This window comes from Phasianus colchicus, chromosome Z (genome assembly GCF_987193195.1).
Source record: "Phasianus colchicus chromosome Z, bPhaCol1.hap1.1, whole genome shotgun sequence".
NCBI lineage: Eukaryota > Metazoa > Chordata > Aves > Galliformes > Phasianidae > Phasianus > Phasianus colchicus.
This window is the reverse complement of record NC_143476.1, coordinates 16,182,972-16,471,329: the sequence shown is the minus strand read 5'-3', so window position 1 is coordinate 16,471,329 and position 288,358 is coordinate 16,182,972. Positions and strand designations below refer to the sequence as shown.

At 39.5% G+C, this 288,358-nt stretch overlaps 2 protein-coding genes and 1 non-coding gene across 5 annotated transcripts in view; 1 reads left to right on the top strand and 2 right to left on the bottom strand.

Moving 5' to 3' along the window:
- NREP (neuronal regeneration related protein) overlaps window positions 1-16,638 on the bottom strand; it is a 22,045-nt gene extending 5,407 nt beyond the window's left edge. The window contains exons 1-5 of one of the 3 annotated variants that reach the window (XM_090131592.1): window positions 16,430-16,638; window positions 16,279-16,326; window positions 15,401-15,512; window positions 14,731-14,787; window positions 286-363 (exon numbers count right to left, since the gene is read on the bottom strand). In XM_090131592.1, coding sequence (XP_089987718.1) covers window positions 286-363; window positions 14,731-14,733 — 81 coding nt within the window. In that variant the 5' untranslated portion in view covers window positions 14,734-14,787; window positions 15,401-15,512; window positions 16,279-16,326; window positions 16,430-16,638. The other 2 variants (XM_090131591.1, XM_090131593.1) reach the window with 2 other exon arrangements.
- Window positions 16,639-126,230: 109,592 nt separating this feature from the next.
- Window positions 126,231-126,360, top strand: LOC116239730 (small nucleolar RNA SNORA13). The gene has a single exon (XR_004169154.2). It is a non-coding gene; the product is annotated as a small nucleolar RNA SNORA13 (small nucleolar RNA).
- A 5,676-nt stretch (window positions 126,361-132,036) lies between these two features.
- Window positions 132,037-263,776, bottom strand: EPB41L4A (erythrocyte membrane protein band 4.1 like 4A). Its single transcript, XM_031609903.2, has 23 exons — window positions 263,233-263,776; window positions 218,421-218,525; window positions 209,321-209,372; window positions 208,118-208,196; window positions 194,594-194,691; window positions 193,560-193,680; window positions 188,980-189,067; window positions 187,501-187,589; window positions 187,070-187,133; window positions 177,722-177,813; window positions 176,720-176,797; window positions 172,372-172,484; window positions 163,632-163,713; window positions 159,750-159,833; window positions 157,285-157,398; window positions 155,587-155,634; window positions 152,395-152,472; window positions 146,189-146,308; window positions 140,937-140,984; window positions 140,265-140,333; window positions 139,268-139,378; window positions 138,404-138,485; window positions 132,037-135,963 (listed from the first exon to the last, which is right to left on the bottom strand). The coding sequence occupies exons 1-23, from the start codon at window positions 263,329-263,331 to the stop codon at window positions 135,838-135,840; spliced, it is 2,040 nt and encodes a 679-aa protein (XP_031465763.2). The 5' UTR covers window positions 263,332-263,776; the 3' UTR covers window positions 132,037-135,837.
- Window positions 263,777-288,358: the final 24,582 nt, after the last annotated feature.

Below are 288,358 nucleotides of genomic sequence, written 5' to 3'. Positions count from 1 at the left end.
AAGTCTGAATGATAAAAACAAGATTTTAGAATGAATGCTGAAATCCTCACTTAACTGCTTGGCTCATGGAGCCAAAGCTTCGAGAAAAACAGAATACCACGAGACTCATGATGAAATCATGAAACCTAACCATGTTCTTGAAACAGTCATAAAATAAACTCCATTGAACTGTCAGTATTTTGTGGCTTGTTGGTTTCTTCTTTTGTTTTGTTTGTGTATTTTTTTCCCTCAGGAAACTTTCATCTTAGTAAACTGTTAGATGAGAGAAATAACAAATAACTTTACCTTTAGAAATCCCCCATCTCCATGGCTGGTTGGGAAGATTTTCTGGCTAACCCAAATCATTTGCCTTGGCTGATAAACCTGTAGCGACACAAATAGGTACAATTTTAGGATAAGGGGAATGAAGGAAAATGAAGAATGAAGATAACGAAGATGACTACCTTTGCTGATAGTTACCGGAGACAAGAGGAACGCAACTTTGATAATCCTTTCACACTGAACTGTAAACTGGAACTTAATTCTTCCTAAATACATTGAGCACTGCTATAATCTTGTGGCAACACCCAATATTTTAGACTTCAAAGGAACACCAACACATTGTATATGATAAATGAGTTGTCAGCAGGATTTGGTGGTTACAATACCAACCTACTGTTGCTCTGTGGCAGAGCTTCCTATGCAGCCATAGGAGAAATGGTCCTATTAATCCTGCCTGAGGTGAGCACGCTTCTCCTAGGCCTTCTTTTCCTACCAGAAAATGCGTGAGATTCATGACAGCGTACAGTGGGCAGCTGGAGCAAATGCTAAGCAAATACACTTCATTTACTACCATGAGTCTGATCTGAAAACCTCCTGTGCTTCAGACCCTAATCCTCAGGATGAAGGCCAGAGCACGTACCAATCTCACACTCCTTAAGCTTTGAAGTGATCACTTGTGAGTTGTATATAACAATGAAGACCTTAAGTTTGTTTCCCTGCTGGGTATGCCTGCTGTGCCTTTGGTTTAAAGAATACAACTCTTTCAGCAAGGTGCTTGAACATCTAACTGTTTCAAGCTGAACATGATAAATTACAGCATTCAAACTTATTCACACTTTGGGAACAAAAATTTGCCTTGTCAATGAAATTCCTGGAGAAAGGCTTAATTCACCTGCATGCCATTGTATTTGTATTGAAGCCTGAGAAATGTTTTCATTTCTGGAAAGTTGCACTTTGAGCAGTTGACACAACTGAACTAGATATAGCTTGAAGAAATTATTGGAAGATTATTTAAATCACTTTTTGAAGAGAAAATTGAGAACTCTACTATAAAGTAGGAAATGAAGGAGGGAAAGTTAAAGAATGTGGCCTGAGGCAGTGCCTGCCACAACACATTCTTCTGCAATTTTCCACAGTGCAAAATGCAGTGCTGCCTACTGATAAGAGCATCAGGATTTATTTTATATTTGGGACTACTGCATGATCTCAAAAAAGCCAGTCATGCTCCCCAACTATGGTTGACATAGGATAATGCAGAAAGTGTTCTGTAATTTCATCAGCTAATGTTCTCCTTTGAATCTCTGAGATACTCTAATGAAAGATAACATGTAAACCCTGAGCTCTCCTGTTGATATTTATAATCACTGACTATGCAACCTGCATCTATGCCTTTATCTTGTTTACGTAGTCATATTCATTGTGTGAAAGCTCATGACATGAAGTAGCAACAAGGCATGCACATAAAAGGGGCAAGTACACAAAAATGTGTATTCTCCTACAGAAGGAAAGAATAAGGAACAAAAAACATTATTAATTATGATGGAGAGGAATTTGTGTATTTTCCAGTGAGTCTGAACCAGATTCAGGTTAGCATATAGGTCTTGCACTCCATGTTCTCAATTTGAAAGAAATAAAATAACATCTGACATAAGAGGAGCATCCAGACTTACATTACTAAGAGCTTCAAGAGACTGCAGTTTGAAGGTGGGTTTTAGGGATGAGGCAGGGAGAGAAAGATTTGAACTGTAAGATACAGGAACTATGCTTCAGGTTTAAAAACAAACAAACAAAAAATCCCACCACCACCAACAACAAAAAACCCACACACAAAAACACCACACAGTGCTTACCCCAGCTATCTCCAGTTATCTTTCACATCAGCTTTCTCCATGGAGAAATATTTAGTACCGTCCTACTCTCAATATGCTTTTCAAAAGCAAATACTGTGACCATCATTGTAAGATAAAAAGTAAACCTCCTCCACGTGCTGCTAAGTCCTGAACTGTGCTGACAAAGGGTTTTCAGCACCTGCCTTTGGAAAAGTGTTGAAAGGCCAGAAAATCATGGCTTGGACTGTCTGAGTAGAGGAAGTTGCTGGCATGAAAAAAAAGATGCCCACATGGAAAAGCCCACTCAGGGCTTCGTATAACCCACCAGGACCAAAAAAGAAAAAAAGACAGCTTGGTATTTTGTCATGCTGTCTGTCTTACAAAATGCAGAAACTTCTTTTATGTTCACATATACTGACACTATAAATAAAACAGCAAGAACATTAAGTAAACAACAGCATCTCGAAACAACTGATATAAACACTGCAACATGAAAGATGATCTACAGGGAGAGAAGAAGTGCAAAGCAATACTTCATTACAAAATAGGATATGAGGCTTACTGCATTCCAGCTGTTACCATGAAGAAACACTTTAGATAAATGCTTTCATTGATACACGCCATCCTCTAATTTCTTAGTACTTCCTGCATGACTACTATGAGAATACAAGCTTGGCTTAAATAGCAAAAACATCAGGATTTAGAAAACAACTACTGAACTTTAGGATACATTGAGAACCGAAGTTCCTGTAAGTTTAAACAATGCAAAAGAGCACTACACTGACTCAATTTGATAGCCCAACTCATTAGGGAAATATCAAGGTAGTAAAGTTCAACCATAAATTGTCAAAGTGGATCGTTCCTAAATATCTGACTAATGGCATTATTAGCCTTGGAAGAAATCCTTCTGGAAGAACAAGTGATACACAAAACCATACATTTCACTTCAAAAAGTCAGAGAAAAAGCAACAAACTGATGTGGAACATATCTGAAGTAGTGTTCCATAACAACAGTTCTGACCAAAAATTGAGGCCAACCTCATATAGGCAGTCATGACCTATAAATAACATTTTCAATTTTTTTACCCCACTTTGTTGAAAATCTAAAAAATAAAAAATAAAAATTACTATTATAGATCAGAAAAAGCAAAGGTGAGGAAAATAAAAACCTATTTAACTTAGTTACTACAGCATCCAGACTGCGGAACTATTTACTTACTGCTACTTCTCTTCAAAATCAGAAGCATTTCCCAAAGTAAGCTCTTCTTTTCTCCACTGTTCAATAAACCAAGAATCCTCTCTTTGCTAGTGCAGAAGTTCTGTTTAACCAACATTTCAAAACTTAAATGCCTATTCTTCCATAATGAGCCACTAGTCCTCTCATAAATCTCTGTCCTCTTTAAGAGCAACAGTAAAGGAGCACAAACTTCTGCCTACCTTCAAAACAAACATGTAAAATAATATTTACAGAGCTGGACATAATTTACTGTATCAGTTAAAATGCTAAAATGATTCCTTACTATCCACTCTTCATCCCTACATACTAAAAGCATCTTTCAAACATTCAGAAACATCCATTATGAGGAAAAAATAGAACAAAACAAAACTAGATTGAAGATGCTCTAAACTCAGTACAATGAGCACAGTCCTGTTAAGTATTTCTAAGATTATTACAGTCAAGAAATAAACAAAAAGTCCCCAGAACTACTTTTTCTATTCTTTTTTTTTTTTTTTTTTTTTTTTTTCCTCTCTCTCTCTCTTTTAATGTGGGCCACAACTGAATTCCTGTTCAAGTCCATTGCAATCTAGATTCCCAAACTAGAAGTTTATCAGAGAAAACCAACCACTCTGAGTGCAGCAGCAATCATCTTTTGAGAAGTTTCAGCTCAATTAATGGTAGAAGGTGGGAGGTAGAATGGAATTATGAGAAGAACACTGAATTCCTAATGTCTGGTAACTCTGCACTAGCATACCTAGGGGAAAAAAAATAATTTTTTTTTTCCAATCTTGGATTATCAGTCTTTCCTCAGACACAAATGGCCATGGGCTGAAAAACAAGGAAGTAACATGACAGATGTATATGTTGAGAGAAGGAAAGAAAGTGCCATCACACCACTTTCACGGTGTGCTAACATTACACTCCTAGCATTGTGAGGGCATTTCTATACCTCTATACTTTTAAAGTAGATCAGATTTTTCACCACCACTGCTTTGTGGTGATGTAACACAAATAAACAGTGTTGGAGCTTCTAGAAAAAAGGTTCTCTTTATTTCCTTTCTGCCTGCTCTCAGCACAGTCAAAAAGTGCCCAGCAGACCTTCTCCAATTGTGTCTTGATGTATCTTGTTTTGCAAAAATCAGAACACGTTGCCTGCTAAGTTGAGAGTTATTTCTTTGCAGCTTTTTATGATTCCTACATGCCAGCTTGCTTGAGTTGTAACGTGCACTTCTATATCCTCTAAATGACTCCTCATAAATGGCAGTCCACCAGTACCATACAGATGCACGAACAGTACCTGCTGTTTTAACATAAAATAAATTGTTCTGTTAAAGAACTAATAAATTCTAAACAAAACCAAAAGAAAACTTGTGCTAGGATCAATGCATGCTTTATCATTCATTTGCTGAATTGTGAGAGGTAAGCTGATGCACCTATCTGCAGGAATTTAAGATTGTGAAGAGAGCATTATGATAGCATATGATACTAACGTCCACCATGTCCCAAATCTTGTATACAATATTTAAATACGTATAGCAACTGTCAGCTGAATAGTTGCTATTTCTCAAGAATTTAGTTGGGTGACAGACGGCTGCCACTCAGTTTTGTCTTCTGCATCATCCTAAATGCCAGGACATCAAGACTGCTCATAGCCTTTCAAATAAGAAGGAACAATGTCAGTGAAATTTTGGCAAACCTTTTGTATTTAAGAAGCTGCAGTCACAGTCTTCATTGGCTGATTCCAAAACACAATCAGTGAGGAAACTTTCCCTATTAAACCATCGGGAACCACAACTTTCCCTAGTTAAAACACAACTTAATGAACTTAACTGATTTAAAAATGCTTTGATGAATAGCTCAGTAGATTTGAGGTCTCTCAGTTTTGTATACAAGGTTGCTTTTTCTTGCATCACAAGTCTGAAGTTCTGGTTGAGGTATAACAGTTATCCTAATAAGTTATTTATTAGCTGTCTTTGCATTTTCAGTGTATTGTCAGGGTAGCACATTTTTCCTAGCAATCATGCTTTCCACATCAATGCCACGAGCATTCAAAACTCAGTGGCTGGAAAAAAAAAAAAGGTTTTTTAACGGTCATTTCACACGTCCTTCAAACTGCAAATAAGGGTAGATAAATGGTTTGGGAGAAGTGATTAATAATTATGCTATTGTTCCCTTCCAGACTGGAATTAATCCAAGTAGTCTATCTTTTTAAGTAGACTTTACCTGCCCATTACAGTAAGAATTAACATGTGACAGCATATTGGCAGAATCTAGTAAGACAGCTGCACACCTGTACTTGCCTTTAACTTCTGTGCATCAGCATCCTTTTCTGCCTCTGCCTTTTCATAGGGAAGTTATTATTGCTGTATTTTATTCCTCCCCATCTGATGACTCAAACTCACAACTGCATTGAGATGAAGAAGACTAAATGAGACAAGTACACTCTTCCTTGCATCTCCCTCCCTGTGCTGTACATGAATTAGCAAGTTTATTCATTAGGTTCTTGTTTCAGTTTTGTGTTTGCTTGGTTTTTGATATATTTTTCTTTCTGTAGTCCTTGTTCATCACTTCTTCAATTTCTGTCAGTTTTACAGAACTAGATGTTATCTTCTATTTTCCTATACAACATAAGCAAGTGATCTTGGAAGTAATTTTCCTATATGTGAACACAAAACTTCCCATAAAAACCCATCTTCATCCATTATTTCTTTCACTGCTCTTAGAGCTTGTATTCTCAGATTACACTGAAGTTGTTTCTATCTAGCCTCCTATGTTGGTTAATCTGTATCAGCTTCCTCAAAGATATCACACTTGTCTTAATCTGTACTGCATAGCTTGATTTTTTTTATATATGTGCTTTCAGAATCTCATGGCATATACAAAAAAACTATCTGAATGACTGTATAAAATTTACTAAAATACATAATTTTGAGACATTTAATGTCTTAAAAAGACATATAAAATCAGAAGACATACAATGTAAAATTTACACAATACATAATGTCACCTTACTGCTTCATAGCCTCTTGCTGCAGGAAGAGATATCGATCCAGGCTAAGCAAGCATATTTTGCCACCAAAAGGTCTCTTACCTGACTATGGCCTCCAAAATTGAGCAAATATGGTGTTCAGGAGGGGAAAAACACAAGCTAATCTAGCTTGAGTATATAGTCAGCACGTTCCTGCCAAATTCTTCAGCTGGTAAGAACCCATAACAGAAATGTTAGCAGCTTTCTGATATACATGATTGAATGAGGTTAGTTACAGAAAACAGTTTGTTCTTCCCCAGAGAGAAATCCTCCCCACAACATCTGAGCGTAATGTAATTTTTAGGCAGAGAGCTCAGTTTGGACTTTTCTGTACTAGTCAGGTTGAATTTAGTTTGTGTGCTACAAGTGCACTCATACTGCTCTTTTCCTTCATTAAGCATGCAAAAACCATAGCAGAGCATTGTTAATATTTACCATGCATGTGAAAAGTAAGAGGGAAAAAAAAAAAAAAAAAGTGGTACATTGTGAATGTTGTCATAAACACTCATCCAACTTCTGTCTGAATTCCTGAATTTAGCAAACATATTTATTACCAGAGTATCACTTCTTGAAAGGAAAAGAAGTGCAATTATTTCAGAAGAACAGAAAGAAACAAATGTATATTTTGTGGAAAGTTCCATTAACCAATAAAAAGTTGTAAACTGCATTGTTCCAACAGTGACTTTGAGTACATGGACTCTGAAACTATTAAACATTACAGAAGTCAAATAACAAAACAAGCCCCTCAGAAAACTGAACTCCAAAACCTGCATAATACTATGTTTTCCCCTAATTTTCCTATGTGCTGCAAAGGTAGCTTTTATTACTTTACTACACACAAACAACTATAACAAGCCTCAAACTTAAAATAGTATCTGAATTTTGGTTACCAGTGAGTTCATCGTTGATCTTCAACCACAATCAAGTAGTGAAATATTTAAATAGTAACCATTTGTATCTATGCTTAATGGTAACTGCAAAAGTAGATGCACTCTAAATCTCCCTACAAAGTCAGGTAAACAGGCAGCATGGCAGCAATATTCAGGACCGAATGTTGCATGCTCAAGCTCTTCACTAGTTTCATACCCAATACTGAAAAATTACTGGAGCAATACAGGAGGAGTCCTGTATATACGGGCTGACTAAAAGTCCACAAAGCCCAGCCTCCTCATTGCATAAAATTTTGATTCTAGGGAAAAGGCAGCAAGAACAGCAGCCAGTAGAGCTATGCAGGAGAAAGAATAAAAGGAGAAAGCCCCAAACACTCATTTCTACAGAGTGACTTCCCAGATTCCTCCTTCCAATTTTGTGTTACACAAAATGTACACACTAAGCTAAGCTTCCAAAGCATAGGTGATTATTTAATTTCCTACAAATTCCCTGAATTAATATAACTTCAGAGAGCTTAATACACTGATTGCTTTGGGCTCACCCTGTTTTTTGGGTTGTTGTTTTTCTGTTTGTTTAATTGTTTAAATTCCCACACGTACCAGAAAGATGACTAGAAACTGTGATTTTGTCCTCCAAGTGGAGGAAGGTTCACAGCCTCTGCCACCTGCTCTCCTGCAGAGCTTAGCAGTGAAAACCTTCCTCATAAGAGACCAGACCTTTTCACAAACAATGTATTTCAGGCAAGTATTGAAAGTCCCAGGAGTAACCTCATAAAAGAGAGAAAGAGCTACACTGTATAGCCAGTACTTACCTCATTAGAAAAGATGAAATGGCCACAACTGATGATATTGTAACAGGTGTTTGAAAGCATTATGGTACATTTAACCTGCACAGTCAGTGCATCAGCTCCATTACCAGGATTTAGCATAGCCTAAATGTTACTCCAAATATAAAACACAATGTGAACCATATCGTATATGTTGCATAGTTTGAAAAGAATAAAATAGCTGTGGCTTCTGGGACTTATCTCATCAGGAGACAACAAGAAAACAACTTTTTCTGTCAAGTACTGTTTCTGATTTTATGTTGCCTTACATAACAACTTATCTCAGAAATAAAAAGTAAGAAATTTTACCACAAGCTTTTATGCCACTAAGGAGAGTTATTTAAACTCACATTTTTTCATACTGGAGATTTATCATAGATAAATTAATGTTAAAATAAAGAAGGAAGAATGAATTGTTTATCTGTAACTTAATATATTTGAGCAACTACATAATGTAAATATGTGCCTGCTAAACATCAATGTTCTAAGATAGAGTTCATTTTGATAGTGCTCATATTATTCTACTTATTCTGCTTATTCTACCTCATGAGATCATACAAATTCCTTTGAACTTTAAAAATTTCTTTCCACAGAGGTACTCTACGCAAGTAGACAGACAAGAACATTGTATACATTTTGTTAACATTGTTAACAAAATTAATATAGAAACATTTCTTCCTGCAGGATGTGTAAATGCTACTTGTTTTGAGGTTGTGATATTTTGCTTTCTTTCCTTTTTCCTAACGTAGTATTTACAGAAGGAAACATCAGGAAACCTCACAGGAGCATCTAGGCGGGGAATCATTGAGTAGTGTAACAGTGAATATGCCAGAAAAGCAATCTAAATTGAACTTCATGTAACACTCAAACAATGATTCATAGTATCATTCTATGTTAAATACTTGAAAAGAACATTTTTGCACCTTTCCAGATTGCATCTTCAACCAACACAGTTCAGTGCGGAATCAGGACGAATAATTATTTGAAATAGAAACAAAATACAAATATTAAAAAATCCCATCCTAGTCAATGATACTAACTATATTATTCTTTATGAAGATGTTTGAGGGTTATTAGGCACAGTATCTCTCCCTCTCTCTAGCCATCTGCACAATGACCAGAGCTCAGGTGGAAAGCAACAGTATTCTGAGTGAAATAAATGATTGTTGGGCAGGCTTTCAGTCTCAAGACTTAAAAATCAGTATAGTATTACACAACATAGTATGACACAACATAGCATGACACAACTGTCATACTATATAACATAACACATATTACAAGGTGTATATGAATTCTTATTTCTGATTTTCTGGAGTTTCAGCCCATGAAAAATGTTCAGTAGAGGTTTGTCCTGGACAAAGTGTTATTTAAACTTCCAAGTCCACATGTCAACACTGTTTTCATCAGATAGAATATGCTGCTGCATAGTTAAAAAAATTAGCACCCAGAGGATGCATGGTTGTGACTGGAAACATGTATAGAGAAAGCTTTTGTCTTTTAATGCGCAGATGAGCTGTATCACAGAAATACCCACAACATCTGCTTTGGACAAAAATGAGATTTTCTCAATCTCCTTTTCATATATTTCTAGCCATAATTAAGTAAAGGTTTTGTTTATTTTTCTGCATATTTGAGCAGCTGACTTAGCAAAAATTACAAAAAGTGAGTTTTAATTTCTACTTATCTGTATTTTAAGCTGCTGTGCATTTAATTCTTCCTAAGTTTTCAGTAATGAATAAGTACTGGGCAAAAACAAACAAACAAAAAAACCCCCTTTCTCTCACTTACTTCTCTTGGCCAATTTCTGACTATATGGGAGTATAACTAGATCTGGTATAGTCCTACAGCTCCTCTGCAAATCTGAATTACCCTAAAGATGTCAGTTCCAAATGCAGACTCAGCAATAACTAACAAAACAGTATAATTTTTCTCAGGCCAGATCAGCAGTTATATTTGCCCAATGTGTTTCTATTATCAATCTGAACGCAATGTCTCATCTCAGTATCTCATTCTTATTCTTCAGAGCATAGGAATATGCATATCTCTGGCCAGATCAGTTCCACAAGCAGTCCCAAAGCAATCAACAGTTATTTCAACCAAAGTGAAATCATTTTACAGGCACTGAAAATTAAAGAGTGCATAAAGATATCTGCACATAACACGCCAGAAAATGTTGATAATGGATAAGCTGGGATGAAATCTTAAATACGAGATAAATATCTCATAAATACCTTCACTTGACTTATATGATATTATATGATATTTCAGGAAGAAATGCAAAAAGATATAGGATGGTGATTTTCTTCCCCTTTGTCCAAATGCAGGTTATCATCTGTTTCTCCCTGAATTACTGAAGAAAATCATTTCCTTGATAGTTTTTTCCTCCTTAAGTAAGACTATGAAATTTAGAGACTGCAAATTATTCTGTGTGATAGAACAGCCTCAAAATGGATGCTGCTCAGACAGGAATGCTAACATAACTCGTCAGCCCAAATGACCTTCCTCTGAGACTTTTTGCTTTGGGATGACATGGATATACTCTACAAGTCCTAGTCTTGAGATTCTGCAAGAACAATTCTAAAGTTATATTGTTTTAAAAGAAAGTCATCTAATCATGTTATGTCTGAAATAAATTATAAAGCTGTTGTAAAACACTTTTTTATTGTCAGGTCAGTCAAAATTAAATTATTAAGGATGTATCTATGTACTGATGCATACTTTTACCAATTACTGGTAAACTTGTCACTTAAATTCCTTAGAACCTACACTGCAAACTGAGAACTGAAGTCCAGAAATTAACTGCGATGAACAGAAAAACAGGACATACCTGAGTGCTTCAGAAAGAAAAACAAAACAGCAACGACAAAAAAGCCCCACCACCAACAAAAACCAGAACACACTGTGAAAGCTCTAAAATGCCTTTGTAATTTCTTTCTTTAAGGAGGAAAGGGACAGAGAGGGAGAGAGGGGGAGAGAGAGGAAGAGAGGAGAAGAGAGGGGGAAAGAGAAGGTGTGGTGGGAAGACAGCTTACAAGAAAGGGAAAAAAAGTCGCTCCTGGTTTTGTAAGTAGTCTTCATTAAGTCAGAGAAAACTGGAATTAGAATTCTCTATCTCAGCCTTCTGACAGGAATCTTCATTTCAATGGCTGGATCACCTAGCCTAAACAGCTTCTAAAAACCCTGCTGGTTTGTTGTTGTTGTTGTTTGGTTGGTTTTTTGGGGCTGGGGGGTAATGGTAGTTTTTTGTTTGCTTGCTTGTTTTTTTTTTTGGTATCTAATAGTTTAATTTTTTTTTTCTTAAATAGCACTAAAATCTAAAATTGTATGTTATGACATACAGCATTTTCCATGAAGATGGAATACTGAAATTCCAGCATTTCAAATAAACTTAGCATTTAAAGTAACCTCAAGACCTTACACGTTGCAAATTAAAAATAAAAAATAAATACTTTTCTCCTATATGTGGGCACTTTACAAGTAAATAATACATAAGTAAGGACACATCTTCAAATGGCACATACTCTTGTGTAAGATGGCTCAAAATGTCCATGAGATACAACACAAACTACACTTCTTTGCCTTTTTATTCCTCTTTAAATTGCTACTATTATATATCTATATATAATATACTATTATATATCTCCAAGAAAGATAAATTAAACTGTTATGAGGCAGTAATAATTCCATGTCTAGGAACAGAAGCAGCATTGAAAACTAACCAACTAACCTACTAAGCTGTTGGCATTTTTTTTTTTGTTTTGTTTTGTTTTTTAATTGTAAACAGCTTAAGAACATCAAGAAACTGAGAAGATAAGACAGTGAAGTTACACCAAGAGTTAATTTGTTCTTACTAGGCAAGTTTATTCTGGTCACTCGTAATTGGTCACTGTAACACTCTGGTCACTTTAAGTTTAGCTAAATAATTAATGAACTTTCAGTGTAGCTATGGAATAAGCAGGGCATTTTTTTCCCCCTTATTTTATGAAGTTTAGTTAAGCCTGATGAAATGTAACAGCCAAATTCTCATTGAATAGGGAAAGCAGAATAGAATGTTTGAATGAGCTCTTATATTAAAAACAAAGCAAGTAGTTTTACAGTTATGTGTTTCAATGTAAGAAGTGTTGATATATAAATAATTTTTCCAGTGAATCACAACTGCTAAAGAAATGTTTGACAAAAAGAAAAAAAAACAAGTACTATGCTAAAGTTTGTCCATTGCTGTAAGGAAAGTATGTCAGTGATATGACTTCATATTACATCCAGTGATATTGTGACAAAAGTGAAAGAAAGGAAAAAAAAAAAATGGAAGGAAGGAAGGAAGGAGAAGGAGGGAAAGAGGGAAGGGAAGGGAGAGGAAGGAGGGAAAGAGGGAAGGGAAGGGAGAGGAAGGAGGGAAAGAGGGAAGGGAAGGGAGAGGAAGGAGGGAAAGAGGGAAGGGAAGGGAGAGGAAGGAGGGAAAGAGGGAAGGGAAGGGAGAGGAAGGAGGGAAAGAGGGAAGGGAAGGGAGAGGAAGGAGGGAAAGAGGGAAGGGAGAGGAAGGATGGAAAGAGGGAAGGGAGAAGAAGGAGGAAGAAAAAGAAAGGGAAAAAGGAGAAAGAAAGGGAGAAAGAAAGGGAGAAAGAAAGGGAGAAAGAAAGGGAGAAAGAAAGGGAGAAAGAAAGGGAGAAAGAAAGGGAGAAAGAAAGGGAGAAAGAAAGGGAGAAAGAAAGGGAGAAAGAAAGGGAGAAAGAAAGGGAGAAAGAAAGGGAGAAAGAAAGGGAGAAAGAAAGGAAGGAAAATGGTGTCAGTAGGCAAAGAGATCCTGACAAATATCACATCTTAGGCAACCTTCTAAGTTGGAGCAAAAACTCATCTTCCTTACATTGAAATTCTGAAACAATCACAAATGAGTGGAATTAAGAATTTTCGTAACAAATACAGAACTTTTCAAAAACAGACAAATCAGATTTTGATTTATGTTACATTGCAAAAACAAAAGGTGCATACCCACCTCAGTGAACAAGTGGGTAATTACATACTACTTTCTGTATTTGGATAGTTCTAACTTGTATATTATGTTCTGACATGGAGATTGTTTTCACAAAACTGATTTTTCTGACTACCACAGGAACCTTGCTAGATTTATAGGACCATCTGCTGGTAAAAACCAAAGGCTATTTTATGCCTAACAAAACTTAAAATAGTCTTTTGTTCCAGAGATAGGCTTATATTGCACATAACAGCCCGCATACCATCTCAAAATGTGGGCTGATTGTCACCTTGGTGTTGGTAGAAAAACAGTTTCCTTATCCAGTATTCCACAGTTGTGTGAACAGAATGTATTTTAACACGATTTCTATTCACAGCTTAAGTGAATCATTTCCCTTATAATTCCTCACCCCCAACTATTCATTTATGTACAGATGAGCAAAGCACTTTGATGAAAGTAGGTTCCAGAATAGATTAAAACTCCAGAATTTGCAAGTTTATTTTTGCAGATGGGAATGATATGAAATAAGGAGCCTTAAAGAAAAAACCTTACTACAGATGACATATTGTATTTTAAACGCCCTTTGCTTCATCCTTCCTCCTCCACATCAAAACAACTTCAAAGGCCCACACAAGTGTAATATAATTAATGCAATTAATTTAACCCAATTTTCATAGTAGTGTGTCCTTGAAAATATCACACATTATTTTCCATCACATATAGAAAGTAATTTGTGGTCATTCTAATATTTACTCAATGCTAATTTAGGGAAGGTATTGCCCCTTATACATTAACACACTTTTGTCTATGATAACACTGCACACTATTAGCGATCAAAATAAATCCTACTTATGTTCACACACGCATTCAGGAATAGTTGGGTCTTCAATCAAGAATTCCGGATGACTACAGATCATTTAATTAAATTATGCCTACTTTACTACTTCCTCAGTAAAGAACTGTCTTTGTCTTGCTGACCCTCAAACATTCCAGGGAACGCCATATTTAGAGAATGTTTAGGTGCATAATCTGTTTCATTCTCAAAATTAATACATGCCAGCAGTAATACATATGGGCTGTACTCAGTAAAAAATATAAGCACAATTAGCACTGAAGAAAATGGACAATTCTTGAACACTCTTTATTAAATATATTCCAAGTGCTTGCAAGTTCAGTTAGGCTGAGGCCTAGCCTTTTTCTTTCCTTTTTTTTTTCTGAAACAGATTTGTATCACTAAGAAAAGCTATAATTCATGAAAAACTACCAAATAATAAGAAAAACCTGTTTGCATCTTATGTACTTCCCTGACAGAGTAATATTAAATCTACTTCATTTACTAATTACACTGATCTATTTCTTTTTTTTTTCTTTTGGGGGGAGGGAGAATGAAATTACTGGATACTGTTTTGCCTGAATGTTTTCCTAAAAGTGTTCTGATGTGTATTTTTCACAGTCACCTAAGCATGCAGTTTTGCAATTAAATAAGCCTTACTACACAAAGAGAGATTTCAGATTTTTATTCAAAAATTGCAAGAAAAGCAAAGATCCAACATACGGAGACTTTCAAGGTACATCCATCATTGTATGGCAAATTTCCTTAACTTCAAAAAGTTTGTTTTTATAAATGGATGCTGGAGATTGGAAAAGGTTTGTATTTATTAAAAAAAAAAAAAAAAAAAAAGCTTTGCTAAAACAGCTAATTCTTACCATTTTTAGATTCTGTTAAGTCTTAGGATTGCAGTTTCTCTCAGGTAGCACAAGGATCTGAAAGCAATTAAAAAAAAACAATGAAAACAAACATAATTAGAACTGTCGCAATATTTAAAAGGTTTTATTTCTTTTTTTTTTTTTTTTTCCCCCAATGTGACAGTAGTGAGTCAAGAATAAGCTTCAGCGGTTAAGATTAAAGTTATGCAAATTATTCTAACCACATGTACACTTATATACCATATTCCTCTGCTCTTCAGCGTTCTGTAGAATTAAATATATGAAAAAGGAATCCCTAGCACTTGGATTTGCAAAACTGTATGCTATTCATAGCACTTGGTACTTCTCTGAAGAGTCCTAATGGTTAAGACACCTAAAAATTAGGCAAGGAGACAAAACCCATCAACCTATGCTTACTGTGAAAAGTGGTCCGTTGTTTGCAGCCATACTACAAAGTGTGGCTTTTCTTTTCTTTCTTTTTTTTTTTTTTTGCAGTCGAGAAACACGCATTACAGTGTCAGGCATTCACAATGTAACGGCCCAGAGTAGGTATTTTTGGAAATGGCACTGCATTACATAACCTCCCGTTTTCTCTCCCTCTATTCCACACACACATACTCGCACGCATACACCTATTTTTAATAGGGAGGAAAAAAAGAGTAAGTCCTACCTCGTTCAAATTACTGCTCTTTTAACTCAGTGAATTTGTAGCACACCTCCTTTACCAGTTCTCACAAAGTGAAAAAATAAAGTTTCTCTTCTACTGATTATATATTTCTTACCTATAGTGTGTATGTACGAGATATAATTAGGTATGAGTCATATGTTTACACACAAATACATACATACATGCTGGACAGAAAACTGCAAACTCTTATCTATAAATGGACATAGGAACATTTGGAAGAAAGCACATCAAAAAACGCACACCAAAATACATTTGTTTCTGCATGTTTCTTTCTTTTTTTTTTTTTTTTCTCCTCTCTCTTCCTAAAGAACCACCCAAAATTTAACTGCTGCACATGCAAAAACGCAGAAGGCAGTTGCAAGAATGACTGCTTTCTAAAAATAAACACCAGCAGCCTGAGAGGAATCCAGTGTCAGGGCGGAGAAGAGGGAGATTCGTTTTACAAGAGAGAAGAAAAGAGACGAAAACCCAATCCTAGAGCCTTGCATACATGCTAAAAAAATCTGAGTGCACAAAAATCAGAAAGGCATTTTGGTGATCTCGGAGTGAAAAACCGAAAAAGAAAGAAATTAGTTTTACAGAACCACTCCTCTTCTCCCCTTGCATGTGTGCAGCACAATCCCCAGCCCAAAAATCCAGCCTCAAAACACAAAGACAAAGAGTTAAGCACATATACTGCACGTTCTCTCATCTCCTATAAGAAAGCCTGTTTTGGAAATGTGCAGCGAAAGGGTGCAGCAAGCTGCAGCACAGACCAGCTAAGGGCAAAAGGAAACGAAGAGAAAGAAACAAAGAAAGAGAGAGAGAGGATTAACAAAAAGTAAAATGAAATTCTGTGGATTGGAATTGCATATACTTACAGACAAAAGCCCCCGCTCCCTGCTCACTTTCTGTCCTTTCTACATGATCTGAAACACAAATGTGGATTAAAAAAGGGCAGCATGCTACAGAGGGAATTTATAGTTGGGGGAGTGGAGAGAGGGTAGGGGGTGTGGGGAGGAATGACTGCACCTCTTCCAAAGTGCAGTCGTGGAGAAAAAGGGGTGGGGGGTGGCTGGGGGAAAGTCTCCCTCTCTCTCTCTCTCTCTCTCTCGGGCTGGGATTCGGTTGCCAGCGCTGGTTATATTGAACAATGAGCTAATTCTGATGGTAGCTGGCTGCCCGCCAGCTCCCCGCTCCCCTCCCGTCCCCTCCTTACACATACACACTCCCTCCGCCCGCCTCCCCCTCCACCGGCCCCCCTCCCTTTCCTCCCCCCACCCCCCCCCCTCTCACCCCCCCTCCCCTTCCCCCGCCCGCCGCTGCAGCGCCAGACTGCTTAGTCTGCAATAATCCGCAGCCGCACGTCCCCGCGCTGTCTGGCGGCCGGGCCAGCGACCGCCCCGCCGACGGCCGCAGCGCGCGGCGCGGGAGGCGGCGCCCCCCCGGGCGCTGAGGGGAGCGGCGAGCCGCGGCGGCCGTTGGTGCCCTCGCGCCGCACCGCGCGCGCGGGGCCCGGCGCTCCCCTGGCGGCGGCACGGGCGCGGGGTTGGGCGGCGGCCAGACGCGGAGCGGAGCGGGACCGGCGCGCTGAACAGCCCGCGGACCGCCGCCAGCGCCCGGGAGCGGAGCGGCGCGGGGGAGGGAGTAACCACATACTGTAATAATAACCCTGCGGCAGCGGCTGCAAAGGGCATCTGAGGAGAAGGGGAGGGAGACGGAGGCGGCCGCCCGTCCGCCCGCCGCTTCGCTTCGCCCGCGCCCGTCTGAAAGAAAATGGTGGGCGGGAGCAGGGAGCGCCGCGCCGCGGGCCGAGGGGCTGCGACCCGCGGGACCCCGAGAGCCGCCCCTCGATGGCGGGCGGCGCGCTGCGAGCCGAGCCCCTGCCCCGCGCTGGGCTCTTCAGCCGCGCTGCGTGCCGCAGGTGCACGGAGCCCGCGGCCGGGACGTGGCGGCGGGGCGGGGATCGCCGCAAAGTCCGGCTCCGGACCGTGCGTGCCTGCGGCGGGCTGAGGAGAGGCCGGGCGCGCAGCCGGACCGCACTGCGCGTCCCAGAGTGACCGTGAGCGGACCTGATCCTGAGCGGATTTGCAGAGTGAGGGGGGCTGAGTGAGGGGACCGAGCGAGGCAAAGGCAGCCAAGCGGAGCGCAACATGGTGGCTCGGGAGGCAGCACAAAGACTCCCGCGGTGACGGCACCGAGAGGGGAGTACAGCACTTCGGTAGGGAGATGATACGCCGCTAAGTAGCTTTACCTCTTTATGAGCTACATGGTAAAAAAGAGAAACAAGCGCCCCGTCACCCTGCAGCACGTGCAGCTGTCTTCCTTAAGGTCGAAAGAGCGCAAAATCATACATGCTGCAGGGTAGGTGAAAGTTCAGCCTTCTCCGTTTCGTGTTTTTTGAGCAATGTTTTTCAAGTTCACTTCTAACAAACGCCCCACAAAACTGCACTTTTTGATGGTCCACACTGCATTTCCATTTGTTTGATGTAGAGTACGTGCTTGAACGTCTCTGCATCCCCCCGATCAGCTGCCACTCCCCTGACCGTGCCCTGCAAGCATGCCAGCTTACGAAGACTTGCAAGTGGAGGGAGAAAAGTGGGACACAAGCAGCCCCTGATACTTACATCTGTGATGAGCTGTGATAGTAATTCTAACTTCAGTGCACTAGGCTCAGATTGTTAGCCACTTAGGGCGCATTACTGCATCATGTAATTATTCCATTTCCTGGAACGAATTTCCTCAAAGAAACCAGAGTATCTTCTGTCCCCTCTGTTTTCTGCTGGATTTCACATAACCACTCTGCTGGCACACACAGTTTCACCTCAGAGACAGAGCTACTCAGTGCCTTTCCAACAGTCTCTACCTTTTCCTACCTCCCATATGTGGCTTTCTGGGAGATCTCCTCCTTAAAAGGAGGGACAGTTCTATGTTCTCATTCACTGGAAACACTCACACCTTTTCTCTGCTGTTGGCAGTATGGAAATGAAAATCTACAGAAATTCATAATTACTACTTCTTGTGGGTGTTCTCCCGTCTGCCTCCTCCACATGTTGTCACCCATCAATTATTAGGCCTCTATCGCACTAGAAGTTGAACATCTAAGCTCCATCTTGAGGTGGTGAAGGAGCATTCTTCTAACAATTTCCGGAAAAGCAGATGTGTAGATGTCCCAGTGAAAGTAGAAGCCATTCACTTGGGTAAAAGAAAGAGTTCCCTTTGGTTTATGTTCATTTCCTGGCCTGGGTGAATGTGTTTCCCAGCTGGTGAAGCGTCAGTAATAGCCACTGGGGAATTAAACTTTGTGTCAAGTGGGTAAGTATGAGGGAGGTGAAAGGCTTGCATCAAGGAAGCTGCTACAAAGTTGGAGTAGACAATGTTGAAATGATAGAATCATAGAATCACCAAGGTTGGAAAAGGCCTACAAGATCTTCCACTCTAACCATTCACCTATCACCAGTAGTTTTCACTACATGGGTTGAACATGCCAATAAAAGGCATACTGGATATTACGTGGGATTTCCTGTAAAGCTGTGGGGAGAGAGATGAGATCATGCAGGTTGTGAGCTCTCAACTTAGAGCTTCAGTATCTTTGTCCCTCTTCAGCTGCTTCAAAACCCTGTGAGAACAACTCCTGTAGGTGTTATTCTATAGGTATGTCCTCACCTAAAAGAGAACTGCTGCAGAAGGGATAAAATGTATGATAACAATGACTGTTTTCATTTCAGTCAACAGTAATTTATGATTTCCAGACTGGCAGCTGTGCACTTGAAAAACAGCAGCCACAACACCAGTGCGGGCCTAAGACTCTAGGACATGTACTACAATGATCTGACAGCATAAGCAGCAGGAAAAACAACAACAACAACAACAACAAAACCAGCCAGATACAGTGGCTTGCATGCTTGTCACTCTTCCTCTGCAAACACCATTCCTGATCTAACATAGGAGTGCTACTCTGAAACATACAGCTTCTGTGATCTGGTTAATTCCAGCAAGCTGCAGCCAGGTTGGGTGGGATCCTGGCCAGCCTGATCTAGACCTTGCCCACAGCAGAGCATTGGAACTAATTGGTCTTTAAGATCCCGTCTAACCTAAGCTATGAATCTGTGATTTTCTGTGTTTAAATCATAGCAGGGCACAGCTTAACTCTTAAAAAAACTGTGGATATGTGGGAAAAAAAGCCACCAACACAGTATATCTCCTTTTATATCTCCTACCTGACAAGTCTATCGAGTATCTTCTAATTCTTATGTTTGAGTAAAACTGAATTATCATTCCCCAGACAGAATTTACAATTCCCACTGGCTTTAGAGAAAGTTAGAACACTTAAAACTTGGATTGACTTGTCAGTGCTTCAGTTGTACATCTGGACTATAAAAGTGTTCATAGCAATATCTACATGCTGAGAAAATGGCATCATCTGAGCTCAAAAGAAGAACCTGATCTGGAGTACATGGCATTCATTTTCATGTAACAGTAGCATTGGGTTGGGTTTTTTTTAGTTGTTTGTTTATTTGTTTGTTTTCTATTACAGTGACACTATTAAATGAAGTTCTGCAGAGTATGGTACGATATGTATTTCACTGCCAAGTTTTGTTTCAAACAAACTACATTCAACAACTTGAAAAAAAAAAAAAAGAAGTACAAAGGAATTTACAGTTGGGCTTTGACTCATTGCAAATCCAGGCGCTTAAAAGCAGAGGGAGCACGTGTAGTTTTAAGAGTGACTTAAAATGTCACTCTTAAAACTGAAATGATTGTTTTGCCAACTGGGAGAAAGAACTAGCATGTCCCCCCTGAAGAACGATGTGAAGAGCAGAAAGAGGAGACAGCAGAGAAAGTGTTACATGTTATCAATATTCAGAATGCGTGTTACAATGCTGATCATGGGATTTGTTGTTGTTAGTAGCCATCTAGATCAAATTCCAACACAACAGCGATTTGAATCATACATGTATACTCTGCACAAAACATTTCCTAACTTAGGCTGACACTCTTCATATGTTATTTTGATATATGCACTTGCAATGTTGCTCTAGCTGCATTGCTTAAGAAACATGAGATGAAGCCCAGCTCTGTAACTCACATTACATACTGTAGCATTTATTCACAGTAATCGTTGCACAAAAGACTGTATTAAATGCTGTTCTAAGTAACAGTTCAAGAGATGAGTTCTTCTATTCCATTCAATTAAATAAACACTGTCTGTTTCATTTGAATTCATGAGTGTTCATTTAATTAAAAATGTAGTTTTTGTGTTATAAGACAAGATTTCCATTTTTTTTTCAGCAACTTAATGAGAATCTCCTAGATTAGTTTTGTCAACACTTGAGAAGGATGAAATCAGGTTAGGCTTAGCTATAAAGATGAGTTTAAAATTAAATTTATTTTGACTGGATTGCAAGAGCTGAGTATCATTTGCTTGAAACAGGATTAGAAGCTAGGTGTTTGATCTGAATCTGTTCTGTCAGCTTACTTTCAAATGTCTGGATTTTGACTTTTTTCTCACTACAGTGGAATCACATACAAACAATCAGAGATATTTAATCTAGATTAAATACAAGAATGTTCAGGATCACCGCTGCCAATTGTGCTGACAGTTTCTATAATCTGGACATACTGTGTTACTATCCTGTTATTGTCACTACATTGGAAAATATTCAAGTACCCCTGGCATTTTTTTTCCATTTCTGACATGGAAAGAAGGGTCTATAAAAGTAATCACAAAAGTGAACACAATTTGTGGCAGACACAAACGTAAGTATTTCTGTTTGAAGAATATACAAAGGAAAAAAGTCAACCGACATATCCAACTGTACTTAGGACCCCTTAATTCTGCAGAATAGGCCACAGCATTTTCTATAAGTATTTCAGCCCTTGTATCAAGAAAATGTGAAGTAGTGGAAGTGACAAGTATGGACATTTTTAACACTTTCTCTTTGATAATTTTATATCATAGTTTCTTTTTTTTTTTTTTTTTTTCTATTTCAAAAACCTACAGGGCAGTTCCGGAACTTAAACCCATTTGTTTTATTCTGCGGAGAAGAGTCCTGATTCTGTTTCCCAATAATACTCCCATTCATTTTGGAGAGAGTAAGCTTCAGTCTATTCTGCATCTAATGATTCTCTCTTTTTGGTTTTTCACGGTAGTGACCAAAGGTCAGGCAGTAAAAGAATGAGGTTAAAAGAAGTTAAAAGATCCCTTTTAAAATGGTGATTAGAAGTGCTTCCTTAAAGACTTCTGTGTGAGCATGTTAGCAGAACTAGCAGAGTCAGCAGAACATTCTGTCTGTTTCGCCACTTTGGTAAAGCTTGGGATTCAGCAATCCCAACGTGTCATTGAAAAAAATGATGCATTTTTTAAAAAACAACATAACATAAAAACAATGAAAATTTTTCTCCTCAGTTTAGTAGATCAGATCAGTTATGCCAAATTATACACTGCTTGATAAAAATTTGATTCTAGCCTTGGAGAGATAATCACTCACATGGCATCTGCTAAATATCCATTGTAGAATATCATATATGCTTATTTTGTGTTTCGTCTTCCCAACACACCTGCTTTGCCAGAGATGATGCTGGGAGAAATGGAAATTTGATCTGCAACCAAAAGACCAAAAGACTATGATCACTCTTGCATTCTAAAACTATAGAGTAGCTATAAAAATACAAAATGGTGGTTCAAGATCTTGAGTGGAAGAAGCAAAGCAAAAAGTGGGATTGCTACCCTGGACTTTAGGAGAGCCATCTTTTATCTCTACCGGGACCTACTCAGACCTATCCCGTGTTAGAAGGTAAGTCGACCTGTGAGAGCTGGTCAGCATTTAAACAGCTCTTCTTCCAAGCTCAGGATCAGTGTGTCCCTGGGAGTGAGAAATCAGAAAAGGGTGGCAGGAGACCTGTGTGGATGAGCTCATGCACAAATTCAAAGGGAAGAAGAAGGTCCATGAAATGTGGAAAAAGGGTCTGGCCACTTGGGAGAAATATAGAAATGTTGTCAGGGCCTGCAGGGATGTGATGAGGAAGGCTACACAGCCAACCTGGAATTGAATCTGGCAAAGGTGATAAAGGGTAGTAAGAAAGGCTTTTTTAAGTATGTTAACAGTAAAAGGAAGACTAGGGAGAATGTGGCTCCCCTACTAAGTGAGGCGGGAGTTCTGGTAACGGGGGATGCTGAGAAGGTGGAAATACTGAATGCCTTCTTTGCTTCTGTCTTTAGTAAAAAAGCTCCCCCTCAGGAATCCCAGACCCTGTAGGTTAGTGAGAGGATCTGGGGAAAGGAAGACTTCAGTTTCGTCAGGGAAGAGGTGGTCTGAGAGCGCCTAGGCAACACCAGTGTTCATAAATCCATGGGACCTGATGGGATGCATCCATGGGTGCTGAGGGAGCTGGTGGAGGTGATTGCTGAACCGCTCTCTATCATCTTTGAGAGGTCTTGGAGAATGGGGGAGGTGCCTGAAGACTGGAGGATAGCCAGTGTCACTCAAATCTTCAAAAAGGGCAAGGAGGAAGTTCCAGGTAATTACAGGCCAGTCAGCCTCACCTCTGTCCCTGGAAAGGTGATGGAACAGCTTGTGCTGGATTCCATCTCCAGACAATTGGAAGAAAAGGAGGTTATCAGGAGTAGTCAGCATGGGTTCACCAGGGGGATGTCATGCTTGACCACCTGGTAGCCTTCTACAATGTTGTCACTGGCTGGGTGGATGGGGGAAATGCAGTGGATGTAGCCTACCTTTCAGCAAGGCATTTGATACCGTCTTCCATGACATTCTTATAACAAAGCTAAGGAAGTGTGGGATAGATGAGTGGACAGTGAGGTGGGTTGAGAACTGGCTGACTGGCAGAGCACAGAGGGTTGTCATTGGTGGTGCAGAGTCCAGTTGGAGACCTGTAACCAGCGGTGTTCCTCAGGAGTCAGTGCTGGGTCCGGTCTTGTTCAACATCTTCATCAATGACTTTGATGAGGGGATAGTAGACACCCTCAGCAAGTTTGCTGATGATACAAAGTTGGGAGGATTGGCTGACACACCTGAAGGCTGTGCTACCTTTCAGTGAGACCTGGACAGGCTGGAGAGCTGGGCAGTAAGAAATCAGATGAGGTTTAACAAAAGCAAGTGTAGAGTCTTGCATCTAGGGAGGAATAATTGCATGCACCGGTACAGGTTGGGGGATGACCTGCTGGAGAGGAGCTCTGTGGAGAGGGACCTGGGTGTCCTGGTGGACGGCAGGTTGGCCATGAGCCAGCAGTGTGCCCTTGTGGCCAAGAGGGCCAACGGCGTTCTGGGGTGCATTAAAAAGAGCGTGGCCAGCAGGTCGAGGGAGGTGATCCTTCCTCTCTATTCTGCCCTGGTAAGGCCTCACCCGGAGTACTGCATCCAGTTCTGGGTTCCCCAGTACAAAGAAGACAGGGATCTCTTGAAAAGAGTCCAGCAGAGGGCCACAAAGATGGTGAAGGGCCTGGAGCATCTCCCCTATGAAGAAAGGCTGAGTGAACTGTTTAGTCTTGAGAAAAGAAGACTGAGGGGGACCTGATCCAGGTCTATAAATATCTAAGACTTTTCAGCAGTGTGTGGAGACAGGACAAGGGGAAATGGCCAGAAACTGCAGCATAGGAAGTTCTGCGCAAATGTGCACAAGAACTTCTTTACGGTGGGGGTGACGGACACTGGAACAGGCTGCCCAGGGAGGCTGTGGAGTCTCCTTCTCTGGAGATATTCAAGACTGGCCTGGACACCTACTTGTGCAACCTGGTGTAGGGATCCTGCTTTGGCACGGGGTTGGACTAGCTGATCTCTAGTGATCCCTTCCAACCCCTATGATTCTGTGATTCTGTGACTCATGAGCATCCAGCTTTCAGAGCGGGTCCAAAACCATTTCATCGTTGATCATGCAGGGCCTATTCTGTTCCCCATCCCTATCTACCAGCGCATGGGGCTGTGCGCCCAGGTCACATGTCTTACTACTAAAGACCAAGGCAAAGAAGGCATTAAGTACCTTAGCCTTATCCTGATCCTTAGTCACCAAGTTGCCCTCGGCGTCCAATAAGGGATGGAGATTCTCTCTAGCCCTCCTCTTGCTGTTGATGTATCTATGGAAATATTTATTGTTGTCCTTTACCCTAGTAGCCAAGTTCAGTTCTAGCTGGGCTTTGACTTTTCTATTTTTCTCCCTGCACAGTTTCATTACATACCTGTAATCATCGTAGCTTGCCCACTCTTCTAGATACCATAAACTTTTCTTTTGCTGTTGAGTTCCGAAGGTCTCTGTTCAGCCAGTCTGGTCTCCTTGCCAGTCGGCTCACCTTCTATGACTTGGGAATGGTCAGCTCCTGCACCCTTAAAGTTACTTCCTTAAAGTATTTGCAGCCTTCCTGTGCTCCCATGCTCTCCAAAACTCCCTCCCAAGGGACCCTCTCAACCACAGTCCTCAAGAGATTAAAGTCTGCCCTCCAGAAGTCCATGGTGGCAGTTCTGCTGACTCCCCTCCATGGTTCAACAAGGATCAAGAGATCTAGCATCTCATGATCACTATGCCCCAGATGGCCTCCAACCTTTACATCCCAACAAGACCTTCTCCATTAAGAAACTGCAGGTCCAGGATTTTGCTTCTCTTTATTGGCTCCTTCACAACTGTGTCAGGAATTTATCTCCCACTTTAGGAACTTACTGGACTGTTCCCTATCTGCTGTATTACAATCCAGCATATGCCTGGGAAGTTGAAGTCCCCCATAAGAACAAGGGGGAGAGACCTTGAGACCTCACCCAACTGTCTATAAGGTGTCTTGTCCACCTCTTCATCCTGGTTTGGTGGCCTGGAGCAGATTCACATGATAATGTCAGTCTTACTGGCCTTCGCTTTTCTTCTGACCCAAAAGCTCTCAACCCTATCATTATTTTTCTATACATTCACATTCTTTCTTAACATAGAGGGCTACACCACTGCCTTTACTGCCTTGAAAGAAAGAGGGAAAAAAAAAAAAACAAAACCAAAGCAACACAAGCTGGTAAATAAAAGAAGTTTGTTATTATGAATTTTCATGTGGTGCCCTTTCTGGTTCCTACACTCCTGCCTGAAGAAACAGAAGCAAGGACGTGAAACAGCAGAGACAGGATGAACAGAGACTACAAGAAGAGCTGCCACAAACCTCTCTTGATTCACTGTGCAAATTGGGATGAGCTCTTGTCCTAAGAGGTCAACATGGAACAGCTGATGAGAGTAAAAAGAGTTTTCTCAAGCAAAGTAACAGGTACAGACAAAATTTGCCAGTGCCTGTGTCTGAAGTTACACACCTAGAGTGTTCCAATATGCAAAGGCAATGAACAGAAGCTATCCCTTCACACTTCTTTAAAATCTAAGATTTTACCTGTCTTAGTAAATCATTTTTCATCTAGATCCACCTGTAAGATCCTGATTGTTATTAGAGTTGGTGACTTGATGCATTTTCAAAACAAACATGACTGAGACTCACTTCAAGTTCTATTAACACTGCCAGAGAGGTACACAGTTATCTTGCATATAGTAACATGATATAGTTGTTTGAGACTACAAGTTTTGCTGATAAGGCAATAAAGTTGATACAATAATTTCTGTTTAGAGTATGACTTGGTGCTCATGACATTTTGACTAAGTAGAGAGAGAAATTCAAAATCCACACAGACAGTACTCACTGAATAACACTCCAAATGCTAGTTTTCAGAAAGAATTTATGCACAAGTAACTGTCTAAGCAATGAAAGGCACTGTGGCTCTTGGCCATCCACTACTTAATATAGACCAGGAATTTCACATCTAGCATTAGGAGAGCTGCTATTTTTAATATACATTTCAGAGAGCAATGCAAAATGAAGGGGATGCATCAACAAAGCAAAATGATCCATGCACTTTTCATCATTCCCTAGGGTTGAAATTCTATTTGATAAAAAGTTACAGGACTAAGCTGCTTTGATGAGAGTCACTGTCCTGACTAAAACTTGCTCAGAAGAATCTCAAGGAATATGCTGAGATACAACAAGTTGGATTTAAAGGATTACAGTTAGTCACTTTTTTAAAAAAAAAGTATGGCATGTTACTATATCATTCTGTAACATTACAGAATTCAACATCTTTACTAACAATCAGAATGATGAGAAAAAGCACAGCCTTGGTAAGTTTGCAGATGACCCCAAACTGGAAGGAGTGCCTGATATACTGGAAAGATGTACAGCCATCCAGGGGGATCTCCTCAAGAGAGAATAGAAATGGGATGGCAGAAGCCACATGAAGTTCAGAAAGAGCTACATCCTTCATTCAAGGAGGAACAACTCCAGGCATCAGGACATGCAGGGGTCTCACATCCAGAACGTAGTGCTGCAGAAAACAGCATTGGGTTCCTGGTGGGCACCAAGTTGAAGAAGAGCTAGCAAGGTGCCCTTGCTGCTAAGAAGAGTAATGGTGTCCTGGGCTTCATTAGGCAAAGCATTGCTGGCACTCTGATAGAGATTATCCTTCCTCTCTACTCAGCCACGGTGAGGCCACATCTGGAGTATTGGGTCCACTTTGGGATCTCCAGTAAAGAACAGTCATGGACCTTCTTAAGAGAGAGCCCAGTGAAGAGCCACCAAGAAGACTGAGAGACTGGAAAATCTCTGAAAAGAGGCTGAGAGCTGAGACAGTTCAGCATAGAGGAGACTCGGGTAGATCTCATTAATATATATAAATATCTGAAGGGAAGGTACAAAGAGGATAGTTCTTGTCTCATTTCTGTGGTTGCCAGTGTCAAAAACAGAAGCAGTGAGCCTAAACTGAAACACAGGAGATTGACTAGGAACATGGGAGGCATATTCTTTAGTGTGCAGTTGAGGGTGCACTGTAACAGGTTGCTCAGGGAAGTTTGGAGTCTCCTTCTTGGAGATGTACTGCACCATAATAGGATGCAAAGATGATCTCAAAGATCTCTTATTGAATATCATGAGTCATTTCACTACTTTTAGAACTATTAAAATATTTTTCCTATTTAATCAGATAGTTTTCAGTCTTACCTGAAAACAGGTATAGATACCAGGATAAAGTAAGGGAAAGGGCAAAAATTCACCCAAGCATCTAATGTTTAACTGTGGGTTATGGAGGTCTTCAGCAGATTTCTGTTCATGAATCTAATCAGACTATCATCTGATACACCATTAGCTGAGTGAAAGACTTAATGGATCAAGCTTGTTTTTTAGTAGATAGAAATCTGTGTCACTTAATGCCTGCAATATGGTCAGGAATAACTGGCATTCACGCTTTCTGAAACAATAAAAATGTGGTGGACTAAAAAGCAATGCAGATTAGTTGAGAAGGCCATTTCAGAATGGTGCTGTAATTGTATGAGCAGTATGGAGAGACACATAACCACGAGCCTTTTGCTTTCATAATGTCTTTCATAAGGGGTACTGTCTGTTTCATCCACCATTTCTGTTACCACACTACATACCATTAACTTGTGTTTTACCACAGTAAAGGCCCTGTTTCCAAATTCTAAATGAACAGAGAATATATATTATCAAAATGCTTTCTTTCACTTTTACTGTTACTATTCAGATTCTTTCAATCACTATTCAGATTCTGCTGTTTTATCCCACACTGAAGTCATAATCCTGAATCTATATTATCAGAGGCTGTTGCCCTGGAAATGGTGACTTTGTACTTCCACACAATAGCAATTTGAAATGGTAAAAAACATACAGATTGCTTAGATTGAAAGCTCATTTTGAGATTTTAACAACTGTGCATTTTCCCTCAAATGTCTAGAGGATAAATAGAAAATTGCTGGGTTTTAAGTCAAAGGTTTATAAAAGCATTCACACTTCAAACGCCTTGCAGTATAAAAATGATCATTTAGTTATTTTCAAAAGTCAAAAGGGAGTTGCAGTCTGCGGATTTTCTGAGACCAGCTTTGAAGTAGTAATACTATAGTTACATTTTTGGAGGAGTCATGTGCTTTCTAACATTGCTCAGAAGTTCTGGGTAATATTTTTCAAAGTTGCTTCATAAAACTCTACCTGGAAAAAAAAAAAAGACACATCCATCTTGTTATGAAATCTTCTGCATCTAATAAAATAATGTGTGAAAGAATAAATAGTAAAGAATATCTTAATGCATTCTTTTTTAAGCAAACAAGCTTAGATCTTGTCTCTCCTATCTGCTTTTTTGCTTACAGATTTTAATCATTTAAGGCAACACCTGGCAGGAGTGTGTTTTCTCCAGGATATACCACAGGTCATACTGATGACTGATTTTTCACTGATGTATCCCTCATATTCCTCTTACAAAATATTTGTGTGTTTTTTTTTTAAATAAATATAATAAAGGGGAAAGTATCAGGTGTTTTGGAGTATACTAACTACAGCCTTGGCTTACAGTAACACTTTTCTCTGGCAATATAGTTCAGTAGCAGATGAACTCAACGGGCTTTCAGTCAAGCTCTTAGTCTCATCTTCAGAAAAACAACTGAGGTCTCCACTTTCCAGTTGTCTGAGAATCACAGGTGCTTAGCTGCAAGCTGCATTGCTCAAATTCCCCCCATAGAAAATGGACATCACACAACATGATTAGTAGAATGATATATCTCTGCCCAAGTAATGCAGGAGTTCACTACTTTTATCTCAGATAGGCTCACAGACCCAGGATTTTGCTGGAATAATGGCTATATCTTGAATTCTAAAGTAATGGTGGTGATTTGAAGTGCTTCACAGTATTTATGAGCCAAGAGACTGCCTCACCCGGAAGGATGACCATAACACACTTTTGCAGCTCTTTATCATCTTTAGTCTGCAGGGCTGCAATGTATTTTGCTTTAAATTATGCTTTAAAAAGAACTGTTTACTTCACCTCTTATCAGAAGTAAACTCCCAGGCTTTTCTACTTCAGAGATTCAGTGGCCTCTATGTCCTCCATATTACAATCCACAAATCTGAATTTCTTCAGCATCTAGATTTGCACAGATTTTGATTCCTTCAGAAACTTTTCCTTACTTGTATGTTCCCTGCCTACAGGATGATAGCTTTTCTCCATCATAGGACAGCATTGTTTACTGCAGTGGAGCAGCAAGTGGTAAACTGGAGAAGATGTAGAGAGAAATGTGCTGGTGTGAACACATGCTTCTGGAACAATCTCTTCATCAGAAGTGGCAGGAGTAAATGACCTCATCAACCTCATCATGTACAGAATATGATGCAGTCATGAAAGAGTACATATGTTGTTTCATCTGTTAAAGCAAAAGGCTAGGCTCACTACTCAGGAGTTACTGAGTTGCTCTGCATTTTCTCTTGCTCCCCTTTTCACAGTTTTCATTTCTCATCTTTTCAGGAAACTGGAACACTGGTTACTTCTCTATTTCATATTAAAATCTCACAGAGATGTTTAAGGGCTGAGAAAAAAGATACATAAGATTAAGTAAGATTAAGTAAAAAAATTGTAAAGATGATGCATCTGGAGAATGTTATTTCTGAAGCTTCCACTACCATGTAGAGTGCCTTGCTTTCATAACTGAAAAAGAATTCACAACATTTATGTCTCTCCACCACTCTTTTTCTGAGTTACAACTTCCAGAACCCAAGAACTTTTGTGAGCAAAATGTTGAGCACACTTCCATCTGTGCACCAGAGTAGAGGAGAAAAATCATATGTTGAATAGACTTTTGCAGAAAAATCAGTGGAAAGATATTTGAGGGATTCTGTGCAAAGCAAGTTGAGTTTTTGGAAAGCAAAGGTCTCTTCAGTAATCACTGATCTACATTAAGACATCCTGTGTTTTTGGAAAGATATATTATACTTGTGTTTTCCTGCATCTCGTTTCTGTTCCTTGTCCTTCCCTCTGACAAACAAATCACTACTAAATAAAACAACTCAGAAGGACTTGTCTGAAGAGTTTATAATGTATCCTTTCAGATAGCATTATTAATGTTGGGGTAAACAAGACTGCAGGAATACTCAGAAACTATGGTGCCTTCTTCCAGTGCACACACAAAGGTACTCAGTAAGACTATGGAGCTCTTCAGTTAGTGAATCATTTACATTTCACCTTGGGCCTAGTCCAACACCCATTTAAGCTGGCCAGATTCCTGTTGACTTCAATAACTTTGGATGAGGTTTCTAGCAATCATAACATTTTACAAATCTTAACTCTTCTTTGTTCTCTGCAGAGCCAAGCAAAACTGCAAGCAAAATAAAATAATTTCCAAAGCATCCAAGCAGATACAAAACCTACCTGAAAATAGCGTAGGTTGGAGGAAATCATGATTTCTTTATCAGTAATTTTTTTTTGAAGAACTATTTTATAGTAACTTTTGTATTATATAGAAACTTTTGTATTATGAAGGATTAATCAAAATGTGTTTTTTTTTTAATAATTTTTTTTTAATAATTTCCTCTTCTGCTGAGAAAAGACTTGATTTTAATAGAGAAAGTTTAGACTGTAATAAATTAGAACCTGAATCATAGAAGTAAAAAATGAGGGATCATTTAAAAGACTATAAATTCTAGTGAAGATAAATTGAACACATTGATAAACCAGATGTACTTTGATAAATAAGAATATACTGAGAAATTTGCATATATGTGTGTAGAACGAACTACGTGAATCTATAAAACTAATATGTCAATAAATGTTACAATTTAGTAGTGTGGTGAAATCAGAGGCATGCATAAGGACTTAGAAAAGTTTTTGAATTTGGAAAATTCTTAACATAGGTCAAAACTGAAGCATTTACACAGACATTGTTTCCCATTTTGCACAAAGCTGGATTATGAACAGCTTCATAAATCAGAGTCCCTGAGGCCTTTAAAATGAGCCTTTGATATATATATGCTGTAAATACATACTCTAGAAACTCCCCAACATTCACTCTTCATAATGATGGGGATAATCCCTGAAAAAGGACATTAATTGGAAATAGTGCCCTTAGATCTTGCATTACTTAAAAAACTCATTGCAGACAGGATGGATACATTCCCAGTAAGAACAAAATGCCAACATGCACTGTGACTTTACTAACCTGCATATTTACATTTCAGTAGGATCACTGATCAAATTCATTTAACAAATTTCTGAGGGAAATGTTCTTAGCATCTGGGTTTGTCTGACTCACTAACAGCATTAAGTGAGCAAGAGCAGGGACCTGGTTTATATTTTACCAGAAGAAATACTGCCTTTGCTAGGGTAAGTTGTAGTTGTTTCTTTGCATCTCATTCCAGATACAGTAGTTTTTAAACACAAAATAGAAATAAGTAACATTTGATCCTGGACAAAAGTTAACATCAGAAATGGGTGGAAACAGTCATTTATCATAGTAATCATAGAATCACAGAATCGCTCAGGTTGGAAAAGCCCGTCAAGTTCACCAAGTCCAACAGCAACCTAACCATACTGCCCTAACAAGCCTCCACTAAATCATGCCCCTGAGCATCATATCCAAATGGTTTTTAAACACACTCAGGGGTGGTGATTCAACCGCCTCCCTGGGGAGCCCATTCCAGTGCTTAACACCCTTTCTGTAAAGAAGTTTTTCCTGATTTCCAACCTAAACCTCTCCTGGAACAACTTGAGGCCATTTCCCCTCATCCTATCGCTATCACCAGTGAAGAGACCAAACCCACTCTCACTGCAATCACCTTTCTCAAGCAGGTCCAAAGAAGGGCAACAATGCTTGTGAATATGCCCTATGAGGAGAGACTGAAGGAACTGGGGCTTCAGTCTGGGGAAAAGAAGGCTGAGAGAAGACCTTACTGCTCTCTTCCAATACCTGAAAGGTGACTGCAGCAAGAGCAGGGCTGGTCTCTTCTCACTGGTGACAGGTGACAGGACAAGGGGAAGTAGCCTCAAGTTGCACCAGGGGAGGTTTAGGTTGGATATCAGGAAAAACTTCTTTACAGAAAGGGTTGTAAAGCACTGGAATAGGCTCCCTGGGGAGGTGGGGATCCCTGAATGTGTTTAAAAAACTGTCTGGATATGGTGCTAAGGGACAAGATTTAGCAGAGGGTTGTCAGTTAGGGTGGTACGGTTAGGTTGTGGTTGGACTTGATGATGTTTAAGGTGTTTTCCAACCTGAATGATTCTACGATTCTATGATTCTACAATTCTTTGGACCTGCTCCAGCACCTCAATGTCCTTGCTGTATTGAGGTGCCCAAAACTGAACGCAGTGCTCAAGGTGAGGCCCCACCCATGCACAGGGACAGGATGACTTCCCTGGTCCTGCTCACCACACCATTCCTGATACAAGCCAGGATGCCATTGGCCTTCTTGGCCACCTGGGCACACTGCTGGCTCGTATTCAGCTGCCTGTGAATCAGTACACCAAGGTCCCTTTCTCTCAGGCAGCTTTCCAGCCACTTCTCCCCAAGCCTGTAGGGTTGCCTCGAGTTGTTGTGACCAAAATGCAGGATCCGGCACTTTGCCCTATTGAAACTCATACAGTTTACCTTGGCCCATTGATCCAGTCTATCCAGGTTCCTCTGTAGTACCTTTCTCCCCTCTGGCAGATCAACACTCCCTCCCAACTTGGTGTCGTCTGCAAACTTACTGAGGGTGCACTCAATCTCCTCATCCAGATCGTTAATAAAGATGTTAAATAGAAGCAGCCCCAGTACCAAGCCCTGGGGGACTCTGCTCGTGACCGGCTGCCAACTGGATTTAACTCCATTGACCACAACTCTTTGGGCCCAGCCATCCAGCCAGTGCTTCACCCTGCACAGTGTATGCCCATCCAAACTGTGGGCAGCCAACTTTTCCACGAGGATGTTGTGATGGACAGTGTCAAAGGCTTTACTGAAGTCCAGGTAGACCACATCGACAGTCTTATCTTCATCCACTAAGCGGGTCACCTTGTCAAAGAATGAAGTCAGGTTTGTCAAACAGGATCTAACATTTGTAAAGCCATGCTGACTGGGTCTGATCCCCTGGTTGACCTTTTGACCTAATTGATTTGTGATGGCTCCAGAGATTATCTGTTTCATAACCTTCCCAGGCACTGAGGTGAGACTGATAGGTCCAAAGAAAAGGAAATGTGTCATCCAGTCAGCAGTCTTACCTTACTGAAACTATAGCTGAGGCTGAGAAAAAGTCAGTATTCTTTTCCATATGTACTGATAATCATCATCATTGCTTTACTGATTGTTATTTTTTTAGCTTTAAAACATTAGGCAAGTATAAATAATGTTGAGTGTCCTAGATCATTATATTTAGTTGTCAGTCCGTTCCTGGGATTTCCACATGACTTATCATTTCTATGAGTCAGATTCAAAGGTAAAACTGCCAGAAATGCTCAGCTTGTTCACCTTTTGCAGTGAACAGGAGAAAATGAGGCATGACATACATCCCAAAAGGAGGAGTTTAAGACTTCTATTTAAATTTTTTCTCCTGATTTCAAGAGTTTCAGATGAAAACAGGAATGCACTGTGCAGCAAGCACACCATGCTAAGCACCATTTGGCTGCAGCTCCGCTCCTTTAGGAGCAGACAGGTTGGTGGTACAGCCCAGGCTGCAATGTATGGCACGAGGTGGGCATGTGTTGAGAGAGCTGCCAAGCTGTAGGGCAGCTTGGAGCAGGAGAAAGCATTGCATGATGCTCAAAGGCCTTTCTCCACTCCACAAGTTGGATGCTGTGGCTTAAGACTTCCATGAGAAGTGAGAGCTGTCTTTGTCTCATGCCATAAAGTGAAGAGGGGGAGGATTTTTCACAGGCCTCATAGCTCAGAGCTTATTCCAGCAACTCCCTTGCACTGATGTTTCAGTCAGAAATGGTGTACAAACTGAAGAAGACTCTCTTAAACTTCCTAACAGTGAGAAACTATCACCTGTTGAGCTGAAGCTGCAGAGGCAACTTCGAAAGTTAAAGAAAAAGTGATATTAAGATTGTGCTTGATACCAAACAGAACCAGAGGAAATGAAAATTTGCTTTTCATAGAATTACTGAACCATAAAATTGTTCAGGTTGGAAAAGACCTCTCCTTTGCATCTGGGAGTAGTTTTGAGGTTGTTATTTCAAAATTCAGAGTTTTTATCCTCATTGTTAAATACAAAAGTCCAGTCCTTAACCAACTATGTCATCTTTTATTTATGGCCCTTCTGTTAACTATTAACACAGATTTGCCATTTCTCCTACTGTAAAATTCACTCTGACATCACCACTTATTATATAAAAGTATCATTTTCACACTACATTGTTTGTAGCTACAAAACCTTATTTGTTCATCACTGTAGCAACTGCTTCCCCAACCCAGCTTAATAGGGTTCTTGTCTAGACAGCATTAAACATATCAGCACTTATGCCAGTCTGCTTTTAAAAGCCAGGTGTGCAGAAGGTGCAGTGAAGGGAAAAAAGGCAGCAGAAATGCAATGAGTAAGAGACAGGTAAGAGTATTTTGGGAGTACTCATGAGTTGCACTGAGGCTGTTTTTAATTTTGGAGGCCCTCCCTGAGTTTCAGTGCTAAAAGCTGTTGCTCACTTGGGGCTCACAGACTTACTTGCATACATGAAACAACGTCAAACTGGTTTATAACTGACTTCAGTAAGGACCACCATCAGTTGTTGTCTCTGGGAGCAGCAGAGGTGTCTTGTAGGACAGCAGTTCATTCCATGGCTCCTTCAGATGAAGCATAATGCACCTATGACTGAGTACAGTCAGTAGATCCCAGCGAGGACAAAGAAGGTCTGAGTTCTGACTCAGATCACTGACTTGATTATGGAGATTTCAGCATAGGGCACCGAACGCTTCTCAGTGCTGCCCACATCCTCATTACGGGAGGTCTGCTTCTGGAAGGAGACACTTGGTCAGAGGTAGTGTAAATTCTTGAGTTCAGCTCGATGTAGCGACATAGCCTCTGTAAACAGCTTGTTCACCAAAATCTCAAATTTCAGGCACTCTAAAGTGTCTGCATTATATGTCCACCTCTGCACCTTTTTTCTCTAAGGAAAAGAACAATAGTTTTAGTATTAGCTTCACAGTGTAAGAGATCAATCCTAATGGCAAGGATGGTGAGACAGGATATGCAAATGCAAATATGATTTTTTCTGGTCTTCCCTCCTCACATAAAATATCTCAGCCTGCATGTTTGAAGATACTAAACTGTAAGAGTACATTTTTTGGAACTGTGTTTTCTTCGTTAAGTAGATCCAGACTAATCAGGTCCATCTGACATCTAGACACTGACCACCCTGAGCCTCCCAACAAACAGCAGGCATTCCTCCACTTTTGTCTCCACTTCGCATGAAACATGCAAATATTTGTAGAACCATAATGACCAAATGCTGAGACATACTCCTGGAAGATGAAGGGTAAAATACTCCTTGCAGAGGCAAGAGTTATAATGGGATATTTCCCAGTTATGAAAATGAGAAGCAGTGGCGTGAATCATGGAATCATAGAATCATAAAGGTTGAAAAAGATTTCTAAGATCATCTAGTCCAACTGGTCTGTTATTCATCCAAACTCCTGTTATTTTCAATGGAGAGAAGAATACAACCCTTCATTTCTATTTCTTATTTTCTGTAAGAAACTGAAAATAATCATACTTCTTTCTAGAAAAGAAAGGAATTAAAAATAGTTTGGTTGAAGGCACTTAGAAACATCGTTTAGTTTAACTGCTTGACCCCTTCAAGGCTAACCAAAACCTAAAGTATGATACTGGGGGTGTTTTCCAAATGCCTCTTTATAACACACCAGGGGCAAGAACAGTGTTAGGACAGGAAGAAATAAAAATAAAGAGGGTGAACCAGCCTTAATTTTGCTGAACTAAAAGACACCTAATTATTCTTACTGCTTAGCCAATGACTCTCTTAACCCTTGTTGCTGGTATATGGTAGATAAATAACATATATACATTCCTGTGTTGAATATTGAGGAAGGGGTATGACACCGGGCTTCACCATAATATCACTTAGGAGCTGCATACAGCACTTAGCATTATCATTGGAAATACTTTGTGAAGCACAGTTTCTAGGCAGAGGTGTCTGCAGGACTAAACACCTGAATTTTAACCATTATGTATTTACTAGGGATTTTTTAAATATTTAACCCCCTAACTGTATGCTTATCGTATGATAAAGAGAGTAGCACAATATGTACAAATCAGCCCAACATATGAACCTTTTATTGCAGCAACAATTAATGAGTATGTCCTCAGACAAAGAATGCTACCTCTTCACTGGGAGAAACATTGCTCTGGTGCAAGTTGGCAGACACCAACCTTCCAGTCGGTTCTGTCACAGGACAGCCCTGGATTCTCTTGCTGGAGAAGCAAATGAGGTGCGGACTCGTTTGCTGGTGCAGAACAAAAGGCATTTATTCTAGGTGCTTATCACCTTTTATATCCACGCAAATAACAGTTTTCCCATGCAACCAAGACTGGTTGCACATAAGGGTTAGGCGCCTTATAGGTCTCTGGCTCAAGTTATTATTGAGCTTTACCACTCATCAGCAATACAACGACCTTCTTTATCCCACAGGTTCCAGGTGATACAGAAGTACAGGAGAATCCAAAATCAACTCAGGGCTAATGCCTGCTGACAAGCAGGCTTATTTCAGGAATGGCCAGAGATGGATGCTGCAGCTACCTGCTATGCCAACCCACTGCTACTCTTTTGTGCGGATGACTAGTCACCAGAAGAGTTAAAAATAAAGCATTTCTGAAGAGAAGGCACTCTTGGTAGACTGTTGGTAGGGATAAGTATTCAACACATTCCCAATGCCATCTCATATAGACAGACCTCTGCTCTATCCATGAGAAAAGACTCATGGTGGAAACACTAACATGTAGCTCCAAACAATGAGCCCTCCTTATTTGATGTGCTGTCTGTAAAGGACAAGAAGATGCAGTTTGCACCTTCTGGAATACATTGAGTAGGTTGAGAGTGAAAAACGAAGGGGCCAATTTTTCATAAATATAGCAGTAGTTGATTACATGTGGTTAAATGATCTGTTGCTTGATACATGACAACTTATCCATTTGCACCCTTTTACAGCTATCCCAAACTCATGCTCGCAAGAGTGCATCATGTTGTTCATATGCTACATACTATCACTGCAATAGAACATCCACAGAATTATGCTATACCCTTTCATGTGTTTAGCTTAGCATTGTTTACATTGAAGAACGTGACCATTCCATAAGGGAGAATTCTTGCAACACATTCATTCATTCCATTCATTCCAAGACCGCCTCATGAGACTGAATGTGTACAAGTCTATGGGCCAGATGGCGTGCATCCCAGGGTTCTGAAGGAGCTGGCTGAGGTGGTTGCCGAGCCACTCTCCATCATATTTGAAAAGTCGTGGCTGTCAGGTGAGGTCTCAGATGACTGGAGGAAGGGTCACATCACTCCCATTTACAAGAAAGGGAGCAAGGAGGACCCCGGGAACTACAGGCTGGTGAGTCTCACCTCTGTGCCTGGAAAGATCATGGAACAGATCATCCTGGATGACATGCTTGATCACATGAGGAATGAGCGTGTGATCCGTGACAGCCAGCACGGCTTCACCAGAGGAAGGTTGTGCTTGACCAATCTGGTGGCCTTCTGTGATGGAGTGACAGCATCGGTGGACAAGGGGAAGGCAACCAATGTCATTTACCTGGACTTGAGCAAGGCCTTTGACATGGTCCCCCACGACATCCTTATCTCCAAACTGGAGGGATGTGAATTTGATGGGTGGACCACTCGATGGATAAGAAACTGGTTAAAAGGCCACAAACAGAGGGTGGTCATCAATGGCTCTATGTCCAGGTGGAGGTCGGTAACGAGCAGCGTCCCCCAGGGGTCTGTCTTGGGACTGGTGCTCTTTAACATCTTTATCAATGACATCGATGATGGAATCGAGTGCACCCTCAGCAAGTTTGATGATGACACCAAGCTGAGTGGTGCGGTCGACACCGTTGAAGGAAGGGATGCCATTCAGAGGGACCTCAAGAGGCTAGAAAGGTGGGCCCAGGTGAACCTGATGAGATTCAACACAGCAAAGTGCAGAGTTTTGCACTTGTGCCAGAGGAATCCCAGGCATCCCTACAGACTGGAAGGAGCGGTCCTTGAGAGCAGCCCTGTGGAGAAGGACCTGGGGGTCTTGATAGATGAAAAGCTTAACATGAGCCAGCAGTGTGCCCCTGTAGCTCAGAAGGCAAATGGTATCCTGGGCTCCATCAGATGAGGGGGTGGCCAGCAGGGACAGGGAGGTGATTGTTCCCCTCTACTCTGCTCTTGTGAGGCCCCATCTGGAGTACTGTGTCCAAGTGTGGAGCCCCAAGTACAAAATAGACAGGGAGCTGTTGGAGAGGGTCCAGAGGAGGGCCACAAAGATGATCAGGGGACTGGAGCACCTCCCCTGTGAGGACAGGCTGAGGGATCTGGGCTTGTTCAGCCTGGAGAAAAGAAGGCTGGGGTGATCTCATTGCAGCATTTCAATATGTAAAGGGAGCCTACAGAGGGGAGGGGAATCAACTCTTTGAAAGGGAAGATAACAGCAGGACAAGGGGAAATGGTTTTAAGTTGAGGGAGGGAAGATTTAGGTTGGATGTCAGGGGGAAATTCTTTACAGAGAGAGTGGTGAGGTGCTGGAACAGGCTGCCCAGAGAGGCTGTGGATGCCCTGTCTGTAGAGGTGTTCAAGGCCAGACTGGATGAGGCTCTGGGCAGCCTGGTCTAGCATTAAATGAGGAGGTTGGTAGCCCTGCATGCAGCAGAGAGGTTGGAATTTCATGATCCTTGAGGTCCCTTCCAACCCTGGCCATTCTGTGATTCTGTGATTCTGTGATATGAATGGTAAATAGTAAATAAAACAAATTCATAACAACATGTACCATGTGTGTGATTTCTGCAGATGTGTATAATTACACGGACTTTCACTACCTAAATGTTCTCCATTCGTTTTGCATCACAACAGCAAAATGCCAGCCTAGGTGTTGTTACCTGCTGGACGTAAACCATGAATCTGACTTCTGTCTGTCATATAATCCTCATAAACCGAATGAACTGGAATTAGAAAAAGCTCTTATCTACTTTATGTTCTTCCAAACCTTCAAAGTAACTGTGTGTACTGTGTATATTGTAGAATTCATTCCACTGCCAACAAGTTTAATTACCTGTAGCTGTTTGGAAAAGCTTGAATCCTGAACCTGAGGATATAAGCAAACAATGCTACTTTGCTTTGAGAACGCAATTAAACCAATGACAAGCTAAATGAGAGCAGTAGCATAAATTGGGGTATGTTGCTAGGTGTCTGTAGGCAGGGCCTATCAACTTAGTCCTAGCAGCTACCACAGATACTTTCTCCTTAAATTTCTCAGGTTTCTTTGTTTAAACGCTTTGGGGAGAACAAAATGGCTTTTTGAGATGACAAGAGCCTAAGCTGAAGCATTAGTTGTAAGAGCTTAATATTCTACTTCAGTAAGCCAAGCTGCTGATGAATGCCAATAACTGGTGCAGTGTAGAAGGGATTGTAAATAAGTAGGGATTTAATCTCAGTGTTAATATTGTCTCTCGGAAAATTAACATCTGTGTTTAATAAAAGATGCAACTCACTCATGGAACACGATTATTATTTTTTTGTGATAAAAATCTCGTGTTTACTCCCCAGCATTACCTCCATTCCTGAGGCAAAGTGAACTTTCAGGAAACTTCCAATTCCCACAAAGAATACAAAACCAAGAAGAATGATGTTTATTATACATACAGATGCTCCAGAAAAATGTATTGTTCTCTACTCAGAAATGTTCAAATGTCTAGAGGTGACTTCCAACCTACTGTAAGCAATTTTTCTCTGCACTCCAGTAGACTCCAGCATAAGAGCTGCCTGCATGTGATGTTGCCTGTGCTCTGACACTGATGCTTCTATGCACTGGAAGTGATGGGAATGCACTGGATTTAAGCATTCCCTTTAGAATATCGGAAGCATGTAATGTTGAACTAGAATGATAAAGCAGCATTGGATAGTGTTTTCATTCTACAGTAATAGTCTTTTAGCTTCACAGAATATAAAATGTAAACTTAAATACATGCTGTCCTTCATGGACAGAACTACTACTGTACCATGCATTTTACTACACACTAAGATAAATACAATAGCAATTACTGCATTCATTATTAAAAACACTATATTTACTGCAAAAAGTACAAGTAGAAAATAAATTGCAGACTATAACAGGAAAAACAAATTCCTATCAGGAACAGTACAAATTTCTATAGCAACAAATAGCATATTTTTTCATTAGGTTCACTGTTCTAATTTTCAAGGAACTCAATGTCCTCAAAACTTTACAGCTTACCTGGCAACATTAAAACAAGTAAGCAAACAAGCACATAAGGACATACTTTAACTCTTCTGTCTAGAAAAAAAGTGATGATTTCTATTTTTGTACTATCGTATTCCTCTCATGATTCTCCCTTGAGTGGACAAAGTTTTATAACTGCAAAGACTTTTCAAAAACAGCACTTTCACTAGTTCTGCAGCTCTTCCGGTGTGATGTTGTACATTTGCTGTTTTTATTCTTTGTAGTGCACTCACTAGAGGTTGTGGATGCCCCATCCCTTGAGGCACTCAAGGCCAGGCTGGATGTGGCTCTGGGCAGCCTGGTCTGCTGGTTGGTGACCCTGCACATAGCACATAGGGGGGTTGAAACTTGATGATCACTGTGGTCCTTTTCAACCCAGGCCATTCTATGATTGTATGATTATGATTCACTACTGCTTTTGTCTTGCCAAAACCTGTCTAGGAAGAATTGCTACAACAGCAGCTGTGCTAAGTGGCTGAACAGGAGGGAAAAGAGAGCTCTAAATGCCTTGAAAAATTATCTGATATACATTTCTATCAAGTAAATATTGATAAAATTGTCCTGATAGTAGGCACTGGCAACACAAAATTTTAGTTGAGTAATGGGAATTACCATCAGTGGGACATGAATTTGGCCCATTTGTATGTTTTTACTGAGGACTTTGAGAGTACACACAAGGAACTTCAAGTAGTTTTTAGAGAAAACACCTTATTCGTGTTAATTTTTTACAGGTTCTTTTCCATGCCTCCATTGTTCTTCACTTGGAAAAACAGTTCTCAGTTAGAAACTCATTCATGGAAACCCTAAAACCATCAAATGTCATACATTATCAATCAAAGTGGTAAAACAGTACTTGGATAGATGCTCCTTGATTATGAAAAAGTAGAAATAGAAGATTCCAGATTTTCTATTTTTGCTCTACACAGCTGCAGATCTTCCATAGTGCAGATCTCAAGGTCAGATTCTTGTTCCAGGTGCAACTTGACAAACTCTGGAAAAGAAAGGAGGTGCCGTACAAAAGTAATTGAAAGCAGAAATGAGTTTTTGCTCATTATTTAGCTATAGCTGTCACTGTAGTAGTTTATAGGTTTGCATGGTGAACTTTTTCTTACAGATACAAAACAGAAGAGATGCCAAGGGCTGTGTCTAACATGCTTCCAGGCTGTGCTAAAATGCTACAGACTTATCATGCCAGAACTGGAATGAGTGCTGTTGTTACCTGTGAGCCAAATGCTGATTCAGCCCTAATTATATTAAATAAGATACATGAAACACACATACAGAACAAAATCTGTTCTGTTTAGACCAATTTGGAGATAAACCATCTGTAGTCTTGTACCTCCAGAGACTCCAGGAAAAGCCAATAAGGCATTTTGTATTGTCTTATATTCTTCTGCTATCTTCTCTGGAGAAGAAGATGATGAAGTTTAAAAACCCCTCCAGCAGCAGAGCCTGTAGGCAGGACAGCCTCATGGTTACTTCCCGTGGTAGACTGAACACATGTGGTAGAATCTGGTTTTTATACCTCTATTTTAGTTTTAGCAGCACCATTAATAAAGCATGGCAGCTTGCCCTCATTCCAGTTCAGTGGCAGCTTTATTATACAATCTATTTTGATTTACAGTAGTCTATTCGATATGAGATTGGAAGATAAAATGATATCACAACACAGAATCTGATAATTTAATTTACTGTGATTTAAGAGCTTGAGGGTTACAGCTAAAATGTAGTATTTGCTCATTGCATACTGAAATTATTACGGGAAAATCTTATTTAAAAAAAAAATCATACTTGAAATTTACTGTGATGGGTGTCTTTGTAATCGTGCATGTTTGTCTCTGCAGCTTCAAACAAGAAAGAAGAGGAAAATACCAGAAGGAAGAAGCACTGAATCCTGAATATGGATGGACAAAAAAACTGGAGTAATGGCTGCTGGATCTCACCTGTTTTCTAGAAGGGAACTGTATGCCTAGTTTCTCCTCTCTCAGACCTGTTACAGGTAGCATTTTAGCTTCTGTTTTCACTGAGAAACTGAACACAGCTTGTAAGAAAAATAAAGACTGAGGTCCTGAATCACTGAGCTCATTTTCCCATGGAAAAAATTATACAGCATTTAAAAAAAAAAAAAGAAGATATGTTCCTGAAGAGTAGGATCTAATCAGCAGAGTTACTGCAGACCATCAACTAATTAACACAAAATTGGCTTTATTTTTTGCATAGAAATATATAACTCTTTAGCCTTTTTGGCTAGGGAAGGAGTGCCTTTGTTGAATTAGAACTGAGCTTCCTTAACCAATGACCATAGAACATTATATATCAAAATTCAGACAGATTTATTACTTTAAGAACACCCCAAACATGCCAATAGGAAGGAATTAAGATAATAGAGCCCTTCTTTCTCCACGATATTAACAGAACTTACCAGAAATTGAGCCAGCGGGATCTCAGTGTTCTCAAAATGATTAACACCAAAAGAATGAAACCAGCATCAGATCTACATGAAAAAAAGAAGTGCAAAGTAAGTAATTTACACAAGGACGATGCAGAGATAGTTCTAATAATTAAAATACACTTTTTAAAATTAAGCTGCCCAGAGGACACAGTAAATGCAATTTACCCATTACCTTCACTCACGTGCTCCTGTCACATTATTAAGAGAAATGCTGCTCCATAGCACACCACCACCCTGCACCGTTAATTACACTGCTCCATCAACATTCAGGTCTGACTGCATTTTTTTCTGTAGCAATGAAAGCCACTGATAGGAAGGTTGTAATTAAACATACAGGAATGGGGGTGAAGGAGGTAAGGGGGTAGCTGAACGTGTATGCATACAGACTGGGGGAGAATGGAAAAGCTTGGAAATGGGAGTCATGTTCATGCAAAAGAAACAACCAGGCTCACAACTCACATTACACAAAGGTCAGAGAATTAAAGTTTCTGCAAGCAAGAAGTTGTACTGGTAGCTGTGATGGGGGACCCTGCCTCTGCCTGGAAGCAGCAGTGTCTGTCACCTCCCAGCAAGAAATGCTAGTCTTGAAACTTCATGGACAAATTGCACAGCCTTAGGGAGCTATGCCTGGAGATGAGATCCTGCGGTCCTGCATGCCTTTTTCTGAAGAGCATTTGCAGTGCTTCCCGCGGCCAAATCTGTTATTGGAACGGTTTTGCTCACATGAAACTTTAGCTCTGTGTTAATTCACTTGCTGGAAGACTGCCCTCCGAAGTCTAGTAGACAGGATCAAATTACAGCGTCTGTCTCCCACCGGCTTTTGGCAGAGTGGGGTGGCTGACAGGGAGTTAATAACTGCACCTTCAATCCCCTTCTCATCTGAGACCCAAATGCTGGTTAGACCGCAGGAAACATCTTCCAGCTGCTGCGTTATGAAATAAATCTCATTTTGTCTGGCTGTTCCTTGCACTTATGGTTCAAGAGAAAAAAAAAATCAAAATGAGTCTATAACATCTGGACCTGCTAGGCCTCTATCTAATACAGTAATAGATAGATTTTTTTCACCAGGTAATCAGCCTCCAACTTTACTGAAATTGTAGAATGTCTGAGAAAACACAAAGAAAACTACCATCCAATAGAAAGACATCTGGGCAATTTCTGGGTCACTTTTCTGACATCCAAGACAATGAAACCAACTGCAAATTTTGGGCAGTGGGCTTTAGCTATAAGATTATAATCTAAAAATGATAGATGGCAATAAAAAGGCTTTTTAAATGACACAGAGGAAAATGCTTTTGATCTTGTTGGACATAGGCTAAGCCATAATGCAAGACCTAAGCTACACCAATCTCTTCGAATCTGCTGTTGTGCAGAGGTCGTTTATTTGAATGAGAGTTAAATGTAAAATCTTTGCCACTGAATTTGCCTTATTGCAGATACAAACATTTCATTTACTATTCTGCACACTGCAATTGCCCTGGGGATTCTTCTTCTGGTGTTTTACCTAACTAAATACTTTAGGACGTTTGTAGAGTTGCTTCTGCTCTTACCCTTGTTTCCTTACCATACGTGACTCCCCTGAAAAAACAGATGGCAGGAGACCCAACTTCTGAAGACCTATTGTGAAGATATAGTCAAATACCTGTTCGTGAAGCTTATTGTATGTGGCACCATGAGGTCAGTCCAAGGAGTGCAACACCAGTTATTTGCTTAAGCAGTTTCAGTGAGGTTGGATGGATTTTTTTCACAGTTATATCTCAGGAGAAAGGGAGCAGTGGTCTGTAAAATGTAACGCCAATTGTGCTCTTATCTGCAGTATGAACCTGGTACTTCCTGATCCAGTATTCCGTGGAAAACAATTTCTCTGCAAAGAGTTGTAGGTTGCAGTGGGATTGCTGCCAGAGCAGAATGCAGCTTAGGCAACAGAGCCTTGAATCCAGCATTTCTCTTGTTGGAGGAAGCTCTGTTAGGCTGTAGATTTTGAAGCACTGCAGAACTGTCAACTCTTATACACCCTCAGTGATTCATTTTGCACTTCTTTGATAATGGGTCTCAGTAAAAGATATACGAGCAATGACACGCATCCATAGGAAAGTCCCTCACATTCTGCTCTTGAAGCTAATTTTATAATGCTGTACAAAATAAACTGGAAAAGAGGTGTTTCATAAAGCAGTGGATCATTTCATTATTACTGGATATACAGTAGAAATAGTCAAGGGAAGAAGAGCCCATCTGGACTATATTTTTGCCAGTCTTCCATCATATGGTGGCATACAATTACTGACATCTACATCCATGTTTAAAATTCTGAAATTTCTTCTTTCCTTTGTCTACATTAACTTAAATTCCAAGGAAGAATCAGTGTCTGAAATTCTGTGGAATGGTTGTGTTTAACATCAGCTTGTGATTGTACAAGAGCTGTTTTTTCCCCTTTGGATCTTAAAGAGATAATGTAGCGTTCAGGAGCACAAGACTAGTGAGAAGTGGAGAAGGTAGGAATGCTTAACAATGGTCTTACTAAGCAAAAGCCTATGTTTTCTCTTCCAGACCAGATCAGAAATGTAGATTGGGACCACAGCCTTTGGCTGTCCCCACAGAAGGAGCTGTGTACCTCTCACTTCCCACACAGAACCACAGCAGCTTCCATATCAACAGACTTCAACTCTGATTTAGCACAACCATCCCCAGGTGTTTGGTTTTCATTACATTACTCATGATATTGCCAGAAAGACTCCATTGCCAAATCCTTGTTTAGTATCAACAAGACTGAACGGTCCAAAAGGAGACCACTGTTCCTAGGGAGATCCTAGGTGTTACAGGATACAGACTTAGGGAACAATTTTCATGCAGCCTTAGAGGGAGAATAGCTGAATCCAGGGAACTCAGATGCTGCTAGAAAGCCTTGTGTTGAGTCCTTCCCAAACACAGATGTCCAAGAATACAACAGCTGCAAATTATAAATCACAGTCATTTCCAGAGATACCCATGTGATTTTTTTCCTCTCAGATTTGTTATGTAGAGCTCAGGATCAAAGTTGAGAAACTTACACAGAAAGTGAAGTACATGGAAAAAAAGCACGTTCTGAAGGTCCAGTGATTCAAAGGCCATTATGCAAGACTGCACTATCATGTGAATCATTGCAGCTGCTTACTGGGAGTAAAGAATTTGTATGCTATGCTTTTATGCTTTCATCTCTGAGATAATATCCCCATTCTCAAATGAATGTATGATGTGATCACCGTGCTCTATCTCACTGATTCCCTACACATACTTAGAAGATAGGAAGTGTCAGATAAAGATAAAACCTTAGCATAAAATTCATGGTTCCAATAGGATCAAAGATAGACATTTCTCAAGGACTTTTTAAACATAAAGCAAGAACTGTTAGGGTATAGCTTTAGAAATAATTCTGTCAGTACAAGAGTCATATGCTGCAGAAAAAAGCCCCTTCAGTTTCTCCTGGGAGATCTAGAGAAGTGTATGAAAGGAAATTACAACAAACAGAACTAACAGAACAGCACCTGGGTCTAGAATTTCTGTAACTTTTTAATGTTAATGCTCTGGGATACCAAGGAGTAATGGCCCTGAAAATGTTTAGCTCCACTCAGAATTATTACCTGTGGAACAAACAGTAATAATACTTAATCTTCCTCCCCTCTTATTCACAAGAGAAGACAGTGAAGGAAGAGTTTTAAAATTATTTTGCTGCATGGAAAACTAACTGCAATTCTGGAAATCATGCATTTTCCTGGGAGACAGCTCCAGGAAATGAGGGATCCAATAAGAGGATGAACTAGCATCTTGGGCCTCCTGTCTTTGTATAGATCTTATTCTGGTAGTAAATGTTAATATCCACAACAGGGGAATACAATTGAAACAACTCCCAGTTAACTTCTGCTTCTTTTTTAGCTTTTCAGAATTTGTATTGTCATCTTCTATATAGTATTAAATGCAACAAAAATGTGATTGCAGTAAAGCTTTTGATGTTGGGGTACCTCATGCTAACGTCCATAAAATGAAAGACTCATCACGATAAGTTTACATGCAATCCTAACTCTTCCATTATGCATATCTGTTATAAGAAGCCAAGCTTTTCAGGAGAGATAGTACTTTTTATTAGTTTGCTGATACAGTTAAGAAAGTCATGTAAGCTCACACTGTCCTCTCATCAAGCCAGACAGAAAGTAGAAGTTCCATACCAAATGTACCACAGTAACTTGTTGGAATAAAGCAGCAGAGAAGTCAGCATTAAGCATTCTTTTCTATCTTGCTGATATCTGCTTCCATATGGGAAATGCCATAATTGTCAGTTCATGGTTCATCATGTCAGTATACACACCAAAGAGAAGAAGGTGTTTAACTGAAAAAATAATGGTATCTTCATGCTAACATGACATGATATATCCAATAGCCACAGAGAGGAAAATTCAGCACTTCACAGGTTGGGTATTAAAAATATTAACACCTTTTTTTTTTTTCTGGGAAGGAAGGAAAGACCCATTCTCAAAATTGAATTGAAACTGTATAAAGGCTTTTCTAAATAAAATTATCCTTAAATTCCATATTAATTCCTTAAATTCCATATGAAAACACTGAAAACTTCTACCTATTTTATTAGGCGCTACCAAACTATGCAAGAGAAATTCTACACAGCCTGCCATTTCTAAAACAGTTTTTCAGTACGGATCAGGTTTTCATGCACCTCAATCCCACTGACCGATTTAACAGGTGAAGTGCCTACACCCCCTTCCATTCTTACTGAGGGTGCAGACAGACAGGAAATATTGAAGGAGACATGAGAGAAAAGGGATGATGTTCTAACTATCATTACCTTGCATTCAGCGTGCACTATCTCGTCTGATGGGGGAGAGGTTCTTGGAGCAGTTTTTCACCATGAACCGCCTGTAAGCAGATGTTCTGTGCCTAAAGCAAGTGGTTGTTCCTCCTCCTGTTGTAACTTGTGTGAGCTCTCCTGCAGAGCTCGTTAAGACACCTGGTTCAGGTGTTAAATTCAAAGAAACCTTTTATTGGATACCATGATTGTAAACCTGAAATTAAGTGCTTGGAGGGATTATAGGAAATCATCCAGTTGCTTGAAAAACATGTTAGTCCATTAGGAAGGGCTACAAAAATTGCTAATTCAATTAGATTTCCTCTATAACTCATGAACATTGCTTCTCAAATTCAAAACTCTTCAGCCAGACTTCTGAGCAAATGGAATTTTGCCCAAACTATGACTAAATAATGTCTTCTGCAATTAACCCCAGCAGTTTGGCACTGAGGGATTAGCTGTCATAAGAATGCTACCTATTTCCACTGAAGTCAACAGGATGGAAGCCCACTGAGAGCATACATTTTTGCAGTTTGTCCCATGAGGATTTATTTTGCCTGGGAATTCACTGGCTGCTTAATTACAGAGCAGGCAGTTCACTGGCAAAGTTTGTGCTTGCCCTCTGAACACTTACAATTTGTGCATCATTATTTTCCATCACTTGTTTTCTAGGCAAGGATACAAACAAAAATGTATTTTTGGTAACCGTCAACATTTTTACAAACAGTGTTTTTCCTAAAACCACAGCAGTGTTGACAATAACTTTGCTCTCTTTAAACTGCTTTGTATGGATCCCTTAGATGCGTCTTATAAGAGTTTCTGGAGCAGGACGCTGAAAACCCTTTTTATCCTAAATTATTTGCTTTTAAGTGTTGATACTGTTGGTACATGCAGGCAACAGGGTAAGTCACTTTTTAAAATTCAACAACCAAAGGCAGGATTCTGATGTACTTGCTTGGCCGCTGACAGGGAGATTTCCTTTGATCTACTCTTGCTATGAAATACTGCAAGATAAATAAGAGTATTATCATGCCTCGAATTACAAGTCTTCCTTACTAACACTATGTGAGCTATACAAATATCAGCTGGGTTGTCTTTGAGCAATACAAGACCTTGAAGGTGTCCTGACCTGCATTTTACTGATACTGTCAATTCCCATCATTATGGGAAATGAACTACACAGATAGTGTTTACCCTCTGTCGGAGTTACCGCACTGTGTGTTATTGTTATGTCTAATGCCACCATCTGTTAAGGGCAGAACCAGACAAAAATAAAGAAATTGAATGAGATTAACCTAATACGCTCCAGTTTCACAGGCCCATGGGAGAGACAGAAGTAGAAAATGATGAAAGTATATCAAAGTGAGATGGACGAAGAAAATTCAGCTTAATGCTTTCAGAGAACACACCTATTTCACTCATGTCGTGGTCAGATTCCAATTCAGATAACTGAATGAAGTCCTTAGGACATGACCAAACAAATACTACTTAGATGACCTAATGTCTTTGCAATGCAAGCAATATGAAACCCTCAGTGACCTCTCCGATACCTGAAATAATGTGTCTGAATTATGAGGGTGGGATCTATGAACTTAGATTTCCTGTGCATTTTGAAGGAGTCAGGATAATTTCTGCATATATTCAGTGTTGTTGAGAACAGCAGAAGTATGCTTTGTGTCAGTTAAAAGATAGTCACACAGTTTTCTTTCAGCAACATTTTAACTGAAGTGCAAATATTTCAAAAAAGAGGGTCTAAACTTATTCTTAGCAAGCCAAATAAGTGGCTTGATTTTCAAGTGAAAAAGTTGAAAAGTTCTCTTTTAGCTATTGCTATTAAGCATGCTAGAAAATCAGGCTGCTAATTTGCTTACAATTATGCGTACAGTATCTAGGCAAATATGTTTGTGTCATATAATCATTATTCTCTTTTTCCTGTCTTCACTCAGAAAAGAATTGTGTCAAAGAAAGTCCGAGAGAAAGTATGGCTTCAGTGAAAGGTAGTATGAGAAGGATCATAGTGTATATCTCCACGTAACATAGATAGTAGTCTGGATCCCTGGATATCCAGTATGTTTTAGTTTCATGGGCAATAAAGTACTAAGTGTATTCTACTGCAAGAAAACTCCTATTTGCTCATTTCCATGGATCTTGCGTTTACTGCCTATTTCCTCTGTTTGCAGTGAGTTTGAAAAATTCACCTAGAAGTTGATTTTACTAGATGACTTTCCTAAACACATGGCTAACATCCAACCAATAAACAGAGTAGGATTCATGTACCTAAATTTAAACTTCATCCAATGCAGGCACATACCTAGCTCACCAGAAGGTGCCTGTTAATGAAGTCTTACTCAACTCAGTCAGTAGACTGCAGCAAGAAATCAGGCTGACCTCATACAGATGTGTTCTTTGGTATGAGACCAATTCTGACTCCCTGTTGACTGAAGAGATAAATGCAGCACAGGTGATCTAAAATGAAAGAAGAAGTATATCACTTGCAAAGTTTCCTTACTTGATTTCACTCCATCCTCATTCAGTTGCCACAAATATTTGTGAAAGTCAGCCATGTTCTTCTAGATATCTAATTTTTCCATGCCTTTTGCACTTATTTCTCTCCTGTTTCTCTTTGTGACTCTCTAACATGTTTGCATTTTGACCCTCTTGCCTGAACTTTCAGGTTTCTCACAGGGTATTGTTCCATTGCCTTTTCCTTTGTTTGCCGTATTTCTTAATAGTTTTGCTTGCAGATGCAAGCCTAGGATTTGTTTGGGGCTGTAGAAAAGTCATAATTCTGCCCTTTTACCCTAGAACTGTCTCATTCTAACTAAACAGGTAGTTGAGCAAATCTTTTGCAGTGCAATATTCCTTCAGTTCAAGCTGACTCCAGGCCGCCACATTCATCATATATCCTGATAAATGTTGGGGATGTTCTTTTGTAGAGCACAGAGTACAGCTGGACCTTAACAGCACTTCTCACTACATATGGTAATTAGCAGTGAGAATTCAGTCTTGATCTCCATTTCTTAATCTAAAGGATAGGTCCATAGAGATAACCGGGGGCCAAATTTATTTACCATCTCCTTGCCAAGAAAGAACATTGTACGCAGAAGTGTTTTGTTTCAAAGTTATTACTGTTCCACAGAAGAATTACACAGGCTGCAGAATAATGCATACAAAAGGACCGCTGTGCAGCGCACTTTGTCTTAAAACCAGTTTTTGTATACAGAATTCACCCTCATTTTAATATGTGGCATGCTTCTGGTTTTCTTGTATCCACAATCCTTCAGAAGATATCATTTTTCACATTCTTTCTCAGGGGCTTTAGAAAGAATGAATTCATCCACAACAGATCTGAATATATACTCCCTTGGAGCTCTCTCCCTCTTGAGTCCAGCGTGTTTTCAAGGACGCTTTAGAACAAAGCCAGACTGCTTTGCAACTTTGGCTGAGGAGAAGGAGACGCTGAAATACTTCATTTGGAATGTCCTGTGTCCTTAGCTCTTAATTCTATTTTCTCTTTAATATTCTCCTTCTAAAGCCTGTTCTCATCAATAATGTTGCTATTAGAATGGCTACAAGCCAAAAGGGAAAAAGTACATTTCACCTCTTCTCCATTTCCTAACTGCCATTATGGTAATGTTCTTTGTATAAATACACAGGCCTAATTAATGGTGGATGGGAGGAGAAACAGTAGGGTATGTTGGCCACCATTAGACATATGAATCCTGTTAGAAGTACTCCTGCTAATACTGCAGCAGCAGGAGTAGCTGTGTTCTATCAGTAGATAGAACTGTCAAAACTACATGATTTTTCTCATGTGGTGTGATAGAGTGCTCTAAATGTACATTTTTTGGGGAATCTTGCTGCAAGTCTCAAGTTGCTACACTCTTCTTTATAAAATGCCCCTCTGTATATTACTGCTCATCCGAAATGTTACTGGAATCCTACTAACTTGATGATTCATGTGAGTTCTCCCAAATGTTCTCATTAATGCATCGTGTTAATACACGCGACATGGGACATGTTGCCCCCACACTCTGCAAGGCTTCCCTGTAGCCACAGGAGGACTATCTGTCTTTGTTGCCTAATGGTTGTCAGGCAGATCATTCTCTCTTAGCAAAATTGAAAACCAAACCATAATTGACGGAAAAATTGTCTAAGGAAAATAGCTGATGTAAGTTTAAATTCTAATGTTTCTCTACGAATGATATCCCATGTTTTCCATATATTCTGAGTGCCCATGTTGTATACACAGTGTCTTACTCTTTGTGTTAGTACTTTAGTTCATAGCTGTGTAGCATGTAAATTACTTATGTAGGAAAACTGCAAACATATTTATTTTGCCTTATACCTATTTTCACTTCAGAAGTGTTAAATGAAAAAACTGAGTCATAGCGTCTATTTTAAATATCAAATGAGGTTAATAAGTGTAAATTTTGGTGCTGAGGCTGATGTTTTTATATAAATATATTAGTTAATATGAAGATGTGGGCAAAATTAATTCCTTATTTCAATATTTCTGAGGAAAAAACACACACTTAAAACAGACTCAGAAGCAGTGAAATTGAATAGACATGGAAGAATGGGGCCTTCCATGATCCTCAGCGATTGATTAACCAATGATATGGATCACACTGTGTCCTCACACCAGTTCTGACCAGCAGGAAAGGACAATTGCTGGCAGCACTACCTAGCAACACAACCAGGCCACATCTGCTTATGCTCATAAGGTGCAGGACAGCTGCTATGAGGTATCACATCTGCTGGGCCATGATACAACATATGGTGCCATAACATCAGCACTCTTCTTCACAGATCTGCAAGCAGTTCTCCTGCACGAGCTCTCTGTTCAGAAAGGCATTGGATAGGCTATAACAGGATAGTGTCATGATTTGCACCTCCCTGCATCAGTCTGTGCCTTGCAAAGCCAAGCATCATTCTACAAAGCAAGCATGCAGCTGGACATCTCCCAGTTCTTAGCCAGACATGCTAGGATATACCACTTGTAATGGGATCGATTGCAGTGCGGTTGAAGCTTCTGTCCTGGTGTCACTCAAACCCCATTATTATTAATCATCAGCAGAGATGAAAAGGCTAGCAGAAGAGAAACAGAGAAACAGAGCTCAGCCCATAAACAGCATCTGCTTCCAAGAACCACCTAATGACTGCATCTTAGAAATCAGGCAGAGGCTGTCCAAATCCATTAAGGCACTTAGCATACACATGTGTAACAGACCTGTCATATTGGGTGAGGGAGGAGAGAGAACAATAATTCTCAAACACAGGAAAAAAACATAAAATTACAGTTTCATCCTTTCTAAACATTTCATGCCATCTCAGCTTCTCCATTTAATCCTCATTTTAAAGTGTTATTGTACAACAGATCAATTAGCTAATGGTTAAGTCTTACCACATCAATTAAGACTTTTTGGCCAAGCAAGTAATATTTATTTCATTATTCCTTTCTTTGAATTTTGAAACTATTATGAAACCATTTTAAATTTAAGAGGCTACCTGCTTCACAGTAATATCATACGAATTAACAAAATTAGAATGTGGGTAGCAATCACAGAATCACAGAATGGCCAGGGTTGGAAGGGACCTCAAGGATCATGAAATTCCAACCCCCCTGCCACATGCAGGGCCACCAACCTCCTCATTTAATGCTAGACCAGGCTGCCCAGAGCCTCATCCAGTCTGGCCTTGAACACCTCTACAGACAGGGCATCCACAACCTCTCTGAGCAGCCTGTTCCAGCACCTCACCACTCTCTGTAAAGAATTTCCCCCTGACATCCAACCTAAATCTTCCCTCCCTCAACTTAAAACCATTTCCCCTTGTCCTGCTGTTATCTTCCCTTTCAAAGAGTTGATTCCCCTCCCCTCTGTAGGCTCCCTTTAGGTACTGAAATGCTGCAATGAGGTCACCCCGCAGCCTTCTTTTCTCCAGGCTGAACGAGTGCAGCTCCCTCAGCCTGTCTTCATAGGCGAGGTGCTCCAGTCCCCTGATCATCTTTGTGGCCCTCCTCTGGACCCTCTCCAACAGCTCCCTGTCTTTTTTGTACTTGGGGCTCCACACTTGGATGCAGTACTGCAGATGGGGCCTCACAAGAGCAGAGTAGAGGGGAACAATCACCTCCCTGTCCCTGCTGGCCACCCCTCTTTTGATGGAGCCCAGGATACCATTTGCCTTCCGAGCTGCAAGGGCACACTGCTGGCTCATGTTAAGTTTTTCATCTATCAAGACCCCCAGGTCCTTCTCCACAGGGCTGCTCTCAAGGACCGCTCCTTCCAGTCTGTATGGATGCCTGGGATTCCTCCGGCCCAAGTGCAAAACTCTGCACTTTGCCATGTTGAACCTCATCAGGTTCACCCGGGCCCACCTTTCTAGCCTCTTGAGGTCCCTCTGAATGGCATCCCTTCCTTCAACCATGTCGACCGCACCACTCAGCTTGGTGTCCAGCAAACTTGCTGAGGGTGCATTCAATTTGGAGATAAGGATGTGGTGAGGGACCATGTCAAAGGCCTTGCTCAAGTCCAGGTAAATGACGTCGGTAAATATGAATATCTAGAGCTCTGAAGCAGTGTAAAATGCAAATAGCCATTTAGATTGGGGTCTGCAGCTTAACAGCCAAAATAAATTTTGTTATATTGACAGGTATAATAATGAAGACAATAAAAAGGTGAGTGTAGATTAAAAATATCACTTACAAACAAGGAAGAAGGGCTTGATTTATTTTTCCTGCATACACACAGAGGCAATTGACTTTCAGTGTAGCTTTGAAGAAAATGCCGGCACTTTGTCAGGAGTTAATTCAGCCATTATGCTGCTAAGCTTGCTCAGATAAACTGTTGCACATCTTGGTCTATCCTGGGAAAGGAATGGAAACTTGGAAAGTGGTCAGTGACTTTTGCTGTGGATCTCTAAAAAACTTCTAAGTACCCTTTTTTCAGATGGTTGAGCTAAGAATGGGGTATTTTACCTTGTGAATATGAATAAAAATGTGTAGTAACTCCTTTGCATGTTCTTCTGAAAAATGTTCTCTTTAAGATATCAAATTGCAGTGGGTAATTTACTCTAATACAGGTTTCATTCTCTCCCAGATAAGTAGTGATGAAATGTTGCTGATATATATGGTCACCATTTCGCAGCCAGTGTCATATGCAGTGATAGGGCCAAAAAGCAGACTAAAATGAAATAGCTGTGAAAATAAATTCCTCATGAAGAACCACTGATTTGGGTTACAAGAGCCCCAGGAGAATGACACAGAAACTACAAGTTCTGGTTCCTGAATGCCTTATCCTGCAGATCCAGACTGTACCTCCAAGCCTCTCACCTGGCTTGCTTCTAAAGATCCATTTTAAAGAATAGGTTTGTGGCGATTGTATTTGGACATGCACAAACACTCTAAGTTCTGCGTGGATCTCCCTCTGGGCTGCAGGTGAATGCTGCTCCTGGTGTTGTTTCCACATGCAATATAAAACCACAGGTATCTCCAAAAGAACTTATGAAGAAGCAGTGGCAGATAAATAGTCCTTCTATTCCTATCAACAATCTCTGGAAAACATAAGTGAAACATATTATGTGGTACTTTTGCTGACACACTCAACTTAAATGAAAAACAACGGGACCTTTTATGTAATGACTCAAAAAGCTCTTAGTTTAGAGAACGTATGCTCTTAAAGAAGGTTCTGTGAATATTTTCTTTACGCAATGCTTGATAGGAAGGACTCAGGTTTGGCAAATTTTCATAGCAAAAAGTAAATGTTGTGCTTGAATATATACTATTACAGCTGTTAGTAGAAAACCACAGCAACTAATCATTCCCTTTTTTAGGGCTTGTTAGAGCTGCTATTAATTCGGTGTTGTTGCTCACTTTTCAAAAGCTTTTCCATAAGTAACTCAGGAGGGAGTCTCTCCCAGTGAATACCTCTCCCTTCTCTCTCTTGTTTCTCAGTCACAACAGAGTCTCTTGTTCAGGTAAATTGATTTTCTTAGATTTCTATCAGAACTGCTGGAAGTTTTTCCCTTACATGGAGATAAGACTGGGCCATGTCTCATGCACTTTGACAGTAGCTGCCTGTTAGTTAATGGAATGTTAAGATATTCAGAGAATTTTTCATTCCTGGGTGATTTTCTTTGCATTCATTTGGAGCTTTCTGCCGTCCACAGAATGGGACTGGAGGGTGAGTGTGGCTGCATCTGCTCAGGGCAGCAAATATCTCTGCAATAGATTCAGTGCTGTACTTTATCTGCATCTTGATGGACAAGGTCAAAGGAGTGGGCAGACAGCTCTGAGTATCGGCTTTCTTTTTTCTTTTAAGTTCTGCTAGAAACCCTATATAGAATAATTTCCCAAAAATTACATTGCCAGTATTTTTGTTTGCTTATGGCTATGCTCTATGAACTCCATGGAATCAGAAAGCTCTTTCCTGCAGAGAAAAATTGTCATTATCCACCATGCCCTGGCACTGAGAAGTGTTAACCAATGAAAGAGCAGTTAGGTAGTCCAGAAGGAACTCCACAAATGGTCTGTATTCTGCTGGTTTGAGTTGCCAAAAGAAAAGTAGTTTTTTTTTTCCCTGCAACATATCATCCAGCAATCATATTATGGGAGAAGTAAGCACACCAAATCAGAGGGCAGCTGTAGCATTCATTATCTCTTTTCATCACAGAGGCCCTTCTCTGGCCTGAGTTGGCTAGAAGTGACTCCTGAAATACAGCAACAACCAAAGTTTAGGAAAGTGGAACTGTCCTTTTCCCATAGATAAGAATAACTCTTATTTCTACCTAAATTTGGCAGTGTTTCTATGCTGTTCAGGATGTTTGCACTGAAATATTTACAGCACGTAACAATTCCAAGACAAAAACTCAACATGGAATGACACACACATGCAGGAAATCAAATTCTTTAAATCCATAAAATCACAACAACCACTCTTTTAACTGCTATCTTGGGTAAAGTTATACCACATTATTTTTTTCCCCTCCTTTTTACTCAGTACCTAGAACTCGCCATAGCTGTCAGCCTCTTTGAGGGGACACAAAATTCAGCAATTTCATATTTACAGTGAAAAAAAAAGAGTGAAATCTCAGTTCTTGTACTGATAAATAAATAGATAGATAGATAGATAGATAGATAGATAGATAGATAGATAGATAGATGAATTCAGCCACATTGATTATTTCTTAAATGTATTTACTCAAACAGAAGTACCTACTTTAGTAAGTTACATCAAAGCGTCATCCCCTGAGCATTTCATAACATGGTGCTCCATACCAGGAATACAGTATTAGACCAAAATAACATCAGTAATACTAACAGTTTCTTTGCAGCAGATCCATTCAGAGTTATCATCTCAGTATCAGTTACCATCACAGTCAGTATACACACATCACAGATGCCACAGGCTTTACTTAAACAGGCCAGACCTGATGCTGGTATGAAGAGTGAAAGTGTCCCTGAACTATCCAGGAAAATGAACTTTCCCTTTATCTCGTATATGTGCCAATAGGGAGCGTGCATTTATAGGTTAACTGCTGCACATGAACACGTCAACAGCAACAGTGAAAGGAAATGCCTCCTTGCATCTTTCAGCCAAAAATCCTGCGTCATTTCCTCTTGGAACAGAGCCCTGGTGCTGTGATTTATGCTCTGCCCTATTTAGTTACTTCAGTCCCACCGTACCTTGAGTTGTACTGATGCAGAACAGAAAGCTAAAGTACACAAAGTATTTACTAGGACTTTGACTGCAAGACGAATGTGAGACTTACCCTGATATACCAAAACCATAATTTCAAGTAAATCTTGGCAACAGTCTAGTCAGTTTTTCTTGCGCACATTCTGGTAGAAGTATGGAAAAAGTCAGAAGAAAGTCTTCTATTGTCATTCCACAGTGGGTGAACATATTTAATATTACTCTCATGTTTATATCCACTGTCTAGATATTCCAGTGAGAAAAGTGCAGGCAGACAAAAGAGAGAAATCTGTTATCTCATGCAGTTTGCATTGCTTGTGCAGTCTCTAGAGTTTAAGATGCCTTTTTTTTTTCTTTTTTTTCTTTTTTACTCATAAACAACAAATTCAGTTAAGAAATAGCATTTTGGATTCTGCCCTCTTTGACTCATCTAGTGGATCTGAGTCCAGATGAGTCTCCCTCCAGCTGGAGAAATCTGACTTTTATGAGCTCTGTGAATCACTACAAGCTCTCCTCATTTGACTCTAGAATCACCCAATTTCAATTCTTTGGACATGAACCAATTCAGCAACAACATGAAGTAAGGGGTGAGGGCTTTTTCTGTTGCAGTGCCTGGCTGTTAGTCATCCAGAGGCCAACAAAAGACTTCACAAGAAAGCTGAAATTAAGAAATAAGATTGAGTGCTAGTTTTTTCTAATTATTCAAAGAAGAACACCGAACATACAACCAATACTTTCCTGAAACAGGCTATTCTGAAAACAAGAAATGTTTTCCAGCCAAACTGATCACATTTGCTATCATTTTCTTGCAGTATTACTGGCATCCACATTTTGAATGAGATCAGATTATGAATTTTATTATAAAGCATTCATTTTAGCATGAGTTTCTAGAATGACTGTTACCATGGTTCCTTTGGCACAGTGTGTGTTTTACCTCTAACTTTTTTTTAAAATCAGGATTATCTATCTTCAGTGGTTGAGATCAGCCAATGATATATAGTCACTGGAGAAACACAAGTAAACCACACTGGTGAAGTGCATATGATTCTTCACTAAATGTATAGAAAATCAAGATAGAGAGCTCTTCTGTCTTAATCCCATTATCTACATGCACTAAATTCTATTTCTCAACTTGCTAATTGAAAATTTTTATTTTGTTTTCCTTAGTGCCATATTCTCTAGAAGAACTGAATTTTATAACAGGCTTCACTTATAACCTTTGTTGGAAATCTTGTATGTGTTTTCTCTCAGAGCATTTTTCAAAAATACAGTAGCCTGGGGAAGATCTTGTATATCAGGCAATGCCATCCAGCCAAGGATATGACTCTTAATAGAAGCTTTCTGACATTTCCAGAGAAATCTAGAAATCTAGTCCAACGCCATCACCTCACAAAATTATTATGGGTTGAAGCTGCACAAAAGGGGAATATATTGACAAATATATGCTCCTGATGCATCTTAGTGTAAAGTGGATGTATTTTTATATACAGAAGGATCAGTATTGTATATTTCAAATAAATATTTATCTTATTCTAATAGCATCTTGTTTAATGTCGTTCTACTAACATTGCACCATGTAGAACTGTACTACTTCAATGCTGCTTATCACTGTCAGCCAATTCAGTCCCAGTTAGAATCTAGAACTGCTATGAAAATGCACTTTGCTCTTACTGTGTTCATGCCTAATCAAGCAGGTTGAAAGAGTAATCCCCAACGAGTACCAGTTCAGATTTATGTGAGGCTTGACAATAGATAACCACCAAAATAAATCAATTGGCCTTAACTGTTTGCAGTCTTTCACAGTGGAATGTTCTTATCATAATCCTACATTTCTTGTACTCTCACTCAATGTCCCATTTTCAAACAGCTGATCCTGAAACCTGAAAGTTAAGGTCACTTGCTTTAGCAGAGAGCTCACAAATCATGCCTGGGGACCAAGGCAGTACTAACAAAGATACCCTTAGCTTTTATATCATCCTTCATGAAGAAGATCAATCTTCTTTAAATAGAGAAGCATTGAACTTCTTCTGTTTTGCTCTATTTCTTTTTCTTTCTCTTGTTCTTACTAATATGGATGGGCTTGTTAGGGAAGTGAAGGTCGGGGCAGCTTGGGATGTAGTGATCACGAGATGGTAGAGTTCGAAATCCAAAAAGTAGGATTGCTACTCTAGACTTTAGGAGAGGCAACTTTGATCTCTTCCAGGACCTACTTGGAGCTAAGCTGTGGACTAGGGTGTTAGAGTGTAAAGGGGGCCTGTGAGAGCTGGTCAGTATTTAAACAGCGCTTCCTCCAAGCTCAGAATCAGTGCATCCCAATGAATAAAAAATCAGAGAAGAGTGGCAGAAGACCTGCAAGGGTGAGTAAGGAGCTTATGGATAAGATCAAAGGGAAGAAGGTCTATGAAATATGGAGAAAAGACCTTTCCTCAGGAGGAGTATAGGAATGTTGTCAGAGCCTGCCGAGATGTGATGAGAAAGGCTAAAGCCAACCTGGAATTGAATCTGGCAAAGAAGATAAAGGATAGTAAGAAAGGCTTTTTAAAGTACATCAACAGTGAAAGGAAGACTAGAAAAAATGTAGGTACCCTACTAAATGAGGGGAGTGTTCTTGTAATGGGGGATGCTGAGAAGGCAGAGGTACTGAACACCACTTTTGCTTCTGACTTTACTGCAAAGAGTCCCCCTCAGGAATCTTCGACTGTGGAGGTAAATGAAATAGTCTAGGAATGGAAGGCTCCCCTTTGATGAGAGAGGAGATTTTTCGAGAGCATCTAGACAACATCAGTATGCATCAATCCATGAGCCCCCCAAAGAGTGTGATGAAGGAGCTTGCAGAGTTGATTGCTGAACCGCTTTCTATAATCTTTGACAGGTCTTGGAGAACAGGAGAGGTGTCTGAAGACTGGAATAGCCAGTGTCACTCCAGTCTTCTAGAAGAGAAAGGAGGAGGATCCAGGAAACTATAGGCCAGTAAGTCTCACCTCTGTCCCTGGAAAGGCAATGTAACAGCTTGTTCTCGATGCCACCTCCAGGCAACTGGAAGAGAAGAAGGTTATCAGGAGTAGTCAGCATGGATTCACCAGGGGGAGGTCGTGCTCAACCAATCTCAAAGCCTTCTTTGATGTCATCACTGGCTAGGTGGATGGGGGAGAGCAGTGAATGTAGTCTACCTCAGATTCAGCAAGGCTTTGTTATACTGTCTCCCACAGCATCCCTATAACAAAACTGAGGAAGTGTGGGACAGATGAGTGTACAGTGAGGTGGGCAGAGAACTGGCTGACTGGCTGAACTCAGAAGGTTGTGATTGGCAGTGCAGAGTCCAGAGGCCTGTATTTAGCGGTGTTTCTCAGGGGTCGAGCTGAATCTGGTCTTGTTCAACATCTCCACCAATGATCTTGATGAGGACATAGTGTCCACCCTCAGGAAGTTTGCTGATGATACAAAGCTAGGAGGATGGCTCACAAAAGTCTGTGCTGCCATTCAACGAGACCTAAACAGGCTGGAGAATAGGGCAGAAGGAACCACATGAGGTTTAACAAAAGCAAATGTAGAGTCTTGCACCTAGGGAGGAACAACTGCATGCACCAGTTCAGGTTGGGGGATGACCTGCTGGAGAGAAGCTTTGGACAGAGGGACCTGGGGGTCCTGGTGGATGACAGGTCAGCCATGGGCCAGCAGTGTGCCCTGGTGGCCAAGAAGGCCAATGGCATCCTGGGGTTCATTAAAAGGAGCATGGCCAGCAGGTCAAAAGGTCTCCATCTACTCTGCCCTGGTTAGGCCTCACCTGGAGTACTGTGTCCACTTCTGAGCTCCCCTGTGAAAAAAAGACAGAGATCTCCTGGGAAGAGTCCAGCAAAGGGCCACAAAGATGATAAAGGGCTTGGAGCATCTCCCCTGTGAGGAAAGGCTGAGTGGCCTGGGTCTGTTCAGCCTTTTGGAAAGAAGACTGAGAGGGGATCTGATCAATGTCTATAAATATCTAAGTTGCAGGAGACAAAGAGATGAGGCCAGAATCTTTTCAGGGATGCATGGCAATAGGACAAGGGGAAATGGCTAGAAACTGGAGCATAGGAAGTTCTGCACAAATGTGTGCAAGAACATCTTCATAGTGAGGGTGATGGAGCACTGGAACAGGCTGCCTATCAAGGTTGTGGAGTCTCCTCTTCTGGAGATATTCAAGACATGCCTGGATGCCTACCTGTGCAACCTGGTCTAGAAAGCCTGCTTTGGCAGGGGGATTGGACTACCTGATCTCCAGAGGTCTGTTCCAGCCCCTACAATTCTGTGATTCTGTGATTTTTGTTTTTTTCTCCACTAACCTGAATCCTGAATTTCATTGTATTTTTTTCCCTATTCATACTGGAAATCAAGTAGTGGGAACAGCGTCTACAAAGAACAGAAGTAGTCAGGAAAGCCTATGGGAATGGAAAATCCTGGTGAAACCTCTCTGTTGCTATGGTGAATCTTTCATATTTGAGGATGTGTGTTCTAGGGACTAGGAACAAGCCAGGCAGTATGTTTTTAATATGACTATCCACACTGTACACAGTAAGTAGTGTACTTCAGACAGTGTTACTACACAAGTTTATTTATTTGCTGCTTACTATCCTGATACTGAGATGTCCTTCAGCCTGAGTAGCTTTTATGCTTTACTTGTTACTGATAAAATAAAAGGTCCATACTTTCCCTCATTTTGTCTCTCCACGTTGTGAGGCAAGAAAACCCAAGTAGTTGTCCAGGCAAGAGCCTTTGAGGGTATTTTGTACATCATTCTTCATCTTATCAAACAGCCATTTCCTAGATAGTCAGTTTTCATCTGTCTGACCAGATATTTCAGAGCAGTCTTCATTGGTGTAGCACTTTGACTGAAACATTTGGCATCCATCCTGTACTGTTTCACCACTAGTCAATTCATGTACCAACTCTGCTGAACAAAGCACAGCATTGCTTTTTCCGCCTGATAAAGGTCTAAATTTCTCAGTGCTGTAATAGGTTGGGAAGTAGAAAGCTCTCCTCATCTTTGATAGGAATAATTTATTTTATTGATGGCGAAAAAATTCTATAAATCTAAATATAAGATGAATATTTGGAGACACTCATGATTTGGGGAGAGGTAACCATCTTTTAACAGACTGTAGAACTGTGTGCATTGTAGATCTTCCCAGAATGTGATCTCTAAAAAAGGAGGCACCCATGCAAATTTTCTGAAATTATTAAATCTTCTTTATCTTTGTTAATTCAGAAAATTAGAATATATCTCTACTTGTATCTGCAAGGATATTTCTCCTTTTTCCTCTCCTTTTCTCTGTGCTCAAAAGATCCTTAAAAGCAGAGCTTGTCAATAATATGCAATGATAGAGGGAGAGGATTGAGAGAATAGTTGGTACAAACGTTTTAATTTTGTCAGCATTTTCTTTGAAATGCTTTGAATTCCAACAAAACCATGGGAAGTTGCTTTGCTCAAGTTTTGTCTTTTGAAAACTGGCTCTGTTTATTTGGGTGGGATTTTTTTCATTATTATTGTTATTTTAAAAAAAATTTAAAACACAAAAATTTCAGCATAAATATTTCAAAAATAGAAAAAAAAATCATCTTAGCTTGTGAAAAGCCCATTTCTGAAAAAGAACAATGACTCATTTTCCTGGCCATTCTTAGTGTTGATCTTCCCCTGCCAGTGTGGAACATGTTGTCAGTGAATTATTTCAAATTACAAAATTACTCTTTTTGCTCATGCTAGTAGTCACTAGCCCAGCTTCTCTCAAAGAATATGATGGACACCAATTATTTTAGGCTCAAACTGATTTAGTCCATAGCAAGGCTGATGAATATACTGTTGACAGTAGAAACAGTGAAACTGAGCTCCAAAAATAAAGTCTTACATGTGTGAAGGAAATTCCAGTCTACTACTGTTTGAAATAAAGCCTTTACTTTGAAGTTCTGCAATGTGCAGCATGGAAATGTTGGACTTTCAAACCTGAGCAAGTTGAGGGAACAGAGCGATGTTTATCCATTTAAAAATTAAAGCTATGGTTTATAATGGAAAGGAATTACTGTTTGTTAAAACTGTCATTTTATCTTTTCATGGCTCTGTAAGGTCGTGTCACAGCTCTCATTTCAGGTCTTTTCATTCAAGTTAATATTTTGCCACAGTCCAGTCCATTAGCAGTTATTGCTTCACTAATTATATGCACCTAAGTGCTAGCCAGCTGATACATATAATTAAGTAATTAAATATAATTGGACTATTTGCCATAAAAAACAAGAATTACATTTAAAGTCCTGAATAAGTACAGTCCAGATTAGGGGAGCCATACAGAAATGTGCACTGTGTTCATTTCACTCTTTTGACCCATGAGAGTGGTTGTGTAAGGACAGAGAAAAGCCTTGGCTCTGTTTCCTCAACCTACTGAGCAGTACAGCTGAACAGGAACAGTTGGTGTTATTCTGCTGATTTTCAGAAAATTTAATCTTGCAAGATAGCAGAACGAAGGGATTCAAACCAGCTTCATAATGATCATAGGGTGCTTTGGGGTGATGGACATAGTAGGACATAGTTTATTTTGAATATACAAGATAGCTAAAGGAAGCACATGTATACCACAATGTATACCACTTCCTACAGACTAAAATATCAGCCTCCTCATATTATGCAACCATCTTGGGCTTTGAGTATTATCTGAGCATACGAGTTTCACTTAGAGATATATCTAACATGAATGAATGTGCCCAAGCTTGAAGTAATACAAAGCATCTGCCCTGTCTTAATCAGTTAATTCTTTTGTTATTCTAAGCTTTGTTTCTGGTGGCTCAATGCAGAATAATAAAAATGTGCATTTGAGGTCTATTTGTCCTCCAGTAATCTGTAATTTAATTATATTGATCTGCTGTTAGCACCCTTTAGAAAGATCTAAATTCATGACAATAGGATAAGACAGAACTTGAAGAAGTTACAGCTGTGAAGGTTCATAGTGTAGGAAGCCATGGAAAGTAAACATGTTTGTGTCTGACAGCAGAAGTAGCCTAAGCCTGCCAGGAGAATATAGTAATTTAGGCTCAATACATAGCATTTATACTAAGAAAGAGAAAAAAAGAAAAATATTAAACAAAAACAGTCAGTGGCTTGACAAAGAGTCATTTAGCACTTAAAGCATGTTTGGAAATAAAAGAAGTAGTAATCACTAATGGACAGAAAGTAGTTCATTGGCTGCCTGGCCCTATCTTAGAAGACAGCCATGACTACTTTTTTCTGCAAACACAGCTGCAGTTTGATTTTCTGACCCACTTGGCTGGAACTACTTGCCAAGAAGACTGTCCCACAGGCCATCATCTGTATCCTGTGATTTAGCCAAATCACTGGTTTTGCCAGAATCAAGACTCTTCAGAGCTGCAGTGGTGGACTGCACAGGCAGTCTGGGATGGTGCTGAGATTAATTTGCAAGATAAGATGAGAACACCTACAGCCCACCTGAAGCAGAACTAGTAACAACCCTATTTTCTCCTGCCCACTGTCCTAGGAGGTTTGTTGCTGTAACACCATAATTATTATACAAGTCTAGAACAAGAGTATTAGGTGGCACCTCAAGAGTACCACAATGCTGAACCTAGCATACATCCTACACCTCACATTGCACTGTTTGCTGCCACCAGACACGTGGATGTGAGGAAAGACAGAAGAGAGAATATGAACCCAAGTGAGTTCTTACCTCCTCACGGCAATGGAATGGTGGATTGAATTTTATTTACTACATATTTATATTTACCTTAGACTCTGTTGGTTTTGTAAGTCCAGTCTAAAAATAAAATCAGAATGTTGGCTGAAATTACAAAGAACTGCACTGTTGAAAAAAAGGGTGACAAAATGATCCATTTTTCCACTGAGATTTTCACTCCATTCTTAACTCCGTTTATTTTCCCCTCTGAAATGTTTTAATTAATTAAGAAGTAGAGCACACTTTGGAGAAGAAACTGAAAAATTTCATGTGTTTCCTAAAATCTCAAATTGTACTTTCTGTATCTGTGTCCTCAGTATCTGGCCATGGAATCAGCACAGCCTCAGAACAAAGATCCTTTACAGAATTAATACCTAGTTTTGTCTTGTTACATTTGTTGTTGTTGTTCTTGTTGTTGTTGTTGTTTCCCAGAAGTTCTTATTCCAAAAGTAATGTTGTAAATGTACTATTTTCATTCAGTATTGCAGTATTTTCAATTAAAAAAAAAAATATATTAGGAAGCAAAGCACACTCCATCAGAGTATCAAAAGAAACAGACTTTAAAAAAGCAAAAAGGGTATGAAACTAAAAATTAATCACTGGTTTCTTGAGAGTTCCAAAGCAACTAAAAGATGTATTGTGTATAATTTTTCTGGTGTACAGTTCAAAACTTCTACTGCATTCAAAGATGTGTCTTTATATGTCTACATCTATGGCAGTGTGCTAGAGTAGGTGGGGGGCTGTTAGAAAGTACTTGTTTTATTTATGAATTTGTTAGGTTTTATCACTTTTGTTATCAGTATTCTACATTATAACATCGTATAGAGCACTGGGAGTTAAAGAGTCAATGCTGCAGTTCTGTGGATTGTTGATAGTTCCAGGTATACCTGTCTCAGAAGAGAAGAAGACCTACATATCCCAGAGGTCTTTTTCTTTCTATTTTCTGTTCAGAGGGAAAGATAAAACTGTTCACAGGTCACAGAATGTCCCCTTTTTCCTTTCTGCATCTTTGCAGTGTGTGTGCTCCCTAGCCGTGTTGCCTTCATCATTAGAGTAAGGCCTTCAGTTCTGCACAATCTCTCTCTCATTTTATTTGATTTATTAGCCTCAATTCCAACTATATTGTATTATATTGAGTTATCTTGCATTCCAGTATCTTATTTAGTAAATTAGCTTTCATCCTCAGATTGCCACTGCTGTTTCTTAGGCCCATCTCCCTACCCTTTCCCCTTTTCCCCTTTCTTCTTTTCTGGGGCATGGGTCCATGAGACCTCCCACCCCATTAGTCATGGATCTGGGTTAATCTGGCCCATAAACTATTACAGAATTAAACACTTGCTTGTTTTGTTTTCAACTGAAGCCTCTGTAAGCATGGATAAGTCAATGGCTCCAGTCACATGTCTTTTAGATGTTTTCTTTTTCTTGACTTTGCAGGACTGGACTACTTGAAATGAAAACTTTTCATTTGTTAAGAATTTGATGAATCTCGTTTAGTTTCTCCCTAAAAATAGACTCTCCAGAGCTGAGTCATGGAACATATCCTGATGTAAACAGGGAACAAGAAGCACAGGCCAGCACAGAGTATTGCAACAGAAGCAAATGTTTCACCATTACAACTTGGAAGAGATGCTCACAACTTCCACAAGTAGCAAAACTTTCAGCATTTATCTCTTATCTGGCTTCCAGCACAACAGTCATAATACTGGCACCCCCAGTCACTCCTTACAAGAGGCCTGTATCAGCGTAGCACAATTTTACACTAACAAGCCATGGGCTTTCCTGCAGTCTGAACAAATGAAAAATTTCATTGTCATCAATGAGCTGAGAATGCCTCCAAAAATCAGTGTCAGCCAAGAACACGTGGTGGCTGGGTTTTTTGCTAATCCTTAACACGGGAAACATGAATGACTTACTGTTTTATATCTGTCACCCAAGTCATCTCAGTTTGGAATTCAAACTCAGATGCATTAGTCATTGATTACATCAGTCAACCTTTTCTTCAAAAGGGCAACCTGTCAGCTTTGTCTGAACATATGACTGTACTGCAAACTTCATCTGGACTCCCACACACGGCCTGGCCACCAGCTGCCCACTCAAATGCAGGGGCTGCCAGCATGGTAGGCTGGCCACATGGTGTTCCTTACAGTGCTGCTTCCCTAGTGCACTGCACAGACACATCCTCACTTCAGGATGACTCCCCATACATTAACATAACTCACGTAACCAATTCTTCCGAAGCAGAGCGACATATCATAATGTCTAAAGATCTGCATCTATGAACAACAAATGCTAAATTACACTCAAAAAATTCACCCTGGTCTTTCACTGCTAGGATGCACAAGTGGGAGATAACAGTCCTTCAGACAATTTGTTATTGCTTTCCAGAGCTGGGCAGCACTAAAGGGGCACATGTCCATGGCTCTTCACTTCGCTTTTGGAAATTCAGCTCTGACTGTAAGTTGTGGTAGACATCGAGCCATCAGTTTTTGGTAAGGTTTATTCAACTGTAGCTTGCATTAATAACACAGCTGAGATGAAAATTGGTTTTCTTAGCTGCTTTGAATCATGAGGCGCAGCAGCAGGTGTGCCTGTATTCTCCCAGACACAAGAAGCATGCAAGCGACAAAGTTCTGCTGATCTCTGTTGATTACAAATCCAGATTCACCATACAGAAGGTACATAGAGGGGCAGAGATCGTCCATTCCTCTCTTTAGACATAGTTCTCATTTACTTCACATGCCACAGGTTTGACTGTGATATCTGTCCTCTCCCGTATCCTAGAAAACCCTACCTACCCTCTCACAACATCCAAATTTGTAACACCAAAAAAGATAACCCAGCAGCTGGTTGACTTAGAAGGTGGCATTTGGCAGAAGGGCAGACCACTCCTGTAGTATTAGTGCCTGTGTCCCTAAGTGCAGTGTGGCAAAAGCAGGGTGACACAGCTGCACATCTTCTGCAGGAGATGATGCAAAAATAGTTTGAAGAAAGCTCTAGAAATGGTGGTATTTTATAGATAATAAGAGAAAAACTGATGACAGTTTCTTTTTCTACTGTGCCTGTATGTTGTCCTGGAAAGGCTGTTTCAAAAATATTCTACTTTCTGATTATTCCATCCTTCTGAATAATGCCTGAATTGACATGTAGTTGAACCAAACAACAGTACTAATTATAAAATAATCAAGAAGATTATGAAAAATAGTTCTTGTATACCAGCTGCCTCTATTCAAGTAATCTTTACAAATGTAAAAAGAGCAAACACATGTCAAATTATACATGGGCCATAGGGCAAGTTTAAGAATCAGCTGTGGAAGTTTTGCAGTCAGAGCAGCACAAGTTCTGAAGAGTGCATCTTCTTCCAGAGGAACTTTTGTCCTAGATCTACAACACGAGACTTAATAGCACTCTCACTGGGTCACTTGTTCCAATCCATCAAGGTACGTAACAACATTACACTTCTTTTATTCAGTGCTGTTACTAAGGAAATGCAAACACACCAGCTAATTAGCACATGCTGTGTTGATATGCTAGATTCTAAATGCAATCTTGTCAAGCAAGAGATTAAATGAAATGATTAAAATTTGGATAAGACTGGTTAACTAGTTAATTTATATTCTGAACTGTTGCTCTCAAAATTAGATTCTACACTTGACGGAGCTAAATATGACTAACTATAAGAGGTATGCTTTTTCTCCCACTGTGAATTGCTTTTTGCAGAATTTACATCCAATTTACCCATTACAGCATTGTATCCTAATATAGATGAATTTGGAAATCTGCAACAGCAAGTATACTATCAGAAAACACATTCGAGGGAGATATGCACAAGATCTTTCTGAAATTATGAGAAAAAAATATACTGAGCGCTGATTTGCAGTTATGAGCGCTTAGTCACATATGCATGTATAGGCCTAACGACATGTGGCTATGAGTGCATAAGATAGCATTTGCATTGATATCACTAGTTAAGGCGATCAAGTCCACAATTAGTACAAAAATAGATTTTAATTACAAGTGAAGGTTATATAAGTGAATATAATCAGAACCTTTTTAGCGGAAACCCGAATGCTTATTCATGAAACCGCAGAGAGCTACATCAACATCTGGTTCAATAAGAGAATAGAACATTCTCTCTATTTTTTAAGTACCTGATAGCACGAAAAGGCAATTGAAGTGAATCATATGTGAATACATTGTAGACTTCATTTCTGAAAAGCATACCAGTACATCACTGACTGACGAATGCATGTTTTAAAGTAAGGTTCTGAATCCACTCTTTGTGTGTTGGGGGCTTCAGTACTGCAGATAAATTAAGGCAAAACCATCTTCAGACTTCTCTGAGGTGTAGGTAAAACTGAATTTTGCAAACTCACTGTGGGACAGTGAACTCACAGCTGCACTCCATACAGGGCCAAGATTCTCCTTTGATGGGAACGGGTTAAGAGTGCCACATACTGTCCCATTGCTTTAACTTGCAGAAGCCATACTGGTAGTTATTGGAAGTTGGGCACCCAGCTCTGCCAAAGCACTTGCACAGGCATTGTAACAGGACCATGGGCCTTCTGTTTCTCCATGAATATGTTCTGTTTTTGGATATGCCTATAGGTGTCTCTGAAACAGCACTTCCAATATGAATACAGCATACCCATAGTTACAGCAGCTTGTTGGATCAGCCAAAATAGTTTTATATCCAGAACCAATTCCAAGTCTCAGACAGAATTCACCCTGTCATGGTTTTGTGTTTTTTGGTTTTCGGGATTCCACATCATAACATCATGTGGTGCGGATAACTTGCATTTGGGGACTTGATCTTTTGGAAAGAAAAAGTGGAGAAAACATCAGTGTTTTCTTCACACAGGAGTTCTGTTGGCTAAAAGTATTACATGAGTTGCATGCTGCAATTGGAGAGATGATTCTTAGTGAAGGCAAAAAAAGAAACTGTAAGAAACTGGAACAATTTTTGGCTCAAAACTTGTTCAGTGGCAGTCATCTGAGACATAACCTTCTCAAAAAGCTTTTGGGGTTAATGGTTACCATGAGCACAGTGGTAAGAGAAATGTGTGTGGCTGAGCAATCAGGAGAAACTCGTTTTAGCTGTTGTTCCTTTTGGACATTCAAGATGACTTTGGGGGATGTCTCGGAGGAGGCCACCATGCAGTCAGTGCACATACCTAGCAGCCCACCTGGTGACAACTGCATGATCACCTGCTGATTTCCCAGCGGGGGGGTATGTACTATGAACATGCTGTTGCCCCTGATGAACAAAACATAAATGCCCCTGACAACTAAGTCAAGCCCTTATGAACCAGGGTTATGAAACAGAAGTGCCCCTGGCAGCAGGAAATACTACCCTACACAACTGTTATTTTCAAAAGAAAGTGAGTAGAAAAGAGTGAACAGAAAATACAATGCCAGTATAAACTAATCACTGTTATTTGTGTTGCAAGGAAACAGGCTGGTGTATTTGCTTGCTGGAACTGTGTCAAAATCCAAAACTTCGTTACTTTGTACAATAACTGACTGTCTTCTTCCTTACACTAGTTTTGCAGCTGATGCCTTATGTTCACTGGAATGTAATTCCAATTCATCATGGTCTGGAATGCAAGCCATGGCAAATAAGAAGCCGTAACCAGTGCCTTGGAGATGATACATCTCGTGATCATAGGAGTTAGGTCTGCCATTGTGAGGGTGGAAGTAGGGCTTTGTTTTTGTTTTTAATTATTTTCATTAAGCAATCAGAAAGTATTATGACTAATAAAGCAGAAAGTTATTGGTGCCAGATATTCAAAATGTTATACTGATGTTTCAGACACCACTTTCTTAATTTTGCCTGAATTGAATGAAGAGTGTATTTTATCCTTGCTAGAGCCATATATTATTTCCTATTTTCTATTTTCCATATGATTTCCTTACTTTGCCACAGCAGGTCTTCTATCAAATCTATAGAGGCTGTGATATCCGTGGTAGAGAAGTCTGCATGAGTGAGGACTCAGCATTCAGAGCTGAAAGAAAATAGTCCATTTTCTTATTTATTTTTGTCTCCACTTGAGTACACAGTCCTATGCTATGTTCCGTAAATAGGAAAAAAAAAAAATGAGAAACAGGTTTGCCTGGACATATGAAGTATTAACACATTTTCTTTTCTTTTCTTTTTTTTTAATATACTACAAGTAGAAAAGAAATCATGGAAAAGAGCGATTTCTTTGTCTTCCTCTGCTTTGAAATCTTGCTGCCAGGGATCCCAGATGTAACTACTGAAGAGCCTGCTTTTCTTAGCTCTGTGGTGGCTTACTTACAAAGGACAAAATGTCACTGCATCTCTTGCACTCATACTGCTGATTACAGAGTAAAGGTGGGTTCTCTTCATGAGCAGGGGATTTCTAGGTCCTGCTGGGATGCTAAGCACTGTCTGCTTTTTCTGATAGTGTGGAAGGAAAAGCATTCAGTATCAAAACGTTCATCTGTTGCTATTCAGATTTTTGCTGTGTTCAGGCCTCCTTCTTGGAAGGTGGTTGTTCTGCTGCTGGACTTAGAGTTTGCTGATTGTGCCAGAGGTAAGCAGTGTTATTTTCCCACTGAAAACATTCTCTTCCAGAGACCTATGGAATACATTTATGTTTATAGATCAATTTGTTATTTAGAAAGTTTTGAAAAGAAGATGGAACAGCATTACTGAAGTTATGATCTCAGTTCCGTTCAAACTGCTGTCTCAGCTCTGTGCTAAAATCCAAGTCAGATTAGATTTGTTTACTAACAGTGCTCTTAACTGTTGCTCAGAGATTTTTCTAACAATCTAGATGGTACGGTCATAATTTATTGTGATCACTTGTAACATCTCCACTTAATGTTTGAACAAGTTTTTACAAACCCAAGGTAATTCACATTTCTCATCAGGTAAGTAAGTGAACTTTGGCACCTTTTCAAGTCACTTAACTAAAGTTCCCTGGAAACAAACTATCTTAAAGCAAAACCTTTTGTTTTTTAATTTAAAATGTTGTTACAGTAACAAACAAACAAACAAAAAAGGCAGTTTAGAACACTTTTGATAGTCCTCATAGCCAAAATGAAGATTCCTTTCCCCTAATGAATAAGCAGGAAACCCATGAGAATTTGTATAAGGAAATTAGGAAGAGAAGCTGGAAACAAAATCGAGAGCCTAAATGTATCATAGCTGCTACATCCCTGGCAGTGGTTCAGCATTACAGTCAAGGAAAATTAGAACTCACCAGTACAAGTTTGTAGAATTATCTTCGCAGTTGTGTAATGTATGAGCCAAAATGACAGCAACAAGCCAGCTAAAGGAAGCAGGAGATACAGCATCTCTGAAAACATTAGAAGATACAGACTGAGTCAAAACTTAAGAAATTAATAATGGAATAGCTGGAACAGCTACAAAAGGGACTTCTCATCAATCACAAAGAAAGAACTGAGAAATTAAATATCTGTTTCAAAGGGATGAGTTGATTATCTTGAGCACAATTTGCAGGCCAGACCTCTTCCCTCAAGGAAATTGTTTGGCAAAATCAAAAGAATTCTGGATGCATTTGTAAGATAACTAATCCTTGGAGAAATGAGGCCCGAGAAACAGGGACTAAAATAGAAGATTTAATGAAAATGCCACTATAGCAAAAGAACTTTCCGGCAGTTATGAGACAGATACTCATGAAAGCTGTAATGAGTTTGATGAGTAACTTGCTTTTAATCATCCAGCTTTTGCATGATTACTTTTTAAAATATGCAATTTGGTAATAGCACGGGCAAAAATAAATAAATAAATAAAGTAGCAGCTGGAGAATATAGCAGGAAACCTGAAGTAATGGAGACTTCAGAAATACTACTTGTTTGCATATTAGTCAGTTATTAAATGGTTTGTTTCATACAAATCCTGATTAGGCATTAACTGGTATGTTAAATGCCAGATTTGCTCAGATCACCAAAGGAAGCTGATGAGCACGATTAATTTAGCATTTGCAACAAAATGTGTAAAAGTCTGCTAGGATCTAGTTCCCCCTGGGTCCAGTGGTATGAAATTCACAACACCAAATGCCTTCTAATTCTGTTCCTATTTTGCTGTTAGTGACAGTGGCTTCAAAATGGAGTTTCTAATGCAATCACTCCAATTTAAGGCATCTCCAAGAAATTTTTTTTTTATCAGTAAATGCAGTGTCTCAATCAAGAAGTGCCCATTTTTTGATTGTGTACAGAATGAATTTTCAAATGGCTGTAGTTAAAAACTACAACAGGACAGCTTTTGTGTATGTTATGCCTTTTACTGGCTCAATTTAAGGCAGTCAGGCTTGGACACTGTGCTATGAGATATCCCTGAAGGCTTAGGTGGATTGGGTCATCCAAAAATCCAAAACAGCTGCAGATACAAGCTGGGACCAAGTTCATCTGTCCTGACAAATCCCATATTCCTATGTACCTATACAGAGGGAAATTGTTAGGCTCAAAGTAGCAGACTGCAATTGTTACAGCAGTTACAGACCAGCAGAGGGGCGTCTATAGAACTACAGTTTTGGAGTTGAGTGACTACATTTCCCTAGATTTTGCAGGATGTTTGAACTGAGGAACCATTAACGAAAAATTTTGATTAACAAATGAACCAGATAGTCTTGCTATTGTCTCATGTGGCTTCCTAACAAAAAATACTTATAAAGTTGCTTTTCTGGCACAAAGTATTGAGACCCTACCAGCTTTCAAGCCTTCGGAAAGATCAGATCTTGCCTGAGCTCTCTCTCTTTCCCTTCAAATGTTTTTCAATAGCCTTCAGGTGTCTTCTGCTTTCCTTTCTCTGCTCTTGATTTCTAGACTGATTTTCCTATCCCTCTAATTGCTGATATCTTAACAGGTCATCTTAAACTTAAAATCCAGACTTGAAAAATTATTATTTATATCACAAGCCAGTGTAAAGTTCTGTTGCCCTTCAATGGAAATCAGAGAATGCTCAGGCTGAAAAGGCCTGAAACTAAGCACTGGATGGAAGAAATACCTTTCCTGATGGTTTCTCCTTCCTGTTCAAGAAAGATGCAGTGACAAAAAGAGTATATTCTGGACACTCAGTATTTTAGAATTAAAATAGAAAGCCAGCACATTGTCTACATCACAATATAAAATGGTGTATGCAAATCATCAGAGATGTGTATTAATCCCCCACAGATTTACTAGCCAGATCACATTTTCCTACACAACAAAACTCTGAGCAAGTCCTACCCCAGACTCTGTATTCTGCAATCTAATACAGTGATGTTGTCAGCAGTATTCTTTTAAACTTCTTCACAAAGAAACACTGATTTTTATAATCAGTGTTCCCTCTTTCGCCTATCAGTAGTACCCCCATTTTTAGCTGGAACCCAGATCAAGACTAAGCCATACTGCAACAGGTACAGAGCAGCAGGCTGTCTCTGGACAGAGATGCTTGTCCTGTACTTTAAGCAAGTTGCAGGCAGGAAGAATTGAAAGGGAAGACATGAAATCTGTGAGTAAGACTGTGAAGTTGCAGAGACTCAGCCTATGTAATTAGTATTAGATGATGGCTTTCATGTTATTACTCTGTATGAGGAGAAGTGCACAGGAGGAGCACCAAGGAAAGTTTGCTTCAAAAAATCTGCAGTCTTTCATGGGAATCTTTGTGCCTAAGGAATGATTAATTCACTCATGCACTCTTCCTCAGGGCACAGTATTCAGCATCCCCCTCACAGAACTGACTAAACACAGGGCTAGGTCTTCCGTGCTAGAGATTTCTGGGATACATGAGAAGAAAGGAATGATCAGTCTAAATTCTGCCTCCAAGGAGAATTCTCTCTTTCATTTATATATGCATATATATATAGATACACACGCGCACTCTCTAAAATATTCAGTTACTTCAGCAAGAAAGACTACAGTGTGTGGTTATGGTGCATGTGACAGATGAAAATAAACTGCAACACTATTAAGTAGTTGTAGTGGAAATGCTAAGTCATGGCCTGTAACAGTGACTGAGAACCTGCTAGGAAGGCAGGGCCAACCCAGGGGACCTCAGGTGCAAGCAATGCACCTGAGTGACTGGAAGGGGTTCAGCCATCAGACAGGATGGGTTCATCCATCCCTTCCTAGACCTCATTTAAGGGTTAGCAATGGAGGAAAGGGTAGCTCTTGCTGGAGATCCCTGCCTACATGAAGCTTTTCAAAGGTAAACAACCCTTTTCCTTCCATCTGCTGCGCTTGGGCTTGTTATCATTTGCTGTAGCCAAACATTTTGCTACCCTATTATTATCTCAGTACTTTCCATCTCATTATAGTATTAGAGTAGTCAAGGGTGAATAGAGGTGAAAAGAATTTATCTGCTTTGAATTTCAGCAAGAACAGGTTTATCCAGTTCTCATATATACCAATGTATATCTCAAATATTTTAAAAGATTCAAATTATTCCTTACATTTCAATTACTATGCACAACATTTTTGTATTTGTTAGACCCAGCTAGCTTAGTAATAAGACATAATAAACCATGGCACATTGAATACTGAAACACAGCTAAATACAACTTTTTCCTGCAGAGGAGAGATCTGGTATTCATTTACCAGCAAGGTTCCAAATCCAGGAGTACATTCACAAAGCAAAAGTAAATCATACCTAAGAAAATATGTTTTGGATTTGGGGAAAGGATAATCAGTAGGTTGTGGGGTGGTTTTTTTTGTTGTTGTTGTTTTTTTCTTTCAGTGTTGTTTAGTAATATTTATTCCTTGCTTTCAAAGGAATCGAAGAATACAAATATTTGAACAGAAATCAAACACAGTAGAATAAAATCATACACTTAGGAATTAGATGAAAAACCACTGAGATATCCAAAAACGATAAGTGCAATTCCCCACATGCCACTTCTACTGTGTGGCTCAACTACAGAAGATTTCTTTATGACATGACATAGCGATCTCAGTTTTCAAGTTGTGATCTTTGAAAGTGACTTTAATACTCACAGTAAGGAGATTAATAGATGTAACTTTATGACTGGCATTATAATTTTTGAGGCAGTGTAAGAAACTCCCATTCTGTATAACACAACTTTGATATTTGGCAGCCTTTTAGCCTCTATTGAGGACAATCCTTGGATAATATGAACTAGTGTACGTATTTTACAAATATGACACCACTACACACAAGCATATTTTTTCTCAAAGAATAATAGCACTGCTCATTTTTGCTTCATCTTGTGTAGGTTAAGAGTGCTTTTTAAATGCTTTTTGTTAAAACTTTGATTTTTATCAGTATCAGAAATAATGTCGTACCGTATGTCATATAGAAGTGGCCATTAAAGAACACTTCCAGTGTTCCATTTTGTGCCTGTTGCCCCTCATCCTGACGCAGAAAACCACTGGAAAGAGCCTCTCCAACCTCTTTGCACTCTCCCTTAAGATATATTTATACACATTGGTGAGATCCCTTCTAAAACTTCTATTCTCTAGGCTGAACATTTCCTGCTTTCTCAGCCTTTCCTCACAAGAAAGATACTGCTGTTCCTCCATCATCTTCTTGGTCCTTTGCTAGACTCAGTCTAATGTGCCCTTACCTCTCTTCAATTATGGGGGCCAGAACTGGAACCAGTACTACAAGCACAGCCTCGTAGTGCTCAGTAGAAAGGAATAGTCTCCTCTCTACACCTGCTGCTGATAGTTTGCCTAATGCAGCCAAGAATAGCCTTCTTAGCAGCATGGGCATATTATTGGTTCATGTCCAACTTGGTGCCTACCAAGGTTCCTATGTTTCAGATGCAGATGGGCAGCCAGTGGGAGTTACCTTTAAGTAGTAAGATGTTTGGGAAAACATGAGACAGGAATGGAGATAACTAGGGGACAGTGAAAAAGTCTAAAAGCTAAGTTTGTAGAACCAGGATTGGAAAATAATAGGAGTCCATCTCCAGATGGTACAAAATATCATGACTTTTTAATGGCTATCAAATGCCAGGTTCTTGAGGGGGCTGTATAGCATGGAGTTAATACACCTTTGTATGCCCATCCCACACTGTTTTCCTTGTCTGTTCTTATCTCCTTTAATTCCCAGCTCAGACTTCTTTCTCCTCATCTGTTCCACTGCTCTTTTCATCAGTGTATTTCTTCTCCCTTCTCTTGATCACCTTCTCCTGGCTTTTACTCTCCTTTCCCCCTGTCATTCATTTCCTCATTTCCTCTCCTGCTTTCCTAGTACCTGCTGTATGCCAGGGGCATCCAGGTGCCCTAAGTCCTCCAGCAACACGGCTGCCTGCCCAAGGGTTCCTCCACACACTGCCTAGTGTGCAGCTGCAGCAGCCTTGCTCCACTCACCTCACTTAGCATCTTAGCATAGCATCTTCCATGCTCAAAAGCAAACAGCTGAGCTCTGACAAGTCTCCACTGCACTGATGAGAACTGACTTTCATAGTTTTCTCATTTCTCCGAATTACTTCTTGCAGTGATGACACAAGGCACGCTTTGGTTTTGAGCATGTATCCTTCCTGCCAAATCTTATGGCCTTGTTTGAGTGTGCAGATATTCAAGTGAATGACTGTCTTGCTTGTATTGACATGGAGGAAGACACTTTTTTTTTTTTTTCCCCATGTTTGCCCAAAATGCTTAAGCCTGAACCAAAAAAAAAAAAAAAAGGTTAAATTATACTCTAATGAACAGGATTATATGAGGCAACATGCCAAGCAAAAACAAAGATAAGCTTCAACTACTTAATCAGTTTAAAACATTTTGATCTGATAGGGGAAAAGATAAAGAACTTAAATAAAAACTAGAAAGAAGTGTTCAGAAGAAACAAGCAAATGTAATGACATAAAAGAAATGGAAAATCTATGACTAGAAAAAAAAATCTTCCCAGAATTGAAATTTGATTAGCTGTAGAATGTTGCTCCTTTGGGGATGGTGTAAGCCTGATGACTCATCACTTAGCCTATAAAAAAATATTAGAAACATATGTCCTACCGAATAATATCCCTATGCTCCCAGAATGATGAACCAGATGACTGCATGTGACTTTTCCATCTGCAATATCCATGAATCTAAGAGAATTTCTGCATTACTGTGCTATGGAATTTAAGACTCTGTCTGAATAAACCAAAGTGCTCACTGAAATATCTGGTTCTATCATGAATGTTCTTGACAGTTTCCATTTTGTTCCACAGCAGTTCTCTCTCCTCTGAATTATCCTCAAAACTGCCTTGTAAGTGAAGAGGCTCTTGAAATAGAAGAAAATATTTGTGCAAATCTTTGTGTAGCTATGCAGAAAACATCTGAATTACTTCTCTTGACAAACAGGTTGTGAATTCTGGAAAAAGAAAGGAATGCTGCAGGAGGACAGTAAGGAGCAAGCACGTTGTCTGCTGGAATGATCTGAAAATCATGGATATTCAGGCAGTTTAGCACCTCAACCTGGAACACTGCAACTCTTCATGTAGCAGCTCTACTGCCTCTGAGGCCTTACCATACTTCTTACTCATTAGCAAATCTACACCCCTCTCCCAGCCCCCATAAATGAAGGAAACTTTGGAAGCTGCTTTAATGATGTTTCAAGAAGCAGAACTAATTTGCAGTTTAAATGGTCACACAAAGTGCAGACCTCAGGAGCACTCCTAATTGGCATGAGAAAGTAAGAAAGAAAAGTCAGATTAAAGTTTCTACAAATTGCTCCCTGCAGCAGTGGAAGCAGATTGCTAGCTCAAAAGGAAAAAAAAGAAAAAGAAAAAAAAAAAGTAAAAATTACTCAAAATGGAGGATCATAAGATTACTCCTGTTCAGTCATAGAAATGAAAACAGGCTGCATCTCACTGCGATAAATTTGAAATAAGAGAAATGTTCAAAGCAATAAATTCCCATTATGTTTCATAAAAGAAATGCAGAAGTTTGTGTTAATGGATAGGCAGAATGCAATGCAGCAAATTGTTTTTATTAAGAGTTTTAGGAATTAGCAGGTTGAAATGAATCATGCAGGACAATTCCAATACTTAACAGAAAAAAAGAGATATTTCAGTTGAGTTCTCAGAGTGACCTTTTTCAGATTATTTTGTTTAAAATTTAGAACCAGCATTATAGGGACTGACTCTAGCAATGATCATTTTGAGATTGCATTCAAACAACAGTGACTGTGAAAATCCAGAACTCTGGTTTTCACTAAACCAAGTATAGATATATAAACTTGTAACAGGAGCATTCATCCCAGTGTACCATTTCCAGAACTTCCATTTCTGTCTGGCCTGATATGCCACCTCTGGCATTTGGGCTCAGCAGGTCATAACAAGTGTTCTTTGACTAGAAGCTATGTCTGGCTGTTAGATGCTGGGCATGGGCATATCCTTGCTTACTTAGGCTCTTCTTTAGGGGATATAGTTTATTGCATTTCATAGAATCACATTATAGTTTGGATTGGAAGGGACACTGAAGCACATCCAGTTCCAACTCCCCTGCCACGGGCAGGTCTGCAATTCACTGGATCAGGCTGCCCAGCTCTCCCTCCATCCTGGCCTTGGATGTATCCAAGATTGAGGTATTCAAAGCCTCTTTGGAGAGGCTGTGCTATGCCTCATCACCCTGTAGTATAGGAATTTGACAGCATTCATGTGTGCCTGATTAACTGCTGTTTAAAATTGCTATTTCCCAAACATATCTTTCTAATTCTACTGGAAATACCCTGAGCAGAGGTAAGTTTCCCTACACTGATCATTACATTGATTGGTATTTGCTAGCCAAGATTCCTCCTGAATCCATATTTCCCTTTTCTGTCCCCACAGTATAACCTTGAATATTATACAAGTAACTGATATTTGTATATGATCCCATACATTTGCTTTAAATTTCACAAAAGTTGCCAGCTAATTACATAGCTTGAGTCTCCATAATTAGAGTCCAATTTTGCATTTAAAAAGGGAATTCAGTTAGTTTTGTCATGCATGAGGAAAGAAGTGTAAATTTTCTGATTATGATATTCATTCTCCATTTTATGAAACATAGCCAGTAAAGAGAAGAGCATAAAAGAGAAGTTGGGGGATTTTCTCATTTATTTCTTAGGGCCAGTGAAAAGGGAAAAGGTTGTAGTGATGAAACTCAGAAAGAGGAAAGTGTTGATGATCACAGGGCTGCCAAGAGAAAAACAAGGGGGTACAAAGGCAGTGGGATACCTGTCATCCTTGCAGTGTCATCTGGTGTATAGTGTTCCTGTGAATGGCCTGACCCGACTAAAATTACAAACATTGAGAATCAAGACTTAAATGCTTCTGGAGAGAATAGGAGAGTTCAGTATTGATTCATCATCACAAAGGAGTAGAAAATGGGTAAGTAACTCAGTACTGAAGGATATGTGCCAGAGAAAAGGACTGGAATAAGACACTGATTTAGGAGATTTACCTCTGGAAGAATGTAGCCATAGAAAAGGAGAGGAAGAAAGCTATTAGAGGCATGGTAGCATGAAGGTGGAGATTGACTGAACTAAGCAGAAATGGGTAGAAACAGAAAATGAGAACTATGGAGCAGTTTGTCCTAAAAGAGAGAAAAGAAGGAAAAATAAAAAGAATAGGCAAGGGATGAAACAAGAAGGTGGTATAAAGTTGATGATATACAGAAAATCATGAGAAAGAGAGGGTCAAATACAGAATAATATGCAAACAAAAAGAAGAATATGAAGGGAAGGATTTTCATACAGATGGCATTCCTCAGGGATCAGTGTTGGGACCGGTGTTATTTAATATCTTTCTGGCGACATGGACAGTCAGATCAAGTGCACCCTTAGCAAGTTTGCTGATGACACCAGTAGCGCAGTTGACACACTAGGGGAAGGGATGCCATACAGAGGACCTGGACAGACTTGAGAGGTAGGCCCCTGCCAACCTCATAAAGCTCAACAAGGCCAACAAGCTGGGTGGAGAATGGCTAGAGAACAGCCCTGAGAAGAAGGATTTGAGGATGTCAGTTGATGAAGGATTCAGTATGAGCCAGCAGTGTGCACTTGTACAGACTAGGTGGCCAACCACATCCTGGGTTGCATCAAGAGAAGTGTAACCAGCAGGTCAAGGGAGGTGATTCTGCCCTTTTGCTTTCATAAGACTCCACCTGAGTACTGCATCCAGTTCTGAAGTCCCCAGCAGAAGAAGGACATGGAACTGATGGAGCAGGTCCAGAGGAGGTCCACGAAGATGATCAGAGGGCAGGAACACCTCCCCTACAAGGGTAGGCTGACAGAGATGGGGCTCTTCTATAAGGAAACTTCATAGCAGTATTCCAGTACATGAAGGGGGCCTATAGGAAAGCTGGAGAGGGACTTTTCTTAGGGCAGATAGTGACAGGATGAGAAGAAATGGTTTAAACTGGAGGAGGGTAGATTTAGACTAGATATTAGGAAGAAATTCATTACTGTGTGTGTGGTAAGACACAGGGACAGGTTGACCAGAGAGACTGTGGGTGCCCCCTTCATGGAAGCATTCAAGGCCAGGATGGATGGGACTGTGGGCAACCCAGTCTAAGGGAGGTGTCCCTGCCTATAGCAGGGGGGTTGAAACTAGATAATCCTTACAGGTTCCTTCCAATCTATTTTATGATTCTATGATTAGTACTAAGGGCAAAAAGCAGACTTACATGAAGCCTCAGGAAAAACTGATAAGCTTGTCCTCAGAGTACATTCAGAGAATGGAAGAGTGGGTTGTCTGCCAGAATCAAAAACGTAGGCAAGTAAGAGTGGATGAGAAGCACTGAGATGCATGATACTGACTGATTCCCTCTGAAATGATTCAAAGACAGCTATACACAGCTGGAGAGGATGGAGTAAAAGATGGTAGGACTCCATCTTCAGTGGAGTTCTTCCAGTCTCAGAAGAGACAAAAAGTGGACACAAGATTTAAAAAAATGTACTATAATATCTGCTGAGGGGAAAAAAATGCCCCTACTTCATGGAAGTTTTCTGGCTTCCTTCTGTTTCTGTATGTAGTTTAAAAAAAAAAAGCTGTATCTTCTGCTACTGGCAGTCCTTTTGATTCCAACCATCAGCAAAATACTTGGGTTGAGACAGTTACAACAAACTAACACTATCTATGGAGACTCCTCAAGAACAGCTCACTCCACATTAGTAGTTGCACTGATGAGTGCTGACATAAGAAAAAAAATGTTTTTTCAGGACACTTTATGAAGTTAGTTCTCCAAGCTACAGTTTTAAGATGCTCATTCTTTGCAGCCTGGAAGTCCAGGCCGGAGGTGGCCACATAGCAAGGGAAGTGATTATTACTCCCCCTAAGCTCTGCCTTCTCGAGACATTGTCTGGAGTATTGTGTCTAGGTCTGGAGCCCCCAGTGCAAGAACGTCATGGAGCTGTTGGGGTGGTGACCCAGAGGAGGACCACAAAGATGATCAGAGAGCTGGAGAACCTCTCCCATGAAGAAAGGTTGAAGGAGCTGGGCTTGTTCACCCTGGAGAAGAGAAGGCTCTAGGAAGACCTCACTGCAGCCTTTCAGTAGTTAGAGACCTTACTAACAGGGAGTAACCCACTTTCACATGGTCTGACAGTGATAGAACAAGATGTAATTCTTTTCAGCTAAGAGGGAAGTGATTCCCCTGCAGGTTTTCAAGGCCAGGTTGGATGGGGCCCTGGGAAGCCTGATACAGTGGTTGGCAACATTGCCTATGGCAGGAGTCTGCAATTGCGTGGTCTTTAAAGTCCCTTCCAACTCAAACCATTCTATGGTACTATGGTTTTGCTTAAGTATTTTAAATTCTTATGTTGTTCAAAATAATACATCTATGATAATTTAATTATTTATTTTGCTAAAAACAAACAAACAAACAAACAAAAATAAGACTCCATGTGTGCTTTGGTGTTATGTTTCCAGGTTCTATTTCTATCTTTTGATAAAATAAGTTCTGTTCACAATTTTCAGAATACGTTGAAAAAATTAAGATCATGGGTCTGATTAATGTTTCTGATTAATTTCTACATTGGCAAGTGAGAAACTTCATCTTGTGATAAATTTAATCATACACCATTTTAATCACTCCTAAATGTCAGTACAAGGCAGTGGCATTAAAATATCCACTCAAAACTTGTCCTACCTGAGGGGCGGAGAAACTTTGAGGGGAAACTCATTGCATTTGTATCTGATCCTACACAAAATATGTTACATATGGCAGTGGGAGAAAAAGGGTTGCTTTTGGTGCTGCTGATGAAGAAAGACAACTCATTTATAATACAAGTGTATCGTGGGTCATTCAAATAGAAGACATCTTCTCAAATAATCTAATAATCAATACATTTTGAACTTTTGAAAGCTCTTTAAGAAAATATTCTTTCTGCAGTAGAACTGGAGCTGAAGCCATTACAATATTAATGTATATAGCTTCCAGCATTCACTGCCACTGCTCCTGTTAGTCTAGACTACATTTTGGAAAACCTAGGTTTTTACATAAAAAGGAAAAGATTTAGATCTTCTATGTCCCCTTAATTTTAAAAAGTAGTGTGTATGAACAACAACAAAAAAAGATACAGAATGACTCTCCTGACTATCAAACATATTCGTAGGCCCTTATTATTTACTCCACTCAGACACAAGATGATTATTTACACTGTCATTTTTACTAACTTTCACCTAAATAAACCAGCAATTCACTGTAGATGAAAACATTTCTCAGAATAACAAGTCTGTGTGTATTTTATATTATGCATGCATAGAGAGAAACACAAAGAGATTTCAGTTCTGAAATGTTTAGAGATCCAGAGATGGATGTCTGTTAGCATGATGTTTTAGCTCTTACTAATTTAAAACAGAACAGTAACTTACATTTTCATGTAAAAATCACTTCAGACTTTCTCCTTTCAGCTGTTCCAGCCCATCTGCAGTTGCTGGTTACCAATATCCAAGGAAACAATTTGCCAAAGCACAGAACCACAGGAAAGAATTATGATGTCTTATTAATCCAAGAATGTATTTCTCCTCAGAGACTTTATTTTGAAATCAAATTATTTGCTGTTTATGAGTGTCAATCAGGCTTTTAGAGAACTTGAGTTCCCTGGAGTAAAGAATTAAGAATTTATAGAGAAGAATTCATATAGTGTAAACCAAATCCAAATATTCAGTTCAACTTTCAAACGTTATCAGAATCACCAATATAATTAACAATATTAATCATTTCAATATGTTTCCCTTCATTTGTTTGTGACCTCCATGTCATCCTTCCTGAGCAGCATTTCTTGACTTTACTATTTTTTTGGAAATAATTCATTTACAAAGTAGAATGTAATTACATGGAAGCTTCCCTTGATATGTTCAGAATCTGAAGCAAATCCTTTCCCATAGGAAGTACTGGCAAATCCAAGAATATCAGAAAAGTCTGCTATGTCCTGATATATTCTCCTTGTCCCAGTAACAGTAGTATGTACTGGAAATCACTGGTGTGTGCTAGGAGTATGAGAAACTTGAAAACTCAAAAGAATTGAGTGTGTCATGTACAGTCAATATTTCTTCTCATCATCACTATTTACCTATCACTGCTGTAGGTTTCTGCAGCCTCGTTATATTCCTAACAGATCCCATGTGATTAAACAAAATGAAACAATGCCATCTTTTGCTTTGCTTTCAGTAGAATCTAGAATCTACTGGCAAGACAGTGCCTTTGCTAATGGACTGTCAATTTTACTTTGTAGGAGTAGGATTACTCAGTCCCTTTCTTTTCTCTCCTTTTCTTCCCTCCCCTTCTACCTTCCTCTCTCTGAGCAGTCTAAAATTACTTTTACGGTAGCATCAGACTCTGTCATAACCACCCACACTAAATACTGGATAAAGGAGATAAAAACCCCAAGACACAGCGAAGAGTCTTGTGTTGAAAGATGAATACAAAACTACACGAGGAAACCAGACTCCAAGTTCTTTAAGTTCTAAAGATCAGAAACAGTTTCTCCATTCCACCCTTATATTTTCTATAGGGAAACAATACAATATATTATGGTATATGAAGATTTTCAAACATACTGTACTGGCTACCTACTCAGTTTTGCAAGGAAACTGTTGAACAAAGAAGCTAATTCTTAGATTCGCACCCATTCATTCTCAAACTTTGTTGAGAGCCCCAACAACATGGAGAGAGGAACTGCAAAGAGCATAAAAGCACATAAAATAGGTGTTGAACTAGTGACTTTTCTACAGTGCATTATCAGCTTCAGATAATATTCTTGTCACTTCAAATGTCTCACTAATGGAACAGTGAAATTGAATTTGCCTTAGAGAAATACTGAATAGATATATGTCACTGCAGTGACTTAAAATTAGGCTGTGTAAGATGGAGATAGCGTGTTCTTTTGAACTGTGATTTTGAGATCCAGACAGTTGCAAAATCTGTAGAAAAACTACAGCCACGGTAACCAAATATGCAGCTGGATCTGCGTAATTGATAATTTGTATCCTGGGATGAATTAAATGAGTTAGACCAGGGTAGCTAAATTACATAGAGTTGTCATCACTAAAATAGATGGGATTATAAGGACAGACTAATCTCAGATGTGCAGTGATGAGAGGAGAAGCAACCATCACAACATGCTGCAAAAGAATTTCAAACTGAGTGCAGGATGAAAATATTATCTGTGGGAGTGGCTGAACAGAAAGCACTGGTACATGTGCCTGAAGAAGATATGGAACCATCACCCTTGGAGAATTCCTGTCCTCAGCTTGGCCAGATCCTGAGCCACCTGATATGCCTTGGTATGAATCTGTACTTCACTGTCAGTAAAGGTCTTGTCCAAACTAAGTTTTTCTATGAAATAAGCATTTTCTACACTCCAACCGGTTGTAAGTTCACTTTTCTATGTTATTTAATTTCAATATCTATCCTTACCAAAATTTTACCAAACGGTAAGCAAAACATGAAACTGTAGACAAGTTTGTTGGATCTAGGGCACATCATGCATTCTACAACTCCCAGTTTCTCCAAGGTATCAACAGTTGTGTTTTCTGGGGGGGTTGTTTTTTTGTGTTTGTTTGTTTTTGTTTTATCAAATTAGACAAAATAAGTTTTGTTGCCTTCAGAATTTACCAGTTTAGAAACCATATGGTTATTTTAATAGTTTGCCCCATCCCATACATCTGGAATTCCCAAAGTTGTTGATGAGACAAGCGATATGTAGGAGTCAGAAGGTTACTGTGGTCTAAGAGGATTGTGGATGGAACTCATTTCCACTTCCCAAACTCCAGCAATACTGTTGTCCTGGGGCTTGGAGTTAGATCATGTCATAGGCAATGTTAGGCCTCCCTCTAGAAAAGTGAGTTCAGAGCATGGGCAGCCATGCATTATGGAGAGTAAGACGCGGATTTCCTCACACTGATCCAGTGTCCCACATCTGCATATTATTGAGGGCTTCATGGAGTCTGCAGAAGAGCCAAAAGCTCTCTAGTGCTGGAACATACACATGGGATATGTGCTGATACATACACTTGTAGAAATGAAGATCCAGACTAGCAAGGTAAGGCTGTAAGGAATGGTGCTATGGTGTTTTGTGGACCTGTGCAGAGAGCACTGAGTGTGAAACCTATTGCAGGTACTTGCTACTTACACATGGCAAGCAGGACACATCTGGTTTTTGGACCTTACAGGGCTCAGCACAGGAGGAGTAGAATTGCAGAGCTCATTTTTTCACCTTCATCCTTGTCAAACTGGCAGTGGCTCATGCAGCTCATGCATGCTTTTGCCCAAAACTTGTTCTGCCAGTGACAAATCACGGTTGCTCAGCAAACTGGTGGCTTGTGCCACCAGTACATCTATTCAAACTCTCATTTGCTGAACAAAAAGTGCTAGCTCATAGTGCCACTTAGACCTACTCTGCCCAACTCTGCTGGCATAGCCATGCCAATTGTATGTGCCATATGTCTGAGAGCAATAAGCAACAGTGAATTTAAGAAGCTTCCTCAAATGAAGTACTATCCTCAGGACACAAAACTTTATTAACAATCACAGCTCTTAACTTAAAAAAAGAAAAAGAGTTTTGCTCCTTTCTGTCCTAATTTAGTACTGATTATACCTATACTACTAAGTTGTGGCAGAGCTCTTCCTGCCGACTTCCAGTCAGTATTCATACAGACTGGAAGGAGCAGTCCTTGAGAGCAGCCCTGTGGAGAAGGACCTGGGGGTCCGGATGGATGAAAAGCTTAATATGAGCCAGCAGTGTGCCCTTGCAGCTCAGAAGGCAAATGGTATCCTGGGCTCCATCAGAAGAGGGGTGGCCAGCAGGGAAAGGGAGGTGATTGTTTCCCTCTACTCTGCTCTTGTGAGGCCCCATCTGGAATACTGCGTCCAAGTGTGGAGCCCCCAGTACAAAAAAGACAGGGAGCTGTTGGAGAGGGTCCAGAGGAGGGCCACAAAAATGATCAGGGGACTGGAGCACCTCCTCTATGAAGACAGGCTGAAGGAGCTGGGCTTGTTCAGCATGGAGAAAAGAAGGCTGGGGTGACCTCATTGCAGCATTTCAGTACCTAAAGGGAGCCTACAAAGGGAAGGAGAATCAACTCTTTGAAAGGGAAGGTAACAGCAGGATGAGGGGAAATGGTTTTAAGTTGAGGGAGGGGAGATTTAGGTTGGATGTCAGGGGAAATTCTTTACAGAGAGTGGTGCGGTGCTGGAACAGGCTGCTCAGAGAGGTTGTGGATGCCCCGTCCCTGGAAGTGCTCAAGGCCAGATTGGATGGGGCCCCGGGCAGCCTGGTCTGGCATTAAATGAGGAGGTTGGTGGCCGTGCATGTGGCAGGGGGGTTGGAATTTCATGATCCTTGAGGTCCCTTCCAACCCTGGCCATTCTGTGATTCTGTGATTCTGTGATTCTGTAATTCTGTGACTTTACTCTCCTCATCCCCTTTGAAAAAAAATAGTCTCAGGCATACTGTGTGCTTGGAACAATTCCTGGACTACTTCTGAACTGCACTCAGAAATTGTCAAGGAAAGCCAGCATTTACCAAAAAGATTTCAAAAGCTGGCTTGTCTTGGATAAGTCATTTATCAGAGTTTTGATTATGTCATGCTCTGCGGAAATCTCTGCCTCTCACTTCTACCAGCATACTTCAGAGGTTTGCCAGAGAGCTTGTTTTCAACTCCCAAGTAGATTTCTCCTTCCCTGTACCATTCACAGTGTAGAGTGGCACATAGGTAACATCACCAGAGCCCCATGGCTTTGTGAATGCTAGGTCCATACTACCAGGAAATTGTGTAGCAATCAGTTTGACAGCAAACAAATGAGAAATCGCATTGTATACATGAAATACTGCAGGCAGCTCCTCTAGAAAATCTGGAATTAACTCAATGAAGTTGTTAAGAAAATGAATTGGCTTGAATATAACACATCAGAAGGCAATTGTTTGAGCCAAACAATCATATCCAAAGAACAAGTCCTTTATTTGCTAGGAAACGAGGAGAAAGCACATCCCAAAAAGATATGACACTGGCACATGGCCTCCAGATGCAGACATTAGATGTAAAAATGCAGTATTCATATAGGTTTTCACTACAAGGAATTTGTTCAGGGAGAGTACAAAGGTCTAAGCCCTACCCAACACAGTTATACTAAGAAAATATCTAACAAGAAGAACAACTTTTTTTTTTCCTGCAAAATAGGATTTTTCCCCTGTGGGCTGCTGAGTGGGAGGCCACAGTGTCTTTGGTATATTCATAAAGAGCAAATCCTTGCCTTTATAGCTCTAGTGCTAGTATACAATGTCTTTTCATTCCAGCAAAGATCTCCTTATTGCAAACACACAGGTTAAAGGTTAACATGCTCTTGTAAAATTCTTCAGTCTTCCATATCTTGAAAAGTAGCTTTCGGATAAAATCAAACAGTCTGTGTGCTTCTCCAAGGTTGCCTCCAAACCAAATTCTTCTGGTATGGCCAAGACATGACCTATAGGAAAATATATTGTAGAATAAACATGTCTGTTTTATTCTCCTTCATGTGAGGGTATGATGTATATTATTTACTGTATAAGAAAATCTAATACATAAGCCACCTAAGCATGTGTCTTATTCAGATTTGTAAGGTTTGGAATAAAAACTGATAAATCAAGATTGTAAGAAACCAATTGGCTGAGTTCTCTGATAGTTAACAGAACTGTGTTACATTTCTTGGAAGAATCTGACAGTTGCCATATATCTGCATACAAAAATAGCCCTGCTCTTGGCAGTGTCTAACTGCTGGCTCAGCACTGTCTTCCTCTGGTACACATTTTAGCCTATCTACACAAGCCTGCCACTTCAGCTAAGACAGATTACACCCTGGGTTCTTCTTCAGGGCATTTGAATCTTTTTTTTTGCTGAAGCATCACATGCATTCTATATAAAAGATTACGTTTAACTGGAACAAGATTTACACTGACCAAGTTTTTTTGGATTGGCATATACAGAAGGCTGGATAGCTATTGCCTTGGTCACTGAGAGGTGACCAAGTTTAGATTGCAGTTGCCTCCAACAATCTGCCAGATATGAAGCCAGGTAGAAATGTTTTCACTGCCTTGAAAAAAAAACAACCTGCAGAGTAAAGGATTGAATGAGACCTGTAATGAGGAAGAAATTAGGCAAAACTACGAGGCTGTGCATTTCAGCAGGCACATGCTCTTTTATTTACCTGTGTCCATAAGTGAAGACTGCAAGAGGATCCAATTTAAAAAGAGCAAACTGTACATCTTTAGTACTTAAGTTCTACAAATACGTAATTCTGGATGTACTAGAAACACTGGTCCCAGGCCAAGATGGAGACAGTTAAGAAAGCTATAACAAAAAAGGAGAAAAGCAGAAAGGAAATATAAATAGTTTATTTCCCAACTACAGGAATGCTATAGATTACCTCAAGCAACTGTGACTGCATGGGCTTTTCATCCTAGGTTCCTATTTCTTCCACTCCATTACTCACAGAACAGAAAAATACCTACAGGATTTTAAATATCCTTCGCAGAGAATATGGTAGCTTTCAGTGAAATCCTACCTCTTTTTATACATTTATATAAAATACAACTGTGCAAAAAGCAGACCTTTCCTTATCTGTGGCAGAAGCCCTTCCCTTGCATCAACATGCACAAAGATTAGCTGACTTGTATGTGTAAAATGTGCCCCACAGCCAAGTCCATGATAAAATGCATAGTTAATAATGATAAAATACATAGTTAAATAATTACTACTCCAGGTGAACCAGAACCCACTTGATGAAGTACAGCGTATGCTCAGGCACTTCTAAGCATACAACAAACCTGCCTGTGGACTGCCTGTACAAAGCCTGTGCAGCACTCATGTTGCTTAGGAAGAGATGTCAATCCTAGTGGATTCTAGTCACAGTCTTATCTGAAGTCACTCACAAAGAATGGCATAGAATAAGGCATAGCTTTCAAGAAACAAGTACTGCAATTCCACTGTGTAAGGCATTGAAGAGTAAGATGTAAAGTTTCACGTGTTCCTTCCTCTTTAGGCTCTTCTATCCAAAATAAAAGCCTGTTGTGAACAAAGAACCAAGGGAGTGGATCTTCCACATGAATACAGAAAGAGGCAATATCTATAAGGATGAAAAGCCATTAGCTAGTGTTTATAGGAATAAAAATAGACACATGTGACACAGACATGAGACAGTGGATGAAGAAATTCTTTTCTTTCTAACCACCTCAAAAGAGCCCTGTGAACTGCCTTCCACATGCTGAGAAACACTTGGATACTGGAGTTTTTCCTTTCCTGCATGTGCCAAAATAAGGCACATGTTTGAGCCTTATCTGCAGCTCACTGGCTATGGCCAAATTCAAGTTCAAAGCAGTAGATGTTCTATGAACTTGAGGTTTATCTTCCAACGTATTTGCTTAACTAAGTTCTGCAATATGATTTTTCCCATTAACACTTGTTCAGAGACAAGACAAATAATATAACTTGGCTATTCTGTTTTCTTATCTGAAAAAAGGTGTCAAGAAGCATAGGTTCCTATTCCTGATTCCTCATTAAGATCAGTGACTCACGAATGCCATGTTTCCATTTATGTAAACTTGTGAATAAATGCCGCCTCCTAAACAACAACAAAATAAAAGAACATCAGAATACAGAGTGAATCAGAAATCTCTGACTAATTTCTCTTGACTTCTTGTCTTAAATGTATAAAATTATTGCCTTTTCTTTAAATATTTCAATCATGGCATTTGCTTCATCCTCAGATTCACTAGAAATAGACACCATCTATCCTTGTTTTACATGGGAGAGATGTTGGTTTTAACTCACATTAGAATTGAGTAATGCCAACTTTTGATATCTCTGTCCTTGTCAATTCCCATTCCCAGTTGGTGAAATTAATCTTTATGTGGAAAGAAAAGATAGAAGAGGATCAGCCCCAGACCTATGCATCATTTTGGCCCACGGAATAGTTCCTAACAGAATCTAGCATAAAACTATTATTTTACCTTTCCAATAAGAGGCTGACAACATACCTGCTAGTCTAATGCCATGACCCTGATGATGGCTGTCACCACAGTCACTCATTTCTATAAAAGACTCAGCAGTCTCCTGACAGCCTTTGTGTTACAGATCCAAGCCTATGACTCAAACGCTTTAGATCTCTGAAATGAGATATAAGCAGGACTTCAGTCAAAGCATAAAGGGCTCGTGACCTATATCTAAACCTACTGCTAAGTAAACCTTAGAGAAAACTAGGCTTTGAGGCAACAAGTTTACAGGATGCCTCTGGTTTAGCTCAGCAACTTGACTTAGAACTGTCAGTCTATCTATACTCACTGCTTGGCTCCCTCCAATGGTCCATCAGGGCCCGTGGTTGCTCCCTACTTCGATCTCAAGGTGCTGGGTTTAGCAAGCACATATTGAAATGCATTCAGTGTGCTCCAGCATCATAAAACTCCACATCAAACACAAAAGCAATGACTGTGACTGTATTCAAGACTACAGGTCAGCCAAGAGAAAGCTGGTGATTGCATGTTTATCTAACAGTGGTATACTGACTGCCTATCTACTGGCATTCTTAGTTGCCAGTTACCCAGAAAGGGATACACAGCTCTTAAAATCAATAATTCATAGTAATCCTTGGCAATATACTAAATTATTTCAGGTGATGTCAGAGGAGGCAAAAATATGCACAGATGTTTTCAGGACCAGATAATTTTGTCCTTCAATATTAAATTCTGAAAAGAAACACAAATTCAGTTTTCCAAATATTTAACTAGAGTTCTGAGTCAAGCAACTTGCTTTCATATTAGAACAATAAAAATAGATTATATGGTAATATATATATGTTATACATATACTATATACTAGAGAGAGTACATAAAGGATAGTGTGTGCATACACTATATATAGTAAATAGTACAATATATGTGTGCATATATATATATATACATATATATGGTATAGTATATATATAGTGTACATATAGTATATAGTGTATATATAAGTAGTATATGCTATATAGAGAAAGACTTGTTACTGGTCACCAGCCTGATATAACCCCATTTATTATAGATACACTATACTATATATACTATACTACATACACTATACGTATCCTACACTTTGAGCCCGACACATCAGACAATTGCTTACCCATCACATGACATTTTTGTCTAATTGCATGTTGGACATTTTATCCGGAGTGATATGTTGAGAAACAACATCAAAAGCCTTCCCAAAATCCAAAAAGATTGTATCAACTGGGGAGGTATATCTGTCATAAAAGAAAATTATATTTGTTAAACGTAATTTTTCCCCTATGAATATGTGCTAGCTGTGAAAATGACTGCATTGCCTTTCAGGTGTTTGTCAATGGCTTCTAGAATAATCTTCTCCATAGTTTTTCCTGGAACTGAAGTGAAACTGACAAGCCTACAATTACTTGAGTCTTCTTCCTCATCCTTCCTGAAAAATGGGACAACATTTGCCAGCTTCCAGTCAATTGAGACCTCTCAATTGAAAAAAATTGAAAAATAATTGAGAAAGGTCTCCTGATTATATTAGACAACACTTTGAATACCCTGGGATGAATCCCATTGGGCCCATAGTCTTATATGCATCCAGCTGGAGCAGCAAAACCTGCACAAATTCAGATTTGGCTGAGACTTTATCATTACTGCAGTTAAGGTCCTTCAACTCAGGTCTCTTGGGATCCCGGAACCCATCATCAGCATTGAAGGCAGATGCAAAGAAGGCCCTCAACGTCTCTACTTGGTCTACATCTGTATGTGTGAGGTGACCAATCTCATCAGATAGCAAATCACTGGTATCACAGCTCCTCCATTTGCTGTCATAATATTTTAAAAAACAATTTTTGTTGTCACCCACGGTACTCATCAACTTCAACTCTAATTGAGCTTTGGCCACGAGAATATTCCTACTGTTGTAAAGGGCATCTTCTTCTGTTCCACCCAGCCTTGCTTCTTTTTCTGCCTCAGATCTTTGCTCAGCCATGCTGACTTTCTGCCCTAAACACATAACTTCTGACATTTTGGGATTGCCTGCTGTTTGATCTTGAAAGGTGGTGCTCAGAAAGTGGTCAGTACTGACGAACCCCCGTGCTTTCAAAAGAAATTTTACAGTGAACTTTGCCAACTGTTTGAGCAGCCTGAAGAATGCATATCCAGGGTTGAAGTTTTGGTGGCAGTATCCCTCCAGTCACTAAAGATTTTAAACTGAACTACTTCATGGTCACAGTGGCCAAAATGGCCACCAGTTGCCATTTCACCCACAGGGCCCTCTTTGTTTAAAAGCAATAAATCTATTAAGGCTCCTTTACTAGCTGGTTTCTTTAGGAGCAAGATATTTTTGTGAAGGAATTTTAGGAAGCTTCTTAACCTGTTTGTGCCAGCTATTTGATCTTCCCAATTAGAGTCTGGCAAGTCATTCCTTAGTGTAAGGACAGATGATCTAGGATAAAGAATAATGTATCAGCATTTTCATCTTGGCTGGTGGCCTATAAAAAACTCCCACAGTTGGTTTTTTTTCACCTGTACACTGCCTCTTAACAACATTCTCACCAGGTGGATCACTGTTCCAGTCTTTCCAATCCTTACTAGCCATCACAGATTTTTATGGTAAAGGGATGTCTTCCTCCTGACCTCATACATAAATTATACATATAAATTACAGAAGGAGAGTGTGAGATGAGGAGTATTTCCACTGATAAGTCAAGAGAAAATATACAGACAACTATCTCAAAGACAGTGGGATAAAGACAATCCAAAAAAAAAAACAAAAAAAACCTGTATATTTAATAGCACACTCGGCATCTGCTTCAAGGCAGGAATGAGATGTTATAATGTAGAGATTTCTAAAAATATATTCCAGGTGTTTTTATTTACATTAATTACATTTTTTTTTTTCTACCTGGGATGTTTCTTGCGCATGCTAATAATACTGCCTGACATACAAGTGAATTAAATGAAATTTTTATTCAATATGTTCAAGATTGCTTCTCAGTTAAGTATATGACATACACAAAATAAATAATGATGAGGTGTATATTGCTGGCTACACTGACATATACAGTTATGATGTGATTTTATTAACCAAGTATTAAGGTCATCTCAGACAAGTTTGCAAGTTATTACAACTTTGTGTTGTACAACACGCAGTATCATCATCCAGCTTGCACATCATGAAGCAATTTGTATTTCATAGGAACAATGAACAAAACAGTCAGCATTTCAGATGTCACAGGAATTATCACTGTAAATTGTCACTGAAGAATGACTAGTACACAGAATACTGTTATTCCTAACTAATGTTCTACAGTGCTAATGAAAAGCATATCTATATTTTCCTCAAGATTAAAGAATGAATTCAGGCACCAAGCCTTCATTCATACTAAAAATAGGAATGTAAAATCAGAAATTACAGGGCAGTTTTGTTCTTCATCATATCATCTAATTTAAGGAATTAGATAACTAAAATCAGGAGTTGCATAATCATTATTCATAATATAATTTTATCCAGAGAATCAATGTTTTTTTTTTTATTTTTATTTATTTATTTATTTATTTTTTATTGCTTCATTCCTATACTGACTAGAAGATCAAAAGCCACAAGTTCATTTAACCTGTTACTGTTAGAGGAACTCTTGTATCTTCATGCACCAACCTGAGATCCTCTACTTAGTCACTGATTTCTAATTCAAGATTTATCTTTTTGCAACAGGATTTCCTCTTTTAGCTTCAGAAGCATATTTTGTCACATTAACAGTCCGCATTGTGGACAGCAATGACAACTTAAAATGTTATACAATACAGATAGATACTGTTAGATCTGGACTGCATTAAAAAAAGGGGTGGCCAGCAGGGAGAGGGAGGTGATTGTCCCCCTCTACTCAGTTCTTGTGAGGCTCCATCTGCAGCACTGCATCCAGGCCTGAGGCCCCCAGTACAGGAAGGACTGGAGCTCTTGGAACAGGTCTAGAGGGCCTGTTAGGGCCACTAAGATGATCAGAGGGCTGGAGAACCTCTCCCGTGAGGAAAGGTTGAGGGAACTGGGCTTGTTTAGCTTGGAGAAGAGAAGGCTCTAGGAGACCTCATTGTGGCCTTGCAGTACTTGAAGGGAGCATATGAACAGGAGGGGGAACAGCTGTTTACAAGGATGGATAGTGATAGGACAAGGGGGAATGGTTTAAAACTGAGACAGGGGAGGTTTAGGTTAGAAATTAGGAGAAAGTTTTTCACCCAGAGGGTGGTGACACACTGGAACAGGTTGCCCAAGGAGGCTGTGGATGCCCCATCCCTGGAGGCATTCAAGGCCAGGCTGGATGTGGCTCTGGGCAGCCTGCTCTGCTGGTTGGTGACCCTGCACATAGCAGGGGGTTGGAACGAGATGATCATTGTGGTCCTTTTCAATCCAGGCCATTCTATTATTCTATGATCTACATTTACATTAACAGTTGTACAAAACTCTGAGGAGATGTGGCATGCTTCATATAATTCAAAGTGCAAAAAAGTTTTAAAACCAGTGATCAACATGGAATTCTCCACGCCACTGTCATCCAAATGAAGGAGAGAATGTGAGCAGTAGGCACTTCCACATCTACAGATTATTATACAGATATTTTTGATGTAGAAATGCAAAGATCTCCAAGAGTCTTTTCTAGGTTCAAATCTGTTCAACAGCGATTCAAAAGAAGCATTTTGGATACATTGCAACCATACAGGATGAGAACAAGGCAGTATTCCTCATAATTATTTCAGCGCTCAAAAGTCATTCCATCTCTGAAGAGTGTGCTATGAACTGTCAGCAAACATTCTCAAAGTTCATGGCTCCACTGAAGGTTTTTCCATGTGAATGAGGCCAGACTGGGAGGACAGGGAAAGTCTTTTTCAGTATGTTATTTTATTTTAAGGAGTTCCATATTCCCCTTATAATTCAGTGCTCAATTATGAGCCAATTTGGAGAATTTAAATAAGGGGCAGATTTTCACAACATCTGTTTCTGTAAGTGAGGTCAGATTTTAAGAAAAAAAGCCACATGTATCAAACACAAAGTTCTTGGAAGCCTATCCATGAGCATCACAACTGGGAACTGCTGAGGAATGAACACTGCTTAAAAATAAAATAATATGGTCCTAAATTGGTTACTGCAATAGGAATTGAGTGCACTTAGTGTTGTATACTTTCCCCTTTGTTCAGAGTACTCAGGAGTCCACATTTTCTGTTACGAGGTTCACAATCTTTTGACTCACCATTCTTCAGGTTGAAATTCAGGAATGGTATAGAAATGAATTTGTATGAAGTTTCAAGACACAAGATGATGTCTGAATCACTTTCCTAAATCTGTGGCACTCATGAGCTGGTTAGTGTGGAGGAAGAGTATATTTCTGATCAAGTCATTTTAAATACTTGCTTGATGTCAATATTCAATTCATTCCATAGTTATTCTACTTAAACAAATGCACAGATGCAGTTACATTCTAAATTATTAGTTGGCTTAAAAACTGTTCTTTAAAAATGTTATTTTAAAACTGTTTTTCCTGCAAAACTTCCCTGTGGTCTCTGGGAACTGTTACATACAGCACTGGCAAGCACTGAGTTCACAGCTGCTGTGAATTATTTATTTATTTAAATACCATCTTACTTGGCAAAAAATATGTCTGATTTTCTTAAAGGCACAGTGAATTAAAATAAATCAGAATTCTCAAGTGAACTCCTTACTATCATCATCTGTTAATATTCATGACTGAAAGTCACTGCTCAGACCCACAAAATCAAAAGCCAGCGAGGCTGGAAAAGCAAGAGGCTGCTTAGCTATCCTCTCTCAAGTGCACTTGGCTGGAAGGGTAATCATTTAAGGAGAAAAGCATCTCAGCTTCTGGGCCTACATGTAGCTGACCAGAAAATCCTCGGAAATATTAACATAGTGGGGATATTTGGATCAGGAAGCATTTTCAGAAAAAAAGACTTCGCTTTTAATCTCCTATTTATCATTGCCAAACTGGCAGCCAAGTGAGTACTAAGGGTGGATGTTACAGTGTAAAAACATACCTCTCCCAAAGGGGCTGAAACTCAGTTTTCTTTAGATTACCTTGTAGCTGTCGGGTTTGAGGACTTAAGGTAGCTTCTGACCTTAAGTGCATTCCAAGCCTTAATTTCAAGCAAGTGAAGTCACACCACATTCCTGGGCAGAATTCTGATGAGGCAGTTATGGTGTCTTTCTATGGCCAACATCTTACTGATGCTACTTGAGTTTGGAACCCCAGCAACATTCACCTGTCCATGGGCTGATGAAGCACATTACACTATCTGTCTGTGCTTTGCACCAGTCAGCTGTATAATGTCTGTATAGGAAGAAAATAAAACAAGGGATGACAAAAGCTTGATGCCTATTCTGATTGTACACATTGTCTCAGATTCTGAAGATTCTTTTGAAAATTATCTGGCAAGTGAGGCAGGATAAATTGTGGAGTACTGTCTTTTTTATCACTTTTTGTTGTTATTAGCAGTCCATGCTGTACTGCATACTGACTGGAATTCTTAACAAATGCAATGTCTGGTCACATTAAATGGGAAGACTCCTGTAAAAACTATCTTGCCTATGAAATGAAAGGCTGTGGTGTTAATAATTTAAGTATCCTCTACCAGCACTGCAGTATCCCATTGAATAATTCAGAAGCATATTAGGTTCGTGTTATGAGATTTCAAAATTAATATTTGCATTTTACTGCCACCTTTTCTAATCAAGTTTCTATAAACATCCTAATTAAGTTAAATGAATGACTAATCTGATGTTTTGTGCCATTTAGTAAGTAAAACTAGACTGCAGTCTAAACTAAAATTGGGCTCATGTCTAAACAACCACTGCATCAGTCCAATTTTCATTGGAATCAGCTGTTCAATATAAGCTCATTCTGCACTATCACTGAAAACTAAGACGTCTTTGAGAACAGACATGTGGGATCTCTACCCAAGCAAAGTAATAAGAAAGCTGCTCTAAGCAAGATGATAAAGATGTTTGCAACCTAGAGAATTTCAGTTTTTTTACCCACTTTTTTGCTCTCCGTTTTTAACAGAGGCTTGGCAAAGAAGAGCAAGAGAGCACAGCTAACACTGCTGCCTTTTACTGGTACAGAACAGCAGAGCTGTCTGAAAAGAGCACCTACTACCAACCTATTCTGCTCACACACTAGGATTTGCCAACACCAGAGAATCAAAAACAGCTTAAAGGTTCTCCCTTCTTCCTTGATTTTCTCCACATCAGGCAAGCCAGAATTCTGGTCCTATCTGGGTCCACACATAACTCACTCCTAACTTCAAAATCAGATCAGTTTAGTCCATATCCTCAGAAGTATTTTCATGCTCTGTCCAATGATCTGAGGCAAACTCTGTCCTGTACATAGAAGCGCTGATGAAAGCCTTGCTAATAACTACCTTCTAGACAGACTCCCAGAGATAGCTAGCTATACAGCACCTGTACAGCTGCACAACCACAGCCAAGGTAGCCTGGCTGTTTCTTTGCTCTGCATTGCTGTCTAACCCTGTGCTCTGCATCAAACTGACTCATGTAGGAGCTGCATACCCAAACAGACTGTTTACCACCTGTTCTCAATAATTAACTCTCTGCACTATTGATTACTTCCTAGGTGATTCAGTGCTTGTTTAGTGTTGCTTCTGCACTATCTCACCATACTTGTGGCATCACAGCTGCCCATTTTAGCTTTTAAAACCTCACACTTTTTTCTTCTGTATTTTTCTTTCTTCCTTCCCTTCTTGCGTCTTTTCCACTTCATTGTTTTCTTTTTCAAAGTGTGTCTCTAGAATCTCTCCTGCTCTTATCTCTTCAAAGCAAGATTTTTCCACTTCCTCCTTGCCAACCTTAGCATTGTTCCCTACCTTCATTATCAGCTGTACTACTCCATGGTTTCCCATTCAAGCCTCACTTTCATCTTACTGCTTATTTCCCTCCTGCTCTACACAGTGTTTCACCCATTTTCATTAATCATCATTGCCATCTACAGCATCTAGGTACCTTGGCAGGCCATAGAGCCCTGCAATTAGTAGTACCATGTTATTTTATGCCAGCTTTTTCTTCTCTCCTCACTATGTCCATTCATACTCCTGTGAAAAAGCAGCTGGAGCATCAGGTTTCTCTGTTCCCCTTCACATCACTTCCACCTGCCTCTGATCTGTATATAATTGCTTCATCAATTCTGGCTTTTCTAAGTAAAAATTTTTCGTGCTGTGCATCTCTGAAACAGTTATTAAAACATTTTTTCTATTATTACTTTGCCCCATTCCCTCCTTATTTCTAATTCCAGTTGGGTACGTTGAGATTAGATTTAATTTGATTGTAAAATCCTGGAGGATGTTCCTGACATGCTCTTGTTTTATTTACTGTCTTGTATGCTTAGCTTTTAGTACTGCTTGGGTCTTACTTGGACTTCCAAATGACAAAGAATAAATCAACTAATAAGACAGTGTTACATTGCCATCTGTAAGTATATTGCTAGTTTCACCCAGTGCTTATTAGAAATTAAAACACAAAGTTAACTGTGGATAGTCCATTACTACTCATTCTCATGTTATAAATACCTTTTCCAAAGGCAAATCAGAGAAATAACAAAAGGAGAGTGTGACAGGAAAAATAGGAAAGGATGAGAAAAAAGAAAGAATAGGAAATGTCAATTGGTGGCCACGGGCAACATCTGCCATGATCAACGATTTATGCTTCTTGCGTTAATTAACAAGTGTCCTGGAAGTTCCTGAAACTTGAAGCAAACCCTGGGCCCTTTAAGCAACTTCAAACTGAAGGGTTAGAATGTTAACTGACTTCTGAAAATTTGTCCTCACCCTCCAGAGGACTACATTTGATGGGTGAGACTCACTCAGTGACAATTAGACTACTAGAAGCTTCCTTTTTAGTTTAACTTGAAAAAAACATGTAGGATTAAGTCCATTTACTAGCAGTACACTCCCTGCCCTTCTCATGAAGCCTTGAAAAGATGAAATGAAACCTAAGGAATGTTTCTGGTTAGATTTTATAAATTACCAAAAAAAGTATCTTAATTTTTTCCCATTATATATTAACTGATCTAGGACAAGAAGTACCTTCTCACCAAAAACATTTTATTTGGAAAGAAGGGAAACTATATATTTTAAAAGAAATTATATAAATAAAAGATCAGTGAAGTACTTGGAATTTTACTTTGATAGGATTTGCTAAAAGGTTTTGCTTCCTTCAACAACAGAACAACAGAATGGCTGAGGTTGGTGGGAAGCTCTGGGTCTATCCAGCCCAGCCCCTGCTCTAGCAGGAACCCCAGAGCAGGGGCCAAGGACCACATCCAGGCAGCTTTTGGAAATCCCCAAGGAGGGAGATCCCACAACCTCTCAGGGCAATCTGTGCCAGTGCTCCAAAACCTGCGTATCACAAAAAGTACTTCCTGGTGCACTAATTCCTCCTATGTTCCAGATTATATCCGTTGCCCCTTGACCTGGCACAGGGAACATCTGGAAAGAGCCTGACTCCATCCTCCTTGTACCATCCCTTCAGGTACCTTTGTACATGTTGATGAGATCTCCCCAAGCTTTCTCTTATTCAATTGAACAGCCCTAGCTCTATCATGCTATACTCTCAGGAGAGATGCTCCTGCTCTTCTTTATATTTGTGGCCCTTTGTTGGATTCTCTCCAGTGTGTCCATGTCTCTCTTGTACTGGATGACCCAGAAATGGACACGGTACTTCAAGTATGACCTCCCAGGCCTGAGTGTAAGAGAAGGATCACCTCCCTTGACCTGTTTGCAATACTTCACCTAATGCAGTCCTGGATAACTTTGGCATTCTAAGCAAGGGCAAGTGGCTGACTCATTTTTGACTTGATGCCCACCAGCATCCCTGCATCCCTTTCTGCCAGGCTGCTTTCCAGCATGTCCTGGTTGCTCCTCTCCAGATGCAGAACTTGGCACTTTGTTCAACCACATGAGATTCATGTCAGCCCATTTCTTCAGCATCTTGAGGTCCCTTCAGATAGGAATGCACCAGACATTCCCTCCTCCCCTAGTTTTGTTTCATCTGCAGACTTAATGACGGTACACTCTGGTCCATTGTCCTGCTTATTAATGAAAATATTAAATAGGTCTTGATCCAGTACAGATCTGCGTGTACACTACTAATTACTCATTTTCCCAGGAATCAAACAGTAGATAAGCAGCCTATAGTTCCCTGGGTCCTCCTTCTTGCACTTCTTGAAAATAAGAAAGACATTTGTTTTCCTCCAGTCTTTGGACACTTCTTTGCAGTCACCACGATTGATCATGGATTATTGAAAGAGGTCTTACAGTGACATCCGCAAAATTCTTAACCCTGTACAATAATAATACACATCCTACCTCTGTACATTTTTTTCCTAATTTGCAGTTCACCTTTGTTCTGGGACTACAGTAGGAGGTGGTGTTATGGTATGTGCTGGTTGTTTTCAAATCATATTGTACATGGTAAAACTATAGCTGTCTAAAGTGACCTTTCTTGGTGATCAGCACTACAGTAATCAGAGGACAAAATTCACTCTAGAGTGGAAATTAATGTTGTGGAGAGAACATGGGAAAATCACTCCTACTACTTACACTGTACCCAATATAAAGTCAGTGGCTTCTGCCTTGCCATTTGTGGTTTTGCTGATGTAGCCTAGACTGTCACAGGCTATTGCTACAACAAAGAGGTATTCAGAGTTTCTAATCTACACTTGCATTACTCATTTGTTCTCACTGGACGTACAGAAGTTTATTTCATACACATTTAAAGATGTGGCCAAATGTGCCTCTCCATTACGGCTGTAATATTGATCAGAAAGCATTTTAAGCATCACTCAGCATGTACTCTACAAAGCTGGCAGCAACAATACATGCGTAAAGGACATAGACTGATTTCAACAGTCCTACCCTTGCCAACAGCTTTCCTAGTGGAGAATAAACATCTGCAGGCCTATTTGTGTACCAGTACAACTCTAATCCTGGTCACAGACAGGATCTGTTACTGTCCTTCTTATATATGTAGGCAGCAGTGTCTACTGTTCATATCAAAATTGGTGAGACTTGTAAACATTAATGTTCTTTCTTTTTTTCTTTTTTTTAACTTTTTTTTTAAATATGCTTTTTAAGAGCTTCTATTCCCCTGAGACCTTCTACAATTTTTGCTGCAGCTAAAGTACGGAAGCAGAGCATATTTGTGTCACACCAGTAGCTTTCTACAAAGAGTTTTCCTAAGCAATAATGAGTGAACTCGCTTTTCCTTTTTCTTCCTCTTAATTATAACTTTGCTCTTTTAGTCTGCATTTTATCTGCAGTACCTACAACACCATATGCTGAATAGTTACTCACCTCCAGGGAAGGAAATAAATGTAAATTTTGAACATACTGAAGTAAGTGGTTAGCTATAAGGGAGGTAAGTATGCATCAGTGTTGCTTGAAATGGAAGGAGGTAGAATTTCTGAAAGTACAGGGCAAAAAGGCTAGTGTGACCTTCTGAGAACCATGTGTAATTTCACAGCTACAGGTAGGAAGGCTAAGTTTGCAAACAAATGCAAGACAAGTCTTACCATGCGCTATTGATGAGACACTTAACCAAGAGTCTGCATAAAATCTGCCCACAGGAAAGGATGGGACAATGCCGCTATAGGTTAGTGTGAATTATTGTATTACAATAAAAGCATAATTATATGAGGAGCACTACAGCACAAGAAATATACTAAGAATTGCCTCTGTATAACATGAGTTTGTTGCTTTTGTATATCACATTCCAATTCCTCTTCAACACATGGCATAGAGCCACGGGGATGAGTAAATGCTGGGCTAAAGGGAGTGAGTGGAAGAAAGCTGACTGCATTGAACAATGAGTCCTGATTGGGTGAGTTTTCTCAGTCAGTCAGTGACTCCCAGTGAATTAAGACCTGCTGCTGTCTCCAGTGATTTCAACATAGAGGTCTTCATCAAAATGTTTGCATCTACACACTGCCACTAGCTTTCTGTCACTCACTTTTTTATTTTTCTGCATTTAACTCTTCTGCAGTTACACAGTGCTTTAAATATCATCCTTTAAACTACTATCTTGCTGTGGCTATGAATTTGGATTCTTTACCAACCAGAATATCTTAAAGTAGTTCTGGGACATCTAAGTCTTAGTCCCCCAGAGCTTTTCTCCTGACATTCTTATCACTGCCTTTTGATCTCAAGAAACTTTACCACTCTGCACCTCGGCATATACATTCTTCTGAGACAAGTGAGAGATCTGCTTATTTACATCAGTCAGCTGCTTTGGTTTTTTTTGGGAGTTGAAATTGAAGGAGTCTTTTCCATTTGAAAAGTTTACTCCTTTCTTATTCCATCTTGTTCAACAAATTCACCACTGACTGTGTAGGTAATCTCTAACATAATTAACGTATTTCAGTTTAATGTGTATCCACCTCCCTTTAAAGACTTCCCCTCCTTTTTTGTGATGTTCTGCAGAACACTGCACCATTACTTTCTTGTTCCAAGGCAGCAGATTCTGATGGATTTGTTGAGACAATCGCAGTCACTTCAATCTGTAAAGTTTGGCTTCTAAGTCCAGGTGACTAGTTCCTACTGACACCCTGGGAGTCCTCAGTAAACCTGGTAAGAGTTGGGACTATGGAATAAGTGAGGTGGTACTTGTTCTGGAGCTGGTAATACTTGTGCAGTGTGATACATAGACAAATTCTCACATTGTTACTTCAGGTTTGTTCTTGGTGTAATTTTTTTGCTTTAATTTGCTGTAATTTTAGGACAGGCTTTATAAAGCTGACAATGCTTTCAGCTGAATTTACATTTTATCTGGTAAAATCCTTTCACTGATTTAGCTGGCATACTTGCTGTTGGATCCTCATGTGAGACAGCTCTATGTGTCATCCTTCTTCTTTCATACTTGCACAGAACTATGATAATATGTGGTGCCAGGGCCTTAATTTCCTGAGACAAAAGAACTGGACTGATTGTAGGACGCTAAAGATAAATACCTTCATTCTCAAGTGGCTACTCTTCTCTCTGAATCCTTGGGTTTAATCATGCTCTGCATATCCAGGACCTGAATTTAAAGGGTGCCACATATCTTTGGAGCCATTCTCATTCCTAGCCTCAGGCAGATCAGCATTACTGGTGACTAAAAATTATCCCCAGTTTCAATGGCCATTGCACAGCTTTCCAAGCACCAATGAATTGCTGGAATGCTACAGCCATATGCTTTTCCCACTGTGCGTCTTCCATTTTGAAGCAATCAGGAGACAGGACTCAGAGAAAGTGCACAAGAACGAACTGAGTTGTCACAAAGAGAACAGGTAACTGAACTTTAATTTGTACTGGATCCCTTACAAAGATGTCACCTCACTTCCCATTTAGGAGGACCTTTGGGTTAGACACTGTTCTGCTCTGTTGTTTTATTTTATGCATCATTACTTTCTCTGCAATATATATATACATTTCAACAAGAATCCCCATGAGAAGCAGTAAAGAGCAAGACAGTATCAAACTGTGCTAGTGCATATCCTGTCAACCTTGCAGTCAAACCCTGAGAAGTGCGACACCCGCCTGCAGTACAGCATAAAAATACTTTGTTTTCATTATAACTGATTATGTTTGTTCAATTAAATTAAGGCACACAATGGTTCTGTCTAAATCAGAGCTTTCAGCATTGTTTGCACAGACAAAGGGAAACCTCAACCCTTTCAGTACAATCTAGAACTACCTATTCAAGCAGAATGTCACAAAAGCAACCATTCCCAAAACAGAAACGTGAATTTAAAAACCTTGAAGTTTCGGTGCAAACTGTTTTGTGGAACCATTGTCCCTGCAGAATCTTCTTCAACGCAGAGTCTAAGTACCTTTGACAGGCTTATCTTTTATTTACTGAAGACAAGGGGAGAGTAGGAAAGAGAGAGATGATCTGGTTTTCACAGATTTCATTGTAAACCCACTCGTTTTTTTGTTTCTGTTTTGCTGACATCTGTGTGTCCTTTTGCATCTACATCCATCACCATATATCCTCTGGTCACACACATGGTCTTCAGGGAGTTAGACAAATATTCCAAATATCAGATATTCAGATTTCCCACTGTACACACATTCATTAAGTGCATTTCCATCAACAGGGTGGATGCAGGTTCTACATTTCAGACCTCCCTTTCACAAATCATGGGAATGTAGGCATTTGGGTTACTCTGTCTGTTAGAGCAGGGAGAAAGGAGGAACACTTCTATGCACTACAAGTGACCCCCTTTGTTCTGCAACAGGAGCAAGCTAAGGCCAGTTTATCTCCCTGAACCTTCCTGTTCTCCCTCATTCCTCCACTGACTGAAATCTCACTCACCCGTAGAGAGAAAACATGAGCAGCAACAAAAACAGAGATCATGGTGAGCAAGAGAGACAAATCTTGGTAACACACCAGCAGCCCACAGTTATCCCAGTGCTTTGTTCCCCTGGCAACTTCACAGCTGCTCTTTACCCCAAACAGGAATAAATGGAGGAAAGGCAGACATATTCATTCTTCTCACACTGAGGGTGCACTTCTTGTTTTAACAGGGGTCTTTGGTTGTCCCATGAGAACTATTTAAAGTCTCCATAGCTTAAATGAGACACTGGCTGGAGGCATCATGTACTGAGAATCTTGTCATTGGTCTGATTCCTAGACTAAAAAAAACCACACCTCTGCTGGCGACCCTGAATTCTAGCAGAAAAGTTATATTTTTGAAGTTGAAAGCAAGGAGATTCCAAAGGAAAAATAGGATGCCTGATTGTGCACCTCAGGGAAGGTCTGAGTAATGCCTGGTGGCAGCAAACCTCCGCTCACTGCTGTGAGAGACAACTGTGGACACAGGTGTAGGGTAGGAAAATGACTGGAAACACCAGAGAGACAGGTGGTATATATTACTAATATTGGTATTCTTTCATTGTATTCTGCACTATAAGTTATTTTCCAATTGCCACATTCTCAGACATCAGAGAATCAGGAAATTCAACCTTCTCTCCCCTTTAACATGTTACACTTTGGCAGCTCACAGCAGTTCATTTGGCAGGCGTGTGTACCAAATGTTCATTTCAGTCTTGTAACAGATGGGGTATATTACACACAGGACTGCAAGCCCCATATATAATACCTAATACTCCAGCTAAGAAAGGACATCCAGCAGATCCCACTGACGGCAAAACTGCTTCTATATCACTAGAGAGGAGGAGGCCTGTAAAAAAGTTAGAAGTAAATATATGTCTATATGATAAATAAATGCAAATGCCTGATTCCAGCAGCCTTAGTTTTCAAGCAAGCTATTTATTCTTTCCTTCAAATTTTACTTTGTGTATGTCCCACCTGAAATCTAAACTTAAATAATGAAACAGCCTTTGAACTGCCTACATTTATGGAATAATTCTTACATGAAGAATGATTGCATGATCACTTGCTAGTTGTTTCACTTCAGTGGGCTTCTTGTTATATTGTGTACATCACGTGTAAAATATTAGCCACACAAAACTGTCAGGGACCACTGTCTTTTGATAGAACTTTTGATTTAAAAGCTTTTCTCCTTTCACAGACCAAATCTCAAGCATCATCAAATACAATTTACAGGATATTTCTGGAAATGTTTCTTGGGTACTGCTGAGTACACACAGCAGCTTCATTGCTGGAGCTGAAGAAAGCACACTCAAAATATGGCAGTTGCCAGATCCATGTCTGCTACTAACCAGGAAGGAGCAAGAGGAGAGCAGAATGAGAAAAACAACAGAAGGAAAAAATATTAAAAAATAACATTGATCGGCTTGTTATCTATATATTCAGAAAATGAAGAAGAGTTTTACACAGCTGTGACTGTGTAGAAACAACCCATGAGTTCTTAATATATATTCCACAAGATGTATAAATTGTGTGTAAAACTCATGATTAGCTTCTAAGTTGCTATATGGTTTTAGACGAGTTATTCATGCCCTTCTTCAGTTTCAGTATCTGACAGATGTTACAGATGTACAGTTACAGCTTTTATCACTGAATTACAGATAATGCTGTGAGCACTACAACAGCTGAAATGCTAATGTGAGCCACAAACAGAAAATCAGCTTATTCACTGCAGATCTGCACTTAAGAAACAGACTGTGGGTCCACTTTTTGTTCTGTGAACAACATTTCCTCACATAGAACAGGTAGGACTGTAGTGACAAGGAAATTTACTGTGCCACGTATGCTGCAGTGTTAGGTACTGTTGAACATGGCTCATCCGAGACCATCCTCCCCTACCATGACATATCTGGGGAAGAGTTAACCCTGCATTTTTCTATACTTGTACATATGGTTTCTGCTTATATATGACTTGATATGAAAAACTTCTAGCAAAAAATAAAATTTCATTTCAAACCATGAGACATTGCTTAACCTGCTTGTCTCAAATTATGTGATAAATAAGTGCATATACAATTAGACAGCAAATATACATAAATGAATAGGCTTCTAGTACAGTTTTCAAAAAAATAGTTTTTCTTTTTTTTCTCTCAATCTACAAGTAAAATTCTAGATGAAAATACTTTTCTTCAAAAAATTCACTTCTTGCTACCATAGAAACAATCTTTCACTTGGAGAAACAGAGGTAAAAAAATTTTGTCACATTCCAACAAGTTATCTAGGCCATGGAGACAAGATATTAGGAAGGGTAACTCCTAATTCCTGGAAAGAGCGAAAGAATTTACGAAGAGCAATACTTCTGCATTCAGCCAAGAATTATCTCTTTGCTCCAAGTTCAGATGAATTTTATGGCAGGAAAAAAACACTGCCAATAAATTATTTCACACATTCCTGTAAGATACATAAAACGTTTTTATAACAACATTAGTATGTAGATACATTATTTCAGTATGAATGTATTACAAAGCATTTCAGGCATGAACTCAATCCTGCTTGAGAAATCAGCTGTACCTATAAAACACAACAGCAGGCAAAAAATTAATAGTGAGAAGCACATCCAGATTAAGTTTTCTTTTCTTACACACGCAGTTACGTGCGAATCTCCTCAGTTCTGTTGTGCTGATGATGCTTGACAAGGAGCATATTGTAACCCCAGTATGGAGAATCTTCAGGACAGGGTCTGTTAACTTATTAGGCACTGGTAAAGAGCTTTTACAGTGGGGGTCACAATGATCATCAAAGGTGCTGATGAGAGTGCACCTCTGACAAACATACTGAGCTATGTCACCAACAAAAGGTCTGCAGCAGATGAAATGTCAAGCCTGAGCCGTCTAAGCACTTTGCTTTCACTGGCACATGTGCTTGCATAGTTATGTGCATAGGCTCTTTATCCACCTTTCTTGATTGACTGTATGTGCAAGACATCAGCTGGTCTAAGCACACCATGCTGTGCTCTGAGAGGAGTTAAACATACTGATTTTCCTTATGTATCAGATATAACTGTAGAAATGAAAAGATAAATATATGCAATATATACAGAAAGTGTAGAGCATGTCTAGACAGTTCAGTGATGGTGGTCCAGAATTTTCTCTATTTACAACGACTTGATAAACTGCAAGGCAGGTCTTCTACAAGCTGTGCCTGTGACCTGCTGCATCCTCTGAGTCGTAGTTGTTGTGAAAGCTAGATGACACATGTCAAAGATGAAGAAGCAATAGCTCTCAAGTCATCCATCACCTCACAAGCAGTAGTGGCAGTGTGTCCAACTTCAGCAGAAACAGTTCACAACCAGACCATTAACATGACCTCTCACAAACATATGGGAGCCAGAAGTTGGGGTATAACACTATCACTTACCATAGTACCAGAAAAAAATCGGTGGAAAACCCTGCCTCTAGCTCAGCTAGGACCAAAAAGAAACCTGAATAAAAGCTCAGGCTGCTATATTCTTTTTATTTGATCCACCACAGAGAACTTTACTATCTGGTTTATAGATATAAATCTATACTGTGGATTTGCTGTGGGATTTTTACTTTACATAGACTGAAATCTGATTCCTCAAAACTGGTAGCAACTTAAAAAACACAACAACAAAACAGGAGGGGTTTATGCCAGTTTTCACTCACTGTTTCCAAAGTTGTGTAAGGAAAGTAACAAGACAGCTGAACTTAGATCAAAATGCATGAACCATATAGATGAAGGTAATGAAAAAGTCATTTATTTCCAGCTTTGGGGCAATTCACAGAAAATTGCCTCGTGACTATGCTAGTTTGAAAAGAAAACACAAATCATTTGAGCTCTCCAGACCCTACACTCCTTGACAGGTTATGCCTTGGCAGCACCTACTTCAATGTTTCAAATATTTTGATAGAGTTTACATGGCTTTTTTTGAGAGCTCAGTTCAGTGTTGCTGGGAGCCGTTATTCTACTACAGCCATGCTTCATTCTCCTCTGTCTGCTCAGCCACATTTTCTGATATAGGTATAGACTTAAAGACTAAAAGAAGATGCTTCAACAGGAATTTTGCTCTATCTCCAGATCTGATACCATTCTTTTCAGCCCACAGAATGAGCAGCTTTGGCATAATTTTATGGTTTAATAAAAGACAGCCATTAAACAATCAGTTCTTCATCTACCAGAGCAATTTTGCACCCAACTCAAAAATATTCATCAACAAAATGTACTGTAAAAATTGTTTATGACCTCCAAATACTGAAAAAAAGCAAATCCTGATCCAGTGATTCTTCCAGAATTCACAGTATTCTACTCATGATGGAAGCATGTTTGAAAGAATGGAACACCTTTGAAATCTTAAGGCAATGTAATGTCAAATAAATTGTTTATTTGTTAATAAACTAGGGGGAAAAATCCATCATAAAATGCTATTATAATATGATTAGGTAACAAATTAGTCCCTTTGTCTTCTGATAGTAGATATTACTACAAATGAGTGTACTGATAGTAATGTCCCTCAGAACAAGTCCTGCTAAGTGAATATCCATAAGTATTAGCATAAAAAAACATGAGTTTAAGAAAGAAAGTTTCTTAAGAGGAAAAAACATACCTAATGCACAAGGAAATGCAACTCCCCATATCATGTGACTGCTCTTGTCAATCAAAATTAATAGGCCTTTTCTGTGTCATATAGCACATACATGTAAAGAGGTACTCAAAGTTATTGTATAGAAATTGCTTAGCAACTTATTTCAAATAACAGACATACACAAGGAATCCTCAAATCTTTCATCATTAATTAAAAGAAATCAAAAATATTCATTGAATGAAGGATTTGAATCAAATTATTGTCTTGCATCTGCCAGTTCAAGTTTCCATGACAACAACTTTTTGTTCACAAATAGCATGTTGTGAAATACTACAGGACTGTGATTCAGATGCATTCTACATTTGATTTGAGTTTATAAAGCAGGGAACCTGGAAAGTAGAAAATATATGCTCATTATGTTCATCTTATAAGGTATGTAAGTGTGCACTACAAAAGACAGCATAACTATAATGTGACTAGTTCTTGTGATTTAAACTCCTGATTGCTGACTGTGATGATAAATAATGAAAAACACAACTTGGGGTTAATGGAAGTTCATTGTTTCAAATCGAACCTATGTCTGCAAAATACTTGACTGCTACAAAGGAACTTAGTCAAACTGATTTCTAACCTCAACAATTTCTTTCTGAGACTGAGATATGTGGGGTGTATAATCTTGAAAATAGCAAAGGATCTATAACTGCTGTTAACTACAAAGCATCCTATGTGAATGACCAGCAGCAGAAACCACAACAGGCTATTTCATTCTCGTTATGTGAGCTGAGCATTACATGAAAAGCAAAAGGCTTAGGGTAAAAAAAAATTTGACCTTCTATTGATGGCAGAGTTATCAAATGAAAACTACTTTAAGTAAATCAAAAAATATCCAAGGTTTTGAGGATGACAGGGCTAAAAGGGATGTATTCAATAGAATATGAGCAAAGTAGTTCTACAATATAAATAATTGCACAGGACTTCTTTTTCGGGATTTTTTCAGCCTCTTATACAAAGAGACTCTCTACCTAAAATCATCGATTTGAAAATCTCCCGGAGCTAACAGAGTAGATTTAAAAGGAAGTATTTGTATGTTCCATAAAAGAGGTGTTCAGCTTTCCCAGAAGACACATCTTTTTTTCTGTCTCCTGAAGAAGCTATGAAGACAGGTACAGAGACAAGTCAGCACAGCCTATTAACTTAGGCTCAGAGCAATATTAATGAAGCTATATGATCTGCAAGCCAACGCTGCACCACTTCCAGGCAGTTCTAAGCACGGTCAGAACAAAAGTTTAACTTTTTGCATCTGTCCATAAAAATACACACTCAGAATGAACATTTCAGTTTTAGATATTCGTGCCGGCAGTCTCATTTTTTAGAAGTTCAGCATGAGATATGTCAGACGTTGAGTTTTAGAGGTGTTAAACATTATGCACGTTTAGGCGCCAGCTGTGATAACTTTGTTTCACTTTTAGTGAAACATCTGGCACTGGTCAGTGATTTTCAACCCGAAGATTCATGAAATATATCTATGAAAACAAAGGCTATTCTCAACAGGTTAAATTGAGAGTAAAATACTCATATACCACAACACTTCTAGGGAATCTGCTAGGTGAGAAACACTATTAGCTACACCCAGGAATGTACTCTTCACTCCCACAGAACACCATCCCTATTCTTTCACTGACAGTGCTGAGATTCCTTGTTCTACTAAGTCACAGAAAGCACAAATCATGTGCACAACTCTGTGCCCCCTATTTGTCAGTAATGTTCTTCTCTATGACTAAATCCTCTGAATGGCATTGTTACTTAGCTTTCTGTATCTGAACAGGGCATCTGCTTTCTGTCTTCTAGTGCTAATGAATATTTATGCAAAAGAAATTATCACCAACCACAATTTCAATCTGTTGCAGGGAACTGCTGATTTCATGTGTTTCACAGTGTTTGCCTGGGGCACACATTTGACCAATGCCTTTCACTTATTTGTTGGGAACATTTTTTTAGGTATTTTTAATCATTTTCTGCCACCTTCCCTAGAGGTGTTAAGACATTAGAATGAATTTCTCTAAATAAAAAGTAGATTCATCATATTTGTATCACAAATTCTTTCACACTTGGTCTGTACAGTAATTCTCGGGTTGCAATTAGAATGACTGATTTACTAACCTGGGTAAGGTAACTATGAGTAGGACATAGATAATACCCCAGATATCAACTCTGCTGCTTGATATAATCCAACTGAACAGGACATAGTAAATATGCAGCATAGCTGGGTCCTATATAGCCAATCCCAGATCTCAAAAGTTTGAATAAATAAATAATTTATCACCTGTAGGTGATAAATTAATAGGGACTGCATATTAATATGACCAAAGTCACCAGATAAATTGAAAAGAGTTAGCTGATTTATCAGATGAATAATCCTGCATTCACATAAACTTTTAGGTAGCTAAGTTTCTCTACTGAAGAGTTATCTGCACAGTACCCCAGTACTGCAACACCACACAAAACATGACAGCTCCAAGATAAAGAAAGGTATTGTCTTTTGCACAATATAAAAGTTGATTTCTATCTTACTACATTACACATCTTTCTATATGCATATATATATATATATATAGTAAAAAAAAGAGGATGCTTGCAAATATTTAAAATCTAGATAATGCTCCTAATGTGTGACAACCTGCATGTGCCATATTTTGGAACTAAACCTAGGTTCTTCTACTCATCTTTTCTATAAAGAAAATAAAGGAATAAACACATGGTGACTATCTTCCTCTAAAGAAAGGCTTGATTTTGCTGTCCTAGATTATATACACAGCACCCATTTGTAGAAGGACACAAATGCTCAATTTTATGATAATAATTTGATGAAACAAACTGAACTACAGCAGAAAATATTTTCAGTTCTCCCTACAACAACTTAACTTGGAAGTTAAGCCTCAGAATACGTTGAGAAATATCACCAGCATTCTCTCAGCTCCTCTACTCTGAACAAATCCAGGGATTTCAGCTGCTCTTCATACGTTTTACCTTCTAGATATATCAATAGCTCCTTAGCCCTTTTTTGGACATTCAAGCGTGTTAGGAGAACTCAACTGAAATGATAGTTTTATGTTTTCATGGCAGATACATCAAGCACAGTTCTGATTGCTGAATATATCAAAGATCTTGCCTGAACGTGTTGAACTACCACTCACTGTAAGACCAAACATATCAGAAAGTCTTACTTCTGCCAGCAGAAGAAACCTATTTGTTCACATTTGCATCCCCTTCTAGACTCACATGGCCAAAATGAGGTCATGCAGGGAGCCTCCACAGCTACAATAAATATCAGATGATGCACAGCTTTGTGCTATACAGTTGTAGAGCTTTATGTGTTGTCTGAGCTACATAAGTCACACGATCTAAACTATCCACACATTCTAATGTCTGTAAGATTTCCTTCTAGAGCAGAGGAGGGCTTGTTGTCTGAACGTAGTTTCTTTGCAGAGCATTTTCTCTCATATTGAGGTACTACATCTCTCCCTGACTCAGAGTGAAGTAATGCTGAAGGTGTTCAGCATCTGTTAACATCAAGTCTGTGGTTAGAAGAATAAAGTGACTGGTTCTGCAGTAGTGGAACTAGTGAGAACCTCTCATAACTGCAAAAAATAAAGCATTTAAACCTGTGAGGATCAGCTGACTGAATAAGACTGCAAAATTGTAATCAAAAGCTTCAGCATCATAGAATTGTGGAATCATAGAATCACCAGGATTGGAAAAGATCTACAAGATCATCCATTCCAACCATCAAAGCATGTTAGCTTGGAATTTCTGCCTAACTATATCTTCAGCACAAGACTGACAGCAGTATAGTGATCTCTGGCTCTGCAAGTAGTTAATTTTGCTTTCTTCCACAGTAGACACAACAGGTCTTGGAGGAAGGAAAAGGAAGGAAGGAAAAGGAAGGAAGGAAGGAAGGAAGGAAGGAAGGAAGGAAGGAAGGAAGGAAGGAAGGAAGGAAGGAAGGAAGGAAGGAAGGAAGGAAGGAAGGAAGGAAGGAAGGAAGGAAGGAAGGAAGGAAAGAAGGAAGGAAGGAAGGAAGGAAGGAAGGCCCTTTACAGGATACATTAAAAATATTTTTTAAAAATCTATTCGAAGCTTTCAGTGTTTTTCACAGAGATTTTTAAAAAAGGAAGGGTAGAATAGTAACTACTACAGATTTCACCACTTACAGAAGAAATTACCTGATATTCCTCCATTCTTAACTCAAACTAATATCTAGTTTCATATTTCGTATTTCTGTGTTTCAGCACCCTCATCACCTGGTTATAGGATCAAGAAAGTTAGTGTTCTGTATAATGAAATACCTTAATTAACTTAACACTCCATATTCATGAAGTTGTGTCTTTTTCATCTTAAAATAAATTTTTCTTGGTAGAACTATGCAGTGCTTCACATATCATAACAAACCATGATGGAATGAATTTGCATAGAAGAGCACATGTAAGGATACAGAACCTTGTAATACAAAAGGAAAAAAAAACACAGTGCAGTTTAGAATGGAACATTAAAAAAAAAACTTAACTTCTCCCAGACAATTTCAAAGTAAACATAAAGGTACAGCCAAATTTACAGTTTGCTTGTACTCAGACACCTAAGTTCTCTTCACATTTTTCATAATATATATGAGGTTCTGTTTAGCATTATAGCACTAAAATCGAGATGATTTTCCTTTCTAATGTAGTATGTAGATGCCAAGAATGACTCATCTTGATCACATGGCTTTTTTAAGTGGCTAGTACTTGCTTTTTGAGTTGAATAAACTGAGCCTTCTGCATTCCAAAGCTGCTCCAGAATCTTTTTAACGTAACTGTTTATCTTTCCAAGATCAGATAAATAGACAAATGCCTAGTATCTGAGCTCACCAACATTCGTGTAAATCTGCAGCTTTGCATCTGATCACAGTGGAACAATTTCAATGGCAAAGTCACATAAATCTTTGAGTAGTATTTCTTGACCAGAAACTGTACTTCCTAAATTACTGGACCCTCTAAAAATCTCTAAGCCCTATCTTCCCTACAAACTCAGATGCATGACTTATATATTGCCCTATAATGGAGAAAGACAACAAACCACCAACAAACTGCTGTTTTACTCCAGTGTGTTTTCAGCTGTATTTTTCTAGAGGTGGTCAGAAAGCAGCCTGGGACTATATGGTGCACTAAGCAATCACTCTGTAGAAGTCAAGATCATTATACTAATCTCTGTGTTGCTTTTTTAGAAGCTAATACACTCCACATCAGATTTTAAAAAACACATCAGCATTTTTTTTTTCTTTTCATCACTAACTTACCTTTTATTTAAACGCCACTCACACCTAACCCTAACTGGTACCTGCTTTTGTTTTCAATTTTTGAACATCTGTGTAATAGCAATGTGAAGATGGTAAATGGATTTGGACAGGTTTTTAGATCATCTTTATGATTCAGATTTGATTATCTCACACTTTGCCTGTATCACTTTTTTAGGCCCAAATCTGACACACACATAAATTTAAGCATACAACTTACAGAGGTATTCATTCTGCAAGCATGCACGTAACCTAATGACACTTTTTTCATTAGATCTTCATTAAACAAGAAATTGATTTGATACTCATCTTCAAGGTTGCATGCGTTGGGACAATGATATACCTACTCAGCACTCAGAGGTTTTCCTGCAGATGATCTAAGCAAGCTTAGTAATTGTAATTGCAGCAATGTGAGGTTTTGTAAAACTGTCCCCACACATAAATATTTGGGCAACTTCCTTCTGCAGGGCTGCACAGTGCTCATGCTATGTTATTTTGAACATCTGAATGGCCCAATTAAGAAGTATATTGCAGTTGTTTGTGTAAGTGAAGGTCATACATTCACCTATATGCATAGGAAAAGGAAAAGTCAAAGCACAGACCTAACCTCCAATCCCCTTCCAAAGGCAAAGGATGTTTCTATTTGTTTTGACTGAATATTATTGTTCTATTTTAATATTTCCTAATGTTTCCCATGGCCATTTGGTCAGCCCAATACTTCATCTCACCCAAAGAAATATCTTTCTTAATTTTTTTTGCACTGAATCAATTTCTGTTTTGAAAATATTGATTTTGTCATCATCTAAAAATAGAAGCATTAGAGGGTGTTCTGTAGGTAGCAGTACTAACGAAGAGGGTTTCCTATGGATTTATGTCCTTAGTTCTCTTAGTTCCCACAAGGAAAGAAATATGACAAATCTGCAGCTGTAAGTGCGACTGACGACTGGCTAATGGGCTACCAAACAGAGGACCTAACAACTGAGTGCTGTCGTTTTTTTCTCAGAGAAGGCTTTTACTTCTACAAAGGCATTAATTTTCATTACATCTATTCATTCCAAGATTTTTTTTCTTCCCTTTATATCAGTTAAAAATGTCCAAAAGGGCTGAATAACTGTGGGAAGGCCTGGCAGTCAAGCAGTCTGATCGCAAAGACTTAGTGACCTAACAAAAAAATAATCTAATTTGCAGTAAAAGGAACTTATAAAATATTCTTCCCTCTGCTAAGCCCTTTTAGACAGAACTCTGGAGAAGTGGCCACTTCAGACTAGGTATACACTGTAGGTTTTTTTATACTCCTCTCTTAGTGAGTGAAATTGTTGTGAGGCATACAGAACTTCTGGAAAAGGGGAAAGCTCTAATAATGTTATTTAAATACAAAATCTCTAACACCATGTTTAACTAAAACATTTCTTTATATACATCTGTAATACTCAGCTTCTGTTTTACTTATGCCTATGTTCCAGCTTCTTGATTGCTCCAGCACCAGCTGTCTGTTGCCTGCTTTTAGGCTGTAAACCCTCCATGGACTATGGGGCTATCAACTTTTACCAAATACTACCACTATATAGGTCTTTCAAGTCTTGTTAGTTCTTGGAAGCATTACTTGCTTTAAATATCAAGCAAAAGTGGGGAAAAAAAAATGGTGCTGACAGGGTAAATGTCATTCTTTTAAGTTGTCAGCTGCACTTCAGGCATTGAAATCAACCCTTCTTTAGTCTGTAAGGGCAGTCTTCCCTTGAAACATATACATAAAAATAAAGAGGTTTTGGTAATTCTAGGCATTCTCTCTCTTATTTGTTGAAGCCAAAATACCAACAACTTTACTGCACAATACTTTTGATACTACATTTGTGGGTTTGGGTTTCTTGGTTTTTTGGTTGTTCTTTTGTTTTATTTGTTTTGTTTTTTAAGTAATTAAGAATGAATATTCTATCTCCCGTATAGCCATATGCCAAGGAAGTTCCTTATGAAGGACTACAGTGGCAGCCCCTTCTGGGAATTGGATCATCACATCACACATTTGAGACATACACAGAATTATTCTCTTGGCTACTTATGTTCCTGCCCATCTGCTGGAGTGGCAAGGTGCCTGCTTGCAGGCTGACGCGTCAGATTCAATAAAACAAAAATAACAATTAGAGAAAGAAAGAAAGATAGAAAAAACCTCCCACTTACGTAATACTTCCAGCACTTGTACTTCCATGAGGAATCCCTCCTCAGCCACGGTGATGCCATATGTTTCTTTCACACAGCACCTAGTGACATTTGTGCCGTACTTCAGTGGTGAGAAAAGAAGACGATGAGTTTGCAGCTGCCAGGATGACAGACTGTATAGCAGTGGAAACCTGAGAAGTGAACAAAGACAACATGTGGTGTCCAAACATACTACAAAGGAGCGTAACTGGTATCTGTAACTCGTAAGAACATTCATCTCTAAAGTGTAATTGATTGTAACAGATACTCCAACTTGCCTAAAAAGAAAGGGAGGACAGGAGGGAGGGAGGAAGAAAGAGAGAGAGGAGACAGAGAGGTAGAGAGAAAGAGAGAGAGAAAGCAAGGAAAGGAAGGAAAGGAAAGGAGGAAGGAAAGGAAAGAAGGGAGGAAGGAGGGAAGGGGAAGGGAAGGAGGAAGGGGAGGGAGGGGAGGGAACAGGACAAGATGGGAGAGGAGGGAAAGGGAAAAGGGAAGGGGAAAGGGAAGGGAGAAGGGCAAAGGGAAGGGCAAAGGGCAGGGCAGGGCAGGGCAGGGCAGGGCAGGGCAGGGCAGGGCAGGGCAGGGCAGGGCAGGGCAGGGCAGGGCAGGGAAGGGAAGGGAAGGGAAGGGAAGGGAAGGGAAGGGAAGGGAAGGGAAGGGAAGGGAAGGGAAGGGAAGGGAGGGGAGGGGAAGGGGAGGGGAAGGGGAGGGGAAGGGGAGGGGAAGGGGAGGGGAAGGGGAGGGGAAGGGGAGGGGAAGGGGAGGGGAAGGGGGAAGGGAGGGGAAGGGGGAAGGGAGGGGAAGGGAGGGGAAGGGAAGGGAAGGGAAGGGAAGGGAAGGGAAGGGAAGGGAAGGGAAGGGAAGGGAAGGGAAGGGAAGGGAAGGGAAGGGAAGGGAAGGGAAGGGAAGGGAAGGGAAGGGAAGGGAAGGGAAGGGAAGGGAAGGGAAGGGAAGGGAAGGGAAGGGAAGGGAAGGGAAGGGAAGGGAAGGGAAGGGAAGGGAAGGGAAGGGAAGACATGTCTCTTACACAAGTGTTTGGGGCACATTTTATTAATATTCTCTGTAACCTTCATATCACTATATTGACATAAAAATGAAATTTATTCCTAACAAGCCCAAATTTTGCATGGGATTTGAAAGGCAAGGTGAAGTAACTTGTGTTTGCATATGATCATGATAACAGCATATTGTATTTGCCCTTGTGCATGAACAGTGAAATCCATTGTTTTCAGAAGACTTACGTGCACATGTTGTCATTCAGTAAGAAAGTCCACAGAGAATGTCCAGAGACAAATTTAAAAAATTAAAAATTAAAAAAGGAAAAGGAATTCTATCAATTTTAAAGGAGCTGATTCTAACATTAACGTGAAGAAAAACTGGTTGATGCTTGTTTATCTTATCCTCCCTGAATTTAAGCAGGAGCTAACACTCAGTACAATGGGGATCAGACCTGCTGAGACACAAAAGATATTTTTGCACAGTCTACTTCATGGGACAGAGCTAAGTTATTAAGTTTGAAGTAAATGTAATTTTGGGCAAAATGCTACCTCAAAATGCCATTATCTGATTGCCAATTTAGAGTCAAGTGTTCAAATTAGCTGCATTTACATTCTAGCTTTTAACCCGTCAAGATGGTTAATTACAAAAATGTCAGATAATTATATGTAAAGTTTGAAAAGCTGCTTCTTTTATTTCAGACATTTAGATGATGAATTTATACTTGACCAGGCAACAGCAGTGTCCTCCACTGAAAAGTAAACACAGTAGAGAGCATGCAAAGCCAACACTAGTGATAAAGAGGCCAACAAACACAGTGAAATAGTGACATCTATGTTTCAAAACTGTTTTCACTCTTGAAGGCTTTCCACAAACTTCATGCCTCTAATGAGTAACATGCATAGGTCTTAGTGCATCCCAAAGGAGAATCAGGACTTGGATGAGTAGGGCACAGATAAAAAGAGAAATATAAGCTCCACTATGCAAAGTGTAACTGCAGTGATACCGTGCAGCCTTTGGATTTGGTGTCTCTGTGCTGTGCAAATGGAGAGTGAAATAATTTAGAATGGGCACCAAAAATAAAGCCCAGTATTTTGAGCAAGTATGACATACTCTGTTCACCAAAAAAACAGAAGTCTTACTACTCCCTTTTCTGGAATTTTGGCATTGTATTTATTCCAAGGAGAAGACATCCTTGCAAAGAGGTGTAATTGCTTGACTCAGCTCAGCAACCAATGTACATGCCTGCATTGCAGCTGGGTATGTCCTTGAACACAAACAGCTTCTATAGAATGGGCATTTGTGGTTGTTCTGTATTAAGCTAAAGCAAATAGATCCTGAAGTCAAGTGACAATTTCTATCCCATTTTCCTGGTGAATAATGCTCTGGATATTTCCATATAGACAGGACAAGAACTGTAAATCTATTTGTGTTTCAGTAGAGATGAACATCACGCTGTATAATTTATCATTTATTATTTATAATTCATATGAATTTATAATTTATAACTCACAATTGCTCTTAGTCAATGGGACAAATATCGTAAATGAATACACACATTTTCTTATTGCAGACTGAAAGGATCTTCTAGTCTCCAATTTCCTTATTAAACAGGATGTGCAATCACAGGATGAAAGAAAAGCTCTGATTATCTTAGACCATGTCAAGCCAAGCCATTTTTCCAGTGCAATGACAATGGTGAAGGTTATGGAACACAAATGGTGTAAAATGGTGTTAATTCTATGTTCCGTCTCTACTAGACAACATTATTTCTCAATTACCACACAGTCTCACAACTGAATATTTCATTCGCTGAATCACACGCTGCTACTATTTGAAAAGAAAAATCTTCTGGGACTTCACATCCCACTTAGAAAGAATATATTAAAATAGACTGAACATGCACCAGATCAATGTTCATCAGAGTATTGTATGGGTATATGGGGGAAGGAGAGGGTAAAAGGAACGAAGAAAAACGCATGAATCAAACTGATGTGCAGACCTGCAAGTTCTTTCTAGCATGTCATGGCAAGTTGTCTGGAATATAGCTTTCTTCTAGCGGCCCTCTTTCCTGAGGGCTCAGTGGGTGTAGGTCACAATACGCACAAAATGCTTCAAAAGGAGGCAGCTCACACTGCATCTAACTGCCTCCTTTTGAAGAACCCCTCCAGAATTATCTGTGATTCATTCCAAATTTCCAGGAATCATCTGATCTACCACATAGGCAGAGAACCGTGTTACATACATGACTGTTTTTTCTGGTCAGGAGCTGGAAAGCAGACCTCACTCTTACAACTGGAAAAAAACAAACTGTCCAGTGACAGGAAAAATTGGTCATCTCTGTCTCAGGCAAGCATAGGTATGAGTCAAAATTTTCTGAATTGGAAAAGGCACGGTTTTTTTCTGTAATTTATCAAAATTAGGCAACTCCTAACCACATCAGTACAAGGACCTCCTAGCAGGGATACATCAGGATAGACAAGAAAATGTCACATTTCCCTTCACAAGAGGGGAAAGACAGAATAAAAGTGTTGTTTTTTAATTTTTTTTTTTTTTTTAGGAGATCCTCTCATTCTCATGCTTCCCAATCCCGAGTCCTCATGACCCAGAGGCACACCACCTTACAAAGTAAATCATTTGGATACACACAGCAGTTCTTACGGTCATGAGATGCCAGCACACCTTTCAGGGCAAGAGATGATGGCAGTGCAACAACAGTAGAGGGAATTGTGATATCTTAAATGTGTACAGAACCAGGAGGCAGACTGTTGATGCATGCACACATTGTTCTGCGTAGGCTCCCTTCAGGCAGAGGAGCAGTGATTATGGAATCACATTTGCCAACAAAAAGTACTGTATTGTTTAGTACCCAGATGCACTCTTCTGATTATCTGGACAAGAATAAACAAGCTTTTTGGTGAACGTGGGATATCTTCCACTCCTTATTCTTTACCAGCAGGGAAAGTGATAATGGGAAGAAACAAACAGGTAGACCTAGACTTGTCCAAGGGGTTCTGCAAAGAGAACACATCCTGAAAGAAATTGAAGGGATTATAATTTTTCTCACAATTGTCCTGTCCATTTCTGCAGGGTAAAAAGAACTTTATTCCAAAAAAGCAGAAGAATAGAGTCAAACAAAACCTATAAGCCTTACTTCGAGCGTGCCCTGTACCAAATGGACTGAGCAGCCTACTCACAAATATTATGAACTCCTAATACTTTGGAGAGTGCCATAATATCACAGATCTTCTGTGACAAGAATAAAATTAATTTTTGAAAACACCCTGGAAAGATACTCTCACTACCACTACTACCCAGTGTGGAAAAACAAAGAGCTGCTCTATTTACACATTAAACACCTGAGCTTCTCAAAAACAGTTCAGAGCAATAACAGTGCTGGCAAAGATGAGTGGGTCAGTGTTTTTGTTAACCAACATTTGGAAGATGAAAACTATTTCTAGAATATGCAAATGTATCAGTAGCTAGTGTAAAGTACTTCAAAACAAGGGTACTGTATCTAATGTATACAGAGAGAGTGAGTGCCAGTGTACACACAAAAGATGTTGCTCTGAAATTCAGTCCTCCTACAAAAAAAAATTAATAATTTTGTAGGTTTTGGGGAAAAAAGCTCCAAACACAAATCCTCTAGGTGAAGAAGAGTGGCAACGGAAATAGCTGAAAGAAAACTCACACATTCAGCAGAATTTTTTAAAGCATCAGTATTTTACTGGGTTTTTTTAAACTCAACAATGTTATTCAGGCTACAATTAGAAGCTGAGCAGAACTTCAGAAGAGCCTGTGCAAGCTAGCTGAATGGACAATACCATGGCAAACGTATTCAGGAACATCAGATAAAAAGTAAAGTACATTGGAGAAAAGAAAAAATTATGGTTTGGAGCTAAAATATTTCCATTTAATAGTACCGGTTCTAAAGGAATCTGGTATTTCACTGCAGCCCAGAGAAGACCTTTATTCAATCAGCAAGTGTTGGAAGGAAGAGAAGGAAGGGAATGAGATGCTGAAGTCCATTAGCAAATTGGAAGAGGGACAATACAAAAAAATGCTGAAGTGCTTTTGTAGAAATCAGTAGTGTAGACTCAGATTTAATTTTTTTCTGCCATCACCAAATATTCTAACTCAAACAAGTGAAATTATTTCCTAGTAAAGTTATGTCATAAAAAGAATAACAGAGAGAACCTGAAAGGATTCTGAGAGGAGTACCTCTCCTCTGTGGAAAAATGCTAAAATTGGTAATAGCGTAGAAAATGATGAAGGCACAAATCCTGGGAACTTGAGCGGCTTCATAAAGCAAGATCATTCAACTGAAATGACAGGTGAGAAATTGAGTATCAAGCACAATATTTTTCTAACTTATGACTCGTAGTAATACGAGGAGCCACTGTGACAAGAACTGAGCAAGATTTGGCCATTTCTTCAGCTCTCACAAATATCTGGAATGCTGATGATTGGTGGTAACACCTTTCCGAAGATACAGTAACTGTCACATTTCTGGGTTGAAACAACCTCTAACAGTCTTACTATCCGAGGTTGCTTCACGCTGACATACTGCCAGCTCCATAATCTTCCCCTAATACATTTGGTACCGACAAAAGATAGGATATGCTAGCTGCTAGCTCGCTGCTATGATGCTAGCAGCTGGTAGAAGCTTGGTAATTCCCTCCCTTCCCTACAGCTCATCATTCTCGGCACTATACTGACCTCTGGTGGATGCCAGGAAAAGAAATCGTAAACAGAGTCGCCCAAAATCTAAGGAAACCACACCGTCGAACTTTGACGGTAAATCAGAGAAGGTACACAGAAAGCCTGCTTCTGAACGTGTTCCAGATCACTCAAGACAACAGGGTAGGAAAATATTTTACTGATGACTTACTGCTCACTAAGCATTTTACAGATATTTCAGCTCACAACTCTCCCTTGAGATACATACTCTCCTTATCAGCATGTCAGGATTTCCTGTAACAACAATCACTAAAATATTTTGTCCACAGCAGCTCCATATCCTATATGAGGAAAAACAAGAATAGGTCAGTCTGTAATCTTTTACTACAGTAAACAACACAGAATAAAGCACATAAATTAAAGTGCGACTGTTCTTGGACCTACAAACATAATATTTAGTTATTTTATTTTATTCTACTGCACATTTTAATCGTCTCCAAGTCACTTGTTTTTAGAAGCTCTTTTCAGCGAGATGTTTTGTGGCACGGTGACACAAAATGAAATTGGCAAAACTTACAGAGCAGCAGGCTGAGGTTGGGAACAGGAGCAAAAGGCTGCAAGCCAGGAAGGACAGGAACTAGTATTCCTGCAAAAGAAAATATAACAGGGAATCTTACCCTTACAGGTAAGTGCTGGAAATCACTCAGGAAAACTAAGGACACACCCAGAAAGAGTGGAGTAAAACAAGATATTACAGATTCAGATTCTGACTGCTTATTAGTGTTCCAATGACTATTGAAAAGACTAAGGAACCGGAGATGGTCCTACAGCACTGCCCTTGGAGAGACTTACTGTTGAATTGGGTCAAACGATTAACACCATTCTCCTTTGCAAGCAAAGGTAAATTTATAATACATTCATGTAATCTGACATAACGTGATCTGTCCAGGGTGGAGAGAAAGTCCTCATTCGAGGAACTCAGCTGTTGAATTATATTTTGAAAATAAAGAAGTGTTCAATAACACACAACAGAGAAGGAAAAGCTCAGGTTAGGCAGTTGATGAGACTTGGGTCTGAGCCACTAAGCGGAGCTGGGGGATACAACTCCTATCCACACAGAGATGCATGTTCTTTGCCTCTGGAAGACCTCAGCACTGCTCACAAGCTGGCTTTCAAAGAAAACTGTAGAAAAGTATGCATCACTGAGACGTTACCTCCATTCCCTCCCAGGATGACAGCCCTTGGTATCTAACACTCACCAGTTCTTTTGGCTCTACACAGCCTTTGCTTTTTCACAAAATCTTTAGGAACTTCATATTTCTCTATCCTTTTGCCAAATCCAGCTAAAAACAGCTTAAAAAATACCACCAGCTGACACAGAAAAATAATTTCAGTGATTAAATCATCAACCAAATCTTAAGGAAACCAAGCAGAAGCTAATGCCTCATCATTAATTCAACATCAAAATGGAGCCACCATATTCTACTCTTCCATTCTGTTTTATTGAAGATCCTCATAAATTTCTGAAGGAGTGAAAAAGACCAAGTTTCTGAAGTGCTTCACTCAATAGCTTATGTGTTTCATCAGAAATCTTCCAAGGTAACAGTGTTATGATGAGAATGGACTCAAGGTGAGCCAGGGGAGGCTCAGGTTGGGTATTAGGAAAAAATTCTTCTCAAACAGCAGCGAGGCGCTGGTCAGGCTGCCCAGGGAAACAGTGGTGTCAGCGTCCCTGCAGGTGCTCAAGAACCCACACAAAGAACTCGTGCCCACAGTACTGCCGCCCGACAGAACGAGAGCCAGAGCAAAGGAAACACCACGGCAGGACGCAACGTTCCGCTCCACCCAGCAGCCGGCGGGCAGCACTGCGCCTCCGCGGTAACATCTGGAACCCCTACCCTCTCCTCCGGACTTGGAAGTGCTGAGAATGAATGGGGGATTTGGGGAGGAAGGGAGGCTGAGTGCTGTCTGACCTGTGAAGCTGGACAATTATTTGCAGATTCCTCATATGGTACTGCTTGGGTATCTCTGTCTTTAAAGTGAAAACATGGTTTTTGCTTTCTTCCAAGTGAAAGAAGCGGAAGTTTGCCAGTGGCCAAAGCAAGCAACGGTGCAAGCACATGGCATCACAGGAGTACGTGTGCTTGTAACTCTCTTACTAAACAGTGCTTGCTGTATAAAAGCATTATTTACTTATGAATTTCGAAGAACTTGCATGTTGGGGAATTGGTATCTTGAAATTTGGCAGAGAAAAACGGTCAGTTTTAGTACTTCCATTTTTGCCACTGTGTTGCCCATTCACTGCCTTCTAAAATGAATGTGGTGTCAAAAAAGGCAAATGAATTCTTGCTCAGGCTGTGTAAGGGACTGGCTATTTGCCTTTCTCCTCCCTGGTTTTGCAAGAACGGAAAAAACCTGTAGAAACTGTATGCTTGAGCAATTGCGTAGTAGATTTTATGCCTCAAATTTTTTAAAAGAAGAATTTGATATTCAAAAAGGGGGAAAAACTGGATTGTTGATGGCCACTCTTAGTACTATTCAGCAGTCCTGTCTACCAGGATAATGAGAACAGTTGTACTGTGAGTATGCTGTACGTAACTTCCAGACTCCTTCAGAGGCCTCCAGTTTTTTCAGCGCAAATAGGTATCTACAGCTTATATTTTTGCCTTTATGCATTAGCTTTTTGTTATTAATGGCTGTGGGAGCAGAGCAGCATAAAGCAAATCACTTTGCAGGATTGCTCCATATTGGTCATCAATGTCTTCTACTGTTGCGCTACAGAAAAAACAGTGTTGATGCCCTTTTGAAAGTGCAGAGTATACTGTACCCCTAGCAGATGTGGCTCTTACCTTGGTAATTAGCAGGGTTTATTCTTACCAGAGTGCTTAACTCTCTTCTTACAGAGTGTGTTTGTGCAGTAGCCGTGGGTGATCTTCCTGGCAGTTCACAAGCTCACAGGGATAGGCATGTGGTGAAAGCCTCCAAGCATGAAAAGGGAGTGTACTAGAAGATGACAAAGTACTGACACCCCAGCTCTCCTGCAGTTTTATGAAGTAAGCGATAGTAATCTTCTGCCGCTGTGTCCTGCAGCTTTCTCCTATAATGAAGCGGACTTTCTATTTTAAGTTCAGCAGAATGACTTCAGAGCACAAATCTGAATTGAAACACTGAGGTTGAACCCAGCCTGATGGCTAGGTTCTCATCAACAACAAAAGCAAAGTGGGAAGGCAGGTCAAAATTTTTGAAGCCAGGAATGTTTGGGACAATACTGGAAGTGTGATGGGGAATGATTCACTGCTGACAAATCATTATGAACTTACCTCATTTCAGGGGACACAGAATCATAGAATGGGTTGGGTTGGAAGGGACGTTTAAGATAATCTTGTTCCAACCCCCCTGTTTTAGGCAGGGACACCTCCCTCTAGACCAAGTTGATCAAAGCTCCATCCAGCCTGGCCTTGAACGCTTGCAGAAAGGGGCATTCACAACCTCACTGGGAAACCTGTCCCAGCGTCTCATTCCTTCACAGTAATGAATTTTTTCCTAACACTTCTCCAGTTTAAAGCCATTTCCCTTCATCCTGTTGCTACCTGCCCATACAAAAAGACCCTCCCCAGCTTTCCTGTAGGCCCCTTTCCGGTATTGGAGTGCTGCTATAAGAGAAGGCCTCTGAGAGTCTTCTATTTTCCAGGCTGAAGAGCCTCAGCTTTCTCAGCCTGTGCTCATAGAAGAGGTGCTCCAGCCCTCTGATCATCTTTGTGGCCCTCCTCTAGACCTGCTCCATCAGCTCCAGGTCCTTCTCACGTTGGGGGCTCCAGAACTGGATACAGTACTGCAGGTGGAGTCTAACGAGAGCAGAGTAGAGGTGCAGAATCACTTCCCTTGACATTCTAATCACCTTCTCTTGATGACCCAGCATATAGTTCGCCTCCTGGTCTGCAGGTGCACACTGCAGGCTCATGTTTAATTTTTCATCAACCAACTCTCCCAAATCCTTCTCCTCGGGGCTGCTCTCAAGCCATTCTCCACCCAGCCTGTATCTGTGCGTGGGATGGTCCTGACTCAGTCGCAGGACTTTGCACTTGACCTTGTTGAGTTCCATGAGGTTGGCATGGGCCCTCCTCTCAGGCCTGTCCGTGTCCCTCTGGATGGCATGCCTTCTCTCTAGCATGTCAACTGTTCTACTCCGCTTGATGGCTGCAAACTTGCTGAGGGTGCACTCAATCCCACTGTCCATGTTGCCTACAAAAATGTTAAGTAACACCAGTCCCAACAACAATCCCTGAGGAATGCCACACGTCACCAGTGTCCACTTGGACACTGAGCCATTGACAGCAACTCCCTCAGTGTGGCCACCCAGCCAACTCCTTATCCAGCAAGTGGTTCATCCTTCAAATCCATTTTTCTCCAATTTGGTGACCAACGCCAACGAACCACACTGAATGAATTATTTGAGAGCATACACGAAAATTACAGAAACTATCATCGGAAAGGAAATTCAAAGTATAAACAAGTTTCAGCTCAAAGTGAAGAAATAACTGATAGTCTTGTAAATCAGAAATGGTAATGATATTACATCACACGCTTGTTGTTCCTGTTGAGTACTTCATGAAGACTACAAAGAAAAAAATGCTGGACATTTGTTTTGTTTTTTTTTAGCAACTGTAACAGACCAGTGTTACTGAACCATGGGAAGGTGCAGTTCTGTTGAAACATACATTGTCTGGAATAGAAACCCCGAAAAAATATGTGCTTGTTTCACATCTTGTGCAATGTGTGTCGATTAAACCTCATTATGCAGAAAATGCATTCCAGAACATTGAACAAAAAGCATCTTTAGCACATGTGTCTGGATTCTTGTTCTTGGTGTTTCACTGAGGCATCCAGCATTTCTAAGTGATGTAGTGGAAAGAAGGATTCTGAATTGAAGTGCATCATGGTGATAACTCCAAAAAATAAGTATGGATGCAAGAAAACTTTGTTAAAGTGGAGAGTGTAGAAAGTGGAGAAACTTAAGGAAAATTCAGAATGGTATTTGTCATTAATGATTTTGTTGCACTTTTTTCTTTTTTTTCCCCACTATGCCAGAACAAAACACAACAGAAGATAAGTTGAGATTTTATTATGGGGTTTGTAGTAGTAACTATCAAAATGTAATTGCAGCCTTTGGAGGGGAGACTAGTTATTTCACAGCCAATTACTGCCAAGAAGCAAAAGGAAGTGAACTGAACTGAGTTTTGAAGGAGCTTTGCGATCCAACAGTTGTCCATGGTGAAGCCAGATATTCTTACAGTAATCTCTCAGCAGCTACCAAATTGGCTTACAAAATCTACATTGTTTTGATGAAGAATTAGTCCAATTATTATTATTATTTTTTAAATAAACACAAGATTCAGTATTTTCACTTCGCACATATGTGTTCATACAAAGGTATGTTCTTAAGTAGTGAAAGATTCCTACATTGCTGTTTGCTTTTTGGAGTTGAAAATAATAACGGAACAGAAAATTTCACTGGAAATACCCAATGTTTTACCAGTGCCTGTGAGAGAACGAAGTGGTGAAATTCATTCAACACTTCTAACACTGTAATTGCTTAAGGGTTTTTTGCAAGCAGTTGTTTATATGAGCCTGTCAGACACTGGGAAGAAAAATGTACATATAAATGGTAATCCAGTATGAATAACTATCTAGCGACGTGGCTGTTCCTTGCTTTTCACCATGAAATAACTAAATATGATCCTCCCTTTTATCAGCTTACCATTCTTCGAAACTGTCATTGTGTACTGCACAGACGTAATGTGCCTGGGTTCCTACTAGAAAATTTTCTATAGATCCCCACCACATAGAAGGCGTTTGAGCTGCCACAAAATTATAGTTGATTATGATCTGAAATTTTGCTCTGATATGCAAAGAGCATGTCTTTAAAAATAGGATTTGCAGATATTAGCTTCTGACTTTCTCCAGAGTGATGAGGGAAAAGCTGATCCTTGTATCTTCATACTAGTCTCAGGGATCTGGCAATTCAGAGGACGTTACTGAACACACCTATGTGCTGCATGTGCCTAATCTCATAATGTTTGCCTTTTTTTCTAGGAAGAACTGTTAGAACCAGCCTGAAACAAGTGGCCATGCAAGGCTACTCCATAAAAAAGAAAAAGCTGTTACAAACTTGGGAACGTTAAGCCTTAAAATGCTTATAGTAACACGAGTTCTTTCTAACCGTATTAGAACAGTGTTTATGTAGACATAAAAAAAAAAAAATAAAGATTTATGTTTCTGTTATTGGAACTCTTCTCTTTTGCAAGCTGTACTAACTGCCAAATAGCAACTGAAGCTATGTCCTTCTGTAGCACTCAGGGTGGGTTAGCTGAGTTATATGTTGTGGTGAGGAAAAGCAGAAATTTTAATTTAGTATACCTAAGAGGAAAGGTGTTTTTCCAATATGAAGAACTGCAAGCTAGTTCTGTAACTAGTTACATAGATCAGCTACATGTTGTGATACTTCAAGTAAACTTCAAGTAGAGTGAAATGCACTTCAAGAATAGCAAATTAATTTCCTGTTGGTTTTTTTTGTTGTTGTTGTTTTTTTGGAGGAAAGTTCATTAATTGATTGTATCAAAAGAGCAAAAGCTAAAGTTCTGTATTTCAAAGTCTTCCTGTGTATTAATGTAAGCAAACTATTAATGCAACATCGAAGCACAAGTGGGAGTTGATGTCTGGTTTCTCTTAAGGGAAGACAGTTTAGACAAGTGATTAATTTTTAGTGATTCAGAATGTAATTACTGGATGCTCTTGAAAGCTTGAGGTTGTGCTAGGGACTATATTTCCTGAAGATACCATCTGTTCAAATGTTTTGCACCTGGGTCTTTGGTTTTGAACTGCGGGACAAGAAAGGGTAATATTTAAGACTTTTAAAAAAGAAAAACAAAGAAAAAGAAAAAAAAAGCTGCCAACAGCCAGTATCATTTTATTGATGGCGAAAATGTTAACCTCCTTTGAACAACAAAAATAATGGGTAATCTTAGGCATCAGAATGTATTAACTGTTCCATGGTGTGGTGGAATGAAGAGCAAAAAAGGAAAAATAGGTAGAGAGAGGAATATGTAAGGGGCACCGATTACTAAAACAGTAATGGTAAATAGAACTGTGGTAAAAATAAGTAAATATGAATGCATTAGGACTCCCCTTCTTGTTTGTTTGTTTGTTTGTTTGTTTTTTATGAGTAGCTAACTCGACTTCAATTGTGGAAAAAAAAGTGAGGAATCTCAGGTTTTTCTCCATTATTATTTTACACTGTCTGACAGACTGTTCATTTTATTAAAATAAGTTGCCAGGGTAAGAGATTCCCAGGTGACCTAGGCGAGGAAGAGAGCAAAGATATATTTGTGCTAGATCAGCGTTGCACCAATCCTCAATTCTGCTACCTACTCCAGTGCTCCGTGGAAGAAAGTATGAAAGCTGAGAAACAGAACTCTTGAAAGGTGTACACAGAAAGAGAAGTGTCACGTTCCAGATTCTTCTTTAACCTAGCATACTGCATCCAGCTTCACTAGGGCAGGTTCTATTGAAGGAAATATTGAAGAAAATTGTAATAAATTTAACAGAAGAATATGAAGAAAGTCAAGTACACGTTTATACCCTTACTGAGGAAGTAATGCACAAAACTAGCTGTTTTCTGAAAATCTAATGCTACAGGTGTTACATAAACTATCCAGCTGGGAGAGTAGCAGGTTTCTTAACTCTTACTGAGAAGAGAGAAAATGGGCACATAAAGAGGAGATAGCACCTGCCATACTGTTATCTGTATGTTGGGTAATCCAGTCTGTTGATGCATTCTGGTGATTTTTTAGATAAGGAAAGAATCTGTACCATGTATATGTACTGGAAGTATGAAATAGAAGGCTGTCAACTTTTTGCTACCAGGAGAAATACTTAATCTGGAGAGGCTGTATACTCAAGTGCATATTAGTTGGTATTATACCTGTTTTTACCAGATGGTGCTGTCAAATGAATGCATGTTTATAAGGTTTTGCTCCTTTGTGTAATGTAAATAAGACACAGAGGCAACCATGGAATGCCCTAAAAATTCAAGTTTTACTTGACTTTTTTAAATAACTTGGACACAATTATCGACACAGCCATCTATCAGATTCAGTTTAAAATAAAGCACATAGTTGCTTCATGAATACTTAATGTACATAGAGCATATGAATCACATCACAGATATGCTTTTGCATGTTGTTTTAAAACATCTTTCTAGAGAGCTTTGAATTAAACAGGCTTTCCCAAAAGAAAATTTGCTATATATTCAGTCCACTATTCACCTGCGTAAAGATGACTGATTTGGCAACTTGTAATGATTTTTTTAACCAACATCTTCAATACAATAAGCTTTATTAGAATATGAGTTATAATCTTAGAGTCACTGATAAGAAGTGCAGTACAGAAAACTGCAGGTCAAGGCTAGCTCCCAACAAAAGAAATCAGACAGAAAGCAGGGGGACCATCTGTGCCAAACTTTTTGTAAGTTTTGTGGTACAGATAGTAAACCATCTTTATCGTATAAAATGTGTTCTACAAAGAGATATGTCTGTATTGTTGGTGTAATATTAAGTTCTGCAGATTGCTTATTCATAGCATTTACAGAAATCTCAGGCAAATACAGAGGCACAAAGTTAAAATTGTTGGCCAGAGGTCACTTCAGCAGACTAGAAGTTAAGCTAAGAATGTTTCATATTTTTATCAGTTATTTGTCCATTTTATGACAAGTCTGTGTGACATCCAGCCTCAGTGTAAACTTTGCTTGATTCCTGTCTTGTGCAAATACTTCCAAACTTCAGTTCTGAGAACACAACTGCCTCTAGGCAGTGCAGGAAGCTAGGGAAGGTAACAACTGCGGACAGTATAGGTGTAGGTCACAGCTGTAAGTGGGAGATGCATCTTTGTTTTAGGGCTACAGAACTGCAGGGCAACTGTAGCTGTGCCAAAAGAACTGCTTTTCGTGACTGATTTCTTGTAGGTTTCTCACACAGAACTTGGAACCTCACGAGAAAAGGTGCCTCTCCTCAAATGACTTAAGAAAAGCTTGAAGGGAAAGGAAGTGCATGTTTATGGAATAACTTTCTTTTTCTGTTTCATTAGCTGACAGTCACATCCATGTTTTGGTTTGTTTCACCATCAATACTAACATGTAATACATGTGCTAAGTTTGGGCTCCCTTGTGCTGAGAAAAAACTATAGTAGTTCTCCAGACTGATAATCAGAGGTGCTAAAATCCTGCTTTCTAAATGATCTCATAGGGAATAAAGCTAACTCAAATCCAAGACACTGCAAGTTTTCCACTTAAATGCAAACAATTTGGCTTGGCTAGAAAACAGCTGTGAACTGAGAATTAAAATCTACTAACAGCAGAGTAGGTACAAGCCTATTTTCTCATGCAGTAGGGTAAATAATATGCCACAAATCTGGCTGATGGTATCCGCCAACAATACACAAAAGCTCCCAGGCAGATGACAACAAACAGAAAACATTAAGTTGGATGTAAACCTTAGAAGCAGTTTTCTTCCTGATTGATAATATTTGAAGATTGGCAAGATACAGACATTATGTACAGATAATGCACAAAAATAACACAAATACTCCTAAAGAAGCAAATGTGTTCTACTTGCCTGTACCTGAGTAAGTAATCCAGAACAATAGCAATGATTTAGAAAGCAACAAACTACAAAGTGTGCAATCCTCCAGCTTGGAACATTTTCTTGAACAAATGAGTGGCTTTGATTACAAGAGACTCTAACTAGTTCTTGCGTGGTTTGTTGGATTTCAGTAGTCTTGCAGTCTTGCAAAAGATTGTGATGACCTCACCAGAATCTTTGCACATGCTAGGTTTTCTTTTTTGTTTGTTTGGGTGGGGTTTTTTTGTTTTGTTTTTGTTTTGTTTTGTTTTGTTTGGGTTTGCTTTTTTTTTTTTTGCTTCTGCTTTTTGTAACAGCACTTGTAAGAATGCGTATCAATGTCATAAAAGGTCACTTTAAATTGGAAAAGTGATTGATAAAACCACTCGACAGTTCAGGGCACTTTTTAGCAATCTTACAGCTAAAAGCAATTGCTTTAGCTAGAAGCTTTAAAGCAATCTGAGAAAGTACTTAAGCGAAGCTCAATAGTGTCCTAGAATGACATCTCCATGAAATTCAGAAGAGCATCCATGAAAACAGTATTTGCTTTCCATCTCTTTAAATTATTTACTGAAAAAGCAGCACTGTCCAAAGTACAGAGAAAAGATATTACCAGGTGTATCTGCCTTGCCTGGAACAATGTAGTATCTCTCAGCCTGCAGACAAATTTGTTGTAATGGGAATTTACAACATATTATGTCTACCACCCTAGCTAGCAGCATCCATTTGACCACCTCAGTTCATAAAAGAATTTAGGAAAACTGTGAAAAATAAAACACATTATGCAAGATTTTACTTCTCTCTTTTGTCAGGGAAAATGCCGTGCCTTTTGTAAAGCATAACTTTGGTGCCATTACATACTCCAGCTCACAAATAGTATTGCTTTTCTGAAAGGGCTGTAAGACCCCTGGTATGATGTTGCTAGGGGCAAAAGACAGGATCACTATGAATCACTAAAGCTAACAGGTTGACTTTATGGAGGACAAACATTAAAAAATGTTTTGCTAAGTTTCGTAATTAGCAAATCCAGGCTGCCCCAACTGTGGACAAATGGGTGGCAGAAGAATGGCTTCTGCATTTTGTACAAAGTGACAGGACATGAGAAGAGCTAGGCATCACTTCAGATCTATAGTGTAAAATAACGTGCTCAGTCTGCAGCATAATTAACAATTATTCTGCCTACCCTGAAAAGAGAAAAAAAGTTGCAACTATCATACTTGAAATACTGCCTTTGTCATTTTATCATCATAGAAATGGCTCAGAGAGGAATAACAGAAGGTATCAGCATTGATTATTTCATATGAAAAGAGATTAAGGCAGGCTTTGCTAGTCTAGTCATTAAAAAATAAAAAATAAAAATAAAAAGAGCTATTTACTAGCTCTCTTAAATCCTACTCTACCAGTTTTATCATTACTTAAGTGCATCGCTAAACAATACAATAGATAAGTACATATCCCCTATTTTTTCCAGTATGGTTTACCATAAAATGACAGATGTATTTTTATGGTATGGAATGTTCAGTTAAATTAGCCCTCTACACAGAATGACAGAAGGACATTCACCATCCAGAACACTGAAAATTGCTGAGTGAGTGTAAGTCTGTACAATTTGTGGAACTCTTTGCTACAAGGTTTTCAATCAATCAATTATTTCTGAGCTAAAAAAATGGATTCTGTTGACAACAGTATTAAAAACACCAGCATCTCTTGTTGTGCTATAAACTGTGTAAGAGTTAGCAGTCCTTATATATCAGGGCACAAGTTGATCACCAAGTGGAACTGTGAAGGTGATTCTTTCCAAATCACAGTGTATTGCACAACTGGCCAAAAATATGACTTATTTTGCTTCTCTTGAAGCATCTGGTCCTGATCATGTTAATTAACAGTTATTTTTTGGAAAGAGGCTATTCAGTTACAGAGGAGACCATAAAGCATGTTTTTTCTGCAGCTTTTTTTTTTTTTTTTTTGTAAATGTAATTGCTGATCATTCTGTTTTGTGAGGATTTTCTGGTTGTCTTACTAGTCAGCTTCTCCTCAGTCACGCCCCTAGAATGGTCCAAATGGTAAAGGCACTGCTTGGCCTTCCCAGCAAGCAGGCTGTGTTCCTGAATGTCCTGTAGAAACTGCCACCACTTCAACTTCAGTTCCTTCCCTTGCACGCACAAACACACACACACACATATTCTTCCAAAGAACATCCTCCAGTGCAGCAGTCAAGTCTCCACCTTGAAGCGTGACACCTGTACAGTTTTTATCGTTTTAGTGTTGGTTTTAATATCGACGTTAGTAGACAGCTGAGACTTTTCTTCTAAAAGGCTGTCTTTAGATCCATTCCGTCTCTGAAGGGAACAAATAAAAATATCTTGTTGAAAGAGCACAGAATTTAAATGCCATATTTTGATAACTGCAGCTATGACTGCTGTAGGTGAAGGACATGGCAGTTTACAGATACATACACTAGGGATATGAAAGTCTCTACACTGGATCAAACAGAACCTTTTCCTCCCTCTTGCCTCCTCCTTCCCCTCCCAGCTGCTGCTCCTCTGTGCTATTTGAATTCATATTCCTTGCTCAGGAAATTCCACAACTAATTATTTGGTATTTAGCCAAATACAGCAAGCAGTATTCAGTGGGAATTAATGGCCACTGTTGTAAGGAGGTCTGGGACAGAGTGAAATGAGAGGTGGTTATGGATGTTGAACACTATAATATTAATTTCTTCCAGGGCCACTTAAGCCACACAGTACTGGATAATGGAAATAATCTGATTTTGATTTTGAACAGGAATCAACCACACAAGTTACTTACTGAAATAAAGAACATAAATTTGCTTTGTCTTAAGTACACCAACTTCTCCATTCCTCCTGAAGCAAATCCTTTCACAATTCTTCCATCATAAGCATGAATGCTAATATCCTTGAAGTTAGCTAGCCTTGAAGTGAAAGAAGTCACTTCAAGGTGATTGCTGTTTTAAAGTTGTTTGAACTTAAAGTGATTCTAACTGCTTATATGACAAAATAGGGTAAGTGTTGCCAGTTAAATTCTGTGCAGTTTGCACACTATATGGAGTATGAGCATGCACTTCTTGCATATCAATATGCCAGACAAACAGACATGAGGATGGCTGTGGGAAGGAGATATTTTTTATGTTTCCTGTTATTTTGATTTCATACTTAGATTTCTAAATGACAATTTTGTGTTGGTAAGCAATAATTTCTTTTGCTGACAATGATGCAGAGCATTCAGAGTACTGCTCTGCAGAGTGCGGCCTCACCTCAAGCACTGGGTGCAGCTTTGTGTGCCACAAGAAAAAAAGGACATGTACCTATCAGAGAGTGTCCAAAGGAGGGCTACAAAGTGGGGAAGGGCATGAGAGGCAAGATGTGTGAGGAGCAGCTGAGGTCCCTTGGTTTGTTCAGCACACAGCAGAGGAGCTGAGGGGAGGCCTGATGGCGGCTGCAGCTCCTCACAGGGAGCGGAGGGCGGAGGGCAGCGCTGAGCTCTGCTCTGTGTGACAGCGACAGGCCCGAGGGAACGGCATGGAGCTGTGTCAGGGGAGGGCAGCTGGGGGTCAGGGACAGGTTCTGCACCAGAGGGCAGTGGGCATGGAACGGGCTGCACAGGGCAATGGGCATGGCCTCCATGCTGGAGTTGTGGGAGTGTCTGGACAATGGTATGAGTGTCTCTCAAAGGGTATGAATTCTGGCTGGTCTGTCTGGAGCCAGGAGCTAGACTCGATCTTTATGGCTCCTTTCCCACTGGGGGTGTTCCATGATTCCATGAATTATGAATCATACTCATTTTTTTTGTAGAACATGCCATTCCATACATATAACATCTCATTTCCAGCAGTGATAGCAAAAAAAAAAAAAAATCAAAAACTAATCAATAATAATAAACAGTCTAGGAGAAAGGAAGATTTTGCAGTCTGCCAATACAATTTTACCCAGGTATATAAAACGTAGTATTTAGGTAAAAAAAGCTTCTTGTAACTACATAGTTTAGCTGGAAAAACTTCCTCCAGGTAAAACAGCAAGTAACTCTTAGAGAAATAGCCTTCTCTACATACCCTTCTAATATCGGGAAATTAGTTGGAAATATGTCTGGAATTTTTCCTTGTATGTTTGTTTTCGTTTCGATTACTAGTACAACAGAACCTCAAGTGCTTTCTGAATATTAATTTCCTTCTCGGTTTTTAAGTTTAATACAGCTATCCAATCTCAGTAATGTTACTTCTGATAAAAGCTAGTGATTACACTTATGGTAAGTTGTCTCCTTTTGAGATTTCAGTCAGTTAAAAACTATTCAGCATTTGAAAAAAAAAAAGAAAAAAAAAAATAATAACTTCAAGCCCAAGCTGTGAGAGGAGGATAAAGTTTGTCATTACAACCAAATCCTGAACAAACCTGTACATTTTAATAAATTTTGAGAGCTGATTATCTTCCTTTAGAAAACTTATGTTCTTATGGATGCATCGAGCTTAAACTGAGAAAATATCTTTAACAGCAGATGCATGTGTTCTGTAGCATGTGCTACAGAATTCCTTGTATTTGGAAACAAACAAAACAGACTGCAAAATGCAAAATTTCCTGCTACACTGCTTTGGGGAAAAAAAAAAAGAGTCAGCTTTAACTATCACTGAATAACAAAGAACTTACTTAAATAAAGCACTGAATAACAAAGAACTTATTTAAATAAAGCACTACATTCCCTTCTGTATCAAATAAATAAATTAACAGATAAAAAATGGAAAATTGTAAAGGATGTGTAATTACTAACCTGCTGAGTAAATTGGATGCTGGGACCTTTAACATCTGAGGATCGTGTAACAGGCAGCGGAGGCACCAGATCATTTTTCGCACTGGAATTAGGATATTACAAAGTAGATACTGCTGTAATGAAGTAAACTATGAAATATACACAAAAATAATACTGACACTGACCCAGGGAGTTACCTAAGCAAACTGTGGAAGGTCAACACCTGAGTTTAGCCATCCATAAGCTATCATGCTGACTATCAATAGTCAGTGGGTGGAGGAATCTCCACAGCACCTTTCAATCCATCTTCATTCCAGGGCTTCTTACCTCCTGGTCTTGAGGAACAGTTCATTTTCATAAGAGATCAGCCCCACCTGGAATCATGCATGTGCCACATGTCTCCCAGAATCCCACCTAACTGAATCTAGCCTCTCAAACTCCTTGCTGCAGTGTACAAACATTTTCTCTACAAATCAGTCTTTTTGGAAAGACCGACCTACCCACTGTTGAGTAGATTTCTCATGAAGCAACTTAATACAAGTGACATTTTGATTCTAATTACAGATGTATGTATTTGGAAAGCAGCTCATGAATTCTCCCTTTAGAAACTTCAAGATTTATCGCCAAGGAATAACAGAGGTTTATTTTTCATATTTTCCCTTTTCTAAGTGGACCAAGCAAGCCTACGTGGCCAAAAGAGACCAGAAATGCTTTTCTACTTCTTTGAGTCATGTAGGTCTGAAGAGCTACTATTTATAGGATCACTTGAATCCTATGGCATCAAATAATCACATGTATGCCCCTTCTAATCTAAATGCAAGCGAGCTCTGTACAATTTCTGAGCCAGAGTAAAGCAGTACTTTGCTAATAATCCCAGTCACGTACTTCACTTCAGACAGAACAGATCTTTCACCATCAGAGCACTGGGAGCGGCGATACTGACGGTAACTTCGAGGTGAATGTGAATGCCTAATGCGTATCGGGTCGCCTTGAGTCCTAGGAGAGACACAAAAGTCACAACAGCAGGTCAGTATATCAGACCTTCGGAATAAAAACAAAATGCAGCTGCCAGCTGAGAGACCCGCCCTTTTATTTACTTATTTTTATAGTATAAGAGGCAGCTTTTTACACTGGCTGAATTTATAGCTGATGCTGTCCTTTTGAGTCTGTACCTGGAATTCAATGCTTTGCTAAGTGCCTTGGTCACAGACAAGCACGTCAGTTTTTGAGAATGAAGTATTCAATACAGAATGACTTAATATATGCAGCTTTAACATCACCCTTTTCTGTTCAGTGATGCTGAGGAAGCAAATTAGAATGCAAAGTGTGATTCCATTTCTGTCACAGGCAGCTGCCTGCATTAAGACATGGCATCCCAAATGGGCAATTATTGCAGCAAAATAGATGACTGTTCTTAAGGAAAGGGCTGTGCCTTGGCAGCTGCCCGTGATAAGCAAGGGGGCTGATCAAGTCAAATAGTGCTTTAAATGGCCAGAATGAACATGTAAGAAGAAAGCATAAGTTCAAGAAATAAACGGTCTTGGTTATTTGCATTCAATTCTTCCTGATTCTATAACGCACAGCACATAGAACAGACTTGTGTACAGACTGATGTACATACAGAAGATACAGACATACAGCATGTGCATAAGTGTGTGGCACACATGGAGAGATTAAGACATTTTTTTCATATTTGGGAAAGAAAATACTAGGTTTTAAAAAGATGAAGTGTTCTCATCCAACCCATGCGAGGTATATAGCGGGGGTAGATAAAATTTTAGGGATTAAGTATAAACCCAATCCTAGTTCAGTATAATAAAGTTCACATTAAAAAAAAAGTAAGCTTTTATATTCACAAACAAAAATCCTGATAGAAACTCACTCTATTTTTGTGTACGGTATTTCTTTCAATTGCTCCTCAGACAGTCCAGATGGATCCACAAGCTCCTTCCTAGAATGCATTAGGCAAAGGAAAAAGTCTAACAGTAGCTCCCAACTTCAAACCCATTATTTTTGTTATTATTATTTATATTAGACTGGAAAGATTTATTGAAACAAGCTGTTGTCAGCTCTGAGACTACCTTGACAACAAATAGAAACCTATTAAGAAATGTGTCTGATATCACCTCTATTGCTCCATCTACATGTCACATCCTGTTTCACTCTCAACTTCACACATTTTGATCTTTCAGTTTCACAGTATCAAATGCAGTGTATACTGAACATCAGATATGCTTTGGAATGGTTAATCGTTCCAAGTGGTAGTTTTAGGCATAGTATAATAGGGGGCCTCATCCCAAAAGTATCACTATTACAGACGAGGACATTTTGCAAGCCCCAGCTCTAAAATCTGTATTTTTCTTTATAATTCACCTACATACAATAGTATTTAGTGCATTCAGTGCTCTACAGAATCTTTTACAAGTCATTTACACCTGCATAATTAATCATGGCACTTAACCAAATTCAAAAGTGGTGACCCACAGTCACAGAGAAAGGGATGTGATTAACCATTTGAGGAACAGTACAGCAGTCGTTCAGATGCAATACTTACTGAATATGTTTCCAGAGTTCTTCTTTAGCTTGTACATCTGGGCTTCTCCTACAAACACCAACAAAGACAGTAAACTGTGAAAACCATCATCTGACACACTACTGTTCAATAATCAATGTTAAGAGCACAGCCTGCACAGAAATCATTGCAAGCGTAGCCCACCTGTGACTTCTACATATAACATTTGTTAATTCAGAAAATACATTAAATCATAGCTTTAATCTAACTGAAAAGTTATTTCCTCTAAACTACATGTCGTGTTCCACTAGTGAAAAATATGCTTAAAATATCAATGACGGAAAGGCTCCTCTTTGCAAGCCAAAGCATTATCTAGCCACTGCTCCCCAGGAACCCAGCTGAAGACAGCCTGTTTTGGAATAACCTTTATAAAGGAGAAACCTTGTAGCCCAAGGAGCTATCTGTGAGGGAGAGAGACAGACTATACCAGTCTGACACAGCAGTCATGCCAGTGCTCACTGGTAAAGGACCCACTGCTCTGCTGAGGTATCATAGCACAGCCTTTGCTTTCTGGTCATTTCCAATTAAGGTTACTCTCAGTTTATTTAGCACTGTCGTGTCTGGGACAAACCAAAAAAAACCCACCACCGCCACTCAAAAGCCAGTAACTCTCCCTCACACAACCACACATCCCACACCAGCTCCATATGTTAGCATGTATTTAATTCACAGAAAGCTAAAATCATAATTTCTGCAACACACATACAGAAATATAGTAAGGCAAGACTGAGTAGCAAGCCTTATACAAAAAATACTGTATCCAAACTGGGTTCCCTTTCTTTTCTTTTGCTTATTTTACATCATTGCAGGGGAAGCGTGAAATCCTCACTGTTGCTGAATCTCAAATTGCATAATAGATTAAATAAACACTCTACACATTGGCAGGGATGGCATTTGCATGGAGCAATCAGATAACCCTTTCATTGGGACTATACTAACTCTGTGTAGTCTGCTAGATTGTTCTACATCAACTTATGTGAGATGCCACTTCCAGGGGGATTCTGTATACATAAATGCTCCCACAGTTTCTCACTGATTCTTACATCATCTCATGATAAAGCTTTTTTTTTTTCTTCAAACAAAAGAGGCTGTCATAGTCAAAGATGCTTTTGGAGTGAAATAATCCAGATATTAATGAAGATATCTGAGAGGAGGACATGAGCCTTTTAGCATCTGCTAAATTGGCTCCCCACTGTCCCACGACAGAGCTATGTTGGCATCAATTCCAAAACCGTTTTCTGTCACTGTTCCACTACTTCTTCCGTTGATGTGCTCAGATCAATCCCAGATTTCAGTATGGGAATAAGCTGATTTCAGAAACATCTGTATTTCAGTTCATGTTATACAGTGGTATGAAAGCAGATTATGTAGGGATGTTAATTTTACTTCTTAGATTTTACAGGTATAGAAGTACTAGAAGAAAGTTTAATGCTTTGCAAAACCAGAGACACATAGAAGAGAACCCTGTTAGTGCCTCCCAGGACTAACATGAACTGATCCATTATGTTCTTGCACTACAAGGGACAGCTGTTCCCAGGCAGCCTCCCTATCTCCACTTACTTCCCAGCTCCTCCTGATGGTAACAGCCACAGCCAAAGCCACTACAAGTGGCTTGCAGTATGATTTTTATTAGTGTTCAGAGGTTTTTGTTTCTCTGTGTACTTGTGTTTATTGTAATGTATTTCATTTTCTTATGTTTTCATTTCTCCCATCTCACTTCACTTCTTGCATTTACTTTGCCTTTTCTCTTTACACCAGCTCATGGTTTTTTAACTCCCTGATGTAGAAGCTTGTTATTCAGTGGCTTTTAACAGCCTTTTCCACCCCTCAATTTTGAACTGGTTCCTCCTTCTCTGCAATCCCTTGCTCACAGAGCAGCAGCTGCTGTATTCACCCAGGGGCTAGGAAGACAGGCATCCTCCTCATACTGAATAATCTGGCAGTGGGGAATGCAAAGGCTCCTCAAAAAATGCCAGCTTCTCCAGGGAGGCTTTGTCATGCTTACAAGCCCTAGTTTGCCTCAGGAAGCACAGCCTCAGGGTCACCCCCACAGTCCAGACTCCCACAAAGCAGTGTACTGTGCATACCACTGACCCATCTGATCAGCTCATTGCTCTTAGGCATTCATGTAAATACAGTTGTTCAAGATGTGGCTGTAAGTCTCACAGTCCCACCAATCACCAAGAAGCCTCAGCTGCGGTAAGAAAGGCTAAATTCTGAGGCAATGTGGGAAGAGAATAGTTAAATAAGAAGTCATCTTCACTTCCCCATCTTTTAGGAATTGTGTCTTCTGCCTCCCTGCTAGCTCTGGGTATTTAACTCTGTGATCTCCCCCATCTCTCACTCCTCCTCCTCCTTCCATCCCATACCTCCACTAATAAGGAAGTCACTGTTGCAAAATTCCTGTACAGTCAAACATGGCATGCCACGAGGGAAAAAAAATCACAAAGGAAAGGGGCTGAAAACAATAATTCCTCAAGGAAATATTTTTAGGAATTCTCATCTTAACATTATTTATTTTCCACCTGCTTAAGAAGTGTTACATTACTGGGATTACCTTGCAGCATCTGTTCAGCTTAGCTCCCAACAAAAGAATATTCAGAAATATGATACACGTGGAGTATCTGAATAAAAGCATTTTTCTATGAAAGCTCTGTTCCTGTCTCCTTGTAAGGCAGTAGGAACACTATCACTCTTAAATGAAGAAAAGTCTGTAGAAGGAAATGTCTTGTTAGAGTATAATGCAGGTATTGTAAATCCTGCATTAAAAAGTTGTGTTTGTACAGCTCTGAACAGCCTGTGACACTGTATCTTCAAAGCCAGATCACACAACACCTCTTTCACTTTGTTTACAACTTTTTATTGTGAATTGTTATACAAATCATTGTTTGGACACATAATGTACGCTCAGATTGTTTTACTGCAATATCTGAATCGAGTTTTGAATGGACAGCAGTTTACAAACAATTTGTTCACTAATCAGATTCACTAATGTGCAAGAAGTCCAATGGGAATTCTCTAAGTGGTGAGTCTCCAGAGTTCTTTGTTTCTATTTGGTTTTTACTAGCTCAAACAGCCCTACATTTTAATACAGCCTACAATTTGTGTCTGCATCTGCACGCTTATTAATACTGCAATGTGATTCACAAATAGTAAATTTAAATAGCCATGGAATTTTAATGGCCATTCTTCTTAATTAAAAAAGCCCTTTGGCTACACAGATGTTTCACGCAAACTCTTGAAAATAAACCCTGTAAAACTAGAATTGGGAGCTCTCTATATCTTTGATTCCTTTAAAAGAAAGAAGGTCAAATTCTTGTTAAATATTTTTATTCCTGAGACTGAGGAGACACCAAACCCTGCCACCAACAATGATTAATACCACTCATTATCAAGCAAATGAAATACAGCGTGCCAGACACAATAAAAATGTTTCAGTCATTACTTTGCACTTTCAGAATTAACCTTTACTTAAGCCGACTGTAATAACGAACTTAATGTGAAAGGCTCAGCTGTATCATTAAAATGATGGTTTTCTGTCAGATGTTAAATGTGCAGATTGAGATGACCATATGGCCAGATCTAAAAATAAAAATAACCATACCTTACACTCTAGGGAATCATTTCCCTTGCTTCTGACCTGTATTCAGTCCTGTAAGCAAACAGCTGAGCCAAACTAAATCAAATTAACATTCTTATACGCTAATGTAGTTGTGCTAACCATTCAAATAAAGGCCTTTTACTAAACTTTTTGAAAAGTACTTTTAAAGGATTTCACAATTTACTTTTTCCATTCATGCTTTCATACATTACATATCTACACCATACATCGTAGTTTGAGCTGGTTTTCTTTCTTTTTTTTTTTTTTTTCTGTTTTAACTGAAGAATGAGACAAAGGGAGGAATATGATCATCACAAACACAATAAGGAGAAGAAATGAGGAGTCACCCAGAACCTTTAGGATTCCTCCCTTCTTTGCATCATCTGCAATCTTTCCTTCTTTTGTATAATATTGCTCTTTGCTAGTAGTAATTTAGGGACATACACAGCAGAATGTCACTGCACTGAAAATAAAACCTGTATCTTACTCTCAGTTGGCCACGAGAGGGAGCCCGTAATGTCCTTGCAATGAAATCCACTTGGCATATGGAAAAAAATTGAGTTTGCTATGAATTTAATCTAACCCAGTTTACACTACTTTTTGTTTAATGTTTAAAAAAAAAAAGTCAGTCAAAACTGATCAACTGCATTTTGTGGCATCCTTACAAGTGAGCATTAATATCTCTTATTTTTAGTAATTTATCCTTGTGTCATTACACCTAATAAAGTTTGACTTTTGTGCAGCTGAAAGTGAACAAAACTGCACAAATCCAGTTCAAGTAGAAATTCCAGCATTTGAAAATGTAACACTAAATACTATTTCTATAAAAAACTATAAAAAAACCAAACAAACTTTAAGCTATGTCAATGAAGATAAATTAGTTTCAGCACCAAGTGTAACTGCAAACAGAACTTAAGGGACTTAAGAAACATAAGTGCAGATTAAATTTAAACAGGTAAGTGAAATAATTTATTTAGGCATTACACAGGCTCTGCTGGCCCATTCTTAACATGAAAGGTAAATTTAAGAAAAGATATGAAAGGGAATTTTCTGCATAATTGTGTCACAGAGATCACATGTTGTGCATCATTGTTAGAACTGAACAGTTCACCTGATTTAATGAGGCAGTGAGGATGGGGACAGAGTTATAAAGATTGCTCTTTATTGCTTTTCTCCCAGTTCTACATAGCTGCTCTCCCATGTACCAGTGATAACTGGATATGGAGACATCAGCAGCTAGTCTCATCTGCAGGTGCTGTATTGATGAAAGACATATACACAGATTTCACAAATTCCTCTATCTACCACACAAAATCTGAATATTTTCACAGACATGCTGTCCAGAAGTGGGAACCACTGTCCTCATTATAGAATTATAAACCTCATTGAAGGCGACGCAGAGAGTCCAGGTGTGTTACAAAGCTCTTTTTGTAAAGTTACTCACGGTCTGAAATACAAATTACTAGAGTGATTTAGACCAGAAGAAGAAATCTGCTTCAGTAAGGACATGCGACACGACTATTGGTTTTCCTCAGCAGTTGAGAGCAAAAACCACACTGGAGATATTCCTCCTGTGTTTTCACATACCACAGCAGCCTTAATTTTCATGCCAGAGCAGTCAAGGAGTACTTACGATCGAGATCTGTGCCTGGATCGCCGGTAGTTTGGATCTGCCTGGCTTTTTTCTTTTTGTCGCCGTAGCACAGCTTCCCACTGAGGAGCTGAGTCAACCATGTCATTTTCTTGCCGTAATCTGCAGAAAAAGTACCGGAACTTAGTCTGAGGTTTCCAACACAGAATGCTCAAAGGCAGCAAGAGGGGATTTATCTCCATAAAAATTCATCTCCTGCAATGCAGTATTTTTACATTTTATCTTGCCAAATTTTGATTCGTGTTCCAAGAATACATAAAATGCAAGAGCCTATATAAAAAATAGACTCATTGATTTGTTATCTAGAAATAGATCAAGCTGAAATGAATTAGTCCAAGACATTAAAAACAGACATACAACTCAAATTCAACCTGTCCTCCCAGCCCAAGCCAAACATCTGGAATGTTTTTGCTTTCCCACTTAGGTGCTGAAGGCCTCCTCATCTACAGCAAGCATAAGGCTGATATTGTGACACAAGACTTCAGTATCACTACAATTTATTCATCTCCTCTGTCACCCAAGGCCTTAGCAACCCTTCCCAGTGAGCACCTCTGTTCCCTGGAACAAGCACAAAGCCCAGACGGAAAGGGAAAATCCCATCACAAAGGAGACAAAGATAATCTCCTGATTTTATTTATCTGACAGAGGAAGGCAAAAATCTGGGGGAAGAGGAAAGCTTTAAACTCCAGCTCTGCTCAGCGTGGATGGGTGTGAAGCATGAGATGAGTCCTGCTCAGAGGTGCAGATAAACTCAATACTCAAACAGTGGTGGAACTAACAAGGTAGGAAGGAATATGAAATCCTAAATTCTGTGAATTATTTCATACATTAAAGTATCCAAATTCTCTGGATCTAAGATATTATAGTATGAATTGATTTTCACATGTGATTCTTCCAAAGTCATGCATCCCATTACTGCAATGTATTAAAGATTAAAACAAATGTCAATATCCTGTAGGATGAACATGTTTGACAGCAGGCTGACATAATTCTATCATGGAAAAGCTAGTCAGGACAATTGGCGCAACAATGGCTGGCCAATAAAAGCTCTGCAGAAGCTTCAGGGTTTTAGGGTTGCAGATACTGCTGTTGTGATAAAATGCTAAGCTGGGACAAGTGGATGTGTTTAGTTACAGCTGTAAACTTAAAATTCAACAGTGATGTATATATAAATCACCCTGGAAAATATCACTCCAAGAGAATGAAAGTATGACCAGCACACTGAAGAAACTAGGGAAGTTTAACAGAAAAAAAAAAAATGGGAAGACTGGCAACAAGGAAAGAAACCATCAGAGTTAAGTGTTTTACTTGGTGGAGACATGACTACCTGAAAAATGTACAGCATGCTGTTGTTGTTGCTCTTCAGTAAATATGTACCTTTCTAGTTAAATTTATTCATGTTTAAGGTCCCTTCCAACCTAAGCCATTCTGTGATTCTAGATTTTTAATTGTATTGGGCTGAACTGACAAAGCAGGTTGCTGCTTTTGCTTCAATAAAATCTTCACTCACATGCATAATGAGTTTTGAGCTAGATCCCTAAGTACTGTAAACAATCATAACTCTACCAAATGGCACTAAGCATCTGGAACAGACCACAATATCAGGTATTGATTTCTAAGCAGGTTTTTTTAAACCTGTAATCTGGTGGTAGGGATTAACATAAGCATCTATCTAAGGCTTCTGTAGAAGAACTCACACAGTAACAAGTAATGAATTGTGATTTTCATCCTGAATAATCCAGTTTGTGGAGACAGCAATAATCCCACATGGCATAAACAGTATGAACTACCTCACACATATGGCCATCACTTAACCCTGAACAAAAAGAAGACGTGACTGTCACATCAGTGCTGCTGCACTGGGTGCTGGATCTGCCTGCTTGCCATCTACTCTAAATCTACCCTCTTTTAATTTTAAACCATTCCCTCGTCTTATCTACATATGCCCTGAAAAAGAGTTTCTCTCCATCTTTCCTGTAGGTCCCTCTTAAGTATTGTAAGGCCACAACCACGTGCCTCCAGAGCCTTCTCCAAGCTAAACAAGCACAGCTCTCTCATCCTTTCTTCATAGGTGAGGTGCTCCAGCACTCTGATCATCTTTGTGGTCCTCCTCTGGATATGCTCCAAATCTCCTTGTCTTTCTTAGCTAGAGAGTCCCAGTCTTGGATGCAGTACTCCAGGCAGGACTTCACGAGAGCAGAACAGAGGGGGACAATCACCACGCTGTGCTAACTCCCTAAGCTGGCTATTCTTTTTTTTTTTTTTTTTTTTTTTAATGCAGCCCAGATTTTCCTGGTTGGATTTCTGGGCTGCAAGCATGCACTGCTGGCTTTCTCATAAGCCAGCACCCAGGTCCTTTTCCTGCTTTCAATCCATTCTCCACCGACCATGTGTTTGTACTTGGGATTACCCCAATCCACGTGCAGCACCTTGATCTTGGCTCTGTTGATCTTAGTGAGGTCTGCACAGACCCACTTCTCGAGCTTGCTCCTCAGGATGGCATCTCTTCCCTCCAGTGTGTCAACCACACCACACAGCTTGGTGTTGTTGGCAAAGTTGATAAGATTGCACTCAATCTCATTGTCCATGCCACTTAGATTATAGTGCCGGTCCCAATACTAATCCCCCCTTGTCACTGGTCTCTACCTGGACATCAAGCCATTGACTGGAACCTTGGAACGTGATCAGCTTACATTTTTGGTTAGTGGAATGAAGTCTAGTTGGAGACTAGTATCTCACACTGTTAATGCTGGTATCCTGTTTGATATCTTCATTGTTGAGATGGATGATGTGCCCTCAGCAAGTTTGCAGACAATATAAAATTCAGTGAATTGGCTATTACGTAGTGTCATGCTGCCATCCAGACCAACCTTGACAGACTGGTGAAATGAGCACAGAAATCACATGAAGTTCAGCAAAGAGAACTTCATAGCTGGGAAGGAACAATCCCAGACATCAGGACATGCTGGAGGCCTTTCCAGCTGGAAAGCAGCTCTGTAATAAAGGCCCAGAGGAGCCAAATACATACAAAACTGAACATGCATTAGCAGTGTGCCCTTGCCACAAATAAGGCCTATGTTGTCTAGGGCACAGAATTAGTGGAATGACTATCACCAGCAGGTGAAGAGAGATGATCCTTCCCTTCTGCTCAGCCCTGTTGAGGCCACACCTGGAAGACCAGATAAGTTCTGGCATCCTCGGAACAAGAAAGTCATGGATACTGCAGAGAGTGTCCAACAAACAGCCATGAAGATGATGAAGAGACTGGCTGGGAGAAGAGCTGGAATTGCTCAGCCTGGAGAAGCCTGAAGAAAGCTCAATACATTTTTATCCACACTATAAAGGTTTACTATAGCATTAGAAAAAAAAGCAGACATTTTTTCAGTAACAGAGGTATGAGCACTGCTCTGACAGTAATGCCTCCTACTTCATTACGTCAGCCCACGACATCAGAGCTGGATTATGGTGGTACGGCAGTAGATAGAACCTTCCCACTGTTACATGTGATTGCTGTGCAAAAGATGGCAGCAGAGGGGCAGTCTGATAGAATGGCATCTGCATGGAAGTGCATTTGAAGCAAAGGTGTGGAACTGGAATGCAAAAAAAGCTGCACTCATTTACATTCACCGATGTCTGCTGAATATTTCTGGAGACCAAACAGTGGATGGGAAGGTCCTTATAGGGAGAGTGCTGAGGTGGTGGAACAGACTGCCCCAAGAGGTTGTGGATCCTTTGTCCTTGGAAGTGTTCAAGGCCATGTTTGATGGCGCCCTGGGCAACCTGGTCTAGTACCAGATCTGAAGGCCAGTGGTTCTGCCTGCGGCAAAGGGGTTGGAACTTGATGATCACTGGGGTCCCTTCTAATCCAAGCCATTCTGTGATTCCATAATTCTATGTGAGTACAGTGAGGGGTGGGTGGTGTGTTTCAGCAGTGGCAACTGCAGCTTACCTCCACTGGTACATATTTTCATGAGCACAGTATGCAGGATCTAATTATCACTGGCAAAAACACATAGCTAATGGTGGTGACTACATTAAAAAAGAGTGTTTTGTAGCTAAGAATTTTCTCTATCAGATAGTGTTGTTGTGCTCTTTTTACAGTTTCCATGGAAATAGGAGGTATTACTTTCAGAGTGACCAATATTCATCATGGGTTCTTCCACTTACTATGAATATTTGCTTAGGAGAAAACGTTCAGATAATGAGGTAAAACCTCAAAGACCTACTGAGATAAAGTAAAAGATTTTCTTACCAATCTTCTTCTACCTTTCTACCTTTAGTAGCTCTCACCTGCAACTCTGTTTTTCTGTGATATTTTATTTTCATCTGATAAAAAGTTGACTTTAGTTTCAATACACAGAAAAACTTAGTGTGCTTGTCTCAGGAACTCAATTATTATACTGTGAAATAAATTAATATTCATCCATGCAACAGATACAATTGAGTGAAAGCACTTGGAAGCCTCACTGTATTGTCACAACTAACCCTGTTGGAACTGGATCACCTCTGCTAAGGGGAAAATTAATTACTACCTGTGTCCTTTTAGCTTATCAGATTCTTGCTGTGTCTGCTAACAAAATGCAAACATTCATTATGACTGGCTTTTGTTGACAAGGAACAAGTATCTGACCTTCCATAAATAATGCTTGTTTACTTCAGCACTGAAAATTACTTTTGATCTTGTCTGATTTCAAGTGACCACCTAGGAGCAAAAGATGCTGCAGCTTCAACATTTTTAGCGTATCTTACATTTCTGAGAATGTCAAAAGAACATTAAAATTCTTGTCCTTTCATACAAATTGATTATGCTCTTTTTAATTGCAAGCACTTTTCCTGTAACTAAGGTTGGTAAAGGCCCATTCACTTCTTCAGAAAAGGATAAGCACTACTTAAGACTTTTTACAATTCAATCTTTATATTGCAGGAATCTTTTAAAAACATTCTTGTGTCCAGTCTCTAATTTCCCTGACTTGCCTGTGAAACTCCCAGAACAAGAAGTTTCACAGGAGAAAAAGGCAAGCAAGATTGTACTAAGAGAATGAAATACAGAATGCACCCACTTATCATTGAAAACATACCAGTACTTCACTCAAACTTCAGAGCTCACTCAGAAAACAAAACCTCCATGCACAGTACTTCATTGTTAGCTGAGTATCTCAGAAGACTGCTCTAATTTAAACAATTGCCAAACAAATCTCATGGTTCAGCTAAGCTTTATACAAGACCATTTTAGTGTTAAGGATTTTATAGAATCTATTCAACTCTTGAAAGTTATGCTTAAAATACGCATTTCTCATCACTGTTTTAACATATCAAACAAATCCCTATCCTTAAGAGCTTCAAAATATCTGAAAATAATTTATCACTAATAATTCTGTAGCTGAAAGAACAAGGAACGTGACAGGTTGTGAAGACTGCTTTAAAAAACGTATTTTAATCAATCCCTCTTTTGTTCAGTGACTGTTCTCTTAGGCTCTATTTATGCAATATGAAGTTCTATGTGCTTTGCTAAAATACATTTTATAAGTAAGCTCTCATGCTGCTACCACAAGTGCAATATAAAAATGGTACAATGTTAGTTGTCATGCCAACTTCTTATCATCAAGAAAAACAGAACATAAGATTCAAAACTTACTAGCATCACTTGATGTTAATTGCTGTTTTTCTATTAAAAGCTATCATTGTGCATATTCTGGGTTTAGGCCTACAGTTCACATTTTGGAAAATAAAAATACTAACATAACTAAATGCAAGATTTGAAAACAACATCAAGTTTCAGATCCATTCAAAACTATTTCTTCTACTTGCCACAACGGCATATTTTTTGCTAAAAATAGATGTTTGAAAATTTTGAAGTGTTAAAGTATATGCTGTGAATATCATATCCACCATTATCCACCTAAATTGTATCAATACTGGAAGTCTTTTATAAACACATCCAATATTTGATTTTGCCATTCATTAGTGAGATTTTTCCAAGCATTAGGTGAGAGTACATATTTGTTGCATTCACACACATGCAATGCAGCAATTCTCTCTCATTTTATTCAAGCAAGAACTTGATGCTGCGTCAGGAGGGCTGCATACATATAAAACATTAGTTCTTATTAGGGCTGTCTCAAGAAAATCCATTCTCTAGTTGTCTGTGTTTCATATAAATAAAAAGGTTTAAGCAATAAAAAGGTCACCTGTTTCTCTTCTTTCGATGCTCTCTGTTGGAATTTTCGGATTCACTGCCACTGCTGGTGTTACAACGAGAACGTGATCTGGAAAAGAGAAAAACAGCCTCTCAGGATTACTTTAACCACTAACATCTTGTAAGAAATGCTGATGTTCTCATCAAGGAATAAACAATGCTGAAAAGACAGTATTAGGAAAATTAGAGTTATAAGAGTCTAAAAGGCTTGTCGACACCTGAGAGTCATACTATCTTTTGCTTATTATATGACTGGAAGTTTCTGCCTCAAAGGAAGCACCCAGAATGCAGTGTCAAGTGCCTGCTATTTTCCTTTTGAATCATTGCACTGCATTATTGTGCTTAATTATTTTAGCTCTCAGCATTCTTTGTGGGTATGTCATAATGAAGTACTTCTTTGAGGTGTGAAAAGTTCTGCCTTTAAACTACATGCATTCTAGCTCCTTTATTACCCCTTACTGTGGGACTCCCAACAGAAACTTTACACAGTTATTCTGATTTTGCTGGCAAATCAGAATGCTCACTAGATCTGTCTTCTTCTGTTCACCTGTAACTTTTAAGTTGAGCTACTAATAAGCTCAAATCATTTTTTGCGTGTTGGGCTGTATAGATGAAACATCACTAGCACTGTGCTTCTGCTGATCTTTATAGACACAGAGTGGCAGGTGTGCTTATCAGCACAGCTTTGAGATAACCCCAGGCATAGCTACAAAGATGGTGTACCATGTGAGGAAAAAGAAAGGAAGCAGCACCTTTTTTACCACCTCCAACTGCAGAACTTCAAGCGGTAAGGTGACATTTATGGCTCTGGTTATTTAGTACTGAAAAAGACTAGTGGACCAGGCTGATACAAAGTAGACAGGTAACACTGAGTGTTGAACTTCAAGAAGAAAATGAGGATCTGACTATCAACAGGCAAGCTCTTCTCAGTATAGAGAAGTACATGGCCTCTACCATCAAAAACTTTTAAATCCCCGATTGCCACAAATCATCATTTTGGAGCAGACAGACCAACTGTCAGAGCCTTCTTGTCATAGAAATAAAGGCTCTTTTACCGTACTGCTGGAATAAGTTCTAACACACAGCATTAAAATCTGGTTTGGACAACTGTTCGGTGAAATCATGGCCTCAGCCCTAAAGAAATGCCACAGATGATCAGAGAAATTTTACCAAAATTAACATGGGATGGTCCAGAACAACTCTGGACATCAGGATTTAAGACTGGTGATGCTCTAAAGGAAGAAAAGATTAAAAGACAGCATCCAAAAGGTACTGGCTCAAGCAAGCTCAGAGAGTTCAAAGAGCAAAACATGCCCTATGACTGCAGCAATCTTACCCTCCCTAAAGTACACCTCTCTCTTCCCCCTTTCCTATACCTCATAACCACTGACACTCTTAACATTACTAGGTCACCAGAGCAACTTTTTTTTTTTAATTTCCTGGTCATTACAGCAACACTGTTCTTTCACAGTTCAAGTATTTCCTTGCTCTGATTTAAACATTTTATCCTATAAACTACCAAGGCAGCAAAACTGCAAGATAAAACATGCTATTTGCTCCAATTCAAGATAAGCCTATTTGCTCAAATTCAAGATAAGCTTTTTTCTAGATTTTCAGGAATGAAAATCTGATCTACCTTTTGAGCAATGCACATCAAATTACCTTGTTTTCACTGTCAGAAGAGCACTTGCAGAGAGACAGCAGGGCTGCTGAGCTGCTAGATGAGTGGCAGCTTACTCATGCTAGCTGTCAGAATGTTATCTTTTACCGCATATTAAACGTCAGTTTTTACTGAACTGAATAAGGTATCAAAAGCAAATTAGAAAAATAAAGGTTGTTTCCTAATCCAGGAACACAAAAGCTAACCCCAACCTCTAGCAATTACAAAGCAGCTTTCATCATTTACCTCATGTTTTCTTGCTCAAGCAAGAATCATGTCCAATATGGTCTGACACATGGAGCAAGAAACAGTCTGATAGGCAGAAGAGGCAGAACGAGTCCCCTGCAGGGACTCTGGGATAGGATTTGGTATTTCAGAGAAACATCTGACAGAGGAGGTTCATACAGTACATACTGATACAGTCCTTTTTTGATTAAAATTTAAGTAGGGTCATCAAACTGAAGAAGTGGAGAAAGTCTACTGCTACATACAGTAATAAATCTGTACATTGGCAACGTAGAGCCTTCAGGCAGAAATCTCATCTAAGCACTTGCATTTCCTACCTGAAATACCTAGCTACATCATCTGTCTTCTGTTCTTGACATTCACCATGGGTGTATCACTGGCAGACTGAAATGGTTACATCTTTAAAAAAAATTAATGTTATCTTAGGTGCAAAGTACATGAGCTCTTTCTCTGACTTCCTGTGATTGTTCTTGAAATGTCTGTATCTCTGCCAGAGCTCCTTTCCCATGTTGGTGCACTGAATCAGATCCTGGGAGTGCCTTCACTCCTTCACTAGCTTCAAGAGAGTCAGACAACAAAATATACTCCACTAGGCCCTTTTACCAACAGCCAGCAGAAGAACAAAGAGAAGCACAGCACAGAGTCATAGCAAAGAACTCTATATGCAAAAATATGTTAAAAAAATGTTGAAGTCATGGAAGCACACATCTGAATTTACACCAGCATTTTATTTGAAAGGGTGACATCCAGATAAGATTGCACAACAAAAAGAAGCGAAGCTTAACAAGAAATAAAAATGTTTAAGACACTCTGAGAAGAAGTGTCTGCTTAAAATTAAGAAGTTTAAGCAGAACAGATATGCTTCTGCATCTCCATTTTGGAGATAAGTGACAATACACTTGATATCTAAACAGAGGAAAGCAGATCAGGAGGCTAGACAGGTCAAAACACAATACGTAGATGTAAAATTCAATAACTCAGACTTCTGGAATTGACTTTCAAGCTGCAGACAAGCCTTTAGTAAACTTCCACAAACTGTTTATAATATGGTTAAAGGAAATAAAGGAAATAACATGCAGGGCAGGTTGTAGGAATCGCTGACGTGGTAAGGTTATATCAGAGAGCATTGGAAAGTGAAACTTAAATGGATGAAACACACTAAACCTTTTAAACATTCATGAGAATGGGGGAGATGAAGGAAGGGAGGAGATACAGGGAACTAAAATATTGTCAGTACATTCACTATCACTTCATGACTGCTATGGTGTATATATTTACCTTCTCCTGTGCTTTAAATCTGAATCTTCACCACTGTTTTGGGTTTTCCTGTGATTTAAGGAAGTGTTAATAAAATGTAATTGAGCACGTAACATAAATTCACAAAAGATCCCATCTTTACTATTTAAGATAGAGAAAAAAAGGCATGTGCTTGTTTTAAACTTTTCAGGGCAACTCCAGTAAGTTAGGAAGGCATGATCACATTCAAGTTCTCACTGCAAAACCTGGGCTTGCAAGGCTGAGCACACTAAGCTGGCCATTAGAGCTTCCTCCTGTTTTCAGAATAGCAAATCCTGATGTTTTCCTCTCAATTCCAGTTAAGTCTGTATACACAATGTAGCTATTGTTGTTAAACAGTTGAAAAAGGAAAGCGCGTGAACTCAACTAAGACTCAGGAAGACTTAATTAGGTTAGAATCTACTTTCTATTGTCAGCCTTTACAGTCTTACATTCAAGATAAGACTTTTTAAAAACATTCTGGTGGTGCTGCAGCCCAAGACAAAACTTGTTATTGGCATGACCACCTGTCTAGCTAGCAGATGAGTCAAATGTAAACCCCAGATGACAAACTCTTTGCATCTCAAAACAATCTCCTACTGCATAGTGCATTAACATTATTCTTTTCTTGCTGTAAGATGCTTTTGCACTGCTTTTGCACTCCTTTGTTTTAACAGAGCCCAGTGTCTTCTGACAATAAAATTATTAATGAATAAGAAAATCCACATCAACAAACACACTGCTATCTATACTTACAAGGGCCATATATTCAACAGAAAATCAACATAATTCTATCAACTTCAGATGAACAACACTGATTTACTTTATTTAACTTCTGCATGAGCTCCTTAAACATACACAATGGTTGAGTTTCTTCACTGCTTTTCTAGACAGCAATGGGCAGGTAAGAAGGTTGGAGAAGCTCAGGAACCTGACAAATATAAAACCTCCTGATGCATTGAGATTTCCTCATAGATAAGACCGTGTCTTCAAAGATCTCTTTGTAAACTTTGGTTTTGAAAGCCCAACAGAGAATTGCAATCAGAGATGTCAGAAGCTTCAGGGTGTGGGCTCATAAAGTAGTCCTGGAAGACTGTGAATACAGCACAGTAGCTATATGCATCTATATTTCACAGCAGACCATAGCACCAGTGTATCTAAGCCAGCTTAGGTGATGAAAACAGCCTCTCAGCAGGACAAATCACCCCAGGTAACATGCAGACTGTAAGAGCTCATAAAGTGAGTTGTCACTGATTCACATATCAGACTTACTCTAGGACACAAAGCAAAGTATCTCCATCCATTTAATTTCAGATTTCTAAGTTACTTAATTCAAACTAAGTTACTGTTTTGTAATGGAAGTTCATTGTCAACCAAGCAAGAGCTATCAATCCTTTTCTTTACAAGGAGAAAGGCAAAATAACTGCTGATTCATATGAAAAGATCTTCCAAGTGCAAATAATATAATTTTTTGTATTTTCAAAATTATTTTCCTCATACACAGGACAAACAAGCAAGCAAAAACCCTGATCAAGACTTACTTTGCAAAATCGAATTCCATGTTCCAAGTTTACTTTCATTTTGCACTAGCAACTGACACTTCCAGGACTCAGCACTGTCTTCAAGAGACTTTACTGAACATCCAGGATCATACGCTTCCCATTGTAAGAAGCTAACTGTGATAGGCCTCATGGCTCTTACCTCCTCCGGACTGGCTGCCCACACTCATTCTCACTGCCACCTGATGGGTTCCGTCGCCGAGAATAAGGAAACTTTGGTGATTTATTGCGATCACTGGGGGAATTATATAGCCCACTAGGGTTAAAAAGGAAAAGCAAACAAGTGACTTCTCAACTTTCACATAGTTAAGTCGGATAACCTAGATTAAATCTACAAAAACAGTGAGAAGGTTCACACATTCAAACATTCACATGTTCCGTTATATACACATGCAACAGTGTGCAAGCATGAGCATTCACACATGCTATGTAAATACAGTATTGCTTTCCAAGAGCAAATCTAGCACTGGTAAGATGACAGTTCTAAGCTTACAAAACATAGAACCAAATATATACATACTGCTATAGAATTTCTGCGCTTTGGGAAAATTTACACAATTCAGAATGAGGTATTGACATGCGTTTGTATTTTTCAGGTTTTCCGTGGATTTCAGTACAAAAACAGTGTCCATACCCCAACATAATCTTCAGCACACCTAAAATTCTGGATCATTAAATAATTTTAACTCTAGATTTCTGCTGTTAATCTACACAATCCTCTGAAAATGGCATGGAGGTATCACAAGCTTCATATACTTAAGCTAGGGTAGGACTAAAGGCTGTTACAGTGTTAAAAGTAGACTGCATTGTCTGTTCCCAAATGCCTGTAGGATGGTACTGTTGTGCCTTCCTACAGAAATGTAACTCTTCCAATAGCATAATAGAGCCTGCAATGGAATACACACTACTCTTAAGATGGTCTACTGATGTTGTAACAGGTCCACACTTCCCTGAACCAAGTAGGTTAAACATAAGATCATATTTCTGTCTGATGATACTCAGCCCTTTTCACAACAGCTATCTGCTAAATGCCTCAACATGTGCTTCCTGCTTTCCTAAAATCCTCCTTCTCCAGACTGCTGATTACAGTGATGCTCTGCACAGCTAAAAATCTGCCACTGTTCTTCTGAGTAAGAATTGATTTCAAAGTGGAAAATTTTTACTAGAAATTGTGAAAAGTTTTTTGCAACATATGGTCTGTTGCCTAACACTCCATAGTTCTTTAGAATAGACATCCTTTCAAAAACTCAATCCCACTACTCTTTGGCTCCTAAGAGTCAAAGTTCCTTCCATACTGAGAACAGCTTTAACCCTAAAGCTAACTGTGACTAGCTGACCCTAGCAATTGAACATTTGCACACTGCCTTGTCCTTACACTGAAAACTCTATGTTTACACAGAATCACACAGTAAACACGCCTCAAATACCACCATGTATAAATATGAATCATCACGTAATAATAGGACTTTGCTGTATTACACTAAGATGCCATCTAATTCACTGGCCTTTTTACAAAAGTGGCCATAAACAACCACTTGAAAAAAAAGAAGTAATAGGTTTAATACATGACAGTTCCCTAGTGCTCACTACTCCCTGCTCAAGGAAACTGAGTGAGCCACGTGTTACATCTCTGTCTTCAGAAGCCCTGAGCTGGTTTCACTCCCATGCACTAGCCCAGTTTCCCCAGAATCCATTAACTCTCAGCAACCCTTGGAAAGGATCACCACAGTCTCCTCCTCACAGAGGTTCACTCCTTTCTTCCTTACTCAGTACTTTTAAGAAGTCTCCAACCAGCTTCATTTGAAGATCCCAAGATACTACACTGGAGAAATATAATCCTGGTCTCTATCCCTTTCCTCTACACTACTCATTATTCTGTAGTACACCACCTGACTGAAGGTGTATGTACTTGCTCCTACTACAGGTTTCCTGGATAGCCAACATACCTTTGATTATCCTCATTGTCCCCTTCAAGACTTCTCTTCAGAACTTCACTCACAGTTCATGCAAGAAACACATGATCCACAAATTTCTCCAATCTCAGAATGCTGTTCTCCTGCATTTTCCACTATCCCCTTCCTAATAATTGCTAATTATCTTTTCAACTGCTACTAAGATGATGTTTTCATCATCTACCAAAAATCCACAGAACCTCATTTTAGTTGGAAAACTGGAATTATTTTTAACTCCCAGGTAGTTTAATTTTTGACTCAGTGTCATTCACTGTTTAATGGATTGCATCTCAGATCCTTAAGATCTTCCTTCCATTCTTCACATACAACATTCAGTCTCATTGAACAATTCTGTGCTATTACCAAGGTTTCTCCTTCCAGGTCTTCAACAAACATGCTCAAGCAATGAGGTCCATGAGCAGAACTCAGTGAAAAAATGCTGGGGACACCTGACTACTACCTCCTATTCATACACTTACACTGTCAGAGTTCTAACTGATTACTTACCTATGCCAGGATCAATCTTTTTATTTGCAATACAGAATTACAGTGACTATGCTCGTACATTAACATATTATATCAAAACCCCTCACTCTATTGCCACGGCACAATATTTAGCATAGCATAATACTTAAGATATCATGTCCTGCCTTACCTCTGCTGGCCATTTTCCTCCCATGGTGCACTTGTTTTACTTCTTTGGGTTTCTGGACTGTTCTCATTTTTCATATTTTTAAAGCTAAATAAAAGTAAAGATACATCTTTTAAATCCACAGAGCATAGCTCACATTTTTTTAATCTCTTAAAAATTAATCTTTGAGGAATATAGCCACTCAGAGACCCACCCTGGCTATTTGCCTGCCATGTAAAAGAAGGCCAACAGCTGATACATTAGAGAATCCCTCTTAGAAAGATAAATTGAAAGAAAAAAAGGGAAGACCTGAAAGACAGCTCCACAATCACATAATTATGGTTGCACAGAGTCAGAAAAAAGGTCAATCTTGTCTCAAAACAAATGAGAACAGACGCTCAGGCAAGAAGTCTAGCAGTAGGGCAGAGATACAGTATGCATCAGTCTTCCACAATCTGCAGTTAGCAGATTATTGAATCACAATTTTTATTTGCTCTTTTTTCATATAATTCTTGATGGAAGTTTCTCCCATGAATTTACTTAAACACCTCTTGGCCGTTTTTGTCTTTAGGGCTCAAATTGTTCCTGACAGCAGTGCACAAAAAAATTGCACAAAAAAAAAAAATTGACTTCTTTTCACATCTTCCACCCATTTCAAAACTACTCTGTGTTCTTCACAGTTCTTGTGTTTACGGAGGGAAAAAAAGAAAGGGGGGCAGAGGAAGGGAAGGAAAAGCCCTGTGAATAATCATTCCTTAATTACAAACTCCACGTCATTATTTTTTCATACATCCAACACCTGGCTCATCATATTTCCAAGTGAAAGAATCATAGTCTACTTAATCTCTCCCAGTAGAGACATCACCACAGACTTCAGATTGTCCTTATCATGCTTCTGTAGGTCATTTTTGTAGGTCTACAGCACTTTAAGATCAGAGCAACAAAGGCTGGGTCGGTAACTATTCAAAACATGACTGACTATAGGTTTAGGGAGGAACATACTTTTCCCTCAGCAACTGCTTATGCTGCCTTTTTGCTAGACACTAATGAGAGAACTGACAAAATGAAATGCTGTTTTCACAGACAGCTACTACGTGAAGCACCAACACAATCAAGGCACTGACTCAGCGTGTAACACAGGCTTCAGTATCTGCAACCAGTACCTTCGAGTGTTAAGGAGAGAAGTAGCAACATGCTCTGGCTCTTTGTTTCTTCCTTTCTTTTTCACACCATCAGGTTCTACAAATCCCACTCCTCACTGACTATGGATAGCCTGGTCACTGCCACTCCAAGTGTTGTAAGGTGGCTTCCAAGGGGAGCATGCTCTTACGAGTATCTTCTCTCCCATGCTTCCCTGCATTATTACCCCTAAGTTCAATTTCAGCCTGAACAAGCAGGTCACTTGATACAAAACTAACCCACATTAGTTTCCACTAAGCTTTTCAAGAAGTATTACTGACAGCAACCTACTACAAGCATTAAGACCACAGATCTTTCCGAAGTGCAACCTGATCAGCAAAAAAGGCTTTACAGGTGCTTACATAGGGGGACATAAGCCAGAGCTCTCTGCACAGAGCAGGTGGTGACAGACACCACTGTATGAAAGAATTGTGGCTACTTAATTCAGTAATCCACTCTTAACCTCAGCCTTTGGTTACTACAGGTCACTGAGTTAATCATTTAATTCTCACATAGCGAACAAAATGCAAAGCTACAGTAAATCAGCAGGAAAGAAACTGAATTACACTTCATCAGGTAAATCATTTTCTTAGTAATGCACTCATTAATCATTGATTCTTATTTGCACAAGCTGAAAAACAAGTGCTTGCAACAGAGTAAGCTAGTAATTTGGGTAAACAAGTTTCTGTAGTGTATTACAGAGAGCAATTTTTTTTAGCACAGCATAAGTTGCCAAACAATTCTCAGACTGAAGTTGGTTTTAAAGACATCTGAGTTGTATTTTCAAATCTTAAAAGGAGAGAGAAATAGAAATAATGCTGAGAGGTGAGCTCACTGCATTAGATTGCTAACTCATTACACATTCAGAGCAGATGCAGACACTTCACAGCTAGAGCTAAAGCACAGCATCTCCGCAGATACTGGTGTTATGTCCAGGAAATCAGCTACAAAAGGGATTGAGTTCACTCTAAGTTTTAGAAAAGACCAGGATCTGATTTTCATGGGAGATTATCGTTGGGTTTTTTTATTTATTTTTATGACTAACCTTGAATTTACATCATTTATACTGAAGGGATGACTAACTCAGCAGTAAATAAAACGTTGAACTATGAGAACTCAGCTCATAAAAGCTGTTGAAAGATGCTGTGTAAGCATGACTGAGAAGTAATGCAAGAATTACAGAGGATGGAGTAAACTACCAAACTGTGAATGTTTCACAGAGGATGCGTGCTGCCTGCCAGGTACACTGAGCTCTATAGACATGAAAGGTTCATACTCATGCAGGCACAGACACACAAAAAAACAGACCTCTTTCTAAATGGAAAGCATGCAAGAAAAGCCACTTTCAACTTTTTGTTTTGATGTTTAGAAGTGACTAATACTACTTAAAATCATGAGTCAGGCAGACTCTGCCTGAGAACTGTTTTCGAAATGCCAAGTTAAGAAACTAAACCCAGAAGAACTTCTGAAGCCTCCACACTGAAAATTTCCATTCTACAACCTGTTCTATTTTTAAAAAATGTATATACAGCACTGGGAACATAAGCAGTAGTTAAGGGCCCCTCCTACCCTATACTTTCATCTCTGCAAAACTATGTCCTCATTTGGACCACTCTCTCTCCTACCAAATCCTGTACTGTTTTCTGCTCAATGGCCTTAGTTTCAGCTGGATGGAGAGGAAATATCACAGGTATTAACCTGTGATCAGTATTATTTTCTAAGGGCAATAATATTAGATTCCAATTCCCTTATACCAAGGAGGCAATTAAATTCATCTCTTCTCTGTTGGAAGAACGATTTAAAATATCAGGCAACAGGAAACCCTATCTATCAAGTATTTACAGTAGATCTTTTGTTCATTCCTTCAGAGGTCAGTGTAGATACCCAGCATGTGAAGGCCCCAGACTCAATAGAGAGGGTAAGATCAGAGTTCCTCAGCTCAAAAAAAAGCTGTTGGGGTTACTGGGAATGCAGAGACAGACATCTGGTAGGTGTCTTGTCTTAGGTAACTAAGCAAGAACAGCCAGGCGCTGAGTGTTTGACTTATTGTTTTCCCAGATCATCTGGTTTTGATTCTAAATTCTAAATTTCACCTAAAATTAAGGGTGAGGATATAAATCCCCTTCTGAATCTGAACCTCACATCTTTCTCTCAAATATGTCTTGTCTATGAACAGCTGCGCTCTTCAGCACTGACACAGCAGACCATCCAAGTCCAGAGGAGCCCTGGCAGTTCACTACTGCAAACAAACATGAGATTTGTGCTCTTGGATTTACCAGTGTAATGGGTGATGGAGGGCAGCATTAATAGCACTGATGGAAGAAAGGCCGTACCCAGCAATTCCCTGTCCATGAACCCCAAGCAGAGCTTGTTCTGTCTGTGGAAGGAGGGAACAGGAGAGAGACAGGCAGGTCTTCACACCTGTCCTGATCAGTGCCCCTGGTGTCACAATTTGGTTTATTAGGTTTTAAACAGAGACTATCTACCCATTAATATGCCCTGACTTGTGGGTTTCCAAACTATGCATCACCAGAGCAAGCTTCTGCTCTGGATCAGGAGAAGATCAGGGCTTGCTGAAGTAAATGGGCAGCACTCTGTTACCTGAGTCAGCAAATATCAGAGAGTCCTAAATTTCAGGGCAGGAAAAGCTATGACTGATGATTACTGAATGTGTTGCTTTATCCACTGCAATACACAAAGCTGGGAGGGAACTGCTGGTCTACTCACCTTTTCACTGGGGAAGGTGCAATAATTTTCGTAGTTCCTTCATTATCCCCATTTGTTGTAATCTGGTTTATGCCACTAGATTCTGAAAAAGAAAATAAAAACACAGGACACCTCCTCAGCAGATCTGTTCATATCTGTTGAATCTAACTGCCTATTAAACCCCAGCAGAGTATGTGAGATAAAATAATACACAAAACATCTGGCAAACGTCATACTTGTAAGGAGGTATAAGAATCACACTTTTGTGTCTTATTCTCATTTCTAATTATAGCACATCAATATAGCAGTTCAACATAGTGAACAGTCATTACTCTTCCATGTGAGGCAGAGGAATTAGCAGCTGTTGTTCCCGCAGGGGCACTATGCCATTGCAACCAGGAGAGAATTTCCTGCTCCAGTCGCCAGTGAGAAGAGAGGTGTGAATATAACTCTGTATGGTTTGCACTATGAGCTTGGCAATCTCCTGTGTAGCTACTGTGGACTCTAAAACAATCATTAGATTAGATAGTAAAGCAACATGAATATGTTCATTCCATGGAACCCTTTCAAACTGACATAGCAGACTGTGCACAACAGTGATATATCCTAAGTCACAAGTGCAAACATAAAAACTGCAAACAAATAGTTCTGAAAACTAATAATGTAAATACAAAAGAGAATGAAAAATAATTTATTCTTATGTAGTAATAATATAATTATACTAAATATAAATTAACTATATATGATGTTATACAACTGATTTATTATATATGTAATGCAGTAATAGTGACAGCTAAGTCTCACTTTGAATGAGTAAGAAATAATTGGCCAATAACTGAAGGTAACCTGTCTAGTTTCTAGTTTTGTACCCAAAACACAATACAGAACCAAAGACTCACATCATGATCCCACTTTTTCCACACTGTTGGCATGAGAGAAGCCACCAGAGCTCTAAAGAAGTGGTATGAAGGTACACTTTCCCTAGTTTCTGAGCATCTACATAACAGGCTTTAAAGAAACAGACTGGTGCATTCGTAATTCAGAAGCACTGAGAGCCAAGGGAATCTGAATATTATACACTGTCTCTGTTAAAGCCAAAGTGACATCATATAGTGCTGTACAGATGCATACACTTCAGAACTGTTCTGTTTTGCTTGATATGTAGCACAGGTACATCACACAACTCTGCTAGAGAAATAACAAACAAAAAATGTACTAACCACCAATAAAAGTTTGTTTCTGTTAGCACTAAAATTTCAGTTTCCATGCTGACTGATAATTTCAGTCATTTCTCTCAAAACTGAAGCAGATGTTAAGAGAAACAGCAAAGCAACATCATTAATGACATACATCAGCTCTGGACAGGACAATAGGGGTGTTCATTGGAGACACAGAAACAGACTGACTCAGGCCTGTAACAGCTAACAAGGAAGCACTGCATCTGTCCTGCACATGCAACAGCATCAGTACTGCTGTCAATACAGCATTGCAAATTCGAGCTTTTTCATTTGGCTAAAACTAAAACCTGTCACAAATTAAGTAGTGGCTCCCTTTTGCATTACTCACTTTTCCACAGTACATCCCAATTTCACATGCCACCCCTTTTAACACAGAAAGTCTCTGCACTCCCCTCTACTTCAGCACGGAGATTTTAAGTATATCCTGCAGTATAACCAGCAGCAGCTCAGTACCACACAGCCATATGCTCACTGTTCTTCTCCCATTGGGATGGGGAAGAAAATGGGAAAACAAAGTAGAACTCATGGGTTGAGATAAAAACTATTACTAAAAAAAAAAAAAAAAAAAAAAGGGAGAAATAATAGTAATCATTATATATATATATAAAATCTTTACTATTATATTTATAATCGTTATTATTATATATAATATGTAACATGTATTTACTATATATATATTTATATATTTATATATGTATATAATGATTATATATTATCATAATAATATATGATATATAATATATAATCATTACTATTATTTCTTTAATATATATATCTGCATATGTGCATTTACAAAACAAGTTATGCACAATGCAATTGCTCATGACCTGCTGACCAATGCCCAGCAGCTGCCTTCCCAGATAGTTTTATGGCTTTTCTGCATGCCACATCATACAGTACAGGACATCCCCTTGGCCTGTTTAGGTCAGCTGTCCTGGTTCTGCTCCCTCCCAGCTCTCTGTGCCCTCCAGTACTGGGAGGGCAGTACAAGAAGCTGAAACATCCTTGGCTCTGCAGCATAGCACAGCAGCAACAACTAAACCACTGGTGTGTTACCGACATTGTTTTTCTCCTAAAAACAAAAGACAGCATAATACTAGACAATATGAAGAAAATCAACTCTGTCCCAGCTGAATCCAGGACTCTGAAGTATCTTGTCAGGTGCCTCACCAGGTGTGTGGGTCTCCTGTGTGTCAGATCTGTTAGCCTTCTGCAGATGTCTTGTATGCTGCAGAGGACCTCAAGCAACATTAGTCATCTTTGCTTAAGCAATGTAGTTAAGCTTCTTCCTGTCTGACCTTACTGCTTGTTATGATTTAGTTTACTTATTTCTCTACTTAGCTTTTCGGAGTAACACCTGGCAGGGAAAGGGAGCAGCCTGGGTCTCATACATCATTTGCTTCTCCTAGACATTTTTTGAGGGTTTCTTTTGTTTGTTTGTTTGTTTTTGGTTTTGAGTGTAAAGACTAGGAAGAATTTGAAATATTATATGAAGGAAATGCAGAATGGGCAGACATTCACACTGAGAACTGAAAGTAAAGTGTGGGGACTCTGAATTAATCCTGTTTTGTTGAGGACAACTAGCCAGGTCTGCGGATTGTCTGAAGCACTGTACATCTGCCCTTACAACCATTTTCTTTTCAATAATGATGCAGTGACTACTGCCATTGTGATCTGCTTGGTAAAAAGACTGAATCTACTGAATTAAATATTAATGGATTAAGAAAACCAATACTTTCATAAAGGAAAATGATCAGGGAAAAGAAGTCCCCAAACTACACGGAGGGCACAAAAGACTGCTGCAAAAATTCTTCTTGAGATCTCTAAAAATGCTTTCAGTCAAAATCACACATAAAGATGACAGTACGTGAGGAAAGAAAGTGAAAACTTGCCACTTTAGGGAGGATGCTGGTAGTGAAATGAAAACCAAGTAGTTAGAAATGTCTAACTACCAAGCGTATCTCAGAGTTTCTTTTCTTTTTTTAATAGAGATACATATAGCTTGCCTTTTCTATGCCATCAAATACATGAAATAAAAAAGCCCACTGTAACAACTTCACACACAAAGCTACCCTTGTTCCAAACAGCAGACGTAATTTTACTAACTTTGATATTGAGCTATAAAGGAAGTATAAAGGGCTTCCCATTAAGCCCCTTGGAGTGCTTCTATCCTGATGGAGTGACAAGAACTCAACTCCCAAATCATGTCAAAGCCACTCAGAAAAGAAGAGCAACAGCCCAATTGCTCCAGAACAGATCTTTTGCCATGTCTGGCAATAACAATGCACACAGGCACCTGTGATGTCCAAAGGTGGGAATTTATGCAATGCAGTCAGCCCATCCTAGAGCAGAAAGTCTGATGGTTCTGCAGCAACCTGGGCTCCTTGTGTCCACGCTGGTCCTGCAGAGCCTACATCAGCACATCAGCATTTGGATCAGAGTGCTAGCTAACCTTCATAAAAGCAGCAGCTCCTTCTCACTGCTGATTATCCTGGCTACCTCTGTACTTTTAACAAGTACTTAGTTGAGTGAAAAACAGAAAAGACAGCATACCAATGACAATCACATAGAGCCGGAATCTAGACAGAAATACAGATTAATTCCCTTCTACTGAGAGTTCTCATACAAGAGGCATCTGATTGACTCCACCCTTGCCCATATTTAGAAGCTTTTTTATGCTTTTTCTGGGGGGTGGGGGGAGAAAAACAAAAAACAGACAACAACAACAACAAAAAAGAAAACCACAATTTTTGCTATACAATTATATTGTATAACCATCTTAAGTGAGAGAAATGCTTCTATCCACAAAGAAAAATAATTGTCCGTAAGTATGTTCCACTTCACTTATTTTCTGTGACCTTACACAGTACTACTGTTCTACCAACATGTATCTCTGTATGTTAGTTTGTCTAATATAAACAAATAACCTCCAGAAAAATTGTCCACACTACCTTCTCGGTATTAGTTTCTTACACTTACTCTTTCTTCTGAGAATTCTCAAAAATACCTTAGGTAACCAGGTAGGTTTTCTTGGTTAAGGTAAGCATTCACAGAACTGAAATTTCCCAGAAACATGAATGAATACTTCGATTCACATTACAACAGTGCTGATGCTCATTTCGGCATTCAAACTTAAATAGACTTTAATAACACTAAAGTCCAAAGTCTCAAGAGCTGGCAAGCTAACTAAGTCTTTCCCGATTCTCATCAACTGAAGCAATTTCACTAACATTATCTGGAAGCAGTCTTTGTACTTAAATCTATGAATGAGGGCTGAAGATAATGTGATCAAAAGCAAAACATGCAGTAGGAGTCCATGCTTTGCATTGCACATTACTAAGAACTAATAAAAACAGACTTCAAAAGTCTACACTCATATAGCTTACTCCATGATAATGTTTTACAAGCTAATTTACAAACCTTATTTGTGCTGACATTGTCATCTGCATAAAATACCGCAATAGTCATGTTCATCCTTTTAGAAAACCTGTGATTTAAATAACCTTTTATATTTAAAACTCAAAATAAACAAGTAAATAAATAGATACAACTGACCCAACATTCATTTTCTAAGATTCAGCTTTCAAACTCAATGACACAGTTTTCTGGGAAAAGACTTATAACACTTTGAGTGCCCCAGTTCAACACTCCTATCAACTATGACTGAGGTAATGATAAGTTAGGTAGGTTAGCCAGGGCACGGATTGTGACCCCAGGGAATTAAAGAATACAGGGACTGGGGACTGCTTTAGTCCTAGCTTAAGGACTATTAGAATTCAAGTAAAACTGCAATTTTAACACTTATTTGAATGAATCTCCATCTGGCTTTTAAATCAGAATGCCAAGGTTTACTTTACACTGGTTTATACAACTATACAGTTTGCAAGGCAGTGTCAAGTCAAGCCTTCTGCTAGCAAAGAACATTACAAGTCCTGAGCAATGCGTGTGCCACCAGTGAATAAACCAGGACCCATGGCAACAGCTCTGTCCACACCACTGTTTGCCAGAGAGAATGTTCCTGGGGAACTTCTCAAGTGCTGTACTTAGAGGAATAAAGGACACTTTCATTGAGCAGCCTGTACCAGTTATTGCGAAAGCTGAATATTATCAGTCCTGCGTAAGAGCAAAGCAGAACAATGACTGATCCTGTTCCACTGTTTGAGTTTATGATTTGTGACCAGAACAAAATGTTACTCTCTCTCACCTGAAACTGGGAGAATATGAGAACTAAATAAGCTACGCATACCTCAGGCTTAAGGTTTAACAAAATAAAACAAAGCAAAAAATGTTCTCCAACCCAACACAAACTTGAACAAAAACCTGAACATACATAGAGGGAAAAAAAGCACTAATATAAAAGCACTGATTGTCCAGCCAGTGAAGTTTTCCCCTCTGATTTTTCTAGATTCTTGTGCTGCTGAGATTTGCAATGTGTTAAGTGAATGATAAAATGGAAGTTACTGCACTTTAAGCAACTGCAATCTAAATTCTAGGAAAATAATCTGCCATGCTAACGCCCAAATGCCTGTTCAGCCTCTTCTACCAAGGGAATCAGACAACTCAGCACTGCAAACAACAGTTAACCTATGCATTCAAGTGACTGGAAAAAAAAAGAAGAATACTAAGAATACTGTGCAACTGCTAGTAACCCCAGAACATGTATACAAAAAGGAGGAACAGCAAAAAACATTTTAACGAAATGTCTGAGGTTAGAGACTTGAGCACATCACACAGTATCTGCAACCTATACAGCAGTATCAGTGCAGACTGCACATGCTACAGCCATGCATTTGTAGCTACTGGTTCACCTAATCGTCCAAAAACACAGTTGTGGCTGGGCTCGTTCCTGGCACTAATATGTTTAAAACAAAACAAAACAGCTAACTGACGGACTGTAGACAGAGAAGCATTTGTTTCATGCACTTAATGTTGCAATGTTAAGAAAAGGAAGAAAAACTAAAGAAACAGGTGAGGAAAGATGCTGAATTCTGGGAAGATAAGAAGTTGCTAGGTTTAAAGTTTGTGGGAGAGGAGAATAAGTGAATGCTGTTAATTACAGAAAGATAAATTAAAAGCTACATTCAGTTGGATGCCAATTTAAGCAGCATTTGCAGAAAACATCTGATTTAATCTAGCAGATGTAAACTAAAATCACTTTGTTTAAAATGTTGAACAAGGCATATTTAATCTTCTTACACCATACTAGAAACATGAAATTAAGGAAAAAGGACAGTCATCAATGGAAACCACTGCTATATCTCACTATGCAAAAGGAATATTTATTTTAAGAAGTAACATCATATTATTCTCTAAGAGATTTAAGTTATGAGGCATTTTAGTTCATAAGAGTGTTTAGATTGCATTTTCATGATAAAAACTATTCTGTAAAATACATGTTAGGTCAGCTGGCTTTGTTTTTACCAAACATTGCTTTAAAGATATCAAATGGACCCAATTCATTGAATGAAATGGACTGAATACTGCTGTATCCAATAGCCATATTAGGGGAAAAAGAATGCATATAACCCAGTGATATGCAGCAGATTGTCAAACAGAGGAGAAGTCACATTAATCACCCATCAGTGTCTGAAAATTCATTTAAATGGACAAGAACTAGCAGTTTGATTATCAGTATGAATTCTGAAATATAAAATAAAAAAAAAAGACTCAAAAATATATTCATTTATGGAGAAGAATGCATTTTGTAATTACAAAGTTATTTTCCTTAGACCATATAGTAGATTGGAAATTAATCAAATTCAATCTTAAGAGCTTTTGAGGTAATATACCTACATCAGTGGAAAGTGACTGCACATTTAGAACACGTGGCTTATCAGCTAAGCTGAATTAAAAGCAAGACAACAGAATGATGGCTAGAAATTACACAAATACATACAGATAAGACAGGACTGGAAGTTAAAAACAACAATAACAACAACAACAAACCACCATCCTTTCTACTTTATCTTTAAAGCAAGACAAAGAATTAAAATCCTCCATAATAACAAACAGGCATTGACTGGCCAGGGAATTCTGCATCATTTTACATAAGCAGAACAGATCACAGGAAGATTTTTCATTGTCTCACAGTTCCAGCCAAAAAAACTGAAACAATCACAACGTGGTCATGAGCAGGCTGACTTTCACAGCCTGACTTTCATCTGCCTGCACAGATGCAAATGTTGGTTTCAACTAAGGGCTGAGTTTCAACTGACAAATTTACCTCTGAATAACCACACCATTTTCTGCACAACTGAACAGGGGGACTAATGAGATGGGAAATGCCATTCATCTTGAAACACCACTCAAAGAACAGGACAGTCCAGCTGAACCAAAGTCAACAGGTTCAAGGGTAAACAGCAAGACAAGCCACAGACAAACTGCAGAATATCCTGAGTTAGAAGGGATCCAGAAAAGACCATTAAGTCCAGCTCTCCCATAGGACTACCTAAAAGATAAACCATATATCTAGAAACTCGTTGACAAGAGGATGTATGATCTGAAAGCAAAGCAGTCATATTTTTACACTTAAAAAACAAACAAACCAACCCTAATCACCGTACTCTATACTGGATTTATATGTTCATATGCTCCAGCAGCAAGAGCTGTAATTATGCAACACTTCAAGACACTGCAGCTACAAGGCAAAACACACTGGCTTTGTTTCTGAGCCAAACAGAGGCATCCACATTAAACAAAGGACATCACCAGACGCACAAACCTGCACTTCTTAAAATCTGTCACTCTCAAAAGTTCACAATGCTGTACTAATCCATGATAAAGCTTACTTATATTTTAAGGCTCAGGCAAGTTCTTCTTAAATCTCTAACACATACTCACTTCTGTATTTAACTCGAGGCACAAGTTCCACTGAAATCTGTGTTAAATGCAGTTACAACACAGCTAAGTATATTTGGAATATCCCTGTTAATACATTTCAGGTCACATTAATTGTTTTGTGCATGACTCCTGTGATTAGTACTTCTTTTACATGCTTCCCCAGTGCCTGCAAAAAATTTCCGTTTTCCTCTGGTGTTTTCAACACGTAGTTATGAATTTCCAGCCCACAAATCTGAATCATGTTAAAACTTGATAGAGGATAGCATTAGCTTCTGTTCCACTTAACATCAAACTATAGGGACATCACTCTAGCTTCACTGAATTGGGAAAAGAATGCAAAAGAAAGGCCTTGGTCAAGTGGTGTAACAATGGGATCCCAACTAGAGAGAGAGAGATAGTGTTCCTGTAAAACATCTTTTCACTGCTTGTGTTCAGACTTCTCTCTAAATTAGATGTACAAATATGTGTTATAATTTTCTGATCCATGCATCTTTTTTATTTTTATCTATAACAATTTTTTAACAACTTATAGTTAGATACACATGCTGCCTTAAAAGAAAGCCGAATGCATCTCTCAGAAATCCTCAAGGACACTGAACTAATTTTAAGTTATCTGTTGAGAGGGAAATGAGCCACACACCAGGGATGAAATCTTTCCACAGGTAAAGCATACAAAAACTTACCTGTCTGTTGCGTCCTTTTTGGATATGTCTTACTACGACTTCTTTCAATGCACTGGTCAGGCCGTGGGAGCTGAATAGAAGGGTCTCTGGTCATTTGAAAAGACATCCTGCCACTTGAAAACACAACAAAATCATTTGGATAAACAGTTGGGGAAGATATCTAAGAAATGAAGGATCTACATTGAAAAATGCACAGGGTTCAGACAGCGTATTTTTAGTGCTATTCCTTTCTCGTTCTCAGCTCTATAGTCCTGCAGAGAAAAGTAAGTAATCAAATAATTAGTAATTTGATTAGGTCCTGAGTTCTCCCTTTCAGTTTTTATCTCTGGAAAGCACACAGTTAACTTTGTTCAGTTTCAGTCACTGAGAAGCTACTAGTTCTGCCATAGTGGAAAGACAATAAAAGGGGCAAGGAGAGCCCAGCAAAGCAAAGCATAACAAAGACTCTCACTAGCATAAACTGACAGATTGCAAGCCAAGTAAAAGACTTGATTCCCACTTAACAGCAAGACTGACACACCATTTTAAAAGTAAATACATTATTCTACATTCTAATGTCTCTCTCTCCATGTGAGTACACAGAATAAGGTGTTCATAACAAAAATGTGAAACAGGCTCTATACTCCTCCCCAGAACTTCACGTTCGCTTCTGGAAACTTACAATACAAAGGAAGTAACAGTATTAACTCCCAGTTGCTGTAACACCTGCCATTCTGTGATTCAGAAGTCATCAAGTATCGAAGTAGCAAGCACCAAGCGATTACACAGATGCTCACCACAGATTTTCTGAGCTACATGAACACACTCCACTAGGATCACTGAATTTTCACCCAGAGCCCCACAGGGGTAGTGAGCATTGGAGAACTATGATTTTCTCAACATTTGTAAAAAGATTAAGGACAAGAAAAATTTCTAATGCTATATCAAAATAATGTCATTTTTCAATATTCAATTTCAATTTTTTCCTCCCAAGTAAGCCATAAAACAATTCCTTTCAGCTTTCCAGTTGTGGGACCACACCAGTCTCACAAATTCTAAAAATGGTTTTAACGAAGTATCTCTAGCTAAGGTCTTCCACTCACACTAACACCTCCACATACTCACCAAAACATCTGATATTAAGGAAAGTGGTTTTTTTGAAAGCCAGGACTAAAAATAATAATATGGTCTCATATTATTATATATATTCTATATATATAGCGATGAAATTATGGCTCCTGCTTTGAGCTAATGATGCTTGCTGTCACGGAGTTATCTCTAGATCTGTGTCAGTGACAGGGAGTGCAGGACCGAAGAGGAAGAAAAAAAAAAAAGGTGTTAACCATTTACACTGCTCTGGCTTGGCCTAGTGACTAATGAGTGACTTGAGGGCCTGCGCCTCGGGAGAGCAGGGAAGGTGGGGGGGAAAGGGTAGGGAGATGGTAGATGGGTCTAAAAAAGAACACGGCAAGGATCTGAGGAGGAACATGAATTTACTAAATGCAACAAAATCCAATAAAATGAGAGAGTCTGTCCAAAGCCGAGGCCTTACTCTGTAGGCTGAAGGGAACCATGTGCTTTTCTCCACAGTGAACTGAGCAAGAGAGAGGGAGAGCAACTAGAGTCCTGCCAGGAGCTGCACTTTTCTTCCTCTGGGCTTGAAGTCCTCTGGGAATGCCGCTGCTCCTCCTCCCCTCCCAGAACCCAAAATGCCCAAAAAAGGCAGCTCACAGAACCAGAGCATTAACTCTTTAACTCCCACTGCTTTACATGATGTTCTGATCTGGAATATCGACAGCAACAATGACAAAACCACCAAGATGCAGGCATAAAACACTGTCAGTGCTTTGGGGCTAAAACAGATAAAAAGCAAAGAAACGATCAAAGCAAATAGAACATTCTCACAGCAGATAAAAATGGCAATGCTGCCATTCTGAATTCCAAGAGGAGATTTAATGCATCTATCACTAATTGGTTACCACTTCAGTTTTTTTAAAAAGAGAAAGAAGGAAGACCCATGGAATTATAAGACAGTCATTCTCACTTTTGTGCCCAGCAAAGTCATGAAGCAGAGATCCATAGATAGGTGACAGCCAGTACAGCTTCACTAAAGGCAAATTGCGCCTGAAAAATCTGATGGCCTTATCACTGTTTGACAAGGGAAGAGCAACTGATGTAATCTACCTGGATACTGTTCTGCATGACTCACTTGCCTCTAAATTGGAGATTCATGGATGAACAACTCTGTGGATAAGGAACTGTCTGGAAGGCAGCATACAAAGAATTGTATGATAGGATAGTGGGATTGAGTGCATCCTCGGTAAGTTTGCAAAAAGACATGGAGGTGTTGGAGGGGATCCAGAGATGGGCCACAAAGATGATCAGAGGCCTGGAGCACCTCTCCTTCAAAAAAAGGCTGAGGAATCTGGGCTTGTTCAGCTTGGAAAAGAGAAAGCTCTAGGGAGACCTCATCACAGCCACTGCACTGCTTCCCAGGCTCCAATGTGCTGAAATGGTCCAACAGGGGAAACTCTTTCTAAGTACACTGGTAGGAATTAAGGGGACTCCTATCCAGTTTCATAGATGAGATTTTGTAGGTCAGGATCAAACCAGAAAACTCAAAGGCAGGACAATCATTCCTCTATAACCTAAAGAAAGGAGAAGCTGGATCATGCCTGATAACATGATGTCCCAGATAATTTAGGTTATGAGAAAATATGTTGGAGAGGATGAAACAGAAGCACAACAGTGATCCTGGCTGGAGACAGTCCAGTCCACATGAACTCAGGCTCAGCATCAGCATAGTCATTTTCCCCATCAGTAACATGTTCCCTACATGCAAGATCTTTACTCCAGGGTTAACAGCAAGCTGACTGTGACTTTTCTACCTGAAGGAGGAAAAATATAATAGAGCTACAACTGCATGCTGCTATTTGCAGCTACCACAGCTGCTGACTCCAGTCAAGGAGCTGCCAGAGACATGGTGGGTGATGGTTTTCTTGCTTTCCCAATAGGAAGATCGATGTATTTTTTAAGTGATGGTGGAAATAAGAGTATGAAAGACAGACAAGAGTAGCCAAAAATAAACTTAAATAAACCTGTTGTATTTGTGGGCCACAGAAAATGCCTGCATAATTTGCCATTATAGTAAAAACACCTTTTCAGACATCAACTTCAAAATAACTACGAAATATAAAAAACTATCTTTATTTCGACGTGAGTCACAAGAAAAATATTAACTTTTCAGATATGACTTTGATTTACTGCTCTCAACTCTCCCTTTCAGGTTCACAGAATATTTAACTTTAAAGCAATTCTAAAAATCAGACCATACATTATTTAGTTCAAAATTGTTCTGCCAATGCGACAGAACTGGATTTGGCCTCAAGGTGAGCCAGGGAAGTTCAGGTTGGATATTAGGAAAAATTAATTATCTGAAGAAGTGGACAGACACTGGGATGGGCTGCCCAGGGCGGTAGTTGAGTCACCATCCCTGGAGGTGCTGAAAAACTACTGACATCCTGACATACTGCAATTTATCCTATATTCTGCTACTCTTTTGTGACCCATTGTAAAGCACTGTGAGCATCATAAAGCCACGCTCTTAGCAACATCTTCCACATATATAGTGTACCATCATATTAACTTCCCTTTATATCATACTCATTGCTTGGTTAACTCTGGCTGAAACTGAGAGTAAGCGTTCCCTATAAATCCTTAGTCTGACGTTCACTGCTTATTTCAAGGCTCATCATCTTGAAAGCTTATTCAATTTTTCCCAGCTCCTCCAATTGGAAAAGATAGGTCCTCCTCCTTTCAGATCTGCCCTCACTTATATTCTAAAATCAACAACGCCACATCAGCACTACTGCTGCAACATTAAATATCACCGTCCAGATCAAGATTGTTTGCAGGAGCTCAGCTGCAGGAGCTTTATAAAGAAGAATCTCACAGCTACACATTTTCTACATTTCTCTGCACCCTCTTTTGGTTAATTCCCAGAAGAAAGGCAGCAGTGCTCCTCTACTGTGGTATTTCTCAGATGTCAGATTAAAACCCTCAGGGCAAGAACATACTTTCAGAATTTACAATGATACTCTGACTTAAAGCACTGACAGAGTTCCTTCCACTTTCACTGTGGACACCAGTAAGCCTTAGCCAGCTCTAGTGATCTGGGTAATATGAAGGAACTTTCACATTTGTCCCTGGACTGCCGCAGACAGTCTGGTGAAGTGGTGCTGGTTCTCGTTTTGTGAACAGAACTGCCCCATTGCCTTGCCTGGGTGGAACTTTTCTTTCATTGGAAGAGAAGAACAAAAGGAATAAAGGAATTAAATGAACAGAAATTTAAACAACAAAATAAAGTCACCTGTATCGATGTTTATAACCTATGGATCCAAACTTGCTGAATTTTCTTGACAGAGAGCTTGATTCATTCTCTGGCATTCTATATAGTTCAAAAAATAAAACAGAGCGAGATAAACAGGTAGGTCTCAACTCTCCTTCCCAAGAAAGGAAAATACAAATTTCAGATTCCAGAAAAGTAATCTTCTGTCAGTTGTTCTTCATCCCCACCTCCTGACAGATTCTTGTGGGGTTGAGAGCTCCACAACACCACAGGTTTATGCTCTCCTCTTTTGATTAACTCATCAATTCAAGGCCAACTGCAAACTGCTGGCACTGGCATCCTTTTGCTTAACATTTCACAGGAGCAGGCAAAAACATGATAACATGGCAATGAGACTGCAGAAGGAATTCTGAGCTTACTCATTCATGGCATTGCTAAAACCAACCCCAACCATCTCATCATTTGATTCCCACCCACAGGCCCTTGCACTTCTCTGCCACTATTTTGCAATAGTAAAATAAAGTGTTTTAAGACCTCCAATATCATACACTTCAATAAATTAGCAAAATGTTATAGAGCTGCAGTCTATAAAAAAATAAAAGAAACTCCATGCTCCCTAAAGAATGCTACTCAAAAATCATAGATACAGCAATGCATGAAAGCAGAAAGCCTCAAAGTCAATGATGCTGAAGAGAATTTGATGGTTAAATACCTAAACGTATATTGCAGCTTAAACCATGTCATATATATGCATGGATACTTCAGTTAAAATTTACTGGAAATTTAATGGAACTTGAGGTACTGCTTCGAAAAATATTCTATGACAAAATAAACCACTGAATTTCTCAAAGATTTTTAAACATTTTTTAAATATCATTGTAAGAAAAGGGAAGGGAAAGCATCAAATTTTAAGAGTATGGTACAATCAAAACAAAAATGTCTTTCCAGGAAGCAAGCCTCATACATTCTTATTCAATACTGTCTCTCTTCTTTTGGCAAGAAAAACATGTCAGCATCACTTACCTAAAAAACGTATGATGTTCTACACAGCACTTCCAGAGATGTTTGCATGTGATCTTGTCACGTGCCTCAAAAAAGAAGGAAGTTTCATTGCACTGAAAGCAAAACAAAAGAAATCAATATTGTTATGAGGGATTCTGCCAGTGAAACAAATCTTCATTTATTGAACACTGGAAATGACTATCTCATATCAATCAAGGTCTGTAATTCTTTGCAATTGTTCTTTTGAATTAGATAATTCATTTCTGTTCCTCATCAGTTGAAAATAGTTACTTTAAAAATGCATTCCTTAGATACAGAAAAACAGAACAGCAAGATGATTATCACACTTCTGTTTCTTGATTCACAGGTTCACAGACATCAACTCCTCTCCTACCTAAAAAGCAAAAAGGTTTTTCATACAGTTTGCTTCTGATTCTTTCTGAAACTTCACCTCATATCTGAGGTGAACAAATTTAATCTTCACAAGACCCTGTTTAGCAATATAGAAAAGGACATGAAGAAACTTAAGAGAGAAACTCACATTTGTCATATATACTATCAAGTTACAGCACATGGAGAAAAAGCACAAGATATGCAAGTAGAGAAGAATTTACATAAAGCTAGATATCTTTTGATGGGGAGAAGGAAAGATAAACAGAACAAAAAAGCTAAATTCAGAGTAATTAAAAATACTTGGAAAAAGGTCAAAGGTTAAAATCTTCAAATTCACATGCAGAGGCAATAGTGAAGAAAGACAATGAACAAGCATTTTCAAAGCTTAAAATCAATTCCCTAGTAATTTGGCAGTCAGTGCAGTAGACATGAGGAAACCATAAACCACAGGGAGAGATGAAAGAGAAGGCAGACACATACAAACTATAAAACGATTCCAGTAGACAAGAAGAAGCAACAGACATGTCACAGAGCTCGTTTCCAACAAGTTAAACATTCAACAACATTCACGTAAAATACATTTCCATATCTCTGTTGCTCAGTAACATTCAGTTTTCCATTTTTTTTCTGTTATTTGCAAAACAAATGACTACACCAACTGACTGAAGCATGAATCCTCAGCACGAGCTAAGTCCTAAAATCTATTCTCACAAACAGGCTATGAGTCATACCACACTGGGCAGCTGGTTTTAGGAAATGGATGCCTTAGTGCCAGTTATACTTCTGCAGTGCCATGCATATGCAGGTAAAGAGTTCTGGCAGGTTTCTCATATACCTCTTTTAATTAGGTATTGTGACCTGCAAGGCACTTGCAGTGCTGTGAACTAACTCAGCATGCTCTCTAGATTTCAACATTCCATCTCTAACAAAAATCAGTTAACATGTCTATTAAACACACAAAATCACAAATGCTCAAGCAGCCTTTTCCCCACCCTGAAACAAGTAATAGTAAAAATGACAGATCTCTGCACCTGCTGTTAGAATAATTGAAATTTTATTCCCTAAGTAAAGTAGAAATTGGAGACATATATATAAACTTATTTCCTCCCATGGATAATTTTAGTTATATTATTCCACTGTAAAAGTGTAATGGCTGCCTGGGACAGTTCCATGAAATATCCAAGGAATGAATATCACATTCTAATCTTCCATCAAAAACATATTTTCTTCTCTGGTGCATCACACCAAAAAAAGACACACTGCCACTGAGAATACTGAAAACTAGGATTTATCTGATATTGCTGTGCACAGCATAAAATGATTAAGTATTCAATTATTCCCATAAATGTATTCACACAGTTGCTTAAAAAACAATTTCATGCTTGACAGGGATCTTAACTTCTCTGAAGAACTCACAAGGGCTTTAAGATGGAGAAAAATAGGTTTATAAAAAGTAAAACTAAAGACCTACATTTCTGAAGTTTCTTATTAGTTAACTGCATTTAAAACAAAGAAAAAAACACCTACTGAATAAGACTGTCAAAGAAAAAATTCTATTTATCCTATAATTTCCAAAAATAACTACACTGCTCGTGCCTCTCTGGCAGCCAGAAACTCACGGAAAGATCATGCTGCTTTTTTATATTCAGTGACATTAGAATGAATTATTTAATGAAGGCATGTCAAAGGATACTTTTCATTCACATATTTGACAGACAGCAGAAACATAGTATTATTTACTTTAGATTATAGTTTCTGGATCAGACTATCATCTGACATGACTTCATATAAACCCACACAACTGTAGCAGTCAGAATACTTAGAAAGAACAATATCAGATCAGATCTCTGGTACTACAAGTCCTTTGCAATATAATGATTCATTTCACTTCTGCTAGGGAATAACTCAATTACTCACCTTAAATATGTAGCATCTTTTTTTTATGCACTCCTAATTTTCAATTTAGGCAAAGAATCCTCTGCTACACTTGAATTTATTTAATTATACAGTCTCAAAGGAGAGAGCTTATGGGTTTTGGAAAGATAGAGGTAAAGAGAAATCAGAGTTCTTTTGTTTTTTTAAAGTGACTTGTGAAAATATAGTATTTATGCAATACTTTACTATTAGCCTGAATGTTGCTGAGACTGAGGGAAATACTTCTATAGTGGAAAAAGTTCTATTTTTCTATGTTTTCTTCTAAGTTACAGTTTAAGGATTTTCCCATATGTAGAATAAATGAGAAGGTACAGCTATGCTGTCATACGATTGTAAGATCTGATCAGAAAACATTAATGATTCTATTCTTTAAAGGTCTTATTTTACAAGAAGAGAACTCATCTCAGCTAATAAGTTAAAAATCTGGATGACGAACTACATGCTGAAACAGCTATTACTCAGCCAGCAGTAATCAAGGGCTGAAGAATCAAAGGAAGCCTAGCCCCACAAACTGTCAATAAGTTAAGTTATGGAATTCAGATTTGGGAAAACTGGCTAAAAAATTAAGAAAGGGACCAACAAGCTTTCTGATAACAAACAGAGGTTTGAGTTTGAAGGAAAAACACACATCTGAAAACTAAACACTGCTTTATAATGGATCCATTTAATAAGCTAAACAGCACAGTTTTTTTTATACTAAACATGAAGAAATAAAGCCCAGAACATTTATCCCAAGATTTTTACCTACACAGGGATGACAAATCATAACTCTTAATTATATTTCACTTTGTCTTAGTTGCAGTTCTTCTAACTCTGATATAACATGCAACAGCATATCGAGGATTAGGACTTTTTCCACTTACTATTTAAGATAGTTTGAACTACTGCAAGAGCACTGTGATGTCTGTCACAATTTTTAAGTCCACATACAAAAATAAAACCATACTAAAGGCAGTAATAACTTCCAGGGTTACTCTTTCTCCCCTGTAGGTGGAGCACGAATCACCATACCTGCTGACACCATTAACTTTTGTTTCTACTAAATGGCAACCTTTTTATCAGCTTCACCTACCATCGATTCTTTATGGGCTCACAGCTTCCAGAGTGGTACAGTATACAGATGACCAAGACATGGGCCCACTTCAGAGCTTGTCTACCTTCTGGGAAAGATGCTTATGCTCACTGGGCAAGCAGAAAAGCACTTATTTTTGTACTTCGTATTTTTGTGATTTCTTGCCATGCCTGTGATTTGCAGCAGCAAGGGAGGGGGCAGGATTCAAAGGCACAGCCCTTGCTGCCCCAAGTGGCTGCTGACGTGCTTGGCCATCTTCTCCTGGTCCCTAGAAAGGATCCAAAACTCCATGAGGACAAAGATTAGGCACTCCTCCCTTTTAAAATGCTCTCATCCTTCAGCTTCAAACAGTGTCACAGCTCATGCTGCCATAGCCTCACCACCTCTTCTAACCATGGCAGGAGGGACAGCCAGATCAGCACAGAGGTTGTAGCTTGACTTATACGTGCTTATTAATAAATGGGTACCTCAACATGTATCCACAGCCCTGTATCGCTGATGGCCAGGATGGATCTGGAGGGCATCTGAGGTCTCCATGAGTCCCCTGGCAGTTGGTGTGCCACCCAACCATCACCCACCTCCCTGCTCACTGAATGTATACAGCACTACTGGACCTTTGATAGCTTGCCAGAAGACATCCCAGGGATCAAACACATGCTGAAAACACATGCACTTAGCTGCAGTGACTTCTGACAGGACAAACATTGGCTACCACCATTCGAAGCTCAGAAAAAAGGCAGACCTGAAAAGGAACTCTTGTCAGCAGACACAGCGCTTCCTAGGTGGCACTGAGTAGCAGTGCAGCATAAGGAGCTTAAGGAGAGATCTTGTTCCCCTACCAAACACATCATCCACTCATCAATATGTACTGCAAACGCATCCACATGTAACAGAAATATTAAAGGTAGCTCTGAAGCTACTGCTTCAAAACATTATTGGTGACCAGGTCAGGCACACTCCTAATTGTTAAGTAATTGTTTCTTGATGGAAAATATTCTGTCTTTTATGTGTTTACATAGTGCATACCAGGCATAGCTTATGGACAACGTATTAGCGGTTACACAAGCTCAATTTTTAAGAGCACTATGCAAGTCAGTAATCAAAATTAGTGATGATTATGGCAGTTTGCATGAAGCATATCAAGATCAAAACAAAAGCGTCTTGTTATCACATTATTATAATTATATACATATATAAAATTAAAAAAATATTAAAGATGAACTTATCAAAACAGTGCTTACACTAACACCTTAGTGGCAATGAACTTAGGCTTATTCAGGGATTTTAATGGTATTACTCCTTCAAAAATATTCATTACTGAAGATGCTACTACTAAGATTAGCACTTCTCACAACTTTCGTGATGGCTCAATAAGAACTTAATAAAGGGAAATTTAAAAAAAAAAAACAACAACCACCAACTAAAACAACAATCAACCAACCAAAAAATAGCAGCTCTATATTGACCTAACTGCTTGTTCACCTCTGTCCTCCATAACAACTCTGGCTTGAGTGAATACAAATGTAAACAATAAGAAAGCCGTGTGTAATTCTTAAAACATAACAAAGACCAAAATTCAGTTTTTGTCTTCAGTAGAAATTGTAGCTAAGCTGGACATCAGAACAGGAAGAACACCTTTTCACCTGTTAAATCTTCTCAAGAAACAGAAAGAGGAATAAATCAAATGAAACACTCCTGCCTAGAACTTGTCACTCAAGGTGGAATACAGTGTGTGACAGGTAAGGACCACCTTACAACTATTTTTCAGATTTTAACAAATATAAAAGGAGGTTAAATATGTATATTTTTATATATATATGTATATCCAAAGTCTTCCATAACAATTAAGAAAACACCTTGTATTTAGACGAGTTTCAGCCACCAGACTGAGGAACATTCTATAATTTGGAACTACCCTGAAGTTCATAAGAATGCATCAGTGGTTGGTACAGCTCCTTAAAAGTGTCTTTACTTACTGCACCTTATGAATTCTGCTAAGATTTTTCAACTGACTAAGAAAGACTGCAGAAGAAGATATGTCTTGCAAATGTGTGAATAATTTTAATTACACTGCTTAGGGGACTATTCTGACCTGAAATAAACCAAATTTCAAAACACCTCTAAGCAAAAATTTTAGACTGTCGTTAGACCCTACTTTTCAAACAAGAAACAATGAAAGCAAGTATTTCACACATTCAACAATTTCATTCAACAATTCCTGGTTCAGTGAAAGAGGGATACAAAAAATAGCAAGTATCTTTGCATATATTCTGGAAAGGAGTGAATTTATTCACTTACACATTCAGATACAGTTAAACCAAAGTAAAAGGTGTGGTTAGCAAAAACAGCATGGGGCTGCACGGGATAGTACAGAAGGGCTTGCTTGGTACCCTTCAGCAAAAAGAGCTCTGCCTCTCGAACTCCTGAATATTATTACATCTGTGCTCCCAAACCACAAAATCTGTTAACCCACTTTCTTCTCTATTTCATTCGCTTCCTTAGATGAGAGAAAACTGGGAAGAAAGTGGTGTTCCTCACATGGAGAAAGCACAGAAAATGACCCAGGTACCCATTAAATAGGTGGCCTCTGCAGAGCACATCCCCTGTGACCAGGACTTGTTTGGCACAGGAGGGCCTTCTGCAGCCACCTACAATGCTGAAATCTCTTCTACCAAGGTTGCTCAACACATATCTACACTACCAGAAATTGTGCAAAGGTATCAGATGTATCTCTCTGTTTACTTAAAGGAATCTGCACGAAAATACTCCATCGTCTTCAAAAATTCTCTGCAGCTGTATGCTGTTTAGGGAACCTTCTGTGCAACCTACACAGGGGAGACATTCCCAATTTGACTCTGATACTTCAGGACTTCAAAAAACGCCCACATCTCAGAATTCACAGCATAGGTCCAGGCAGGAGACAACAAAATAATGATACAGTGATTAATACTACTGAAAAATGGCTTCTGTGATTTGGCCCAGGTCTCACATTTCACATGTCAGAACAAGCCACTGATGGGCAAATACCAAGAGCAGTATTTTGTTTATGAAGGGATAACAGCAATACCCCTAGGGAGAAAAAAAATGTAATGTAAGCAAAGCAATGAAGCAATGAAAGATAAAACCAAAATCCCAGCAGTCATGCTTTCACACAATAGCAACAGGTACACAGGAAAAAATACACAGAACAAACAAGTTAAACACACAGGAAATGTCCTCGTGGAAGAGAGAATAACTGCAAGAGCCTATGCTACAAAACAAAGGAAAAATAACTTATTTATTATGATACAGTACAAATATCTTGAGATTATTAAATAATCAAGTTTATGAAAAGTTTAATAACGTAAACAGTAAACTTGGCAGCTGCAGCCATAAAAATTTATCCCAACACAGGCACCCTAAAGTGCATGTTTTAGGTAGCCTACAGACACAGAGCTGTACATCTTGACTGACATTTCTAAATCTGTCAAGGAGATTAGGTGTCCACTTCCACCCATCTATCGGGAAGTATACATCCCAAGTTTTCTGGCAGCTTTGAAAAAATCTCATACAAATTTATTTGAAGGAAGATATCAAAGAAGCTCCTGTAAGTAACACTGTTCAGAAGAAAAGAAACACTTAGCAGGCACTAAAAGCACAGAATGCTTCCACTTAATGAATGCAAGTACCGTTGAAAGGCGCCTGCCAGTATGAGCAGAAATGTGGGGAAACACAAAGGGCAAGCCAGCCTGCACAGAGTTTTCACTACAGTATGGAAAATGTGATTCAAGAAAGCACTCAAACTGAGAAATAATCCATACTTCTTATTACATTATTAACTCCTTTGCTAAATGCCATAAAGCTCCATATAAGACATGGGAAATTCTCCATTATTTCATCTCTGGTGTACCTTCCAACAAATTTTAGCAGATGGTGGGCTTCCACCTATTTCCTATGGAGAATGTTCCTCATAAATGCCACTGCCTGTGCAATTTTTCACTGATTTTAGGGCCATGCTACTTTTTCTTGTAATGGTGCTGTCCCATACTAGAGAATAATTCAACCCTCTAAACATTCCTCCCTTGAAATTGTCTTAGACACATATCCATTTTCAGACTGCACTTGAAAGAGTTTATGTATCCAAAAAGTTTATGTACATCCAAGTAACTGAACTGCCTGGAAATGAGTTGTACATTCCAGACTTGGTACACCACCTCCATTACAAGGAAAGTATTAATTCCCAGTGACGGGACGCAGGATGGAGCAAAAATGGCATGTTTAGTTTCCTATAATATCCTATCAATGGCTTTAATCCAGAGACTAAGGCTACCAATCCTAATTAATAACTTTTTCAAAATACCACCACGAGAAAGCTTACAGAAAGAAAGAGGAAAGAAAGAGAAATGCACCATGTTGGCATTTCCTTACTAGCTAAGGTATGAAGAACTGAAGAAACTTCAAATGAGCATTAGCTGCAATGATGGGACACACCCTTGTACTTACTGTTCTCTCAAACAATTTCCTAAAACTACTTGTTGAGACTTGAAATTACCAAATGCTGTCAAAGAGTTTTACTTAAAATCACAATAGCAAGTGCTTGCCAGCCATCAATATCCACAATCTAAACTTAAGCACATTACCCAAATCTCCCAGGTTTTTTTTTTTTTTTTTTGTTCATCATGTTAAACCTTTGCAATTCCACACATTTCAAAACAAAAATTTAAAAAATCGAAACATCTGCACCACTGAACAGAAACCACAGCATCATTTCATTGCAATCCACCCAAAGTCAACGCCTGTTTGCACATGAATAGGTATTCATCCTTCAAGAGAAACGCTGAGAAAACTTTTCCCAACCTTCTTCCAGTCTTTAAACAATTCCAATTTCAATAAACACATCAGCAGAAAGAGACTACCCATGGCTCATCACACCAAATAATAACAAGCCACTTCTGAGTAACAAAAGCAAAACTCGCCAGTACATCCGCGCAAGCACAAGAAATGCTATCTGTAACAGAACCAGCACAACCAGTCAGCAGTATGCTCACATTTCCCGTTTGTACTGAAGGCATCACCTGGGCTCACAGAAAAAATCACGGATGAGTCTAACAGCCACTGCACAGATAAGTGAGCATATGTAGATAATGAGTAACGTGGAGTACTGCCAACAGGCAAATACTTCTTACAAAACAATTGATCTGTCTATAAATTTTCAGTCCTGATATTCCAAGGAAGCCTACAATTAAAAAAAAAAAACAACCAAAAACAAACAAACAAACAAAACCAAACCCACAACCTCATCCCTACATCACTAACATTCTCTCCTGCCTACTTCCCCACTTCCCATGCTGCACAGATGATAAATATTCTTCTCCTTTTTCCACTAAGTCAATATAAAAATCTCTATCACCTTGCCATCCTAGCTCCACTGGAAACAGCAATTTTTTTCTCTCAAATAGTCTAATGAAACAATCATGTTAAATTCTGACAAATGTATTTCAGGCTATATTATATGGCTGCTTCTCTCTCCGAGCTACAAAATTAGTATGGCTAAAACCTTCCTGTGTTTTCCTTGCTTCAGCTTCCAAGTGATACTACCTCTCCCTGTTGATTTTTCCCTTGTTTAAAAGCACTACATATCAATGTAAACAAGGCACTGCAGAAGCAGTTTAACATCCAGATCACAGTAGAAAATCATACAGATTTGTTTTAATTCCTGCCCTGCTGAAGTTCTCTCCCTTGGTGCGCAACACTTTGGCAGAAAATATTTTCTCTGTTCTTTAATAAAACTGCAAGCATCATCGGGAACATATTATGCTTAAGGATAGTTTTCTGGCAGTGAATACCAAAAAAATTAACTAAGTACACAGCTTCTTGAAGAAAATTTAAATAAAATTAAATAAACTCTGACGGATAGAAAAAGAACTATGAATTACGTGGACATGAGTTTGCTCTTTTTTTTTTTTTTACAGGTTTAAATAAAAACTTACATCTTTTCCCAGGACTCTGAGTTCAAACTGTGTTTCTTTGAAGTGAACTTTTGTAATTCTAGGCCTATAATAATGGGGAAAAAAAGACAGAATTTAATGAGACTTTAATTTTACAAATAATAAAATATAAAGCTGTATATATTTATATGTGTGTATATAAAATCAGATTCATAGGTTGTATTATTTTTTCAGATCTGCACCAGATATTAAAAGAAAATTAGCAGTATTTAACAGTAACTATGTTAATGTAAAACATAATTTTCAATATTTGTATTTTAAATAATGAAAAATGTGTAATACAAACAAGGCTACAGTTCTTTTTTAAAGATAGTAATACAATTAACCTTTCAAACAAATGCCTCAAAACTATACATTTCTATACAATATCATTGGTTTTGTTTTGACACAGATTGCAGTTAAAATACACCTACCAGAAATATTTTCCTACTTGCTTTTTATTCTTGTAGACTACAACTCCTATGGGTGTCAATCCTAAAAAATATTCAGATTTGTTTTCACCCTATAAAATAAAAACATATGTCACTCAGTTATTTACATTTGTACTTGGCATCACTGTAGCAGTGAGGTCTAGGAGGAAGCCAGCATGACTGACTGACTTGAGCATGCTGCAAATGGGAACATAGCACTTCATCTACTGATGGAAACTCCAGTATGAAAACTTTTACATGCATATACAGAGAGGCAAGAAAGAATGGTAGCAATGGAAAGAACAGAAGTTTCCACATCCTATGACGAAAAGCAAAAGCATTTTTTTGCTATGGAACTATTTTTGGCTGTTAGGAAAACCTTAGTGCATGAGGTTAGAAGAAAGCCAACTCCAAAAAGTTGCCTCCTTGAGAGACCCAGAGAAAGTCCTGTAAGCTCTTAGCTAGAGAGCATGAATCACAAAAAACACCAACTGCGAAATTGAGAAACTGCAGAAAGTGGCCAACACCACTAATTTAACAAGGTTTTGTTGGATCATGTCAAAGTTTCTTTCAGTAACTCCCCCAGCTTTCTGTGGGTGGGAGGGGCACAGAATACAACTACGATTAAGCCATGGGATGCATTAAAAATACTTAACGTTGTGAGCTACACAATTTTCAGCAAAAACCTAATCTTCTGGTATTATCTTGGCTTTTTTATTTTCTTTCAAATGATTTTACAGCATTGATATCTGACTCAGTTAACTATCTACTTTGCAGCTTCCCATCCAAAGCTCTGATTTTCTTTTATTCAAGAAAGCCTGCCGCAAGGACAATTATTCAAACAAAACAGGATGACGTTTCCACCAGGAGCACATAGCCTCCAGGTGATGACTTGGCTCCAATCCGAACAAACATGTTTTACAAATGAAGCAGACTCACTTGCTAAGACAGTACAGGCAATGTGCAATGCTGCATGGTACAGTGGAGGAAAGGTTGAAAACATGTTCCATGTCTTTAGCAAGACCTTCATAATTAAGACAGACATGCTACTGATGCCCCACAACTAGTTCTTGCAATAGTACTGAAAAGTTATCTGTATTCACTTATTTATACAAACATAATGTGCAAATTCTAGTGTCAAAGACAAAAGTTGTAACGCTCACTTAACTCTTCTGATGCTTGCCCTGAATATGTGTTACTTCTATGAGTTCCTTTTTTCTAGAGTAGAGATTATTGTCTTTTGTAGGTGCAATCACATATACACAATATAATCACTGTAGGCTTTTGTACACATTAATGACTTAATCTATTCAGACTTAATCTATTCAGTCTGTAAATGAGTCTTCCTTTGCATTCCTTTGGTGTATTATTATCTTTTATGTTACCCTGTGGTGACTAAGCCATATAAATGCACTCCCCCACAATACTACAATAGATTTTCTTGCATTGCCAGCAAGATTAAAATAGTTAAACAATACTTACATAAACAGGATGGAGATCCACTCCATACATTTCCAGGGATTTGGCCACCTCTAAGTAGTTTGCTTCTGCCTCAGCAGGAACTTGACCCCTGTAAACAAAATTCTATATAACAGCATTGCATTTCCAGTCGCCACGTTAAAATAAATCAGATTAATAAACACAATTTGCTGGACAGACACACAACCCTTCCTACCATTTTCTGCACTGTCTCTCTCCTTGTAGCACTTTCCTTCCACTGCCCTCAAGTAGGACTGGACAACAGGTACAAACTTGAATTAAATTCTCTGCTCTAAGAGCCTACCACATATACATACTATCACATATAAAACATATACTTACTGCAGCATCTAATTTTTCCCTGCTGTCACAAATTCTTTAAACATTCAATTCTTTTGAATATGCAGAATAAGTTCTTTTTTAATAACTACCTGGATGGTAATAAAGCAGGAATAGAGTGACGAATTAGAGGACTAATTCCCTACAGCAGAGCTGAAGCTACAAAGAATTACTGAAAGCAAGGTTCATAACCAGGTAAAATATTATTCTCTCTTCATAAAATAACTTGCCTACAGGAAGTCACACCAACTGGCAATACACAGTTTGGAGACTACCACAAGAGATCAGCAGATTCAAAGATCCAGCTCACCTTTCCATTTGCATATACCAAGTCATCATTGAAAAACTATCGTCAGCTGAATGCAGCAAGAAACAGTAGGGGAAAACTGGAGGGAGAAAAAAGTCTGGACTACTACCAGGTACATATTAGATACAAACTGGAGAGGATTTCTTTTTAAGAAGTACAAGACTAAATACATTTTAGGCCTTAAATGCAGGTATACAACTTATACTGAGAATACATCAACTCAAAAAGATGCACTGCCTGCTTCATGCCCTGACTGCCCTCTTGAGCAACTATTCCACTGCCTCTGCAGTGTTTCAAATTCAGGGTGAGAAGCAGATCTCAAAATTTTGATATAAGACCTGGAAAAATCCTGCCATATACATGTTCCTATCTCTTATGTCCTTATTCTCTTCACCTAACAGATATTTTTAAGGCTTCTCCAACTTTATTTTATGCCTCACAATGTAAAAACAAACAAACAAAAAAAAGTGAAATACCCAAAATGGCAGTGCTAACTTAAGTGTTATAGGAATAATGGGCATTAAGAAACCAGATGAGGTTCAACAAAAGCAAGTGTAGAGTCTTGTATCTAGGGAGGAATAATTGCATGCACCGGTACAGGTTGGGGGATGACCTGCTGGAGAGGAGCTCTGCGGAGAGGGACCTGGGTGTCCTGGTGGATGACAGGTTGGCCATGAGCCAGCAGTGTGCCCTTGTGGCCAAGAGGGCCAATGGTATCCTGGGGTGCATTAAAAAGAGTGTGGCCAGCAGGTCGAGGAAGGTGATCCTCCCTCTCTATTCTGCCCTCATCTGGAGTACTGTGTCCAGTTCTGGGCTCCCCAGTACAAAAAAGACAGGGATCTCTTGGAAAGAGTCCAGCGGAGGGCCACAAAGATGGTGAAGGGCCTGGAGCATCTCCCCTATGAAAAAAAGGCTAAGCGAACTGGGTCTGTTTAGCCTTGAGAAAAGAAGACTGAGAGGGGACCTGATCCAGGTCTATAAATATCTAAGGTGTGGGGGACAGAGTGGTGAGGCCAGACTCTTTTCAGCAGTGTGTGGAGACAGGACAAGGGGAAATGGCCAGAAACTGGAGCATAGGAAGTTTCACACAAACGTGCACAAGAACTTCTTTATGGTGGGGATGACAGAGCGCTGGAACAGGCTGCCCAGGGAGGTTGTGGAGTCTCCTTCTCTGGAGATATTCAAGACCCGACTGGACACCTACTTCTGTGACCTGGTGTAGGGAGCCTGCTCTGGCAAGGGGATTGGACTAGCTGATCTCTGGAGGTCCCTTCCAACCCCTACGATTCTGTGATTCTGTGATTCACTCTGTTTTCTGACACTTCTAAATCCTTGACACCTTATTGCAGCCAAGCGGCAAAAAAATATCAGAGCTGTGGATCAGAAAATGAGTAAAATATTATTTTTAAGGCAGATGTCACTGATACAACCAGAGTTTTCCTGGATTCTGAAGTTTTTTTCAAACTTTTGAGGCAAATAGGTCTTATTCTGATTTATTATGCTAAGGAATAGAGAAACTTAAGGGCAAAGAATGAATTGCAGCAGAGGGGTTGGAGCTTGATGACCTTTGAGATCCCTTCCAACCCAAGCCTTCCTATGATTCTCTGAATAAAGTGATCTGGTAGTACCTAGGAATTCATCTCAACTTTCAATTCTCCAATGCAACCTTTGTGATGCTGAACCAAACTCTCTGTGCCTCAGTTTCCATTCTCTAGATCAGAAAAAAAAACCCACTATTTTTTCATAGGAAGATCTGTATTAAAGTTCTCTGTAATGCATCAATTACTAAAAAGCAGACAGACAACCATACAGAAATAATTAGAGAATAATTGTTTTAAAGAGAAAATTCCAGTCAATGCGGCAACTGATGCAGACTCCAATTACATGAGAATCTTTCAAAGAGAACAGCTGTGTCTCTGTGTTAATAGCTACTATCATCAAACAAGTAACGTACAAAATTAAAAGCAAGAAATTAGTTATCTTTTATCCAGACTGTGGCTTTATTATAGTAAGAAAATCAAGAAATCTAGATCTACATACAAGATGGCTAGTTCTGATTATCTTTACATGACTTTGACAAAGGGTACGATCACAGAATGTTTCTTGCTGTTCTCATGTTAATAAATGGTTATACCACAATTGCACCTAGCTTGGACTTGTTAGAACAAGCTTCTTTAGAATTACCAGGAAAACGAATTTGGAGATAGGCAAGTAAATGTTTGTTTTGGCTTTATGTACAGTTGAACTTCTTTCCTATATTTTATTTTCAAAACCAGTTTTACGTTTTGAATTTTGATGGCATTGTGGTCTAACACTGGCAGGTTGGGAAGCCAAAGCACTGACTTGCAATGCTTTCACATAGTAACTGCTGGCTCTGGCGCTGTCACTCTACACCAAGAGTACTTCAGCCTACAACTAAACTCACTGAAAGCCTTTCATACAGGGCTATTTCTGAAAATGAGTAAACAGGACGGAAAGTGACTCTGAATTCCGTTTTACTGGAGTTTTTAAAATATTTTGTAACCCTTTTTGTACATTTAGTGATAGTGTAGAGTTAAACTTTCTCCTTAAGAACACTGGCCATAATGACATCGTGTATTTAAGCTATATTTGCACAGGATAGTGTTCTTAAATTTTTTTGTGTCCAAGGTGATTATCATTCTAATACCTGGTTGACAGAGAAATTAAGCTTTGCAGTCTCTATTATTTAAATGAATTTCTCTTTTCCAGTATTTTCCAAGCATAACTTGGATCTTGAGTCTGCTGATATATGTGTTTCAAATTTCTTCAGTTCTCCTTCATCCTGTACAGTAATCACAATATTCTACTCCTGCAATCTCTTCAATAATTGCTCTTGCCAAGTATCACAACTCAAGCATATTTCTACCTTCTCAGCTCCTCTTTATATGAAAGAAATGTTTTCAGATACATTTTTGATATCTGCAAACTTCTGTAATGCATGATTCAGTCTATGAGGCCCAGCAGACAACCTCTGATTACAATGCATTAAGTTTCCTGTAGAGTTTTTAATTTGTTTGCTTTTCGTCATGAAAACAGCATTTCACATGACACAAGTAATTCAGTGCTGCCTGGTGGCTGTTTCTAGGTGCTGTTGGTTTTTTTTCTTTTGAATCATAATTTTCTTTCTTATTGTGGAATTCATTACAGTGACAAGTGCCAATACATTTTACATAAGATATCTTAGTTAATAATAAAATGAAAGGACTCTACACTTGTAAAAAAATCCCGACTTTTTAATTCATGCAGATGTTGCAATTGAGTTTATCATTTAAACCGTGGGCATACAAGCTGCTTCACTGGTACCTCCTCCCATGTGAGCTGCTGCCACAAAGATTCATGCAGGTTGCTACAAGCATTCCTTCATTACCCTACCTAAGGATCTGGCAAGAAAATAGAGGTTTCATTGTACTAAGTACTTTACATTACTACATTAGTTGTTTTTTTTTTTCCTAACAGTTCATTATTTGAATACACAGGCCAGTACTAAGAAAAGAAATGTTGTTATACCCATTTTACAGACAGCAGACTGAGGCATGTGCATAGTAAACAACTTGCCCAAAACTGCACAGGAAAACTGCACTGAACAGAGAACTAAACTCAAAGATGTCAAAAAATTTTTATTTATTCTTTGAACATTCCCGAAAAGAGGAAATTGGAGTACTATTGCAAGTCCTCATTTAGAAAAACCATCACCAAGGCTGGACTGATTTCCAATCAGTTCTTCATTTGGTTTCTAAAAGAAAATTCCATCTACAGAAAACTTCTTCTGTCCCTGAGGGTTACAAGTGGATGGCCTGTGCTCTTTTCTAGAGCTGTAGACTTCCACTCTGTACTACAGGGTACTTCCAATTCCACCCACCAAGCATTTCTGAATTCAGTTCCACCCACAAAGCTCCCACAAGTATTGAATTCTTACATCAGAGTTTTGTGTATTCGTTCTATGGCATCTTCCAGCTCTTCCTTCTGGTCTGGAACAAAGCGGTACTCTGAGACGTAACCTGCTGTGTGCTTATATGGGTCATAGTCCCCCAGCTCAGCTGCGGTATAAAAGATGAGAAAAAAAGTTAGACAAGTTCAGTGCTTCATATTAATAAAAAAATAAAAAACATCATTTAATCCATCTATTTGTGCCAATACGCCTCTTCCCAAGTAACTGTAAGTTGACTACACCAACAGTTAAAAATTCCAAAGCCTATACTTTTTAGAAGAAAAGTAGATGATAATATTCAGCTTACATATAGAACTATCCATAGTAGACCACTATACTAGTATGTATAACAGATGGAGAAGTATAGTTTTTTAAGTATCTATCCCCTCTGGATATGCTGTAACATTACAAACAGAAGAGATAACTTTCCTAAGTAAAAAAATATGAGTGAGAAATGATTTTTTTTTTGTAAACAGCTTTAAATTCACATACATTGTTCAGATTAATTTACGCATCATCATGTAATTATAAAATAACTATGCTGATCTAACTATTCTCTGTGAAACTCTGTTGAAGTTACTATTTCATAAAAGCAACATGAACTGAGTTAATCTAAGAAAGCATTCCCTTTTGGTTTCTATCCAATCACCACTGAAGTCAAAAAGGAGGCTACAAGAGCTCCAAAGAAAAAGACATCATGTAACTCATGTTTCTTTCTACTTTTAATAGTTTATAGACCAAGAAAGTTATATGCTCAGTAGGAATGTTGAGCATTTCTCAAAATATCTCTTTAAAGCAATACAGAACAACAGGCTGACTACAAGAGCAAAAGCTTCAGCATCACCAATAGGAAAAAAATCAGAATAAAAACCATATCTTGCATATCCTGTAAGTTCTGCCAGAGGTGCCACTTTCTGCATTTTAACAGTAAGCAGTCTTTGACTATGAAAGAAGGAAAACGATCTATGTGCAAAAGACAAGATGTGACATACAGCAGCTTGTAGTTGCCCAGCAGAACTTACACTGAATTACATACGCTCCCAGCTGTGCAGCAGTGTTGACTGGACAAGGCAAGCGGCCCTGTAAGATATCTTGCTTGACTTGCAAGAAAAACTGATACCTAAAACAAAGAAAGAACACAAAACTATTATTTCAATATTGGGTATGATGCACCAAGTAGTGCTTCCTTATATTCCCATTTACTGACAACATAACACATTGCATAACTACATGTATTTCTGTTTGAATCACTTTTCTTCTTTTGACTTTTAAACCACAACTAAGATTAATCTATTGAAAGAACCTAGGTATGGAAGAAGTCTTCCTGACTTTATTAGAAAAGTTACGAAGTGGGGAAGAGGGCTAAGAAGTAGAAAAAATGTACAGGACAGACCTGATTAGCAGATCATCATAAGGAAGAAATGCTGACTCAATGGTTTCACCTCCAACTATCAGAATATCAAACCTACAGCAGGAAGCAGATCTCATAAAGTTCATTCCCCCATGAAAAAAATGTGAGGGCACACTATCAGTAGCTCACTGTATTTGTTACCATAGAGGACTGTCATGGTTTTATGATTGTTGGTTATCAGCATTCCACATCACAACATCGTGTAGTGCACTGGGAGTTAAACAGTTAATGCTCCAGATCCGGGCACCTGTCTGGAAGAGAAGAACTACTGCATTCCCCAGGTGACTGTTCGCTGTTCTGTTATCATTTCTGCTCAGAGGGAACACATTGCTAGGCCTTGGTAGGTCATCTGACATCCCTCTTTTTGATCATCAGTCTCCCCTCGCTGCTGCTCGCCCTGACTGCCCATCTCACCTCAGCGTTGTGGGGAGGCCTTCAGTTCTCAGATGCTCTTTCTCTCATTTTATTTGATTTAGTAGCTCAAATTCTAATTATACTGTATTATATTGTATTATAGTGTGTTATCTTGCGTTCCGTTTCCATATTTAGCAAATTAGTTTGTTTCTCCTCAGATCATTGCTGCTGTTTTTTAATTATTTTGGGGTCCCCTGTTTCCCTTTTCTGGAGACATGGATCTGTGGATCCCTCTGCCCCACCAGCCACAGAACTGGGCAGAACCAGCCTGTAAACCACTGACATTTTTGGTGGAGGACATGGGCATTAAAGCTGCTTCTTAGCTTTTAGAGTCAATTTCTCTCTGCTCTCGGAGAGTTTCATTGGAAAAGTTTCTCTCTTTTGCAGGTGCCCACTGAAAACTTGACCTTGAAAGTCCAGGTGGACTGCCAATATTCTGGGATATCTGTAAACTTTGAGCACTGCTATCTTGCTTCTGTAAAGAGCAAAAAAAAAAAAAAAAAAAAAAACTTTTTCTTGTAAAACTGCTTTTCAAGGGACTGCATGCCATCAATTTTTCTTTCTTAATGCTCAAAACATGCTGGGCCTTAATTAAGTTTGCCACTTTGCTCTTTGGAGCTATAGGTATATACAATTGATTGAAAACACTGATGGAAATACCGACCTGGTATCTGCATACAATGTGGTCTGCAACTCCAGAGGGAGTTCTAATTCTATAGAACTTGTTTTTAAACAGGCTCCCAGTCTCTCCTTTGAATCCTTTATCCTTTTTTTGAATGCTCATGTGATCACGCTGTTAATCTCCCTGAATGTACTACTCATCATTTCAGTCAGTATTTGTATTTATCATATTTTGAAGAAGCCTTCCTCAAAACCAGGGACTACTGAGTGGCAGGGAGTGTGGAGAGGCCTGGGAGAGAACTTACAGAGATGGACATCCTTGGTGTCATGGAATTTTACTCCAGATATTTGAGACAGGGATACTGTGGCTCAGGCAGATCTGAGGAGATACAAATGATTTGGGGCCTGGCTAATGCTTATTGGGCCTCATTTAATACTATCCTGGAGAGGGAGAGGGTTTCTGAAATTGAGAGAGAGAGTCTCTGTGCTGAAAGAGAGTGTCTCAGGGTTGAAAGGGAGAGTCTCAGGGAGACAGTACAAAATGGGCGAGGGAGTCCCCAAGCTGAAAAGGAGAGTTTCCAGGAGAGTCTCCAAGCCAAGAGGGAGAATCTCCAGGCTGAGCGAGAGTCTCCTGGTCAAGAGAAAAGACCTCCAATCTGAGCGAGACTCCCTCTGGTCCGAGAGATACAATCTCCAATCCAAGCAGGACTCTCTCCAATCTGAGAGAGACGTCCTCCGAAAGAGAGAGACTCCCTTCAATCCAAACTCAACAACCCTCAATTTCAAGACACCCTCCGGTCCAAACAAGACACCCTCCAGTCCGAGAGGAACATCCTCAAGTCCAAACAGGACGTACTCTGAACTCAGCGAGATGCCTTCCAGCATGCAAAATTCAGTCTCCAAATTGAATTAGAATTCAGGCTCATTGAGTCATGCTCGAATCTGAACTAAATACCCTCATAATCGAGCGAGGCAAACTCCAAGCAGAGTTGGAGAGTGAGAGCATCGGAACTGACCAACCTGATCAACCACAGGAGGCACCAGAATCAGTGTCAGCTGCCCCTGGATGAGGATGGAAAAGAAATGAATGTTGACTCACTTAGAACAGAAGAAAGAGGAGGAGGAGAAATTAGAGGAAGCAGAGACTGTAAGAGAAGAGGAGGAAAGAGCTCCAGAAGAAGTGTGGCTTGGAGATCCAGGGGAAGTGCTCCCGAGTCCAGGGGAGCAGCCCTGAACATTGCAGTCACCAACACCCAGGAGGGCAACAAGAAGTCCTGGAAGAGTAGGAGGTGAGCAAGACATCATTATCGTTACTGAATGAAATTTGAGGTCTGAGAAAAGACTTCAAATGAGCCTATCATCACCTCATTACTTCAGTGTTGGAACAGCCTGTGGCTAGGTTGTAGAGAAGCTCACCAACTGGGTGGCATTGCTAGGGACTCAGACATTGACAGAGGTATTAGTACATGCCAGAACCAGGCCTTCACCCTCTGAAAGCATATCCTGCTAGTTGTAAAAGAAAAATACCAGTTCAAAGACAATCTGATGCCTGAGAAAAAGAAATGGACTGACATGGAAAAAGGCATCTGTTATTAGAGAGAATATGCTGTGGTGAAAATGTTACATAGCCCCACCTTAGTTCCTGATGATCCAGCCCAAGAGCATGATCCTGAGAGAGTCAGGTGTACACCAAATATGTGGCGTATATTCACAAAGACTGCACCAGAAAGGTATATCTGCAGCATTGTATGGCAAAGGAGAAGGAAGACCCCTTATAAATGAACTGATTAGTAAACTTCAAGACTTTGAGTTACATTTTACCCCTCTACAAGCTTGTGTTTTATCCATTGGAAGAGTAGCTGAAAAAGTGGACAGAATGGAACAAACTGTGCATTACGCTGATGAATCCATGGTGGTATCACATACATCCATAGGGATCAGGATTCCCAAAACAGCCTACTGGAGGGGCTGATCAACTAGGTTTCCTCTCAATCTGCATCATCCCATGTCTCAGCTATCAAAAGAAGACATCCTCCTGCTTGAGCAGGTGACAACAGTAAGACCTTGTGGCGTTACCTATGTGACCGTGGGGAAGATGTGAAGAAGTGGCATAAAAATACAACTTCTGCACTTTAAGAACGGGTAAAAGAATTACAAGACAGATCAACCGCCAAGGTGAACTTCTCCAAAAAGGTACTGCTCCAGCTGCTGCAGGACTTGGCAAATACTGTAAGAACAACGGAGGTAACAAACAGAGGGGACCTGGCCCCTGCCAGGGTGGGGAAAAAATAATAGAGTGTATTGGACTGTGTGGATTAGATGGCCTGGCACATCCAAACCACAGAAGCGTAAGGCACTGGTGGACACTGATGCACAGTGCACTCTAATGCCTTCGAGCCACCAAGGGACAGAATCAATTTATATTCATAGGGTGACTGGGGGTTCCCAAGAGCTGACTATGTTGGAGGCTGAAATCAGCCTCACAGCTAAAGACTGGCAAAAACATTCCACTGTGACAGCCCCAGGGGCTCCCTGTATACTTGGTATTGATTAGCTCAGAAGGGTACCCAAATGGTATAGATGGGCCTTTGGAATAGCTGCTGTTGACACAGAAGGTGTTAAGCAGCTGTCTGTTTTGCCTGGCCTGTCAAAAGATCTGTCTGTTGTGCTGTTGCTACGAGTGAAAAAGCAACAGGTACCGATGCCTACAAGAACGGTACACAAACAGCAGTACCACACCAATAAGGATGCCTTGCTCCCCATTCATAAATTGATTTGTCAACTAGAGAGTCAGGGAGTGATAAGCAAAGCTCACTCACCTTTTAACAATTCCATATGGCCAGTGTGTAAATATGAATAGGTAGGCTGATGGTAGATTACTGTGGCCTGAATGAAGTCACCCCCACTGAGTACTGCTGTACCAGACGTGTTAGAACTCCAATATGAACTGGAATCAAAAGCAGCCAAACGGTATGCCACCACTGACATTGCTAATGCTTTCTTTTCCATTCTTAGGTCACAGAATGCAGGCCACAGTTTGTTTTCACCTGGATGGGCATTCAGTATACATGGAACCGTTTGTCCCAGGAGTGGAAACAGAACCCAACATTTGCCATGGGTTGATCAAAGCTGCACTGGAACAGGGTGGTGCTCCTGAGCACCTGCAATACATTGATGATATCGTTGTGTGGGGTGATACAGTAAGAGAAGTTTTTGAGAAAGGAGAACAAATAATCCAGATCCTTCTGTATGCTGGTTTTGCTATTAAGTGAAGCAAAGTGAAAGGACCTATCCACATAATTCAGTTCGTAGGTAAAAAGTGGCAAGATGGATGTTGTCACATCCCAATGAATGTGATCAACAAAATCACTGCCATGTCTCTGCCCACTAATAAGAAAGAGACACAATCTTTTCTGGGTGTAGTGCGCTTTTGGAGAATGGATGTTCCAAACTACAGCCTCACTGTAAGCCCCCTCTATCAGGTGACATGGAAGAAGAATGATTCTGTGTGGGGTCCTGAGCAGCAGCAGGCTTTTGAACAGATTAAAGAAGAGATAGCCCAGGCTGTGACCCTGAGGCCAGTACGGATGGAACAGGATGTAAAGAACATCCTCTACACTGCTGCTGGAGAGAAAGGTCCCACTTGGAGTTTGTGGCAAAGAGCCTCAGGAGAGACCTAAGGCTGACCCCTGGGATTCTGGAGTCAAGCGTACAGGGGGCCAGAAAAGGGCTGAGCTCCAACTGAAAAGGAGATCTTAGCCGTGAATGAGGGGGTTCAGGCAGCTTCCAAAGTAATTGGTACTGAAACACAGCTCCTTCTGGCACCTCGACTGCCAGTGCTGAGCTTTATGTTCAAGGGAAAGGTTCCCTCCACCCATCATGCTACTGATGCCACTTGGAGTAAGTGGATTGCATTGATTACGCAACGAGTGTGGATGGGGAACCTCAGTCGTCCGGGAATCCTAGAGGTGATCATGGACTGGCCTGAAGGTAAAAAGTTTGGAACATCACCAGCAGAAAAGGTATCTCATGCTAAAGAGGCCCCACCATACAATGAACTACCAGAAAATGAAATTTGCCCTGTTCACTGATGGATTGTGTCATATTGTGGGGAAGCATTGCAAATGGAAAGCTGCTGTGTGAAGCCCCACATGACAAACTGCAGAGGCCACTGAAGGGAAAGGAGAATTGAGTCAGTTTGCAGAAGTAAAGGCTGTCCAGCTGACCTTAGATGCTGCTGAATGGAAGAGGTGGCCGATGCTTTATCTTTACATTGACTCATGGATGGTGGCAAATGCCTTATGGGAGTGGTTACAGAAGTAGGAACAAAACAACTGGCAACAGAAGGGTAAACCTATTTGGGCTGCTGAAGTGTGGAAAAACATTGCTGTCCAAATAAAGAATATGGTTGTAAGAGTGCATCATGTAGATGCTCATGTGCCCAAAAGTTGGGCTACTGAAAAACAACAAAATAACCATCAGATAATTTGAGCTGCTACAATAAAGGTTGAAGGCTCAAATAGACTTGGACTGGCAACAGAAGAGTGAATTATTTCTAGTTTGGTGGGCCCATGAGACCTCGGGCCATCAAGGAAGAGATGCAACATACCATTAGCCATCGGGCTAGAGACCAAGGGGTGGAGTTAACTATGGATGCTATTACACAGGTTATTCATGACTGTGATACATGTGCCATAATTAAACAAACCACGAGGATGAAGCCTTTCTGGGGGAAGGGGTGATGGCAAAAGTATGAATACGGGGATTATATCACCTTGCCATGATCTCGCAGTGTGTGCTTACCATGGTAGAGGCAACCACTGGGTGGCCTGAAACATATGCAGAATCCCATGCTACTGCCCAAAGCACAATATTGGGTTTCGAGAAACAAGTCCTGTGGTGACATGGCACTCCAGAAAGAATTGAGTCAAATAATGGGACTCATTTCAAAAATTCTCTTGTAAATACTTGAGCCAAAGATCATGGCACTGGATGGATTTATCATATCCCCTACCATGCACCAGCCTCTGGTAAAATTGAACAATACAACGGTTGTTAAAAACCATGTTGAAAGCAATGGGTGGCAGAACATTTAAGCACAGGGAGAAGCATTTGGCAGAAACCACCTGGCTGGTCAACACTCGAGGATCAATCAATTGCGATGGTCCTGCCAGTTCCCTACAAACTGCCAAAGGAGATAAGGTCTCAGCAGTACATGTAAAGAACATGATGGGAAAAGCAGTTTGGGTCTTTCCAGCTTCTGGGAAGGGCAAGCCTCTCCGTGGAACTGTTTTTGCTCAGGGACCTGGGCCCACTTGGTGGGTGATGCAGAAAAATGGGGATGTTCAATGTCAAAGGGAATTTGATGTTGGGGGAGTGCAGTCAGTAATTCCATGTATATATATTTATGTGTGTGCGCGTGTGTTTAATGCTTACTAATTATTGCTTTTAGTTTGTATATATTAAGCATGATATAGTGATGTAGAATAAAGGGTGGAAGATAAGAAAATCAACAGTTTACAGGCTGGTTCTGCCCAGTTCTGTGGCTGGTGGGGCAGAGGGATCCACAGATCCACGCCTCCAGAAAAGGGAAACAGGGGACCCCAAAATAATTAAAAACAGCAGCAACGATCTGAGGAGAAACAAACTAATTTGCTAAATATGGAAACGGAACGCAAGATAACACACTATAATACAATATAATACAGTATAATTAGAATTTGAGCTACTAAATCAAATAAAATGAGAGAAAGAGCATCTGAGAACTGAAGGCCTCCCCACAACGCTGAGGTGAGATGGGCAGTCGGGGCGAGCAGCAGCGAGGGGAGACTGATGATCAAAAAGAGGGATGTCAGATGACCTACCAAGGCCTAGCAATGTGTTCCCTCTGAGCAGAAATGATAACAGAACAGCGAACAGTCACCTGGGGAATGCAGTAGTTCTTCTCTTCCAGACAGGTGCCCGGATCTGGAGCATTAACTGTTTAACTCCCAGTGCACTACACGATGTTGTGATGTGGAATGCCGATAATCAAAAATCATAAAACCATGGCAGGGACTCCTTTCTTTGCAATAGGGATTACAGGGCTGAAACGTGACTTTCAAAATTATGATCTGCTTCTACACTTGAGGAAGCACATCAAAGTGAAGCCACTTCACATTCCAAATCAACAGCAGGACTGAGAAGTGAAGGCAGTACCAAAGCTTTTTAACAATATTTTAAACTGTTGGTATTTAAGTAGATAGAGTAATTTTAGTTTCTGCCATTACTTAATGCAAACCAAACACCTTGCACACTGCTTCTTCAGCCATGTATGTGCCTATTTTGTACACATCAACCCAGTCATCAGAGAATCATAGAACTGTTGGAAAAGATCTTAAAGATCATTGAATCCAACCACAATATAACCATACTACTCTAATAACCCTCTGCGAAATCACATCCCTGAGCACCACATCCAAACAGGTTTTAAACACATCCAGGAATGGTGACTCAACCACCTCCCTGGGGACCCTATTCCAGTGCTTAACAACCCTTTCTGTGAAGAAGTTTTTCCTGATATCCAACCTAAACCTCCCCTGGTGCAACTTGAGGCCATTTCCCCTCACCCTGTCACCTGTCACCAGTGAGAAGAGACCAACCCTGCTCTCGTTGTAAGCACCTTTCAGATTCTGAAAGAAAGTAATAAGGTCCCCCCTCAGCCTCCTTTTCCCCAGACTATCATAAGTCATCTTAACAGAAGTATCTGCATTTGCCAAGCCAAATACAAATACTGCTATACATTCTCCTGTTATTCAAATGCTGGATTTACACGGAAACCATATGAAAAAAAAAAAAAAGAGGAAAAGCACTGAAGAAGAAAACACGTCAACATATTCTTTTAAACACCATTAGTGTTTTGTCTGTTTTTACCTCAGTAGCTTTACAGAGAGTGTGACATCATCTTAAATGAGTATCTTGCAGCAAATTCATACAAAAGCAATGCTGAAAATCTAACTTCTCAAGTAAAAAACAGTCATCCCTACCTGCATCCGGCTTCCTCACTGAATTATCTACATTTAGCTAAAGTGCAACAAATTTACTTTGTATTAGCATAGGTTACTTATGAAAGCCCTTAGGAATCCTCTGTAAGTTCAAAGAGCAGCTATCTCCTTATTTCAGGGAAGTTTGCAGTCTGGAGATCATGTGATAGTGATTCACAAGTCATTTACGATCCAATCAAAAGTACTGGACTTCATCAGCCCAGCTGAATTTCCATGCAGGGATACTAGTTTCTTTCCAGCTAATTATCCCCCACAGCTTGTGCTGTGCCACGCATTACAGTAGGAATGTTCACTAATGAAAAGAACAGTGAATAGTCACCACCTCTAAGGCCCTCAGTTCTGCACAGTTTTTGGAAATATCAGTAGACAACAAAAGTGATTCCTCACTCAGTGATTCCTCTCTAAGGAATACCTCAGCACTTCCTACAGCTAAGGCTCAGCAGTCCCATCTAGACAAATTATCACTCCATGACTGACAATGATGGCTAGGAGGACGACAATGACTGGGAGCACGTAACGTCCTTTTAACATTAAATGTATTTCTCATCTGCACTCATCTTTCTGTTAGCACTTCTGCAGCTCTACAGTACAAAACAGATGCTACTGATGTCTTTTATATAAATATCTATAGTCCTGTGTTTTCATCATAAGGAAGAATTAAAGAAGAAGAAAAAAAAAAAAAAAAGAAAGAAAAAAAGAAAAAGCAATCAGAGTCAAGAAATGTTATTGCTTGTCTGATTTAGATCAAGTGAATTCCCACTCAATTCCTACTGAAGCTACTAAACTCCTCACAGAACCAAGCCTTCTGTCCAAACTTGTTGCTAAACTTGACTCGAGTTTGTCTTATATGCATAATCATGCCGAAGCACTAGTTCTTTCCAGCAAACTCATCCAGGAAATGTTAATAGGAATCACCTCTGCATTAGCTTTTGCCTACAAGCCAGAATTAGGTTTTGCTGGGAAGTAATTACAAATTTGACAGTTTTTTATTATTTGCAAATAGTAATCATGTAATGTCACAGATCATTACCATCTAGTAACTACAGACTCCACTCTCATATCCATTAAAATAGCAGACGTGCACTCCAAAGAAACACGGTTAGCACATCACTGGAATTACACACTGAGGCAGAAAATTACTATCACCAAAAAAAAAAAAAAAAAAAAAAGTCTTTAATCCCTCCTAAGTAAACAGTGTGCTTTTATTCTATTTTTTTTTCCTGAAAAGGCATGCCTTCTTTCCAATATTTAGAAATCTAAGGAGATAAATATTCTGAAATTTTGATGGTATTTGGCTGTTTTTCAGAATATTTTGTTGAAGAGTACAAACACAAATGTCCTACTTTCTTAAATCCTCTCTCTATGCCTTCTCAGGCGCGATTTTCATGACCAAACACTGCAGACACGAATGGAAGCTTGTCAGTTACACCAAAACATTTCTTGACTGGATTTGCACATCCGATTAGCAATGCAAATCACTGACTAATATTATGACAAGGAAAACAAAAACAGTTTTTGAAAATTTATCCTGTCAATTTACAGTCAGAAATCCAGACACACTTCAAGTAACAACTGTAACAGATTCTGTGTCTCCAGGGCCATCTTTCTTCCCCTGCAAGAAGGGTTGAAAGTGGGGAAAAGCACAGAAAAATGACACCAAACTTTCAAGGTAGGGGAGATTCACACTGCAGCCAGCTCTTCCTGTTTGAGCTGTGAAGTATCTGTTTTTACCAAACTAGTATCAGTTCTGTTGTATGGGAGAATTCTGTTCCTATAGTTGCATTGTGGAAAAAAAAAAAAAATCTCATCCTGATACAAGAAAATAATTTAGTCCACGCTGCAAGAACTGCCACCTTTGATTAAGAAAAAGTAAAACCCATGTATTCTAATGAGTTCTCCTGTGTCATATGATGCGACCAACTCAATGACTTAGCCTTGTGGCTGACCTGAACGAGGAGGTAGAGAAGCTAAGGCGGGTAAAGGAATGTGAGAGGGAGATTGGTGCTACCAGTTCTTATCAGCCCTGAGATCTTGGCAGCTAGCTGAGGGTCCACATGGAGCACATCACCCCCTGCTGCCTTGCAAACAGGTAACAGAGAAGAACCAGCAGGCAGACAGTGTTCCTGCTACAGTGAACCTACTGTTCTCTCCTCACCCCTAACATCAGCAATGAAGAAATAAGGGGCACGGAGCAGTGTCAAAAGGCCCCTGCTCAGCGATGCAGGTGCACCCTCCCAAAGATTTCCCTGCCTCCCCAGCTGCCCCTGCAGAACAGCTTCAGTGCTCTGCAGGGACAGCTGGACAATGGTGGTGATGATAGTTCTCCCTAGTTGGTGGTTACCAAAGTCTAACCAGACCTCACTTAGCATTAAAACATCATCAGCATAGAAAAAACAACAGGTCGTTGTCATTGCTGACTCTCTGCTGAAAGGAGCAGAAGAACCAATATGTAGATCAGACCCTCTATACAGGAGGGTCCCTCCTTGGAACCCGAGTTAAAGACATAAGGAAGAAACTCCCTTCCCTAGTTTGGCCCTCAGATTACTATCCCCTATTGCTGTTTCAGGTAGGCAGCAACGATATCGGAAGAACTTTGCTAAAGGCCATGAAAAAGGACTTCAGAGACTTGGGGAGATAGGTCAAGAGTTCAGGAACACAAATTGTGTTCTCTTCTATCCATCCAGTTATAGGGAATGATGAAGGACTAAATACGATGGACCAACGGATTAATACCTGAGCCTGGTATGCCTGGTAGGGGTTTGAGGTTTTTGACCTATGCTCTGTTTGCACAAGATCAGGCCTGCTGGAGTAGCTTCTCCCACCAGTGGAAAGGGGTCTTAAGACTGGAGGTGGGAAGGTTCATTGATGGAGCTTTAAACTAGGTATGGAGGAGGGTGGGGGTGTAACTGGGGTCACTAAAACGGAGCCCCTGTGTAACGACCTGGTGCTTGAAGGAGAGGGATGTGCTAATAAGATCCCACAGTCTTGTGTCTTGGTGAAGGAGAAGGACGACTCGCCCTTTTATAGGAAGAACTTGAGGGTTGGTGTGATGTTGGTGGCTGTGGAAACACCTGAGTATCATCATGAGGGTACTAGGACTACTGACACTCAAAAGAAGGCCCAGCTCAGGCACCTTTACACTAATGCACGCAGCACTGGTAATAAACAGGAGGAGCTGCAGGCCATTGTGCAGTCAGAAAGCTGTGATATAATCACCATCACGGAAACATGGTGGAATGATTCAGCTGGAGTGCTGTGATGGATGGCTACCAACTTTTCAAAAGAGATAGGCAAGGCAGGAAAGGTGGTGGTGTAGCCCTCTTTTCAAGAAAGAATGTGAATGTATAGAAAAATAATGATGGTGATGACAGAGTTGAGAGCCTGTTGGTCAGAACAAAAGCGAAGACCAATAACACTGATATTACCATGGGAATCTGCTACAGGCCATGCAACCAGGATGAAGAGGTAAACAAGACACTTTATAGACAGTTGGGTGAGGTCTCAAGGTCTCTCCCCTTGGTTCCTACAGGGGACTTCAACTTCCCAGACATCTGCTGGGTTTGTAATACAGCCGATAGGGAACAATCCTGGAGGTTTGTAGAGTGTGTGGGAGATAACTTCCTGACACAGCTGGTGAAGGAGTCAATGAGGGGAAGCAAAATCCTGGACCTGCTCTTTGTTAATAAAGAAGGTCTTGTGGGGGAGTGGAGTGGAAAGCTGCCTGACAGAAAGGGACCTTGGTGCACTGATGGACAGTTGGCTGAATATGAGCCAGCAGTGTGCCCAGGTGGCAAAGAAGGCCACTGGCATCCTGGCTTGTATCAGGAATGGTGTGGTGACCAGGACTAAGGAAATCATCCTGCATCTGTACTCGGCACCAGTAAGGCCTCACCTTGAGGACTGTGTTCAGTTTTGGGCACCTCAGTACAGAAAGGACATTGAGGTGCTGGAGCAGGTCTGAAGAAGGGCAGCAAGGCTTGTGAAGGGCTTGGAGAATATGTCCTATGAGGAGAGACGGAAGGAACTGGGGCTTCAGTCTGGGGAAAAGAAGGCTGAGAGAAGACCTTATTGCTCTCTTCCAATACCTGAAAGGTGATTGTAGCAAGAGCAGGGCTGGTCTCTTCTCACTGGTGACAGGTGACAGGACAAGGGGAAGTAGCCTCAAGTTGCACCAGGGGAGGTTTAGGTTGGATATCAGGAAAAACTTCTTTCACAGAAAGGGTTGTTAAGCACTGGAATAGGCTCCCCGGGGAGGTGGTTGAGTCATCATCCATCCCTGGATGTGTTTAAAACCTGTTTGGATGTGGTGCTCAGGGACATGATTTAGCAGAGGGTTGTTAGAGTTAGAGTTGGACTCAATGATCTTTAAGGTCTTTTCCAACCTGAACAATTCTATGATTCTATGCACCTAGGACATAAAAAGAAATATTAATCCAAGTCAGCACACTAATTTTGTCCACCTAACTAAATCATTTTTGAACCTGAGACTAGTTTTCTAAGACCTTTCACAAAAAAGACAAACAGAAAATCCTGCATGAGAATTCAGGCAAATGTGTGTCTGCATGTATGCATTACTGCATCATATTTTGTAGAGGCGAAGCTTAGCTAAAAGAATCAAAAGCATGCATCTCTTCAGGTTCCTTCACATATTTTATAAAAACTGAGAGAGATCTCCTTGAAAACTAATTCTGGAATTTAAACTATAAGAATACAGAAGAATATTCCCTGTATTTGTATTCAGATATCCAACTAAACTCTAAACTTCACTACAGCACAATGCACATACAGATTTGTCAATACATTATTTATTTATTTTTAAAGCACACGAGGCCCTTCTGTTTTTTGATGTACCAAAGAGCAGATTTTCATCCTCATCTTTCAAACAGCTGCCCATACTGACCACTGTGAGGCTAGTATAGAAAGAGACTTACGACATATTCAAGGAAAGATGTTCTAATGATTACACAAAAAGCAACCCTGTCAGACTGCAGTATGCATCTGAACACATTGCAACCCTGAAAAAACAACAAAGCCATATTTTCATCTGAATACTCTACCTTGTTATTTCTTCTTTAAGTTTACATGGGTCCTCTGCATAGAATTTAATGCCAAAATACAGAGTGTATGGTGGTCCAGCTGCAGGAAAAAGAAATGGGTGTAAAAATTGGTTGTTATGAATTTACAGTTATTGTGAATTGTTAGTAGTTGATGACAAAATGGCTGTTAATCAGTTTATCTTTGTATTTCACAAAACTTAAAGCCACAAAAAAACACTTAGCTACCTTTAGAAAACTACACCCATTACCCATGAGGGGAAAAAAAAAAGTTTAAGTATTTTTATTATTATTTTTCCAGTCTACTGTTTATTTATTCTTATACTGTCTGCCTATGCATAATTTGAAAATTTAAGTTTAGACTTATTTGCTAACTCACTATTTCTCCAAGACTTTCTTACTGCTCAAATTTGATATTCAGATACTTTTTTGTACATGAAGACGGTTTGAAAAATGTTAATTCTGCATGAAATGTGATTTCATGACATAAGTAATATTACTACGTATCACTTCTATACTTTCAAACATCATATGGAGGCATCTAAATTATGTGCTACTTCAGTTGGCATACATTTGGAAAAGATTTTCCAATTCACGTTTGAAAATGTTACTCTTCAGAAAGACAGTTATCTCAGCACTGACACTCTTACAGCCACATTTATTCTCCACTTTCCACTATGCATGCTCCACTTTCACTTTTTTTTTTTTTAAATAAAGTCCTCCAATTTCTTGTTAAAATAAAAGTCTTATATTAATTAATTACAATACAATTGCCAGATCCTAAATATGGGCTTACTAAATAGTGGCAGCAGGGGTAGATACTATATTATCAGCAAGAGGCAGTTGTTTTCATTTTCAGAAGAAAAAAAATGGGGTTTTTTAAGGTATGGTATGGTAGAGGCATAGAGCTACTACAAAATTAACTATGCAAATGACAAATGGTACCATTTATTATATTCTACAGTAAAATTTATCACAAAGAAATCTTTGGACATCATTAGTTATACTAATTATTGTTAAATGACAGCATGCATAATTTATGTGTGGAATTTTGATGTAACTACAAACTGTAGTAATAAAATATCTCAAGAACTACCGATCTGTGAGTCTAGAATACAAATGTTGTATAGACTATATATTGCCTAGAATATTGCTTCTGTTACTTCAACTTCAGATAACTTCTTTAAGTTCAGATTAAATACATACTGTTTATCAATTCTTTATGCTCAGCAAGGGTCTTTGCAGGATCCAACCAGTACTGTAAGACAGATAATAATAAGGAAAATTAGTCACTCAGCACATAAAATTAATACAGAATTATTGCAATTCTACTTTTATTAATATATTGATATTTTTCCCTGGAAAAGCAGTGCAAGATGATTTATCTTCTCATCAGGATATAGAAACTCAGCCAAGATTGCAAGAATGTGAAAGTTTACAGAAGCTTACAGAATGCCTGTCTGACACACTTCAGCCTGTTAATGACAAATCTGTCATTAAAATGACCATCAGAGTCATTTCTGATAAAAGAAACACATCTGTCTGTACAAGCCTCATGCTACGCATCTTCTCTGCGGGGTAGCAGTCTTTCTGAAAGGAAATCTTACATTAAAAAGCACCACATCTCAGGCTCCTGACCAAGCTGGCTCTATGGAAATATCACACAGCATAATTTTGTTGTCTACCTTATCTACTGCAGCTAGTATGCTTACTCACAACTTTGCCATTTTCTTTGTACGGGATAAACCTAAGCAGAATAATTCTGAAATAACAGCAAAAGCAATGCATGTAAGATAAAACCTACATGGAAAGAAAGGAAATGCTATGTTTGATTTCTGAAAAACTAAGGATTGTAGCGGAAATGACAGTCGTAACAGCACTCCTGCAACTACTAAGAAAGTACTGTAACAATGTCGTAATCAATTTTTCTTCAAGTCCATAGGATGTGAAGATATAAGCTTGACTAGAAGCAAGGAAAAATTAGTTTTCATGTTTAGAAAAGGCTTCCAGTAGCAGGTGAAGGGGATCACTGGAAGGCTTACAGCAGCTGCATTGGAGACTATCAAGGTACGTTCAGCATGTCACAGAGGGATGAACTGTTATAAGGGTTCCTACACCATTTGAGCAACAGAAATGTAATTTCTCAGTGATTACTCTGACTCAACTTTATCAAAAATCCTTGCTGTAGCAGTATGGCAGAGTATCTGCAGGTTTCTTGTAGCTTTACATGGTGCCAGCATGATGAACATTCTGCTCTTGTAATGACCTATTTATTTCCTAGCTTGGCATTTCTATGATTCAGTTACTGGAAGAAAGTGCAGAAGACAAGACTATTCTTGTCATCACTTTTTTCTTTCCTCTTCCCTTACACAAATTTTCTGGACCAGCAAGGACTGGCATACTCTCTGAAATACCAGAAACAGAAAGGCTGCAGAATACAGCTATTAGAAAAGCAAATTACAGGAGATTTTATTTTTTTTTTACAAGCAACTCGTTACTGCACCCTGATCTAACAAGAGAATAAGAATTAAATGATTAAACAAAAACTTCTTTTTCTACACAGAGAACTCTTTGGACTATAGAATTTATCTTTAAAAAGGAGTAACACAAGGAGGACAAGGAAAAATGTTACAAAGGATTTGAGCCGAAAATTCTAAGCAACTAAGTGCACAAACTACTTCCACTAGCTGTTCGTCTATCTGTTACAAAAACAGCTGTATGCTTTGTTCTTGGCCTAATGGAAAAAATGTTGCCATTACAAATCCAGGTATGTTTCTAAAGAACCACCATAAACTAAAACCATAAAAACCATCACCCACTCATTAATCGAGCTGAATTTCAAAATAAAATGATTAGGGTGTTACTTCAAAAATGAGGGAGATCCTGCATTCAATTCTAATCCCTACACATTTGCTCAGCAGTCAACAGTGACAGTTTCACAAAGATTTGGCTTGAGAAGCAAACACTTCAAATGTTCAAAATTTTGAAGGGAAAAATACTCAATACATGTATTGACTACATCCACCAACTATTCCAACAGAATCCTTCTTAATCTCAAAAGAATGTGGGACAGAAAGAAAAACTTGTCACACTTGCTCAAATATCGTATTGAAAATACTTATCAGAAATTATCAAATACTTATCAGAAATTAAGCCAGCACAATAGGCTGATAAAGAGATTTCAAAGTCAGCAGATAGAAAAAAATACAAAAGAGGTCTGCAGTGCACATTCTGACCACAGAACAACCTCTTCCCAAAACTGTCATCACAGTATGAAAAATACATTGTAAAGCTAGCCTGCTTATCACTGACAACCTTACATTAAGTTGCAAGGCTAAAACTGTCCTGTTTCAAAATCAGATAAAAATATGACAGAGACTCCTTCATTAAAAGTATTCCATAAGTGAACCAAAACCAGATTCAAGATGCACTGTCTTACAGATATCTTTGTAGTTTAGCTTTACTTGCATAGATAGGTCATTTACGAAAAAAAAAAAACTGCATTTACAGATGATCTCTCAAGATTCCAAGTAAAGCACAGAACAGTTACAGATTTCTGGTTGTCCCCATAATCTGAACTCCATTGTCTCTTGTACCCATCTGGCACATTGGCTGTGGTAAGACAGAATTCAGCTACACAACTGATGTCTGTATGGACTGTATGGACATGAGCAGGAAATGCAGCCAATTCAAAGCTGCATCTTAATTAGATATCTTAATTCTCACCATGATGCACTTTACCTGCAACATGAATTATATTCTTTGTTATGGAATTCAGAGGGAATCCTCAAAATTCAGATGCAGAGGGAATCTGAAGAGCAGAGAGGAAACAAATCTGGTAGCTCATTTTGTCAATCACATCCTTTCCTTCCTCCAGACTAACTCAGCAGGAGGACTGCATCTTGACCCCTCATCACAATGAGATAGGTTGCTGCTACCCACGCTAGGGAAGCACAGAATCAGCTGGCTTCAGAAGCACAGAATCAGCAGCTTTTTAAGCAAAAAAAGCTCTTGTGAGGAAGCTATGGCCTTCTAGATCCATGTGCTGCATAGGTGAGGTTAAGCAGCTCAACTCAAATGAGCTTACTGCTAGAACAGAAAGCAGTGGGGAAGAGGGAAGAATCAAATCTGTCTTCTTGTATCTCTGGTAATGCCAGAAAGCCATACTTAGAATCGCTGCGTAGCTACCCATTATTTTAAAGGCTGCCAACATTTTCCTGAATGGTGGTGGGAAGATGCAGATTTCTAACTTTTCATTTCTAAGCCAAAGATGAATGGAATTTCAGGGGTAATGAAAAGGCATTTTCTAAGCCCATATTAGACAATAAGGATGAAAACATTTAAAAAACCAAAACCCCTATAACAGAGTACTTTACATATGCATGCATACATAATAATGTGTATTACATACACATTAAAGATCTGCATATACACACAAGAAGTGCTAGGCACAGTTTAAAGCTCATGTTTTGAAGTGCAAAGAGAAATGGATTAAAAAAAAAAAAACAACACACTTGCACAGAAGTTGACAACAAATTCCACATTTGTGAATGCCAAACTAGCTTCAATCTGAAGCCTTTTTTTGTTTTTTTTTTTTTTGTCTTTTTAGCAGATAGCTTACACTTTGCAGCAATTTACCACTGTATCTCTCCTGAACTGATAGGTTATCTGTTATCTGACTTACAAACAGCCCCCCAAGTACTGCAAATAGGTGGAGGCTCCAGCATTTACCCATCCAGTTGCAGGTAATGCATTCTGTGCACCTGAAAGGAGAATTCAATGTTTACCGAAAAAAAAAAAAAAAATTGGGAAAAAGTAATATTTTTAAATATTAAATTTCAAACCAATGAAACTACCCATTTACTAAATTGATGGCTACTAATTTACTAATTGTTATTTTCAAAAAACACTATCAATGTACCGCAAGAAATTATTATTTACTAAGATTGATGATAAATATACAATGATATCAAAGAAAAAAATACTTTGAATTTTAAGGTAGAAATGTTGCAAAAAAAAAAAGATGTATTTAAAAAAGCACAGTATATCTAAGAATACACGGTCTACACTGTCATTTGTACTTTCTACAGATCTGGCCTCCAAACAAAGATTCCAAACTGAGAAAAGGTCTGAAGAGTACTGTATCCATGCACAATGCAGTATTTCATAATTAGCCCTCTTTAAATGGGTGCAAACATTTTTTCATGAATCCAGAGTCTTTATTTCTTGAACCCTCTGCAGAGGGTTAAAGCCAGGTCAAATTCCACCAATATGCCTGGAACAAAATATTAACTAGGCTGAAATGTTTGCTGTGGTATCAATCAATGAAATGTCTGGTGGAGATAAATTTATCTACTTCAGACTAAATCCTGCACTGTCTTAATTAGTTTCTTAGCAAGCTGTACTTATGTCACACATGACAGTCATTTTGGTTCACATTTTAAACAAAAAACAAATCACAAAACCAGATCTTTTTCATTATAATCTGAAATGATCAAGATTGTTCCATAATTTAAGGCAACACTAGCAATCAGAATTATTTCATCATTTTTTTCTGCAAATGTTCTGTGCATGTAACCACAAGTTGGTAAACTGAAGACATCTGGGTAACCTCACTAATAAGTCTGAAAACCAAAAGTGCTCCCTTATGTAAAACAAAATTTGTAACTCGTTAGGCATTTCCTACATACAAAATACAAAGTGTGGAACACTTGTCTTTTTTATTAGAAACTGAAATGATACTGGCTATGCTTAGTATTAGATCAATACCAGTGCGAGTTCCACATTGATCCTGCTGCACTTTAAAAACTCTTTTAGCACAACTGCCTTCAGCTCAGCTAACCACCAGCTTTGTCTGGATTGTTTCAACCCACTATGCATCTTCTACAATTGTTACTTTCTAATCAGTATTATCAGTTTCCATTTTCTTTTAACTGCTATGCAGCCCCTATTTCCAAGCCCTAGTCTCCTCCTTTCTGTAAAATTCAGCGTACCAACTTTATGGCCGTATGTCAAATCCACACAAAACCACAGTGAGCTAGTCACAGTACACCTGCTTTGCTAAGCTCTTGAGATCAAAATATAGACCACATGATGTGTCAGTAACGTCCCACAAAGCAGGCATTTTCAATTGTAAAACCATGTTTTATTAAAATTGTGTGCTTTCTTCCTATCGTCTGTTCACTGTTATCCTTCCCAATCTGAAATAACAGCTTGGCAGCCAAAGCATACTGCAATTACTTTCTTTATTTTATTTATAATTATTTTATTAATCATGCAGGATGGATCTGGAAACCCCTCAGTTTGTGAGGTGGCACAGCAGGGATGAGTTTATGGCTGTGCTCAGCTTTGCCTCAGCTGGTCTGACTGCAGCACGCAGCTCACAGCAGAAAGGTCAGTTTCAGAGCTACAAATAAAATACATCTACAATAGACACCTACAACACTGGTACAAACATACAGCACTGCTATCTCATGTTGGAGCAGAAAGACAGGTTAGCATTACACCGCACTCAATTAATTGGGGCAAGGGAAATCAGCTCGGATATGATGCTGAATTAACACAGTGTTCCTGCTTTCTGTATTTGTATTTCTCTGCTTGAAGACATACGAGAATGTTAGTATCCTCTACACTGTGAATATAACAGCTCAGATTAGAGAATGAAAGAAAGGTATTTGCATTGCAGCTTTGGGTTAAGAGGCTTCAGTGCGGGAGTTCAGCCAGGGCTGGATGCTGGCAGTCTGATGAATGTCAGACCATAAATTGCAGCCAGCCTTCTAGAAGAAAACAAAATACTATCAACAGGCATTTAAAATGTTTGTGGACGCCTACTTTTCTGCATTAAGGTAAATATAAAATCTTTTTTTTCTGTGAAAGAAGCTCTGGAAGCATGACTTTTCCACATCCTTTTGTGATTTGACAAGGGAATGGTTTGGGGATTCAAACGTACCCTTTATTTCATCAAACACTGCTCAGCTTTTCCTGAGATATATGTAAAAATTGCCATTTCCATTCTCTTCTAAGTGCCTCAAGGAAATAGTGGCCTCCTGCCAAAGCAGTAATTGGCCCAACTACCTGCCCTGAGGCGCACTGGGAAATGCCACAAAGGCAGTAGCAGAAGAGGTTAGGAAATGCTACCAACAACCCACAGCATTAGCTCAACCCATCTGTTCGTTCTGACACAGTTTTACACGATTTAAAATAAATTACTGAATAATACATATTAAATAATTGTTACACGATAGTTCTTTCTTATTCAGAGCACAAGTAGATACAGCTTAGGCATTTCTTGGATAAAGTATTCCGGCAATTCCAAACATTCATGCATTTATTTTGCAAATTATATACCATCCTCTTAACATGAAAAGTTTAGGGGAGCCTAGAATGTCAATAAAGAGAAATGTGTGAACCCTAGCAACAGTGTCATCCAACTTATGCTATATCCACTGCTCATGACCCTTCTAGAGTCATCCAGTTCCATCAATCAGTTTTTTTGCCATCACCTATTTTCTCACTTGCTAATTAGTTTGTTAACTGTTCAGGGATAGTCATTTTTGTGTCATGCATTCTTACATTACACAGCACAGCAAAACCTTGTTCCCTCATTAGAGCCCCTGGTACTACTAACATAATTATGATACCACCCACCTAAGAAGTAGCTCACAAACACAGCACTTAAAAGACCACCTGGAAGTGCAGAAGTGTGCTAAAATAATGGGGAAAATGACCAAATAAGTAATTTCAAACCCTTAATAAAACAAATAAATATATGTTTTGTAACTGGGTTATGTTCTTTAAAATTCATAGCTTTGTTCACTCCAATTCATCCATCATTCAGTTAAATATTTAGTATCACAAAGAACAACAAGAACAACAACAAAACACAACTGAGATTTCACTAAAAATAACAAGCTAGCAACAACCATCATAAGGCATGTAAAACTGATTACATTTACTCATTTATGGACTTCCCAGACAAAAAACTCCAAGTTTTAATTACCCATATACAGACAATCAAGAGCAATAGGCACTCTTATAGGATTTGCCTTAACACAACCCAGTTGCAAAGCCTGCAGCACAACCTCAGCAAGTCACTAAGCTAGCACCTACGTGGTAGGCAGATACATTCCCTGCCAAGGATCACGGCTGCCATCTCCAATTGTGCATCCTGGAAGCTTCCTAGCTTTGTGTCAGAACAAAGCTAACGTGATCACCAGTCTCCCACACATCTAGGACTCCCCTGCAAAGAAAACTTGTGGGCAGAGGAGCACAGAGCTCTCAAATGTTGGTTCTGTTTTTGGCCCCTTGCTACAAGGAGATTGAGTTGCTCAAGCATGCTCAGAGAATAGCAATGAAGCTGGTGACAAGATTAGAAAAATAAAAGACATATAAGGAGTTACAGAGGGAGCTGGGGTTGTTTCTTCTGTTTCTACTTGTTCTCTCTCCTGGAGAAGAATAAACTGACCGGAGATCTCATCACTGTCTACCTGAACTACCTGAAAGGATCCTGCAGCTAAGAGAGTGTTGGTTTCTCTCCTCAGGTGACAAATGATAGGACAAGAAGAAATGGTCTCAAGTTGCACCATGGATGGGCTGGATTGGATATTAAGACTTTCTTCACGAACCCTATGGTCAAGCTCTGAAACGGGCTCCCAGGGATGTGGTGAAGTACTCATCACTGGAGGTATATGAGAGATGTATTAATGTGTTACTGAAGAATGATGGCACTTAGTAGGTCAGGTTGATGGCTGAACTTGAAGATCTTGGAAGGTCTTTTCTAACCTAGATGATTCTAGGATTCTATAATCCCTGGGGAAACCAAGAAGCATGCCAGTTTCCTGATGGGGAGCTGGCCAGAAAATCAGGACAAAGCTACTGTTGGGTTTATACTGTTACAGCATGTAAGATGTAAGAGAAAATGGCAAAAAAAAGGCTCTATTTTTATTTGAAGAAGCTGAGTTAAAGGGTTATGCCCTACAGCTCATGCACACTATTATAATACAAAATGCACTGATTTCACACAATCAAATTAGCTGTTCTATTAGCTAGACGCATCCTAAAATTAAATCTTTCACAGAAGAGATGTAATCTTCTCTGATTTTCATAATACTCTGAACAACATTAAATATACAGTATGCATGCCTCTGGAAATGATCCCAGGAATAGCCATTTCTATTTTATTTGTCTCTGCAAGAAAAAAACAAAGCACTTTAGAGAGCAAAAAAAAACTCTTTTTTTTTTTTTTTAAAAAAAAGCTATCTGCTCTATAACCATACCTTAATTTCCTCAGGAAATCAAAAACACCTACAGGTTCACAGCTCAGTCTGACTTTTTCCCACTGAATGAAATGTAGCTACAAGCTTATCAAGGAACTGAATTTACAAACATCTTGGCTGTGGCACAGAAATAAAGATTTATCAAGTACAGCTGCATTCAGTATTCCTTTCCTAATACTATACTGGCTTCAGTTTCTACATTTCTACTTCACCTGAAGTGAAGAAAATGGCAAATAATTTAGTCAGTTCAACAACTCTGCTGAAATGCTTTGCAAGCCATTTTTGGAGGTGATACCAGGTGGCACTGCCCCATGCCACAGCCTGCTTTGGCCAAAACACTCCAGATTAGTTTCAATTTTCTTGCCTACTGAGAATCATAATCTCCTGCTGAAAAAAGTTCTCCATGCCTGCTGGGTCTTTCTCAAGAGGAACTCCTTCCCCAGAGTACGGGCTTGAGGACACAGCCAACCCAAGGAGAGTCCCGAGGTCATGATCAATTTCTTAACTTCTGGGGCTCCACTGGCAAACACAAAGGACATGTTTGGATATTATACATCCATGGCAAAGGGCTACACTCCAAAACAGCTGCTCAGCAATAAGCCCAAGTGAATCAATCCATGACGTGCTTGGAGATCCTCCCTCCTAGGCACAACAGCCACAGCCAAAGCAAGAGCAAGCTGCTGATGATCCATCTCACAGAGAACTCAGAACCAGGGAAGCATCACCTTCTAAGCGCTCATTCAGCGCAAAGCACTGAAACAAAATATAATAATCCTACTTTCATATTGCAATTTATACTACTTATGCTTTCTTCCTTTTGTTTCCAATGTTCTCATGCAGAATTTAGCGTATGATTCTATTCATATTAATGGCCATTCCAGTGCAAATAAATAAAAAGAAATGACTACTGGAAAACTAAACCAGGAAACAAGCGAAAGTCAGTGAAAATACAATCTAAAGGTCTGTAGGCACACATCACAAACGGTAAATTTTACAAACGGAAAATCCCATTTGTCTTGTCTTTTACTCACCGTTTGATGATTTCGGTCACAGTAGCGCAGTCCAAAGTAATCTATCTCCACTAGGTTTAAGTGACGAAATACGTAGCCCAGGACAACCGACCCTTTCGTTGACTTCTGTGGGAAAGAATTTACACAGCCTTTTCACAAAGGTGCTCTGCTGTTGTCAGCTATGTGCAGTGGCATTCGTGCATTGTCAGCTTTTTCTAAAAACAGGAGGCAGTTCCCTGTGCCTCTCATCAAAATTTCAGGTATGCAGAACTATTTTGCTCTGGTACACATTTAAGCAAGCATTCTGTAAATATCTTCAGGTAGCGGCAGATGCACAGATAGAAAATATATAGTAAGCAACAACAAGAAAAACACTCAAGAGTACTCGCATCATATGATGTTCTTTTTTTCTTGCAAATTGCTTTACTCCGATCAAAATTCTAATCCCATGACATATGTCAGTTCTAAAATCATACACTTCCTTCAAATATGGGCCTGTCACACATAATTTGACAGTCAAGATCAGGAAGCTAAATTGTCCTTAAGACTTGCAGCCATGCATAATTAGCTATTCTGTTACTGCTGTTTGTAAAGCAGATTACATTGCATGTGTTTTCGTTTATATTGTTTTTGATAGAAGTAGGAGCAATCCTATACCCTGAATTGAAATAACACCACTGTTTTCTTGACTCGTAATTAACTGGAAGATCTATTCCAGCATTAGCAAACAGTGTTGGGGACAATACTACATACAGCATTCTACTGTTCATAATGAAATATAGTGAGTTCACCTCCACCTGAAAGCCTCTTACTTGTTGCTTTGCCTGGCAGCCAACACAACTAACAGGCTAGGAAGACAAGAATAATTACAGACTGACCAATCTTCAGAATCAGTTCGAGCCTTTCACTGCTATAGTCATAAATTCCACATGAAAATATGGAACTAACTCATAATTAGGTTTTGGTTAACTGCTAGACAAATACAGTTGAAAGATGCAATGCCAGTAACCAATTCATAGTAGATTTCACAAACCAATCTGCAACCTCTTTAATCCTCTAAATTGTAATAAAAACACCAGAGAGATGAAGCAGGAAGTGGAGACTGTGAAATATTGTTTGTATTGTTTTACTTTTTAGCCTAGGAATAAATAATTTCAAAAATAAAATGACAGATTTTAACTATAAGGACAAAAAAAGTCCACACTGAGAAGCTTTGCTAGTGAACTTTCAGTCACAAAATGACAAGGAAGACACATCTTTTTCAGCAGGTGCATTTGGTGAGTATCTGTGCTCAGTCACACAGGCAAAGTCAACACAAATTCAGATGACTGACCACATCTAAGACAGCAATGGCAATGTTAACTTCTGTTGCAATGCATCCTACAAGCAACTAGAATCAGATGCAGCTTCAGCATCTAGTGTGAGACTTAATTACCCACAAAAGAGAAAATAATTTAGGGAAAGGCATAACAAAGATAAACAGATAATCCCTAAACACTTTTAAGATGTTGAAGAAAGCACAGCAACACAATGGTTTTATTAACAGATTCCTTAACGACAAACTGAACTTGGTTTTAAGAACAACATAAGGCAAGAATCATCCTTCATCAAGAATCAAACCACTTCAACAATTCATTTTATTGGCAGACCTAAAAGACAGTAATCCAGAGGCAAAACTGGAGCAGTCAGACATGTTACAATAACAACACACACTCCTGGAAGCAATCAAAGACACTAAAATAACACAGAACTTCGGAGATTGGATTAGATGATCTTTCAGGGTCCCTTCCAATCCCTGATATTTTGTGATCCTGTGATGATACTGGTCAAAGTTAATCAATTCTCCACACAATTCAGGATTCAGCCAGCCTTCTTGGCAGGCAGTTCTCCAGTCAGCTTAGATACTCTGCTGGAGTCTTCAGAAAGTTTTGCTCCTGTGGTAGCTAAGCACTAGCTGCTGTCCCTGAAAAGCACAGGTTTCACACCTGATTTAGCTGAAATTAAAGACTGCCTTATTTCTAGTCAGAGATTAATGTGTAAAAACCTTTTATTTTCATGCATTTTACTTTAATTTCTTGGCTGAGAAAGAATATAAATGCTTGTTCATTTATTCTCTCCACACAGCTCAGTTACCATTCCCACGGCTGCAGTTCCTGCAGAAACAGGCAATCCAGATGAGGCAAAATGCTGAGCAGAACCATCCCATTTGCAGCAGCAGGCAGTTCCCCACATCTATGGCAAGACGTTGGCTGTCTTCAGCCAACCATGCTAGTTGCCACTACCTCCACAGCCCTCCCCAGCAATGTCTTTCATATCCTGTCATATCCTGTGCTGTGCAGGCAGTCCTGAGCCAGAGTCCTGCCCCTCATCCTATCCTCACCTACCTTAGTCTCCTATTTTCCCAGCATGGAGGATTTCATTCACAGCACATAGCACTGCAAAAACTACATAATCCAACTTGTATTAAGCTCAGACTTGCAACAGGCTTGCATTCTGAGGGGGTAAACCCAAGCATGTTTGAAAATTTCATCACCAATGCTTGCAAGAGAGAACAAAGAATTGTTCAAATGAGTCATAACATCTTGTTCTACGTTAGCACTGTGGCTTCATTAAACCAGAAAGGCAGGTTTCTACTGGCTAAAGAAAATGACAGGCACAATATAAAGGAGAGATCTGATTTAGTTGTATTATTTCCATCAAAAAGAAACAGCTCCTTTAAAAATAGTATAGTGCAATACTTGAACATATTCACATTACATGCATGTAGCCAGCAGGAATTATTCTTTTCCACACTGCTCCTTTTTTTAAATCCCCCATGAGTTTTTTTCTGCTTTACATTTGTTGTCTGTTTGTTGTTGTTGTTTTTTAAATGTTTTCCTCTGTATTGCACTCTCCTTTGTATTGTAGCAATGCAAGCCAAATCAGATTCACACTCAACATTAGATGAATTTAAAGAGAAAGCAAGATGCACATCAGTGTCTGTCCCAGAGGCACTCTAGTTCCTCTCCCATAAGGAAAGGAATGTAGGCACTGAAGCCTTTATTTACTAAAAACAAAATAAATCACAACATTGTAACATCATCTTCATTAGTTCAAGCACCGACTGTAAACCTTTCTCCTGAAAGCAGTTCAACCCACACAGTCTAACTCTTACCCTCATAAATGCTGGGGAAGATGCAGATGAGCTCAAGTCCCTACAAGAAAGCTTAAAATTTCAGTTTTACACAGCTGTTGCCTTCTGATATGTCTGCCTTTCCCCCGCCACCATTAAGTCTGCTGGAAAGTCACAGCTGATGCTGAATTAATTACTCCGCTTATACACTGGCACAAGATAAGAATAGAGAAGAAGAGCAGAAGGTTGCTCACGTGGAACAAGGAAGTTTATGAGTGCACTGAAAAATAGGGAGATAGCTATGAAGCACAATGCTCAATTGCACCGGGAGATTCAAAAACACCTGTGAACTATCCCCAGACCTCCCCAGTGGTATGGCCACAGGGGTCACACTGCCAATTAGACTTTTGTTCAAGAGGTGCATGTGAGCTGCACTAGATGCCCTGTGCTAGGGAGCAGCTGCTGTCCATGCAGTACCCCCTGTGCTTGCAAGCACTGGAGACAAATAAAGCACGGGGAGGCACTGGGGCACACAGAACAAATTGTAGTATTTTGCTCTAATGAGTAGTATTTTTGTAGTATTTTGTTTCTAAGGAGAACTTAAAATGTTGTATAAAAGCAGCCTATGATCATGCACCTTAGCAAAAGTAAGCTCCCTACTATTCCAGGTAAGCACATCAAAGAGATGAGTCTCCAAAGCATTACTTGGAGAGTACTGTTCTTGTTCATTCAGACTTATTTTCCCCTGTATCTCAAGCTAAGAAAAGACAAAATAACACCAGTATGCCATCACCTTCCATCTATAAAAGCAGCAAGGCACAGGACTCTAGAATCCAAATTCTTGGTGGTCACCAGCATCGAATAAGTACCACATCTTCCCAGGACAGTCAACCTGCCAGGCCTCAATTTGTTCAATGCATGTTCAAGCAGAGAAGGTATTTAAATTAACAATCTTTAATATTTACAATTTTTCGACTAGATGAAACAGCTTGACCTCAATTTGCAGTATGCATGTTCACACGAAGATAATTTTAAATTAGTGCTATTTTATATGTGCAATCATTCTCTCCCAAAAAGTATTGCGTAAGTAAACACTGCAGAAGCTGAGGATCTAACACACACAAGTGCAATAGCTCCATCGGTCCTAAGTACACATCATACAAATGTACCACCTGAATTATAAAAATCCATTTCCACCTTCCCTTGTCTTTTACTGACATTAGACAAATCAACTTGTAATCAGCTTTTTATTTCCTCAGAGCATCTCACAGGTTTATATGGACAGATTTCCCCATCTACGCTCCCAGGAACTTGGTACAGTGCCTGCACCAGTTCTGAAATGTCAACAATTTATTGTTTTTACTAACGGTGAACTAATTGATTCTACTTACAACACGCCATTCTAGAAAAATGTCCAAAGCTACATCTTACTTGCCCTTTTTTTAACAGTTTCACATATCCCAAATTTATAGATCCCTTTCAAAATCTACTTCAGCGGCAATTTCTTAGCAGAGGTGAAAATTCCAAGCGGTAGAATCTCAAACTGGTTAAACCTCTACCCTTTAACTACTGCCTACAGTGCATTTAGTTGCCTAGTTACAGATAAGTAAGTATAAACTGACTGACTTCACCGTGAAAAAATACCCACAAAAAAACTGAAATAAACATTTATCAAAATATTTGGGTTATAGGAAACTACTTCAGCTGACTTCCTTACAGGAGATAGGTAAGAATTTCAGCAAGCAATAAAACTTAGAGCAGCCCGAGACTGTAATTGTACCCCAAGCACCACCAAAATTACTCAAAATTGTGTAGTGCCATCTCAGTTTATTTTAGACCACAGTAGCTTTTGTAATCCAGGGTAGTCAGCTTCAAATCATGCAGACAAAACACTGAGCCACACCACCAGATAAACATAAGCAACAATATTTCTACATTAAAAACTTGGTCCAAAACTTGGTCCAAAACTTCCAAGTCCAAACTTGGAATCCTCACCTTCATTAGCCCTGCTGTCACTGTTGATCTCTTGATTGTGTTTTTGTGCATACTTCACATGTATTTTAAAGGATTCCCCTGCACTGACAGATCCTATCCACAAAAGCAGGGCTGTGTGGCAATATGCACACTGGAAACGATGCAGGACTGCAAAGAGATGCTTCTGCCCCAGACAAGGATTTGAACTTCCAAGTAATCTCTTCCTATCTCTAATTCTTAAATATTGAGTGAGGAGAACGAGTATATAGAAAAAAATTGAGAATTTGACAAGTGGTGTCCCCCGGTTATTGGTGCTCTTTAATATCTTCATTAATGACATGGACAGTGGGGTCAAGTGCACCCTCAGCAAGCTAGCTGATGACATCAAGCTGTGGGGTGCAGTTGAAACACCAGGGAAACAGGACACCATTCACAGGGACCTAGACAGGCTTGAGCAGTGGGCCCATGTGAGCCTCATGAGGTACTGCAACCCCCATTATCAATACAAACTGGGGGATGAAAGGATTGAGAGCAGCCCAGCCAGCTATGTGCCCTCACAGCCCAGAAAGCCAACCAAATCCTGGGCTGCATCAAAAGAAGCGTGGCCAGCAGAGCAAGGGAGGTAAACCTACCCCTCTACTCTGCACCAGTGAGACCTCACCTGGAGTACTGCATTAAGACATGGCGTCCTCAGTGCAGGAGAGACACAGACCCACTGGAGCACATCCAGAGCAGGGCCACAAAAATGATCCAAGGGACAGAACACCTCTCTTACAAGAACAGACTGAGAGAGCTTAGGCTCTTCAGTCTGGAGAAGAGAAGGTTCTGAGGTGACCTGATAGTGGTCTTTCAGCATCTGAGGGAGAGCTACAGGAAAGGAAACAGACTCTTCAGCAGGTCTGTGACAACAGAACAAGGAGAAATGTTTTCAATCTCAAAGAGGGTATATTTAGGTTAAATATAAGGAAAAAGTCTTTTACAGTGAGAGTGATGAGGCACTGGAACAGGTCGCCCAGTGATGCGGTTGGTGCCCCATCCCTGAATACTTTCAAAGAGAGGATGGATAAGGTCCTGGGCAAACTGATCTAGCTGTTTGTCCCTGTTCTTTGCAGAGGAATTGGACTAGATGGCCCTTAGAGGTTCTTTCCAACTTTAAGGATTCTGTGATTCTATCATTTATTTGATAATTGCCATCATTCAGTTCCTGATCCCATGATCTGAGCTTAGAAAAGACTTAGACAAAGAGAGTGAATGATGCAGGTAAACACATAAAAATCAGTGTGAAATAGCAAAAGTACAAGCCAGAGAGAAGCAGAAATAATTATTCCAAGGGACAGAGAAAGATGTAATTTACATTTACGAGTCACTGCACAAAAACATAATCAAGAGATCAACACTGACAGAAGGACTGATGAAAGTGAGGATTCCAAGTTTGGACTTTGCTTGGAGTAAGAAAGAGCAAGAGGGCGCCCTGCTTTTTGGTCAGCTTTGTGGTGCTTTGTACAAACAAGCTCCCACAGGTATGCTATGCTGTGACAGTACAGCTATTCATTCCAAATGAAAGAATTGCCAAAACAGAAGATTAACAAGATGTATGCCAATCTTTTCTCCCTCCCATTCTTCTGGTTTCTTAGAAAAAGATGACAGAACAGCAACAACAAAGCAATTCAAACAGTTTGAACCAACTTGTACTTACAACTAGAGTGTAACTGCAGGATTGCTCTGTTTAGAAGCTAAAGCAGTGAAACTTTGAAAGAATGAGCATCTCTTCTCTTGCTTTTAACACCTTTTCTCCTGAAAGCTTTTCAGTATTTAGATCTATGAGCATTCCCCCCTGACAAGCAGTTAAAGTAAGCAACATGTCTGAATTGTTCACTCTTGTACTTCAAAAGTGCAATGTATAATAATAATAGCTATAATATAATAATAACTAGCTTAATGTTCTCTATACAACACCTAATTTAACAGAAGTGTTTACACGGATGTCCGCATGAAAAAGTGAGCAATGTTAGAAGGGAGGCTTTGGTACCTGAGGTGCTCTCCCCTTGGGCCCCAAGGCAAAAATCACAAAAACTTTCAGATGTGGAATACAACCATAAATACCAGGAACAGCAAATTTAACTATAAGATTCATATTAAATCCATAAGTTCTGTGTATACTGATAGAGCCAGCCTGAGTTCAGGTAAAACATAAAAAGTAAAAGAAATAACCCAAACAAGGAAAAAAGCACCAAATTGAAAATGAAAGTGCTTCAAAATACATTCACTGCAATGCAAGACAAAATAAGCAACAAAGATATTAAAAACTGCATTTAAAATAGTTTCAATGAATAGAAAAACATTTTGTAGATATCACATCAAGACAATTAACAAGAAACCAGTTTGAAATTTGAAATAAATCAGCCAAAAAATGAATCCAGCATCTTTTCTGTGTCAGGAGAAAACTCTGCCAAGGCTGCCCCAGCATCAGCTTAGCCTGGAGGGCAAGCAAGCTGCGTGCTGGAACCTTGCTGTGCAGAACAGCCAGGCTCAGGGCTTTCTGCATCACACTCTGGAAAGATGGGCAGCGCCTTCCTACTCCCCAGTTCTAGAGCAGGAGCATCTCTCCACAGTCCTCTGCAGCATCCCCAGTGTGCAAACAGCCACAGGGCCCTGCTATTCCATTCAGGATCTATCACTGCAGGGGAATCCTTTAAAAATAAATCCCAGACAGCCTGTGAGAAATGCCTGCATCATCAATTCACAGAATCACAAAACTGTAGTGGTTGAAGTGACCTTTAGAGACTGAGTCCAGCCCCCTGCTAAAGCAGGTTCCCTACTACAGTAAGTCACACAAGAAAGCATTTGAACAGGTCTTGAAAATCTCCAGGGACTTCACAGCCTCTCTAGGCAGCCTATGCCAGTGCTGCATCACTTGGACAATAAAGAAGTCCTTCCATACATTAGTATGGAACTTCCTGTGTTCCAGTTTCTGCCTGTTGCCCCTTGTTCTATTGGTGCATGCCATCAGAGAGTCCACCCTCACTGACTTTGCTCCTGTACTTCAGATATTATAGACAGCTATAGGATCCCCGCTCAGCCTTCTCTTCTCCAGACTGAAGTATCTCAGATCTCTCAGCCTCTCCTCATATGGGAGATGCTGCGGGCCCTTTATCATTTTTGTTACTCTCAACTCTTTCTAGGAGATTCTTGTCTTATCTAAACCAAGAAACCCAGATCTGAACACAGCACTGCAGTTGTGGCATTACCAGGGCAGAGGAGAAGGGGAGGATCACCTCTCTCAACCTGTTGGCCACGCACTTGTTAATGTACCTAAGGATATCACTGGCCTTCTTGGCCACAGGGGCACACTGCTGGCTCAGGCCATCTTGCTGTTCACCAGAACACCCAGGTCCTTCTCTGCAGTGTCAAATGCCTTGCTGAAGTCAAAGTATACAACACCCACTGCTCTCTCTCCATTTACCCAGCATGCCACAACATCATAGACGACTATTGGGTCTGTCAAGCGTAACTACTTCTCTTGTTGAAATCCATGTTTGCTATTCTCAGTAGTTTTCTCTTCCATTTGTTTGGAGATGACATCCAGAATGAGCTGTTCAATTGCTTTTCCAGGAACGGAGGTAAGGCTGACAGGCCTGTAGTTGCCATGATCATCCTTCTTGCTCTTTTTGACTTTGCATGTGCTTATCTTCTGCCTCACAATGTGCTTGCAGAGCACTTCTATAGCATTTCTAATAGGGTTATGAGAGCATCTTCCTGGTATTTTCATTTGCTCTCCCACAGTTTAAGCAAGGTTTTTCCTTCCACTTGTCAATTGCAAACTGATGGTTTGGTACTGAATTCTGTGGAGTCAACATTACAGTCAACTGACTACTTTTAAGTGCATTTAACATGTAATTTATACACAAAAAAGTTTATTTTCAGCATGTGTTTGAACAGGTGTCATTTGCGTTCGAATATACTTTCATTAAAATCCACACTTTTTTTTTTTAAGCTTTGCTCAATGATGATTTTGCTACATTCTCCCAAACGATTTTTGAGGACTAAAATAGTTTTCATTATTTAAAAGTTCTATTTCCAACTTGATGCTGATGAACTTCTCGTTTTCATACTTAACTAGAAATTTACTTACTACTGCAGTATTAATAGGCTAATGGTTACTTTTGTTATCCTAAAAAAGTTCATCACCTTTCTGTAAAGCTTTTGTAATTCAACTGTTACAACACTTCCTGCTAAATTGATCTGACTCTACTTAGACTTAACTCTTAATGAAATTTGTCATGAAATGGAAATTTGTTTGAAAAAATAAAGACTGAAATTTAAGAAATTTTTTTTCTGAAATCATTCTTCTTCTGAATACAGTGAAAGAATTTTTGCCTTAGAAGTGGTTTTCCAGATATGTTTAGAAGCAAGTCCAGACCACGAAACAGATAAACAAATAAATAAATAAATAACAACCATGTTTGCATTGGGACAAGAATAATTTATTCATTAGCAGAATGTAATGGCTGCTAATGGAGTAACTCTACACTCCTTCATTCTCTCTTGCCCCTTCTCAAATTGCCAGTTGTCCTGAACAGTTACTATCCACTGACACATGCTGCACAAGGTCATATTACCATTTCAGCAGTACTGGGCTGCATTCAACTTTAACAACCTTGACTGAAACAAAGCAAAACAAAACAAAACCCCTCCATGGGAAAGGAAGGACTCTGGCAGTCTTGCAAATGCAACAGAATTAAAATGCCACACCTGGCAGCACAGCCTCTCACTGCTCTTTAGCACTGGACGAGTCTCCTTGCCCCCTCACAGCAAGGGTGCCTCATTCAGATGTCATTCAATTCCTGAATCACTGCAGATTTCAGCTCTCCATACTCAGATGCACCAAAATTCAAGCCCAGTTTTTTAAAGAATGATATCCCTGCACACTAAAACAAAACAAAACAACACACAATGCAAGCACCAAAGTCAAATGGTGACATACACATTTAAAAAAAAAAAAAGACAGTAAAAAGCAAGCTGTAGACAACCCATCCAGGCTCTTGCAGGCACGTTGGTGCTACCACCAGTTTTTCTCTTTACCACATTGATCATTCTGCACTGCACTTCTTCACTCCCTCCTGCCAGTCTGGCCTTTGTCCCCACAAGGATCAGGCTAGGACATTTTTCCACAGTGCTGCTCTGCGGGACAAGTAGCAGAGGCAAGTTGCTTTGACAGCCAAACAATTTTTTCATTGCTTCTCTCTTGGAAGTTGTTTGAATGAAGCTTTGTAAAATGACAGAATTCAAAACTTGGTGACTGGTATACCTACAAATAGATCAAGCAGTGTCAGTAGTGGTTGCAAACTTCTCTGTAATAACTTCCATTCAGAAAGATCCCACAAGATTTCCAGACTGAATTTACGGATATTTCACAGGTTTCATGAAGAAGTCAGGATTGTACTGGATGAGTTTTGGAGTGTGGAGCTCTAATGATAACCCAGCTTTCATACACAATACTTTACCTATGAAAAACCGCAAAACAATTAATTCTGCCCACTCTGAAGGGAAGCTACAGCCTTATTCCCCCTGTGTCATCCATTCTTTTTCCCTTTTAGGAATTAAACTTTTCAAATAGCAACGTGGTCATAATCCCAGTTATACAGACATGGAAACTGCCCTCTCAATGCCTAGCCTTCATCCGTTCCCTAAAACTGTTAATATACTTTGAAATGGCTTTACATGCTTCCAGAACATCGTATATACATAAGCACACAATTCTGCACGTGCTAATGTACAAGAAATTGTCAGTCAGTGTTCAACCTGTCAAGGTAGCTTGGCTATTAATACCAAATCCATGTTGAAAGTTTACAGCATTCAACACCACAGACTGCCTTCTGAAATATCTTTGTATTAATTTATCAAGAAATTTTCAGATATACCAGTTTTGATTATACAGAAAAGATTTCATATACACTGTATATCTTCAGAGATAATCCAGAACTATTTCTCTAACAATGAATGTATGTAATCTATCAATAATAACCCATAAGTTTATCAGTAAACTTACCAAAATCTTAACTTACATTTAATGTTGGGGAATGGTGTTTTTAATGATGGAAATACAAACTAAAGATCTGTTGTATCTTGGCTTTGAAATCTATTCTTAGATAATGTTTTTTGGTTTTGATTTGAAACCTAGAAATTGAGTATCTTAGATATATGTGGTAGCTGTCTACTTGTGTTAGCATAAATATTCCACATATTGAAGAAAAAAAGTAAATCAAATCCACACTTAATCAGCACTAATGCAATACATCTCCATGAAAGAGAAGACAAACATCATGTGCATCTCATACCTCCAAAATTGGATGAATTTCTTTCCTATTCAGCAGACTGACACACTGTCAATAACGCAAGTATATTAATAACATAGAAAATAATAATATGGCAAACAGAATTTAAAGAATCAAACCTTCTTTCTTTACATCTAGTAGCACACTGGAGAATATGACTATCATTAGCAAAATGTTCATGGAGATGTGAGCAGTCAACCCTCCAATGCCTACGGTCTACATTTGTGAATTAAGGAAAAATGCATCCGTCCAGCACCTTCCTTACCAGACCCAGGAGGTTAACTAATAAAATGCCTCGGGCATGCTAATAGGAGTGGTTATTTGTATTTCTCCATGAGTGCTCATACATCTCACTTCAGAAAGGTTTTAAAAGCAGCTTTTTGAATACACACATTAATTAAACTACAAATAAATTCTGAATTAGGAAAAAAACTGCTTTTTAAGCCAGGAGAAAAAGATGTGTTTAGGATTTACCAATTATGCAAAAATTACTCGATGAGCTTTTTCACCTGTAGGAATTTTTAAGAATTAGCATGAAAACCTCATCCTGTTTAAATCACTATGATTTTATCGCTGATTTCAGGGAAGATAACTTCAATGTTATAGATACGATTTCTACTACTTGCACTCCAACACTCTGGACAAAAGAAGTTAAGCTTCAACCTAAAATCTGCCTAAGGCCATTAATTGCTAACAATGGAGCTGACTGACTCACCAGCTCCTGAGTTGGAACAAAAATTTCAATTTCCTTCCAATCATTTAACAATATAACAACTACAGTTGAATTAAAGCAAAATAAATTATGAAACCAAAGACTGATGGAAAAACCTTTTCAGTTTAATCCAAAAGCTTGCAGGTAGGCCACTAGTGTACAGTCAGACTCTACATCAGTATATGCTGCAGTTGCATCCTGCCAGCAGGCAAACCTCAAATGATTGTGCTTTACAGTAAGCTACTCTGAAGTACAGGAAATGCCCAGTGTCATTCTTGCACTACAGGCAAATTACACTATGTTCTGTGGATGACACTGTTAAATTTCAGAAAGAAAATCACTTATTTTGTTTTCAGTTTGCTTGAAGTGTACTAGGTTTTCTCTCTTTTTTGAAGCCAACAGTTATTCACTCAGCTATGATACACGCAGGATACAAGGCATTTGACAGCCTTTCTTCTGTTTACATTAAATGCAGCTTACTGTGTGATTTTTACTTGGTCCTATTCATACTGAAATGAGAAGGCAAAAACATTAAATCTGCTCTCCAGCAGGATGCAGCAAGTCACACCAGCTCAATATCCACCTACATCACAGTAAGGATTTACCCCAGCACCATTTCTGATGGGCTCTGTTCCCAAGCCACCAGAGTGTACCACAGTGCCTCAGCCCCAGAAAACAATCATACAGTATGAAATATCCACAAAACGAATGTGCTCAAATGTAAGTCTGACTGAACACGGCAGTTTTAACAAATCTAACTACTTCTCAAACAGCGACCACAGGTGCCACACATCCCCTATCTTCCCTGTGTTGAAGAAATGATATATTTCTTCTCAAATGAGAAGGGTAGGTTATGAGAGTCTGATCAGTACTGAAGTAGACAATCTTCATACGGTACTAGTTACACTGGAGGATGATCAGTTAAGCAACCAACAGCACAGCCCTCTTCTGAGACACACAGGATATTCAGTTATGCAAAATGTCTGAGATTTTACAAGCAAGTTAAAAAACTCTTTGGCCATAGTTAATAAGAGACATACATCCATATGGTTCATACAATATGAAATCATATGCCCAATGAACACCACCATCTGTGGACCAAGGGAGTGGTTTCTCATCACTGTATACTAAGGAAGACTCTTCTAACACATGATTCTAATCACTCTGCTTTGGACTACAGGATTGAATCTTGGTTAAATAAAAGACAATTGGCAAAAACAAAAATACTGCATGTTCTTACTGAAGATACAAGGGCTGCCCTGAAAGTAATACCTGCTAATTTTATCATAATGGCCCACAGTGTCAGAGGCAGATGTTGGTGGTAGAGCAGTAGAGGTTGAACCTTCCCAGCAATATTCCACTCCACTTAATTGCTGTGTGATAGCTGGCAGCAGAGGAGCAGCCTGACAAAATGGCATCTGACATGGAAGCACATATGATTTCCCAGAACAGGAGAAACTACGTCTCATGAGTCTGAGCTTCAGCAGAATATCTGGTTTAGTATTATATAAGAAATTATTTATTAAAGTGGATGAAGTCAAGGAGCTCTAAAACAGCCAGGAAGCTGACTAAACAAACAATTGACAATAATTTTCTCATTTTTAAGGGATCCTTCTTCCTGAAGGTGGAACAAATGTCACTTTACAGTTTTTAATTGCAGAAATGCAAAAACAAGTATCAATATAAAACTATAAGGTAAAGAAAGCAGACAGACACACTTTACAGGAAGAAAACTACACGGAGGACAGTGTCCATGGAAATGAAGTATAAATGGGTAAGGACACCCTTGTCCCTGGTTTTGGCAGATTTTGTAAAACTTATTCCACATGCAGAAAATATTCTAGAAACGTATGTACCCAATACCAATACATACACTGGAAAAAGGAGGAAAAAATAAACAGTGGAAAGGGGTCTTCAAAATTATCAGCTCATAACAGAGCCTGTATAGACAGGCCATAGGAGCCAGTATTGGTACCTTTTTTTTTTTTTTAATTAAAAAGTTTTATAGAAGTAAACTTACATTTCCAATACATTAAAATATTAAGTACCCAAATGCAATTTTATCTTTCAAGGTGTAAATACTGAAAATACTAAAAAAAGGTGTGATAACATGGTTAAAACTGTGTACATTCATGAAAACAGTACCCATAGAAGGACTTTATACTTATTTTTATGCTGCATATATTTATTTTTATGCTGCATATATGTTTAATTTTATAAAAAAGGAAAGCAGGAGATCAAGAAAGTTAATCAAAGCAACTTAAGTTACATCTAAATTTCAGTAATATTCTAGTGTTAATCAGCCAGACTGTTGAAGGGCAAACACCTCAAAAGATAGGTTATACACAGAGTTGATTGTGGGATTAATCCCTGTTCACCTTCAGCACTATTTCCAGAAATGTTACCTCTGAGGAGTTATTGAAGAGGATAGATGAAAAAGTCTGGGCCAGTAATCCTTGTCATGGGTCTCTTTAAATAATTATTAACAGAAGTTTCTTAGTTCAAGCAGCCCACTTTCAATAAATTCCTATGCCTTCAACAGATATGCTTTGAAACTATGTCACCAGAATGACCCACATAGAAGCCTTTTTAAGCACAATACGATCTGATAGCTTGGCATTAATTATAACATAGATGACTGACTCTACCATTCTTACATTTACTTCTGTGTTTCGTGTTTTTATTCAACCAATTTAGCTATACATACCACCATGAACTGTTACTGTTCAAAAGAGAAAACTGTTTGGACAGCCTAAATAGGCCTAGCTATAATCACCCCTATTGTAAAAGAACAAAGCTTTGACTTTCCTTTGGAATAGGCAATGCCATGCTGAATTTGCTTACATTTCCTTACTCCTTGAGGAAAGCAAACCGGTCCCAACAGAAAACAGAAATCACTCTTTCACTCTTGGCAATCATTGCTCAAGGACTGGCAAAATAATAGCAATTTAAAAAAAAAAAAAAGGAGCTATGTCATTATACAGGAAGTATGTTAGGATTTAGTACTGATCAGCTGTTGTTAATCATGTAATTTATGGTACCTATGATAGATCCAGATTTGCTATGTTTTGGAATCTGTGGACGATCATGCTATGGATGATGAAACACACCTGCCTTAGATACAGCTTTTGTTGAAAAACAGACTTCTTATCATAGCTTGATAGCTCACACATTTCACAGCCAAATCTGAGGACACATCAACTGTCCTTGAAGCTAGGTTTCTTCTTCATATCTCACTTATATATGGAAGTAAGAAAGGGAGCTTTTGAAAAACATTCAGTTGAATAGCAGTACTAAGGCAGACAAATACAGCATCATCACAGTGTGATGTGTCACACACCAGCAGTGTGTTCCTGCATCTCAGAAAGCAAATGGTATCCTGGGCTCCATCAGCATAGGGGTGGCCAGCAGGAACAAGGAGGTGATTGTCTCTCTCTACTCTGCTCCATCTGCCCCATCTGCAGTACTGTGTCCAGGTCTGGGGGCTCCCAATACAAGAAAGACAGGGAGCTGTTGGGGAGGGTTCAGAGGAGGACCACAAAGATATCCGGGGACTGGAGCACCTCCTCTACGAAGACAGGCTGAGGGAGCTGGGCTTGTTCAGCCTGGAGAAGAGAAGGCTGCGGGGTGACCTCATTGCAGCCTTCAGTACCTAAAGGGAGGGGATCAACTCCTTGAAAGGGTAGGTAACAGCAGGACAGGGGGAAATGGTTTTAAGTTGAAGGGGGAAGATTTAAGTTGGATGTTGGGGGGAGTTCTTTACAGTGAAAGCGGTGAGGTGCTGGAACAGGCTGCCCAGAGAGGTTGTCCATGTCCCATCCCTGGAGGTGTTCAAGGCCAGGTTGGATGGGGCCCTGGGTCACCCTGGTCTAGTATCAAATGTGGAGGCTGGTGGCCCTGCCTGCCACAAGACAGTTGGATCATTGAGGTCCCTTCCAACCCAAGCCGTTCACTTCATAAGTCATCTGCAAAACACCACTTAGAAGTAATTTAAGTATTTTATTCTTTCAATAACTTTTTTTTTTTTTTTTAAAGCTGGTTGGTCCAAGGGAAGGGGTTTTTCTCTGAGTTGTAACAAGGCAATTTTAGAAGTTTGGCTCAGTGAATAACGTGCTAGATAGCAACACAACTGTTTAAATTTAGCATTTAAAAGGAAGGTTTCTTTCGAGGTAGAGTGACCCTTACAGCTTTATATTTAGATATTTTTCAGGAAACATTTCTAACACTTCTTAATTTAACACTTTATGCAAAAAAATTTACAAAAATAATTCTTCCAAGCTTTTATAATTTCATCACCCAAGTACCATTCTAATCTCCCAGCGTGAAATACTATTGATTTTATAACCTCTGCACTACAGGGCAGTGAGCTGATGTCTTCAGTTACACCTGTATACGGGCTTAAACAGATGCAATCAATTAGCATTTGAGACATTTATGTTAATAAGGCACAAAAAAAAAAAGTTATTTATTTTATTGGTCCTTCATTCTCTTGTCTCTCTGTATAAAGTTGTTCAGAGGAAAATAAATTAAGACAAAATTTCTCCCAATCTGTGGTAGCACAACCTCAGGCACTGCTTTGGAAAGGAACAGAGATAACTGGGACCCCACACATAATATACACCAGCAAATCTTGATTTAAAGCTGTTGCATTAGGCTCTGGTCCAATCTCTTTATAAAACCAGATAACTGATTCAGGTCTCAATTGACAAATTACACTGTGGATGCAAAGACTATGTGTTAGATGAAATCATACAATTTTCCATAGATAGATACCACAGAAGGAACACGTTTTAAATGTGAGAACTTGTTTCCCAATGTTTCAAATGACCCAGCTTAAGAATAGGGAAAACTACCATTAACAATGACCATTAACGCCATACAATAACATGTTTAACTATTCCAGTGCCATTGTCTCATTCAGATCTCCCAAAGACCTAGAAACCTAGCTAAGGAGGTCCATGAGACAGACACCTTGCCAGAAACACCTCAAGATGCATGAGTGCTCTACATCTTCCACTCAGGCTCTATGATACAGGCAGGTCTCACAACTAACCCGAGGCTGAGGAATACACACAAAACCTGGTGTGTGCATGAGGAGCCAGTTGCCTCTGGCAAGGGAAACTGAAGCTGGTAAAAATGGGGATATCAGTGGCCAGTGGAAGATTCCACTGCAAGCAGGGAAGCAGCAAATCTCAGAATTAACATGCAACATTTAGAAGTTTGACTTAAGGCAGTGCTTGCATCACCCATCCAGAAGGTTAAAAGAACAAATCCTAGGCCATTTTTAAATGCTTTAAGCAGAAACAAAATCTTGTCTTAGTAAAGAGCCAAACACATGTTAGGCCTTATTCAGCTAATCCCTGGAGTTCATTTCAAAATACAACCTCCACTCTGAGATGTGACACAGTATTATTTAAAGATATGGAAAGAAGACATACTGCTCTGCAGAACGTGAAAGAAAAGAGTTTCACAAATGCCCGCATCACAATCCTGATGGAAATCAAGATGCCTTAATGCCTACTATTGTCTATCCATGCTGTAGTAACAAAATCAGTCTTTTCACTCACAGCTCTTTAACACTCAGACTTTACTTTTAAATTTGCTGAACATTTCCTGTGTCCTAGGCAGAAGCTTCAACAGTGGACAGCAGTAAATACACAGCTGAATGGGTGACTTCCATAGCCCCACAACTACTATGCAATTAAACAATAGGAGGGAGAAAAAAATAAAAATAAATAAATAAAAAACACGTCTCTATGGACAGACCAGTGTAACAGTTACAGGAGACTCTATGATATGTTACTGTTTACTTTAATCTGGTAAATACCATTATAATGAAGAACTAAGACTATCGACTGCATGAAACTGGAGAATAAAGCAAAAATTCAATAAGCAGTAGAGCAGATAAATCAATACTTATACAGAAGTATAGTACATATTTACAAGGAATTGAAAATGTCTCCATGCATTAATTAATGATCTACACACTAGAATTTTAAAACTTTTTAGTAAATCATATTTCAAAATAAACTATCAATAATTCACTATCACCATTGATTTCTCATACTCTTTTTCTGAATTCCACTGACTGAAGTTTGCTGTAAGAAAAAATGATAAAGATCTTCTAAAACTAATAACTGTTGGCACTTCTTTTCCTCCTCTCATCTATTTTATTAGGAACACTGCTATACTTTATCAATACCTGGGAAAATAAAAGAGTAGACATTTTAAACCACCTATAGTGCCATACAAAAGCCTAAAAAAAAATGTTTGATCAAAACAGTGTCAAAAAAGCTATTTCTTCTGAAGCTAGAATAAGGTGATTTGTATTTGAAAATGCAATAGAAACCAAAAAAATAGTTAATTCATTTTTAAAAAATTTCAAAGCATTTTTGAACTACAAACAGCAAGAGAAAACAAATGCTACAAGTAGGACAGTTTTGGGAGGAAAGTAGTAGTACACCGTGTCTATAGCCAAGTACTTCCACAAAAGTACCGTTTTAATTTCCATTTACTGCTATTTATGGATATGAGCACTTCACAATAATATATTATCTTTCCAATTCAAGGCAACAAGACATGATTTTTTTAAAGACAAACCTTTATCTTTTTTTGTGGGTTGAGCTTCTCTGGCTGTTAGCCAGGTGCCCACCCAGCTGCTCTCTTGCTCCCCCTTCTCAACAGGATGGGAGGAGGAAATAAGATGAAAAGCTTGTGGGTCAGGTAAGGATAGGGACATCACTCACCAACTGTTGTCATGGGTAAAACTTACTGCCAATTAAAAGCAGAGTAGTATGCTGAGAAATAAAAACAAACCTAAAACCTGTTCCCTCAGACCTCCACCCTTTCACCCCAGGCTCAACTTCACACTTTCATCACTCCTCCACCTCCTCCTCACAGGCAGTGCAGGTAAGAGGGAATGGGGGCACAACTCTGTCTCTGCTGCTCCTCCTCTGCTCTGGTCCACTCTGGGCATCTCCTGAGCTGCAGAAAACTTCTGCTCTGTGTCTGGGGCAGACCTTGGTGCCTGCATGGCTGCATCTCTCTTTCCTGCCCCCACCACCACTCTGCCTTTCAACTGCCAGGCAGCACTTCTGCCCTCTTAAACCCATCTCACTGAAGCATCCAGGTCTGGCAGCTGGGCTCAGCCATGCCCTGTGCCTTGCAGTGACTGACACACAGTAGCCCATGGCCTCTTCCCACAGAGCCCACGCGATGGCAGCTCCTGCCTGACATCACCTTGCCATGTAAACAAAGCACAGTTTTACAAACAGACAACAGAATATGGCATTGGGAGCATGACAATACAGTCGAACAAAGATGCAATTCTGGGGAAAAGCTGCATTTAGAGGTTTGATAACATTGAGCTCTAGCATCAGAAATTTCCTATGTGCCACTTCTTTCCCCAGTATAATTAACTACAGTCAAGGAAAACAAACAAACAAACAAATAAATAGTCAGCTATTTCCTTTGCATAAAATAAATGGGCATTATAATTAGTCTGTTTTTTTTCCCCACACACTCTCAAAACTGGGAGATTGTTACAGCAGCAGCACTGTGCTGGAGATCTCTAGCAGTCATAACAAGGGCACCTGCCTCATAGTAACACTATTATTAAAAAAACAATGCTAGTAAATAAGTGGAATGAAAAAATGGGATTAATTACATATCCCAAACCAGTTTTTAGCAGAGAACTGTCTTCCATTGAGACAGTTGCAGGTAGGATTTTGCAACAGTTTATGTATACCTGTAAAAAAAATATAAAACAACACTAGTAAAATGGTAGACCTCACAAACCAAGAGACAAATATCGAGGCATAACATATCTGCAAACAACCCAAGCAACTTAGTAAGATAGGCACTACTGAAAGCACACAAAAAGGGCAGACCATCTAGAACAAGAAAATGATGTTAATTTTAAAAAAGTAAGGTTTCTGTCCTTGAAGACTGCAGCTCTGAATGGGATTGGGCATCACCGTTAATAAGTAACTGAATACGAGATCACAGTGATTAACTTATTAAGAGAGGATTAAAACAGACATACAAACAGAAAAGTATCCAGATAGGATGTTGGCAATACTTTAGTCTTGCTGAAGAAACATATCTAGCTCTTGCAATCATAATTCAAGATGTAGTGAAAAATGGAAATCTTGTCATTTGGAAGCGACAAAAAAAAGTGAAATATTCACTGTGTTGAAAAGTGACTAAAGTAGTCATCTAGTTAACACCTCCGAGTATCAACACAAGGAATACATCTGACAGATGACTGTTTAACAACAAAAGACAGAGCAAGGTCAAATAAGCAAAAGAGATCTATGCAAATTTACATTAAACAAAATTTTTCATCACACAAAAAAAATTAACAGTGAAGATATCACAGAAATTGGAAGTGATGCGATGATCTTTAATTTGAAGTCTTAAATTCTCGTCAGTGCTTTCTTAAAAACTGAGCAGAAATTACTGGAGAGGTAGCACTGCTTATATTTCAATTACCACTGACTAATGAAGACAGCAGTGCCAACAGCAGGTTGTCCTAAAATGAAGCCCCTCCTTGCACTTCCAGCAGAACATAACTGACTGGCTATGAATACATTACAAGTATATACATTCTCAAGCTTGTATATTTAACACATCTTTCCACTGCCACCTGCATTTCTCTGCCTAACAAGTTGCCAGCAGCAGCAACAAGATATCTCACAAACTCTTGTCCTGCTCACAGACATCAAAACTACACCAAACTGCACAACTTACTTCCTCTGACAGCATTTGTCGGGTATGCCATGGATTTTATGCTCCATGCATACCACGATAGATGATTTTCACCATCCACCACTTCACCTATTTCTCATCACTTCCCTTGCATATAAAGGTCCAGCTCCTTCACAGTCGCTCACATTCCTGCGCTCCTCTCCTTTTTCTGCACACTCTTTCCTCAGTCTCCACAGCAAAGCAGAACCCACCATGTGCCATTCTCCCACTCAGTGCCACTCACCAATCCGTGCCCACTTCCCCCCAGTTGTGCTCAAAGTCTGAATATTCACTTCATATTGTATTTGCTCATGGAAGCAGAAGGCTATGCTAGGAGAAATTCGAGCAGCACTGGCAGAGAGAAGGGGAAAAACGCATACAACATGCTCTGCTAAACATATCGTTAGCCAAAGCAGAACTCAGCTATTCTGTTTGTCCTGCAGTAAGTCCCATTTCACACACATGACCGTGGACATCCCACATCACTACTCACTTCTAGTTCCCTGCTTCCTAGAAGGCTGCTCTACTGAGGCTCAGATTCTGCATGGTTCTGAACAGCAACACCAAGGACCCAAAGGGCTTTTACAATGAAAGTGAGGGAACAAATTATTTAGCAGAAGAGGAGGGAAGGATGTAATAGTACGGCCAAGGACTTATTTGGTGGAGGAGTTAATTTCTTGTGTTTGTCCAGAAGAAGTGAAAAAGTATTACTGGGTAGGAAAACTCTACTTCCTCTGGATCTAAGCACTGGCCCATATACTGCCTCATAAATCTTGTGATGCATCTATGTTCTCACTGCATTAAAAAGCAGAAGAACCTACAGAAACTTCTGTGGTTATGCTGAATTTTACAGCAAATACATTCTAATCACATGTTTTATGTCAGAGCTATACTACATAATTTCACACCAAGATGATGAATGATTACTCAGTAAATACACTAGGCCACGTCAACCCCTTTCTCCTACTTTGAAAATACAGAATGAAGAGTATTATCAGCACATTACATCCTTTTAGCTATGTTCAGAGTTTATTCTGAGCAAAGCCACTTTGTTTATAGCAAGAAGGCAGTACTGTACTGAAATGTTAATGGATAAAAAGGCTACCAGACCATCAAATGATCAGGAACACTGAAAGGGCTGGCAAAATTACTTTTATATTCAATTGCTACAGCTATGTTGGTAGGTATCCTAAGGCTCTGGGTTTCATTATATTAAAGATAAAATAACAGCCAACATGGCAGCAGCCCAAAAAAAACCATAACAATTTCATTTCAGGTATAAAAGAACATCCTATTGTATTTTGTCTGAAAGAAGATAAATGCCACTTTTTTTAAGCACTTAGCTTTCTTACGGTTCTTTTTTGGAAAGGTTGTTCTGTCAGATCCAACTCTAAAGCTTTATGGACATATATAAGCCAGAAAAGGTGAGATGAAGAGTGGGTAGATTTACATAATGACTGCTCTAAAGTTGAAGCTGCACTGCAATTAGCAGTTACAGCAGGAAAAAAAGCCTTCCCCTTCACAGTAATGGGTGTATTGAGGTTTGGTTTTTTTAATTGTTGTTGTATTGTTGCTTTTTTCCAGGCATTATTTCTTTTCTAAAACAAACTGAACCACTAGGAAGAAAATGGATTTTGTTTCAAAAATTAATTAGAATAAATTGTACAAATGTTAACTGGATTTGAGAAAAGGGGGGAGCTCTGTTAATTGCTGTCAGCTCTAAGCTTCTTCCAAACAGCTCTGACCGCTGCTGTGCAACAAACTCTCCATCTTTCACCCCACAAATGTGAGCAGGATACACAGCTCACACAAATGCAACACGCAGCTGGGCAGCCCTGGGAACTGCAGCCATGCTCCCAGCATCAGCTGTTTTTAACCAACCTCTCATATGGGTGACTACTTAAAGGCAGTATTTGGTAACAGTACTCCAAGCATTCTGGAAAGACTAACACAAGGACTCCCTTTTTGTGCAATCTCTGTGGCTAAGTGAATGGGAAAACAAAACCTTGCAAAATTTCAATTTCCTCTTGCTCAAATGCCAGATAGCAGAGACCAAAAGATCTCAAGGTGTACATAAAGCAGTCATACACTAGGTCCTGCATACTGATGAGCAGTGTAACACACAGCACCTGAGGGGCACTTTTAACATAGTTGAAGAACAAACGGAAGATTTGGAAGATTTCAGTCTTCGAGATTTTTTTTTTTTTTTTTTTTTGACATCTTTTTTATTCAAATATGAGAGAACAAAGATATTAACTGGAAGGGTGGATGTTCCTGGAGCTACATCAGGAGGAAAAATACCACAGATGCACTACAGAGTAAGAGCAGAGAAAGAGATAGATGGAATGGTCCTCCTTTCTCCTCACTACAGACACTACCCATACAAACAAGCAGGCACCTTCTGGGCTCTGCCTCCTCCTGCCTACCAGGAGTCATGGGGCAGCCCTAGTGCCTACCTGCTGGAAGCAGCACACAGCTTTGCACTCTTGCTGAAAGCTGTGAACACCCACAGTTCCATCCTGTACAATGCTGTGAGATCTCTGCTGCGCAGTTGTTTATTATGTAGAACAATCTGCTCATCCACAACTTTGTGAGAAACGCTCCATGCAGCAAGAGTTTGCAAGCTACCAAAGCAAGGATACAAGAAGGCAAAACTCATACAGCCACAACGCCAAATAAAAACAGAATAAAAATGCAGAAGGTAAGAAGAGAGTGGGAATTAAATACGAACAAAGCAGCAACCAACATGCATTGCACAAGAGAAAGTGTCTGTCAGGCACCCATTTATTGTGCCATTTATTCATAGCTGGCTTTAAAAGCTTAGATTTTACTTCCCCTTAGGAACAGCATGTAAGTCTAATTCCAGAACGCTCCCATTCAGGTGAAGTACACAACACACAGCCTGGACTGGCTTTATATTCCCACCACACTAATTGCAGGGGGCTGGAGATTCATGATCTCTTCCAACCCGGGCCATTCTGTGATTATGTGATAATTCAGAGTCTGCAAGGCAAGAATCCTGTGCCATTTCCCAAATCTATTTTCTCCACTGTTTGCTGTTGTTACACAGGCAGAAGGATTAGCTGGTTTAACATTTCACACAAAGAATACAGGACAAAGTAATTTTTCAGAATTGACTAGAATGAGAGGCTTTTCTGGCCACTCCTGTTTGCCTAAGTAAAAGCTGTCAGGAAAAAAAAAAAAAAAATCCCTACTAGAGGGTTACTAACATGTTGGTAACCAGCAGCATAACAAAGCTATGAAACAGACTCAGACTGCACTTTTAACACTGGCCAAGGCCACATTCATTTGTGACACCGACAGAAACATACCTAACTTCACCAAGCTAAGACTGGCTCCCTGCAGTCACGTCAAGACAGATTACTTCCATGGTGATGCTCCACAAAACTTATCACAAGCCTGGAACTGTAACAGCAATATTTTCTTCAGAAGCTCCAAAACTATTTGAAATCTAGATAATATCTATACACCCACTAATGTAAATCTTGGGAATATTCAGGTTCTATCAAAAACTTCCCAGTCTGAGCTCAGTTTTACTCGCAGCATGCTCCCACACATAAATGAAACATAAAAACACACCTGGGCTACTGAAACAGTCCACTGTAATCACTGTTCATAAAACCAAAAAAACCTGAACTCTTTGCTTTTAGGGAGTTTTCATACTCCCTGCTATTATGAGGGTTTTGTCACTGAGGTTAGCAGTTTTATTTCCACTGACCTGATTTCCCTGATAACTTTTTTTTCCTTGTTGTAGGCAGAAGTACATGGAAACAAATCGTAAGTTCAATACGACAAAGCTGGAATTATCTGTAATATCCAATGCCACAAAACAGCCCGAGTAATCGCATTTTTAAACAGTCAGTAGAAAAGATGGGATCCAAAGAGTAATCACTGGAGAAAAACCAATGAAGAAGATTTACTTTGCATAAACCATATGCAAAGTATAAACAAACAACATAAGCCATACAGAAGTTCTATTCTGGACCATTTATAAATTCCATAGCTTGTGTTTACCAATTGTATCACCAACAACAGAAAAGCACTGCTGCAAATCCTTTCATTATATTTTCTGAAAAAGCCACTGGAAAATGTTGAACAATGTATTAGAGATTTCAATGGCTGAAAACGTGACTTCATGCAGTTACACAATATTATATTAAAATTTGCTTTTCAATTCAAATACTGTTGGTATATGTCCAATTAGTCTGCTTACAAAGATGATTACTACATTAAGTAATCTTTATGGTATGTGTCTGTACACAGTTGTGGCTAGATAAATCAAAAGGTCCCGGAGAATATTTTGAACCTAAAATATTTTTCAACCTATTCTAATTCATCTGGCACAACACTTATGTGAACAGAGCTTTTAAAATTTCTACCCCAACACCATGCCCCTTTTCTTTCATACCTTTGTGGAGGTTATCAAAGGTCTTCCTCAACAAAGGAGGAACTGAAAACAGCCTTTGGAAATAGATGGAAAAATTTTCAGTGACAAAGGTTGTGCATCTACCTAGATCACTGAATATACAAGGGAAAAAAAGGCTGAGAGCTCTCAACAGAGAGATAGGTAACAAAGCCAGAAGTAATGGTAGGGATTTTGTGGTAATTCCCTTGGTTGTCACACTTGCCGAGTGTCACGCTTAACTAAAGCACATATAAAAATACTATTCTAGAGAATGGGGCCAGGCTCTTTTTAGCAGTGCCCAGCAACAGGACAAGGATCAATGAGCACTAACTGGAGCACAGGTAGTTCCATACCAACACAGAGAAAACCTACTACACTGTGAGTGTGACAGCACTGGCACAGGTTGCCCAGAGAGGTTGTGCAACCTCTTTTTGAGACATGCAAGACCCACCCAGACACTTTCCTATGTAAACTGTGTAGGGAACCTGCTTTAGCAACGGGTGGGACTAGATCATCTCCAGTGATGCCTTCCAATCCCTATGATTCTGTGACTCCAGTGCTTCACATTTACAGCATCTTTGTAAGAAAAGATCAATGATATTACATATTAGGAAGGCATTACAGTTGTAAATTTCACTCCCCTGTCAATTAACTCGTGAAAATACTAAGAGCACCATCAGCTCCTTTACAAGGGATTCAGAAGTTTTTCTGGACTTGCAAGCAAGGTTACATGACCTACAGTAGTCCAGCAGATCTTTACCACATTGCACACCTCAGCCACTCATCTCTCACGAAACAGCACTGGCCTTTAAATTATTTACATGTATTCACACACATATGCACATTTATGTACAGCATATGCACACACACAAGTGTACACGCATATATTTATTTGTGCTCCACTATTTACCCACTTCTGCCTTGGGAGTATTGTTATCAATAACTAGCACTGGACTTGTGGGACAATAATTCCTCTTGATATTAAATGAGGGGAAAAAAATTAACTAATGTAACTAACCTGACACCATTAAGCCTAACCTTAACTACAAAATGCCAGCATGTTACTGGTACTACAGTGTAAACTGTAAGATAAACAATTTTAAACTGCCCACCATGCAAACTTCTGAACTTGCCAGATCAAAGGAAGCAACATTAAAGAGACAGAGACACAATTCAATACTTTTATGCATGACTGCAAAATATCTGTTTTGTAGGAAAGCTCAGAACATTCACAAACTGAAGAAATATGCATTTAGATTTTGTTCCTCCTACACAATCAAGTATACAGATTCAATATATTACCATTTAACACAATTATTTTACCATGCCAAAAAAACACACTGGCATAGTTTCCCCATTTTGGAATTATCTTCTAATCCATACCAAATTTACAGTTGAGAAGTGAAGTTTTGGGGAAATAATGTAAAACAACTTTGTAAACAAGCTGAATCAAATAGAAATGCTGTCAAAACCGTCATGTAGTGGGTTTGGCTGATGACTAATTGACTTTTTCAGATTATGCTTTTTTTGTTGTTGTTGTTACATCATCACTGCATCTCCCATGATGAAAAGGAAGGAAAGGCTTATGCAAGGAATTTTAACAGTGTCTTACTTCTGTTCAATTTCAGGGTGGTACTTTAAATAACTACACAGTAAAACAAAACCAGTTACAAAACTCCACAGGTAATTTGCACAGATCTCATTCAGATGTTCAAAAATCCTGAAAACTAATTTTTACAAACAATACTTATGTTGTTTCAAATTTTCTGTTACACACCTTAGAATATCACAGTTCAATATAATCTTAAACCAGTCCTAATTCTATGAACCAGACAGCTGATGATTTTTTCACCACTAAGTAATCTTTTAAACTGTAAAGTGAATTTTTTCCATTGCTGGCAATAGCCTTCTGCAACATTAAACTGGATTAAAAGAAAAGGTTAAGATGGGAAAAATAAGAAAACATACTTTGTTCCGCATTTGAATGAACATTTGGCAAAATAGTATTACTTATTTTAATATGAATCTTCTAGAATGATGAGTCTAATGGGAAGGCTGCAGAGAGCAATTCCCCATGGACTAACACCTATCTTAGTACTAATACAATGCACTGGAATAAGTTTATTTTTCTAAACTCTTACAGTGACACCTCAATTCATACTATAATCTAAATATGCCTGCATTAGTTGTACCATCAACAAAGCATCTCATCACAAGTATTTGTACCACAGACCCCCATAACACAGTCATTTTGAAGGGCAGGTAGAAAGAAAAGTAGATTCAACATCATTAATTAAAGCACTTCTGATGCAGAGTAGAAAAAAAAAATAACAAAATTACATCAAAAAGTTGAACAAAATATGACCTGAAAAAATTATTGTATAATATATTCTGTAATTACTTACTGAATTTATTATTAATAATCACTCAGTTAAGTGAAACAGCGTGACAAAAAAAGTTTTTTCAGCAACATGAACAATCAACTCACCCTTTGGAAGTTAACCAAGGCAACAAACATCTCTTTGGAATACAGTTCTTTTGCCTGCGTAACTAACATTTTTGCAACGATTCCAGTCACAAAATATCTGCATTGTTGAACTTACAAACTGAAGTGTTTAAACAGTTATTTTTAAGTAAAATAGGTACTTGAGAAAACACACAAGCTTCAGTGTGAAATCATAATGGCCATCCTTAAAACTGTAGGGCTTCAGATAGTAGCACTCAGACCTTTCATCATGGGGACATGACGGTGTTTAAAGGAAGTCAGCAGAAGTTCTGTTTTCCTCTGCATCCCAATTAGTTTGGAATGGAAGCTTTCAGCAAGTTCCCTGCTGGGGACTCCCCATCTTGGTGGACCCCAGCAAACTGCTTCTCAGGACATCCAGCTCCCACGCATTCCTTCCCACAGATCCTTCTGAGGGTGGGGAGAGGGAGTGGCTTGGATAAGCCTTGTTCCAACCGCAAGCAGGTGGCACATGGCTCCCTGTGAATCACAGCCAACTGCAGTACATTAAAGCAGTCCTCAGGCTACCCTAGATAGGGCTGGGCCAAGTCAGAAGTGGAGAAACTTGCAGCTATAATTAGGATAGAGATCAAAAAACACATTCACTCTTAATCAAAAACGTTTTCCCTCTTAATTCAGTCAAGTATTAATAGTTTTAAAAAGGTTTTTGTTGTATACCTCCTCTCCATCTATGCTGCTACAGATACAAATACTAGCAAGCTTAGGCAAGATGAGGCGTGAATGGAAGGCAATATCATCTCTACCAGGTAATTTATATTTCTACTGCACTCAGGATTTTTGGATCCGAAGAGGAGACAGAAGAGCCCAATTGCAACGCCAGTGCTAAGAAACATACTCTTTCCTTGGGGTACTCATCAGACAAGTAACATGAAGCAGGCTGTCCCTAAATACAACCATCTCAGCAAGCCAGGGTCTGTTTGGAGACAAAGACCAACATTTATTCTTCATTCCTATGGAATTTCAGTTTAATTGAATCCAAACTGGAAAGGACAGTGAAAAATATTGGTTCAACACCCTTTTCTGCTTTCTGTAATTCTGGATACCAATTGGTAAGAAAGGTGGCTAACACTGCTCTTACACTGCTAGAAGAAAAACAACACCACAACATTGGAGAATACTTGAAATGCAAAAAAAGAGAACCACCTAATGAGAAGCTGCTACAAATGGAGTTTCTTCAAAGCCTGAGCCCAGACTACACGCAGCTTTGCCTGCAGATGATGAACTGCACAAGTTCATTGATGCAAACTTCCTGAACGTAGAGGGCTCTTCCAGCAACCATGCATTTTCTAAAATCTTTCTAAAATTCTTTGGGAGGTACTTTGATATAACTTTTAGAAATGAGAATGGGCACTCAATGCAACAGTATCAGAGAGATGTTAAAAAAGCAGCACACAAAATCAAACTTAAAAACTGAGCCTGCAGAGAGAAACTGATCTGTCTATGGCTGACGGCATTTATTTCATTTTTTTAAAGGCAGAGGAGTCAGGAAGCTACAGAGCTGGTGATGAGGCTGTTTTGTCCATTGTTCACTATGCTTCTGGTCTGTGAGTTTGTTCTCTTTTTACATCAGCCCCTCATCTTTGAGATCTTTGAGGTTAAATAAAATACCTCTGAGGACTTTGTGCTTAAGGGGAAGATGAAGCTGGCAAGTCACAGGACTCCAGTTCAGAGTAAGGCCTTCAGTTTTGGACACTCCCTTATTTGATTTGTTAGCTTCAATTCCAATTGTATGTTGTATTATACTGTGTTACCCTGCATTCCAATATCATACTTAGTAAAATTAACTTTTCTCCTGAGATTGCTGCTGCTGTTCTGTGCTTGGGCCCAGCCCCCATCTCCCCACCCTCCCCCTTTTCCCCTTCCCTTTCTGGGCTGGTGGTCTTGCAGGACTGCTGCCCCCTGTCATGGTCACAGATTGACCTAGATAATTCCGTGACACTTGGGAAGACCAATTTTAATTAAAATATGAAGTTTTTTCACACCACAGTACTTATTTGCCTTCAAATCACTGGCCTCGTCTGCTCTTCTATCATCATCCCTAGTTACAGGGAAGAGGCCCAAGGAGACTTCCATAATACTGAAGTTCCCCATGCTAGGGATTGTAAAAAATACATCTAATAGTCCTTAGCTTTTCAAACTTAACTATCAAAATAATGGGGGAAAAAAAGCCCACATACAAAAAGGAAATAGTTTCCCTTTCTGCAGTGCCAGGACAAAACACAGACACACTCACTAGGACTAGACTGCTAGGAGGAGGAACCGCACGCCCCTCAGTCACTAGCCATCTCAACACTTCAGCCAGTAGACCAATCTTAACAGTTTTTAGTCTCCCCATTATCTGATTCAGGGTGCTATTTCACATCACATATTTTAGACTTCTTCTGGATCTCAGCCCTGTTCACTCTAAAGCTGCCTTGGAATGCAGGATGGAACGCAGGATGTTTGCAAACAGCTCCAGGGATTTCCAACATAAGGCACAATGACAACACTACACATCTGAAAAGAGTGTTGTGGTTTGGAGGGAGAAGTTGCCAAAGCTTTTATAGAGTCACCAGATTAAATCTTCTCTGCCTGGGGACTCTCAGAAAAACAGGGCAGAACAATAACCCATAGAGGCAGCAGCTTAACAACATTGCTACTCTACCTCTCAAATAAGAGTACCCATACAGGGATATGCATATTTTGCACTACATTATTATGACTATGGCAATGAAGAAGATCTAAACACAACTTAATACTTCACATAAGCACATCCTCTATCATCTTGGGTGGCAGGCAACTGTCAAGAGTACCAATCTCAACCCAGGATCAAACCTGTCCAGCATTTTCTTGCTTCAGATCACTCAATATATATAAAATAGGATGTTAAAAAAGGTAAAGGATCAAATGTACTCTATGCACAGGCTTGCTGGAGTTAGGAAAAAATGAAAGTAGCTTAACTGAAAACAAAAGTGACCCTGGCTAGATGTTAGGGAATGCTTTCTAACTGGAAGAATAACAAAGGACTGCAGCTGAGCTCTTGGAAGGCTGTAGAACCTCTTTGGTAGAGGTTTTCAAGAACAGATCAGATGAGAAAAAAATATATTGTAAAGAACAAACCACATATCTGTAATGTCTTTATCAATGCAATTTATAAAAAATTGATTACACATCCTTTTCATCCAATTCCCTTCTACTCCTATTGCTCAACAGAAGCAATCCTAGCCACTGAGAAATGATGATTTCAGCTTCAAGGAAAAAAAAATCTTGAAATCATAACACTTGTTTTACTTTCATGCTTCCTCATACAAATATGCAGGCTTACTGGTTTTAAGAGTCAGCAGGGTTTGTGCTATTAAGTGCCTCACTGCAACCATGACAACAGAAAGTTTTAATTATTTCAAATGAGAGTAGGAAAGACATTCCAAGACTTTGTAGTGAAGAAAACACCAAAGGGAAATTCAGTATAAGAATCCAACTGCAACACTGCAGATTTGGAAGTTTCCAAACAACTCAAACACCTTTAAAAAGATATCCATGTGAGCTGAACTACATTTATTACAAACTGCACAGGCATGTGAACAGTAATGAAACCAAATTTACTTAGATATTTTTGCAGTTCTTGACTGATCATAGCTACCACAGCTGACACTGGTGATCTTGATCATACAGCCAGACCTTTAGGTAGAAACTTCTAAGAATGAGCAGAACTCAGAACTACTAAATGTCAGAGGTTTAGATACTATATTCTCACTGAAGTACTTGATTTCAGACAGCGTAACACCTGAATCAGACAATTTTCAGCTGCATATTACTACATAAATGACTCTGCAGTATTCAAACCTCCCTTCCAAAACACAGTTTTAATATGCTCATATGTGAAAAATTACAGTATTGCTTAGAGGCAACCATTTCTTTGTGTTAGTTCCTTAAAACTGTTAAATCCACATTTAATTATGTTTTGTTCTTTTTTTTTTTTTTGGTGGTGGTGTGGTTTTGGCTTGTTTTTGGGTTGCTCTTTTTTTTAGGGGGGGGGGGACTGAAGATTTGGTTTTTTTATAATACTAACTTCACAGCATAAAATCTTGTGACTTCTGTTTCTAGCATGGTATTAGAAAATGTCAATTCCTAATGCTAAGACACTGCTTTCCAGTGTTAGCTCATGGGTATAATACTCATAAAAACCAGGCACAGTAAAGAAATCTTTATGTAAGTGATACTGTATTGATAGTTACTTTGCAACTGTTAATTCAGATCTTAAGACAGATTTCCATAATTATCTTAGTGCCAAACATAATCTTTAGAAATACAAGCTTTGGAAAGACTTACACATCTGTCTAAATGCTTCTGAAAATAAATATCGTGCCTGTCCTGCCTATGATTACGTGATACAATAGACATCAACAGGATCTTCCTTACCAAGGCCAAATCCTTGCAATTTCTTCTTTTTATATGTATCATTTTTGTTGTTTTGCCATCTTTTTTTTTTGTTCCCTTGAATCAAAGGAATGTCTGATTGGCTGAACCCAGTGGGATGAGGTTCAAAAAGACCAAATGCCAGGTCCTGCACTTTGGCCACAACAACCCAGGCAACGCTACAGGCCTGGGGCAGAGTGACTGGAAGACTGACTAGAGGAAATGGACCTGGGGGTGTTGGTTGATGCCCGGCTGAACATGAGCCAGCAGTGTGCCCGGGTGGCCAAGAGGGCCAATGGCATCCTGGCCTGCATTAGAAATAGTGTGGCCAGCAGGAGCAGGGGGGTCACCATCCCCCTGTACTCAGCACTGGTGAGGCCGCACCTCAAGTGCTGTGTCCAGTTTTGGGCTCCTCACTACAAGAAAGACATTGAGGTCCTGGAACGTGTTCAAAGAAGGGCAACAAAGCTGGTGAGGGGTCTGGAGCACAGGTCTTATGAGGAGCAGCTGAGGGAGCTGGGATTGTTCAGTCTGGAGAAGAGGAGGCTCAGGGGAGACCTAACTGCACTCTACAACTTCCTGAAGGGAGGCTGTAGGGTCGGCCTCTTCACTTGTGTAACTGGTGATAGGGCTAGAAGAATGGTTTCAAGCTGTGCCAGGGGAGATGCAGGCTGGACGTTAGGAAATATTACTTAGCTGACCAAAGCCTAACCACTGACTTAAATAATTCTGTCTTAATCAATCTGGATTCCCTGTTTCACTTGAGATTATAATGCTCAGTTGAAGGAAGAACCCCAGAGAGAACAACTTTTTGTTCAAAATAAAAAACGGCCATGTAAATCCAGACTTCTAGCTAAATGAATTAAATTGAAACAAAAGTTATCTGTTCCACTCAGATGCAAACAAGCCAGTTATTTCAGCAAAATATTTTTCTGCTCTAATCCTTACCCTGTAGGATAGACACAGAGAGACACAGACATGTCTTCTCCTAGACAGAGATGTTTCAAGGTGCTTCAAGTTTTTCTGGTATTCCTTGCCTGGTAAGTAAGTAGCCTATACTATCATGAGCAGTCCCATAATGTTTAACAAAGCAGTCTGTCAGAAGTTGTAGCTCTGCTCATAAAAGCACATCCAGTTAGTCATAAGGACAATTTCTGCATGCAGGCCAAACTGTTGGAGACTTTAGGGTGCAATGAGTTGACAGGATTGATCCAAGAGTTTGACAGACTGTGGGTTTTATGTTTTGGTAAGGTCAGTATGTGCTGTGGAATCACCTCCTAGATCTTTGGCAGAAAAGCTACCTTCACAGCTTCGTGCAGAAGATGCTTAAAATCTTCAGGCTCATCTGCAAAGCTTCAAGCTGCTCCTGTAGTCACAGTGTATCTCCCTGCCAGCCTACTCTAGGGAGTCTGTCAAGCTGCTACTGCTAACCTATTATCCTTCCCACTTAAGGAAAGCACAAAACTATTTGCTTTAGTACAGATTCTTTTCACTGCTTTTTACCTCCACAAATGTTCTGTAGTAAAAACAGAACATCCTTACCTAGAACTATGGCATTCCTACAGCAAGGAAATACAGGTCAGTTCTTCACAATCCATTCATCCTACATGTTTATTATTTGGAATTAATGCCTAGTGCTGTTTACACACAAAATTTATGCTGTCAAAAGAACAGCGCAAATTTACAGACATCCTACAGCATAGAGATAATATTCCTTGAAATGACAACATGCCCTCTTTTCTCCTCCATTTTAATCTGCTCCTCTCCCACACCTGTCAATTCACTCACTGTGTACTGCTTCAGCTCTAGACTATGGAATCTGTGGAGCAGGGACTGCCTTTGTGCTCATGGTTTGCAGAGGACTTCGTTATTTTTTCAGTCTGCAAACTAGCTGTCATGACTATAAATTATCACTCTAAAAAGAGAAAAAACTCAAGTGCCAACGTGCACAGGAGGAAACAGCTGTATACTTGAACAACCACCTTCACGTATCAGGAATACTAAAGCATAAACTAATAGTCAATGCATTGTTTGGTCCCTTCTTCCAGACAGAAAAGGGTTGGTTTGACAGAACACAAGACTTCCTTTGTGTACACTTTAAACAATCACTACTGCAACTTCTTGTAAACAGTTTGCCTGGTTCCCTGCTCCAGTTTCAGACTTAGAAGAACTAAGAAGAATCGTGCTTTTCCCTGCATCATGACCTTTTTTCCTCTTTGCAAGGCTGTGCTGTTTTGAAAGTGCCTATCAGCCAGATCAGGTTTCCTGCTCCTCGTAACTCTGCCCAGTAATGGTCTAAACTGACTTCAAATTGCAAGCACATCTGCATGCATGGTGAACCCACAGCAAGCACCTGCTTCTTACAAACAATATACTCCTTGCTAGCTACTGTACATGACAGCATGCTTTCAGTTTGGCTTGCTTTGATGAGAAGGTCAAGCATATTGTCTTGATTTTTGATCCCTGAGAAATCAGTGTTTAAAATTCAACTGCTACAGTTCAAGTTAATTTTCTTATCCCATATTCCTTCAGTATGCACAAAATGAAACACAAATCAGAACAACCTTGAGAAACTACGTAATAAGTAGCAACCCATTAGGTACCTTTCTTTTCAGTAATGACACTGTATCTATCTGCTAGGTGTGCTGAAATTTATGTCAAGTGCAGTAAGATGAAGAATTAAATTCACCCTTAGCAAAGGCAGAAGAAATTCGCACCAAGTTCCACAGAATGAGATCAGCCAACTGGTGGATTTTTTACAAACACACACAAAGAATAATCTCTGTTAGAGCAAGGAGGTAGGCACCACACACGTTCACAGAACTTCAGTAGACAGCTGAGTACAGTAATGAACATTGGCTTGTACTTTTGCGACTTCTCAAGTGCATGCTTAAACATGCTTAGACAGTAGAGCAAGCATATTAAAAAAAATAGGTATTTTGAATCATCAAGAGAAGGCATTTGGTAAGATAAAATAAAACTGAAGAAAATTCCACTTACCCTTTTGATTTAGGAGTTTCTCCAAGCGCATTATTTGCTTATGAAAAGTTCTGAATTAATTTTTTTGTGCGGAGGTTTACCTATGTTGTCCTACTGCAAAGCCTCAACCCTGACCTATGTAATTCTCATGAACAATAAGTAAAGATACAGAATATGTAAGAGGGCAAAAAAAGACATCTAAAATGAAAAAATAGTTTCTACTCATTTTCGATGAACTCATCTGGTTTAATTTCCCCCAGTCAGGTTTTCCTCTCAGCAAAGTATGCCAAATCAGAAGCATGCCTTCCTGTGGGACTTTTGCCTTCTTACAGAGCTTCTGCAAGCTACAGGGGGAAAAAGATGAGATTGTTACAATTCAAACTAATGCAAAGAAAAACAACAAAAGAACATTTGAGACACTTCTCTCCTTTTGACATTATAGATTCCAGCTCCTAAACATCTTCCTTTCACAAAAACCCCCTCTAATTTCTACACAGACATACACACAATGTCAAAAAGATATTTTTTTTCTGACCCACCACGCTGACTTCTGTTCACTTGTATTTGTTCAACAAAGCAGTTTGTAAACAAACATGACTTGCATTGCAGATCATCTTTAAGAAAAGTCTTCAGGAATCAGCTCACAAAAATTGCTTCCCTTGCAGAATTCTTTCAGGAAAGCAGGAAAAGAGAAAAGGGAGCTCTCCTACGATCACGGAATAAAGATTCAGTCTTGAGAACAGTGAGCACAGCTTTCATGCTCTCAACAGTCAGACCTAAGACCTGAATGCCAAAGAAAGGCCAAGGATGACTAAAAAAAATATTTAACTTTTAATGAAAAGGTAGAAAGTTTGTATGTCTCTTTCCTAACATCTCTGAACAAGATCTAACACGTTTTATTTTCAAGAGTCATCATTTATTGAGTCTGCTCGTAGAAAAATTGGGTCCAATTTGGCTCTGCTTGAAGTCAGTGCCAAAGTATGCTAAAACCTCTTTTGCTTTCACTGGTATTGAAACCAAATTCTCAATTTATTCTCAAATCAGAGAAAAGCTCTAGTAACTCACTATTGCTTTCACAAGATAAAGAAATGTTATTACCAAATCACTACCCAAGGAAGAGTACTACCTTTTGCCAGAATACCCCATGGACAATGAATTACTGAAGGACTCAGAAGACCAAAAGTATTTCCTTTGTAATAAATCTTCTCCACATCTATTTGGAGCACTAGGAAAGGGGAAAATACAAACCTCACTTTTGAAAGAGAAAAGGGTTTGCAGAGGTGATTTTAAGGAGTCTACAGTTATCAAGTCTTAACACAGAAAAACAGAAGACTATTCATAGTAATCCAAAATAAATGCTGCATCTTTGAAAGATATCAGAAGCTTCTGTTTCTAAATATGATCCTATGCATTCAAAGCACACACTGAAAAGTAAACCGAAGCATTCACGCAACTCAAATGTTGCACACAAAATGAAAAGGTCATGCTGAGACATTTTTATATAGAAAAAAAAGAAAGGGAGGAAGAATGTGACTGAAGAATCACTTAAAGCAGAAGCAAAACATTTGATCTTTTGAATGTTAGGGCTTTATTCAATCCTTAAAAAAATACTAAAAAATACCTTCAAGCCAACCCTACCCAAAGCAGTTGATGCAAATGAACCTATAAAGCTGAGGGCAAGTCAGGACATCCAAGCACTTCTTCAAAAGGTTCCATAACAAGCTTTTGTAGCTTTCTCTCCTTCTTTCTCAGAGGAAACATCAATCTGGAAAAAGCGTTCTGCCAGTATAACCACACCATCAATTTGCATCTCCACCTCATTTGCCCCAGGCCTTTGTCTCCTGACCACCACTGCTGAACTAAGGCTACCTTTTTTCTCCCATGATCCATGCTAGAGTACCTTAATTTTCTGTGAACAAAGGTCTATGCACAGTTGTCAGGACTATATGCTGTATGGTCCTCAATATAAACAGCCTAGTTTCAGTTGTTCCAGGCAGTTTTCCACATTACCTACCTTCATAGCACCTGATACATACCACTTATTCCTCACTCACATTGAAAATCAGAACCATGATGTCCAGAGACTCGGCTCTTTCTTTTATTCTGACACATAAAATGAATAAATCATCTATAAAAACGAAAGACTGTCTCCCAGCATCATGCAGACTTCAAATAAAACTCCAAGGGGAAGGTCTGGGCTATGTGCAACACGGTATTATTGAGCCCACCATGCCCAGGGCTCCTTGCACTCCATCATACTGCCTTCTCAGGTAGTAAAGCATGGCCTCAGAAAACCTGAGAATCTAAAGGTTTCTCAACATGTGTTAAAACTGAAAAAGCAGTTGTTCATGTAAGTGTTTTTCCTCCTTATGGAATTCTGAGTAGCTACCTTCACCAATTCCTTGTAATCACACATCTTACACTAAAACACACTCGCCTTTGCGAGTTCTCAGCACAGCCCCTGATGAAGATGGCTCTGTCATAAAAGGAAAGTTACCCTGAGAAATACAGTTACGTGGAAAACAAGAACCAGGTCCGTTGATTATTACCTGGCTTAATCTGCAGGACAGTCAACTGTCTTTTGTTCTCCAAAGCACTAGAATGTGTGCTTACTCACATTAGTAATCATGCCAAATTTTACCACTAATTACATGCCATTTTCTGTATTCAGAATACTTTTCATGCAACTCAGGAATAAAAGATGCTCCTTTTCCCTCACTAAAAGGTGTCTTGTCTCACATAGTGCACTGAAGGGTGAATTCTTTGGCTTAGTTCACATTTTCCTGAGAACACAGTAAAGATATCAAACTGCAGAGCCACTCATTATCAAACTGTCACATTCAAGCACATGCAGACGGTACCCACCTATCTGAAACTTCATTAACTAGAACTAGACAAATAAACAACATTTTCTTGTCTGCATTACAAAGAACTATTTGTGGCCCTAACAAATGCAAGGACTAAATGCGGACAAGAAAGAAAAAACAAAAAACACAAACTACACAAAATACAGCCCACTTTCTCCTCCACACTAGTAATTATCCACAGCTATAAAATAGTGAATTTATTACATATTTTGAATTTGTAAGTAGGAGTAGAGGTTAGTTTTCATAGACTGTAATGGATCCCTCTTATTAAGTATAATACCAACAGTAGACTGCTGAGATGGTCTGCCACATTCATGCACCTCCATCACACTGCACCAAGACGAGAGCAACAAAAAAAATCATCAGAGGCAAAGAGAAAGAAGGAACTGTTTAAGAGCAATCCTTTCAAAACTCTATGAGACTTTTAAGAAACAAACTTCAAAACAGCATCCTCTTTTCTGTATGCTGACAACACGTTCCAGTGCCTAAAGATTTCTGTGAAGAATGACCCCTATTTTACATTTTACTGTTCTTTTCAGTAGCGGCAGCCTATACATTCAGAGACATCACCGAGGTTTCTCATTTCTCGCTTTGGAAAGGATTACTAGAGTTACATTGAAAAGTTTCTTCCCTTACAGTCACATTTCTTTTCCTCTCTGATATTCCCAACTGTACTCAACTCCTAATTCTGTGCTTTCCATTGCTAGTGTTGTTCTTTCAGTTAAATAAACAATGCAATTCCACTTGTGAGCGCGATGACAGCTGCCTGTGGTCTACATCCACCTTAGACTGGTCCTCCCTGGCCCTTCTTGTTACAGGCAAGCACCTGCATCCCCAGGACTCACTGAGCATGGTCAACTCATAACTAGTGGCACAGCAGACAAAAACAAGGCCTGGCTGCCTTACAGTGACATAAATCTCTGAAGATGACTATTTATTTAGCTTTTAAAAAAATTAATAACCTCACAGTACTTATGGACACAAACCAAGGAATACTACCTTCTGTCAGAGATTAAAGTGCATGCTCCAGCTTGGAAGAATAGACAGGCTCCCCTCTTAAGAGGGCAACACAACCGAAAGAGCCCAGCTCTCATTCTGCAGTGTTTCTGTTGTCTTCCTACTTCTAAATAATAGCATGTGGCAACCCCAGGCATGACCCTTTGACCCCCATGCCTGCAGGGTTCAACCACCACTAAGAGAGAATACAAAGGAAGAAGCAGGAACAAAAGCATAATCAATACAGAAATTACAACCTTGATTTTAAGTTAAGAAATTGAATTGATACACAGTAAGCACAAGATCTGAAATGTACTAAAATGCAGCCTACAAAATTCTACTCAGATTTTGAAATATTACTTGACTGTAAAGATCTCACTTGTGATGAAAATACAGCAAATAAACCTGTAACATCACTACCAAAAAATGCAATTATCTTGAGGAAAATGCTATTAAAAACAAAAACAAAAAACAAAAAACAAAAAACGGAGGACAAGAAACAAGAAGGGGAACTAAAGCAGTAATCTGTCATCTTTTTACCAACAATATTAGTATTATTTACGGGGCAGCATGATCAATATGTAACTTCTTACTTTTTCACACATTTTTAATAGCACCTTTGTAACATATATTTCACACTGTAAATAACAGCAACAACAAAAAACCCTGCAACTTAATAAATTATCTTTCTGAAGCACCATCCCAATTATTTAGTCTCTCCAAGAGTTTCTTTGATATCAAGTGGTTCCAGCTCCCAAGAATTTTCTTTCCTGAGTGGAAGAGGGAGGGTAGCAATTCTGCATGTAAATTCAGTTTGAGAACTGAACATAAAACATAATATCAACAGATAGCATTTAACTACACTAAACAGTCCAATGTAAGAAATGCTAATTCCAGTTTACCAAAATCCAAAAGGAAGTTTATTAAGACCACCACCTCACAAACTTTACATTTGCTCTCATTACATTATATTATTTATATTAAAGAAATTATTACTCATTGAAACCAGCAAACAGACTCCTTTGACAGTATTACTGCTCGAATCTCAGGGTGACTAAGAGGTAACTTCATTTAAAAGTCAATGGATTTCCTTCTTGCTGTCATGTTGGTTTCATTAATTTAGTTAAACGTACCTAGGGAATACAGATCTCAGTGTTCATTTATTTTCTGGTTACTCCCCAGAGTATTTTGCTGGTCTCATCTGCAAAGACCTCAGTAAAATTAGTAATCTATTTCATATATGTGACAGTGATTTTTGAGAAGTGCTTAATAGCGAGGTATGTGACTCCTCTTGTTCATTTCTTTTCAATTAGAGCACTGGAACACTACACAATTCCACACGTGCCACCTTGCACACAGCACACAGTCACATTTCCTCATCCATTTTTATATCCATAATTAAAAGATAAAAATTTAGAATCCTCCTAATATGGAAGTGCTATGGAATATAAATAATTCACATTTTTCTTAGAAATATTTTTGTTTTTACTATATTTTATTTTTGTTTTTATTAGAAACCATCTTTAGTGATACCACATCTCTGAAGAAGAACATGTATTTACACACACTTAGATTTTAATTAGACTATTTGTTTAGCTTCCCTGCTGGCAAGCAAAATATGCAGAACTGACAGAATCCTGCGGTTTTTATAAAGAGAAGAAACGACAAGGTTTCAAACAAGACTTGGAAACAGTTTTTCTAAATACAGTTTCAGTTTAAAAAGAACAGGATTTCAAAATTCTGTTCTTTAAATACTGTGATAATAAAGGTTTAACTTTTATTAACTATTCTTTTCATAAGAATGCTGAACATTCTTCCGCAACGTGCTGAACATCTGAAAGAATCTGGACTGAAAGTATCTCTGAATCCATTCGAACCAGGGCAAAGGAAAGAACAGCCACATGTAATGCACTTGAGTTTTCATACTGCACTTTAATAGCACCGACCAAAATTTCTATAGGTCAAAAGCAGCTGCCATCTACCACTAAAAAGATTTTTAGGCTTTCTGAAATAGTGTACCTGCATGAGGAAGAAAATTTATAACAGAAACATGCTTTTAGAAACACGCAGAAACATAAAACAACAGAAATTACTATCACAAGGAACATGTCCCATATTCACACAGCCAATGACTGCCAATTTGATTTTCAGTGCTATCAACTTGAACCATTAACAAACAATGAGATCCTCCTAGTCGTAGGGATCTACGCTCTGCTGGCACGTGTATTCACTAAGTGTTTATATCAGGAGAAATACATATTTACTGGTGTCCCCTAGAAGCAAATTAGTTTATGCCAAAGGTAGACCCACATTTTTTGTGTTGTATTTTGCAAGAACGAACTCTGGAACGTTTTGAAGTACTCAGATTTAAAAAGAAGAAGAGATCTCCAAGGGGGAGTGAAAAAAGCCAGCTAATCTTTCTGAAAAAGCTTATCACAAGCATGAGTCACAGCAGAATTTTCCAAGGCCCTACCAAGTTTCCTCAACACCCAATAATGCAAGTGGTTCAATAAAGCACACTGAACTCCTTCAGTGATGATTACTCTTAATAGAACCAATGTGTGTGACATACATAACCCATCCACAGTCAGACATCGTATCAGAATACCACTGACATGCCCTGTAACTCCACTGAATAAAAAGTGCCTAGCAGATGCAGCTTTGCATAAAGCTGCCTAACGTACTGTTCGATCTGTATGATGACAGGTTAAAATAAGAGTCCTGGAAAAGCAAAAAAAAAAAAAAATTGTTTCAATTACCAGGTAATTCTTATTAGTAATGAGTTTTATTAAAATCTCTTATCTGGTGTCATAAACACCACTGTTAGAGCTCCATCCACGAACAGATGCCTCAATTTGCACCATATGCCTCCATCAGGCACACCGTACCAGAACACAGCAAATAGACTCAAATCCAAAACTGTTTGGACTAAGAACTGCCATTGCCTTTTTGTCTCGAAACACTTGCTCTTCAAAATACCTCCCTCAGCCAATGGGCTACAGAGAAACAAAAACTGCTATGTAATACTTGATTTCCTGATTTTGTAGCTGTTATCAGCCTACTGTAAGCCTGACAGCTGGAGAACCAATTTGCATCTTTCCACACAACCTGACACCGCAAAGATATAAAAGGGAGAAGAGCAAGACAGGGTGGCCAGCAGTGAAAAGACATGGAAAACCATGAGGAGCAAAAGCCATTCAGAGCTGCAATGCCTGAGCACCGCCAGCAGTGAGGCCCAGGCAGCCACGCGGGTCACTGTGGCCTGCAGGCTCGAGGGGCCTTGTGCAGGGCTAGATGCTGACCCACCTGCTGCAAGACCCTGCTGGATCTCCTTGCACCTCATCTGCCCTGCCTGCGTGCAGGAAAAGCAGACTTCTCCTTTGAATAGCGTTCATGACTCAAAAAATGTTGTATTTTACTACATACAGTTGCTGTCAAATACATCAAGACAGAAATAAGTGTCATACAAACCAAGTAAAGCATTTTTCAAACTTCCAGGGCAAGTATCTGCTTCATCCCTCTGTTTCAGATTGACAAAAACAGCAAAGTTGCTGAGTGCTCCTGGAGACAGACTCAGCCTCTCACCCTTCACAGCAAACACCATTAAATCCACTGCAACCAGATACATACACAGACAGTAAATTGCAAATACTTAAGGGAGAAGGAGGGAATAGCGTCACTTTTATAACCACCTAAAAATTTATTTTGTAATTGAGAACAATGAACAAGATTTTACAAAAGCCGTAAGTTTCCTGGGTGACTATAAACCCAATTAGGCATGTGAAAATGGAAGAAAGAAGGAAATCTTAGTTTTAGAATAAAATACAAAAACATTCATAATCTGTACCTTCTGACAAAGCTGAAATACCATAAAAACGGATTCATTAAGAATGCACTTTTAGAGGTTCGTAGGCCAACACACAAAACATTCAGCAACTGGTTTATCTCTTGGTTAACACAATGAATTTGTCAAAATTTGTCAAATTCCAAGATCTTTTTTTCTACAAAATAATCATGCAACTTCAGTGGAAAATCACAGAAACAAAGCAATTTAAAGTGGCATAAACCAAGACTCGGTTCTGCCCTCTGCTCTAAAGAGGACCAGGATCCAACTGAGGACTAACGCAGAAAGAGGAAAAGCGGTGGCTCCTCTTCAGCTAGACATGCACTGCTCTTCACACACAGCTGTACAAACACAACGGAGAAAGAACACAAAGGTGGAAACCACTGACAAGGTCAGAGAGCTGCACAGCTCCCTTTTGCTCATGGAACTGCAGCATCGGGGCGTGGTTTCATATTATACAAATTAAAAGAAAACAAAAATCCTAACAAAAAGACTGCTACCAAAAAAAAAAAAAAGAGAGAGAGAGAGAGATTCTCCTTTCCCTGAAGTTCCCAAGGTTGTAATCCCAGTGCTGAATGCACAACATTAGCCAACTATTGCTTTTCTGTCAAATCCACAAACTGTTCCAGTTCACTCCACAACTGCTCAATGGGAAAGGGAATTCAACAATTCAGTGAATGGGAATTCAACGCTGGGAAAGAGCAGGTGGAAGGGATCAAATCTTCAGCATCACACCACAGCCAGGTCGCAGCAACAATGGCAGGAAACCACACCCTGATCTGAAACAAGACCATTCCCAGCACTTCAAGTCTCAGATTCCTAAAGCAGAATTGTGCCTTTTTTAGACCCTTTCCTACACTTGAGATGATTTTGTCAGACATTGCACATAACCACCACCTTTTAGGTCTTGGATTTGTGAAGCTAATTACAGGACTGTTTCTGCAGATTACTCCTCAAATATTCTTCCGTGACTGCACAGACAAGTTTCTCAGATGTGTCAAATCTCACACCTGAAAGACCTTAGGTAGGTACTGAATTCCACTATCATTGCAATTTGCTTACTCCTCTGCACTAAGCTTGGATTTTTGAGCTATCTGCAGGTTGTTGGTTCTGCAAAGCATGACAATTCTCTGTACACGCAGAGCTGGTAGTGCCAAAGATTATGGTTATATTTATATTGTTAATTACAGGCTCTCTGTTCCGCCTTTGCTTTCTTTTCCCTGGTTTACTGGTTGCTCCAGTAAACTTCAGTCACTGGAGCTGACACATACAGGCTACCCCAGCAAAAATTCTATATTCTTTGAATGTCTCATCCGTTTTCCAGTATCAAGTTAGAAAAACTGTTATTTTTTGTCATTTGTTCCTGATTCAACTACATCGTCATTTTGCTAATAATTCCAAGACCTCGCATTGAGCTTCAAGTGTCCAAGAGGCACCATTTGCTGTTTCCGGGCTTACCCAAACCCGATCAAGTCAAAGGCCTTCAGCAAAACCTCGGCTTCCACTCATTCTGCGGGGCTCAGCAGCGCGAGGCAGAGAGCCGCAGCGCAGAGCCGCGCGATGGAGCACGGCAGGACCGTCCGGCGCCGGGCTGGGGAGCCGTCAGCCACCGCCAAAGGCGGGCTGCTGCTACCGGCGGCCGGGGAGGCACCGCCGGGAGCGGCGGCTCAGGAGGGCTGCGCAGCGCACTCTTCCATTTCTTCTTCTCTGCGGCACGTACAGGAAAACGCTCGCGCGGAGAATCCGGAGCGCTCCGAGCCGCCCGGCACCTGCTGACTGAAATCCTACAGCTTCACAAGCCACGCGTCTTCCCGGGCCACCCGTCCCTCACCAGACCACAGCCGAAGCTAGCCCGTGATTTTTTCGCCTCCCGCGGGATCCCCGGGACCCCTCCCGTCCGCAGCGCCGAGCGCGCCCTCACCTTGATGCCCTGCTGCTGCGTGGTGAGGGTCAGCTTGGACTCGTCCAGGAACAAAACTTCGCAGTAGAATTCCTCCGGGACGGCGCAGAAGCAGCCCATGCCTGCTGGGCTCCGGGAGCCGATCAGGGCTGAGCCGCAGCCGGACAGGGCCGCGTCGAGCTCCGCGCCCCGCCGCGTCTGCTGCAGGCCGGGCCGCTATCGTTCAGCGCCCGGCCCCGCCGGACCGCCCTCCGCCGCGGCCATCCCCGGGAGCGCTTGCACGGGGCTGCGCGCAGCTCTCCGCCGAGACGCAGACGCGGAGCCGCGGAGGAAGCAGCCGGGCACGGCCCTCGCTGTCACGGCGCTCCGCCGCCGCCCCGGGGAGGTGCCGAGCCGCCCACCCGCCCGTCCCCCTCTCCGTGCGCGCACGTTTCCTCGCTGCTCTTTGTGCGGCGGAGCGGCCGCCGACCCCGCTCTGATGGAGCCGCGGGCGGCGGGGTCCGGCGCGGAGGCCGCAGACGGCACCTGTCCGCCGAGCGCTGCCCCGCCGCTCGGCGCTGCCGGCGGTCCGTCCCCCCGGCTCCAGCCCGGACCCGGAGCCGCCCTGCCCGCCGCCGCCCCGCCCGGCCGCGCCCCGCGCCGCGGCAGCAGTGACCCCTGCTGGGCCCGGGCGGGCCGGGCTCCTCGCGGGCGTCGGGTCGAGGGCGATTGATGGGTTTTCCCCGCGTGCGGTGGCGGAGTGCTGGAGAAAACGGCGGCAGGGTCCGGGAAAGGATGGCTTTAAAGCCTCGGCCAGAAGTGCCTTCTCGTGTAAATAGTGAACTTGCTGCAAATGCGTTTAAGAACTGTCGGTCCTGTGAAAAAAAATAGGATGTAAAAGAAGCTGCAAGTGCCTCTGGATGATTTCTGGACTGCTCAGTGTCTATCTGTGTTTTACTGCCACCAGTGCTACCAGTGTTGTATGTTTTCTCCCCTTCAACCAGAGGTTTAGCCCTGCTCCCACAGGTGCCGTGCATTTACCTCACTCTGGATGCATGAGTTGTCCTGCTGGAGATCAGACACATTTGCATGTGTACATTTAAGAATACATGTTAAGTGTTTTTCTTACAGTTGGCTTGCTCACGTTGTGCAAGAGGAAGGCATAAGGAGATTTTCCCCCTGGCAGAGCCATTTGGTGTGTGGTACAGAGAACACTTCTGCATTTAAATGCTGCTCTAAATTTTCCCTTTTTCAGTTCAGGCTATGTGCAAACCTGAACAGCAAGATCTTGGGATCTCTTTATCCATCCTGTAAATGGACAAACCAGCCAATCAATGTTTCCCATGGGCAGTGTGAACATCAAGGCAAAAGGCAAATTTGTCAGAGAGAGATGCATAATTGGCATCATATATGTTCATAAAAACAGACTGCAAAGTATTGCAAAATCTTAAACATTCAAGTTCCTAATCATGTTTGTTGCATTGTGTATGCCCAGTGAGCATATCATCTAGACATCACAAGAAATTCAGATAAATTTATTTCTGCTTTTCCTGCCACATTTTTCAAACAGTTCTTGAATCCTTCTGACGACAGTTTCCTAGGGAGCAGATGGTTCCTTTTCCCCCCTATTTAGTCTATTTAGATCTATATATCATGCATGTCATGACATAAATTACCCCCTCAGTCAGTTAAAGTCATTATATATGTATAAATCACTGATAATCAAGTGAGGGGGAGGGCTTGGTGAACTCAGAATCTGTTTTAAAACCTTTAACTGTAACTTAAAAACAGATCATATTGCTCAGTCACAGTCCTGCACCTGAGCAGTTTAAATCAAGGTTACAGGCAGTCAAAGTGAATGACTCAGTGTCCTCTGTTTTGAAGATTCTTTTCAAGCTACTACACATCAGATGATTGCTCCACTGGGACTATATCAAATATGCTCTCACATTCAGCTGATGCCAGTGTTTGTAGCACAGAGCCATTAATGTAAAATCGCCTCCTACACAGCTACTGCCCCAGAGCATAGCTGGCAGCTGTTTTGCCACACTATCAGAATCTTCCATCTGGGGTAAGGACCTTGAAGGGAGTCCTGGTCTAAAGAAGTGAGAAAATCTCTAGGATAGTAGAAGAGAGGGTGGAATCTCTGTAAGGGATCAGTGTGACTCAAGGAGATCAAGAAAGCAAAACAACTGATTAAGAGAGGCAAAAACACAGGACCCAGGGTTTGCTCAGAGCTCTATACTACATTCACACCAGCCCTGCCTATTTATTTCAAGTATCAGGCCGGCTCACGAATTGTGAGAAACACGAGACAGTTGTCTGTTTTCCAAATCCATTAGGAAACTGAGCTTGTTTTAATTCTCCCAGCAAGAAGAGGTCTTGCTCTTGCAAGAACAGGTCAAGCACTCCAAAGGAAAACTTGCTGACATAAAGTCTCATCACACAAACACTTATGGACACGTTTAACTCAGGCATGTGAGTACAGGACTGGGTCATAAAGGCATTTTTCATCCATCATCTTCTGAATGAGGAACCCAGTGCAATTCACTGCAGGTGCTATTATCCAGTATGTCTTCAGAATTGTGATTAGTTTTGCTGTAACCAAGTATTTTTAATGTGGTCATATTAATAAGATGCTGAGAGCCACAGTGACTTCTATATACGAAGTGACCTTTATCCATATTCTAGCATATCAACAGTAACACTAACAGCCTGAAGGAGGGTTCAGCATGACTGTTTTCTCACTAGTGAGCAAGTAGCAAGAGACATGCTGAGCTTTTCTCAGCCACTGACACTGTCCTTCTTATTTGTCAGTTTGTAGAAAAGTAATTTCTGTGTCTCGTCCATGTGCCTTCTGAAAGACTGGTGGAAAATTATTATCAGCTACAAAGTACCATCTCCACCTTCTTCCCTGCATGAAGACCAAGCCTCCTGGACTCAGCTCCCTGCTCACATGCAGAACAGAGCAAAGCAATGAGGTCTAATGAAACAAGTGCAAAATGAAAACAGCATATGCTCTTAATACATAACCCCAAATGCTTCTCCCATTAAAGAAGAAATTTCTAACAGGAGTACTGTTCCACAGGCATTTTCTGTTAGGAACTAGGTTTGTCACAGGAGCCTTAAAGTACAAGTCTTTCAGCTGCATTGCACCACTCTGGCTCTATATGTGTCCACCTGCCCACATATCATTGCCTCATTACTGTCCCAATCATTTTCAGTCCCTCAGAAGAGGTTCCCCAGATGTTTGACATGCTACTGCAAGCTGTACTATTTTCTGTCCCTTCCACCCAAATGCACATAAATGCACATTTCTCACACCAAACTATGCATTACCACACATCGTAAGTATGCATCCACTGGAATGCATCAGCCCATAGTGAATTGGGATTTGACATTATTTTCAATTTAATACACTTACAGAGCCTTTCTTTACTTAATACACTTACAGAGCCCTTAGTGTAAGACGCATCTCTCACGATAAATAAATATGATAGATGCTGAGTTAAGAATAATATGTAGATCTGTAAGGCAGCAATAAGCAGGAGGTAAAAAACAAAACAACAACAACAAAAAAAACAACTTTTAAATGTCTCAAATTACTCTTGAATAGCTGACTATATTCTATATTTATAGGACTTCTATAACATGAGCACCTTGAGGAGCTTCAAACCGATATGCCACCAAGTAAAAATCCGTTCTTTTTCTCTTTAATTGTTTGCTTAACAAAACCACAGGAGATTGTATCACTGTAAACACATACTACATGATTAAGCAAATCGTAAAAATATCTCATTTTCTGATTTTTGAACAAAAAGAACATATTATTGTCAAAAGTAATTTCTCCAATGAAAAATATAAAGTTTTTGGAATATTTAAACTATAGAGTTAAAATTAGAAACTGTATGTTTCCAACAGAGAAAAAAAAAAAAAAAAAAAAAATCCTGTCTTAAAAAAGAAAAGGAATTAGCTACTGTTTCTTCAACCTAATTTTGCTGTGATGTGATTTTACAGAGTCTCTGTTAAGACTTTGACAAGTTATCCTTATGCAAAGAAGAACCAGATGATCCTGTTTTATTTTGCTTATGCTGAACTTCCTTGGCAAAACTTGAATGTATTTTAATAGTAACAATAGTTGAGAGGCAAAACATAATCATCTAACTCACCTAAAGAAAAAAAATATATTCTCCCCCAGACCTGAATTAATGTTCTTATGCTTTCAATTGTTACACTGTGGCATCAATCACCAGAAAAGTAGAAGCTACAAAGATCTATGTATACCTGGAAGGTGGAGGAAATACAGTTTTTTCAAACCATACCATCTAAAGGATAAACTGCCACCTTTCTTAGTCAGACAGGACTGAGCGTATCCATGCAGAAGAACAGAAAATATTATTGACTCCATTCTGTGGAGTCTGTCCTACCACATTAGAGGAGCTCCAGAAGTATATCTGTAGTAAGTCAGAGTGGAATGGTGTACCAAAACCTTAATGCTCAGGGAGCTAGAGGTATGTGTATCAAAGTAGTAGATGATCTTTGATGTTTGTCTAAAAGGCTTCTAAATATTATTCTGAAGCATCTTATATCCAATGGTAGGCTGTCCGTGCTGGTTGTCAGATTACAGGGGACTGAGGTAATGAGTCAGTCTGTTGTTTGAACTCCTTGTATGTAACAATCATCTCTTATTTTCCCATCCCAAACACAGCAAATGTAGGAGTTTGGGGGCATTACTGCCAAGGGATCCTCAGTTCTGTATCCCAGAGGGTTATATGACTACATTAGACCTCTACATATGCTGGAAGTGAAGTTGGGCACACAATAAACCTAAGCAATTACTTAGGCAAGCCAAACATAGGCTGAGGAGATTCTTGAAACAAGAACTCTAACGCTGTTCTGGGAGGCAACAAGTATGGAGACAGTTAAACTGATGAAGTATTTGTTGGAGATTGTCCCCTGTGGTGAGTGGTGGTGATGGGATGCTGTGGGTAATCAGAAGATATTTTTATTCAGTGACTACACATATCTATGGTGATTCGTAAGCAACAGGATATCAGCGGCTCCCTTCAAAAGATCAAGGAAATAACCAGTTCATCTTATGGCCTCAGACACTTGGCTGGAACATGCCACACAGCCTGCTGTGCCTTCAGGTTTCCTTTCTGTAGACAGAAGATGGGCTTAAGCTCGTAAACCAGTCACTGCATCTCAGTTCAAAGATGTCTCCAGTTCAAAGAGCTCAGCCAGTGAGCAATCAAATTGATTTCCCATTTACCACCTTCCCTTGCACATGGCATCATTTCTTGCTGCGGAACCCAGGAATGCAGAAACTTCTGTAAATAAGAAGTCAAGCTGAACAACAGGAAGATCCGGACAGTTCACCTCTTTTCCTGGAGCTTATTTGTAAGGGTGGTTACACCTGACTGACATGTTTTTGTGCACAACATTTGTTAGCCTTTGATTCTTTCTTTACAACATAAAAAAATGTAAATGAGAACCTCATGGACAGAAAGTCCCCTAATAAACCAAAGAAATTAAATAACTTAACCTGCCTTCAAAAACATTTTCTTAGCCCTACGATTATTGAAGAAACCAAATAACATTAAACAAACAAAAAAAAAAGAAAGAAAGAAAGAAAGAAATTCACATTTTTCAAGTTCTGTTACTTCTACATTTCATATTGTCATGGTGTAAATTTCACCACACTTCAAGACTATGGCAATGCTTAATGATCCCCATTATTCTGCACAGCTAACAGTCTAATTTCTTGCCATTCCACTTTTGCTGTCAAGTTATTTGGTCACACTAACCTTCAGAAGGCTGAAAAGAAACTATTTATTTCCATCATAGGAGAGGAGAAAGGAAAATACAAGTAAAGGGTAAGAGAAAGTAAGGAGGAATAAGCAACATCTGTTTGTTGCTGGGATGACAGGAACTGCAAAGTAAGCATATGGGAGAAATGTGTAAACGAGGAAAACAAAATAAGCAGCGAAAGGTGTATCAAAGAAGAAAGAAAAAAAAAAGAAGAAAAGTGGGGGGAAAAAAGATATAAACTGAAAAACAGGACAAGGATGACAGTCTGCTAAAAAGACTTTAAGCAGAAGATGTTTTGGAAGGAGCTGGGTCTGGTAAGCAGAGATAGAAAGACAGGATCAGGCTAGGTCATGTAAATGTAAACAGCTCTGATGGAATGCAAATACTCCCGGCACAGCAACTAGCCTAAAATGAAGCATTTTGCCTTGAAGGGAATTGGAGTGTGGTCTACTGCCTTGAGTGTTCCTCTCCATTATTTGCTTCCACAGCTTCCCTCTGCCTTTCACAGTACCAAACTGCCTTTCTCTCACAGCATTTTACTTCATAGAGTTTTTATATATAGGCTTCTGGTATTTCAGCCACCAGATCTAATAGCATGCCTCATTGTAACTCTTCCTAATCAAATGGGATAAGCAACTATGCATGTACTAGCTGGTCATACAGAAGGTGTTTTTTGCACTTGCAAGGCTTTGTTTTCTCAGCTAAATACACAAAATGAAGCAACTGTTGATAAAACATGTTTCCATTCCCTGAAAGCAAAAATCAATTTCATCAGTCTTGGAGAAAAAGGCATCTTATTCTGGACACTGATAGTAGATCCTGAAAGTCTCAATGTTAAAGTGTTCATCTCCATATATAGGACACTATATATATCATATACAAATTGGTTACATTATGGATATTTTTATATTTTCTAGCACACGAGTATAATTGTTTCTCAGCTAACACAATTTGTAAATTATATTGTTATCCTAATATATGAATATTTCCAAATTCATCATATTATAGAATGGCATAGATTGCCAAGAACTGATACAGAAATCCTCTAAAGAGGATTTGGCACAATACTGGCAAAGAGAGGGTTCGTGAGATTAAATCATTCCTTACCTACTATTACTTTTACAGAAAACCTTATTCTTTACTACCTGAAATTTTCCATATTTTTAATATCAAGTTCATTCATAACACTTCCATTGCTGCTATCACAAGATCAGAATGAACTTCTGATTTGCTTGCACGTGCATTTTATACCATTTTATGCTGCTTTTATAGGTACTATATTCCTGGCATCTTACTTCTTTGCCAGAACAGCATACCTGAAATACCATTTTGAATTGTTTTTTATTCATGCCTTTAAGACTGTTAACCTAATCAATGCTTGTAGCCTTACTACAAGGAACCTCATTCCTTGCATATTTATTGAGGTGTGCTTGCACAGACACTAATGTTACATAGTTTATCAATTAAAATTTAAGACTAATTAAGTAAGTTGTACATCCGTCTGCTTCTGTCTGTGCTATCTAAGATTCTTATCAGTAAGAGTCTTTGATTTATATAGTTCTCCACATGGAGGCGTCAAGAAAGGAATACTGATTGCATAGCAGGCATTGGTAGAGTTTCATTTATCTGTAAAAAGCGTGAGGAGTGGCAGTGTGCTAGGTTAAGCAATGTTTACATTTTCAGATTATTTAAGTCTTTTAAACTGATAATTTCATCTAGAACTTTCAAGGTTTGAAAGAAAGAATGACATTACTCCTCTTGGTATCAGGCTGAAGCTTCCAGGCTCAGGAACAAACTTAAGAAGTTGGCTTAGTTTTTGTTCTTTCCTGTGTGGACTTAGAGCAGCCAGGCTTAGTAGACCACTGAGCAGAAGTTGTACTGAGTGTGGGTGACCTGGTGCTCGTCAGGGGTTATCAGCCTTCTCTACAAGGCAAGGCCAGGGCTGCCCCACGCCAGTCACAGCTGACTCCACTTAATCCCAATGGTCTCACTGCGGGGTACAAGGTGACCCTGAAGCCACGCTGCACTGCCTCAAGGAAACATGTATACCTGCACTTGGGTTGGAGCAATCCCAAGAACAAATACAGGCTGGGAGAAGAATGGCTTGAGAGCAGCATCCCTGTGGAGAAGGATTTGGGACTGTCCATTCCTGAGAAACTCAACATGAGTCATCAATGTGTGCTTGCAGCCCAGAAGGCCAATCATATCTTGGGCTACCTCCAGAGAAGTGTGACCAGCAAGTCAAGTTGCCTCTCAACTCTGCTCTCATGAGACCCCCACATGGAATTCTGCATCCAGTTCTGGAGCCCCCAAAACAAGAAGGATTTCTTTGATCTGTTGGAGCAGGTCTAGAGGGCCATGAAGATGATCACAGGGCTGGAGCACCTGCCCTGTGAGGACAGGCTGAGAGAGATGGGACTCTTCATCCTGCAGAAGGAAAGGGTCCAGAGGGATCTTGTAGAGACCTTCCAGTATCTGAAGGAAGGTATTTACCCACAGGAAAGCTAGGGAGGGACTTTTTAAAGACATGTAACACTAGGACGAGGGATAATGGCTTTAAACTGGAAGAGGGTAGATTTAGACTAGATATTAGAAAGAAATTCTTTACTGTGAGGGTGGTGGGCAACTGAGACAGGTTGCCCAGAGAGGCTGTGGATCCCCTTCCCTGGAAGCATTCAAGGCTAGGCTGGATGGGGCTTTCACAACATGGTCCAGTGGGAGGCGTCCTTGCCCATCACAGGAGGGTAGGAACTAGATGATCTTAAAGATCCCTTTCAACCCAAACCATCCTATGATTCTATGATTGTATGTTTAAGAAAGGGTAAAAAATACAGTGCAGCAATTTTGAGAAAATGGGAGGGAAGCTGCCTTGAAGGCACTGAGGTCAGTGCAGGAGGAGGGCAGGAGGTGCTTCAGGGGAAGAGCAGAAGCTCTCTGCAACCCAGGAGAGGCCTTTATAGGATTAGGATGTCTCTCTCCAGGCTCAGAACAGATCTCCCCACACATCCATGCAGGAGCCCAGGGCGCAGCAGATCCACAGCAGGAACTACAGCCTGTGGAGAGGAGCCTATGCAGGTGCAGGTTATCTGGTGGGAAGTGGGGAATTGTACTGGAACAGCCTGTTTCTGAAGGACTTCATAGAGAGAACTTGAGCTGAAGGAGCTGATGAAGGACTCGAGTCTGTGGGAGGGGTATGCACTGCAGCAGATGAACACTGTGAGAAGGGAGCAGCACTGCAGCACTGTACCCCCAATTCCCCACCTCCTCTTTGTGATTCAGTGTGGGTGGGAAGGAGGCAGAGGTCTGGACAATGAAGGAGTGAAATTGAGCCTAGGAAGAAGGGGTAAAAGCGTCCTAGATTTTATCACTGTTTCTCACTATTTTATTCTATTTTTTAACAGGCAATAAATTAATTCAGTTTTTTCCATGTTGAATCTGTTTTGCCCATGATGCTAAATGGTGAGCTATCTTCCTGTGCTTATTTTGACTGATGAGTTTTTCATCTGTGTTTTTTTTTCTCCTGAATTCTGTCAAGGAACAAGATGTGAAAGAAGAGCATCGGGGTCTGACAGTCAGTCAAAGTTGACCTAGCATCAAACTGATGATATTTCATCAAACGTTGAAGTGAAACCCTAGAGTCATGGTATCACAGGGTTACTACACTTGAAAGTGGTCTCAGGCAGTGTTTAATTCAAGCTCCTGCTAAAAGCCAGACAAGGCTGCCTCAGGCCTTTGTTCAGTCTGGTTTTGAAAACATCCAAGAGTGGTGACTACACAGCTTTATACTCCCACACAAGTAGATGAGAGCCATCAGGCTGAACACCGTTTGCATCTGTACAAACATACTCAAGAGAGCCACCAAATCAGACAGCATGTTATTCTGCCTGAATGGCTGAACGTGGCAGGGCACTCTGTCCTCTTCCGGAGGCAGAGGTACGACTGATGCCTTTTAGACAAACCTTATATAAGATTAATAATTTAACCATAATCACAAGGAAAACTTATTAACAGTTTCAGCTTTCATTTTACCTTCTAAGGAAGCTTGAGCTTTCAGTTCGTGGAGGAAATCTGAGCAGCTAAACTGTTGCTGGGTTTTGAGATTATTCAAACACCTACAGAGCTAGGCACAATCTGTGGTATTATCCCATACCACATTTGTGGTATTATCCCTATATCTCTTCATGGACAGAGACATATCTAGTACAAGAATCCTTACAAGTTATTCAGCTATAATTAAATTACTAGTCTTGTTAAAAGTTTAAGTTCTGGTTAGTCAGGCTCTGTAACTCATTGGGAACAACACTTAGAAAGATTCCTCGCTGCAAATTTGATTTTTTGTTTTTGTTTTTGGTTTTTTTTTTTTTCCCATGATGTTTCCAAACAGTATCAGGTTGCTCAGAATAGCTTGCTTTAAAGAAGAGTCATTTTGGTTTTGCTCTTTGTCAAGAGCTGGACACACTGGGAGGATGATTACCATCTGGAAGAGAGCTAGCCAGAAGTCATGATCCTCAGGGCCAGCCTAAAACCACTATCTATTCCATGAAGGCTGAATTTAAATAAATCAGTAGCCGCTCATCAAATCCAAGTATAATGATTTAAATTCATGGCCAGAGAAGCAGACGATTCTTTAGCTGAAAAATGACATTTTTGGTTAGCAACTTCTGAAGTCATTTTAGGTGCCTGGAGCTAATTTTGCATGAATTCTTGTTTTATACCTCCTGATATTTCATTACTTGGTTTTCTAAAGAGCAGTGTGTTCAAACCTAACATCAGTTAAGACAACAGGTTATTACTTAGCAGAGAGTATGATAAGACATAGTGTCAGTGATGGAACAGTAAATTAGGAACAATCATTTCTATTCCTACACTTCTTCCTCCTAGTAAAACATACTTGGTGTAAGGGTGTTGTGTGTAGCTAACTATTGTCCCCAGGGTAGACTTAGTGCTTCAAGTCATCCTCCTGTATTTTTCCTTGGTTTAACTGAAGGTAAAAATTAGATCCAAACTAACATGATTTCCAAATTCTTTCTCAGCAATCTCCTGGGGCTATTTATTCAGCAGCAGCCTAGGAGAATCACGAGGTTTGGTTCTTCAAATGCTATTTGGAAAACAGACTCAGCTTTCTTCTGTGTCATTAATCAGCTGACAGAAAAGAACATAATAGCAGCAAGGTTCCTATACTTCTTTATTCTCCAATAACTTGTGTGACTAGTTAAAACAGAGATCAACTGATTGATTTGCCCTGCATAGTCCTTGAGCTGTGACCCATGAAACAGTTGTCTTCTTCACAGACTGAGCTTCCCACAGGACCATTTTCTTCTCTTACTGCTAGATACGGAACCAGCACCAGCTAAGCACTCCTTTGTCTTCAAGCTTTTTTTCCTTGAATATCCACTATTTCCAATTTAATATTAACTGAAAAAAAAAATATATTAATAATTATAATCTGATCCCCTCTGATGGAAAACTTTAATGTCTACTTGTAACAAAAACAAACATTTAAAAAAAAAAAAACAATCACTGGGGGAAAAAAAACACATGAACTTCAACATTTTAGAGCACTGTGCAAGCATAAAAATAGATCGATCCCCACAAGGAAAAGCAGATGAGATGGGCAGGCATCACTAAGCTTTTTCTACTGCCACGTAAAGTGAGGTACACACAAGTTAAGTAATTTCACCAGGGAATTATGCTAAGTCATGGAAGAGTGGGATTTCATTCCAAATCCTTATACCTTTTGTGCAAGTAAATTGCTTACTGTCCATTGAAAGACTGTTTCTTCTCATTTTCTTCATCAGAAATCTCTGTGATTAAAATGTTAGTAAACAGGGCAACTCATGATTTTTGAGGAGTAGAGTTGTCATGCTGACAAGACCAGAGGATTAGGAAAGGTACTTTAAACTGCTTTTAAAAAAGCAGATTTGAAATTTCCTGTCAAAACTTGAAATTATAAAAACTCAGTACTTAGCTAACAGTGAAGTGTATTAGAAATTCTGGAAACAGATTTCACAAAAATAGTTGTCTAGCAGCATTTCTGGTATGACTAACGAAGCCTTCTGACACTTCACATCTTGTTTTTTTTTCTACTCAACTATATCACTGTAATAAAAGTATAAAGCTTGTCACCACACTTTATGCTATTACAAATGGAGGGGAAGGGGAAATTAAAAACAATTAAAAAAAAACAGCCCTAGGACTCACATATTGTCCTCTTTTTCCATGAAAACTGGAATATGTTTTCAAATGAATACACAAGTTGATATTTAATGCCTAGATTTTTTGGACAGATGGATCCAAAAAGAGAGTGGGTCATCTATTAAAGTATGAGACTAAATTCTTTAAGTTGTCCATGCACACTCATCTCAACTGTATTCATTGCTTGCTGAAAATCCTCACAGGCAAAACTAGTCAGGCAAGTGATAGCTCCAACTACCTGTGCTACTTATTTTGTGATAGACAAAGAGACATTATTCTGAAGTTGATGAATATTGCTCACTGCAGCCAAACCTCAGCATGAAGTCAAGATGATTTGTCTCAGCTGAGTTTCTTGCCAAAAGCCAGGGAACCTATCTTTCCCCGAGCCCTCCCAGCTAAAGGAACATTAGCAAGATAAAAATCTGATTTGGAAAGTGATTTTTCCTTTGCTTGTCATGTATACACCACATTGTGTCACTGAAAATATGGCATTTTCTAGTTTGAGTTTTCCTGTCATTTATTCTGTTTCAGTGTGTAATCCTAAACTCACTTGCTAAAGCATGTTGGTGAGTTTCATAGCATTTTGCTCTTTCTGTTCTACAAAAGGACTACTCTTTCTGCAACCACAAAATAAGTCTGTTGTCTTCACATCTCAATACTAAAGAATAATAATTATTTGGGAAAATAACAGTTCTGCAAAATTAAGTATTTCAAAATCACAGAGCCGTAGAATGTTTGAAGTTGGCAGGCCTGTCAGGAGACCATCTGATCTAACCTGTCCAGGACTGCACTCAGGCTGTTGAAGTTTTCCAAAGATGAATGCTCCACAGACTCTCTGAGCAATTTGTTCCGGATCCATACAGTACAGAAGTGTTTCTTTATGTCCAGAGGTACCCTCCTGTGTTCTAGTTTGCCTCTTGTACTAACACTACGAGTATATACTGAGTTAATGTTGTGCATTCTAATTTGCATGGCACATTTGAACTGAGATTGTTTAGTCTATAGAAGCAGTTGAGGGGAGACCTTATCACTCTCTACAACCACCTGAAAGGAGGTTATGGCAAAGTGGGGACCAGGCTCTGCTCCCAGGCAGCTAGTGATACCATGAGAAGTAGTGGCCTCAAGTTGCATCAGGTCAGGTTCAGGCTGGGTACTAGGAAAAACTTTCTCAGAAGGACTGGCCATGCACTGGCACAGGCTACCCAGGAATGTGGCAGGATAACCATCCCTGGAGGTGTTCAAGAAACACGTGGATGTGCTTCTGACAGACATGGTTAGTGGGCACAGTGATGGCGGTTGGCAGGTGGACTAGGTGATCTTAGACGTTTTTTCCAATCTTAATGATTCTGTGATTTTATGATTCTATGAAATAAGGCCACCTTTTCCAGCAAGTAATAATCTTATAATATTTTGGCCAGAAAGCATCTGTAATATTTTTCACTCTTATGCAGTTTCTTCTTGTTGACTAGTAAGATTTTGGTAAATGGATCACAAACAGGAAAGATGTTTAATTTTAGGAAATAAGTCATACTAAAAGAACAATGCAGAATTTTTATTTTTATTTTCAAGCTGTGGTTAAAAACTGTCTCTCCAGAAGATAAATACAACACAGAATTCCAAATCAATTATAAGATTTTGTAAAATACTTCATATATATATGTAGTAAGCATCCAGTGTAGAAGGCAATGAAATGATGTAACTCGTCACACTCTACTCTTCCTCTTACTTACTGCAGTGGTGAATAAGCCAGTAAGTATAGGCAAGAAATGTGTTCAGACCAGGCTGAGGTCAGTAACAGTTTAAACCCTGAGCAGATTAGTCAGTAATGGTAAGAGGAGACAAAAAGCAAGAGCAGGAACAAGAATTCAGAGGTGAGGACAGAATTGAGATAAAAAGATGGATACAGAGGAGAGCTGCAGGTAAGGGGCTCAAAGTCTCTGAAGACTCCATCCTGCCTTCTAGTTAGATGCTGGTAAATTGCTCCTTTTTTTTTTTTTTTTTTCCTCCCTGAACTATTACATTTTGCAGATATAGCAAGAAAAATGGATAAGATACGCACACAGTAAATGTAGAAGAGAAAATGCTTACAATTTGTTACGAATGATTGTAACAAATGCAGCAGACCCTGATACTCCTGCACTCTCTTGAATACGTGTAAGAACACTAACGGTTACTCACAACGTATTATTTGCTCTTCGCAGACGTCTTCACTGCACCGCGTGAGAAATGCTGACTTTCCCATCGGGACTGCTGAAGCGCTATACACCGTCACACCACTAGATGGCAGTCAAAGCGCAACCCGTAAATGCCAGTACAGGACTGCTCTTACCTTTGTGAGCGACTTCGACAGATGTTGAATGGGATGATACAAACAGGTCCAGGAGACTCCTAAAACACCTCCATATTAACTTCTTGGTATTGGTATTGAGGGAGCCAAGTGGGAGAAATGCCCTCCCAAAAGTATAGCTCGAATAGAGAGGGTCTCATGAGTGCCATCTTGGCAATAGCAACCATGAAGTACTTAAGTTTAAAATATCAGGAATACTACCAACAGTATTTCAAACCCTGGATATAGGATGAGCAGATTTCAGGTTGCTCAGGGAATTAGCTAGTAAGGTCCTCAGGGACCTATTGAATGCCTTGGGGTTCAACAGTTACTGATTACTTTTTGAGTACCACCTCTTAATGAATAGGCAATTTCAAAATGCTGGAAGTCATGAAGATGAGGCAGAAGATTTTCTTGGCTAAGTACTAATCTACTTCTAGAGCTTAGTTAAAAAATAAATACAGAGTATATGACCACAGAAAGTAAGGATGGGTGATGTGCAAGGACCTCAAAGATGCCATTCATTATTATAAGGAAAGATTCGTGCACCAAAGCTCAGTTGGAGTCGATGCTGTTCAGTACTATAGGGAACAACAAAAAGAAATTTTAAAAACAACTAAAGAGAGACCACAGATAACATCAGTCCATTACTTAATGAGGATGGTCACCACAAATACGAATGCAGGCAAAGCAGACACATTTAAAGATGCCTTCTTTGCATCTGTGCTCAACAGTAATTATAGGCTCTGGGACCCCTAGAGCCCTGAGTTGGAGCACTGTGACTGCAGCAATGATAAACTCCCAGCCAACTCCAAATACATATGGGATTTGCTGCTTCAGTTGAATGTATGTAAGTCTATTGGGCCCACTGAGATTCATCCCAGGGTACTCAAAAGGTTAAATGATTTCATTGTAAGACCTCTCTCAACAGTTTTTCTTTCAATCGCCTTGTGAATCTGGAAAGATATCAGTTGACTGGAAGCTGGCAAATGTCCCAGTTTTCAAGAAGAGCAAAGAAGAAGACCCTGATAACTATGGGCCTGCCAGTCTCACTTTGGCATTTGGCAAAATTATGGAAATTATTTTTGAGAGTTATTGAAAAAACATTTGAAAGTTAATGCAGTCATTGGTCAAAGCCAACACACAGTCACAAGGGGAGAGTCCTTTTATGTTACAAGTTAATCTCCTTTTATGAAAAGGTTACCCACCTACTGACCAAAAAGGCCAGCAGATGTAATTTTTTTTTTTTTTAATTTCAGCAGAGCTTTGATATTGTTTCTCATAGTGTCCTGGAGAAAATCTTCATCATACATCTAGAAAGAAACATAATGTGATGGGTGAGCAACTGATTAATGTGTTGGGTTCAAAGGATGATAGTAAATGTAGTTACATCAGACTGGCAGCCAGTTATTTCTGGGGTTCTGCAGGGCTCAATTTTCAGACCACTTCTATTTAATATTTTAACTTGAAGATTACAATCTAAGTTTGCAGACAACTCTACACTGCAAGGGGCTATTGATTCCCCAGAGAGACCTTGCAGAGAATTTGACAAATTGGAGGAAATCAGCAAACATATTAATTTTAATAAAGGAAGTGCTGGATTCTGCACCTGTGATGGGGCAATCCCAACTACATGTACAGACTGCAGGATGAGGGGCGGGAGAGCAGCCACAAAAATCAATACACACATTTTATATTTTATGACATATTTGAGAGACTGCGAGAAATTTGCTACATTATAATAAGGGACGGACAAAATATCCATAACACCATGAAATTTCATTTGCAGATACTTTTCCAAGCGAAGTGTTCTTAAAAAAAACCAAACAACATTATGCTACTATTTTATAAATGTGAGAGGTACATTTGCTGTTATGTGGATTCCATTTTGAAATTCCTTGGCTATTCCTGAGCACAGAAACATTCAGGCACCTTTTGAAACACAGAAAAAATGGAAAAAGCATCAATGAAAAATTTAACACTAGAGAATGTAACACAGTGGTTTTTCTAATACACCGTTTTTCTCACTTTTCTTCAGTAGCTACAGAGCCATATACAACCATATTTGAGTACTGTATTTACTTTTATGAAAAGAACACAAGCAGTAAATTATGATGCCTTTTCACTTCAAATGGGTTAGCTGGAATGGAACTCACATAGCAAACAAGAACTCATTTAGATACTTCAGGAAGAGCATCATACAATGCACAGAAACTCAATCTTAGTTCTTTTTTTTTTTTTAATCTAAATTGAAAAGGTTTACTATTTCCTTACAGGTGTATTTCAAGTGCTAGTCTAGATTAACTATCTGTAATAGCTCTCATAAGACCTGCCTAGCTTATTGAGTCATGAGGAATTTTACCACAGATTGAATATTGAACTGAATAAAGGAAGTTTATGATTGCTTAATCAAGATTTTTTTAAATTATGAGATCATTCCACAAGGGCAATTCAAGGCTGAGGGCTCAGAAACAGCCTTCATTCCATGACAGAAAATTATAGCTTCAAAACACATAATTCTCACTACATCTTGCTTTGTATATTCCCAGGTGTATCAAATATAAATCACAAAAGAGGTTCTGAGGGCCATTGTGCACTGTATCCCAGCTGCTGAGAAGTTACTGTTCAAGTTGTATGGAATAAGGAAATCCAGAGTTGTTCTTACTGGCCTACAGGACTCGATTTATGTGTTACCTGATTCAGAGGAGGCTACCAGATACGTCTATTTCTGAGATTATTCTTTACTGTATTGTTTTACACTAGCTATGTTACTCAGAATGGATAGAAATCCTCTATCCCCTTGCCCTCTTAAAAGCTTCACCTCTCTTCTTTTAGCCTTATTTCCTTGCTGTGTGTAGCAAGGTATAGTCCCTCCTTTTTCTCTGCAATACTGTCCTTTCACATTCCACATGCCCTGGCTCTTATGCAAGATTTTCACTGGGAGTCAAATAAGCCTGAACATGCAAATCTTCTGATTAATTGTGTTGGGGGAAGGGAGGAGGCTGAGCAAGCAGATGCACTGATAACCCCTGAGCCATGGTAGAAGTTGCAGGTGGTTGTACTGTGCTTCTGCAGCTGGGGTGCAGAAGAAGAGTTTGTTTTCTCTGGTCTCTGCATTTCAAGCATGACCATACTCAGACATTTGCACGTCTGGGCTTTGGCTATTTGTAAACAGTGGAAAAGGTGGTGCTGCATATAATGGCTGACAAACTGCGTCCCTCCGTTTGCCCACTTGCATGGGCAAAACTGAGAGGGTGAAAGGGTGTGTGGAGACCTCTCCTGTGCTTGACGTGGGAAGCAGGAGGGAGGCAGGGACCAGGCTGCCAGGCCTGCTGCTCCCCTGCCAGCAAGAAAATGGGCCAAGATGGTGGTTGCTGCTGCAGCTGGAGCAGCCGGCTTTGAGCTGGGGGAGGTGCTGCTGCATGCTGCGGCTCCCTTAGCAGCAGCAATAAATGGGCTGCTTCGTTTTCCTGATATGTGGCACAGACAGAAAAGGCAAGGCAATTTTGTTTCTCCTGGTGATCTGTTTTGCTTGATGATTCCTTTATTAAGCCTTCTGTGTATATGATTGAGGCAGCAAATTTTTGAATGTCAGAAGATGCTGGAATTAAGGTTGCTATGTCTGCTATGTTGCAGTCTGACACAGCCTTTAATTTAATCAGCCCAGCTCATTTCTTCTGTGGAGCCTATGCCTGAGTCACTGAACAAATTAGGCAGCATTCAATAAATTACCAGTTATTCGCCCCAGTCAGCTTAGTTTAGGATCTTAGGGTGTTTTTCTACAAACAATAGAAGCCTGTCCTTCAAGGGATTATTATGGGCTTTGGTATGACGCTCCTCCCAGCATTATCCAACCACTTCACAAATGCTAATAATCTGATAGAGGCACTCAAAGATGAGTGGCATCCTGGTGATAACCCCCAGAGCTCAGTAGCACTTCTGGAACTGTCCATTACACAAACCTCTGCTACTGGAGCTGATACAGTAATAACTGATTCAATACTAGGATGTCATCCTTTCCGCAGAAACTAATGAAATGCACGATCAATGCAAGGCAGAAAGAAATGCTTTGCCTTTGAGTTTTACACGCTATAGCTGGCTGTAGAGGAAAAAGGAAATTTGGGGAGGTTACATTCTGTCCACCCGATACAGAGACAGAGAAAAGTTACAGGAGAAACTGCAATGACACAGGATTTGTCAGCCCAGGAGCATCACTGCATAAAGATGGCTGCTGTTCATCTAGAACCCTAGCTAGCACTGTTACCAGAGGTGCATGATCTATCATATTGTCAATCAGAAAAAGTTTGCAAGTCCCAGACAGAACTGTACAGTCTGAGCTGTACAAGGGCCATCAACGTGGACATGTGGATTCTTTTGCTTGCAATTCCTCAGGCTTAACTTCACACAGAATCACAGAATGGCCAGGGTTGGAAAGGACCTCAAGGATGATGAATCTCCAACTCCCCTGCCACATGCAGGGCCACCAACCTCCACATTTAATACTAGACCAGGCTGCCCAGGGCCCCATCCAATCTGGCCTTGAACACCTCTACAGACGGAGCCTCTCTGGGCAGCCTCACCACTCTCTCTGTAAAGAATTTCCCCCTGACATCCAACCTAAATCTTCCCTCCCTCAACTTAAAACCATTTCCCCTTGTCCTGCTGTTACCTACCTTTCAAAGAGTTGATTCCCCTCCTGTTTGTAGGCTCCCTTTAGGTACTGAAAGGCTGCAGTGAGGTCACCCTGCAGCCTTCTTTTCTCAGTCTGAACAAGCCCAGCTCCCTCAGCCTGTCTTTGTAGGGGAGGTGCTCCAGTCCCCTAAAAGTTTCTCCTGCTTTTTGTCTTCTGTTATGTTCAGTTGTGTTCCTAAACCAGTTTGCTCCTTGTACTCCTTCTACTGCTCCTGTTTTTGTCTCCAGCTTAGTACCCATCTTCACTACCCAGACTTCTGATTGCAGTGTTCTTTCTTTCAGCCTTTCTTTGTCTTCTCCAGATGCTTCTTGCCAGCTCAAATATCTCCCAACTATTCTGCCTTAGAAAGTATCAGCTTCCTTCTCAATTACTCCATTTCTTCTTTCCTGTACCTTTTTATCCCTATAGGCAGCAGATTAGCCTCATATACAGGCCCTGTGTTCATTCCTAGCACTTACCCCTCTTTCAGTCAACTTCTGCAGAGAAAACATCACACATACAGATAGTTTTCCTTTCCAGAGTACTAGTAGGGTAAAAGACCACAGGAAAGTGGTCTTTTCAGTGATGAAGGTCTCACTTTTGGATTCTCTTTTCAGTGCTTTGTAGGAAAGGTTACCAGAGGAAGAGTTAAACTACAAGGTTTGGGGTTAATAAAAGCAAGCTGGGTCTTTCTAGGGGGAGACCCAGTCACACAGAAGATTCCAAAGCACGCGCTATACAAATTCACCTGCAGAGCTCAAACATACCTCCTGAGCATGTGCAGTTTGTAATTTTTTTAATAGCAGATTTTCTGAATAAAATCTGTCAGAAATTCAGAACACCAGGTATTTTTCCTGTCTCCATATCACCGAAAGTGCTGGAGACCAACATGCTTTTCTCTGGTTAGAATGAACCTGTAACTGCAGGCCATATATTCTTCTGTTCTTCCAGCTTTTGTATAATGGTAGGTCTAACACATCCTACTTTTCAGAAAGAAATGTGCATTGGGAGCAGGTGTCTGCTTCATTTAAAGGTGTCACCACAGAGTGACCACAGGAAAATGGCTTTCCTGTAAATCCTGACAAATATACATGCATGCTTAAAAGAAATCTTCCAAAATTATAAGACACTAGAATACAGGTAAATATACTAAAGTAAAATAAGGAGAGAAATGAAAGTAGTAGTTACAGAATTAAAAAAAAATAAAATTAAAAAAAGCGGGACTGGAAGAGACCTTGAAAGATCATCTCATCCTTTGTAATTCCTGCAACAACTGCCTTTACAAACCTCTCCCAAAGACCTCCAATATCTCTCAGCTGTCTCTCTTCCAGTACTTCACTTCCCCAGTATGTAGCCAAAATCTTTCTAAAATCTAGTTAGATTTCTCTTGCAGTTATTCAAGTTCTTTATTTGTTATAATTCCTACTTTGTAAAGGTAACAAAGTATTTGAGCTTACGGTAGGCTTTTATTCATTTGAAGATTATTATCTTGTACCCCATCACTCTTCATTAGGACAAAGGAAACAAGATCCTCTGTCTTTTCTTTACTAGTCATATTGGATCATTTTCACTACCTTCTCTAGACTGTCTCCAATTACTTACATCTTTCTTAAGAGCAATAATGAAACCTGGAACAGACCAGATTTACCAAAGCTGAGCTGACTAGACAGATGAATGCACTACTGTAGGCCAAAAAATCCATAGTTGCCACAGGCAACAGCTAGCAGTTGTATCTGGTGACAGAGCTCCCATTAAAGAATTTGCAACATAAGCAGAACTCAAACAGATAAGGGAGGTTGCAGAAATTGTCCCTGGCATGATATGGAAAGGAATATATCAGCTGACTTGGGATGAAGAAACAGCTGAGGCAAGTGCAGGCAATAAGAAATGCAATTTAGAAACTGGAAAATTATAAAGTAACAGCAAACAAACAAACAAACAAAACAAACAAAAAAAAATCTGTGAACACATTACAGAATTATTAACTGAACCGAGATGGATCTCTGCTGTATGCTCTCTCCAGATTCCCAGGACACTGTGCTCTGTGGCCCACAACTGAGTCCACACATCTGAGTCTGTATCCATAATACTTGGGTGCTAGAGGATGGACTCTGTCTCAATTGCCAGTTGATCAAATGAACATATTTATCACCCATTCCAATTCTCATGCATATATCTTTAAATGGTGTTTCTCTTTCTAGCAAGAAGGAGTTTCCTTTTTGAAGGAGTGCTGTCTCATTATATTTCTTCATTTCTTATCAGTCGTAATGTATGTCTACCTTTCTCACGTTCCTTCCAAATGCTACCCTAATTTTTCTATTTGCCAAAATTACTTCTAAGTGCACTCTCCAGTATACTCACTGTCCTTTCCATCTTCATGTCATTGCAAATTAAACCAGCTTATATTCCTATTACGTAGTTTATTAGTGGTTTTTTTTAACTTCAGATAGACTTCCAAACTCTGTGAAAGACCAAATTTGTCAGTTGTTTGTTTGGACCTTTTTTTGCTTCTGCTAGCAACTAAGATTGAGAAAGACAGTCTTTGAGCAACAAGACATTAAGTTTTGCCCAGCCTCTTTTTTATTATAGATCAAAATTTTAAATATATTTTGAATCCAAATGGCTATATGTTAGTCATATCAGATGGTTATCAGCTTTTCAGAACTTCTTAGTCCCCTGCTGTTCAAAAATCTGTAGTAATCTCAAATTTCTTGTAAAGTACCAACTTCCAAAGCTTCTTTGATTTACAAATGTATCAGTGATACTACCTGCTATAAAACATATTTTAAATATGAAATGCAGTTCTGCTATTTAAAGTTGATGATCTCAAGAGTGCTAAAAATATTTCTCTGCAACTGTTGTGCTTTCACTGTATTCTCTGTTCAGTGAATTCCACAGTGAATGGCTACATCAAACAAACATTTTCCCAAAACACATGCACTTAGTAGCAACCATAGTAATACAGAGCTTTCAAGGGAAGTGATATTACCAAAAATCTACAGCTCAACCTATTTCACTACCACTGGCATTAATTTTCATTCTAAATGCTTAATGTAAACACTTTAAGCAATGAAGAACCAGCAGAGCTCTCTCAAACTGTCTCTAATTTTAAACCAAACTGAATTACATGGTATCTGCAAGTAGTTAGTTACAAATGCTTTCATAGAGTCATAAAATCATAGAATATCTTGGGTTGGAAGAGACACTGAAGATCATCTAGATCTTTTTGAGTAAAGAATTTCATCCTAACAGCATCATTTAAATTTCCCCTCTTTTAGTTTACAACTATTACCCTTCTTACCTATCGCTATCAGACCACGTAAAAAGTCTGTCTACCTCCTGTTAAGTACTAGAAGGCTGCAATGAAGTCTTCCCAGAGCTTTTTCTTTTCCAGATTGAACAAACCCAGTCTGTCTGCCTGCCTTCACAGGAGAGGTGCTTTAGCCCTCTGATGACCTTTTTGGCCGTCTCTTGACCCACTCCATCAGATCCATGTCTTTCTTGTCCGGAGGGCCCCAACCTGAACACAGTACACCAGATGGGGCCTCAAGAGAGCAGAGCAGAAAAGATCAATCATCACCTCCCTCTCCATGCTGTCTACTCCTCTTTTGATGCAGCCCAGGATACATTTGACCTTCCAGGCTGCAAGCATATTCTCTTGGATCATGTCCAGCTTTTTGTCAGCCAGAAACCCCAAAGTCCTTCTCCACAGGTCTGCTCTCAAGGAGTTCATCTCCCAGACTGTACACGCCTGGGACTGCCCCAACCACAGCGCAGCAAGCACTCTGCACTTGCTCTTGTTGAATCTCATTTGGCTTGCATGAGCCCACTTCTCAAGCCTTTGAATTGCATCCCTTCTATCATATTAACTGCACCGCACAGTTTGGTGTCATCTGCAAATGTGCTGAGGACATACTCAATCCCACTGTCTATGTTGCTGATAATGCTCAATCCCACTGTCCATATTGTTGATAAAGATGTTGAAGAGCTCCAGTCCCATGATGGCCCCTTGGTGGACAGCACTGATCACCAGAGTCTGCCTGGATGTAAAGCTGTTGACAACAAACCTCTGGCTGCAACTGTCCAACCAGTTCCTTACCCACTGAATAGTCAGGTCTTCAAATCTCTCTCTCCAAATTAGAGATAAGAATATAATGTGATGCCTTGTCTAGGACTTTGCAGAAGTCCATGTAAACAACATCTGTCACTCTTTCTATGGCCCACTGATGCTGTCATTCCATCCTAGGAAGCCAAGAAATTTGTAAGGCACAATCTGCCCTTGTTGAAGCCGTGGGAGTGATGTTTTCCTTTTTCCAGTCACTACGGACAACACCTGACAGCCATGATTTTTCAAATATGATGGAGAGTGACATGGCAACCATATCAGCCAGTAACTTCAGGACCTCAGGATGCGTGTCATTTGGCCCCACAGACTTACAAACATTTAGTCTCATCAGGTGGTCTCAAACTTTCTTTTTTACAAGGAGAGATTCTGCTCCCACAGCCTCTGCCTAGAGGTTCAGGAACACTGAAGACCTGGGAAGCCCAGCTGCCAATAAAGACTGAGGCACATAACTTACTGAGTATCTTAACCTTCTCCATGTTTGTTGTTGGCATTTCTCCTTTCTTATTTATCAGAAGCAGTACATTCTCCTCGGCCTTTATCTTCTAACCAATGTATCTAAAGAACCCCTTCCTGTTATTTTTCACAACCCTTACCAAGTTCAGTTTTGTCTGCACTTTGGCTTTCCTGATCCCATTCCTGCACATCTGGACAGCATCCCTGTATCCTTCCAAAGGCAACCATCCCTGCTTCAATTGCCTTCTTTTCCCTCAGTTTGGCCAGCAGGCCCTTCCTCATATGTACCTGTATCCAACTTCCCCTGCCTGATTTCTTATGCTGGGAGATTAAAACTCTTGTGCTCTTAGAAGGGTGTTCCTAAAGAGCTGTTCCATGTGTGAGCTACTGTCAGATGAACAGAAAAATGAGTAATTTAAAAAGAATATAAGTGAAATTATATAATATAGATGTCTTAGTTTTAAGAGTGCAGGTCTCTAATTTTGACTCCAGTGAGATTTAGTTCAGAACTCTTTATTAAGAAGTTCATGTCCTAAATCATGCAGTTATGTTTGGAAATTTTTTTTACTAAAAAACAAATCCTGAGAGGTAAAGAACAGGAAGAGGAGACCAGCAGTAAGATTTACCTCAAATTTTTTGGACCTATGGTATCTGTGAGATTTGATGAACATCTGCCAATTCCTTGCTGTTACCTCCTGACCCATTTTTTTGTACTCTGGATGAATCAACTGGAGCAACAGGTGATAGAAAAAAGAAAGGGAGTTGTCAGAGTGTATTTCACAGGTAATGCAAAAGTAGCATTTATTAGATAACCAGTTACTTCAAATTTAGATAATCAATTACTTAAAATGTATTTTCACATGTGTTTTCAATGAATGTTATTTCTCTGCAGAAAACAGTTATCTACCAACATCCCAAAATGTGCTCACAATTGTAAAATGAGAGAGTCAAAAGTAAAATGAGCAGAACAAAATACTGTGCTTATCTTAAAACAAAACATTCTGGCTTCTTTTGTTTAGGTTTGTTTGTGTGTTTGTGTGTTTGCTTCTTTTGAAGGGATTGTATAAAAATTAGGTCTTAATAAAAAAAATAAAAGGCTGGACTTCAATCAGTTGAGATGAAACTGAATTTTCAAACAGTGAAATTCCCACAGAACAAATGCTGTAGTTTGAAAACAGCCTTTAAGTAAAAGTCTTCAATTTCCACTGAAAAGTTCTACATTAAAAAGGCCTTTGACAACCTGTTTATCTGAGCATGGAGTGTCATGATTGCCTTTAAATCCTAACAACAAAAGAGTAATTTTCATTAGATAAAAGTACACTCCGGAGTCCTTCCTCCAGTCACCTCTAGTTTTCATACTTTCTCATGTAGTATCTCTTGCCATTTATTTTCCATAGATGTAAGGAATCAGGTTGATTATTAGCATCGTGGATGGTCAGCATTCTCCTTTTGAAGTACTCTACTGATCTATGAGGTCTCCTGACAGTTCAATCTCAAATCAGGGTAGCAGGAAAACTTGCTGGTAGATAACTATTTCAGTATGATCTAGATCTTGCACAGCTAATAAGTATCTAATATAGTGTTT

Excerpts from the sequence above, each read along its gene's own strand:
- EPB41L4A (XM_031609903.2), bottom strand. The coding sequence starts at position 263,331 with ATGGGCTGCTTCTGCGCCGTCCCGGAGGAATTCTACTGCGAAGTTTTG. Across the intron at positions 218,526-263,232 it reads CGCAGCAGCAGGGCATCAAG|AAGTCAACGAAAGGGTCGGT; the intron begins GTGAGGGCGCGC and ends TCTTTCCCACAG. Across the intron at positions 138,486-139,267 it reads TCTGTTCTGTCTGAAGTGAA|TGCGAAAAATGATCTGGTGC; the intron begins GTACGTGACTGG and ends TCCTAATTCCAG.